At 35.1% G+C, this 288,358-nt stretch overlaps 19 protein-coding genes, 1 long non-coding RNA gene and 1 other non-coding gene across 29 annotated transcripts; 14 read left to right on the forward strand and 7 right to left on the reverse strand.

The window, feature by feature from the left end:
- Nucleotides 1-2,911: 2,911 nt before the first annotated feature.
- LOC106714589 (peroxidase-like) lies at nucleotides 2,912-4,278 on the forward strand. Its single transcript, XM_014507667.2, has 4 exons — nucleotides 2,912-2,985; nucleotides 3,359-3,526; nucleotides 3,617-3,815; nucleotides 4,169-4,278. Exons 1-4 carry the CDS (start codon nucleotides 2,917-2,919, stop codon nucleotides 4,276-4,278), a joined length of 546 nt encoding a protein of 181 aa, XP_014363153.2. The 5' UTR covers nucleotides 2,912-2,916.
- A 364-nt stretch (nucleotides 4,279-4,642) lies between these two features.
- LOC106714624 (PCNA-associated factor) lies at nucleotides 4,643-15,483 on the forward strand. Its single transcript, XM_045685304.1, has 4 exons — nucleotides 4,643-4,862; nucleotides 5,153-5,221; nucleotides 14,584-14,724; nucleotides 15,157-15,483. The coding sequence occupies exons 1-4, from the start codon at nucleotides 4,829-4,831 to the stop codon at nucleotides 15,459-15,461; spliced, it is 549 nt and encodes a 182-aa protein (XP_045541260.1). The 5' UTR covers nucleotides 4,643-4,828; the 3' UTR covers nucleotides 15,462-15,483.
- A 1,466-nt stretch (nucleotides 15,484-16,949) lies between these two features.
- Nucleotides 16,950-19,717, reverse strand: LOC106714579 (esterase FE4-like). The gene is made up of 4 exons (XM_045685237.1): nucleotides 19,667-19,717; nucleotides 18,305-18,491; nucleotides 17,254-18,184; nucleotides 16,950-17,148 (listed from the first exon to the last, which is right to left on the reverse strand). Exons 1-4 carry the CDS (start codon nucleotides 19,715-19,717, stop codon nucleotides 16,950-16,952), a joined length of 1,368 nt encoding a protein of 455 aa, XP_045541193.1.
- Nucleotides 19,718-23,652: 3,935 nt separating this feature from the next.
- On the reverse strand, nucleotides 23,653-81,899 carry LOC106710866 (catenin alpha). 5 transcript variants are annotated; one of them, XM_045685399.1, is made up of 25 exons: nucleotides 81,743-81,899; nucleotides 80,624-80,794; nucleotides 79,902-80,048; nucleotides 78,906-79,072; nucleotides 78,280-78,489; nucleotides 77,514-77,637; nucleotides 76,685-76,746; nucleotides 76,359-76,477; nucleotides 74,977-75,061; nucleotides 74,728-74,843; nucleotides 72,433-72,550; nucleotides 71,358-71,450; nucleotides 70,497-70,653; nucleotides 69,806-69,911; nucleotides 68,575-68,669; nucleotides 37,609-37,760; nucleotides 36,036-36,108; nucleotides 35,539-35,606; nucleotides 35,196-35,377; nucleotides 34,558-34,663; nucleotides 32,910-33,044; nucleotides 31,965-32,081; nucleotides 31,182-31,190; nucleotides 30,274-30,434; nucleotides 23,653-23,685 (listed from the first exon to the last, which is right to left on the reverse strand). In XM_045685399.1, the coding sequence occupies exons 2-25, from the start codon at nucleotides 80,790-80,792 to the stop codon at nucleotides 23,682-23,684; spliced, it is 2,775 nt and encodes a 924-aa protein (XP_045541355.1). In that variant the 5' UTR covers nucleotides 80,793-80,794; nucleotides 81,743-81,899; the 3' UTR covers nucleotides 23,653-23,681. The 5 variants fall into 5 exon arrangements, with proteins under 5 accessions (XP_045541355.1, XP_045541354.1, XP_045541356.1 ...); XM_045685398.1 differs by having other exon boundaries at nucleotides 30,270-30,434; XM_045685400.1 differs by lacking the exon at nucleotides 36,036-36,108 and adding an exon at nucleotides 37,068-37,137 and having other exon boundaries at nucleotides 30,270-30,434.
- On the forward strand, nucleotides 44,892-48,374 carry LOC106714610 (acetylcholinesterase). Its single transcript, XM_014507704.2, has 3 exons — nucleotides 44,892-45,086; nucleotides 45,459-46,699; nucleotides 48,122-48,374. The coding sequence occupies exons 1-3, from the start codon at nucleotides 44,910-44,912 to the stop codon at nucleotides 48,306-48,308; spliced, it is 1,605 nt and encodes a 534-aa protein (XP_014363190.2). The 5' UTR covers nucleotides 44,892-44,909; the 3' UTR covers nucleotides 48,309-48,374.
- Nucleotides 50,797-53,635, forward strand: LOC106710878 (bile salt-activated lipase). Its single transcript, XM_045685403.1, has 3 exons — nucleotides 50,797-51,002; nucleotides 51,670-52,904; nucleotides 53,124-53,635. The coding sequence occupies exons 1-3, from the start codon at nucleotides 50,826-50,828 to the stop codon at nucleotides 53,311-53,313; spliced, it is 1,602 nt and encodes a 533-aa protein (XP_045541359.1). The 5' UTR covers nucleotides 50,797-50,825; the 3' UTR covers nucleotides 53,314-53,635.
- On the forward strand, nucleotides 63,264-67,059 carry LOC106710868 (larval cuticle protein LCP-17). The gene is made up of 4 exons (XM_014503050.2): nucleotides 63,264-63,329; nucleotides 65,330-65,527; nucleotides 66,361-66,465; nucleotides 66,804-67,059. Exons 1-4 carry the CDS (start codon nucleotides 63,327-63,329, stop codon nucleotides 66,897-66,899), a joined length of 402 nt encoding a protein of 133 aa, XP_014358536.2. The 5' UTR covers nucleotides 63,264-63,326; the 3' UTR covers nucleotides 66,900-67,059.
- Nucleotides 81,900-103,527: 21,628 nt separating the features above from the next.
- Nucleotides 103,528-140,596, forward strand: LOC106710881 (M-phase inducer phosphatase 1-B). 2 transcript variants are annotated; one of them, XM_014503063.2, is made up of 6 exons: nucleotides 103,528-103,744; nucleotides 135,536-136,070; nucleotides 136,509-137,376; nucleotides 138,307-138,458; nucleotides 139,244-139,419; nucleotides 139,780-140,596. In XM_014503063.2, exons 1-6 carry the CDS (start codon nucleotides 103,695-103,697, stop codon nucleotides 140,015-140,017), a joined length of 2,019 nt encoding a protein of 672 aa, XP_014358549.2. In that variant the 5' UTR covers nucleotides 103,528-103,694; the 3' UTR covers nucleotides 140,018-140,596. The 2 variants fall into 2 exon arrangements, with proteins under 2 accessions (XP_014358549.2, XP_014358550.2); XM_014503064.2 differs by lacking the exon at nucleotides 103,528-103,744 and adding an exon at nucleotides 134,394-134,594.
- A 3,283-nt stretch (nucleotides 140,597-143,879) lies between these two features.
- LOC106710858 lies at nucleotides 143,880-147,612 on the reverse strand. The gene is made up of 7 exons (XM_045685386.1): nucleotides 147,539-147,612; nucleotides 146,914-147,146; nucleotides 146,250-146,412; nucleotides 145,390-145,622; nucleotides 145,076-145,207; nucleotides 144,611-144,765; nucleotides 143,880-144,381 (listed from the first exon to the last, which is right to left on the reverse strand). The coding sequence occupies exons 2-7, from the start codon at nucleotides 147,135-147,137 to the stop codon at nucleotides 143,909-143,911; spliced, it is 1,380 nt and encodes a 459-aa protein (XP_045541342.1). The 5' UTR covers nucleotides 147,138-147,146; nucleotides 147,539-147,612; the 3' UTR covers nucleotides 143,880-143,908.
- A 5,130-nt stretch (nucleotides 147,613-152,742) lies between these two features.
- On the forward strand, nucleotides 152,743-174,501 carry LOC106710880. Its single transcript, XM_045685256.1, has 5 exons — nucleotides 152,743-152,938; nucleotides 161,732-161,749; nucleotides 170,746-170,848; nucleotides 170,939-171,034; nucleotides 171,180-174,501. Exons 1-5 carry the CDS (start codon nucleotides 152,936-152,938, stop codon nucleotides 174,029-174,031), a joined length of 3,072 nt encoding a protein of 1,023 aa, XP_045541212.1. The 5' UTR covers nucleotides 152,743-152,935; the 3' UTR covers nucleotides 174,032-174,501.
- Nucleotides 174,502-176,004: 1,503 nt separating this feature from the next.
- On the forward strand, nucleotides 176,005-187,126 carry LOC106710859 (zinc finger protein 879). Its single transcript, XM_045685238.1, has 15 exons — nucleotides 176,005-176,172; nucleotides 176,813-176,926; nucleotides 177,945-178,151; nucleotides 178,496-178,640; nucleotides 179,415-179,554; nucleotides 180,416-180,544; nucleotides 181,978-182,066; nucleotides 182,755-182,877; nucleotides 183,489-183,596; nucleotides 183,901-184,021; nucleotides 184,578-184,660; nucleotides 185,207-185,324; nucleotides 185,796-185,900; nucleotides 186,540-186,674; nucleotides 186,925-187,126. Exons 1-15 carry the CDS (start codon nucleotides 176,047-176,049, stop codon nucleotides 187,087-187,089), a joined length of 1,908 nt encoding a protein of 635 aa, XP_045541194.1. The 5' UTR covers nucleotides 176,005-176,046; the 3' UTR covers nucleotides 187,090-187,126.
- A 299-nt stretch (nucleotides 187,127-187,425) lies between these two features.
- LOC106710860 (mitochondrial ribosome-associated GTPase 2) lies at nucleotides 187,426-191,714 on the forward strand. The gene is made up of 6 exons (XM_045685239.1): nucleotides 187,426-187,727; nucleotides 187,821-187,947; nucleotides 189,261-189,388; nucleotides 189,599-189,785; nucleotides 190,724-190,810; nucleotides 191,413-191,714. Exons 1-6 carry the CDS (start codon nucleotides 187,461-187,463, stop codon nucleotides 191,712-191,714), a joined length of 1,098 nt encoding a protein of 365 aa, XP_045541195.1. The 5' UTR covers nucleotides 187,426-187,460.
- A 1,259-nt stretch (nucleotides 191,715-192,973) lies between these two features.
- On the reverse strand, nucleotides 192,974-202,657 carry LOC106710870 (zinc finger protein 184-like). The gene is made up of 12 exons (XM_045685240.1): nucleotides 202,481-202,657; nucleotides 201,879-202,066; nucleotides 201,258-201,380; nucleotides 200,597-200,812; nucleotides 199,989-200,198; nucleotides 199,086-199,243; nucleotides 198,358-198,454; nucleotides 197,699-197,814; nucleotides 196,644-196,755; nucleotides 195,944-196,045; nucleotides 193,810-193,941; nucleotides 192,974-193,126 (listed from the first exon to the last, which is right to left on the reverse strand). The coding sequence occupies exons 2-12, from the start codon at nucleotides 201,981-201,983 to the stop codon at nucleotides 193,043-193,045; spliced, it is 1,455 nt and encodes a 484-aa protein (XP_045541196.1). The 5' UTR covers nucleotides 201,984-202,066; nucleotides 202,481-202,657; the 3' UTR covers nucleotides 192,974-193,042.
- A 350-nt stretch (nucleotides 202,658-203,007) lies between these two features.
- On the reverse strand, nucleotides 203,008-207,675 carry LOC106710862 (restin homolog). The gene is made up of 5 exons (XM_045685241.1): nucleotides 207,286-207,675; nucleotides 206,736-206,906; nucleotides 206,062-206,239; nucleotides 205,077-205,208; nucleotides 203,008-204,851 (listed from the first exon to the last, which is right to left on the reverse strand). Exons 1-5 carry the CDS (start codon nucleotides 207,505-207,507, stop codon nucleotides 203,008-203,010), a joined length of 2,547 nt encoding a protein of 848 aa, XP_045541197.1. The 5' UTR covers nucleotides 207,508-207,675.
- Nucleotides 207,676-208,021: 346 nt separating this feature from the next.
- On the forward strand, nucleotides 208,022-211,171 carry LOC106710872 (RNA pseudouridylate synthase domain-containing protein 1-like). The gene is made up of 5 exons (XM_045685242.1): nucleotides 208,022-208,150; nucleotides 208,390-208,627; nucleotides 208,724-208,891; nucleotides 209,140-209,257; nucleotides 210,976-211,171. The coding sequence occupies exons 1-5, from the start codon at nucleotides 208,058-208,060 to the stop codon at nucleotides 211,169-211,171; spliced, it is 813 nt and encodes a 270-aa protein (XP_045541198.1). The 5' UTR covers nucleotides 208,022-208,057.
- Nucleotides 211,172-211,695: 524 nt separating this feature from the next.
- LOC106710871 lies at nucleotides 211,696-216,136 on the forward strand. 2 transcript variants are annotated; one of them, XR_006756553.1, is made up of 4 exons: nucleotides 211,696-211,987; nucleotides 213,092-213,305; nucleotides 214,335-214,716; nucleotides 215,897-216,136. XR_006756553.1 is itself a non-coding variant. In XM_045685381.1 (2 exons), exons 1-2 carry the CDS (start codon nucleotides 211,806-211,808, stop codon nucleotides 213,261-213,263), a joined length of 354 nt encoding a protein of 117 aa, XP_045541337.1. In that variant the 5' UTR covers nucleotides 211,696-211,805; the 3' UTR covers nucleotides 213,264-213,306. The 2 variants fall into 2 exon arrangements, 1 of the variants encoding a protein (XP_045541337.1); XM_045685381.1 differs by lacking the exons at nucleotides 214,335-214,716; nucleotides 215,897-216,136 and having other exon boundaries at nucleotides 213,092-213,306.
- A 3,616-nt stretch (nucleotides 216,137-219,752) lies between these two features.
- LOC106710867 lies at nucleotides 219,753-225,095 on the forward strand. Its single transcript, XM_045685360.1, has 6 exons — nucleotides 219,753-220,009; nucleotides 220,602-220,736; nucleotides 221,644-221,751; nucleotides 222,403-222,446; nucleotides 223,090-223,648; nucleotides 224,653-225,095. Exons 1-6 carry the CDS (start codon nucleotides 219,851-219,853, stop codon nucleotides 224,734-224,736), a joined length of 1,089 nt encoding a protein of 362 aa, XP_045541316.1. The 5' UTR covers nucleotides 219,753-219,850; the 3' UTR covers nucleotides 224,737-225,095.
- A 7,743-nt stretch (nucleotides 225,096-232,838) lies between these two features.
- Nucleotides 232,839-237,152, forward strand: LOC106710863. Its single transcript, XR_006756548.1, has 4 exons — nucleotides 232,839-232,859; nucleotides 233,191-236,432; nucleotides 236,888-236,985; nucleotides 237,057-237,152. It is a non-coding gene; the product is annotated as an uncharacterized LOC106710863 (transcript).
- A 2,285-nt stretch (nucleotides 237,153-239,437) lies between these two features.
- On the forward strand, nucleotides 239,438-240,669 carry LOC106710876. The gene is made up of 3 exons (XR_006756570.1): nucleotides 239,438-239,470; nucleotides 239,921-239,999; nucleotides 240,517-240,669. It is a non-coding gene; the product is annotated as an uncharacterized LOC106710876 (long non-coding RNA).
- A 3,112-nt stretch (nucleotides 240,670-243,781) lies between these two features.
- LOC106710877 (early nodulin-75) lies at nucleotides 243,782-244,664 on the reverse strand. Of its 2 annotated transcripts, none has more exons than XM_045685319.1 (2): nucleotides 244,595-244,664; nucleotides 243,782-244,555 (listed from the first exon to the last, which is right to left on the reverse strand). In XM_045685319.1, the coding sequence occupies exons 1-2, from the start codon at nucleotides 244,655-244,657 to the stop codon at nucleotides 243,809-243,811; spliced, it is 810 nt and encodes a 269-aa protein (XP_045541275.1). In that variant the 5' UTR covers nucleotides 244,658-244,664; the 3' UTR covers nucleotides 243,782-243,808. The 2 variants fall into 2 exon arrangements, with proteins under 2 accessions (XP_045541275.1, XP_045541276.1); XM_045685320.1 differs by having other exon boundaries at nucleotides 243,782-244,030; nucleotides 244,097-244,664.
- A 77-nt stretch (nucleotides 244,665-244,741) lies between these two features.
- Nucleotides 244,742-254,208, reverse strand: LOC106710864 (U1 small nuclear ribonucleoprotein 70 kDa). Of its 2 annotated transcripts, none has more exons than XM_045685421.1 (9): nucleotides 253,877-254,208; nucleotides 253,095-253,277; nucleotides 252,452-252,514; nucleotides 251,720-251,801; nucleotides 247,970-248,071; nucleotides 246,820-246,984; nucleotides 246,211-246,325; nucleotides 245,707-245,867; nucleotides 244,742-244,998 (listed from the first exon to the last, which is right to left on the reverse strand). In XM_045685421.1, exons 1-9 carry the CDS (start codon nucleotides 254,018-254,020, stop codon nucleotides 244,886-244,888), a joined length of 1,128 nt encoding a protein of 375 aa, XP_045541377.1. In that variant the 5' UTR covers nucleotides 254,021-254,208; the 3' UTR covers nucleotides 244,742-244,885. The 2 variants fall into 2 exon arrangements, with proteins under 2 accessions (XP_045541377.1, XP_045541376.1); XM_045685420.1 differs by having other exon boundaries at nucleotides 246,820-247,656.
- Between the last annotated feature and the right edge of the window lie 34,150 nt (nucleotides 254,209-288,358).

Consider the following 288,358-nt stretch of genomic DNA (forward strand, 5'->3'; position numbering starts at 1 on the left):
AACCATTCATAATCAAATAAGCACAAAATACTACGTCTTATAGCAAATCCATTTATAGAGGTTAGTAAGTTTTAAATTTGAAACAGTGCCATCTATTGCTGCACTTTAAGATATATTTGATTTTTTTTTAATTTAAACTAAATAGACTGTTATAACACTTTCTTATTATATTTTATACTAATATTATAAATGCGATTGTTTAGATGCATGTATGTTTGTTTAAAGGTATCTCCGTAACGGCTCAACTGATCTCTATGACAATTGGCATAGATATAGAACACAGTCTAAAAGAACACATAGGCTACTAAATATGTTTTCTTTTAATTCCGCACGAAAGGAGTCGCGGGCGACAGCTAGTCTACTATTTTATTTTTTCTATTTCTAGATAAACACGTCACCTCCAATGTTAGACTTAACAAACGTATATGGTAACGACCAGACCAGCGTAAACCAGTCCCGGGAGAGGTCTGGTGGTCTTCTGCGTTCAGAACTCGTTAGAGGTAAAGAGTGGCCACCAGATGGTAGTGTTTTCTGCATGCTGAATCAACGTCCACAAGAAACTTATTGTTATAACGGTGGTAAGTAACATTTTAGACTCTTTCTCGTAGACTTCTTTCAAATTTTTACAAAATTTTTGGTTTGAGATCGATTATATACTGATTTATATACCAACTAGCTTTTGCCCGCGATTCTGTCCTTATGGAATTAAAAAACAAACTTAATTAGTAGCCTATGTATTATTCCAAACTATTTTCTAAATCTATGCCAAATTTCATCGAGATCCGTTGAGCCGTTCTAGAGATAAATTCTATCAAAGATCCATTCATACATCCATCTAAACATTCGTATCTATATATATAAAAGAAAGTCGTGTTAGTTACACTATTTATAACTCAAGATCGGTCGAACTGATTTAGCTGAAAATTGATGGGGAGGTAGCTTAGAACTAGGAAACGGACATAGGATAATTTTTACCCCGTTTTCTATTTTTTATTCCGTGCGGACGGAGTCGCGGGTAAAAGCTAGTTTATAATATAAGTAAGAATAAGATAGATGGAATGTTTCATATAAGTTTGACGTGTAATCGAAACACAATTTTCCAAATATCATTTTTTATTGTATGGTACTGAGGAAATTTTTCCTTAAAAAAGGCCTCCGGGAATCTTTTTTTGCCGTACTTTTGTGCTCTGGATTCGATATCTATAGGTTATTTATGTATATATCGAATATAGTATACGACGTATCATAAACCATAAAGAAACTTTTTTTATAAGTGTGTTGAAGTACAACAATTTACTTTATCTGCTTAAGTCGTTTGCTGAAGCGTGTTTTTTTACACTAAGGGTCACACAACTCTGGATGCCGCAGCATCACTGACCTATATGGACAGGCTATACGTCATGATATTTTGTGCCTATTTGATTTTCGATGGTTAGCTGTCATGTCTGTGAAATCTCTTATGATGACAGTTATAGTACTGTATACGTACATTTCACAGGTAATCCAGCTATGAACGCTCTAATCGGCATCCAAGTGGTCGGTCTTTGGTTCTTTAGGAGTCACAATCAAATTGCCAGAACTCTTGCACAATTGAACCCGTGTTGGGGGGACGATCGTCTCTTTACTACGGCCAGAGATATTAATTTGGCATTTTATCAACATATAATATACTATGAACTGATGCCTGCTATTATAGGTATGGAACCACTAACGAATTATGCGATTAAAAGAGTTATAGCTTATGATTCTAAGATGTAACTCTTTTCACGTGAATCATGTTACCCAGTCGGTCTATAGATGTTCTATTCTGTGAAGAATAATCAATTTTTACTGTGACAATTTATGTAACAAATATTTTTTGTTACCAAATATAATTAATTTCAATCCAACACTTCTTGTTGCAATCCAAAACATTAACCATAGACACACCGTTGCATAAACGTATCCGAACTCTTTGGTGGACAAAGATTAAACAGTCTGTCAAAGAGATGACGTACTGGCCACTGAGAACCTTTGCCTTTTTAATTAAGGAAAAAGATAGGTTAATTAATTTGTTACCTATCCAGCACTTTACTTAGATTTTGTTAATTGTGACAGTTAATGTTTTTCACATAATAATTTTAAAACTTTTGACTTCTTAGTTTCCTATACATAGTTATGCAAAATTGCGTTGAATTGAAATGAAATATGCAATCTCTGTACCAGGTTACGATGTTCTATTAAAGAATAAAGTTATATTTGACACGTACGGTCACGTGGATGACTACGATGACACTTTAGAACCACGCGTCAGTATTGAATATGTAATTGCCACACGATGGTTCCACAGCGTGCAAGAAGGACGACTGCAGTAAGTTAAAACTAAATTGTTATGTGTGTTTTAAATGGTCCTTCGAGTCAGATATAAACGACAAGTGGTGACTAAATGCAATCATGAGATTTTAAACAATATACATTGATTAAATTGAATTATCTGTATTTAATATAAAGAAAAAATCACACATCGTACAAATGATGTATTTATGTTGCTAATAATAAAAAACTATTTTTTTGTCTGTCTGTGTCTGCGTTTCTGTCCGTATGACCGCGTTTGTTCTGTATAATCTGCGGAATGACTCTATGAATTTTGACGAGACTTTTTGGACAATGGAGGCCCTCCATCGGGACCGGACAATGACTCAAGCTTATCCAGATTGAACTGGAATCCTTTTAGAAACCACATCGATGTATTAAGTTTTTTTATTTTTTTTTTGTCCATCACATTTAAGCTCACAAAAATTTTCTCCTATCGATTTATGCTTATTGTGTATCTATTGAAATGTGTTTAGACTATTTGACAATCAAGGCAAACTTCTAAATGAGCTTCGTATGATGGACCACACTCTCCGCACGGGGGCGCTGCGCAACAACAATACAATGGAGGGGGTGACACAAGGCAGTTTCAGGCAACCCTGCGCTGACAATGACTATCTCGTTGACCCTGAGGTAATCGATACTGTTATCGTCCACATCGTAGTTCTCAAATATACTTTTTTGTTCTATTTTGTTCAATATCAAGAAAGATAAAGGAAAATAAGAGAATAGAGACAATTCTATAAATTCTGTAACAATCGCATCTCGATATTCCAAATTCAACCTTAAAGCTCACGATTTAAAGTTCATATTCAACAAAGTTAGTGTTGACAGAAAACTGGCCTTGGCTGCCAACACGTGTCCACCTTTCAGAGCTCTGCGCCGTCTAGACCCAGGCCAATACCTGGACCTGTAGCACACTCTCCTCATCTTTCAAACTTTGGAGAGCTAACTTGAAACTTAACCTACTACATTTAAATTTCAACCTCAAATTGTACTTCCCAAGGTTGGAGAACGCATTTTAGGTCCACTCCAGCGTGCCACTGATGTCACAGCGAGTGATATAATGAAGGGTCGCGATGTAGGTCTGCCTTCTTACAACAGATATAGACAACACTGTGGTCTTCCTGTGGCTAGGAGCTTTGACGATCTTTATAGATGGATGCCTAAAGATGTAAGTGAAGTAGTAGATGTAGTCTTTGCTAACTAAAGGAGATAAAACAGTCTAGTACATAACCTCAAAATTTCATAACCTCAATTCCAGCAAGTGGACGTAATATCTCGAAGTTACGAATTCGTGGACGATGTAGATTTAATGGTAGGTATTTTAGCAGAGAGAGCAATGCCAGGCGCTATCATGGGTCCGTCTCTAGCTTGCATCATGATAGACCAATTGTTACGTTGGAGAAGATCTGATAGATTTTGGTATGAAAATTCAATACATCCAGGATCATTCACACCAGGTTAGTGTCAATTAGAAATACGGCTACTATACTATTCATCATCAGCTCACTATATGTCCCCACCGAGGGGCTCGGAGACTCGCTAAGTTAGAGATGACTATGTCATAGTCAACCACAGTCAAGTGTAGTGACTTCACACATATCATTGAATTTCTTCTCAGATATGTGCAGCATCACAATGTTTTCCTTCACAGTAAGAACGTCAGATAAATGTACATATGTAAATAGAAAAACACATTGTTACATGACGGAATTCGAACCCAGGACCTGCAGATTGCAAGTCAAATGCTTAACACCTGAGCCACCGACGCTATAATAGTACTACTATTTTACAAAGCATTATTTAACTGCAGATCAACTTTACGAAATAAGAAAGATGACGATGGCGCGAATGATTTGTGAACATGGTGATTCAGTCGACTCAGTACAGCCATATGCTTTCCTACTTTCGAATTATGGGTAAATAAAAAAAATGTATAAAACTATTTATATATATTAAATCTCAAATTACAAAATAATAACCATTTTCGCACTTTCCAGGAACGAGATAACAAATTGCTCGAATATTCCAAGTATAAATTTTGAACCGTGGCGTGATCACAGTTGCAATAACAGCAATAATAACTCTCAAAATTACACAATTACACAGATCTTGTACAACGCAACTCAACATGTATTAGGAATTAAAAACTTAAGTAATTGATGTGTGGATTTTTACCAAAATTTTCTTAATAATTGGAATTTTTAACTGATTTAATTTTGCAATAAAATATATAAGATTATTTTGAGTTTTAATTTATCGACACACATTTTTAAGTGGCTAAAAGTCTTGTATCCATAGCACGAAAATATGGAATATTTTGATTGGTCTCCAATTGGCGCCAAAATGTGACATAGGCAAATTATATTGTTAGATGTCAGAAAGTTTCAACGTGCGGTAGATTTAGGAAATTAATTGTTTTGTTAGTGTATTTTACGATCATAAAAAATAAAAGTGCATTATAAATATTGTAATGGCAAGAACAAAAGCTTCTGTAGGTGCAAAAGGTAAGTTTTATAATACGTCTAATATAAAACGTTATTTACTTTAAAACAAACTATGTTACAATTAGTCTTTTTACATTTGATTCCTTGCTTTTTTAAAGCTGAATTTTACTATCAACACATAAAACAACTCAAATTAACACAATTAAAAAGTAAAATTTGTTATTATAACAAATTTTCAATACTTTCATCGTTGATTCTTGAATTTATTGTTCTTATCATTGTCCTCTACTCGACAACAAGATAAGTATAATCCATAGTTTTGTATAAAGTCACATATTTTCTATTTTTAGTATCATCAGGGAAAAGCAGTAAAGCAAGATGTTGTGCTGCTCCTCCACCAAACAGTACTGGAGCCTCAGGTAAAGAATTCTTGATAAAATTAAGAAGTTATGCACCAATTAGTAACTTAACTTAATGGTTATATACAATGTTCTGTCTATCTTAATAATATTATAAATGAGAAAGTTTAGATGGATTGATGTTTTTTAGTCAGTAAATTTAATATATGTTAACAGATCTGGATGAAACTAGACACAGAAATTCAGAAATAGACTAATGATTTTTTATTATATCTTACTAATATTATAAATGTGAATGTTTAGATGGAAGGATGGATGGGTTTTTGTTAGAAGGTATCTCCGGAACGACTCAACAAATCTTAATTAAATTTAGCATAAATGTAGAACATAGTCTGGAAGAACACATAGCCATACTTATTACATATTTTTTTCATTCCGCGCAGACTGAGTTGCAGTCAACAGCTAGTTTTTTATATAGCCAGTCTAGTGGAATATAATGCATGTAAGCCACACTTATCAATTTACCATAGGTGGGCACAGTTAATCAAAAAGTTAACTTCGTTAATCGTTAATTCGTTAAATAAAAATTTAACTTCGTTAATCGTTAAAGCGTTTAATTTACGAAAATTTAACGCAAGTTAAAGTTAACAGTTAAAGTTAATTTTTGTTTATAAAAAACTTGAGAGGTGTCAAGGGACACTCGGATGGAACGAAGTTCCTTTCAATTAATTAGTGAAGGAACCAATGTTTATTCTATGCATAAAAAACTTAAGTCTTCACAAGAAGGACATTTTATTTCTATGAATTTTCGTTATATATTGTCACGTCGTTGCCATGGTGATATAGCAAAAAAGTGTCGTGACAACTTTTCGTAAGGATTTTTTCCGTCTAGCCCCCTTTCACAACGCGCGATAAGGAACTTCGTTCCAACAAAAATTACGAGTATAAGGCCCAAGCGGGAAATGGCCATATGAATAATCTTCGAATCGTATGGGCCAATTTTGTCGAGACTTTCAATAGAACTTAGGCTATTTTTTTTACAGCCCTTACAAAATCTCGGGGGATCGCTAATCCTATCTATAGTTTAGTTATATAATATACTAAAATAAAATTGAAACAATAGGAGCGATGTAATGCCTGTACCATACTAATGACATAGCATGCACTAGTTACACACATATATTACACTGACAATGATGGACAACTGACTTTTTCAGTCAATTTTTTTATCGACAATCCGACGTCACGGAATTAGATAGCTAACTAAATTTAGACAACACAAATTTTCAATTAAACAGTGAGACATGTGGTAATATTCAAAAGAAAACAATCAAAACTTTTATGCAGTATTTTACATTTATCTGTTACTATTTGCACCCGTATATTCATTAGCTCATGCTCAACAACTGAACATTTAATTTTCTGTATAATTTGGTAATATTTTTTTATTTTAGCTAAGGACCCACGAACAGACTTATTATTTTTTACTTATTAATATAGATTTATTAATAAAACTTCTAACATCAAAGGAAACTTATTATAACATTGATAAATAAACTATATAACCAATCCAGTGATACATCTCAACGCATCAAACTATACAACTGAGATGCCTTCGATAACTTCTAGCACCTAATGATCTATCGTCCGATCTATTGTTATATGTTAAATCAAGTTAAATTACTCTCAGTGTATAGAGCATACGTTACACGACATAACGAAAACAACGGATCGCGGGTGATGTTTTCTATCTTTCTTATTGCCTATAAAATCGTTATAGTCAATTAGTAAGAATATGTTTTGAATTATTTTCAACGACATTCGATATCGAAAGTATATGTTAAATTTAATTTAATAATTAATAATAAAATTAATTTAATACGTAAAAAATCGATGTCTTTTTGTAAAGGTCACTTGTTGCGACATTTCACATATTAATTTTAGTATAACACAATTTAACATTATTTCACTAACATAATTATTTTATCTTTTTCCTCATTCTTTCTCGTTTTGTCGTATACTTTTTTTTGTAAACAAACAAATTATCTTCGCTATTGTCTTTGCGCAGCGCACGTGCATCCCCGACCATTAGAAGGGTTGGGGCCATAAATCCATCGAGTTCGTTATCGCATTCTCTGTGCGGCTGTCCATTTCATCCTTTGTTCATATTTTTAAAATTAAAAATTATTTTTCGTTGACTATGAAGAAGCCCCAAAAAAAAACAAACGACGGTAATAAACACATAAAACCCTTTTGTTTTTGAGGATCGTTTATTGCGTGCACATTTCGTCTTTCCAATTTTTAAATTTATTTTTCATTGTTTGTTTCTTATCTACGCAATGACAAAAAAATCCTATTTGTACGCTTTTTCAAATGAACCATAAACTATTTTTATTAAATATTTTTTGTTGTCTTTAAACTCTAACATTAAAATAAACATTTTTGTCTGCAACAAAGTTTAGTTGTATTTTAGGTACGACGTTGAAGAGTAATGTACACTCGATTATTTTGATTGAAATTCAACGCAGAGTTTATCTTTTTCAATAGATTTTTCGTCTCACGTATAACACAAAGTGTGTAATTGTTGTATTAAGAGAAGAAATTTTATTACAAAGTCTTGTTTTAAAAAAGTGATGTTAAATAAATGCAAACCAGTTTTAATGTGAATAAAATGTAATATAGACTTTTCGAGATATTTGTGTAAATGTGAAATAATTAATAAACTTTGAAGGTGTCTAGCGCCTAAACTTCGCAATATTTGATAGAGGTAAGTTTGGTTAAATCGTCACTATTTTCTAACAAGGATTCTGCGGTACTCTTTTTTTTGATCACGTCTTTCCCGGCCGCTCGGTATATTGTATGACATGCGTCACACTCGCTCGTTCTCTCTCGTTCTCTGTCACCATTCGACTCGCCGACGGTCCCCGAACATAGCCGAACTTTCGAATGTAGCCTGATGCATAATTTAAATAAAATGACAACACGTCAATAAGTGTCTATTGTAACAATTAACGGACTAAATTAACGGAAGTAGAATTAAACGGAAGTTAACAAGAGCGTTAACACTTTTTGAATTTAACTTAAAAGTTAATCCGTTAAGGAAAATGTTAACTTCGTTAATTAACGATTAACGGATTAACGAGTTAATGCCCACCTTTGCAATTTACCATACCATTCTAACAGGATTATGTGAGATTGTAATATGTAGATTGCACAGGTGGGCACAGTTAATCGAAAAGTTAACTTCGTTAATCGTTAATTCGTTAATTAAAAAATTAACTTCGTTAATCGTTAAAGCGTTAAATTCTCGAAAATTTAACGCAAGTTAAAGTTAATCGTTAACAGTTAACCATACCAAAATTATACATACTAATTTCACACTTACTGTGGCGACACTTGTTTAAAATAGTAATTTGACTATACATTCTATAACACATTAGTATTAGAGACAAGTATGAATGCGTTATACTCGTAGTATATTTCATTACGAGTGCGGAAAGCCTGTCATTGCAAAGAGTTCCGACAAATGTCTACCCGAGCCGAGTCGCAGCCGAAGGTGAGGGTTGACAGTGGGAACAAGTTGTAATGACAGTTATACACGTGTACTAAACAACTATTTTTAATACAGTTGCGAAAAAATGAAGAAATTTAATAGAATAATAAAAACACCATAAACTCAACCGACTTAAATGTTTTAAAAATGGCGCCAACCGTAAAAGAATACAAACAGAGATTTTTTTTGTTTTCTTCACCCATTCTGGGTAGGCAAAGGGAACTATGCCCAAACGGCCAAGTCTTCAGTAGATTATTTTTATTGATATGAAATGAAAATGAAATTTAATGAAATTAAATAAAATGAAACCTAACCTAATTCATTTATTCAAATCATTAAATCTGATATTGTAACAAATTAGGAGCTTCTTTTTAGAAATATTTGCATGAATCATAAAAACTTCAATGATTTTTTTTTGTTATAACTTCTTGGTTGGTTTTTTCTTTATAATAGACATTATTTTGACAGTTGGGAAAGAGAAGGCACGAGTTTGGAAAAGATAAAGAAAAAGCATGAGTAAAAAAGTGTTTTAAAACAGTTGCTCAAAAAGTGGCGTATTGCAGGGACGAAGAGCGTTCGGAATGTGGGCTATTACATACTCTTGCTTTTATATACTCGTAATGAAATATACTATTTCGAACCTTCTTTTGATTTTTTCCTGTTGGTCACGTCTTTCCCGGACGCTCTGATGCATCACACTTGCACGCGAACTGCACATATATCAATTATCAACTCGTTCGTTCACCATTCGAGTCACCGACAGTCGCCCAACATAGTTGAACTTAGGAGCGTGGCGTGGCACGTAATTTAAACAAAATGACAGCACGTCTCCAAGTTTCTAATTTAACGATTAACGGACTTTTATTAACGGAAGTTGAGTTTAACGGAAGTTAACAAAAGCGTTAACACTTTTTGAAGTTAACTTAAAAGTTAATCCGTTAAGCAAAATGTTAACTTCGTTAATTAACGATTAACGGATTAACGAGTTAATGCCCAGCTCTGGTAGATTGGAACTGGTTGTGGCATTGGTTCCACCTCCAAACTCCACCATCATCATCATAGTTGAAGTTTCCTTCAACCCTGGGGAGTATGTTGCGGCCTCTGGGTTGCATACAGCCTTTTTGGACATATTTATAAAATACTTTTCTTTTATTTGACATATTTAGTTTTTTTTTTGTTTTGACGTTTTGTTTTATATCTTGTATCTTTTATCTATATATATAAAAGAAAGTTGTGTTAGTTACACCATTTATAACTCAAGAACGGCTGAATCGATTTGACTGAAAATTGGTGGGCAGGTAGCTTAAAACGAGGAAACGGAAATAGGAACTTTTTTATTTTGTGTGCATTTTTTGACGGAGTCGCGGGTAAAAGCTAATTTTTATATAACTTTATCTTGTTCCTGTCTTTTTATATTAAACTAGCTTTTACCCGCGACTCCGTCCGCGCGGAATAAAAAATAGAAAACGGGGTAATAATTATCCTATGTCCTATTCCTGGTTCTAAGCTACCTGCCCACCAATTTTCAGTCAAATCGATTCAGCCGTTCTTGAGTTATAAATAGTGTAACTAACACGACTTTCTTTTATATATATAGATTTCCTAGTGAAAAATATATCATGTCATAGTGTAAATATTAACATCATCGTGCAACAATCAGTACATCCGCACCCGGCGCTGCCTTAAAAACTGCTTGTCTTGCTAAATCTTATCTTCATAACATAATAAGATTTAATATTATCTATTAAAGGCACTATCTCAAGTGTTTGATAACAAATAACAAGTCATATAAGCAGTTATTTGACATATTTGTACAATATTTGGTAACAAACAAAAGACATGACTAGACATTTTAGGGTATATCTGTGACTTCAGCCTTTTTTATATATCATAAGGTGGCAAACAAGCAAACGGCCACCTGGATTCGCCGCAATAGCGAGGCGACCGTTGCCCATAGACATCCGCGAATGATGCGTTGCCTACCTTTAATTAACAGAGAAGGGGACGCACAGAAAGAGGATATTTCTCCTGCCTATGCGTCCCCTCTTCCGCCAAATCCATTTCCCCTTCCCATCCTTTCCTATTAAGAAAAGGATGGGAAGGGAAAGAGCACTAAAATTAGGCCTCCGGTACCACTAGTAACTAGCCTGCACTAAGTAAGACCAGGCTGAAGTACTGAAGGCCCACATCCAGTGATATTTCGTACATTTTAGGGTATAATTTTTTTTTAAACTACTTTCTACAATAAGGATGACACTGGGAGACAGGCGTATCCAGAATTTATGTTTGGAGGAGTAGTTTTGGAGATAGTTTTTTAGAGTGAAGTCTTTCATTTATTTTTTAGTACAACTATGATGATTCATATGTATATTACATAGCTATCGCCCGCGACTCCGTCCGAGCGGAATTAAATTAACAAATAGCATATGCATTCTTTCAGACTATGTTCTATCCGATGAGTTTTTTCGGAGATATCTTGTAACATCCATCCTTCCATTTAAACTTTCGCATTTATAATATTAATAAGATATCGTTAATCACTTGCAAAATTGACTAGGAGTCATATTTTAGTAGCAATTTAAAGAAAAAAATAATAATTAAAAACATATATGTATATTTGTAGGTTCATTTGTCTTTGTAACCTCTTAATGATTTCTTATTTGTCTGATAGTATAAGTCCCAGAAAGCCATGCGTGCATGATAGGATCTCTTTTTCATAGTTAATTCTTTGTCAATCTCTAAATAATTTAGTGCACCTTTAGTTATCGGCATCCATTTGATGGGAAGTAGCTCAGAAATCTCCGGAGTTGGGTCTCTGAAAAAAAACATAAGAATCGATTATAGTCCGATTGACTTATCTGACCCGAAGTGAAATTAAATACTAACTCATAATAAATAAATAATAGCGTAAGCAATCGTAAAACATGATCTGTTGTTTAGAGTGCTAATGAATTATTTATGTAAATTCACTATATTTCGGGTTAAGTTTCAAGAAGTATCATCATCATCAGCTCACTGTCAACGATTGTGTATTGATTTAAGTCGTAAAATAGTATCATGACCTCTTATCAGACATGAGAGATATCTCGAACGTGCCATATCTCGGAGATAAATATTTATACAAACAAGATTAGAATTTTATTTATAGGATAACGTAAACACGCGTAATAAATACGCGTAAACTATTTACGATGTTTCTGACATTGACCAGATTTCAAGTTCAATTTTAATCGATTATAAATTCATGCTTAGTTTGAGTCATGAGTTTTTTTTGTTTTAAAATTTGGCATGATCTCGTATTCAGCACTTTAATAAAGTGAAAATCGATGTGGCATTTTACTATTAGTTACTTTAGTTTACTTTGTCTTTACTTGTGGTTCAAATAATAATTGCACGTAGAGACCTAAATAATATTATTTTAAAGTTTACATGGAAGTTGAAACTGCGTTCTTCCGTTGTAGACATTTGGATTCAGTTTTGGTCATTTTATATTACTACAAATGCTAACTGTACTTCCAAAGTATTCACTTACCCATATTTAGCGAAATTTGACCACATAGTAGTCATCCTATCTATGGTAACTTGGTCTTCTACTGTCGGTGTATCCGTCAGTACTGCCATATTGAATAAATATCCATATTCATCAGAGTGTATTGCACCAGGATATATTATATTGTCTTTCATTTTTCCAAAGTTTCTATCACCACTGTACCGGAACACATAATGATAGACTGTACCATTGTTTTCTAAGTAACTTGATAGTCTTCTATGGATTGGATGGATAAAAGTAAAGTCAGAATCATAATCTGTTAATTCGTACTTAACATTTTCGCTCACGGGTTCATCACCTATGTAAAATTGCCGAACTAATTTCACTTGATCGTCATCTATCGTATGAAATGCTAGCGCAAGGTTATCTTCAAATATTTCTCGTTCATCGTATTTATCTGCCAGTTTGTTATAAAATTCGAATAGCTTCTCCATATTCGTGTAACCTATCAGTATTGGTGTATTCTTCGCTTTAGGTATATCGTAATTCATCGGATGTTCTGTGATAAAATTTTCAACTCCTTCGAATTCTTTTTCAACGCACGGTACGCATGTGATTGATAAATCAAATGCTGCGGTTACAACTACTTTGGGATCTAACGTTGCTAAGTATTGTACTGCTTCGTTAATGTCATCTGTTACGTATCCTAAATGCGTAGCTATTCTAATTGGTACATGCCTATCGGACTCCATAACGCCCCATGGACATAAACTTGTCCCGCTCTGACTTATCACTTTATCAAATAGCCCCTCTGTCTTTGTTAAAAGATGATAATCGACTGATACTCCTCCAGCACTCGCACCAGAAATTGTGACCTTATTAGGATCCCCACCGAACGCTTCTATGTTCTCTTTAATCCATCTTAATGCTGCAACTTGGTCCTTCAAGCCCTGATTCCCTGGTACTTCAGGTGTATCCAAACACATGAATCCGTATAAACCTACTCTATAATTAATCGTTACAAGGATAACATCTTTCTTGACTAAATATTTAGCACCGAATTGGGTTCTTCCTCCGTTTCCGTGGAGAAATATACCACCATGTATCCAAAATATTACTGGCAGTTTGTTACTAGAGGATGCTTTGTTAGGTACGTAGATGTTAAGATGTAGACAGTCTAATGAGCCTATCGCTTGATCCGTTCTCTGTAAATTCTGTACGCAGATTGCCGAATCGTCGTAAGCCTCAAATGTGCCTTCAAAATCGGGATACGGCAGAGCAGCCTATAAAAAATGACAAATTATTACATTTGATAAAAAAATCACCGATTGTACATTAATACATCGCACACACACACATACACACTTAAGCTTTTATGTTAATACATCGCGTAGAAGAAATCGTAGAGGTCAGTATTTGCATTTATTAATCTTTCAATGGCTAAAATAATAGAACTGGACAAAGTAGGTACAGATAAAATAAAGAAATGTCACCCCTAACTTAGACGTGTATAAGCTGACATATAAAAAGAGAAAAAACCAAATCATTACTCATATTCTTCTATCCTACTAACATTATAAATGCGAATATTTAGATGGATGGATGGATGGTTTGTTTGAAGGTATCTCCAGAAGGAAATTTAACATAGAGATAGAGCATAGTCTGGAACATTAAGTTTTTCTTAATTCCATGCGGACGGAGTCGCAGGCGACAGCTAATAATTAATAATAAGATACATACCCCAAATGGATTTGTATAATTGACCATAGCATATGGTATACCAAGGAACATGGCATAGTCCCCGTCTGTCGCCTGCAGCCCTCGGATCAGACCCTTCTTGCTGTCCACCAGTGGGTCCAGCCTGGGCGATGCCCACACTCCAGTGATAACTAACAAATATACTAAGACCTTCATTGTATGTCCACTAATGCAAACAAGAGCAAATTTTATTTGTGCATCCTTTTAAGGTCGTTACATATCAATCTCAAGTGTTTGTTGATCGATTTTAATAGATAAATGGCACGTGGTTTTGAACGACTGACGGTATCTCTTAATACGTGCGAATTTATCTGTATATACAAACATGTCAACTTTACTTCAATAAAGAAAAAATCATAAAACCAGACTGACTGTACCTCTATGACATTGTGGGGAAGAAGACGAATCGAATGACACCTCAATCGTCAAAATCGGTTCAGTTGTTTAAGCTAGATGCCGTGACTAACTGGGTATATAGGTTTACAGTCGAACCTGGATAAGCGTAAACCCAAAGGGACTGCGATAGACTCACTTATAGAGGTTTCTGACTTAACCAGGTTAGAATTTAATTGATGTTTTTTTCGATTTACTTATGTTAACTTTTTTTTTGTATTCTTCTAGGTGGTAGTGACCGTTCCTCTAGAAGTCATTCAGGTGGTAACCCTGTATGTCCCAGAGAGACGCCAATATGGCAGAGACCAATTACTAACTTCATCGTCACCAACAAAGCTGAAAGTGACGAGAAAGAACACGACACACCAAGTATGTTTGTTTTACTTCTATCCATTAATATATCTTTAAGGTTCAGTTTTAGTTTGAATTTATCCCAAGGTTTATTAGATTGTCGTCGTCATGTTTCCATTTTGAGGGCTAAAGCCCTGCCTAAGTCAGTGATAGACCTCACTCAACCTCCCTCCCCTCCACTGCTCTTAGCGAATAGAGTGATTTTCTTCTTAGATATATTCAGTTTGTATCACAATGTTTTCCTTTACCTTGTTGTACTTACGAAGCCAAGACTAAATGGCAATCTAAGACTAGATTTTATTATGAGCTAATAGGCTTATAAACGACTAAACTGACTCATAAAATAGCTTTTAGATTCGAATAAAATTTTCACAGGAAGTAGTAAATTAAACAACAGCACAACTAAAATAATTGAAAAAGAAAATGAAATCAACTCAAAAAATGATACAGAATCCGAGGAGGAAGAAATAGTTAAAACTAAATCGAAACGTAATAAAATCTTATCAGATGATGAAGAGGAAATTCCTAAAAATAGAGAATTAGAGGAATCACTAGTTTTAGAACCACTGACAGGTGAAAATAGTCACAAAATAGACGAATACTATCAAACGAATAACAAAGGGAAGGGTAAAGGAAAGAAGAGTAAAGAAAATAATAATACAGATGATATTAAAAGAAGTTTGAAAAGGGATTTGGAAGATATTACTTTCGGTGAAGAAACTGAACATAGTAATAAAAAGGCGAAAATTGAATAATTTAGAATAATAATTTCATATGAAAAGGTAAGTGAAATTGTAGGGTAGGTCATAAATTTCACTCAACATTACGATAGGATTTTGTGTAGGGTAGTCAAAAATTATCTGATTTTCGTGTACACTTAAAAATTGCGATTCTGGTTAAAGATTTTATAAACAACATTCATATTTTATCAACTTTTATTTATTTCCACTTGTCCTATTTTCATCATCAAATCTGGTGGAGTTGGAAAGTGGCAAGAACTTCGCAGAGAAAAACACAACCTCATCGAGTTTAGGCTCATTTTAATTGTCTTAACGATCTTTTTCTTCAATTTTTAATTCTTTTAATTAGCAGAGACAAAATAGTTTGTTTTTAAAAAGTTTTTCTACTTTTAATTATTATCAAATTCAATTAATCTATAATTATTAATACTACCCACTCGTATTAAATTCACAACTACCCTACATTTTTTACAGGCACTTTCAAGACTACCCATCATTTATGTTGAACATAACTATCAGACAAGACCATAGAAGACTTCTAGGACTACGTATTCTAGTGTAATTTATTTGATAATATAAAAAAAAATGTGCTGAATCTACAATAGAAGACAATTCGCTCAGCTGGTCTGAAGATTGAAGTAAATGCTGTGAAAAATATTTGTGATTGTGTAAAGTGTTGTGTACAGTATTGTTCTAGTGTTTAGTGTAATGTGATAAATAGTACAAAGTGAAATGTGAAAGTGGTAAGTGTTGATTTTAATAATTTGTTTTTTTGTCTAATTTTTGTATTCAAGAATTTAATAAATAAATGACAAGTCAATTCCTACTACTGATGAAATAAAATTATATAATTACTAGCTGTCGCCTTTGACTCTTCGCGCGGAATTAATAAAGTAGTCTAACACATAGACTTCCAGACTACGTTCTACATCTGTGCTAAATTTCATCAAGATCCGTTGAGATGTTCCGGAGATATCTTCACACAAACATCCATATAAAATTTCGCATCTTATATATATAAAAGAAAGTTGTGTTAGTTACACCATTTATAACTCAAGAACGGCTGAATCGATTTGACTGAAAATTGGTGGACAGGTAGCTTAGAACCAGGAAACGGACATAGGATAATTTATACCCCGTTTTATATTTTTTATTCCGCGCGGACGGAGTCGCGGGTAAAAGCTAGTTTATAATATTAATAAGAAAGTCTATACCTTATTATACCCTCCTATTAGTGGGATATAACATTTTGAAAAATCATCGCTATATGGCCTTAAAAATTGTACAATACAATTTTTTTGTATTTTTATCGCTTTTACGTCAAACAATTGAAAGACATTATCTAAGAACAACTTGAAAAGACTATTATCTTGTATAGTTAGAGGACTCAAGTAGTGCAGTGGGGGTGAAATAACACATCATGATTTGATATTTCAGTTCTATATTTATATGCCATTATCAAATTTTTACTTAAAACTTATTAAAAATGTGTCTTTTCTTTTCTTAATTAAAATCAGTACTTCTGTAACCCTTTAAATGCTGCTTGTTAATTTTATAATATAAGTCCCAAAATGCCATCTGTGTCTGTTTGGGTCGTTTCTTCAATGTTTGTTGTTTATCTATCTCTAAATAGTTCAATGCATCTTTTGAGATAGGAATCCATTTTACTGGAAGAAGTTCTGTGGTCTCAGGAGTAGGATCTCTGAAAAAATAATGAAACAAATTTTAGTTTCACAGGATTATGATGATCAGTAGAATTTATTGGATTATGTTGGGTTAAGCCCCTCAATAGAAATTAAATATTTACCCATGTTTAACGAAATTAGTCCACATAGTTGTCATTTTATCGATCATAGCCTGGTCTTCTGGCGTGGGAGTCTCGGTTAGAACAGTCATGTCAAATAAATATCCCTTTTCATCGGAATGTACTGCCCCAGGACCAGTTATGTTCTCTCTTAGTTTAACAAAGTTCCTACCACCTGCATACTTGAACACGTAGTAAAAAACTTTAGCCCCATTCTCTAAATATTTAGGCAAACTTCTATGAATCGGATGTATGAATGAAAAGTCTGAGTAGAATTCAGCTAAATTATATTTCACGTCTACACCAACATCTTCATCTCCTATGTAGAAATTCCTTACTAATTTAACATGGTCTTGATCTATGGTATTGAAAGCTAGAGCTAAATTATCCTCAAATACATTTTTGTTGTAAGTATCTTCGCGTTTATTTGCGTATTCAAATAATCTCTCTAAATTATTGTAACCAACTAAAATTGGAGTATCTTTTGCTTTAGGCATTTGTGCATTAATAGGATATTCTGTTATAAAACTCTCAACACCTTCGAATTCTTTTTCTATACAAGGTCTAAGTGTAATTGACAATTCGATAGTGACTGCTACAACTATTTCAGGGTCTAGTGTTGATAAATACTGAATTGCTTTATCACTATCGTTGATTTCTACACCTAATTGTTCAGCTATTCTTATAGGCAGATCTCTATGAGAGTCAATAAAAGCTAAAGGAACTAGACTAGTTCCACTCTGAGTTATAGCTTTATCGAATAATTTCTCCTGTTTCGATAATAAATGATAATCAACTGAAACTCCGCCAGCGCTGGACCCGAAAATCGTTATTTTATTAGCATCTCCACCGAAAGCTTCGATGTTTTCTTTAACCCATCGTATCGCACGAAGTTGGTCCTTCAAGCCTTGATTTCCTGGAACTTCTGGCGTGTCTAAACACATGAATCCATATAAACCCACTCGATAGTTAATAGTGACTAGTATAACATCTTTTTTAACTAAATATTTGGGTCCGTATTTTCGTCGTCCTCCACTTGTGTGCTGGAATTTACCGCCATGTATCCAAAGTAAGACAGGCAGCTTGTTTCTTGTGTTAGCTGAATTAGGAACGTATATGTTCAATCGTAGGCAGTCTAAAGAACCTATGACATTTTTAGTTCTCTGTTGATTTTGTACGCAAATCGACGTATCGTCGTTTGCTAGAAATGTGTCTTCGAAATCTGGGTACGAGAGAGAAGTCTGGAAAAACAAAATTAAAATTGTTCCAACCTTATTTGCCTCTTTAAATTACGTTTTAAATCTATAGAATTGTGAACGCTTTAACGAATCAAATACTGAAACAGCCTTGAAATATTACTAATACATACTAATATAAACTAAATACATACATACAATTGTAGTCAGTTTGCTAACTTTTGGCGGAAAACTAATGTTAATTTTGTATTCATAATTATTATACATAGTTGTTTGAACAACTGTTCCTAGAAATTTGATATTTATTTTATTTACTAGCTATCGCCCGCGACTCCGTCTGCGCGAAATTAAAAAAAGCGTAATAAGTAGTCTATGTATTCTTCCAGACTATGTTTTATGTTTATGCCAAATTCCATCGAGATCCCGCGTTCCGGAGATAACTTCAAATAAAGAAAGAAAGAAAAAATATTTATTGCCACTCAAAGAATACAATAAAAAAAACACACACACACACATACAAGGCACAAAGTGTGGCAAAAGGGAGCCAGCTCAGCGAAGCAGGGACAGACCAAACTGCCCTTGCACTGGTTTTCAGCTGGCACCTTTATAAAAATAATCTATATATATAAAAAAAAAGTCGTGTTAGTTACACCATTTATAACTCAAGAACGGCTGAATCGATTTGACTGAAAATTGGTGGGCAGGTAGCTTAGAACCAGGAAACGGACATAGGATAATTTTTACCCCGTTTTATATTTTTGGAACGAAGTTCCTTATCGCGCGTTGTGAAAGGGGGCTAGACGGAAAAAAATCTTACGAAAAGTTGTCACGACACTTTTTGCTATAGACGAATGAGCGCTACTTCACCATGGCAACGACGTGACAATATATAACGAAAATTCATAGAAATAAAATGTACTTCTTGTGAAGACTTAAGTTTTTTATTCATAGAATAAACATTGGTTCCTTCACTAATTAATTGAAAGGAACTTCGTTCCATCCGGGTGTCCCAACACACCTCTCAAGTTTTTTTTTTCCGCGCGGACGGAGTCGCGGGTAAAAGCTAGTTAATAATAAAAAATAAAGAAAGTGTGTCATTCTCAGTGTTGTCATTGACAATACAAAATTACATTTAGAAAAATCGACTCTCAATTAAATGTCAAAGTTATATGAAACACTCCATCTTATCTATATATTAATAATTAACATGTGTTACTCACCCCAAATGGGTTACTATAATTCACTTTACCGTATGGTATGCCCATAAACATGGCGTAGTCTCCATCTGTCGCCTGCACGCCTCTGATCAGACCTTTCTTAGTTTTTACCAATGGAACTAATCTTGATGAAGCCCAAACTCCATAAATAAATAATAAATTTATTACAAGCTTCATTATACACGTCTTATGTAGACTAATGTCCGTCGATGTATGACAAGTGTTCAAATACATCGGAAAGATGTCATTGTGTTGATATATTTTTGTTAAAGATTTTAAAATTAAACTGAAGAGTTAATTATATGAAAAGGGGGTAAATAGCAAGCCTGCAGGAACTTCAGATGTAGACAGATTTAACAGTGGTAGATCACGCAACAATATTTGGTGTACGAATGGTCCACGACCACACAGAAGACAGACGTCAAATGGAAGAATTCTACGTACAGTCTAATGAGTGTGGTGTCGGAGTACTCATTTAAATCCTCTTTCACTTCCAAGGAAAGGATGGGAATTGGATTAGACGAAGGAGAGGACGCATATTATTAACTTATAGGAAAATTTTAAATCAAACACCAAAATGATTATATAATTTTTATTTGAATTCATCAAACTAATCTATATTATTAAAATCTGTAGAAAACTGGAAAACTTCGTTCGGATACAAAACATTATTGCTACGGCGGGAAAATGTTACAAACAACATAACCTGTAACACTTGAAACGTCAAAATGTTAAAAAAAGCAAAGGTTTTTAATCCATTCTGCCACAAATGTTACTAAAAAGTTTTTAAACTTTAAAAAACCTTTTTAGACAATTCCTTAAGAATTTTTATATAAAAAAATCCTTTCGTGCCTTAAATATATATAACATTATTGTTTGTAACATTATCACCAATGATACAACCATACGAAATATATACTTCTTATATATCTAATGAAGTACATACTAATGTAAATACTACCAAGTTCAAAAAGCGCGTTAATAAATATTTAAAGAATTAAATCAACGGAGAAAGTGAATAAACTAAAAAAAAATATCTCAGTAAATGAGTGAACGCAATAATCGATCCTTTAAAGTGATCCAAAGATAATTTTAATATTTTACAAGTGACAGGATAACAAAAATGGATCCTATTAAATAATAGATCTTTAGATTGCGGATTAAATTCTTAATTTTAATGTACCTTAAATGAAGGGACCAATTATGCGGAAGAAAATCAGCTAAATTTGAAATATTTATTTTCCATATTTCAGTATCTCATAAAAAAAAACATTTAATCTGCAAAATTCTCAAATTATAGTAGAAGATAATTTCAAAGCTAAAAAAAAAAAAAGTTTAAATTTACTTAACGCGCAAAATCGTCAATGAATTTTAAATGCAACTAAAAACTATTCAAGTTACAAATATTGTTAATATTTTGCATCTAATTTAATTATGAAAATTTTCTTGTATTTTATTAAAATAAAATAACATTTTTTTCAAACAAAAAAAAAGAGCCAATTTCAAAGGACAAAATTAAAAACCGTTACAACGACTTAGTCGCAATATCCGATAAGTTACTATCGATTCAATCGGCATTTAATGACGCAATAAGGGTCATTTATTAAATTGTTTCTTTTATAATCATATATTAAGTAATAAAACAAAAAAAAATGTAAATCACAACAGATTGTAAACGTATGTGAATTAAATTAAAAAAAATACCAAACGTTTTGCCGGGTTATTGTGTCGTTATAATTTTTTTTTTATTAAAATCACGTTTAATTTAAAAAAAGATAATGAAATAAAATACAAGAAAACGTCATCAATAAATATATCCTATAATACTAATATTTAAACACTAACTTCTAGCTAAATTAACGCACATCTTCATAATGTCTTGTATGTCTATAGATGTCTATAGATAGTCCTGAGATTAAGAGTGAGGCGAAAAAAAAAACATCTAGAGTTTAGACTTGTTTTAGTAAATTACCTAATTTTTTTGTCATTTATATTACTAAAACAGGGATCCCCAAACTATTTCGTACAAGTGACCCCCTTTTCCAAAATGAACTGTTACCTCAGACCCCTACATGGTCAAATTACCTACTTTTAAGATCAACCCCCTTATTCATAAAGGTCCGCTAACTTAAAACAGCTACAGAGTGTTATTATTAATTCTGACTTAGGTCAATAGAAGACAGAGTGAGAATTAGCAATGTTTTAAGTTAGACTATTATTAATAGGGGGTCGATTTTTAGACCTCATCGATCCCCAAAATCAGTTTTCATTTATGTCGACTACTAGGAAACCGATATCGACCATATTGGGAACCCCTTTACTAAATGAATGGAAAATATTTAGACGTCTAATTTGCAAAAACATTCCATCCATACATTACTATAGTATTTTAGTCAATTTTTAAAAGTGAAATCCATTTTTGGAACGAAGTTCCTTATCGCGCGTTGTGAAAGGGGACTAGACGGAAAAAATTCTTACGAAAAGTTGTCACGACACTTTTTGCTATAGTAACCATGGCAACGACGAATGAGCGCTACTTCACCATGGCAACGACGTGACAATATATAACGAAAATTCATAGAAATAAAATGTACTTCTTGTGAAGACTTAAGTTTTTTATTCATAGAATAAACATTGGTTCCTTCACTAATTAATAGAAAGGAACTTCGTTCCATCCGGGTGTCCCAACACACCTCTCAAGTTTTTTTTTCCTTTTTCGATAGTTTTTTTTTCATACAGAAATATAAAGATGTGCTCAAAACTACACAATACTAAAAGTTGAATACAAACCTTTATATAATTATAGTGAATATAAATTTACATAATACATAATAATTTGGCTGACATATTTCCTAAAATGGAACAAGATCTAGGAAATTAAACCTTTATCTTCGTTACTATTTAAACGCGCCTGTTGAAACAAACAGTTAATTCGTGTCCACACCACCGCTACTATCAGCGCTAAAATGGCGAAAATAGCAACAAAAAACTACGTCTCATAGCCAGTCCATATTTAAAGGTCAGTTGGACAAATATATTCTCATCACCGAGTCTCTGTTTCTGGAAAGATTAAAAAAAACAATTTTTATAAAGCACTAGCTTTTACCCGCGACTTCGTCCGCGCGGAATAAAAAAAATGCACACAAGATAAAAAAGTTCCTATGTCCGTCTCCTAGTTCTAAGCTACCTCCCCATCAATTTTCAGCTAAATCAGTTCGATCCGATCTTGAGTTATAAATAGTGTAACTAACACCACTTTCTGACTATATATTGTTAGAGACAAAAATCAACACTGTGCCGGTGTATCGGCGCAGCACTAGACATGTCAAATATCAACGCTTACGTCGCCTCACTACAGCTATCTGTCACTTGGTTTTGGGAACTTTAGCGCGCAATACGCTCGAGATGATCTTGACTAATAATTCTCTAAAAATATATATAGATTTTAGAATAGATTTAAAAAAAATCTTTAGTTACTCTGCAGCCAGTTGTATATATATATATATGTATATATATACATATATTATATATGTCGTCGTCGTATATATAAATATATGGTGTTATATATATATATATATATATAAGCGAGACACCTATATAAGCCTATTTATTTAATTACATTAATATATTAATTTATTACAGAGACTCGGCGAAGTTACATAAAAAAGTTCATTACCTTCCATATTTCCCACTAAAAACCTTAAAATGCATATTCAAAATGGCGGATAAAAATGTTTAATTAAATACTTATAGGCAAAAAAAATCACAATACACATTGTATAAGTGTTTAAATATTGACACATTAGAGTTTTTTGTTATTTTTCATTTCAATACACAGATATCACTATTCTCAATGACATTAGTAAAAACCTTAAAAAATGTCATTGTATTTAATATAACTAAAGTCTAAAGTGTCAACATTTTAACATTGAATTTCAAGAAATTAAAATAAAGTATTTGAAATAATTTCATGTCAATATGTTGTTTTCATTTCTTGACAGATTTCTTCTCCTTCTCGTTATCTGGAATTAAATAAATAATATATGAAACTACTGTAAACAGTATCGTAATGTGTCGTAGTGTCACATATCGTGACGTAGTGTAGTTGCATGTAATGTTGTGTCGTAGGTGACGTAGTGTAGTTGCATGTGATGTGGTGTCGTATCGTGACGTAGTGTAGTTGCATGTGATGTGGTGTCGTATCGTGACGTAGTGTAGTTGCATGTAATGTTGTGTCGTAGGTGACGTAGTGTAGTTGCATGTGATGTGGTGTCGTATCGTGACGTAGTGTAGTTGCATGTAATGTTGTGTCGTAGGTGACGTAGTGTAGTTGCATGTGATGTGGTGTCGTATCGTGACGTAGTGTAGTTGCATGTGATGTGGTGTCGTATCGTGACGTAGTGTAGTTGCATGTGATGTGGTGTCGTATCGTGACGTAGTGTAGTTGCATGTGATGTGGTGTCGTATCGTGACGTGGTGTAGTTGCATGTGATGTGGTGTCGTATCGTGACGTAGTGTAGTTGCATGTGATGTGGTGTCGTATCGTGACGTAGTGTAGTTGCATGTGATGTGGTGTCGTATCGTGACGTAGTGTAGTTGCATGTGATGTGGTGTCGTATCGTGACGTAGTGTAGTTGCATGTAATGTTGTGTCGTAGGTGACGTAGTGTAGTTGCATGTGATGTGGTGTCGTATCGTGACGTAGTGTAGTTGCATGTAATGTTGTGTCGTATCGTGACGTAGTGTAGTTGCATGTAATGTTGTGTCGTAGGTGACGTAGTGTAGTTGCATGTGATGTGGTGTCGTATCGTGACGTAGTGTAGTTGCATGTGATGTGGTGTCGTATCGTGACGTAGTGTAGTTGCATGTGATGTGGTGTCGTATCGTGACGTAGTGTAGTTGCATGTGATGTGGTGTCGTATCGTGACGTAGTGTAGTTGCATGTGATGTGGTGTCGTATCGTGACGTAGTGTAGTTGCATGTAATGTTGTGTCGTAGGTGACGTAGTGTAGTTGCATGTGATGTGGTGTCGTATCGTGACGTAGTGTAGTTGCATGTGATGTGGTGTCGTATCGTGACGTAGTGTAGTTGCATGTGATGTGGTGTCGTATCGTGACGTAGTGTAGTTGCATGTGATGTGGTGTCGTATCGTGACGTGGTGTAGTTGCATGTGATGTGGTGTCGTATCGTGACGTAGTGTAGTTGCATGTGATGTGGTGTCGTATCGTGACGTAGTGTAGTTGCATGTGATGTGGTGTCGTATCGTGACGTAGTGTAGTTGCATGTGATGTGGTGTCGTATCGTGACGTAGTGTAGTTGCATGTAATGTTGTGTCGTATCGTGACGTAGTGTAGTTGCATGTAATGTTGTGTCGTAGGTGACGTAGTGTAGTTGCATGTGATGTGGTGTCGTATCGTGACGTAGTGTAGTTGCATGTGATGTGGTGTCGTATCGTGACGTAGTGTAGTTGCATGTGATGTGGTGTCGTATCGTGACGTAGTGTAGTTGCATGTGATGTGGTGTCGTATCGTGACGTAGTGTAGTTGCATGTGATGTGGTGTCGTATCGTGACGTAGTGTAGTTGCATGTGATGTGGTGTCGTATCGTGACGTAGTGTAGTTGCATGTAATGTTGTGTCGTAGGTGACGTAGTGTAGTTGCATGTGATGTGGTGTCGTATCGTGACGTAGTGTAGTTGCATGTAATGTTGTGTCGTAGGTGACGTAGTGTAGTTGCATGTGATGTGGTGTCGTATCGTGACGTAGTGTAGTTGCATGTGATGTGGTGTCGTATCGTGACGTAGTGTAGTTGCATGTGATGCGGTGTCGTACCGTGACGTAGTGTAGTTGCATGTGATGTGGTGTCGTATCGTGACGTAGTGTAGTTGCATGTGATGTGGTGTCGTATCGTGACGTAGTGTAGTTGCATGTGATGTGGTGTCGTATCGTGACGTGGTGTAGTTGCATGTGATGTGGTGTCGTATCGTGACGTAGTGTAGTTGCATGTGATGTGGTGTCGTATCGTGACGTAGTGTAGTTGCATGTAATGTTGTGTCGTAGGTGACGTAGTGTAGTTGCATGTGATGTGGTGTCGTATCGTGACGTAGTGTAGTTGCATGTGATGTGGTGTCGTATCGTGACGTAGTGTAGTTGCATGTGATGTGGTGACGTATCGTGACGTAGTGTAGTTGCATGTGATATGGTGTCGTATCGTGACGTAGTGTAGTTGCATGTGATGTGGTGTCGTATCGTGACGTAGTGTAGTTGCATGTGATGTGGTGTCGTATCGTGACGTAGTGTAGTTGCATATGATGTGGTGTCGTATCGTGACGTAGTGTAGTTGCATGTAATGTTGTGTCGTAGGTGACGTAGTGTAGTTGCATGTGATGTGGTGTCGTATCGTGACGTAGTGTAGTTGCATGTAATGTTGTGTCGTATCGTGACGTAGTGTAGTTGCATGTAATGTTGTGTCGTAGGTGACGTAGTGTAGTTGCATGTGATGTGGTGTCGTATCGTGACGTAGTGTAGTTGCATGTGATGTGGTGTCGTATCGTGACGTAGTGTAGTTGCATGTGATGTGGTGTCGTATCGTGACGTAGTGTAGTTGCATGTGATGTGGTGTCGTATCGTGACGTAGTGTAGTTGCATGTGATGTGGTGTCGTATCGTGACGTAGTGTAGTTGCATGTGATGTGGTGTCGTATCGTGACGTAGTATAGTTGCATGTAATGTTGTGTCGTAGGTGACGTAGTGTAGTTGCATGTGATGTGGTGTCGTATCGTGACGTAGTGTAGTTGCATGTAATGTTGTGTCGTAGGTGACGTAGTGTAGTTGCATGTGATGTGGTGTCGTATCGTGACGTAGTGTAGTTGCATGTAATGTTGTGTCGTAGGTGACGTAGTGTAGTTGCATGTGATGTGGTGTCGTATCGTGACGTAGTGTAGTTGCATGTGATGTGGTGTCGTATCGTGACGTAGTGTAGTTGCATGTGATGTGGTGTCGTATCGTGACGTAGTGTAGTTGCATGTGATGTGGTGTCGTATCGTGACGTGGTGTAGTTGCATGTGATGTGGTGTCGTATCGTGACGTAGTGTAGTTGCATGTGATGTGGTGTCGTATCGTGACGTAGTGTAGTTGCATGTGATGTGGTGTCGTATCGTGACGTAGTGTAGTTGCATGTGATGTGGTGTCGTATCGTGACGTAGTGTAGTTGCATGTAATGTTGTGTCGTAGGTGACGTAGTGTAGTTGCATGTGATGTGGTGTCGTATCGTGACGTAGTGTAGTTGCATGTAATGTTGTGTCGTATCGTGACGTAGTGTAGTTGCATGTAATGTTGTGTCGTAGGTGACGTAGTGTAGTTGCATGTGATGTGGTGTCGTATCGTGACGTAGTGTAGTTGCATGTGATGTGGTGTCGTATCGTGACGTAGTGTAGTTGCATGTGATGTGGTGTCGTATCGTGACGTAGTGTAGTTGCATGTGATGTGGTGTCGTATCGTGACGTAGTGTAGTTGCATGTGATGTGGTGTCGTATCGTGACGTAGTGTAGTTGCATGTAATGTTGTGTCGTAGGTGACGTAGTGTAGTTGCATGTGATGTGGTGTCGTATCGTGACGTAGTGTAGTTGCATGTGATGTGGTGTCGTATCGTGACGTAGTGTAGTTGCATGTGATGTGGTGTCGTATCGTGACGTAGTGTAGTTGCATGTGATGTGGTGTCGTATCGTGACGTGGTGTAGTTGCATGTGATGTGGTGTCGTATCGTGACGTAGTGTAGTTGCATGTGATGTGGTGTCGTATCGTGACGTAGTGTAGTTGCATGTGATGTGGTGTCGTATCGTGACGTAGTGTAGTTGCATGTGATGTGGTGTCGTATCGTGACGTAGTGTAGTTGCATGTAATGTTGTGTCGTATCGTGACGTAGTGTAGTTGCATGTAATGTTGTGTCGTAGGTGACGTAGTGTAGTTGCATGTGATGTGGTGTCGTATCGTGACGTAGTGTAGTTGCATGTGATGTGGTGTCGTATCGTGACGTAGTGTAGTTGCATGTGATGTGGTGTCGTATCGTGACGTAGTGTAGTTGCATGTGATGTGGTGTCGTATCGTGACGTAGTGTAGTTGCATGTGATGTGGTGTCGTATCGTGACGTAGTGTAGTTGCATGTGATGTGGTGTCGTATCGTGACGTAGTGTAGTTGCATGTAATGTTGTGTCGTAGGTGACGTAGTGTAGTTGCATGTGATGTGGTGTCGTATCGTGACGTAGTGTAGTTGCATGTAATGTTGTGTCGTAGGTGACGTAGTGTAGTTGCATGTGATGTGGTGTCGTATCGTGACGTAGTGTAGTTGCATGTGATGTGGTGTCGTATCGTGACGTAGTGTAGTTGCATGTGATGCGGTGTCGTACCGTGACGTAGTGTAGTTGCATGTGATGTGGTGTCGTATCGTGACGTAGTGTAGTTGCATGTGATGTGGTGTCGTATCGTGACGTAGTGTAGTTGCATGTGATGTGGTGTCGTATCGTGACGTGGTGTAGTTGCATGTGATGTGGTGTCGTATCGTGACGTAGTGTAGTTGCATGTGATGTGGTGTCGTATCGTGACGTAGTGTAGTTGCATGTAATGTTGTGTCGTAGGTGACGTAGTGTAGTTGCATGTGATGTGGTGTCGTATCGTGACGTAGTGTAGTTGCATGTGATGTGGTGTCGTATCGTGACGTAGTGTAGTTGCATGTGATGTGGTGTCGTATCGTGACGTAGTGTAGTTGCATGTAATGTTGTGTCGTAGGTGACGTAGTGTAGTTGCATGTGATGTGGTGTCGTATCGTGACGTAGTGTAGTTGCATGTGATGTGGTGTCGTATCGTGACGTAGTGTAGTTGCATGTGATGTGGTGACGTATCGTGACGTAGTGTAGTTGCATGTGATGTGGTGTCGTATCGTGACGTAGTGTAGTTGCATGTGATGTGGTGTCGTATCGTGACGTAGTGTAGTTGCATATGATGTGGTGTCGTATCGTGACGTAGTGTAGTTGCATGTAATGTTGTGTCGTAGGTGACGTAGTGTAGTTGCATGTGATGTGGTGTCGTATCGTGACGTAGTGTAGTTGCATGTAATGTTGTGTCGTATCGTGACGTAGTGTAGTTGCATGTAATGTTGTGTCGTAGGTGACGTAGTGTAGTTGCATGTGATGTGGTGTCGTATCGTGACGTAGTGTAGTTGCATGTGATGTGGTGTCGTATCGTGACGTAGTGTAGTTGCATGTGATGTGGTGTCGTATCGTGACGTAGTGTAGTTGCATGTGATGTGGTGTCGTATCGTGACGTAGTGTAGTTGCATGTGATGTGGTGTCGTATCGTGACGTAGTGTAGTTGCATGTGATGTGGTGTCGTATCGTGACGTAGTATAGTTGCATGTAATGTTGTGTCGTAGGTGACGTAGTGTAGTTGCATGTGATGTGGTGTCGTATCGTGACGTAGTGTAGTTGCATGTAATGTTGTGTCGTAGGTGACGTAGTGTAGTTGCATGTGATGTGGTGTCGTATCGTGACGTAGTGTAGTTGCATGTAATGTTGTGTCGTAGGTGACGTAGTGTAGTTGCATGTGATGTGGTGTCGTATCGTGACGTAGTGTAGTTGCATGTGATGTGGTGTCGTATCGTGACGTAGTGTAGTTGCATGTGATGCGGTGTCGTACCGTGACGTAGTGTAGTTGCATGTGATGTGGTGTCGTATCGTGACGTAGTGTAGTTGCATGTGATGTGGTGTCGTATCGTGACGTAGTGTAGTTGCATGTGATGTGGTGTCGTATCGTGACGTGGTGTAGTTGCATGTGATGTGGTGTCGTATCGTGACGTAGTGTAGTTGCATGTGATGTGGTGTCGTATCGTGACGTAGTGTAGTTGCATGTAATGTTGTGTCGTAGGTGACGTAGTGTAGTTGCATGTGATGTGGTGTCGTATCGTGACGTAGTGTAGTTGCATGTGATGTGGTGTCGTATCGTGACGTAGTGTAGTTGCATGTGATGTGGTGTCGTATCGTGACGTAGTGTAGTTGCATGTGATGTGGTGTCGTATCGTGACGTAGTGTAGTTGCATGTGATGTGGTGTCGTATCGTGACGTAGTGTAGTTGCATGTGATGCGGTGTCGTACCGTGACGTAGTGTAGTTGCATGTGATGTGGTGTCGTATCGTGACGTAGTGTAGTTGCATGTGATGTGGTGTCGTATCGTGACGTAGTGTAGTTGCATGTGATGTGGTGTCGTATCGTGACGTGGTGTAGTTGCATGTGATGTGGTGTCGTATCGTGACGTAGTGTAGTTGCATGTGATGTGGTGTCGTATCGTGACGTAGTGTAGTTGCATGTAATGTTGTGTCGTAGGTGACGTAGTGTAGTTGCATGTGATGTGGTGTCGTATCGTGACGTAGTGTAGTTGCATGTGATGTGGTGTCGTATCGTGACGTAGTGTAGTTGCATGTGATGTGGTGTCGTATCGTGACGTGGTGTAGTTGCATGTGATGTGGTGTCGTATCGTGACGTAGTGTAGTTGCATGTGATGTGGTGTCGTATCGTGACGTAGTGTAGTTGCATGTGGTGTCGTGTCGTGTCGTGTCTCACCTACACAGTCTCTGCGGGGCTCTGGAACTCAGCGAGCGCTCTGACAGGACTGGGCTGCTTCTTCTGACTGCCGCGGCGCACTTTGGCGCGCACTTCCTCCGGCCGCTCCGGACGGATCAGCGGCTTCTTCTCCGGCGCCTTCATGCGCCACACCACTATCGGGGACTGAGGGAAACGAGCACAGAGATTAATTACAGCGCCATCTATCTAAATTGAAAAAATTACACTTAATCGGTTACAACGCCATCTATCTTTTAGAGTTGAAATACTGACTGCCTTACCAATAAAATGTGACAGTAAACGTTGGTTTCTGAGACCAAAATCTCCGTAACATTCGTCATCCCTGTCTCTTCTTCGTCTATCTTTGACAAAACAGATAAAAATATGTTTTAAGTGAAGATTTTGGTCTCAGAAATCTACGATAATGTAAGTATCAACGTCACCTACAATAGAGCGACTTTTAACGCCACTGCTATTTCTAAGACAGCAAATCCTACGGATTTCATAAACAAGATCAATTTCTACCAAAAATAAAGATCTGTTTAAGTACAGACATGCAAAAAGAAAACTGACAAACGACAGCTGAAAGACAATTGAAAATATTTTTTACGTAAAAAATTCCAAACTAAAAAAAAGGTAAATGGAATTCAAACCAATAAATTTCATACAAAAGCTAAAATAAACGACTAAATCAAAACTAAGTTATTGCTAAATTGGTGCTAAAAAAGCAAAATTATCCGTCAATGTACAGTCGAAACTGAATGAGCGAGAATCTAAGAGTTCTCGCTTATGAAAATCGTACAAATCGGACGATTTCTCGCTTAAAGAGGTTTCTAGCTCATCCAAGTTCGAATGTTATACTAAGTACATGCTATGTGATCACTAAGTTAGTGCTAAGTTAATATAACTTACATAGTTGCCCTGCCAGCCCGTAGCGAAGCGTTAACCAATCGTATCATATCAGCTGTTGCTATCTCTACTAGCTTAATTAACTTAGCTATAGCTTAGATTATAACATACTTAGGCATAGCTTACTAATATATTTGGCATCTTTATACTTGACTAATACAGAATAAAGACCGAAAGTTATCTGACTCTGGGTATAAGTCAACCTAAATTATGACTGCTCACTAGTCAATTTTAAAGTGTCACAATATCCTTCTTGTACTGTAACCGTCTTGTCATGTTTTTTGTCATTGTCTATGACTATTAAGGTCTTACATATTTTTTGAAAGAACTAACCACGATAGAAGTGCCTCATATCAGTCTAGATCAGTTTTTACCACTATAGCAATAGCTTATCATTTTGACGTAAAAAGAGTCAACTGCATTGTGTTTGAATGTCATAATTTTAATTTTGATTACTTCAAAGTTAATTAAACTGCGATATTATGATAATTGTTAATTATGTGTTTCACTTAAATACATTATTAAATAATCTTCAATATTGATTAATCATTCAATCATCGCCAAACTCTTTACTTCAACTTAACACCACAAACTTCAACATAAAACTTTTACATCACAAACTTCAACATAAAACTTTTACATCACAAACTTCAACATAAATCTTTTACACCGCAAACTTCAACATAAAACTTTTACACCACAAACTTCAACATAAAACCTTTACATCACAAACTTCAACATAAAACTTTTACATCACAAACTTCAACATAATAACAAGATACTTACAGCGATGGTTCCCTGTCTCGTGTACTTTGTTGAGGCGACGTAAGAAGCTTTGACAGTCAACACGACTGCGTTCATCAAGTTCTTAGCCGCTTGTATCAATGATGTTGCGCTGTCCAACTGAAATAACATAAAATATACCATTCATTATGCATTCACATACAAACATATATATTAATGTCACAATTTCCACAAAATAAATCAAAATGTAATTATTGTAAGGTGTAATGTTTGTGTGACAATATACAGTCGAACCTGGTTAAGCGAGAGTCTAAGGGACTGTGATATTTTTCTTGCTTATCCTCTCGCTCGCTTTCTCTCTAACCAGCTTCTCGCTTATGGAAGTCATCCGTCGAGAGAATAACTCTCACTTGTAAAGGTTTCTTTCTAACCAGATTTTCACGCTTATGGAAGTTAAATTTCGAGTTCGGACAATGACTCTCGCTTATAGAAGTTTCTCGCTTATTCATGTTTGACTGTATTTAAATTCAACTAACAAGAAATACTAGCAACTTAATTTCTCAAGTTTTTCTCTAACCCGAGATTCTCGCTTATGGAGGTAAAACATCATGACAATAAATCTCGCTTATAGAGGTTTCTTGCTCAACTAATCGAATGTTTATTGGAACGAAGTTCCTTATCGCGCGTTGTGAAAGGGGGCTAGACGGAAAAAATTCTTACGAAAAGTTGTCACGACACTTTTTGCTATAGTAAGTATGTTAACGACGAATGAGCGCTACTTCACCATGGCAACGACGTGACAATATATAACGAAAATTCATAGAAATAAAATGTACTTCTTGTGAAGACTTAAGTTTTTTATTCATAGAATAAACATTGGTTCCTTCACTAATTAATTGAAAGGAACTTCGTTCCATCCGGGTGTCCCAACACACCTCTCAAGTTTTTTTGTGTGTATTGTATGTATGTTGTCTGTATGTCACTTACTCCACTAACGATGAGCTCCCCGGATATATTCTGTACGTCCGCCTTCACCTTGCTGGTGATCTGTATTTGATGACAGTAGAGAGCTATACGTTGTAGATAAGCCAACAGATCTTGTTTGGTTGAAGATTCCGGACACTAGAATATATATATGTCGCAATCAGAAGAAGAAATTAACTTTAATAAATCGTAAACACGAGCTGTGTACTCAGAGACTTCTTGTACAATGTAACTAAAGCATTGTTTGTTGTACATGAGCTTGTGAATCAATTATACATAGGTATTTGTCGGCAACAACACAAGTTGTAGGAATTGTCCTCTCTCAGTGAAATAGCACGACCTTACAGAAGACACGCCTCAACTACACTCTCATCTCTGTCTCACACAGGACTTGTTTTACTTCTCTTTCTCTTCACATCTCTTTTCTTATAAGGAAAAGATGGGAAAGGGAGGTGCATTTGATGGAGGAATGCATCGATTCGTTGATTGAGTGTAGACAACGCATCTGCAATTACGAATGTCTATAGGCCACGTTCGCTTCGCCATTTTGGCGAATTCATGTGATCGCTTGCTCGTTTGCCACCTTTGCCTTGCCCGAGTTGAGAAATGATATCAAGTGTATTCCTTGAATCCGATATTACCCACTACCTACATGTGATCTCAATTAATAATAATTCTGATAGCGAACCACACCGGCCGTAATGCATAAAAAAATTAACTAGAAAAGAAACTGTACCCTATGACACTCGGGGATAGAATTGAATGACACACCACTTGTGATAAACCAGTGATTGTCAAACTTATTTCTTTCACCGCCCCCTTTGAAAATCAATTATATTTCAGAGCGCCCCTAATTTTTATTCAGCCCTAAAACTTAAAAACCACAATTTCATTACTTTAATTAATTTCAATGCCCCCCATTTTTTGGGCCCCTTATCGCCACCTCCTAGGTATCAAACGCCCCCAAGGGGGCGTTATCGCCCACTTTGAGATACACTGTGATAAACGGTTCGGTAGTTTATGATACGGGAGATCATAGATTTGAGAAATAATTATTACTCCGAATCAATCACGTAAACAATCTTTTGATCCGTAACTTTGTACGCTTGGTTTAAAAATGTTTATTATTTTTATAAAAAACAAAACATACAATTCTCGAGAACTGTGCATTTTTTTAAAATAAAAAATAACCTACATCCTATTCCAAATTGTAAACTACTTCTGTACCAAATTTCATCCAGTTACCTTCAGCCGTTCTGGAGTTAACTGGTAACAAATATCCATTCATTTGCCCGTAACTTCACTAGCACGGAATTAAAATGTAGTAATAAATATAGGCTATATCACGGAGACAGTGTCCCTTCCCAACAGATTTTTTCAAATCATTTGACTAGTTTCGGAGATAATTCAATACAAACAAACAAGCAATCAAATCTTCCCTCTTTATCTATATATATAGTCAGAAAGTGGTGTTAGTTACACTATTTATAACTCAAGAACGGCTGAATCGATTTGACTGAAAATTGGTGGGCAGGTAGCTTAGAACCAGGAAACGGACATAGGATAATTTTTACCCCGTTTTCTATTTTTTATTCGGCGCGGACGGAGTCGCGGGTAAAAGCTAGTAATTAGTATAGATAAGAAGCGATACCTGTTCAGCGATCTCTCTCGTCAGTTTGTCCAATTTAGTGCCTGCTTCTGATATCTTCTTGGCCGCGTTGATGACATCCATCGTAGTCTTGAGAGGACCTCGACCTCTGGAACAGGACCACGTCAAATTGTCACAAGTATCAAATTATTAAAACTAAATTGTAGTTTTGTAGTCCAATAGAAACTACATCGAACTACAAACATCCTAAAAATAGGTGATTTTTGAAAACAATGCCATGACCTTTCAAGTCTACTCGTATGAAAAGAACTAAATCTTTCAAGTGTACTAACCTAAAAAGAACAAGGTCCTTTAAAATCTACTGTTCTGCAAATATGACACATGAAATTCTGTCTTTTACAATCCTGGTCTGAAATAATGCCATGACCTTTCAAATCTACTCATGAAAAGACCTAGATCTTTCAAATGTACTAACCTAAAAAGACTAAGGTCCTTTAAAATCTACTGTTCTGCAAATATGACACATGAAATTCTGTTTTTCCATCCATCTTTTAAAGTCTACAGACCTAAAAAGACCACAGTATTTTCAAGTCTACTGACTGGACAGTACCAAAATACCTAGGTCTTTTACGATCTATTGATTGAAAACTGAAAAGACCATAGTCTTCTGGTCTACTCACCTAGTAAAGTCCGTCATTTCAAGCATAATCATGCACATATGTTTAGCCAGCATGATGATGTCGTTGCCAGCATCATCCCACTTGGCAACCTCGTTGTCAAAGGTCATCTTCTCACGTCTGAACAGTTCCACTTGCTGCAAGATCTTGCGCTTATCTTCTTCTGTCATCTTACGCATAGCCTCCTAATGATTGAGGATAAAATGTCAGCGGTGATGAAGAAATTCAAAGCAATGGTATCCTCGTATTACGCGTGATTATTTTTAATTTCGAAAATGTCGTCAAGAACGTCAGTTTTTTAAATAGTCCGTTTTATATTAGTCAGAGTGAATATTAGGTCACTTACCCTAGCATTAGTAATTCCACTAATGTCAGGATATTCGTCCACCCCATGCTCTCCAGTATGGGCGCTCGCTGAAATAATGCACAATTAATTATGGAATACTTAAAAGAGATTTAACTATTAGAACTTTGAAGTTTTAATCTAATACAGAAATAGTTGTCTTAAAAAAAAGAATGTAATAAACCTAAACTTACCTGCATAGCATAAGATACAAAACATGCAATGAAAGTTACAAATAGAATGAAAAATACAGAAAAAATAGTAGAAAATACATATCAACCCATGCGACGTAAACTCTGACTCTTAATTCGTAACTCTTCGTCGCTTAAATCGATTAATGAGTGATGATATATTATTCAAACTTTATGAAGGCTCGGAATATCACAAGAGACGCACAAAACACTATTAGATATAAAGGTTACTGGTACTGAACCTACGAGCTATCATAAAGTTTGAATCTTAAAACAACTTGATGGTTGTATTGAGTGTGGAATACTCACATCTGCTCCTGGTCTCCATGGTCATATCTTCAACTGGTTCAAATTCGGTGTCGGTATCAAGATCATCACTTGTCTACATGCGGAAAACATTTAACATGCGATGGCTGATCTAATACTTTGGTATTGTGCACGTGGTTATTACAAAATTACTTAATAACACAATCCCATATTTTATGTCACCTTTCACACAATCCACGTATACCCATAGCTATGAATCCCCACATTCATACAATTCTTGTCACATGCATTACCTCATAACATGCCCATATTCTTTTGCTTCTTAATTTCACCACTGGTGGTTCATTCAGGCTTCTTCTAATGTACTCGTTTCGTATCTTCCGTCATTTGTACTCTTTCATACGTCCCATTTCATCATCAGCTCACTATACGTCCCCACTGAGGGGCTCGGAGCATACCCCAAGTTAGAGATGACTATGTCATAGTCGTCAGATAAATGTATATATGTAAATCGAGTATTTCCAGTATTTCATCCGTCCCTTTTACTAACATTCTGATTCAAAAATACATGTCTATTGAAAGTACTTCTATTAATAAAGAATTAAATTACTACATCATGTTACCACGTTCACACTACCGTTAAAAAAATGAATTTTCCCAAAATTAATAATGGGTCACCATCTATATGAAATAATTAAAACTGGATCACAATCATTGTTACAATGATTATTTATATTAATCATAAACTTTATTAAGATATTTATTAATTTCAATACCTCGAAGGACCAAATCTATAATACATCTGTAACGTGTTTTAAACAAATTGGAATCCAGTTTTAAGTCTAAAACATGCCAGACATGAACGGAACAAAAACACAAGTTAAACAAATAATTACAACAAAACAATGAGTTAGGATATGTCAGTCTATACTAAAGACTAACACAGAGTTATTTAACAGTAATTAACTTGAGTCCCTTAACATTTAGACTGACAATTCCTAAATAGCGTAAGTAACGACACGACATCTATATGCGTTAAACACCCCAAGGCAAAGGGACAATCTGTCCTCTCACATTTGCTCCTCGTCTCCAGTGTGTAGTGCTCATCCAACTCCACATCCTCAGGGTCTAGGTCCTCATCATCCTGAACATAGCATAGGTACCTTAGCCCTAATAGGAACCATAGCCATAGCATAGGAACCTTTCTACACATTACCTCTGAACAGACATACAGAGGTTCAGACTTTTTTGTCATTTCTAGATTTTTCTATTGCTTATTTTATTGTATTTTCTAAAAATCTTATACAGTTGAAGAATAAATTCACTTCCCATTTACAATCGAATACAACAAACATCATGAGGATAGGCCATTTTGCTGGAAATTGGTGGAAAATTTGTCAGAGCAACATAAGTATAGGCACTTATATCTCATACCCCAGAATTCCATTGCACTGCAACTTATTGGTACATATCGTCATCTCTCGTATTCGCTTTGATGAAAAGGAGACAGCAATATGTACATCAACATAAATGTCACTACAGTTTAAACCAGTCAAAGTGACAGTACGATATTCTAACTGGAAAGCAAATTTAATTCTTCTACAACCGTACTCACCCGGTTCATCAAGACCGCACGTCTGATCTCTCTGACACCATCGTATACCAAACGGGAGGCGTCTATAAAGTCGTTCTCATCCAGACCGGCGCCCGCGCCACTGCCCAGCGCAGACACAGCCGCATCTACTCGCACTGCGAACTTTGACATCACTGCAGACAAAAAAAAAACAATAATTAAAATTTTTAGCAAAAAATAACACTCTTAAATCTAAGTGCAAGTGTTCAAAATCCAGCCCTTAAACCTAGGTCGCCTACCCCAATCTACGTGGAGTAGGCGCACTAGGTTTTCGTCCACCGATCACTTGGCGTGCAAGTGTATAAAACTAATATAATAAATGCGAATGTTTAGATTGATGGATGGATGTTTGTTGAAGCTCCAGAACGGCTGCATGGATCTTGATGAAATTTGGCATAGATGTAGAACATAATCTGGAAGAACACGTAGGCTACTTATTACGTTTTTTTAAAATACCGGAGTCGCGAGCAAGAGTTAGTTCTATATAAGAAAAAAACTCAACTAACCCTATGACACTTAAGAGAAGAATACGAACGACACCTCACTCATGAAAATCGGATCAGTCATTTAGGTTACAATAGATCACAATGGAATTGACGTAACAACGATAGTCATGAGTTTGTTATGTTTAATTTGTCCTTCAAACAAGGAAGTCAACCGTCAAAATTGACTCAACCCTTAACCTAATCGTAAACCCTTAAACAACCGTTGTAATATCTTACAAAATACTAACTGTCGCCCGCGACTCCGTCCGCACGGAATAAAAAAAATGCACACAAGAAAAAAAAGTTCCTATGTCCGTCTCCTAGTTCTAAGCTACCTCCCCATCAATTTTCAGCTAAATCAGTTCGACCGATCTTGAGTTGTTAATAGTGTAACTAACACGACTTTCTTTTATATATAAGACTACTATGACTAAGACTATATATACATAGATATAAGATTACAAATGCAAGTTAAATACATGAATATTTGTGATCATATTATTTTAGAAGGACTGCTTTGATCAGAAATAGATTACAACTTAAAATAGCGTAAACGCTACTAAAAAAGTTTCTCAATTCCACGCAGACGGAATCACGGACAACAGCTAGTATAAGTCCATGACCAGGTCAAGGTGAGATATAAAAAAAAAGAATATAAATAAATAATATTGACATACAAATATGAATTATTAAAATTACATTACGAAACGGACAAGAATAAACTAAATCCGTTTTATTTGGTAACATTTCGGACCCACATTGACCTCAAAATGTCCTTGACATACTAAAGATGCACCATTATGTGAATTCGATAATATTCGATGACATCACCTTTTTAAGCTTACTAAAGAACACTTAAGAAAAAAAAAACTTGAGAGGTGTCAAGGGACACCCGGATTTCCTTTCGATTAATTAGTGAAGGAACCAATGTTTATTCTATGAATAAAAACTTAAGTCTTCACAAGAAGTACATTTTATTTCTATGAATTTTCGTTATATATTGTCACGTCGTTGCCATGGTGAAGTAGCGCTCATTCGTCGTTAACATACTTACTATAACAAAAAGTGTCGTGACAACTTTTCGTAAGAATTTTTTCCGTCTAGCCCCCTTTCACAACGCGCGATAAGGAACTTCGTTCCAAAAATTACAGTGACATACATCGGTTATAACGACCAAAACTACCAGCTACGTCGTTATAATCGATTTTTTACGGTATTCGAATAATTTGAGAAAATACGAGTCTAATAACAGTGTAACAATAATCAGTGTTAGAATATAGGCTTGCAATTATTGTTTCATTTACTTTTATTAGAAACAATGGTACAAAACTGTGACATTGACCTTTACCAGGTAAATACATACCTAATGCGTCATCTAAACTAATAACATTTATATATACTTATAAACAAAGAGCGTCGGTGGCTTAGGGGTTAAGCACTTGACTTGCAATCTGCAGGTCCTGGGCTCGAATCCCGCCATGTACCAATGTGTTTTTCGATTTACATATGTACATTTATCTGACGTTCTTACGTTGAAGGAAAACATCGTGATACTGCACATATCTGAGAAGAAATTCAATGATATGTGTGAAGTCAACCTATGACTATGGCCTAGTCACCCCTAACTTGGGGTAGACTCCGAACCTCTCACTGGAGACGTATAGTGAGCTGATGATGATGATATAACATTCTTTGTGTGAAATAAACAGGGATTGTAAAATTAATAGTAAACTATATTTATCGTACGTTCTTACAATGAAGGAAATCACGCTGATGCAAACTGCACATATGTACTTGAGAAGAAACGCTGATGGTAGTGAGGCCGTGTTCACAAAAGCCTAGTCTTACTTAAGGCAAAAAATGTACGTAATTATAGGTCGTCTCAGCAAATGAATTAAAAAAATACAGTCGAATTGATAAACTCTTTTTGAAGTCGGCTAAAAAGCAATATTTTTCTATGACATGCTAAGGAACCACTTTAAAATTCACTACGCACGCTTTCCTTCATCCGAAGAGGGTTTAGCAGCTAACCACAAGCGGTCATAAAGTTTGAATTTTATTATAACTTATAACAAGTATAGATGATCCATCACAAATTCTTTACATGTCGACCTTACAGACTTTCATTTTTTATAACATTGATATAAACACAATCATTAACTGTAAGATTGTTTACACGTAACGATACGATAACGTGACGATTTTACTGACTGATATAAAATAGGTAACGCTTTCCGTGAACATAAAGTAATTTTTTTATATCAAAAGCTGGTAAACGGCCACCTGGATTCGCCGAAATAGCGAGACGACGATGCCTATAGACATCCGCAATTGCTGATGTGTTGCCTAGCTTAAATCAACAGAGAAGGGGATGCACAGAAAGAGTATATTTACCCTTCCTATGCGATATTTCCTCCTCCGTCAAATCGACTTTTTATAAGCAAAGGGTGGGAAGGGGAAGGGGACTAAAATTAGGCCTCCGGCACCACACTCATCAGACTGTACTCAGAGTTGTTTCCACTTGACACCTGTCTTCTGTGTGGTAGTGGTATTTCGGTCGTTTACAACGACTACTAATCTTACTAATATTATAAATGCGAATGTTTAGATGGATGTTTGTTTGAAGATATCTCCAGAACGGCTCAACGGATCTTGACGAAATTGAACAGAGTACGGAAGAACATATAGGCTACTAATAAAGGTTTTTTTTTAATTCTGCACTGACGGAGTTGCGTGCAACAGCTAGTATAATGATATCTTAAGAAAATCGTCCGTTATAAATGTAATTTTAAAATCTTCCTCTCATATTTCAAAATGTCAATGTTTGTAAATCTAATTAGGCCTTACTGCATTGAGTTATGCAATACCAATGACGTAACTGCGTATTGCATTATTTGTTCTCTATGACTGTAACATGTTACGACATTTCAATATTTGTTGTACTACACAATCATCATCTCTCTGTCATTATCTCTCCAAGTTGAGCATCTTCATTTCAGTTGTCACCATCTCTTTCTAGTTCTACCGTTGGACCTTCACATTCATATATGCAACCTGCCTATCACGATGTTTTACTTCACCATAAGAACGTCGGATAAATGTACACACACTGTTACATGGCGGGATTCGAACTCAGGACCTGCAGATTACAAGCCAAGTGCTTAAACTCACCACCGACGCTCAGGGGTAACTTTTTGCTTTTTAATTTTTTCATCACTAGTACTAGTCTCATTTGAATGGATGGATGTTTGTTAAAAGGTGTCCCTAGAACGGTTGCATGGATCATAATGAAATTTGGTATAGATGTAAAACACAGTCTGGAAGAACACATAGGCCACCTATGATAATCTAATATATAAAATTCTCGTGTCACAGTTTTCGTCACCGTACTCCTCCGAAACGGCTTGACCGATTCTCATGAAATTTTGTGAGCATATTCAGTAGGTCTGAGAATCGGCCAACATCTATTTTTCATTTTTTTTTTATTGCGCGCTGACGGAGTCGCGGGCGACAGCTAGTATTAATATATAACTACGCAATAGTTTATGATAATGTAAATATAATAAGGTCATTACCACCGAGATGACAGGTGACATAAAAGGTCACATTTAGGTGGTACAAAACCGGTGTCTATAACGCTGCGCCTACGCCATTTTGTAAAGGTCAAAATGCATATGCAACTTTTAATAGGTAGACGCCAGCAACAACATCTGTTACACGAATGGACCAGCTCGCCAAGTGAAATACCACGACCACACAGAAGACAATCATCAAGTGGAAGTAATAGGCGTTTCGTCTGATGAGTATGGTGCCGGAGGCCTAATCGTAGTCCTATTTTCTTAAGAAAAGAATGGAAAGTTTAAATATTCTCTTTTTGTGCGTCCCCTCCTTCGTCGATTGGAGGTAGGCAACGCATCTGCAATTGCGAATGTCTATGGGCAGCGGTCGCTTCGCTATGTCGGCGAATTCATGTGGCTTGCTCATTTGCCACCTTGTAATATAAAAAAAAAGTACTGATTGCCGATCTAGCGATCGTGGGTTCGAATCCCGTCATCCGACTAATGGGAACTATATTTAAGCACACACTTCTAGCTTACCTGAAATATTTAAAAGGAATAAAGAAACTAATATTTTAAAAAATGAAAACGTCGGAAGTCATTGGATAAACATGTTATTTAGATTTCCCGTACGAAGTCAGCGCAGGTGGCTAGTTCACAAAGGTGAAGGACTGGGGTCTAGTATAATGCTGTCAACCTTCAAGACGCAGGTTCGTTTTTGTGTCAGTTTTTATTTTGACAGAGGGTCAAACGTCAAGGACTATTTGGATGAGGTTCACTTTCAATTGAGAGTTATTTTTTTTTGCTTTAGATTTCGTTAACAGCTAAACAAAAACCTTTATTATTTAGTACTGTTGAATTTAGTTGTAAAAATTTTATTTATTTCATAATAAATGTCGGCCACGACTCCGCGAGGAATAAAAAAAACGTGAGCCGTCATGGGACGCCTGGCAGATCTGAAACATCGTGTGTGTACAAGTAATATGCATAAAATATTAAATAAATAAATAAATAAATGACAAATGAATGAATGAAGGAAGGAATGAAGGAATGAATGAATGAATGAATGAATGAATGAATGGATGAATGAATGAATGAATGAATGAATGAATGAATGAAGGAATTAATGAATGAAGGAAGGAATGAATGAATGAATGAATGAAGGAAGGAATGAATGAATGAATGAAGGAAGGAATGAATGAATGAATGAATGAATGAATAAATAATAATAATAATAATATTAAATATTATTAAAATCATATATATATATATATATATATATATATATATATATATATATATATATATATATGTATATATATATGTATATATATATATGTATGTATACCTCAGTATAGCTTGGCGACCCGTCGCCACGACAAGCGTCGCCACGCCAACAATTCGGTTTACAAGTGATCCTATAGATGTTTCACATCAAAAATAATAAGTAGTAATTTCGTTAAGATCCTTTGAGATGTTCAGGAGATACCTTCAGACAAACATCCATCTAAACTTTCGCATTTATAATGTTACCAGTTTTCGCCCGCAACTGTCCGAACGAAATTTGAAAAAAAAAAAACATCATTTGTTAATACCAATCTTAATGTATATAAATCTCGTGTCACAATATTTGTCCTCAATGGACTCCTAAACCACTTAACCGATTATAATAAAATTCGCACACCATGTGCAGTTCCATCCAACTTGAGAGATAGGATAGTTTAAATCTCAAATTATAGTCGCAATTTTAATTTATTGCTAATTATTTGTCTGTTATTATTCGACAGTCACAATTATCTGTTAACTCCAAATGATTCTAACAGATGTCGATACCTTTCGACTGGGTTGAGTAAGTAATCAATAGATGGCGCTGCTATGGTAAATCTACGAACGTGTCATATAAGCTTATTAACTGCGCGCGGACGGAGTCGCGGGCGACAGCTAGTATACTATATTTATAAGTGCATGACAGCCTATCTGGCATTCATGCAGCGACATGCTACGTTTGTTAAATTCTATAAGTATCAAAAACACTGCGTAATCAATTGAATATTTTTCACGCTTAATCATGTTGTTTACAAAAAAAAAAAAAATTCAGTCGAATTGATAACCTCCTTCTTTTTGAAGTCGGCTAAAAAGCGCTTTCGGATGGGAAGTAATATCTACAAAGAAAACATTTATCGCAAAATCATAGATATCGTATCAACACACCAACATCACTGATGTTAGATAACAAAATTAAGATGACTTTCAATTGAAGTTATTTAAATACAAAATCAAATTAAATTTTAGACCGACAAGCTTGTCTCACCTGGTGAGAGAAATGCTGATATAAAAAAAAAACTTGAGATGTGTCAAGGGACACCCGGATGGAACGAAGTTCCTTTCAATTAATTAGTGAAGGAACCAATGTCTATTCTTTAAAAAAAACTTAAGTCTTCACAAGAAGTACATTTTATTGCTATGAATTTTCGTTATATATTGTCACGTCGTTGCCATGGTGATATAGCAAAAAGTGTCGTGACAACTTTTCGTAAGAATTTTTTCCGTCTAGCCCCCTTTCACAACGCGCGATAAGGAACTTCGTTCCAATAACGGAGACCTGACATGACAAGACAGCTACAGTCCGACAATAACATCAACATCTGTTCCAGGAATGGACCGCCTCCAACGACGCAATACCATAACGGCACAGACAGGCGGCAAGTGGAAGCAATTTCGCGTTTTGTCTGATTGGAAGCCTAATTTTAGTTACGTTTTATTTCACCCTTTTCTCATAAGGAATGGATGTAAAGGGGAAAGTATTAGACGGAGGAGAGAATGCGTAGGAAGGGAAAGAGAGAATTTGCCATTATATACATTGCCATATCCGAAATTGCAGATGCGTTACCTACAAATGTTTCATGTAATCTATGGGCAGAGGTCGCTTCTCTATTTCAGCGAATTCAGCTTAATATAAAAGCATCTTGTAAAATCTAATGTTGTTAATTAAAAAAATTATAGTCATCTCCCTGTCCTTATCCCACTTTATGTGGTGACCAGGTCTTCATCCTTCAGATCTTACATCTGTCATATAAGTCGTTCTTTCATCGTTCTTCATCATTTACAACAAAAAAAACTAACTTTTTCTATGTGATCGTCGCTTAATAATGCTGATTCTTATCAATCTCTTGAACTCACTCACTCTTTAAAAGGAGTTCCTCGAAATTATCTATGACATATCTATTATATTTTCGACAACATGAAGATCCTTGTGGTCAATTTGGTGCTTCTGGTTACAGTATCTGCATTACCTAGGATAGACCCTTTAGTGGATACTAAGATAGGACTGATTAGAGGTTTGCAGGCAACTGATGGTGATTATTCTATGTTCTTGGGAATACCTTTTGCGAAAGTTAATGCAAGTAATCCATTCGGGGTAAGTTTATTCAGTAATGTGATCTAAAATGTTTTTCTAACCGCTTGATAACTATAATGATGATTTAATAATTCATTATATCAGGTTTGAAGTCCTATATTTATCACTTGGCAATTGTATGAAAATAAAACTCTTTTCGATCAAACCCCGAAATCAGAAACGCCTAAAATTGTGAGATAAAGTGAAGTCATAATGTAAAACAAGGGTAGTTACATAGTTATGCGAAAAGGTGTTTTATCAGAAATATTAATATAATTTGAGATTTTTAACAAAATATGAATATTCTTTATGGCTACTCCTTATATTGTAACAAGATATAACCAAAATTATTATTGTTTAGAAAAATTTTCTATTTTCTATCTTTATTTTCAGCCATCACTACCATACCCCGATTTCGATGACGTTTTCGAAGCTAATGATGACACCGCCATCTGTCCACAAAGAGAAGAATTCGACAATCAAATCGTTGGTACACTGGATTGCCTACATCTCAACATTTACGTACCTAACAAAGCCACAACAAGGAACAAACTACCAGTACTGGTATGGATACATGGAGGTGGATTTTTTATCGGCTTCGCAGGTCGCTTCATTCATGGCCCAAAATATTTAGTGAAACAAGACATTATTCTAGTAACATTAAACTATAGATTGGGGCCATACGGTTTCATGTGTCTAGATACACCTGAAGTATCAGGGAATCAGGGCTTAAAAGATCAATTATTAGCATTACGTTGGATAAAAGAACATATAGATTCATTCGGAGGAGATAGTAATAAAATTACAATATTCGGTGAAAGCGCTGGAGGTGTGTCAGTCGACTATCATCTTCTTTCTAAACAGGAGAAGCTATTCAATCAAATAATATTACAAAGTGGAACAGCACAATGCCCATGGGCTATTGAGGATTCTGACAGAAGTGCACCTATAGCATTAGCAAAACGCCTCGGTCTAGACACAGATGACGTGAATGATGCTTTGAAATTCTTGGCCACTGTACAACCTGACCTAGTAATTGCAGCTTCCTTAGAGATACCAAATACATTTATGCCTTGCATAGAAAAAGACTTTGAAGGTGTTGAGAAATTTATAGCTAGTCATCCCATAAATAGTGCTATACCAAAGGCTAAAGATGTCTTAATACTAACTGGGTATAATAACCAAGAAATGCTAGTACCATATGTTATTAGGCCAATTTCTACTCTAAGTTTGAACATATTCAAAAGCAATTTAGCAATGATGTTTGATCTGAGTAACGATGAAGACTTGGAAAGTATAGTGCGACAATTCTATGTGGGGGATGAAGAAGTTAGTGAAGAGATCCGGTGGAATCTTATGGACTTTGAAGCAGATTATACCTTTGGTCATCCGGTGCATAGAAGCTTATACAAGTATTTGGAAAACGGTGGTAAAGTCTACTACTACATCTTCTCATATTCCGGTGGCAGGAACTTCGTAAAGTACAGGAATAATATAACTATAGGTGGAGCATCTCATGCTGATGAAATTGGCTACTTATTTGACGCATCTATTTTCAAGGAATCCCCTTCAGAAGAAGACCAACTTGTTATCGACAGGATAACAACGTTGTGGGCTAATTTTGTTAAATATGGGTAAGTTTTAATCGAAGTAAAGTGCTTTGTTTAGGATTTTGCAGTACAATAAGTTTAACAGTGGTAGACGCCGGCAACAATATCTTTTGCACGTATGCTACGGCTCGAACGGTGCAATACCACGACCACACAGAAGACACGCCTTAACTCACACCGAAAGACACGCGTTTCGTCCGATGAGAGTGTGTGCCGGAGGCCTAATTTTAGTATTCTTTCTCTTCCCACACTTTTCTAATAAGGATAGGGTGGGAAGGGGAAGTGGATTTGACGATTTGACGATTCAGATATGACGGCTGATAGAGATGTATAGAGGAGTAGTACATACTGTGCCAATCCTCCATAGGGATAAGGGCAGGTTGATGATGATACTCCTTATATACATTTCTTCGTTCAACTAATACCAACTTTATGAATTAAATTGGGCACGTAATTGATTGATAATTACTTAAATATGACATATCTTATCATTGAACTGTAACAAACAATATCTTGTTATTGCACCAAATCTGTTATTTCGCAATTTAATTACTTTGCAATATAGTTTAGATAGATAAGAATTTTAGATAACAAACAACAAATTATTTTTCGGGTAAAAGGGGAAATGATAGTTACGACATATACACATTGTGTTGGCTCCTGTTCTGAGTCAGTGACTAGGGCCTTTTTTTAGAGAGGGGAATGCGATTACGCATACCACGAGCCTTGGGGAAAGGCGCGTGGGTATGTGGAACTCCTCACTATTCCTGGCCCCGAGTGGGACAGGAAACAGGGTGCATACACACTAAACCCCTCTGGTTCCCTCTACCATGCGACGGGGCGAGGGAACACTAATGTATTCAGTGACTAGACCTCAGTCAACCACAAACGCCCCCCCAGACAAATCGCACGAATTTCTTTGTACACAATATGTAGGTTGTATCACCATGATTTCCTTTACCAATAAAATATTTGATAAACGGCCAAAACAGTGGTACAGACTGTAACAACATCTTTTGTACGAATAGGCCGACTCGACCTGTGACTACTGTACTACCACACATAAGACATGCAGAAGTGGAAGCAATTCCGAGTACAGTCTTATGAGTGCGCGTCCCCTTGCCCTTCCCACCCTTTTCTGATGAAGAAGGGATGGGAAGATGTGGTGGATTTGGCAGAGGACGCAAAGGAAACGGAAATATCCCCTCTTTGTGTCCTCCTCTGTCAATTAAAGGTAGGCAACGCATTTGTAAAAGCCAATGTTTATAGGCAACGGTCACTTCGCTTTTTTGGCAAATTCAAGTAGCCGTTTACTCGTATCGTGTCTTACATCTCAATCTTACAATGTCCATGGATGTCGACAAACACATCGGCGTTCTCGCTGTTCGTTTGCACCCTTCTATTATAAAAAAATCTCCTTTTGCTATAAATATGTATTCTTTACAGGGACCCAACACCGGAGACAACAGACCTTTTGCCAATTAAATGGGACCCAATTACTAAAGATGCTCTCACTTATTTGGATATTGACAAAGAGCTAACCATTAGCAGTCGACCATTCCACAAAAGGACAACATTCTTGGACTTATTTTATAAAGCTAACCAACATTTGTTAAAGGCCAATCAAGGGTAAAACTAACGAAATAACCTAGAAAAACTTTGATTATTTATTGCAGGAAAAAATATATGATAATAATTGACCACATGATTTTTTTAATAAAAAAGAATGCTTGTTTCAATTTGTTTTAATGTAGACTACACAAAGACTAGACTGAATGAGACTAAAATAAGTACTAGGTGGAGAAAAGCTTAGAGAAATATCAGATAAGAATGTTGTAAAAGTGTAACGATCAAGAAACACATATTAGATGAAGTTATTAAAACTATATTTGTGATATATATAAAGAACAACATAACTGACGTCGGGAACCCAGAGGGGTAAACAGAGACCACAACCTTCATACGGCACAGTCCTGAGACAACTCTCTCGCTTCTCGAGAGTATATATACATACATCTACTTAATAATATATAAGTTATAAAAATAATAAAGAAAAGCGTTATAATAATAGATTTCCCTATACCCTAATGTGCTTTTTAAATAAAAAATATTATTGCTTGATATCAACTTATCAGCTTTGAGAAAAATCTAACCATGATGTATAATTATTAAACGTAGCATCAAGCAAATATATTTCTTACTAGCTGTCGCCCGCGACTTCGTCTACGCGGAATTAAAAAAAGCTTAATATGTAGCCTATACGTTCTTCCAGACTTGGTTTTATATCTTTACCAAATTTTATTAAAATCCATTAAGCCTTTCTGGAGATACCTTCAAACAAACATCATTATCCATCCATCCATCTAAATTTTTTCAATTTTTTCTGTCATAAGAACCTTCTCCTGACAATAACAAACACAACAAAAAAAAAAGTGAAATCGCTCCAGTTGTTCACGTGATGGCCGTGACCAAGGAATATAGGGATTCATTTTTATTTAAATAGACTATTTTATGATTGATTAACAAAAACGGTATGAATTTATTTTGTATTAAAATAAACCGTTAAAGAAAAATTTTATCAAGAATCAATAGACAAAAGCCATTAACGGTTAGTCTCCTATTTCGTAGTATTGTAAATTTTGCTATCCCTTTCATTCTCGTTTATAATAAGAGAGACAATTTTACTTGTTACTATTATTAAAAATGCTAACGTTTGGATGTTCGTTACCACATAACTTCAGAACGTCAATACAGATTTTAATATAAGTGGATAGGCTTCTTTTTTTTTAAATAAGTTAACTATTTCTTATTGTATAAAAATGTATCGAAAATCAGCTAAAATATTATCAGCTGCCTTATTCAACTTTCATGTAGTGTTAATAACTTCTAGAAAATTCCTTTTATGCAACAAGAAAAATAATCTCAATGCAAAATTATCTCAGTAAACGTCACAGTTGATCCAAAAATAGGGATGTCAAATTTCAATAAAAACTTTGAAGTAATCCACGAAACCAAAATACGACTGACATGTCAACACTTGCCTTCTTATACCAAGCGTCCACATGTCGGTATCAGATCATAGGACTTTAATATACTTAGAATAGAAAGTCATAAAACACTTCGGCAATACCAACATTGTCAAAGCCAAATGCCAGGCCATTTTCACTTTCATGACCTCAATTACAAGACTTGACAACCCTATCTATAAATCCAAAACATCAAATCCAAGGTTACGTATAGATAACTGAACCATCTGTCGTAAGATTTTATATCTTTATCAATCAGTTACACAGTTAGGAGTTCCGTACACTAATTTGCAATTCAAGAGAGTAACTACATAAAAAACTAATAAAAAATTATCCATACTTGGGAGTGGGTTATGTTAATAATTCAATTAAATAAAATGTACGTTATACACGAGAACTAAAACAGATTAAACGAATAGATCAATTTCTACCTCTTTCTATACCAAAACGTATTAGTTTCGTAGTTATTTGTAACCCGAATGACTCAGGAGGGTCGTTTTTGCGCATATGTGGTTTGGAATGTATCCTATTGTAACCTCAACGACTAAACCGATTTTGATGATTGGGGTGTAATTCAATTCGTATACATCCCCTGAGTGTCATAATGGAAACAATCAGTCAGTTTATTTGTTTTTTATTAACAAAACAGTGTAATAAGCGATTTTATTATCAAACTAGGTGTCGCCGGCGAGTTCGACTGCTCGGAATTAAAAAAAAACTTAATATGTAACCTATATGTTCTTCTAGAATGTGTTTTATATCCAAATTTCATTAAGATTCATTAAGCCTTTCTGGAGATACCTTCATACAAACATCATTATCCATCCATCCATCTAAAATTTTTTATTTTTTCTGTCATAAGAACCTTCTCCTGACAATAACAAACACAACAACAACAAAAAAAAAAGTGAAATCGGTCCAGCTGTTCACGTAATGGCGTGACCAAGGGATTTAGGGAGTCATTTTTATATATATAGAAGATAAATACAAAAACTAACTACACTATAACAAAATACACTGACCCTTAAATTTATATCTAATCAAGTACTTGAGAAAAAAGTGATAACTTTAAAAGTATTCTTTAAAAAGCATACCATATTGTACTATACCACCGTACAGTTAACATGAAGTATATAATACTACAACTACTATGTTTTACCGGAGCGTGGGCATCGCCCCGACTTGACCCACTAGTGGACAGCAAGCGGGGTCTGATCCGAGGACTGCAGGCGACCGATGGAGACTACGCTATGTTCCTCGGTATACCATATGCTATGGTCAATTATACCAATCCATTCGGGGTAAGTATAACAATATTCACAAGAATCCATTAGTAGAGGGTTAAGTGCAAATTATTATACTATCTTACTAATATTATAAATGCGAATGTTTAGATGGATGTTAGAAGGTATCTCCGGAACATAGTCTGGAAGAACACATAGGTTACTTATTAAGTTTTTTTTAATGCCGCGTGAACGGAGTAGCGGGCGATAGCTACTCTATTAATATATCAGTGACGATAATAACGGAATAGTTATATATAAAATTCTCGTGTCACAGTTTTCGTTGCCATACTCCTCCGAAACGGCTTGACCGATTCTCATGGAATTTTGTGAGCATATTCAGTAGGTCTGAGAATCGGCCAACATCTATTTTTCATACCCCCCCCCCCCCATTTTTTAAATGCGCGCGGACGGAGTCGCGGGCGACAGCTAGTAGTTATATATATTTCAAATTGGCAGTTCATTTAAATGATTTTTTCTTATTTGCAAGTCACTAATTTCATCGATTTCAATTTATCTCGAAGCAATACTTTGACCATCTCTTTGTAAAATACTAGTACATTTTTTTCATATCTTCTATAAATCAATGCATTCTCCAATTTTACTATATCCTCTTTAAATCCACACTAGAAATATTGCTTCATAAATTACATTATTAAATTCAACATGTTATATTTATTTCCAGCCATCACTACCATATCCTGACTTCGAAGAGACATTCGAGGCCATCGATGACTCAGCAATTTGCCCACAATTGGAGGAATTCAGTAACCAAATAACTGGCTCACTGGACTGTTTGCATCTCAACTTATACGTGCCAAACACAGCGACCAGTTTGAATAGACTCCCAGTTCTAGTTTGGATATATGGTGGCGGATTCCAAATTGGTTACGCTGGTAGATACGTATACGGACCTAAATATCTGGTCAGGAATGACGTCATAGTAGTCACAATCAACTATCGTGTTGGACCTTATGGTTTCATGTGTCTAGACACACCAGATGTACCTGGAAATCAAGGCTTGAAAGATCAATTAAACGCTTTAAGATGGGTTAAAGAAAATATTGGTGCTTTCGGCGGCGATGCTAACAAAGTGACTATATTTGGAGAAAGCGCTGGAGCTGCGTCTGTAGATTTCCAATTATTATCTAAACAAGAGAAACTTTTCGATAAAGTGATAATGCAGAGCGGTACTACATTAGGCCCTTGGGCGATAGTTGAATCTAATCCGAACGCACCTACTATTTTAGCAGATAAATTGGGCTTTGAGACAGAAGATACTATTGAAGCAATAAACTTTTTAGCTTCGGTCGATCCAAAATTAGTTATAGCAGTTGCAATAGAATCAAATTTAAGTTTCATGCCTTGCGTTGAAAAAGAATTTGAAGGTGTTGAAACATTTGTCGCTGAACATCCGATAAACAGTGAAATACCAAAAGCTAAAAACATACCAATTCTTACTGGATATAATAATAAGGAAATGCTAGTAGGTGCAAATATTGGACTAGGACACTTATATTTGGATACATTTGAAGAATATTTATCAATGGCATTTAACTTTGAAGATGATGAAATGGTAACTTTAGTTAGACAATTCTACATAGGTGATGATAATAACGTTGATGATTTAAAAGAAAACCTTATTGATTTCGAATCAGATATTATGTTCAATCATCCAGTCCATAGAAGTGTTCAGAAATATCTGGAAAATTCTGGAAATGTTTATCATTACATATTCTCGTATTCTGGAGATAGAAACTATCTTAAATGGAGACTAAATATCACTGAAGACGGTGCAGGACACGCTGATGAGATAGGTTATCTATTCGATGTTTCAAGAATGGAAGAACCACCAACAGAAGAGGATCAACTTGTTATAGATAGAATTACAACAATGTGGACTAATTTCGTCAAGTATGGGTAAGTTGAGACATCTTTTAACCAGAAATTCTTTAGTTGACAGTACACGAGTAGAAAGTGATCTAATGTAAAGAGACATACAATTCGGTTACGCTACAAAATTTATATCATTTTTCAAACATTAGTACATAATATAAAGAAGCAAATTGTACTATGTAAGGATCTAAAAGAAACACTTAGAAGACACTTCACCAATTGATTTTTTTTTTATTTCCACAGAAACCCAACACCAGAAGCAACAGATTTATTGCCAGTACAATGGACACCAGTGACAAAAGAGGTTCTAACATATCTCGACATCGACAACGAACTGACGCTAAAGAAACGGCCATTCCATGACCGAATGGCGTTCTTAGATCTTTTCTTTACAATGAACAAGCATTTATTAAAGGGATACAAAGATAATTAAGATATAGTGCTTATATTACCATAGAATTCGACTGCAGTGACACTTTACCACATACTGTTGTCTCTTTCTTCTCAAAGAAAATTAAAGGGATGACAGTATTTATTAATAAAAGAGATTCTAATATAATACTAGTTATAGAGTGGACATTTCGAGCACATTTATTTTAACAGTGGTAAATGCTGTAACAATAATATTTGTTGGGTGCACGAATGGATCTCGCGCGGTGTACCACGACCACGCAGAAGACAGGCATAAAGTGGAAGCAATTCCGCTTTTCATCTGATGAGTGTGGGTGCTAGAGGCCTAATTATATTCCACGTTCCCTTCCGTTAAAGGTAGGCAACGCATCTTCAAACGCAAATGTCAATGGGCATCGGTCGCTTCGCCATTCCAGTGAATCCAGGTGGCCGCTTGCTCGTTTGCACCCATATAATATAAAATAAAACAAGTATCCAACAAGACGACGGAAACTGTACCGATGATACATCACTTTGAGTTTTGGTTTGGTTCGTAATGTCCAGTCTATTAATATTTAGAAGTCTAATATTAAAACAAGGGTCACGACAGTGGAGTTTGACGGATACTTTATAGATGTTAGTTTAAATAAAGCATATTATATTTATGTGTTTAATTTTTTATGTTAAAACTAACTTTCATTTGTAACTTCGTTCTCGTGAAACAAAGTAAGTAAGCAGCCAAAGCTCTACATCAGACTATCTCAAATTTATCTCCAATTTCATACAAATTAATCCATTTTTGAGTTAAGTTTTTATCTATACATATAAAAATTGAAGTGTCTGTATTTTTTTATATTACAAGGCAAACAAGGAAGCGGCCACATGAATTCACCGAAATGGTGAAGCGACCGCTGCCCATAGACATTCACAATTGCAGATGCGTTGCCTACCCTCAATCGACGAAAGAGGAGACGCACAAAAAGAGAAAATTTAACCTTCCTATGCATCTCCTCCATCAAATCCACCTCCCCATCCCATCTTTTCCTTATTAGAAAAGGAGTAGGAAGGGAAGGTGGACTAAAATTAGGCCTATGGTATGGTAAAAAAATCGTCATTTTTCTTATACATACTTATAAAGAACAATACATTTTTTAATTTTTGTCTATCCGTCTATCTGTTGACAAGGTCGTCTTTGTTCCGGGTAATCTGCGGAACACCTGGACCGATTCTAATTGGACTTTACTTGGTACATTTCGATAAAAAAATCTATTTAAGTGTTATTTATATTTATTTATTTAAATATATAACGCATCTGGCCTAGTACTGCAACCTTCACGGATTAACAGACATTCGAATTTTTATATTTATATTGATCCGTATCACCAAAACAGTTCTATTAATTCTTGGAATGCTCCTCACATGACCATTAGGGTTGATACCAGGGCATAAAAAAATTAAAAAAAAATCTTTCAAAAACATTTTAAAGAAGAAACTGTTTTCTTTAATATAATATTGTATTTATTAACGATGAGTACCAAGATACGGCTATTAACTTAAAGTTGGTCTAATTTAAGTTATTAGTTGATTTAACTTAAATAAACCGACCAAGTTAAACGAAATCGATTAAAAATTATTTATATATTACTTGTTCAGCTTATAAATATTTAAGGAAATATCACATTTAATTTTATACAGGTTGTTTGAAAATGACATGTGTAACCATCTGTATAAAAAAAACAATTTTATTTAGATTTTTTAGGGTTCCGTACTTCGAAAGGAATAAACGAAACTCATACAGGGTCACTTTGTTATCCATCCGTCCGTCTGTCTGTTTTCTCAGGAATGCGTGGAGGTATCAAGCAGGAATTTATTATAAACTAGCTTTTACACGCGACTATGTCCGCGCGGAATAAAAAATATAAAACGGGGTAAAAATGATCCTATGTCCGTTTCCTGGTTCTAAGCTACCTGCCCACCAATTTTCAGTCAAATCAATTAAGCCGTTCTTGAGTTATAAATAGTGTAACTAACACGACTTTCTTTTATATATATAGATAGATAGAAGATAGATACTCAGCTCTACTGTCCCGTTGAGCTATGAAATTCAAACGTCTAAGCCAACGCAATCCAAAGATACAGCCGTTTATGTCTTAAATTTTCACATATTTCGACACTCGCAAGGTAATCAAAACCTACAGGGTGAACTCAGAATCTGGATATTTAGTACGAAGCAACGTCTTATAGTACAGATAAAGAAAAACATCGTGAAAACTGAACATTTTACTTATACACCTACATGTTTGTACGGAACACTCGATACGCGAATCCGACTCACACCTGACCGATTTTTTTTTTCAATAAATATATTAAAGATCAAGGAAAAAAAGCTGCTATAATATCCTTTAAGGTTGGTAATATTTGAATAAACACTACTCAGATAATATTTATATTACCACAGTAATATTTGTTTTGACAACCCTATTCATAAGTCGACCTTTCCACTCACAATCCTATCATCTGGCAATTCACCTTTACGTATGCCTAATAACTACGCACCATATATACGATGTTCAAAATTATTTTTTATGCGCTTTATGTATGTTCTACAGGGTGTCCGGTAAAGACTTGTACAACGGATTTCTTGGTTGAAAATATGACTATTTAACTAAGCTAATCTCAAGTTGCGTACTCCGTCCGTGCTGAATTAAAAAAAAAAAAAACTTAATAATCATCCTATGTGTTCTTAAAGACTATGTTCTACATCTGTGTCAAATTTCATCAAGATACGTTGAGTCGTTTCGGAGATACTTTCAAACAAACATGCATCCATCCATCTAAACTTTCGTATTTATAATATTAGTAAGAAGTAAGATTTTAAATTTACTAATACCAGCTTTTTACCCCAATTCCATCCGCGTGGAATTACAAAAACAACAGACCATGTTCTTCATCTATGTCAAATATCAGCGAGATCCGGAAAATAAGTCAACAAACATCCATCTAAACTTTCGTATTTATAATATTAAAGTAAGATCTCTAAAACTCTACATTTTATTTATATTGAAACCATTGTTTTGGTTGCTAAATAGAGTTTTATATAGAAACTAGCTGTCGCCCGCGACTCCGTACGCGCGCAATTAAAAAAACTTAGTAGGGTATGAAAAATAGATAGTAGCCGATTCTCAGACCTTCTGGATACGCATATAAAATTTCATAACAATCAGTCAAGCCGTTTCGGAGGAGTACGGGAACAAACATTGTGACACGAGAATTTTATATATATCATCAAACTTCTAAATGATTTCATAATAAGCTTTTACTCAATGTAAGCGAAGTCATAAACGAATTCTAATGTAATATGACACTCTGAAGAAGGAGACAAAACTAATAACACCTCTTTCGTAAAAATCTGGTTAGTCGTTTAATCTGTAGGCGGTCACAAAGACATTTACATACAAACAAACCTACATATATAAAAACAAACTTACATACACGACAAACATTACCCCCTTTGTCAATCGGGTAAAATCACACGATATAAAAAGAATAGTTAACCAGTTCAATTAAATCATAAATAAGTTTAACAACAAATAACTTATGGATCATCGAGAGTTAGGCAAGAGATGCCCGCCAAGGCGACACAGCCTCCTTTCATGACATCTTGCGTCAGTATAAAATTGGGCCACGAAACATACGGAATAATCAAGTTTTAGCATTAATAATCCTACTGTTAAAAATATCTCACCTAAAATACTATGCGTAGATATATTAACGTAGAAGAATCGTAAACTTGTTCTCTGCCAACCCCTCAGTGTTACAGGCGTGAGTTATACCGTTATATTCTTAAAGCTGAATATATTAATAAGAGCGTCGGTGACTCAGGGGTTAAGCACTTGACTTGCTTCGCAATCCGCAGGTCCTGGATTCGAATCCCGCCATGTACCAATGTGTTTTTCGATTTACATATACATTTATCCGATGCAAACAGCACACATGTGTGAATTTCGGGAAGAAAATAACGGCGACGAAGCTCGCCACCGTTACGTTCCGTCTCCCGAAATGGCGAAAAGTGGATTGCGAAGGCTCATTTGGCCACACCACAATCTCTGCCTACCCTTCTGGGTTACAGGCGTGAGTGGTGTGTGTGTGCTGAATTTATCGAAAGAGACGATGTAACAAGTGCTTTTATATTAGATATATTTTTTCCCGCTTTCCGCTTCAGCGTATGCCTCCGATAGTTTAGTGGCTCTACTCCCACGCGCAGGGTGACGGTCGGACAGTAGGTTCACATTATCAACATTTTTTACTCATCCGAGACATTAACTGTTTATTGCTCAACATTTTTGTATTATAAAAATGCCTCATTAACTATAAAGTTAACCGTTCCTTTATTAACCAGTTGTCGCCTGCGACTCCGTCCGTGCGGTTTTTTAAAAAAACTTAATAAGTAGCCTATGTGTTCTTCCAGACTTTGATCTACATCTGTGCTAAATTTCAGCGAGATTCATGCAACCGTTCTGGAGATATCTTCAAACATACATGCATCCATCCATCTAAACATTCGCATTTATATAATACTAGCTGTGGCCTGTGACTCCGTCCGCGCGGATTTAGAATATACTTAATAGAGTTATGAAAAATAGATAGTAGCCGATTCTCAGACCTACTTAATATGTTCACAAAATTTCATGAGAATCGGTCAAGCCGTTTCGGAGGAGTACGGGAACGAAAACTGTGACACGAGAATTTTATATATAAGACTAGCTGTGCCCGCGACTTCGTCCGCGTGAAATTCTATTTTGGGTAGCATTTTTTTTGGGCTAATTATTTTATTTAACCAACGTGCTATGCTTTGATGTATGTAGAAGAACATAGAAAGAGGTGTGCCCGGACCGCGCCAAATGTAGTAAATGGTCGTAACGTAGTAAATGGTCCTGGGTCTCTGCCTACCCCTCTGGGTTACGGGTCGTGAATTATGTTGTTGTTGTGGTTTTTACTTAAACTTATAAAAAATGCAAAAAAATGTGAAACTTACAAAATATTCACATAAACATCTTCCCATACAAACATTCATCCCCTATTCCGTTTTGTTACATTGCAACCTTGAGGGTAAAAGTTTTACAAATTTAAAATGTCATATTTATTTATATCAAATCAGCAGCCTCAAAAATAAGTTTAAAGCTTCTAACTGTAAAAATGACGATACTTCCATACAAATTTCCACCCTCACTTTCAGCCTCTTATAACCCTTTTTTCGCGTTAAAAAGTAGGCTTTGTCCTTCCTCAGGCTCTAGACTAAATATTGGTAAGGGTAACATCAAAACATATTAAACAAAACATTCACCAAAACCTTACATATTGCCTAACAAAATTTCATCCCCTATTATTATTTAGCACTCTTGGGGGCAAAATTTTTACAAAAATTTAATTTCCTATTTATTTATATAGAATTAGTAACCTCAAAAATAAGTTTTAAGCTTCTAACTGTAAAAATGACGATACTTTCATACAAATTTCCACCCTAAATTTCAACCCCTTACAAACCCTTTTTCGCGTTGTAAAGTAGTCTTTATCCTTTCTCGGGCTCTAAACTAAATATTTGTAACGGTAACAGCAAAACATATTGAACAAAACATTCAACAAAATCTAAAATATTCCCAAACAAATGTAAAATATTCCCAAACAAAATTTCATCCCTAATTGTTATTAAGCACCCTTAAGAGTAAACTTTTTTCAAATATTGAATATTAATTTCTTATATTAAATTATCAGCCTCAAAAATAAGTTTCAAGCTTCTAACTGTAAAAAAAGACGATACTTCCATACAATATTCCACCCCCTCTTTCAACCCCTTACAACCCCCTTTTCGCGTTAAAATGTAGCCTACGTCTTTTCTCAGGCTCTAGACTAAATATTGGCAAGGATAACAGCAAAACATATTAAACAAAACATTCACCAAAACCGAGCATATTGTCAATCAAAATTTCATCCCCTATTGTTATTTAGCACCCTTGGGCGTAAATTTTTTTAAAAAAATTAATTTCATATTTATTTATATAGAATTAGCAACCTCAACAATAAGTTTCAAGCTTCCAACTGTAAAAATGACGATAATTCCATACAAACTTACACCCCCACGTTCAACCCCTTGCAAACCCTTTTTCGCGTTAAAATGTGCCCTATGTCCTTCCTCAGGCTCTAGACTAAATATTGGTAAGGGTAATAGCAAAACATATTAAAGAAAACATTCAACAAAACCTCACATATTGCCAAACAAAATTTCATCCCCTATTGTTATTTAGCACCCTTGGGGGTAAAATTTTCCAAAAATTTAATTTCATATTTATCTTTATCAAATTAGCCTTGAAAAAAAGTTTCAACCTTCTACCTGTAAACATGACGATAATTCCATACAAACTTTCACCCCCACTTTCAACCCCTTACAACCCCTTTTTTGCGTTAAAATGTAGCCTATGTCCATCCTCAGGCTCTAGACTATCTGTGTACAAAATTTCATTTAAATCGGTTCAGTAGTTTTTGCGTGAAAGCGAGACAGACAGACAGACAGACAGACAGACAGACAGACAGACAGACAGACAGACAGACAGACAGACAGACAGACAGACAGACAGAGTTACTTTCGCATTTATAATATTAGTAAGGATTAGTAAGAAGTAAGATTATATAAAACTCTTGTATACAGAAAAATAATAAAATTATGTCTCCTAAGTAAAAAGACATAACTGTTTTTTTTAGAACAAAATTACTTTTCATACATTTCGAACTCTGCTAAACAAGATTTAAAACAAGTTAAAAATCATGTAATTTTTAATGAAATAGTAATAAAATAATCGTAACTTCTATGTTATGTTACTTAAGAGTGTCTCCTTAAAAATAGTATTTTTCGTCTTACAACTACATATATACATAGGAGCCGAATAATAGCCTAAATTATTTGTTACAAAATACAAAACCTTTGTATAGATGAAAATATTATTTAAACTAGATCTCACCCGCGACTTCGTCCGAGCGGAATTAAAAAAAAAACACTTAGTAGCCTGTGTTCTTCCAGACTATTTTCTACATCTTTGCCGAATTTCAGCGAGATCCTTTATTTTTTAAGGTTGTTTGAAACAAAAAATGTTTTTTTTACCTTAAAAAGTATTAGTTCAAAAAGAGGCTATGTGCTGTGGAAACACTGACTGCAAATTGTTCCAATACTTTGTTGTAACTACGTAAAATGTACAAACATGGTGTCTTCTTCCTTTATAATATACTAGCTTTTACCCGCGACTCCGTCCGCGCGGAATAAAAAATAGAAAACGGGGTAAAAATTATCCTATGTCCGTTTCCTTTTTTATTCCGCGCGGACGGAGTCGCGGGAAAAAGCTAGTAAGATATATTATTGGAACGAAGTTCCTTATCGCGCGTTGTGAAAGGGGGCTAGACGGAAAAAATTCTTACGAAAAGTTGTCACGACACTTTTTGCTATAGTAAGTATGTTAACGACGAATGAGCGCTACATCACCATGGCAACGACGTGACAATATATAACGAAAATTCATAGAAATAAAATGTACTTCTTGTGAAGACTTAAGTTTTTCATTCATAGAATAAACATTGGTTCCTTCACTAATTAATTGAAAGGAACTTCGTTCCATCCGGGTGTCCCTTGACACCTCTCAAGTTTTTTGTATATTAGGTTATAATTATACTTATCAAGGGTTAAATTATGTCAACATTGGAAGGTCCAAAACCCGATTGACTGACTGACAGTACCGCTATGACACTAGACACTAATACAAATCGAATGAAAACTCACGTCTACTCACATACAGTACACCTGAGTCGGATAAAAATCAGACAAAGAACAATTTCGCAACAACCTGATTGGTTACAATGACATCTTCAAGCCGCGGGCTATAAGAGGTCGACAGGACAAGTATCGCATATGGAAAGTTGATTTAAGTATTGCCTAATTGATTGTAGTTATGTTTAAAAATTGTTCTTAAGTTTATACTACGAGTATGACATTTTTATAATATTACTAGCTTTTACCCGCGACTTCGTCCGCGCGGAATAAAAAAAAATGCACACAAGATAAAAAAGTTCCTATGTCCGTCTCCTAGTTCTAAGCTACCTCCCCATCAATTTTCAGCTAAATCAGTTCGACCGATCTTGAGTTATAAATAGTGTAACTAAGACGACTTTCTTTTATATATATAGATAAATGCGAATGTTTAGATGGATTTTTGTTTGAAGATATCTCCGGAACGGCACAACGGATCTTGATGAAATTTGGCTCAAACGTAGAACATAGTGTGGAAGAACACATAGGCTACTTATTAAGTTTTTTTTTTTAATCCGTGCGGACGGAGTCGCGGGCGACAGCTAGTATAGAATACAAAAAAAAATCAATTCATTCCCAGTAAAAAAATATGTAGGATTTAAAGTAAGATGGGACACATTAGGATAAATATTTATTATCTTTATATGCGTCATCTCCGCTGATTGAAGGTAACCATATCTGAAATTGCATATATCTATGGGCAATAGTCGCTTCGTCATTTCGGCGAATTCAGATGGTCGATTGCTCATTTGCCACTTTATAATAAAAAAAAATGTTTTTATTACTGTTTCGTCCAAGTTCACATTCGCGCAACATGTTGTTGACATCACAACAAGTACAGATTATAGTTTTCTACTAAACACTTATAAGACGGTACATTTTAATAAATTCAATCTGATCCTGTCTTAAAGAACACTAGGGTGTCCATAATAATTTTGGAACAATTTAACACATTTCTTACTCGAAGGCAAACGAGTAAGCGGAGATATCACTAAAATAACGCTGAATGAGATGGGCCTCATGAAAAAATCACGTTGTTTCAATTTAAATAATTATTACATACTAGTTATTGCTCGCGACTTCGTCCGCGCAGAACTAAAAAAAAAATAGTTACAAATATAGCCTTTGTCAACCGGTGATAGTGTAGCTTCCCAACGGTGAATTTTTCATATCGGTTGAGAAGTTTCGGAGCCTATTCAATGCAAACAAACAAATCTCTCCTGTTAATAATATTTCTAGTTATCGCCCGCGATTCCGTCTGCCTATATGACCTTCCAAGCTAGGTTCTACATCTATACCAAATTTCATCGACATCTATTGAATCGTTCCGGAGATACATTCAAAGAAACATCAATCCATTTAAACATTCGCATTTATAATATTAGTAAGATATCTTTATGCACTTCTCCATACTAACTTTAAAAGTGTTAAAACGTTCATTATTTCGCGCAATTTAATACCTAATTTAATACTGTATCTAGATTTGTTTGTGTAAAAAGTACTTCAAACTGACAAAATCAAAACTCCTGACCTAACCTCATTATTTCATCGGGACTAGAGTTACCGTAGACTACGTCTGCCTACTTGTCACATATTCTTGTCTCTGTTGTTCTCAAAGATAATGTAAGGGATGACTATATCGACGCTCCCACCGAATAACCCCGTAATAGGAAAAATCAAATTTTTCAGAAGAAGCAAAAAAACCGTATTTCTTTAATAACTTCATCAATAATTATTGTACAAGAATCTTTTAGATACCAAAACAAAGCTAATTTTTATAGCTACATTGTATTTATGTATTCCGGGCGTATTCTGTGTTATGAAGGAAAAATTATAATACCGGAAATAAAAAAAATCTGTTTCAATAATGACTTTTTATCTCCGTAATTAACTTTAAGAAAAATATAAAAAAAAATCACAACATATGACCTGTAGATACCGAATTCGTCGGAAAAACAAGAACCCGGTAAGAGTGCATTACAGGATTATTCGATGGGGGCGTCGATATATGGTCAACAAATGAAATCGCAGTCAACACGCAATTTATACGAGCAGCTGTAATTTAATCCTGACAAAACACAAACTTAATGTCACCCTATTCATCTCCCATACCATCACCTATGACCTCGCGGTGTCATCCTGAGCATATATAAGTTGCGGCCGCCGTTCACACCGCAGTTGTGTACCATAGGCCGTCAGTAATCAATATGGTGAGTTCAGTGATGTTAGTGTTTATCGATAACTTTTTTTTTATCGACAAGTGGTCTAGGATATAATCTATAATACCGTATTAGTTTAATACAAGGTCAATTACGGCAGTGCATTACTAAAATTGTTGGACAGCACAACATAAACTCAGTACACGTGTGTTTAGTATTACTACTGTTTACTTAAAATTACGCTTACATTGATTTTAGTTTTTTACCGGGATTAAAAAAATTATATAATACAGGAACGAGGAATAAAGAAGAATTATTATTTTTTCTAATCGTTATGTATTTCTAACTAGCTGTTACCCGCGACTCCGTCAGCGCGGAATAAAAAATAGAAAACGGGGTAAAAATTATCCTATGTCCGTTTCCTGGTTCTAAGCTACCTGCCCACCAATTTTCAGTCAAATCGATTCAGCCGTTCTTGAGTTATAAATAGTGTAACTAACACAACTTTATTTTATGTATATAGATAAGACAACTTATTTATCGATAAAAATATTTTATCGATAACTAAAATTTCACAGAACAACACTACTCATCAATGCGTATTAAATTAGTAATCAAAATTCAAAACCTAAACGAGCAACATAACATCTAATTATGGAAAAACGGATCAAATACCTTGAATTAATATTTATGTGACTTCTTCGAAAAGTTTTCAAAACGGCAATGAAAAATGGTTACAAACATGTTATCCGAATACGTTAAAAATTTCACGCTCGTATAAAAAATAAAGCGTTATTAATCCCTTATTCCAGTTCCATACACACAAAGTACGCTATATAATACGTTCGATGGACTTATATTTACGTACGAAAGTGAACTCGGTAGCATTCAAAGTGTTAACATAACATCAGTGGTATTTACGATAAGTCACGTGATAGTAAATTATCGTTCCTGTGGGGTCACAAGCTGACATTCTGCTAGTTATTCATTAAGTAGTAAAGGTAGGATTACATTAATAAGCGGAGCGGAATACTAAAACTGTACTTATATGGCTGTCGTGGCTTTGTCCACGCGGAATTGAAAAAAACAAAGCCTTTGTCACCTGTGGATAGTGTAGCTTTGCAACAGTGGAAGCATTTTTCAGATCCGTTCAGTAATGAAGGAGCTTTCTTTATTAGTATAGAAAACATAGGAAATCTTACTAATATTATAAATGCGAATGTTTAGATAGATGTTTATTTGAAGATATCTCCGGAACGGCTCAACGGATCTTAATGAAATTCAGCGCAGATGTAGAACATAGTCTGGAAGAGCACATAGGCTACATATTATGTTTTTTAATTCCGCTTGGACGCAGTTGCGGGCAACAGCTAATATTTAAAAGTTGCCCGCTATCGCTTATGATGTAACCTCAACCTATAACCAGTTATGTTTATACATCTTCAAGACGCTCTCGACTTAAACTTGCGAAACATTCTACTTACGATATAATTAAATATCGCGGTCTTACTCGTTGTAAGAATAACTAGCCATTTTATACAAATTGAAGGTAGACAGAGATAAACGAAAAGATAAAAAAAACTAACATTCTACTATTAATTATAAATTAATAATAAATAATCTTGAAAAATAAACATCTTTTTGATCGCGGTCTTTTGGACTCTCGTCAATCCAAGTACGACTGTATTAGCTAACTAGCTGTCACCTGCGACACCGTCCGCGCGGAATTAAAAAAAAAGTAATAATACGTCTGGAAGAACACGTAAAAGTCTACGTGTTCGTCCAGACTATGTTCTACGTTTGTGCCAAATTTCATCAAGATCCGTTAAGCCGTTCTGGAGATACCTTCAAACAAACATCCATCCATCTATTCAAATATTCGCATTTAAAATATTAGTAAGATTGTTAATTTCAACCAAGACAACTTGTGCCAGGATAATGTTTACTATAGTCGAAATACGAAAATTCGAACCCTGAACCACGCAATCAGATGTCCGTACCATTAACCATTATGCTATTGGCGCTTTATGACACTAATCTTCTATTCTCAGAAACTCCTCATCATCACAGCCCTGGTGGCATGCGTAGCAGCCGACGTGTCCCACATTTTGCCCAGGTCTGCGGAAGCGGACGCTAAAATCCTCAGACAGGAACAAGACGTAGGCCTCGAGGGACAGTACCAATGGGCTATCGAAACTGAGAATGGCATATCAGCTCAGGAAAGTGGTGCTTTGAAAAACCCACAGTCGGTTAGTACTTTAAAAAAAAACCACTTAATTTCAATCCAAAGTCATGGAAATTAATGTTAGATCTAGATTTAGATTTTATTTTACTATGAATGAAATCATTCTTTATTTATTTCCTAGTCAAAAGAGATAAAACTCTTAGTGGCCAGTATGCCACCTCTTTGGCAGAACGTAAACTCCTTGTCTACCTGTCTAAATAGGGTATATAATTCATGTATTAACAGCCACCCCCAAAGCATTATAACAAGGGGGCACTGATCACTATAAATGTACAACCTACAAAAAAAAATGTCGCTTTAAACAATAGATTACATTCGAATGATAAAATAATACGAACTTTAGATCAATTAAAAACAAGAAAGACAAAGAAAAGATAAAGTTAAGACTGAGTATATAGCGCCAGTTATCGCGAAATTGAGGAGCAGAAGGTTAGTATGGTTTGGACATGTTATACGGAGAGATGATGTTCATATAAACAAAAAATTAATTCGATTGAATGTGGATGGCTATAAAGGTAGAGGAAGACCAAATAAAGTATGGATGGATTGTGTGAAAGAGGATATGCGTAAGAAGGGGGTAAATTCAGATATGACTGCTGATAGAGATGTATGGAGGAGTAGTACATACTGTGCCGACCCTCCATAGGGATAAGGGCAGGTTAATGATGAAGATGATGATGAAAAAATAATTGAAAAATTAAAATTACTTTTACGGACTCGGAGAAATCTCTCAAAATCGAATATTGATCGACCTTTATTAAGGATTATCAATTAATTTTTTGTGTTAATATTTTGTCCATGGTAAGGGGGTTATATAAATGATTCAATCATTCACAGGAGAACGCAGCACAGACCGCACAAGGTCAGGCGAGATGGACTGCACCCAACGGTGAAGTTATAGAACTCCAATATACCGCTGATGAAAATGGATACCAAGCACAGGTAATAAAAAAAATCTACTGCAAAACTTGTACAGAAATATACCGTCTAGTTTTAACAAAGGAAAAGAGGGTATTTTGGTCATAGTTAAATTTTTTCACAAATGTACAATTTTATTTCTTACGGCCACTATATTTTATGCCGAGTTATTATAATCTATGACACTCTGAGGAAGGAAACAAATCTTATGACATCTCTCTCATCAAAATTGGTGCAGTCATTTAAGCTGTGGGTGGTCACAAAGAAATTTACATACAAACAAACCCTCATAGGTATTTGAAACAATTACTCTTAAGAAAAGTCGCGAGTACCATATTTTAATTCAATGAATTTATTTCCAGGGTTCTCATTTACCAACCCCACCACCGATCCCTGAAGCCATCCTCAAGGCTCTGGAGTACATCAGGGCCAACCCCCCACCACCGGAAAGGAACTAAGAACTACCCCCATCATACAGTCGAAGCAGAATAAGTGAGAACTGGATAAGCGAGAGTCATTTTCCGCGAGACCTCCAGAAGCGAGAAACTTCATTTGGAGAAAAATATGGACTCTCGCTTATCCAGAATCCAACGTAATCTATAGATATAGATATAGTCATTTTTATAAAACGGAAAATATACGTAATAAATATATTTGCAGTAACCCACAATTAAATCGATTATCTAAAATTCTTATCGATTTCATCATTTAAAAAAAAAATCGATAACATTTTTATAAAATCGATACAACGTTAAATAACGTAAAACATTATCGAATAATGATCGATTTTAAACTATCGATTTTATCCATCAATCGATTGTATTTAAAATACTCAACTTTTGTATTATTCGTTAAGACTTCTGTGATAACAGATTATATAAGTTATATAAATTGCTTTATTGTTTCAAATTTACTTTAAAATTACCAAAACACATATCCAATGGCAATATCAATTGATATTTTATATAAATAACCTCCTTTTTTTGGAAGTCGGCTAAAAAAAAAGTTGGACCTATATTGGTACCTTGTGGGAAACCTATGTAAATTTTATCTTAAATACGTATTGTTTTTTATTTAAATATAATGTATTGAAAAAATTAATAGATTGAAAGTATCAATGCTTATTGTTAAATTAAAAATAGATAAGTTTTCATAGAATTATTAGCACTTTTACAATATCAACTGTATCGAAAGGCAAACTAAAAACTGAATTGTACTCTTTCTACATTCGAAACCTGGATAAGCGAGAAATCTCTTTAAACAAGAGTCATTGTTAAGCATCTATGGATGACTTCCATAAGCGAGGAACTCTGGTAAGAGGAAAACCTCTATAAGCGAAGAAAAATAGTGCCTTAGACTCTCGCTTATCCAGATTCGATTGTATTTAGTAACAAACGTGAAAATCTCCCAAGAAGTGCCATCAATGTGGAATCATCTGACATATCCATGACATTGTTTATATTATAGGAAATTAAATATTTTTGACAGAAATTTGACATTTTCCATCATTTACTCCAAAATCTTACTTGAATATTATAAATGGGAAAATTTAGATGGATGTTTGTTTGAAGATAACTCCGGAACAACTCAACAGATCTTGATGAAATTTGGTATAGATGCAGAACATAGTCTGGAAGAACACATAGGATACTTTTTTAATTCCGCGCGAATGAAGTCGCGGGCAAAAGCTAGTAATTAAATTCTTCTCAACCGAAAGAAACAAATGCAGAAGTAATTATTTATAGTTTGACAGACATTATTGACCCATTGGTCAGTGAAATAAAGTTACAATTGCACTATAATGTCCCTACAGGAAGGAGGAGGAATGAAGAAAGAAAGAAGAAAAAAGAAATATAATGTCCGGATGAATTGTTTGACACCGCATTAGATAGAAATAAATTTTCCAAGTTAGCCGCCAACCTACAAGACTGAAGAGGCACTGGAAGAAGAAGAAGCCCCTACAGTGTCAAAAAAGTGTGTCAAAATCCTTGTCAGTCTGAACCTGTTGTATAATGAAGTCCATTTTCTATGCCTAAATTGATTTTTCTACATCTTCTTTCGGGTCAAATAATAAAATCGCTTTAATTATCTTCTTCGCTGTCTTTCTCCTTCTATATAACAAATGTCACTTACCCTGGTCTCGCAGCACGGTGACGGCTTCCAGAACTCGCTTGGTGTAGATACAGGGCTCGTAGTTGTCCATCTCTTGAGTCACCACAGAACATACCCTGGTCATAGAGAAAATTTCACAATGTCAAATAGATGGCGCTGTTTAAAATAAAAAACAATTTTAATGCCTTGACAACTAGATGGCGCTGTTTAAAACAGTTTCAGTATTTTGAAAATTAGATGGCGCTGTTTTAACATAAGACATGTTTCATAATAAGAGCATGATGGCTCAGAGGTTAAGTACTTGCAATCTGCATGCCCTGGGTTCGAATTCCGTCATGTACTAATGTGTTTTTCTATTTACATATGTACATTTATCTGATGTTCTTACTGTGAAGTAAAACATTGTGATGCTGCACATATCTGAGAAGAAATTCAATGATATGTGTGAAGTCACTACACTTGGCTGTGGTTGACTATGACATAGTCATCTCTAACTTAGGGTAGACTCTGAGACCTTTAGTGACATACAATGAGCTGATGATGATGTTTCATAAAATTTCAGATGTAATTTATCTTCACCTCAAAACAGAAATTCAGATATAGCAACAAACTTTAACACTCTTTTATTAATAAAGCTATTTTCGCCATCAGTTTTGTTTTATATGTAAAAACCAAACTTAAACAGAGAAATGACACACATGGTATGAAAAGAGACATGACAACTGGAGTCAAACTAAGATATCTGATCCGATGAGACTCACTACTTGAAACCAAAGAGGATCTTGTGACATTTTTTGACACTGACATGAGGGCGCTTGTGAGCTGACATAATTTAGTTTGACTTATGTCCAACGGATCAGATATATTCTCAGATATAGTCTATACAACAATATTACGACTGGATAAGCGAGATTAAAAAGGACCGTAATTTTTCTAGCTCATAAAGGTTTCTCCTTTATCTAAGCCTAATTTTAGTCCACGTTCCCTTCCCATCCATTCCTTTTAAAAAAGATGGGAAGGGAACGTGGGAAGTGGATTTGACAGAGGAAGGGACTCACAGAAAGAGGATATATCCTGTTCCTATGCGTCCCCTGCTCTGTCTATTAAAGGTAGACAACGCATCTGCTATTACGGATGTCTTTGGACAATGGTCGCTTCGCTGTTTAGGCGAATTTATGTGAAAGCTTGCTCGTTTGCCACTTTATGATATTAAAAAAACCAGGTTCGACTGTAGACTGTGATAATGACATACCTGGCAGCTCTCCCTCGTATAGCTCCAGCAGTTCTCTCCAGGGAGTCAGGATCTCCTTCCTGCAGCGCCACCACACACTTGTTCACATCCTCCAGTATATGATTCTCTGCACGAAATACATTGAACAAATACAAAGTGTTTCTTGTTTGAAGACATGCTTCAAGTGGAAGAGGAAGTGGATTTAATGAAGGATGTATAAGAAGGGGGAAAAGGAAAAGTGAAGGAAAGGAAAAACGAAGAAAAAAAACAGGTATAGGTAAAAAAGAACAGGAAAATAAAATTAGAAAAGCAAAAGCAAGAATAGGAAAAAAAGAAAAAAATAACAAAAGACAGAAAGAAGAACAGGCATAAAGAAAAAGCTAGAAAAGGACAAGAACGGGAATAAAGAAGAACATAGTAAAAAACTTGAGAGGTGTGTTGGGACACCCGGATGGAACGAAGTTCCTTTCTATTAATTAGTGAAGGAACCAATGTTTATTCTATGAATAAAAAACTTAAGTCTTCACAAGAAGTACATTTTATTTCTATGAATTTTCGTTGTATATTGTCACGTCGTTGCCATGGTTACTATAGCAAAAAGTGTCTTGACAACTTTTCGTAAGAATTTTTTCCGTCTAGCCCCCTTTCACAACGCGCGATAAGGAACTTCGTTACAAAAAGAAGAAAAGACGAAAAAGGTTGTAATAGTCACCGCTGACAGCGAGGAAGTCATCAATAGTGGTGACATCGTCTACTGCAAGTGTCAGCAGACGTACTGCAGCATCCCAAGCGGCGGCGAATGCAGCTCCGTTGTCCTGAGCAACGCGAGATCTGCATCTAGCACCCAACACTCGCGCTGCATTTATCACCTGCACACACGCAGACACACAGACAGACATACAATCACATGCATTGACCGAGCCGTCGACATATTTGAATACATTTATACTTTACATACAAAATAACAAATAGAATCAACAGTAATCATTGAATTTAAAATTTTGCCTAAACCAGTGATTGTCAAACTTATTTCTTTCACCGCTTATTTTGAAAATCAATTATATTTCAGAGCCCCCTAATTTTTATTCAGCCCTAAAACTTAAAAACCACAATTTCATTACTTTAATTAATTTCAATGCCCCCCATTTTTTTGAGCCTCTTATCACCCCCTTCTAAGTTTCAAACGCCTTCAAGGGGGTGTTATCGCCCACTTTGGGAAACACTGGCTTAGACAAAAGACGATGAGTAATCTTTATATTACAAGATGGCAAACGAACAAGCGGTCACATGAATTCGCCAAAACGGCGAAGTGACCACTACCCATAGACATTCACAATTACAGATACATTGCCTACCCTCAATTGACGAAGGAGACGTACAAAAAGAGAATATTTAACCTTCCTATGCATCTCCTCCTCCTATAAGAAAAGAGAAGTAAAACAAGTCCTGTGTGAGACAGAGATGAGAGTGTAGTTGAGGCGTGTCTTCTGTAAGGTCGTGCTATTTCACTGAGAGAGGACAATTCCTACAACTTATGTTGTTGTTCTTGAAGTCTAACAAAGTTATCTCTCACCTGTGGGCAGAGTGCCTCTATCTGAGCAGCAGCATGACGCACCATCTTCACACCATCTTCATTATTTGACATAGAACAGACTAAATTTGCAACCTGGAATATTTATATTTTTTAATATCATAGAAAAATGATTTCATCAGGATGAAAAAAATAGCTTAAAACATCCTCAGATACATCAGCTATCTTCCAGTCAAAGTTTTATTAAAATCTGTCTATCCGTTCTGGAGGTTAGTTGTAACAAACACAAACTTAGACAGATATTCAGATAGACATTAATTACACATTTCCTTAATCGAATTGTAAATTTCGCTAAAGTTGAAAAAAAACTTTCATTAAAGTACAGTCAGCTTCGTTCTCGGTGATGTATTATATCTTACTAATATTATAAATGTAAATGTTTAGATGTATGGATGGATGTTTGTTTGAAGATGTTTCCGGAACGACTCAACAGATCTTGATAAAATTTGTCACAGATATAAGACATAGTCTGAAAGAACACATAGTCTAATTATTAAGTTTTTTTTTTAATTCCACGCGGAAGGAGTCGTAAACAACATCTAGTCTTATATAAACTAACTTTTAACCGCGAATTCATCTGCGCATAATACAAAAAAAGATGAAAAATATTTCATATTCAAGACTAAATTTTAAATCTGTGCCTAATTTCAACAAGACATGTTGAACAATTGTAGAGTAGAAGTAAATAATATATTAATCAAACTTATCTTACAAAAACCAGACACATTTCTAGGATCAAATGTAATCTATGTATTCTTCCAGACTATGTTCTACATCTATACTAAATATCATCTAGATCCATGCGTCCATTCTGGAGATACCTTGTAACAAACATCCATACATCCGCATTTATAAACTAGCTTTTTCCCGCGACTCCGTCTGTGCAATAAATAGTCTGTGTTCTTTCAGACTATGACTGTTATCAAGATACTTTCAAACATCCATCCAATGGATGGATCCATACATCTAAAAATTCGCATTTATAATATTAGTAAGATGAAGGTGTGTAATGAGTGCTCCATATGAGGATACCAGTATCCAGCATCTGTTATCTCACCTCTACAAGTTTGTTGGCATGTTCAGTGAACACAATCGCATACTCCTCTACTTCTTTCTCATTGCCGTTACGTGCAGCCTCCATCAGCACCAGCAGAGGAACATTCGTCTCCAAGAAGCTGAATGTAGAAGATAAATTTTACCCTCTTTCCCTTCCCACCATTTTTGTTATTAGCAAATAATGGGAAGGGGAAGTACATTTGGCGAAAGAGGCTACGTGCCCTTGTCTATTAATTAAATGTTTATGGGCTATGGTCGCTTCGCTATTTTAGCGAATTTATGTGGCTATTTGCTCTTTTGCCATCTTTTGATATAAAAAAAACCTTTTGGTAGATTTTATATCTGATAATGAAATTAAATGAAAAAAAAAATGGAAATGATAATGAAATGAAAATGAAACGGAAATGAAATGAAAATGAAATGAAATGAAAATAAATGAAATGAAAATGAAATGAAATGAAAATGAAATGAAATGAAAATGAATGAATAAACTGAAGGGGGTTTTAGTGAGTCAAGTCTCACATAACTGTCTTTCCCCAGTAGGGCATCGAAACTCGGTTCAATTTTGAAAACCCGGGTTTTCGGGTCTAAGAGTATCAAAACCCGGGTAGACCGGTTTTTTCGAGCATTTCGATCTTTCCATTGTAATTTTTTAAAATACACTAATCTGCGTTTATATATCGATTTCCTACAATGAATACAAAATATAAAGGAAAATAAAATGTCAATTTCTCGCAGGTTTTGGTCTGGCGCTGGCAAATTTTCAAGAGGTATATAGGTATAGGTATATAAGAGGTATATATATACTTTTTTTTGGTTGTGCGTTTAATCAGATTAACAATTTCGTTTAGCCTTTCATCACCTGTTACGGCCGATAAAAAACAGTTTTATCTTCATTTTGAATGTTCTCAAAATATTTACCCGGATTAGTCAAGTACTGTAGTGTTGCTGCTTGAGTTAGTCTTCTTTTTGCGTATCGTTTGCTCAATGCAGTTGCCATTTTGTGACTTAGTGGTCATGGTCATTTCATCCATTTTCTTCAAAGCAAATTTTAGGGAAATCAGCTGTAAGTAAAGTTGCATCGCGTCGATATAGCGCCTCGACGACAGTTTTAATAACATCCAATATTTTATGGATCTCATCTATATTTTTCCAGTCATCATTAGTAAATGCAGTATCTGTTTTTAAAGCAATTAAAGCTTTTCTAATAGATATTTTCAATTTCAGAAACCGACCTAACATGGCAGAAATGCTACTCCAGCGCGTTTTCCCATCTAATAGCAGGGAGTACTCCTGTCCTAATCAGCTCTGGCATGTTTTTGAAGGACGTCATCGTTTTTTGTCGATTTTTTGAAGATTTTTACCACTATTCGTACTTTTGATAGCAGTTCGTTGTATCTAAAATATGGTGAACTGAAAGACCCCATAAACGTGGATTCATTATTAAATTCAACGCCATCCTCGTCATTGTCTGTAGAATTTGTGTCGTCGTTAAATTCTACAGTTCGCAGTCTTTGAGCCAATACTGATGAAGGTAAATCTTCATCCTCGTCAAGTTCGGCAAGCTGAGCGACGTTTTCCTCGAAGCCGGCATTGTGTTTGTACATTACATCCACAATTGCCAGCTGAACGGCATGAGCGATGCATAACTGATGGTATGACTTAAGGGACTTCCCTAATGCAACCACCCCCATATTCGTCCAACTTGGCCTAAATCAATTGTACGCACGAGGCTGCATTCAAGGACCTGTGAATTCGTATGAGACCTAGATTTCGAAAACTGCTATCCCTTGCAAAATTTGGTGAATGTAAAGTGAGCCCTATATAAGTTCTATTTTTATTAGATGTCCATTCATCGAATGATATCGCACAATTGATAGGAACGTAGCAACGAAGCTACGTTTTACGTAATAATTAATAATTTATCAAAGCGTATTTTTATTACATTTACTTATTATTGCATTCGAAGTGGCTTAAACTTAATAAATTACAAAAACAAAAGTATTAAAAAAAAACCCGATAAACCCGAGTTTTAATAATCAAACCCGGGTTTTTTTGTAATCCTCAGAACCGGGAAAAACCGGGTTTTTTCGGTCCGGGTATACCCGGTCTCGATGCCCTATTCCCCAGAAGTCAGGGCATTTTTGAAAATTACCCCCCCCCAAACTCCAAAAAAAAGGCAACTTTTTTACTTATCAATATAAATCATCTCATTATAGTCTGATCATAAACAGTATATTTGTTACAAATAAGCCTAAATATTTTGTTGTCTCTATTGTCGTAGCCCCGCCCTCACCTGTCAGAGACGTGGTCGACGACCGCTTTGCGCAGTTGGCGACGCAAATCGCGCGTCTTACGACACATATGCTCGATAGCGCGCTCCAAACCTTCAGATTGTTCCGCTTTACCAGCCTGCAAAGGAAAATCAACCTTATTACTAAAGATATAGTGTTCTCTGTTCTATTTCATTCAAAATTTGATATCAAATTAAATGAAATTGAACCTAAATGCAATAGAGATATAGATCAATTTAGTATTTACTCACATTGGTCATGTATTCGTGTAACAACTCCTGCAGCGCTTGTCGTACTGCATTGCACTCCGCTACTATGCGCTCGCGCCGCTCATCTCTATACATACAACATTTACACTTCATAAGTCACTATCAAACTGGAGCCTAAGTCACAATCAAGCTGGAACCTAAGTCACTATCAAACTGGAGCCTAAGTCACTATCAAACTGGAGCCTAAGTCACTATCAACTGGAGTCTATGTCACTAATCACACTTTGAATTTCATTGCAAAAAAATCTATGAGATTATTTTCCTGAGAGGCGCTACTATCGCGTTTGATTCTGTCAGAAAATATTTAAATCCTACATAAACATAAATCTTACTAATGGATGGATGGATATTTGTTTGAATGTATCTCCGGAACGTCTCAACGGATCTAGATGAAATTTGTCACAGATGTAGAACATAGGCTGGAAGAACACATCATCACCAGCTCACAATAATTCCCTACTGAGGGTCTCAGAGTCTACCCTAAGTTAGAGTTGACTATGTCATAGTCAACCACAGTCAAGTGTAGTGACTTCACACATATCATTGAATTTCTTCACAGATATGTGCAGCATCACAATGTTTTACTTCACAGTAAGAACATCAGATAAATGTACATATGTAAATAGAAAAACACATTGGTACATGACGGGATTCGAACACAGGACCTGCAGATTGCAAGTCAAGTGCTTAACACCTGAGCCACTGACGCTCTGAAAGAACACATAGGATACTTATACAGCTAGCAATAATATGAAAGAAAAAAAACTTGAGAGGTGTGTTGGGACACCCGGATGGAACGAAGTTCCTTTCAATTAATTAGTGAAGGAACCAATGTTTATTCTATGAATAAAAAACTTAAGTCTTCACAAGAAGTACATTTTATTTCTATGAATTTTCGTTATATATTGTCCTGTCGTTGCCATTGTGATATAGCAAAAAGTGTCGTGACAACTTTTCGTAAGAATTTTTTCCGTCTAGCCCCCTTTCACAACGCGCTATAAGGAACTTCGTTTCAATAATACAAGACAACATTAGTGTGAGTTATATCCACCGGGTCAGATAAGTCTGTGTATGTATACCTGGTGCAGGAGCTGTCAGCCATGAGCGCAGCGCCGCTGATGATGGACTCGAGCCGCTCCTCCAGCGAGGGTCAGATAAGTCTGTGTATGTATACCTGGTGCAGGAGCTGTCAGCCATGAGCGCAGCGCCGCTGATGATGGACTCGAGCCGCTCCTCCAGCGAGGGTCAGATAAGTCTGTGTATGTATACCTGGTGCAGGAGCTGTCAGCCATGAGCGCAGCGCCGCTGATGATGGACTCCAGCCGCTCCTCCAGCGAGGGTCAGAGAACTCTGTGTATGTATACCTGGTGCAGGAGCTGTCAGCCATGAGCGCAGCGCCGCTGATGATGGACTCGAGCCGCTCCTCCAGCGAGGGTCGCGTGCGCAGCTCAGAGTACGCCAGCGGCTCCATCACCATGCGCTCCTGACATCACAACGAGAGACGGAACATATCAAATATACGTAAAAGAGACTACTGCACTCAGTATTTATAATACACTTCGTTACATGAGAGAAAAAGAAGATATAAAATATTAATGAGAGAAAGAGACATATTAAAGTCTCATTTCTCATATTAAATGTACACTAGAACTTATATATGTGTGTTTTTTTTTCAATAATATTTACTTACATCAAAATCATCAAGAGCTTGAGCCAGTTCTCCTGGACCTTCAATAGGAGGGCGGTTGTTGCCTAAAATGTATAACAAATAACTGATAACAATAAACACTAATGTTACAATATTTCTTGTTATCTTTGAAAAAAAAAAACAAAAACACACACAATTTTTTTTTTCAGTCGTAAACATTTGTTGGAAGTTGCAATTTTATGTAAGTTAAACACCGCGTAAGTACGTGACTGTACATAGTTCATACATTTTACTAATATTATGTTTGGATGTATGTTTGTTTGAATGTATCTTCAAAACGGCTGTATGGATATCGATGAAATGGAGCTCAGATAAAGAACACATAGGCTACTAGTATTTATAAAATTCCGCGCAAACGGAGTCGCGGACAACTAGTGTATTATTTTTATCATTTCTAACCTTAAATTTCATATCTACATTTAACACTAGCGGTCGCCTGCGACTCCGTACGCAAGGAAATAAAAAAAAAAACTTAATAAATAGTTTATGTATTTTCCAGACTATGTTCTACATCTGTGACAAATTACATCAAGATACGTTGCGCTGTTCTGAAGATACCTTCAAATATTCATCCATACATCCATACATTCTCAATTATAGTATTAGTAGGAAGGAAGATGAGAAAATTTAGATGGACGTATATTTATTTAAAATTATCTCCTAAACGACTCAACAGATCTAGATGAAATTTGTCACAGATGTAGAACATAATCTGGAAAAACACATAGGCTACTTATTAAGTTGTTTTTCTAATTCCGCGCAGACGCAGGTCAGCTATAACTAGAATAATTGTTAAATTTTATATACAGACCACCAGCAGGCAGGGGTCGTCCTTGTGCTACAGCTGATATTGTATCAACAGCGGAGCAAACAGCGCGCAATACAAAGTCCCTGTTAGCTTTAGCAGCGGCCAACTCCGGGTGACGTACATATACCTGACACGTACAACAACCTTGACTGTACTTTTTTAACATATGAGCTCAAACTTTTTGCTTAAATAACCATTTTAAGTCGCGAAATAACAGAACAAAAGTTTTTCATTTATAAAAAACTTGAGAGGTGTGTTGGGACACCCGGATGGAACGAAGTTCCTTTCTATTAATTAGTGAAGGAACCAATGTTTATTCTATGAATAAAAAACTTAAGTCTACACAAGAAGTACATTTTATTTCTATGAATTTTCGTTATATATTGTCACGTCGTTGCCATGGTGAAGTAGCGCTCATTCGTCGTTAACATACTTACTATAGCAAAAAGTGTCGTGACAACTTTTCGTAAGAATTTTTTCCGTCGAGCCCCCTTTCACAACGCGCGATAAGGAAGAACTTCGTTCCAATAATCAAATTATAATGAAATATTTAGTCTAAAGTCTTAGTTGAAAATGACTCTCGCTTTTAGAGGGTTTCTCGCTTATGAAAAGTTCAACTTAATTTTAATTATTAAGCTCAGGGTTACAAATATAAAAAAAAAATGTACAATTTCTAATAGTCTAACAGTTGTGGAGTATCTACGAAGCGTCAGTTTGAATCCATATTAAGTAATCACTGATGTTACTTCTTTTTCCTGCTGTGCTATACCTTAGAAGCGGTGAGAAGCATAGTTGAATGCTTCTTCAGCACAGCTCTGGCCGCTGCCAGCTCATCCTTCATCCTCGGTTCCTTCAGCTCCTTCTGTCGCTTGGCAGCTTGTGCAGCCAGCTCGTTGGCTGAGCGGCCAAACTGACGCGCTGATTCCACCAGCTCTGATTGTGATGATGCAGACTTCAACTTATCCAAGTCTGTTTCCACCTGTGTGTAGAATTAGTGCCATATTTAAATGGTTGTAAATTTATAAAAGAAAGTGGTGTTATTTACACTATTTATAACTCAAGATAGGTCGAACTGATTTAGGGGAGGTAGCTTAGAACTAGGAGATGGACATAGGAACTTTTTTTATTCCACGCGGACGGAGTCGCGGGTAAAAGTTAGTTTCAAAATAAAAAAATATCAGACCTAGCACAGTTTTAAAAAAAAAACCACACAAAACAAATCTGATAAAATTCAAAATAATATACAATCGAACATAGATAAGCGAGAATCTAAAGGGAGTCTTACCGGACTTTCTCGCTCATCGAGGTAGTCCGTCGGCCGAACTCTCGCTTATAAAAGTTTCTCGCTCCAATTCTCACTTATCCAGGTTCGACTGTAAACTAAAATAGACTCACAGCTCTCAGTTTTGCCAACAGCAGATGCACATCTACCATGTCGGCTAATATAAGCAGGCGAGTGACCGCCGACAGCAGCGCACGCGCAGCTCGCACCATCGCACTACGTACAGCTGACGCACACGGCTCCTCAGAGAACTCACGCGCAGCCAGGGACATGGCCGCACCTAGGTATGTATAACTGATCACAGGTATGTTCCACCAGAGATCCTAGAGCCCTACTTGACACTAGATAGTCAACGAAGTTTTCTTTGTGGGTAAAACCCCACATAATCCTAATCCTCTCACAGGAGCAGGGTATCTTTGTTAATATTTCCCCTTTTTTTACAAGGTGGCAAACGAGCAAGTGGCCACATGAATTCGCCGAAATGACGAAGCGACCGCTGCCCATAGACATTCACAATTACAGATGCGTTGCCTACACTCAATCGATGAAGGAGGAGACGCACAAAAAGAGAATATTTAACCTTCCTATGCATTCCTCCATCAACTCCACTTCCCCTTCCCATCCTTTCCTTATAAGAAAAGGGTTGGAAGACAAAGAGGACTAAGATTAGGCCTCCGGCACTCCTTTTTTTTTTTTCAATTATATTTCAGAGCCCCCTAATTTTTTCAGCCCTAAAACTTAAAAACCACAATTTCATTACTTTATTTAATTTCAATGCCCCCCATTTTTGGGTCCCTTATCTCCCGCTCCTAGGTTTCAAACGCCTCCAAGGGGGCGTTATCGCCCACTTTGGGAAACACTGACTTAGATGAAAGTATGGATGGATGTTTGTTACTAGATCCATGCAGCCATTCTGAATCAATGAAATTTGGTATAGATATAAACAGTCTGGAAGAACACATAGGCTAATAATTTAGTTTATTTATTTAACTAGAACAGAGTAACGGGCGACAGCAACACAGTAACATCATACTAACAAGGAACTAAATCAAGATATAACTTTAGCAAAAATCATCGTCTACTTTTAAACTAACCCAGTACCAACTCACCAGCTTTCCTGACCTCCTCCACCGCAGCAAGCATCTCCTGCGTGATCTCCGGATTCTCATATGCTATAGTCTGACCTCTTTCAATGAAGATCTCAGTCGCTCGCTCCACAGTCGCTACTAGAGCACTCGCACGCTTGGATTTCCCCGCTGGAAATTATGCAATGATACAGAAAGGGACATTGTTAAGAACTATAAAATAAAAAACTATTTGTTATTTAACAATAATACCAACTGACTGCAAATCTTACTAATATTATAAATGCAAATGTTTAAATGTTTGTTTAAAGGTATCTCCGGAACAGTTCAACAGATCTTGATGAAATTAGTCATAGATGTAGAACATAATCTAGAAGAACACATAGACTAGTTATTAAGTTTTTTTCATGCCGCGCGGAAGGAGTCACGAGCGACAACTAGTCTATAATACATAGGCGAATAATATTGGATGAATGGCACCACACTTTCAACAGACAAAAGGACAAACAGAAAGAAGAATTTTCTCCTTCCTAAACATTCCCTTCTCTGCCAAATCCACTTCCCCTCTCCATCACTTCCTTATAAGAAAAGAATAGGAAGGGAACATGGCCTAAAATTAGGCCTAGGACATGCACACTAGGCAGACAAAACGCAGAATTACTTCCTCTTCACACCTGACATCTGAGTGGACATGTAACTCAGGTCACTTGGTCAATATTTATTGAGGGTCTACCGCTGTTACTTACGTCTTTTTTTCTTAGCAGTCTTATCCTTGCTATTAACAAGGGTAGTCACTTGCAGTACAAGAGGCTCCAATGTACGCTCCACTGATGTTGTCCGAATCTCCAAATTCTTGGGATCCCACTTCAATGTTAGCTGCCCGGTTGTACCGTAAGGGTCTGTTAAAGCTGCCATTTCTGGAAGGTAGTGTGAGTATTTAAAAATATCACCATATCTGTTTATTTTGAGTATTAAAGGGTTAAAGTCATACATATGTAACCTACACATAGAGTTCTTTATATAAGATTTATATCTAATCAAGAGTTATTTTTCAGTGTTATTTTGTTCAGTAAAAATTGACTGTCACACTAGTTTACAACTAGAACAACTACAAGTTGTATTTTATGAGCATCTCTGAATGAGCACAAAATTTCCCGGCAGGATAGACTGAAAATACTGAGCCTACAGCCTATTGATATAAGTTTTTTGAGTTATTTATGTACTTTATATGTGGAGATTTTATATATCCATTATTTAAGATGACATTAAAGAAGTTTCCATTTTATTTAAATGACAACAGTTAGGATTTTTTTTTCTTTTTAACTGATTGAGACATTTTAAAATATGATTTAACATTGGATGTTTCTTAACAGTAACAAACTAAATGTTTATTTGTAATTATTAAAATTATTATTAATTAATTAAAATAATATTAAATCGTAGAATAACTTTATTTTAGTTGAAAACGTTGTTTTCTATAAAATCCTATAATTATTAACTAATTATGACAATTTTATTTGCAACATTATTAAATCATACTTCCTTATTGATAATAATATAGTAAATTATATATAACATAAGAAAATTATAGATCCACACAAGTTGTCTTATACGATAACAAGAGAAAGTATGAATCACGAAATTCTTTCAACAATCAATTAAACATACATCTTGTACTTAATTATAAATTAAAGTAAATCCTAAACTAAAAGGTAAAACAATAAAAACTTATCACATTTCCATATCTTCTGTTATAAAGAAAAAGAATTATAATAAAGAAACAAAAAGCCCCTTCATAAAGTACTGTTTTATTACTGCATACTTGACATCGTAAGAGACTTTATGTAGGTTCTTGAGGTATTTACCTTAATAAATCAATACTCCTTTCCAAATAAGCACAAATAAACAATTCGATCACTTAAATAAATGCTTTAATCACGATTATTCACTTTATTTCATAAAAAATAACACAGAAAGCAATAAAAACACTCAAACCGTATCAATAAGGTGTGTCAAAGTGTCATGTTGTTGCCAGTTTACAAAATTGGTAACAAGGTTAAGAAAATATTGCCAACATCTTATTATTTTTTCAACACAGGTTTTCTTTCTCCATATCAAAAAAATCTCCAGTAAATTTTACAATTAATTGAATAATTTAGCCTTTTACTACTCAATTTTAGTTTCTCTATGCACATCTTACCCGATAAAATGATTACCAGTAATTTAAATCAAAAGCATTATGTAAGAAAGGAATATCCAAATACATAAATAGTGGACGATATTATTATTTTGTTATTTTGTGAAAATCGTGGGATAAATTAAAACGATAAACTGTATAATATGCGCTATTTTGGCATAAAATTACTTATATGAGTCATCTTAAGTTACCTTACGTACAACTATATAAAATGAAACCTATCAATATTCTCGAGTCGAATACTTTAACTTGAAACACAAGCACATGAGTGTAAATATTGCAAAATTGCGAAGCGTACGGTAATTACAGATTAAACACAAGCGGAAAAACGACAGTAACATGGCAACACCAAAGGCGCAACTTTCCGAGAATGCGAGTAAACAAAATGGCGGTGGCTATAGTGTATTCAAACTAATTTACCCATGGACTCTAAGTACATGTAAAATTACTAACAAACACTACATCCGTTCAGGAATGAACTATGCAAATAATTTTATCCTGTATTTGCGAAGCAAATTGATGTTTCTCACAGAAATATGTCTGGTTCTGTTGCAAAACGGGACTAGTCTTTGTTGTTTAAATTTTCAAGTAATTGATTGTAATAATAATACTTGTGACTAATTTATTTATTTATTTATATCTAATAATATGCCTAGTCAGATTGTAACCTGAAAAATTCATAATCGACCGATGACATATCTTTTTGATATAATTTCCGATTTCATTTTCACTTCACTTCGACCTGGATTGAGAGATTGTGACAACTCATCAAGTATTTTTAAGATGAATAATTAAAAATTAAAAGATTATTAATAATTAAGACTTTAATTTTAACAACTTAAATCTTCTGGTTTTTCAGTATTTCTAATATGTCGCTAGATGGCACTGTCACAAAACGTGTGCGGTCCATATCAATCTAATCGGAAACACAGGCCAACAAAATCGAAGAAAAAATAAAACAAAAAACCTATAAAATATGTCGTAAAATTGCGATAAAGTACGTTTTTAATATTCATCATTACGTTTATGTGATTTGACCGTTGTTGCTATTCATCAGATGCTTCTCTGCAAGCGAAACAAAAACCAAACTAGAATTTTAAAGTAACAAATTTAAAGTAAAGTGAAAACAGTGATTTAAAGATGCTAAGATTCCCAATATACAGGGGAAATCTGTTTACCAACACTGAGAGATAAATATTTTTAAATGGCAACACGACTGGTCAGAATAATAAAAAACTTGAGAAGTGTGTTGGGACACCCGGATGGAACGAAGTTCCTTTCGATTAATTAGTGAAGGAACCAATGTTTATTCTATGCATAAAAAACTTAAGTCTTCACAAGAAGTACATTTTATTTCTATGAATTTTCGTTATATATTGTCACGTCGTTGCCATGGTGATATAGCAAAAAGTGTCGTGACAACTTTTCGTAAGAATTTTTTCCGTCTAGCCCCCTTTCACAACGCGCGATAAGGAACTTCGTTCCAAAAAAAAAAAGATTTAAATAAAGTAGTGCGTTTTATCAGCTCCAAATCTTTATTTGATAAAATTTAATTAACTAAATTATTAATACGTACTTTAAAAAACAAATAGTGTATATTTAGTTCTTTTAGGTTATATTTTTACTCGAAAACTAGAAAGGGACAGAAAGCTATAATTTATATTACGTCATTGAACGTGATTTTCGACCTTTATAATATTCGTATACCTCAGTGAACACCAAAGTAGGGAAGATATTACCAAGTCTCTCGATAAAATGTCGAACGTTTTTGAATAACTTCATTGAAATCTTATTGGAACGAAGTTCCTTATCGCGCGTTGTGAAAGGGGGCTAGACGGAAAAAATTCTTACGAAAAGTTGTCACGACACTTTTTGCTATAGTAAGTATGTTAACGACGAATGAGCGCTACTTCACCATGGCAACCACGTGACAATATATAACGAAAATTCATAGAAATAAAATGTACTTCTTGTGAAGACTTAAGTTTTTTATTCATAGAATAAACATTGGTTCCTTCACTATTTAATTGAAAGGAACTTCGTTCCATCCGGGTGTCCATTGACACCTCTCAAGTTTTATTGTATTTATAAAATCCCATATCATTCTGTTGTAGATTCATGGATAGAATTAAACCGTGGTATTTTAGACCTATTTGATTTTGGTTGATAGGGGTGGTGAGATCAGGATATGTCCCAAAGAATTCATCATCATCATCATCATCAACCTGCCCTTATCCCTATGGAGGGTCGGCACAGTATGTACTACTCCTCCATACATCTCTATCAGCCGTCATATCTGAATTCGTTGGCCAATAAACAATGATGGTAGATATGTGACACAAGATAAGTATGTCAATAAAATAACTGACCTTGAAGATTTTGTCGTTGAAAAACATAGTAAGATTAGATCTGAATAAATTATTTATCTTTTTACCAATGTAATTGCTACATATAGAGATATGGCAGGTATATAAAAAAATGTAAGATTGAATTTGGATGACTTCGCATAACCTTATACGTACAACCTTACTAATATTATAAACTAGTTTTTACCCGCGACTCCGTCCGCGCGGAAAAAAAAAATAGAAAACGGGGTAAAAATTATCCTATGTCCTTTTCCTGGTTCTAAACTACCTGCCCACCAATTTTCAGTCAAATCCATTCAGCCGTTCTTGAGTTATAAATAGTGTAACTAACACGACTTTCTTTTATATATATACTAGTTTTTACCCGCGACTCCGTCCTGGAATCCGCGCGGAATAAAAAATAGAAAACGGGGTAAAAATTATCCTATGTCCGTTTCCTGGTTCTAAGATACCTGCCCACCAATTTTCAGTCAAATCGATTCAGCCGTTCTTGAGTTATAAATAGCGTAACTAACACGACTTTCTTTTATATATTAGGTCCTTACATATGAAATTGGCGTTTTGTATGGGAGGAACAAAAAGTCGAATATTTTTTAATATAATATATTTAATTAATCAAAGTATGAACCATTATTTTCTATGCACTTTTGCCATCTCATAGGTAGTTCATTGATCCCCTTACTAAAAAAACCAGTCGGACGGGAATCAATAAAATCTTTGAAGGCGATATGGACTGCCCCATCGGAGTTGAAATTTTTCCCTTGCAAGAAGTTATCCAAATTTCGAAAAAAATGGTAATCTGTTGGAGCAAGGTCCGGGGAGTACGGAGGATGTCTTAGACTTTTCAATTGAAGCTCTTCTAATTTAGTAGCCGTCTGTTGCGCAGTGTGTGGTCTAGCGTTGTCGTGAAGCAGCAGTGGCGTGGAGCGATTGACCAGCCTAGGTTGTTTAGCCGCTAGCTTTTCCATCATGGTTTGCAATTGCTGACAATAGACATCAGCCGTAATAGTCTGGCCAGATTTGAGAAAACTGTAATGAACAATACCGGCACTAGTCCACCAAACGCTTACAAGTAACTTTTTTGGGGTTAATTTTCGCTTGGGGCAGGATTTGGCTGGCTGGCCAGGATCCAACCATTGCGCTGAGCGCTTCCGATTATCGTAAAGAACCCATTTTTCATCACAGGTAATGATTCGGTTTAAAATACCTTCATTATTGTGCCGGTTTAGTAATGTAACGCAACGGTCGACGCGCGTTTGCCGGTTTGCTTCAGTCAATTCGTGAGGTACCCACCTTTCAAGCTTTTTAATCTTCCCAATTTGCTTCAAGTGAATTAAAACAGTTTTATCACTAACATCGCAGCCTGCAGCTAACTCGGACGTGGTTTGCGATGGATCCGCTTCCACAATAGCCTTCAACTCTTCATTATCAACTTGAGTCTCAGGCCGTCCACGGGGCTTGTTCTGCAGATCGAAATTTCCAGAACGAAAACGTTGGAACCAAAAACGAACTGTGTTTTCTTTTGCAACACGACCGCCATACACATTATTCACCCTTCGAGTCGTTTCCGCAGCACTAGTGCCACGGCGGAACTCGTACTCGCAAATAATGCGATATTTTAAGTTTTCCATTTTGTAAAATGAGTGACGCAAACAGAAAAAAAAACAGAAGAAAAAAAACAAATGAATGACGGTCATCGAACCACAAATACATGAGTCTATAGCTGTACAAATTTGAATTTGGAATTCCTTACCAAAGAGGAGATATTCGTGATTAAAGTGGCCAGTACGAAAAACGCCAATTTCATATGTAAGGACCTAATATATAAGATAGATAAAGATTTTTGGAATGGATGGATGTTTGTTAGAAGGTATCTGCAGAACGGCTGAACGGATCTCGATGAAATTTGGCATAGATGTAGAGTAGAACTCTGGAAGAACACACAGGCTAATTTGGTTTAATTCCACGCGGACGGAGCCACGGGTGACAGCCTGTATGTAACTACTAGGAAGAAAATGTTTTATTGAAATAATTCTATCCTCAATAATAACGACCTGAACATAACTAATAATAGCCTCAAAATGACACAATAGAGAGTAAAGCGTAACATTTACAAGAGCCTCTTTTTAGGCTAATTTGTTAGTTGAAAGTCAGAACTACCGTTTTTAAATGCTTTATCTTTTTTTAACGCCGCTATGGATAAAAATACAAGATGTAAAGGATTAAGAGATTAAAAATAAAAGATACTTAGTAATTAAGGAGATAATAATTTTTGTGTAATGATGTGAAAAACTAATTTTGTTATACTTTTTATTTAAGAGGCTAAAAAAATCGATTACGAACCAAAGGCGCGTTTAAGTGATCACCGACGTCCATAGACTTTAGACATAGACAACACCCGGGTAACTTTTTTTTAAGCTATGAAAATAGAGGCACAGATCACTGAAATGATAAATTTTCTTACGATTAAATCTTTTAATAGACAACGAGTGATGTTTCTCGAATTAACAGCTTTTAACAGCAGAATGCATTCTTATATTTAAATGTGAAATATCCAATTAGATTGAATTAAATTGTTATCCACATTCAAAAGAGATATTCATTAGAGTTACGATTGGACGTAGATACATAAGAAAATTTAGTCCACCAACTTTGAAAAGTAAGAGTTTCTCGATTCGTCTTTGTAAATACCTCATATAGTAATAATAGATAACAGTACTGTTAAAAAAAGCTTGTAGCTATATCATTTATTTCATAATATAGGATTCTACAATACAATGACATCAGGTAGTTGTGAGCCCAAATATTGGTAGTAAGAAATTCTCACAGTTTGAAAGTCCAGATGTGGTCGATATTGTTAAATTGCTGTTATTAAATATTTAGTACATTTCTAAAATTATTTAGATACAAAAACAAGCTATTCTTATGTTGATCATAAAAATCTACTAGTCTTCTAGTTATTTAAAAAAAAATGGGACCCATCTGCAAGCACTTCCTTTCGATTAAAATAATTTTTATCAAAATCGGACCACCAGGGGCGGAGTTTCGCGGTAACACACATAGAAAAAAATACAGTCGAATTAATAACCTCCTTCTTTTTGAAGTGGGCTTAAAATTCACAAGAATGAAAGATACCTTTATATATTTTCAAGACAATAAAATTACAAAACAATGAAAATCTTCTTTTCAATGAAACCATAAGTATAACAAATGTTGAGTCAAAAAACAGCAAAATAACCTAAATTTTATTAAGATTATAAATCCGATGGATGGATATTTGTTTGCAGATATCTCCGGAACGGCTCAACAGATCTTGATAAAATTTGTCACAGATGTAGAACATAGTTTGGAAGTTTTCTATTTTTTTTTATTCCGCGCGGACGGAGTCGCGGGTAAAAGCTAGTTTATAATATTAGTAAGAAGTGAATAATACAATGGATTGACTATGAAAAATAGTCACGCATACCCTGAATAAAAATAACAACTAACAAAAGCAGGTTGTCCAATTGACATAATGTAAAGGTTAAAATATATTGATCTTTGGGGTATTAGGTTGCTTTCCCAACCCACGGGGTGGGCGTATTACCTGGTTTTTTCATCATAAAATGTTCATTTTGCAATTTTTACATGTGTAAGCATCGATTATGGGTATCCCCTATGGGTTGGCTTTGAAGTTAATAGAAAAAATTACTAATAACTTACAGTCTTAGCGTTGATAAATTCCTTAATTCTGTTTAACAATAACGAGAAACAACAGACAATCTGAATGATTACCTTTTTTAAGAGAGGAAGGAAATCTTCAAAAGATACACTGCTTTAAGAAGGGAAAACAAGGAAATGTGACACTAGACTCAATAAGACCCTCTCATGGCCATTCAGTGCGACTGGAACAATATACATTATTCGAGATAGGCAAAAAATAATAATAAGTAGATTTGAAATGTGTTAAATATATTTTAACCAGCTTTTACCCGCGACTCCGTCCGCGCGGAATAAAAAATAGAAAACGGGGTAAAAATTATCCTATGTCCGTTTCCTGGTTCTAAGCTACCTGCCCACCAATTTTCAGTCAAATCGATTCAGCCGTTCTTGAGTTATAAATAGTGTAACTAACACGACTTTCTTTTATATATATAGATTTGTAAATGTGTAATTAAGGCAATAAAACTTTTATAAATTCCTAAAACACTACATAGATAATATAAAATACAGAGAAAATTTCTTTGTGCGGTGCATCTTCGCTTGTTTGGAAAACCTTTATCATATAAAAAACTTCAAGAAAAATTTAGTATAACTACACTTAAAAATAGAAGGCAACAAATAGATGCTACTATATTGTACAACATATGTAATGCTAAGTATAACTGCCCTGCCTTGTTGGCAGAAATTCGTTTCAGAACCCCCGCTAGACGAACGCGATCGACGGCGTTACTGGACACAGTTTCGTGCTCCACTAACGCCGGCGAGCGAGCTCCTCTACAAAGAATATGTAAATCATATAATATAAAATTTGGTTCTACAAACCTTTTCGGCAACAGCTTATATAAATTTAAAAAAGAAATAAATGCTATTGTGGGCTAAGATAAATGTATATATGTGTAACGTAGGTATACTTACAATTCAATTTATTACTATCTGTAATGGGCTTATGACACTTAGTAGTAAGGTTAAGTAATTAAGTATATACTATTAAATTAAGTAGTTAAATTACCCTTGCATCTTATACACTTGTAAATATATAATTTACTGTTTTCATCGTAACGTGGCTTTGTTACCGGGCAGAATATGTTTGATTGGACTGTTTACATATTATTATTACTTGTCACTTTACACTTACTATGTAATCTTACTTTTTTGTAGCTTCTTTTATAATTATGTATGTCTCAGTGAGAATATTTTAGGATATAAGTTTTTATGTACTTATATATTAGATAGTACGCATGTAACTATAACATAAACTTGTGTCTGTTAATTCTCCGAATAAATAAATAAATAAATAAATAAATAAATGGATAATTTGCAAAATGTCTACAATGTGATAAAAAGACGACCGATTCACTAATAAGTACCGTATAATAAAATTAAGCATATTATAAAATCAGTCTTGGCAACGGACCGGTTTCGGAACGAACTGCGCCAAAATGGCGGACACGCTTCCCGCCAAAATCAGCTGTTCGCAACGTGAGAGAATGCATCTTATTTGAAAATTTCGCTTGTTAAATGCAAATAAAAAAATACTTCTCCTTTTCTATTGTTAACTATACAAGTTTTAAGTGACAATGGCAATTATCAGTAAGTATTTGTTGTAATTTCTATGACCGGTTGACGTTCGGAGGCCCGATTTGGCGGGAATCAGCTGTGACAAGCAAACACGTTCGACTGGTGGCCGTACCATGAAACTCACCTTATCTTAAATGTCTTCGTTACTAAGGAATAAAAATAAACAATGAGTATTAGAAATCCTTGCCTTAGATCATTTATTCGATTTTTTTGTTGATACAAATCTACTGCAAAACGATTATTTGACTTGTAATACAATTTTAAATAATAAAACTGATTTAGTTTGGCGTAATCTTTATTAACTGAAATTATAGCGAATTGAATGTTTTTATTACACGTTTATTATACGATTCACTTTATATTAGACTTATTTTTTATCTGATTTGAGCAAAAGATTCATGATAAAAATGATTTCTTTAGTGTTATGGAAAAACGATAAATGAGCGATGCGTTGCGAAGTTAGTACATTGGTAGAGGGGCGCCTCAGCCGGGCAAATCAGCTGACCAGAGAGATGTTTTTTGTGAATGTTTTTTTATTCGCTCATTATTATGGAGGAACAGGTTTGCTTTAATGCACCGCATTCCTTTATTTTGGTACGTTTTCTGGGAACAAGGAGTGTAGGAGGCGAACGTTTTTTTCAAATGCGACCTTTAGTCGTGCAGGTAGGTTTGAACGAACAATTGTTCGATGCAAAGGATCTGGACCCATGGCCATGGCGCCTGTAAATGTGATTGTCTGGTCGCGCCTCGAGGCCTTCATCGATTATAAACTTCGATCACACGAAGCCATCCCGACTTTTATCATTCCTTAATAGTTTTTGAGAAAAGTCCAGTACATAACATAATCATTAGACTAGTTGGTAGCCAGTATTATATTGTTTTCTCTATTTTGTCAAAAATAATGACAGGGATGACTATATGTTTTATAGAATTTGGTCTTAAAAACTTACGGTAAGTACTTCCTCTTAGTAACTATTTACCTAAAGTATTGAAAAACATTTATAAATTCTCGCCAAAGGAGTGAAAAATCACAAGTAGTTATTTATAATGTAAGAAGTTGTTGTACATAGTTAGAAAGCCATATAAATTACAGTTTAAAACGCATTCCCATATAAAGAAAAGAAGCAAAGTAATGCGGAATGTCCTTCCAAGGACATAACTACATGTGACGTATAGACTAGACTTTTGTTTTTTTGTAGAGGGCAGTGTCGTTGGCTGGCTGAACAAGTGAGTTACCTTTGCCTAAGTATTTGAGCAGAAACGAAACTGTCATTCTTAACGAAATTACATTCAAAAATAAAAACTTCGTAGTTTAGAATTTCTTGGAAGATATATAATTTTATTTTCATTTAAAATTAATAATAATGGAGGCAGTTAATTATATACAAATTTTTACATTTCTAATAGAGACTGGTAATACGGAACATCTATTAGTAGGTCATACACCTTTTAAAGTTATTTGTTGCTACCCAATATTTCAACATACATAATTTTAGGAATTTATTTAATTCAATCGATTTGATTTTTTTTATTTTGTGATCTTACATAGAACCTTTTTAGCAAAACTCTATACGACAACATTTTTCTTCATTCAATTATTTATTATTTATTATTATTTATTTATTTATTTACAACACAATAAAAACCTAAAATAGAACTATGTCCCTAATGAATAACAAAATGCTGTTGATTTTTAACTATCGTTACAAATTGAATAAGAAGGAAGGTAATAATGTCTTATAGATGATACTAGAAAAATCACCTAATTTAAAAAGGCTCTTTTTACAAAGAAAATAGCAGTAACTAAATTAAAAAGTTTCTCTGATGTTCTGGACGATTTCTTTTTGAAATTTTTGCAATGATCTTGTCAAACTGGTAGCGAGCGACTGGCATAACGACGAAAGAACAAAATGTTGGCGACGCGTGCCTGTGTACAAAACTCTGTGACATTGTATTGCGTAAGTTGCTTAAAGACTAAATCGCCGGGAATCGGAGATTCATGTAACCTTGTGTACAAAGGATCCTAACTTGTACTCTTCAGTTTTTACTGAACAGACCGACTGTTAACTTAAGACCGTGCACTTGCAAATGAAAGTTTTTAAGTAGCTTAACCGTGGGTTTCTGAGACCAAACATAAGGTTGTGTTTGTGTTATCAAAGATGACGATATGTTTTATAAAGATATTTTGGTCTCAGAAACCCACCGTTAGTCCTTTTAAAATATATTTAACTTATATTTATTCTGTGTCTTAAAATTCAAATTAAGAACAAAAACTTAAAAAGAAAAGAATTCTTTTTTGCATATAATTTAAAATTCTACGCGAATGTTGACAGCTATAAAAATTGTATCTTGACGTGCTCCACACCTTAATTAAGAAAAAAAATAACTTACGCGTACAAGGATATGTTTTTTTTTTATAATTATACAATCGATTATGGTTTAAGGGATTTCAAAAAACCTTCACGAAGCATTGAATTGTAATAAAAGAGAGAAAAAAAAGTCAAAAATTGGATTAAATGTTAGGATTCAATTTAAGTACTGTAATCAATTTAAACAATAACTATCAAAACCAATAATTGCGGTTTACAAAACGTAAAACGAGTTATTTTTTTATTGAACTCGCATTACATAATCTATATCCACGTCACCTGTCAGATAAGAATTTAATACAATTAAAATTGAACTTAAACACACATACAATAAGATGAATATTGCCTTGACATTGCAATCGTGCAATAATGAAGTTTTCCCTCGCTTTTTCACGGGGTCATTGTCGGTCAAGAAACAGGTATTCTAACACAAATTAATTGATTTTATATCTTATTTCATAGTAATAAAGTTGAAATTTAAATCGCAACAAAAAATTCTCACGATACACATTATAATGCCACGAAAAGGACTATAGAGTTTGTTATTGCAAAAACGATTTTATACCTGTGCAATAAGAATAAAAATTGCATGTGTCGGTGTTAAATCATTTCGCGCGCTTTTTCAATGAACGATAAACACGTGGTTTATGGTGAACGTCTTATAAGTTAGTCATTAATTTGTCCGTACTCATTATAGTTTATTAGTTTTAATTTAAATAATTAGAGAGATTCATTCAAGATGCGTGGATTAACATTTGTATACATTTTATAAATTTCTTGATAAACATTATACGACACAGCAGCCGTAATAGCCGTGTGTGAGGCAATACATAAGCGATGAGGTTCGCCAGGACCGCGACAAATGGAAGTGAATGGTCCCTGTCTACCCCTCTTAGTTACGGGCTTGAGTTATATTATGCTATTATATATGTTATTTATACCGTTTAAGTACAGTCTGTTAATTCAGGATAAAATTGTTTCTTGTGTTAAAATTATTAAAAAATAGTTTCAGTAATGCAAATAAAAAATAGATTGTATTTTACGCAAATTTAATGTTTTTCTTATTGCAGAAGAGGTAATTTATATATCAGATTCAATTTCTCTTTATTATTATCAACGTGTTCATAACTAATGATTAACAATTTTCAACTAAGATGTAATAAGACCAAGTCAGAAATAAGAGTCATCAAAACCGCAATGGAACATAATGGCCTAGTCAACCTTATCTTGGGTAAGCTCAGAGCACCTCAGTTGGGATATATTTGAGCTAACAATGATTTAATTATAAATAAGGTTAGATTGGTATAAGTCATAAAGCAATTTATATTTTTAATTTTGGATATACCGGAAATAAAACTTTTTGTAACTGACTTTATGGTTAACCAGCCATTTTTATTTCACTCAAAGCTCAGCGGTTGTTACACTTGTACATCGAATCCGGAAAAGCAGGCGACCACTTTTTGCTTGCGTAAGGCGTGATGAGTGGACCGTATAACCTTTTTAGTTTGTAAAATAACGATCCTGGCTGTAAACACGATTCCCGCAAAGAAAGAATCGTTGAACGACCGTACGTACACTGATTTAATTAAGATTAATAAAAAGTTAAATATTGGTTATGGTACGAATCCTTGACATACAGACTTCAAAGTAATTTAGCAAGCATTACCATCACAGACATCTGGCACATAAAGAAAAATAAAGCTGAATAAAGAACAAAAACAAAAAAAAGTTTTGATCCCACTCTTTTCTGAAACAAACGTATTTGTACTTGACGTCGTTATTCTTTTTCTTTACACAGAGGATCTAAATATTCTTCTTTTGTTAAAAAATTGTACTGTCATTGAAAACAGTTACTCTCTTGTAGATTTTATCTAAAATTTTAATAAAGATCATAACCTCAACAATATTTAGAGATAAAATACTTCCATTTAAAATGGTTAATTGTATTCAGTCACGTTTATTTGATATTTGATATTTAAAGACTATAAAATAAAGTATTACTATGTTTATGACAACTTTGCTGGCCTGGTGGTCAAAAATGAAAATAAAATTGCAGTATTGTTTTATGTGTTAATTTCAATGCTCATATTGAAGCAAGAAGTTTCTATACGTGTCAATAATCTTCACGTATTTCTGTAGTATTTGCTTCTTTCTAAATATCTTAATAGACGATGTCCAAATCAGTCGAAATCCAAACAAATGTCGCTCGCAGGCGCTAACAGAAACCTCCGTTGCTCGTTCGCATTCGTTGTTGTGTTTCGTTTACTAAAACTGTACCATTTCACTCATGCCGACGACTGGACAGTACAAAATTACATTTACCACTATAAAACTCACAGAATAACCTTATTTCATACTAAAACAAGACTGTTAAGGTTATAATTTAAGTTTGACAACTCAAACGAGTTGTCAAAAATGCAAATTCTAGTTTTCTAGATAGATAAATCAAAGTGATTCAAAAAGAGGTCTTATTGCGTTGAAGATAAGGTTTTAATGACGTTTGTCTTTGGTGCGAGCATTATTGTGGTTGGTTGCGCGGCGGGAGTCGTCTGGAGCTGCATAACATTCCAGATTTAAAAGTTAACGCCCGCACAACGGTATCGCAACGGACGCGTCGAATTCGCGCGCTTTTACTCTTACAGCCACCACAGAGGCATTGATTGATAATTTTTTTTCTTAATAAACAGAAATAAAATTATAAAAGCGAGTTAAATAACTAATTTATTAAAAGGCGTATTTTTATGAATTTAAGAATAATAGGTTAATAAACATTCAAAATAAAGACATTTAGTATAATTCAGCACAAAATTAGGTTCAGTTCGCTAGAAAGAAATAAACTAGTCTGTTTCACTTACAGTTAAATGTTTAAATGTAAAAAAAAACATCAATTCAAACACCAATTGTTAAACGCTATCCAACCGCTCACGCTCGTAAATATAAGAAAAAAAACCAACAAAAGGATTGACCATAGTCAAGTGTAGGAAATCTTGGAAGCATCGAAAGCAAAATTTCAAAGCCGTTAGTCGTAAAATCCTCGGTACGAAGCCGTTTCCTGCCAACGGCTGGCTGAAGATATAAATAGCCTTTGTCTCCTATATCGACACATTGTTACAGATTATATAGGTAAGTGTGATGTCACTTGACGTGGCGGGAAAACTGACATGTAAAATAAAAAGATTTAATTTATTTTTTTCTTTACTTAATTATTTCTGTTATAAATTGTAATATGTAATCTAATCCAACATAAATATAGTTTTCTTACACTGTTAAATGTTTATAAACAAAACAAAACGATGGCTACATCTGTATCCGTTGTTGTTACGAACAGAAATAACTCAATAGGATAATGTTTACGTCAACGAAATCTTTACAAAAGAATTTAGTTAGATATAATCAGTAAAGTTCCTCTACCATTGACCTTTAGGGGTAGAACAAAATCGAAAATTTGTTCATACGTTAAAAATGTCCATTTAATATAATAAAATTAAAGCTGTCATAAAGTTGCATTGTTCTGATTTTATTATTCTTTTTGTGTTAATTTTTTTTTAATTAATTAACCTAGGCTCATTCTTGTGAGAAGTTTTTTTTAACAAACGGATTCCGTGTCGTAATCTTCTTTAAATGCTTATTTACAGCTAAACTCGTCTGAATTATTTCGTAATTTCAGTATGTTCAACTAATTTTAAGAAAGAATATTTTTCATTGACAATAACCACACCAGTTATCCCATACAAACTGAAGTTTAGTGTATCGCAAAGAATATGTTTACATTTCCTAGAAAGGTTCGAAATTTATATTTACCTTTGCCGCGCGGGCGCCATTATTAAAAAAAAAATCTTATCTGTCAAGTGCAGACAAACATGGCCGTTTCCCGTATTCCGGCGGAATCGATTATCAAACGTCAAAGATATCAACTCGAGTGCCGATTTAATGTAAACAATAAACATAAATGAATTATGGCCAACAATTTTACGTAACAACGTGTCAAGATTTCACACGATATTGTAGTCTTCGTATTTTTAATTTGCAGTTAAACAAGCTTTAGTTTTACACAAAAAAAAACAAACTAATATCTTTTTAAAAGTTTACAATAAAATAAGCAGATTAACTCATCTATCCTTTAAAAAGCAAAATTACTGAAAACTGTGAAAGAAAAAAGAAACAATCCCGACAACCATGTATATTGTATAACAAAGCTACTAAGTAAAAACACCTTAATTTTTATTGCCCTTTCCTTTGAACATAAAGAACCCAATTGAGGAGCTAAGTTTCCCGCCGAAACCGCGTCAGTTTGACAGCGGCCGGCAACGCGGAGTGACCGTTATGTTATCGGTGACGTCACGGATATCGGACGAACGCGATAAGAAAGTTGTAAAAAACACCTCGCGCTTCCACGTGCCGAGAGTGCTATGACCATTTATAAACTAGTCTTTTTCTATGAGGAATCAACCAATCGCCTAACTTCTGTAAAGGAAAAAGCACTCGCTCTATTCAGATATAAAGAACTACGATTTTTCTTATCAATGTGCAACTTCTCACGAAATATTAACAGTGGTAGACGCCAGCAAAAACAACAACTGTTGCACGAATTGTTCGGCTCTCCCGGTGAAATACCACGACCATACAGAAGACAGATGTGAAGTGGAAGTAATTCCGCGATTTTGTCTCATGAGTGTGGTGCCGGAAGCCTTATTTTAGTCCTCTTTCCCTTCCCACCCTTTTCTTATAAGGAAAGGATGGGAAGGGGGAGGTGGATTTAATGGAGGAGGAGATGCATAGGAAGGTTAAATATTCTATTTTTGTGCGTCTCCTCCTTCGTCGATTGAGAGTAGGCAACGCATCTGCAATTGCGAATGTCTATGTGCAGCAGTCGCTTCTCAATTGCGGCCAATTCATGTGGCCGCTTGCTTGTTTGCCACCTTGTAATATTAAAAAAAAAAATGTGTTTTAACAGTAGGGAATCTCGTTTGTTTACTAAACTCAAATGCCTGATAAGAAATGTTTCGTCTCAAGTATAACATGTTACCAAATAAGGCAAAACATACGAGTTTAAAAACAAATCGTTGGAAGTCAACACAATGTCTATGACATCGCATGGGAACCGGAAATAGCGTACATACTGCATGCCCATACAATACTGTACTGGTAATAGGGTGTACCAACATACATCTAAATTCAGGACAAATTGTAAAGATTTTGTATGAACATAACGTGAAGTCTGACAAATAGTATTTGAAATTGAATTTCTTATTTAGTACTGTTATAAAAATTAATTTATGTTATTTTTATAGTTGATAATAAGATTACTGTTAGCAGCGAGAATAATTAACCCTCAAAGTATAAATAATAATTCAAACGATTATTTTTTTAAAACTAAATCATGGTCACCCTATCAACACTTTACACGGCCACGCGCACCATAACGTGTCGTATCAATTAATATAATTGTTAAACTTGTCATAGTGTTAAGATTAATTGCTTTCTATAATTATACATTAATATTACTTAATATTTATAAAATAAATTGTTTTATTTCTTCCTTCAAATTACTGATTGATGTAGGATAAGAAGCAGAAAGAACCTTTATCTTTTAAGCAGTTTTGTTCTTCAAATTAAGCGCCTAATAATCGCGGTGTGTTACCCGAAGAATTTCAAATACACCTTTCATTTTCTTTGACAAAATAGAGACAGCAATACAAGTCAATACAGAACTTGGTACAGTCGAAACACATTTTAAAATAGTTGTATTAATTCGCGATCGAAAATGAATTACATTTGAATGTAAAAAAAGAGCAGAAAAACATATTTTAATTTCAAATTAGCTGTCGCGTTAACACTAGTAAGCGCACTACTAGTAGTTTAAGGTAAACCTACACACAAAACCTACCATTAAAAGTTCCATCAAAATTGGTCCAGCCGTTCCAAACACCAAGAACAAACGCGGATTTGTGAAGAGACAGATTTTTTAAATTGACTAAATTTTATTTATATGTGTTGATTAAGATTAAGATGTAAATTTAAAAAAACTTGAGAGGTGTCAAGGGACACCCGGACGGAACGAAGTTCCTTTCAATTAATTAGTGAAGGAACCAATGTTTATTCTATAAATAAAAAACTTAAGTCTTCACAAGAAGTACATTTTATTTCTATGAATTTTCGTTATATATTGTCACGTCGTTGCCATGGTGAAGTAGCGCTCATTCGTCGTTAACATACTTACTATAGCAAAAAGTGTCGTGACAACTTTTCGTAAGAATTTTTTCCGTCTAGGCCCCTTTCACAACGCGCGATAAGGAACTTCGTTCCAATAATCATAAGAATTTACGTTTATTTCTTTATAAGCAACAAATTGAAAAATATGTAATTTAAATCACTTGCATTTTTATACATTGTGTCATAACGGGCGCGGCCATGATACTTACGTAGCTGAACAATGTCACCGCAGACTGGTGGGCGGGAAATCGCATGTTTGCAATCTTACTACAAATAACATAACCTAATATGGAAAGTACAACTTAAATCTTAGTCCAAAACGTAATATAAAAAAACATAAGTTACTAACAGTTTACCGCGACGTCGTCTGCGCGGAATTAAAATAAATCTAGTAATAAACCTCACTCAATAGCCTTTGTCATCAAGGGATAGTGTAGCTTCCCAACAGTGAAAGAATGTTTTCAAACGGTTCAGTAATTTCGCAGCCTATTCAATGCAATTAAATCTTTCCTCTTCATGGTTTAGATTTAGAGTATAGACTATACTAGTTCCCCTTCCAATAGATACATCCCCTTCCCCAAGTATTTTTCCCCGTCTCTTTGTTTTCTTAAGAAAAGGGTGGTAAGGGAAAGATATTTAGAAGATGGCCTCCGGTACATCACTTCCACTTGACGCTTGTCTTCTGTGTGTTCGTGTTGCACCAGATGTGACATGCTGCGAAGTCTAACAGAAGTTTACAAAAATATCTTATTCGCAAAAAGACAGGTTCATTGTGTACATACTCGTATACAGAACGTCGATCGTATGTTACTTGATTAAAATTCCGTCCGCGTAACCATTCCTATTCCCGAGAAATATCGACGTAATCAAATTAATTCGAAACTATAAACGAAACAGCTGATTATGAACGCACCGAAAAGGACATTTCGCTTCAAATTATTCAAGGAACGTTCCTATCAATTGTGGTATTGTGAATAGACTGAGGAACTTAGGCGGGAACGTTTCTGATTGGACGACGGATGACGTCTTAGTCCAGTGTTGCTATGTCAGTGTTTTGAATTCCTAACAATTTGATGACACATTGGATAATATCGGATATAATGATTATACAGCTGTTTAAAGTTTGCTATAAAGTTGAATAATACACGTATGAAGTCATAACTACTTACGTTCGACTCTTTGCTGCCTTTTTAACTAAATTATTTAGATTTTTAAGATTTTGAAGACTGAATTGAGATTTACTTTTATTTTACTCATATCCTGTAATTCCATTTATATAAGACTAGCTTTTGCACACAACATAGTCTGTGCGGAATTTAAAAAAAATCCTGTATTAAACGTAGCCTAGGTTACACTGGGTCCTGTGCAAAGAGACCCGGTGCGTTCCTTTGGAGATCCCGGGACTCTTACCAGTTGCACTTGAGGATGGCTACCGAGGGGGTTAAGTGAGATTTTTCCTTTTCCCCAGAAGGCAGGATATCTTTTGAAGATTTCCCCACTGAAAATAATACACTGGGTAAGATAGACTTATGTCAAAAGAATTTTTGAAATCGGTCCAGTAGTTTTTAAGTTTACTCGTTACGTACAAAAATACAAATCTTTCCTCTTTATAATATTAGTATAAGAATAGGATGTGCGTCGGAAGGAAGCAGTAAGTACATAACAAAATAGTATACTGTAATCAAATAAACAGCAATAAAATCAAAGTTTTATTACAATCTTCCTTATTTAGACCTCCCATGTTGAAAATATCACTTTACAAACGCGAATCACGGAAGTGTTGTTTAAATCGAAAATTTTAAGCCTATAACATTATGTATGTACTTTATGACTTATTCCTTTAAGCTTTTAATAATTCAGAATTTCATAAAACTAAAGTAGATAAGATATATATCTTAGAGACGGTAAATTTAATTTAATATGTTATGTACATATACACATATGAAACTAAAGGGGAATACATATCATTTTAGCAGAATCATTGAAACTCCAATAAAAATTTATTGATAAGTATGAAATATAAGTGGAGGTAGATGCTTTGTCAGATTGGCTGAAGAAAAAGTGTGACGCATAATTAAACTTGAAAGAAGAGTGTATTATTAAAGTAAACTATAATGGGGTAGATTATGATTCTTTGGTGTTTGTTTCAGTCAAGAGATCAGAGTTAAATATTCAAAGTTATTCCAGTGTATAGAAACCTTAATATGATTAGTATTGTACCATCTAAGAGTAGAGATGCGCGTTACTTAACCGTTATGCTATAAAATAAAAGCTTGTAATGAACCGGCGTCGGGGAAACCAGTTTAATAAAATTAAACGCATTTTGATATTTTCAAATACATTAATATATTGAAGACGTCTGATAGAATTTCAAGTTGTAGATGCAAGGTTATATTGAGATAAACTTTATCTCTTGTTATTTTCATAAAATGACGGTGCATTACGCAACTTCAACGGATAAAAAGTATTTCTAATTTTATCACCACGTAGGTAGCGGTATTTACAGGACACAAACAATTTTAAAACGTTTCTTGGAAAATAGTTTTATTATAATAACAAAAGAACTCTTTATTCCGTACATAACAATTTGATTGTTGGTATTCAACAACAGTAAAGTTTTCGTACAACTTCCTGCCTCGCACAAAGGCCTCTTTAAATGATCTGTCTCCAGTAACTATTTAGAAACTAGAATTAATTTTTAAAATTGTCAAGAAGAGTTTGCTTCTCAATAGACTGGATGCAACAGTTGCGTTATTGAGAAAACATTAACTAGTTAAAAGTTAGAAAAAAGAATTGCCTAGGCAATTCTTTTTTCATTTAATAGATTATATTCATACTAGCTTTTACCCGCGACTCCGTCCGCGCGGAATAAAAAATAGAAAACGGGGTAAAAATTATCCTATGTCCGTTTCCTAGTTCTAAGCTACCTCCCCATCAATTTTCAGCTAAATCAGTTCGACCGATCTTGAGTTATAAATAGTGTAACTAACACGACTTTCTTTTATATATATAGATAATAAAAGAATGATGTGATTTCTTAATGTCTAATTATCAATTATTATGCAAGTCAACAAATATAATGAGTTATTGGCAAATATAAACAATATGACGTTAATTGTAAATCTTTTCATGCAAAGACACTGTTAAGCGTCTTCTACGAATCAATTGTATTGCTTTTTACAAAAAATGTTGCCAGTGATTTATTATTGGTATTTGGTAGTTTGAGAAAGCTTAGAGAACGAAAATGATGGGTAATTAGTATTATTGGTTTAAACATAAAAATAAAATTCAATTAATTTTAATCCGAACACACAGATTTTAAAGGTTTATAAGTGACTGGGATCGTATTTATCTGCAAACGTCAACCATAAATCTTAGTAAATGTATTTCACAATCTTAACATTATTATAAGTAAAGTCCCTTCCCGACGTACTAACGCGATAAGCCAAACTATTAATAGGATATAACAGCGGTTTTCATCAATTGATAAAATATATGCTGTTAATATATTATCTCCAGAAAAGTTTTTGTTACAAGGTTATGCGACAATGGTGAGCATTGTGTCTAGAAAAACATTGCCACTTTGAATGATTGATAAATAATTATAAGTATTGATTTTTTGATGTAAAAAGACACATTATACACATTTCAAGGTTATAAAGACGTTGTCAAACCTCAATAAGAAATTTTAAATAACACGATGCGATACACAAGGGATTTCTCGACAAATAATTCTAAAAAGTGCGGAAGTTGCCGAGACAAAGTGCACTTGTCCGTTGCCGAAAACCTCCACAGAGGTCATAATTGACGCTAAACCCCGAACGGTCTTGTGTCGGCTCCAGAAAGGCATTCCATAACACGACCATATGATTTGACAGGAATTCTCGGGAACAGCCTTTTGCCATGACAAATTTAACAATGCAGCTGTTGAAAAAACACCAACAAAAACCTAGACTTTATCTCTAAGGCATTTGAAGTGGACTGTTATCAATTGAATGGAATTAAATTTTGCCTCGTCATATGGTTGGAGGCTTTGGTTGTGTTTGGGTTATGTTACAGGAATATCACACTTTTGTCTTATGCGTTAAAGACGTAAATTGTTTGTTCAGTATCAAATAACCATATGATTTAACATTGAATCGGATATGTCTACGTGTGCGTAGATACCGGCTTCTTTGATTTCGTTACGGAAAAATAAACTCTATCGTAAACTCATAAGTTTGATTTTTCTTAATTTTCTTGAACAGTATGTGTTGAAACAGGATTCGTTTCCCATATGATTTTTGTATGACATTCCTTTTTAATAGCATTAATTCAATAAAATATTTTATTAACTATTGGTTAAGGTTCAATTTGCTTCGATTGTTTGTGTCGACAAGCGATCTAGTTAGACGGCAGGGTCAGGATTGTTGGCCTGCGCCGGCGCATATTCTGTTGCCAGGATTTCATAAAGAAAACTACTAAATATTTAAAAGTTTGACCTTTAACGTGTAATTTTTTCCCATAATGTAATTTTTTGTTATCTGTATTTTCATACAAACTATCACTAATTTTTTTTTTATTAATTTTTATTCTTATTTCCTAGGACTTGAATTATAAAATACTACAACTATTCAAGTATAAATAAATCTTCTCAAAAAGTCGTAAGTTATTATGTATCTATTATTAAAAAATCTTCGTCTAAAAGTACTTTTCGTTTTAATACTTTTGTCCAAAATAACTTTTAAAATATAGATTAACATAACCGTGGACGAGTAACGAATATTAAAATGTTTTTTTAGTTAAATTAAAACAAATGTATGATTTTTTTAAATGAATACCAATTCTATATAAAGTAACAAAAATATATACGTTAAAACCAATTTAAGGGTATTTATGATCACTTAATATATAAAGTATCAAATTTTACCACGTTGCATGCTTTCAAGTAAAAACAAAAAACATTTTATTTGATAATGAACGCGACTTCGTCCGAGAGGAATTTGTTCTTGAGATATGTTTAAAGTAAACATCAATCCATTCAAGAACTCGAATTTATAGTGTTAAGTTAAACTGGGGAAAACTAAAGGAATGTAATTTTCCTATAAACAAGAAAAATTAAATAATCATTATATTAAAACAAAAAGATTGAATGTTATAAAAAAAATAACATAAACTACCAAATTAGTAATAAGTTTTAAAACTGGCACACACAACTCAGGGGTGGCACGACCACGGGACGTCAACGGACCCTTGGGGAAGCCGGGGAACAGTCGCACAGTCAGTCGCATTCGGGCCGCGGTGGAGGAATCATCGCGGTTCTACGCCAACGACTATTATAACAAGACTGATTATTTATTATGGACTTGTGACTATTATCGTGAATTAAATTGTGTATGAACTTGTGTTAAAAATGTGGGGGGAAAGCAGTAAGAATTGTGAGATGAACTGCCAGTGTTCAGGGTAAGTTTTAAAAAAAATGACCTATAAAATGTATTTTAGGTTATAAAAACCAATACGTGATATTAAAGTTTTTAAAAACATCACGTTTTTTTATTTATATGTATAAATAGCTTAATGTTATAATTAAAATGTGAATTTAATGTCTATTAGTAGATAATAACTTATAATAAATAACTGTAAGATATATAGCATAGTAAGCATTTATTATTATTGTACTTCGATATAAATGAAAAAGAAACTGCTGCCGGAAAATAACACTAATTGATTTCTTAATTACAACTGCTACATCTTCTGTTGAAGCTTTGAAATAACATGTTTGCGATAATTAATCCTCATTTTTCTTTTAGAATTTGTTTTTTTTTTTTAAATGAGGTTGGTTTTTATTATACATTTTTATTTCGTTAATTTGACCTCTAACCTATAAAACGGCCATGTTTTTATTTTTGCAAATTCTTTCTTTTATTTATACATGATAGTCCTTACCTAGATGTCCTTAGAATATAAATATACTTAATACCTTTAATTAGACATGATTTATTGTTATGTGTTTTTTTATACTTTAGGTAAAAATGTTGTGCATGGCCATCTTAAAAGCTTAACGTTAAGACTTATAACGGCTTTTAAGATAAGAATTTTCGTTATGAGCTTACGAAATTCTGATAAAGATGTTTGGAGATGTAATACCGCCATGGCCGTTACGGGTGACTTCGAAATTCAAATTGCGGACATTTTTTTTAATTGTAACTCTTTAGTCTGTGACGCTGACATATTTGTTGTTTTTTTGAAGTCGCTATTCATTTATAATGTGTTGTTTTTTTCTTTTTTAATTTGCAAAGATTTTAGGCAGAAACGGCAACATGAATACGAAAGATGTTCGCAGACATTGTCATAGATTAAATAACCATCAAATATAGAAACTCCTTGTCTTTGAATTTCGAATAATTACTGGGGATCGAATGTGCAAATTACCGATGCAAGAATGTCCACGTTTCGTTGTTAAACTTCGTGGTTATCAAAATTTTGGACTCACGTTTTTGTCCATTGTTTCTAAACATGAAACGCAACGGTTTCTTTGTATCTAAGCAATGTTAATTTATTAACCACACTTTGTAGGTGTAATGAAAGTTTACACCTTTATAAATACGAGGTGGGCAGTGTTAAACCTTGTGTATCTTATGTTTTTTTTTTTATCACACGCACGAAAAGTCTTTGAAAATGATTTTTTTAAGGTTTCTATTTTTTTTAAACCTTTATTGGCATTTTGTTAAATTTACATAGCTATTTTTAGGACATGTGCTAATGCGATTACGACTTATAAATGGTGTAGACGGCGCTCATAATATAGGACCATTATTAGTATTTTCATTTTACCTTAAAATAGTAATTTATATTTGAAGAGTTGCAGAAAAATAGATATAATATGTAGGTACATTTAAACATAGGTAACTTGTAGGGAAATACACGTTACAATTCTGGCCAAAAGAATTAAAAAAAAAACTTATTTGATATTCGTACTCGTTATTTCCACTTAGCTTTTGACCTTGAATAGTCTAGGACGATGAACCTTTTTTTACAATATGCTTTTTTAGTCTGTACGAAGTGCCGTATCCACATATCACTGGATATGTTTAGAATTATAACTCTATGTTTGTTTCTTGTTAAAGTTAACTTTAGGATATTAATTTTGTTGTCAGAACTTTATTTCTAAAGTAAATTTTCTTGAGAGGTTCTATTCTTTAAACGATGAAACTATCTCCTCAATTCATATATTATTTTTAATTATATTTAAATAATTATTGTCATTGCTCTCTTACGAAAATTAAAAAAAAAACAAATTATGTTTTAAAACCTGGCCGTATCTAACGGTTGCTATAGCCTTAGTGACGTACAATTTAAAAAGATAGCTAGCGCGCGAAAGTTTCCATTTCATTGGCGAAAGTGAAAATGACAGATGTCATAAGATTCACAGATTATACCGTCGAGTAGTTTTCTTAAGTTTTTGCTGTGTTATATACCGACTAACTTTTCTGACCCGGTGGACATATGTGACATAAATAAAAACTGATTAGTCTCTGTTAAAGTAAAAAAAATGTCACAAGATCCTTGTCGTACTGTTGCTGTCTTGTTATGTTTTTTCTTTTATGTTATTTTCTATAACTAAGTACGTATTACATATTTTCTTACAGAACTAACTGCGATAGCAGCGCCTTTCACCGGGCCAGACATGTTTCTCGTACTATAATAATATTTTTCTATCACTGACCAGTTATTTTCGTCATGAACTCGGCCAAATTATCTTTAATTCACTGGTGTAATTGATAAATATGTATCCCAGATATGTCAACGCCCAAAACAAAACAATTGTAACTAAATTTTCAATCATATTGCATTTGAATAGAGTTCAAAATTGTTTGTTTCGTGTTCATTTGTGTCGGTCCATGCATTTTTAAACTGGTTCAACTTTTGTTTCATTATCCAAACAATGCAGAGTTATTATAGTCCAGTCAAATTAGACCAAAATAATAACAGTGAAGTTATAAAAATTCGCATGAAAAACCTTAAAACCTTTTATGCAAAAAAAACTCAAAATTTTAACAAAAAAAAGTTTTTCGCGTTGTCCAGTATAATGATAAGTTAGGATAATATTTTTTTATATCATGTAATAAATATTTCACTTTTTATAAAAGGGAACTGAAGGAGTGGTAGGTAAAGATCGCAGATTTCCATTTGGCACAGTCCTGGCACACCTCGTCTACATTTTCTCTTTGTTTCTTTAAAGTGAATGAGCATATTTTTACACAAAACAAAACACTGTGTGGATAACCGCGAAAATTCTAAGGATAGAGTCGTAATCGTTTTAAAAGCGATCTGTAATATTATAAAATAGTATTGCCCTCTAATTTCACAACATTACATCGTAATGTGACCACAGACAATAGACGCAAGTGATACGGGCTCATTGTGCACCCCCTACCATAGACCGCAGACATTATAAGTCTATGATTTTTTTGTTTTTTTTATGTATAAAATTTTTCTTTAGACAAAAGTTCTTTGTTAGAAATACTTATATAAGATCCAAACTAACTTCTTAATAATATTATAAACTAGCAGTCTCCTGCGTCTATGTTCACGCGGGTTTAAAAAAACTTAATAAGTAGCCTATATGTTCTACATCTATGACAAATTTTATCAAGATCTGTTGAGTTCCGAAAATACATTCTAACAGACATCCATCCATCCAATACAGCCGTTCTGGAGACATGTTATAACAATGATCCGTCCAAATATCCATTTTGTCAAACATTTGTTAGCCATAGGAAAATATAACTAATACTAGCTGTCGCCCGCGAATCCGTCCGCGCGCAGTTAAAAAAAAAATGAAAAATAGATGTTGGCCGATTCTCAGACCTACTGAATATGCTCACAAAATTTCATGAGAATCGGTCAAGCCGTTTCGGAGGAGTATGGCAACGAAAACTGTGACACGAGAATTTTATATAATACTAGCTTTTACCCGCGACTCCGTCCGCGCGGAATAAAAAAAAAATAGAACACGGGGTAAAAATTATCCTATGTCCGTTTCCTGGTTCTAAGCTACCTGCCCAACAATTTTCAGTCAAATCAATTCAGCCGTTCTTGAGTTATAAATAGTGTAACTAACACGACTTTCTTTTATATATATAAAGATGTGAATGTTTATATGGATGTTAAAGTATCTTAAGAACAGCCCAATGTCTCTAGATTAAATTTTTCACATATGTAGAACATAGTCTGGAAGAACACATTAAGTTTAAGGATACTTATTAAGTTTTTTTTTTAATTTCCGCGCGGACAAAGTCGCGGGTGACAGTTTACTTTAAATTTTTTTAACCAACAATGACATAGATTTGACACGAATATTGCAACCATTTTGTTAATATACTATATCTAGACCCTTATCACGAAGTATACCATGTTCCCCTATTCTACCCTATCAATGTGAATGATAACATATGCGGTATTAAAGTACGTTAGGTTTACGTTAACGGAACTTCACGGTGTATGCTTGTACGTTACAAGACAGACGCGTACGCGGTGTTGCCAGTTGTTAAAGTTTTTATAAAAAAAAAAATTGTCTATGTTTTAATTCATTGCAATTTTTCTCTGTTCTTTATAAATATTGAACTTATTAAGCAGTAAAAATGTTTACTTTATTTATTTGGATTTATATTTCGATGTGGGTTTGAATTTCAATTTACATCGTGATTTAAAAAACTGAAGCGATTCTGGCAACTGAAAAATCATTCAATTTTGTATTATTCCCTTGAGTGTACAATCAGTTGAGATTTGGGTTTTTTTTTAATATTTTTTTTGTAGTCTACCTACAGTTCATATTCGTCCGTCTTTCTTTTGGACCACAAACATCTAGTGTGCCTATACCGTGACCTTTACGATTTAACGCGGTCGTTTGTAAATGGTCAATGGATCTGACCTTAGGTTTATTGGTCTTAGGATTTATGCGAATAATTCTAATCTTTATTACAAGGAGATTACGTTTTAATTTACAATGCACAATTTTCTCGAAAGTCGTAAGAAAAGTCAATATGTCACAACAATCTTAGTTCTCCAATACTAGTTTTCATCTTCCTTAACTGTAATTACTCATTGAACGTTAGGACAGAACAGTTGTGTCGTGCCCACGCTAAGCGCTGTCGGCGCTGAGTCAACGCACACAGAGTAATTTCAGACAGAGACATTAATAATATCATCATGGATACACTAAAAAATGTTTTCGGAGCAAATGAAGAGCAAAGGAGAACTAAGTCCAAAATAAGAAGTCCCGATGGCTCCTCCGTAGATGAGGATTCACCCATGACAGATTACGTGACATTACGTAAAAATCCAAGAACTGATATTCAAGACCTACGGAACGATTTTCAAACTTTCCAATCAAGGATCATGGCTAAGTTGGAGTCATGGTTCACCAAGCAAGAAGAAAAGTTTGAAGAAATTAAGGCATCTATTAAATTTATGAACGAATATTTTGAAGATTTAAAGTGTAAAACTGAGGATGTCGCCAGAAGACTTAATGAATTAGAAATAAAGCAAAGCACTGAATCTAAAAAGTTAAGTTGTCTAGATGAGCTGGAAGTCAAGATCGATATGATGGAGCAACAGGCTCGAATGACTAATATGGAAATCAGCAACCTGCCTGAAAGAAGAGGAGAAAACTTATTGATGATCTTGGAAAATATCGCTTCTATGGTCAATATACCCGTGAGTAAACAAGACATTGTCTCAATTCATCGTGTGCCGCATGCTACAACGGATAACACTCGACCAAAGAATGTAATTGTGAAATTTGGCAACCGCATGTTACGAGATAATATGTTATCAGCGATTCGTTTAAAGAAGGACATCGATTCAGTGAAGCTTGGTATATCAGGCCCTAAACATAATATATACGCCAATGAACATCTGACTTTAAAAAACAAAAGTTTATTTAGAGAAACGCGTGAAGCAGCTAGAAAATGTGGCTACAGATTTGTATGGGTCAAGCATGGAACGATACTTGTCAGAGAAAAAGAAACATCACCTGTGTTTGCTGTTCGATCAAAAGGCAACTTATCTAAAATTAAAGCCAATTGTTAAAGGTAATTGTATTTGTTTAGTATTTTTTTAAGTATATAGATTTTTACTTAGTTCCAAAATAATAGACAAGTTTGTTACATTAATGCGTAAACATTGTAAAGGTCTTGTGGTGGAGTGCTACAACCTAAACACGGATATCAATGTTCCCTCTATAGTTAACTATACTATGTCGGTGCGGATTATGTCTCGTGTTAGAAGCATGGATTATCGATTTACCCACTTAATATTCGTAATTTTTAAGTATTGATTTATGCTTTACTTTTATTAAAAATATTGAATGTTTAATTCCAACGGAATGTACATTATATTTACCTAAAATAAGTAATAGATTTTATCTTCTAAATATCTCTTTATAACGTTAGTATTCTGTGATTGCTACGACTTTAATAAGTGTATATACACAGAGGTGTTGGTGTTGATAAATTACATTTACGGTTATATTGTTTATACTAATAAATATTAGAATGGCTGATAAAATATCCATATACTATCAAAACTGTCGAGGACTACGAACGAAGCTTAACACTATTTACATGAATGTGTTAGCGCATTCATATGACGTTTTGATACTTTCTGAGACCTGGCTATCAGCCGCCTTAAGCGATAGCGAAGTTTTTGATTCACGCTACACAGTATTTCGTTGCGATCGCAACTACGCTGCGACGGGCAGGCGCGTCGGTGGCGGCGTGTTGGTGGCCTTGCGCCGCGGCCTGCACGTTGAGCGCTGCTCGCTTGCACTTACCTTAGATGATAATGAATCACACAATTCACCGCCGCCTATTATTGATTACGTGTTATTAAATATTAAAGTGGGGACAATATTTCATGTGATTTGTGGAGTTTATATTCCACCAAATCAAGATTTAGCTACTTATACAATATTTTTAAACTTACTACAGTATTATTTTAATAATATACAGAATATAGACAAAATATATATCGCCGGGGACTTTAATCTACCCTATATTGAATGGAGCGATCCCTCATCTCAAACATACTCGCTGCCATGTGACTGCCACAATGTATTAACTAACACTTTGAGTATTTTTGTTCGTGATACGCATACTAGACAATATAATTATATCAAAAACAACATGGGACGTATTCTGGACTTATTTATTTCTAGTGATGATACATGTTGTTGCGAACCAGTACTAAATCCATTGGTACCCATTGATATTCTTCATCCTCCCTTTCACGTACTTATATCATGGGACCGCCACCGTAAAACTATGCAATCAGAGTTAACATTAAAATATTATTATTTGGATGCAGACAACGCAATAATTAATGAAACTATTAACAGTTATGATTGGTTGGCAGTTGGCAGAGTTACCCTGTAAATTTAGCGTGCAATGTATTTTATCTAAAATTAAATGAAATCATAAAAGCCCATGTACCTATGCATTATCGTTGTTTTCGTTCGAAGTCCTCATACAGTTTATTATTGCTAAAATACGATCTGGCCACGCTTGACAGGAGACGTAATCTTTTGGATGTTATGTTATTGCAAATATCGTGCATCAAAAATTCAACTGCATGGAGCTTACTAGACACATACAATTACATGTGCCTGCTCGATCATGCCATATTCGTGGCACTCGTAAAAGTGTTCTGTTCGCACTAAAACGATGTAAGACGCACGCAGGTAAGCGTGCCTCCTTGTGGTCTGTGAACTGATCATAGCCTTCATAAACTTCATTAATTTTAATTGTTTTAAACTGTTTGATTGTATTTAAACATTATGTCTCAACTTAATTGTAGTCTTTTACTACTGTTTCTTTCCTTTCTTTTTAGTTACTGTAGTTGTGAACAACGATGTTGGGTACATAATTACATTGTATGTGTTATATTTATATTATAGACATATATCTATTATGTAGTCGTTAGTTGTTCCAAATAAATTAAAAAAAAAAAAAAAAAAAAAAAAAAAAAAGAAAAGGCGGTATAAATTATCTATTGGAACGAAGTTCCTTATCGCGCGTTGTGAAAGGGGGCTAGACGGAAAAAATTCTTACGAAAAGTTGTCGCGACACTTTTTGCTATAGTAAGTATGTTAACGACGAATGAGCGCTACTTCACCATGGCAACGACGTGACAATATATAACGAAAATTCATAGAAATAAAATGTACTTTTTGTGAAGACTTAAGTTTTTTATTCATAGAATAAACATTGGTTCCTTCACTAATTAATTGAAAGGAAATTCGTTCCATCCGGGTGTCCCTTGACACCTCTCAAGTTTTTTTTTTTTTTCAAATGAAATTAGATTTTTTTCTACCCGTAATTATCACATTAAAAATTACTAAGTTTAGGACGTCCTTTATAGTGAGAAATGTTAAGTTTTTAAAACTATTATAAAGTCCAGTTTATATTAGTCATTTCGTATTTTAGTTACACGAATCTAAACGTCCCCTATTTCCTGATGCGATCGATATCCACCCTCTAAGTTCAACAAACTTAACAGATGCGCTGCATATTGCTGCTCACCCCAGCTCAATTATACGCGGGGTGAAGTCGTACGTGATCAATTCGGGGAAATTTTATATTTATTACTGGCAACATTGGGTAGATTTAAAGGAAAATTTCATCAATTTATGTGATTTTGGAAAAATTTAACGATACTGGCAACACTAACTTAAAGAGTCCAAGTACCGTCATTGTTTTTTTTGCAAAAAAAAAAAAAATTGTACCAAAAGTAACTAATGTTGCTTTTATGAAAATTGACTTGTATTAAAGCAAATAATTATATTAACTACAGTATTACCATCACATGATTTCTTTTCATATTTCTTACCATAGTAACAATTATATTTCTCAATGGCAACATTGCGTGCATTTAACGACTATTGTTACGTTTCGACAAAATTTCGTTCAAAAATTGAGATTGGGTATTTCGAGGAATACAATAAAAGATGTTGTAATTATTTCTTTTTAACAATATTATTGTTGAATGTAATACCTCCGAGGTTTACTTCGCATAAGTAAAAATCCGGTCAGACATATTTTGTAAATTTAAATAGCTACAAAATCGAGAATGTTTAATGTAAAGATTTATTCGATAAAATGTCATTTGACACTATCGGAATCGGAATTTAAAAAAAAAAGTAATAAATAAGATCACTTAATAAGTGGGAAGCGAATTTACTTACTCCGCTGGCCCAGCGATCCAAAGTGGGTCTTGGCCACCGACACAAGAGATCTCCAGAGTAGCCTGTTCTGTGTCTTCTCCTGTCAGTCCATCGCTTTTAGCTCCAGCAGGTCTAGCTCTACGGCGTCTCGCCAGCGGTATCTAGGTCGGCCGATAGGCGGCCAATCGGGGTTCAGAGATACGCTGCTTTGACAAACCAATTGGGACGTAAAAAACCAAATTGTTACGAAACCGACAAAAGAGAAGAGAAGCGAATTTAAGTCTTTCAATTTAAATGTTGCTATTAATTTATTTTTAATTAAAGTCTTAAGTTTTTTTTTAATTATCAAATAGTCTAAAACAAATAGGACCTGTATATAATTCCACCAAACATTTCACTTATTTCACATAAATAAATCGATTCGACTTTTTTTTTATATATAAGATGGATTAATTTTTAATCAACACGACTTTTGACCATTGCAAAAAACCCCGTATCAAGAGACTTAATTTTCAATGACAATAAATTTTATGTTATCTGTGAAAACAATAAAATTTTCGCTATCCCTATTGGGGAGAAGCACATTGTGATATTAACACCTGCCTTATTTTGATTGCTAATTTATTGCAAAGGATTTTCAACCAAACTCCTACAGTTATACAGTTCAATATATTATGTCTATGTTTTTTTGCGGTTTTCTATCGATCCACTTTACCCTTGTTGAAAGTGAGAGCGTGGGTTACCATAATGAAAATATATTCATCCTACCAAATATCGAACTTATCACAGATTATGCAATACTAATTTTCGGCAAGTAACAAATCCGCGCGAAATAAAAAAAAACTTGAGAGGTGTCAAGGGACACCCGGATGGAACGAAGTTTCTTTCAATTAATTAGTGAAGGAACCAATGTTTATTCTATGAATAAAAAACTTAAGTCTTCACAAGAAGTACATTTTATTTCTATGAATTTTCGTTATATATTGTCACGTCGTTGCCATGGTGAAGTAGCGCTCATTCGTCGTTAACATACTTACTATAGCAAAAAGTGTCGTGACAACTTTTCGTAAGAATTTTTTCCGTCTAGCCCCCTTTCACAACGCGCGATAAGGAACTTCGTTCCAAAAAAATTTGTTCTTCTAGAACTAATAAAAGTTGTAAAGTTTTCAGTATTATTCTGGTTGGACGATAGAAAACGTACAGAAGAGAAAATTTATTTCCTACCCATGTTGATGAAATTAAAAGCTCATATAAAATGCAACAAGGATGCCAATCCTGGTGAGAGAGGCGCTGCTGTCGCATTAGTTCTGTCAGAATACATGTAGGACATGAACGGGCATAGAAAATTTCACGACTGCAAAACAAGATATTTGGAAATTTACAAGTTATAATTTAAAATGTGTTTTATCTGCGGTGAAAATATTCTTTGGTTTGGACTGAAATTAAACCAACGTTTTGTATTCAAACCTTCACAGTATCATCTGGTCTCTTAAGATGTTATCCGTAACATCTAACCAAACCCGTTTTTTTTATGACCCTCAGGCCTAGTAATGGTTTGGAACAACCTTACTCTACGTTAGAGGTAATTTTAAAGAGTACACAATATTTGAAGCGAGAACTTAGTACTTAATGATAAATACAACCATTAAATTGTTTAAAATTTCATGAGACATAATAATAACATTAAGAACGGCTTTATTCACGTATTATCGTCCGGTGACGGCACCGACTAGTTTCGGACCCGTCCGCACTCACCGCGACGTTCTCAAAATAAAACACTCGCCCTGAAGATGGACCACGAACAGAAACTAGTCGGTGCCGTCAACGGACGATATGTAAGTTAAGACGTTCTTAATTAATTTACAAACATAACTATGTGTAAATCACCTCTGAATCGGTTCAATAAATCAGCTAAAAATTAAACCGTTGAGCTACGATTCAACAAGTAAATTCGCAGTTCATCCCGAATATATGAGTCAATGAGACGCGAGCCTGCCTAGTGACTAGCAGTTCAAAGCTCGAAAAGCAAGTCATAAATAATACAGGTATGAGTTGAGCTGAGCTGTGAGCCGGTCCATTGATCTGTTTCATATAAGTGACACAGCATGTCAAAAATTTCAGTCAAGTTACCCATGTCTATACGAATATATGATCATAATTGAAACAGCTTAAATTCTTTGTATAATATTTAAAAAAAAAACTTTATTTGATTTGTTAAAAAATCGTATTTAATACTACTCGTATGAAAGTTTCAAATTTACATTTAAAAAATATTAATTTTCATAGTACTATTTTCTTTCTTTATAAATTTTGATGTCTTTATTCGATTTATTCGGATTATTTTTTTATAATTGTAAGAACGATGGTGATTATTTCTTTTTTTAATGATTTCGACCCACAAGAAATGCGTAAGAAGTTGTGAGCAACGGCTAGTTTTCAACGCGTAACGTAAATACGTTTGTAATTTTATAAAAGGTGATAGTCGATGCGTAACGATAGCAAATAAAGCGTTACAAATTGTACTACGTTGTGTAGTACGGTGTGCATCAAAACGTGACGGATTAGCTGACTTAGATATTAGAAATTGAAAGTTATTTTGATAGTAAAAATCCTGAACAATCTGTGAACGCTCTAATTAGATTTGATAGGATTTTTTAACCGTTTTCATTACTTTAATACCGTACCATCAATTCTGATACTGGAAAACCATAGAGGCTAAGGTAAATATCAATAGTAAGTTTAGTAAATGCTTATTTACTTAACTAGTGACTTGGAATAGTTCGTTAAAACGTTCCTTTTTCAATATTCTCACTGAACTAAACATGTTTGAGAAATTATAAAAGATAAAATAATTAAAAGACACAAAGCCTAACTCGATGAGATTAGATCGTTTCATTTCGAAGTTCCTATGGTCATCTTCTAGATCAGATCATCACCATGTCATCATAATATTATACATATTGTCACGCGATTTACACATGTATACAAAATTTCAGCTCAATCTATAGCCGGGAAGTGGATCAAATTTAATTTGCAATACTTGATGACAAAATTGGAAAGCTTGTAATTAATAACCATTTAACGCACTCTGATTTGGTTGTTAAAGCAGTCGTTTAGTGTTAAAATAAGCAATAATGTTCAAGTTCATTGTCAAATATTGCATCACAACTCGCAACAAATCAACAAACCTATCGACAAACGTCAATCCACAAAACAAACATGGCGGCCCGGCGTGGGCGCGCTTTCTATTTACAAAATTCGAATTACGAAAATCTTCAAGTCCCGTTCCAAATTCAAATCCCCAACGGTCTTCGAGCTTTCTTCGTAGACCAGTCTCGTAGCATTCCAATTTCGAAATGCATAATGTACCGGTGTACCGGTTTTCTTTTTTCTTCTTAGTTGCATCCAGCCAGTTGCATCGCCATAGACAATAAATTACTCTTTAATTTTAAATGCAAATGTCTTGCTAAATCAAAAGGAACAAGATTTATATAAAAATGTTAATAAATAATTAAGATAATCCATTCCTATTGTTTAGTATTTGAAAATAACGTGCATTGACCTTTATGTTTCACTAATTCCGTAATATGAAAACAAATTGCTATTCTAAGTTTGTTAAATGAAAACATCCTCTAATGTTTACAAACTTATTTCGAACCGTCGACAATATTTCACAGACCAAAGTTAGTGCAGTATTAAAGTTATTTTAAACAACATTATGTTTTGTTGCAACATTATGTTGCAATCGATTTTAATTACCCGACCACTTTTTTTTAACATTATTCTCTTATGTCCTGTTAACATTTTGATACAAAATTGATTCAAGAATATAGTAGTCTTGTTATAGTAGATTACATTTTGAATCGCATCCTTACTTTATTTCGAATACTTTTTATTTTGTATCGATTTCCAACTTTAACCGCAACATAACAAGTCGAAACCGCAGTGTGCCCCGTATCTTAGCTATATTATATCTTTGCTGCATAAAAAAAACACTCTCATTCATCGTTGTCTATCTCGCTCTAACATATAGCGGCGTCCCGCTCGCGCACGTATTATGTCATCAAGCGGCCATTGTCAAGAACGCTCGTACTGATGTTTTTCGCGCGTAAATATTTCAAGATGGCCGTCCGTATACATCTCGTTTGACGTACGACTACATTTTAATTTATTTTGTCAACTTATGTTTGTTTATCAACTGTTTTGCTTTAGTATATTCATGTGGTTAGGTGGTATAGAAATTATGACAAACATTGGACCATTAAATACTCACGCTAGTAACTCAAATGGGTAGGTTGAAACGAGTACATATTTCAGTTTGTGCTATACGTAATTAAATTTTTCATGATTATTGTAATTTTTTAGAACTTCAAGTTTTATTTCAAGTTAATGATTTTTATAATCTATGCAAATTATCGTTTAAATAAGTTGAAAAAATTTAAAAGTTTCCGGTTTTTACGTTTTACTGATATTGTTTTTATAACATTTGAAAAAAATAATAAATACCGGTTACATTTTTCTAAATAAAATTTTTATCGATATTTTTAGAGAATTTTATTTAATATTAGCTTTTACTCGCGACTCCGTCCGCGCGGAATAAAAAATAGAAAACGGGGTAAATGTAAATATCCTATGTCCTTTTCCTAGTTCTAAGCTACCTCCCCATCAATTTTCAGCTAAATCAGTTCCACCGATCTTGAGTTATAAATGGTGTAACTAACACGACTTTCTTTTATATATATAGATTTGTAATGTGATTTTACTTATCTTTTAATTTTATTATTCTACTTTTATTTATGGGAGTGACTTCAGATATGACGGCTGGTAGAAGAGAAGAGTTAGTACTGTGAAGACATTGTAGTGAAAAGGGCATGCTGATGTCATCAACCATGAACCATGGAATTCCTTTCTGCACTTCATTTAACAACAGAATAAAATAATTAAATCCCCTTCTCACTTAATAACGAACATCTTACAGCAAACTGTCACATCAAGACCTAAAATTTCAGCTCGTATGTTTATTGCTGTGGTAGTTTTTCAGACATTTCGACAGGATGGGTTGGAAATAAACATCCTGAACTGTGTAATCGATTTTGGATCTTCTCTTCCCTACGGGTATCTGACATGTCGGTATGTCTGTCCGTTAATACAGGCCTATGACTGGTAAGACCGAAGTGTAGGGTGACCATATTTGATATATCTTATGGGACATATGCGATAAATGAAGAGTATTAGTATCATTTAACGGTTCGTCTCTATTTAACAATGGTGGACATTTTTTTTTTAATTTCCGCGTGGAATTAAATAAAAAAAAAATTAGCTATGCGCTATTCCATTCTGTAATCTATCTCTGTGGTAAATGTCTCCCAAATCCGTTCAGCCGTTCTGGAGTTAAAAATTATATCTATATATATAAAAGAAAGTCGTGTTAGTTACACTATTTATAACTCAAGAACGGCTGAATCGATTTGACTGAAAATTGGTGGGCAGGTAGCTTAGAACCAGGAAACGGACATAGGATAATTTTTACCCCGTTTTCTTTTTTTTTTTTTTATTCCGCGCGGACGGAGTCGCGGGAAAAAGCTAGTCTATATATAAAAAAGAAAGTCGTGTTAGTTACACTATTTATAACCCAAGATCGGCTGAATCGATTTGACTGAAAATTGGTGGGCAGATAGCTTAGAACCAGGAAAAGGACATAGGATAATTTTTACACCGTTTTCTATTTTTTATTACGCGCGGACGGAGTCGCGGGTAAAAGCTTGTTAGTAATATTAATTAAATACGGGAAAGATAATGAATAAATTGTTGTCATAGACAATATGGTATCATTATTGTGTGGGAGTGAAACTCACAAGACGTTGCGTTAGAAAAAGATGGCGGCGGCCGTTAAGCGAGTTCCATAGAGCAGGTTGTTTTTTTTTTCTTTTCTTTAAAGGCACTGATTTGTTTTCTAGTGTGCCGGTACTTCTTTCTACTCTTATTCGGGTTCTAAACTAAAGGGTAATTTAAATGAAAATGATTACGTGTTAGATAAAAGCGGTTCCGGATGTTTTGTCTAATTTGATATCTATGTATGAACACAAGAATAGTGACGTAATTTTTGAGTAGTTTGACTACTAGAAGTTTTATGATTCTACGATCGATACCATCACTCTATTTCGACTATTTGAAATAGTGACATTCCATTGGCTGTCAATTTCTGTGCAGCCAATAAACGCGGAGTTACCGGCACTGTTTACTGTGCAACTACCTTTATAAATTGCCGTAATATGTCAAACTTACTAATATTATAAATGCGAAAGTTTAGATGGATGGATGTTTGTTTGAATGTATCACAAGAACGGCTCAACGAATCTTGATGAAATTTGGCACAGATATAGAATATAGTCTGGTAGAACACTCGTTTGTGAATAAATTACTACCACGCCGGGGCTGATTAAAAACGGGGCAGCGTATACATTTTTTTCAAGCTTGCTTTGTGTCGACATGTGATGTAATTGTTGTCGAGACCTTTGTTTACTTGACGCTTATTAAACTTGTTTTATCACAGGATGTTCTTCATAATCCACCCGCCTTGCGTAAGTACACTCGTCGACAAAATTATATGTAACATATTTAATAAAAAAACTATTGCCCGTAACCCAGAAGTGTAGGCAGAGATTACGAACGTCCTAACACACAGCTTATTCATAGGTTCACACATATTCGTAGGTTTCGGATTTCTTCTCTTGTTTGTATAAGGAAAAAAGTGTGGACATCAAAGAAAATACTTTTACTACTAGTATTCCTATAATTGATTCATATTCTTTGAAGTTCACAGAATTACAGTAAATCGAAAATATTGTTTTTTTTATATGTCACGTAAAATGTACTTTCTGTACGAGACTGTACACTGCACGTGTCTCAGTTATCTAGCTGTGAGGCCGGGACGCGGCTCGGACCCCGAATTCCTTCACTTAACCCCACCCACGTTACCCGACAACTTGTTTCGTCACTTTGTGAACAGAAAGACTCCGCACTGGATTTACGCCAATATTACTTCTTTACTAATATAAATGCGAAATTTTTTTTGTATGGATGTTACTACATAACTCCAGAAAAACTGAAAAATAGATTACAGTCTGGAATAGCGCATATATGTTCACTTTTTTAATTCCACTCGGACGAAGTCGCAGGCTACAGATAGTACATTATAGTCTTACTAATATGGATGCACGTTTAAAGGTGTCTCTAGAACGGTTCAACGGATCTTCACGAAATTCGTCACATATGTAGAACATAGTTTGAAAGAACACATAGGCTACTTATGTTTTCTTTAATTCCGCGCGGAGTCACGGGCGACAGCTAGTACAAAAATAAAACTACACCCAACTATAGACAATCATAAATATCGTAAAGTTCAGTATAAATATAGTTTTTACATTGCCATTTGCCAGATGTAACGAGATTAGATCGGGTTAATTTAGGTCTGCCTGTCTTAACGAACGTAATTAGTCAACGGTCATACTGCGAATATGAGACCATAGATATACTCGTAGTAGACAAAATAAAGATTAAAAAATGTATTGTTATAGAATACTATTTATGAATTTTGAATATTGACGGAAAATATGAATTTACCGAATAAAAACCAATAAATATTTTGATATAGAATTTATTATTTTCATTGACTTGGTATTAAATCTTATTTCTTATTCAATTTATGTTTTAGACCACAAAAGATTTCTCAAGCATATCGGAACATCTCTAATATTCACAAATAATTGATATTGTAGATTTAATATGGTAATACAGCTGTGTACCAGATGTCCGTTTGTCCGTCTAACAATCAATACATATGCCATGGGAATTTATCTGACCTATAAGAAAATAATAATAATTAATTGCACCCTTATACGGAAGCATGAGAAGATGCGAAAAAATAACAATACAAAATCAGATGATCCAGATTCGCACGGGAAATGTCACGCCTTTTGTTATCTGTGGGGTCATAACCTCGGGCCCTGTTAGTATATTGCACAAGGAAGAACGAGGGTAGGTACGAAACATGCTTGTCTCATGTAAAATTTAAGAAAAAAAAACACCCTATAAATATCCGAAAAAAAAATTAAGAAACAAGATGGTAACATATTCTTTGACAGAAAACGATTTTCACTTGTCAAAAATATATTTTTTTTTCATTTCTATTTTAATTGGCTGTACGTCATTAAAACTTTTGCCTAAAATATAAAAATGGCTGTTTTAAATACAGTTCGCGCCATATAATTAAACGTAATTAAACGCGCATTAAAACGTAAGAAACAATACAATTAGATATATATTAGAACTTATGCACTTTCATTATCTTTATTATGAACAATACTTCATTGACCTTTTTTGATAAATGTAACCTTTTTACCGCAAAACTGTTGGGCGGCCATGTTTGTTTTGATAAGCCAAACAAAGCCGTTTGTTAGAAAAATATTGCAACGGAAATTCAAACACTGATAATTATAATAACTAAATCATTTGTTTTTTTCCTTATACAAGTTTCTTAATGATTGTGTTACGTAACCAAAAAAAAAATTAAACACTTGCTATACATTTTAACTGTTTTTAAGACACAATTTGAAAGACGTCAATATGTTTTTATACAAATGTTTCGTCAATGAAAACTTATGAAATATAAGCAATAAAATATTAAGGAATATTAATTACTAAACTTCCTGTTTCAAATTTCACAGTCTATTAAATTAATTGAGCAATTTATAAAAAAATAAACGTGTAAAAAATATGTAAATTTTTATGAGAAAAAATAAACCAGTCGTGATATTTTTTCTATCTATGACAAAACAAGAGAGCCCTTTCCCACGAGACAACTAAAGACTCGTAGCATTTATAATTTGCAAATTAAAATTCAACAAAACATCCTCAAGTATTAAACTGTGCGATAATTTACCACCTAGAAAATAAGCCTAAATATTTAAAATACTCAACTTAAAAACTAACTCTGAAGACGTAAAAAAAAATCAAAATAAATTTTTTGTCGCTATTGCGCTACTTCCGTACGCAAACCAGACATAGTACATACCAAAGTTTCAACACAATATTAACAACAATTGTTCTAACCGTTTGCTCTATCGTAGTTTCGTAGTTAAAAAGGATGCGTCCCCAATTCTTTAGTTCCTTTTACTCAACTTTACTATTATGTAACAGGAATTTGTATTTATGTATCATTTTTAATTTACTACAAATTGTTATAAAACTCTTTACAGATGTCTATGGGCTTGCGATATCGTCTGGCAGTTTGCTACTTTACCATCTACTATTATAAAAAAAATATTGCCGACAAAAAAGATGTATCAGATTCTTGCTAAATGGAACGTTTGAAGAATCAAAAAAAAATTCAGTCGAATTGATAACCTCCTTCTTTTTGAAGTCGGCTGCAAAAATAGGTATACTGCTTTACCAGACGTACGATTTTTTCTCACACATAAACAACACATGTTCGTTCACACTATGAAATAAAGCCCCAATTATGTTTACAAGTTAATAACCTAACCTTATAGTATTCGCCATTTTTTTCGTCTTAAAACAATGAACAAATGTATATTCCAGCCAATTGGCGCGAAAACAATACTGCTCCCTTTTTAAACGTGTTCTAATTTTATGTTCTATATCGTGCGACACTTCCCGCGATAATAAATAAGGTGACCATAAATCTATACGATGTAGATTATAAATATTTTTTTGAATAACGTTGAATTCTAGGAAATTAACTGCAGAGATTACTTTGTATCCGATATTAAAATCAAAAGTAATTAAATGGATGTAAAAATACATAATACTATCTTTATTTATTATTATAATGTTTATAAATAAAAAGCACTTTAAATTTTTGTTATTTATGGTGGTCATTTTTTATTTTTTATCAATACTTAGGTATTTTATTCCATTTTACAGCATTGAAGTTACGATGAACACTAAAAGTTATAAAAAGTTTGGTTAACCGAGTGCAGTGTGACGTCAACATAACGGCTTTTCGCATGCTTGCAGCGTCTGTGCCAACATTATATTTACAACAAACGATATTGAACTTTATTGTCATGAAAATAAAGACAGACTTATTTAGTAAGCACTCGTTAATTTGATTTAAAAGACGCAAGTGTACTGTTTTAAGGAATTTGAAAATTTTATCTTTTAACGTATTTAGTGAAAGGGAGCTAAATATTTATATAACATGGCTTTTGCCTACGAATTCGTCTGCGCGGTATTAAAATAAAACTTAGTAGCCTACGTGTTCTTTCAGGCAATGTTCTATATCTAAGCCAATTACATCGAGATTCAGCCATTCTTGAGAAACCTTATTACAAAAATTTATCCATTCGTCCATCTAAACATTCGTATTTATAATACTAGTACGATTATCTACCTCAATGTTACAATATCACGCCATTTTATCTCACAATTTTCACAAAACAACTAAAAATAAATTAATTGCACAATGGCCGCCATGATGGTTTTCAACGTTCCTGTTTAGTGAATATGGACGTTGGATTGAAAAGATACTATCTAACTAGGACAATATTATCTATAACTAATGCTCAATGTTTTTTTATTTATCTTTTTAAATTTAGGTCGATGTCAAAGGTGCTTGCGTTTAGAAATTAGTTTTTATAGATGGCGAAGTATTTAAACCATAGACAGTTATATATTTTTGTTAAATAGTTTTTTTTAAATTAATATTTGGGTTTTAAAATTATATCTTATCTCTCTCTAGTTAATATTCTCTCTTAGTTTTAAATCAGTATTTTAAAATAAATCGCATTTTTTGAGAGGAATATATGATGCCATATGCGATGGTTTTTGGTAAATGCAAGGAAATTTATATATATACAACGCAATGCTTTAATTTCTACCTAATAAATGTTTTAAACTTCATTTTTACAGATAACTTTCTTCGTAACACACTAGTAAATCATTCAAAGTGGTTGTGGGTAAAAACTAAACATTTTGGGTTACATTTGAAACTTGCATTTGCCGCGTTTTTTGCGTGACCTGTCAAAAACGCCGCCATCTTACAAATTAACCGCGCCGGCGGGAAGTGAGGGTTTTATTTTTTTTAATTCGTTCATTCAAAGTACGTAACGAGGGTCGAGTTCGTAGTTTTATTTTTAGATTTTCCATGTGATACTTAGTCGATGGAGAAAAGACAGACTTAGTTTTTTGCTAAAAAAATGTCAAACCAAATTTCATTGCACAAAAGGAGAAGATGCTAGAGCTGTAATAATTATCATAAGAAAAAGACATTTCACTCAAGTTTTAACATTACATTTTAAAGTAAAAACGAAAATAGTATTATAACAAACTTTCCTTATAACATAGGGTAGAGCGGGGCTAGTTGAGCATAGGGGCAAGTTGGGCAATCGAAATATCTCGCAAACTATTCACTGTACGCATAAGCTTTGTATGGCGAAAAGAAAGAGTTTTGGGAGGGATAATCACCACGCGTTCGCTAATGGGGGCTGGACGAACGAGTGAAGCACCAGAGCGTTTTGTTTATTTTGTGACCAAAAAGTAAATACGTCGTTTATCGCAACTTTTCGTCTGTATTAGTCAATTGTTGGATGTTTTCAATAAGATAAGTGTTAATCTTCTATAGAGTTATTGTACTTTTCATATGTAAAGAGGTTCTGGGTACAATTCTTATGATTTATTTATAAAGACGCATTGATTTTAAAATTCCGGGTTGGGGTTAGTTGAGCTATAGTTGCTCAACTTACCATACGACGAAACAACCCGGGGAAAACCCTCACTATTTATGATATACCATAAATAGTGGCTGATTCGTTGCCGTCTGTTCAAACAAGTATGAATATTGTTAATGGTTTCCAAAAGACAGGCGTTTTCCCGTATAATGCAAACATTTTTGTTGAGGATGAGTTTTCTCCATCATTTGTAGTCGATCGTTCTGAACCAGAAACTATCGAGTCGGAAAAAGATCATCCAGAGCAAGCTGTGGTGTCCAGTACTGATCCTAATCCCACTCCCTGTGCCTCAACCAGTCAAGCTGAACCCGAAGCTTGTCCAAGCAACAAATAAAAAAACGAGACGACCTTGTACCAGTATTTTCCCCGGAAATTGTACGACCATACTCAAAGGCTGGCTCTAGAGAAGCAGATAAGACTAACAGAAGAAAGGAAAGCTGCAATACTAACATACTTATTAAGTTGCTAAAATCTTATTATTATTTTTTTAAGATGTCTAAGTCTGATTTTAAACAAAAACATTGAATTTAATCCTGAAGTTAGTCTTAAGATTCGTTGATGTTTTGTTTATTCTATTTTCAGTTAATTATTCAAAGAAAATTATTGTAAGTTTTTGTTGTTCTGTCACTAAAAGAATATTAATAAAGAGCTGATTGTCAAACACATATTTTACTTCATCTCTAGTAAACATTGAACTCATAGTTTGGTTAGACATTCTTAGTGCTCAACTTGCCCCATACCCTTGCTCAACTTACCTCACCTATGGGGTACATTGAGCATACTTGACTTTCCGCATTTAAACAGCTGTAGCTCTTAAATTCGATTTGCTACAAAAAATTACTATGGACACTTTTGTTAAGGGATAAATTACTAATCCATCAAGCCGCATAACAACTCATTGAGACTTATCATTGAGGAGCTACATCCGCTCAAGTGAAAAATTGCTCAACTAACCCCGCCCTACCCTACTATTGTAGCTAGTCGCTCGCGACTCCTTCCGTGCCAAATTAAAAAAAAAAAATAGTAGCCTATGTGTTCTTCCAGACTATGTTCTTCATATATGCCAAATTGCATCAAGATTCGATGACCCGTTCCGGAGATAACTTCAAACAAACATCCATCTAAACATTCGCATTTATAAGATCGACTTATGCCCGGTTTCTGAAGTCCATTCATTAACCGTTCCATTCGATAGTATTATGTTTTCGATAACTTAATAAAATGATATCATCTCAACCGTCTATTTAGTTAACTAGTTCAAACTAAACACAGAATTACTGTTACAAGACATCCTTGCCCCACATCCAATGTCCCACTTTAACGGTCATGAATCATTTTACGGTCAAAGATCAAATTGTAATTTAGATAGTGTTGAAACAGTACGAGTAATTGATAAGTAACTGTACATAGTGAAAATAATATTTATTTAAAAAATGATAAGATTTCTCAGATTTCAGATCTAACTGCTGCACTTAAAAATGTTAAAAGGCCACTCAGTGATCTCTCAGTGTAGATTTACTATGAACTCTATAGAAATGGAATGTTTAATAGACATTACATAAATGATCGTTACAATTACTGTAATTAGCAGACTTCAACAAGAAGGAGGTTATTAATTCGACTGTATTTTTTTTTATGTTTGTTACCGCGTAACTCCGCCCCTGCACTCCGATTTAAAAAAAAAATTAACCGAAAGGTAGTGTTTGCAGATGGGTCCCAATTTTTTATTAATTTTTAAAATAACTAGAAGATATGAGTTTATACGCTAAAAGATGTCATTAACTGCTTGATTAACCTACAGCAGTAAGTGCAATTCAGTTGTCAAATTAAAAAAAAATACGAAATCAATGATTTTTTAATTTACCTGTGGTATATAAATCTTATTAGAATTAATCGATCTTTCATCTTAAAGTTAACATCACTGTAATGTTTATTAAACCTATTTAGAAGATAAAAAAAAACAAGCAAATCGCACATCTATCAAATTAACAACTTAATAAAGCGCATAATTGAATAATATGGCAACGTTATTTTCAAAACATAAACACAATGGCCGCCCGCCGCGCTCGACGACCGCCGTAAGTGTAACGTGATCGCCGGAAGTACTCTATGGCTTCATTAGTATCCGGTCAGTTGAGTGTCCGTTACCAAATTATAAGAAAAAGATAGTAATTTTACAATTATGTAAGAGTAATTTAAATCTTTTTATTTATATTAAACTAGCTTTTACCGGCGACTCCGTCCGCGCGGAATAAAAAATAGAAAACGGGGTAAAAATTATCCTATGTCCGTTTCCTGGTTCTAAGCTAAGCGTTCTTGAGTTATAAATAGTGTAACTAACACGACTTTCTTTTATATATATAGATATAGAAGACTTATAACAATTTGTAACCTATTAAATAAAATACAGAGATGGAGGACGATGCGCAAAAGATTACACACGCCCGAAAATATTATCCTTCGTTTTAAATATGTGAAAGGTAATCCATTAAAAATCTTTAGTAGAAATAACAATGAGACTCCTTATCATTATAAATAGCAAAGTGTAGTTTAACATCTCTTATTACCACTTATACATATCTTTGACACGGACATTTTTTATTAATTAAATCGATCCTACCACAGGTTTATATGCGTGTAATAAGTTCGTCCCATTTTAACACGGTTTTAGTAGCTTAAAACGAAATTTCTTCATGAAAAAATCAACAATACCTTTGATATTTTGTTTAAATGTCTAAGATTACGACTATAAATTAATAGTGAGACATATTTAATTCTTTAAAAAAAAACTTGAGAGGTGTCAAGGGACACCCGGATGGAACGAAGTTCCTTTCGATTAATTAGTGAAGGAACCAATGTTTATTCTATGAATAAAAAACTTAAGTCTTCACAAGAAGTACATTTTATTTCTATGAATTTTCGTTATATATTGTCACGTCGTTGCCATGGTGAAGTAGCGCTCATTCGTCGTTAACATACTTACTATAGCAAAAAAAGTCGTGACAACTTTTCGTAAGAATTTTTTCCGTCTAGCCCCCTTTCACAACGCGCGATAAGGAACTTCGTTACAAAATTCTATCGGCAAAAAACTCATAATAATACTATCTTCAAGGACATGAAGTACATGACATTTTTCCAAGGTTTTTAGTCACGATTTACACGGAAATATGCAAATACGGGTGCGTTCAACTTTACACGTCTAGTCGATAGATTAAAATGTCGCAGCTTTTGAGCACGTAAACACCATTTATGTCAGAATTACGTTCAGAAACTTGTAAAATTAATTTATAATCGGAAACGTGGTTATATTAGTAATTTAACTGGGTTATAATCCGACAAATATATCTATCCCGGTATAAAAATATTGAAACCCTACTTAGGCATAGAAAATGACTCAAAAAAGGAATGACAAGACACCTACAGACCGACAAAGAAATCTGACCCGGTGGGCAAAAGTCAAACTAAATTATATATAGCTCAATAGCGCCTCCCTGTCCCATTTTCTATGTAGGTATTACATATTTTCTGGGTGAACTAACCGCGATAGTAGCGCCTCTCTCACCAGTACAAACTACTTGTTTAACTATAATTTCATTTGACTTATGCCAATCGCGTGAGATAACTTTATCAGTCTATATCACAATATATTTACTTTAAAAAATAAACCAGCTCTCCTGCACCGTCTATAAACAAAAACCAATGTGAACTTGATCATACATATGTTCCATAAACGTGTTTACCCCCCCAGAGGTAACCTCCCGCGTCGTAACATGTGTTGAAATCAGTCACATATAAAATTCGCCGAGGTATTAGTTTACAGGCATATGGGAAACGATGTTTTGTGGTTATATTTTAGTTAATTCTAAATTTGTAGTCGAAGAACCATAGATGGCAGGAAAGGGGAGTTATAGGAAGGGGAAATTTTGTATTATGTATCCTCCTCTGTCCATTAAATATAGGCATCTCAAACCATTTATCTTATTGTCGATGGGTCAGGTGGCTGTTAACTCGTATGCCATTGTCTATTTAAAAAAAAAAACTTGAGAGGTGTGTTGGGACACCCGGATGGAACGAAGTTCCCTTTCTATTAATTAGTGAAGGAACCAATGTTTATTCTATGAATAAAAAACTTAAGTCTTCACAAGAAGTACATTTTATTTCTATGAATTTTCGTTATATATTGTCACGTCGTTGCCATGGTGAAGTAGCGCTCATTCGTCGTTAACATACTTACTATAGCAAAAAGTGTCGTGACAACTTTTCGTAAGAATTTTTTCCGTCTAGCTCCCTTTCACAACGCGCGATAAGGAACTTCGTTCATCAACACTATATATATGATACACGTCCGACTTAAAATAGAATCGTTTGCGTGACCTTCGCGACACGACGCACCATGCTTGAATCCTGTCTTTGGCCACGCTCTTTCCGGTCGTAATACCACGTCACTGATCACCCATCCAAGGAATGTCGTTAAGAAAATTTCCTACTGTGACGTTTGTTTCCTACACATTTCGCTCATAATGCAATAATTATATTAGCTTACTAAAAAATATACCTATTTTTATATCATTCGAAAATCAAATTCAATTGACTGAAATCATACAATAATATGTTTAGTTAAACATATGTGAAAAAACATTATAAAAAAACAAAAAAAAAACTTAATAAAACAAATTATCTTCATCGACATCTTACTTATATTAAAATGCGAATATTTGAATAGAAGATATCTCAACAACGGTTCAACAAATCTTGTTGAAATTTGGCATAGATGTAGAACATAGTCTAAAAGAACACACAGGCTAATTAAGTTTTCTTTTCAATTACACGCGGATACATTCGTGAGGCAATAGTTAGTAATAAATAAATTATTAAAACTAGACATTAAATATAAAGCCGGTATTTTTCAGTGTTTTCAATCTCAATGAACTAATATAAAATCATCTTGTCCTTCTCATTCCCTCTGAAAAAAAGAGACAACAATATGAGTCAATACAAACATCACGGCAGTCGAATTTCACGCTTAGTGACGCCATCTATCGATCGGTAACGGTTCTCGCCGGGTGCAAAGCACGCGGGAAAATTGACAGTTGCATTTGCGTTCGGAAATATGAATTACATTTGTAATCGTAAAACGTTTTTTCAATTTTTTTTTTATTAATGTGTCATAATTTGCGTTTCTTGAGCCTTTACTACACAAAAACAAATGTAAGGAAAACGTATGTGTACTAAAATTGTACTTGTATTCTGTCTTTTAAAGCATTAATAAAAAAGCTGTTCAGATGCTAATGCACTTTCACGAGACACGAAGACGTCAAAACAATCCTACTGGCAATACCGTACCGTTGAAATGAACGAAAGTGAATCGGATGCGTTCTTTGTAGGCGCACGTGCCTTCCGGTACTTTATTGTCACTTTTTGTTATACAATCATTGAGAAAAAAACATCTTATTGTCACAGGCAGCACGTGGATTTGAGCCATTACATTAAATTAAAAAAAATAAGCCGTTATGATTAAAAAATAAATTACCAGCCAGTACGCAAGTTCAGACAGATAGAGAAAGAAGGGAATGGGTTAGGATCCACTTATGGATATCAATATCTGCTATTTCTTATTTCTAAGGAGAATCATATATTATTCTAAGACAGCTGGTACTATCATAGTATTTTTGGAAGGGAATATAACAAACATCTTGTTGAAAGAAAATTAATGAGCTACATTCTAATTTCATTACTTCATTCGATATCGAATGTAACAAATCATATTTTTTCTTTACCAAAGTCTTGGCAAACATCTGCCAACTTCCCCCTTACTTCCTACAAAGGTCAACGTACGTAAAAAAAAAAATGAATTAAATAATGGCATAACGCCGACGCCTTTGCCTCAAGACGCAAAGGTGCGATATGTAGCAATTACACGCAGCTGGCAACACAGCTGGCATTCGAGATTTGAAATTGCACTTGTTACGTCTTAAGCGCAGATGCGCGACGCCCGCGCACGCGACTACGCGTATCTATTGTTACCTTTGACCCAATTTAACGGTAGTCCGTTACCGTTACGACTATTCCTCATCTTTTTTTTTATTAGAGGCTTCTTTTACACGTAAAGTTTGGTCGAAGTTTGGTCAATATATGCATTACAAAAAAAAAATCTTTAGCTTAAAGTATCTGCAATCCAGGTTCATTCAATCTCGAAGACCATGCAACTGATTGACAAGTAAGGGTTCAAACCCCCTCCTGTTTCACAACTTTACAGCAATGGTCTTTTAATATGCTTGGAATTGTTCTAAACTTGTTTGTAAGGAAAAAATACCAGTCAGATCTTTTTGTACTGATTTGTCAACTTGTCAGCTTCAACTTTTATATGTGTTTATTTTTTACATTTATATTTCTTACATATGGTTTAGGTTAAGATTTTTTTTTATTGAATACTAGAGATCGCTGGCGACTTCGTCAGCGCAGGATTAAAAATGAAGTACCCAATAATATGCCCGCGTGCAATTATCTTTACGTCCAAGTCCCGTCAAAATCTGTCCAACCGGAGATTACCCGAAACAACGGCCTTGCTAGACATAAAGACAGACAGACAAGAATTTCCAAAATTATTTACATGGATTACCAGATATTTTAATAATATTAAATACCAAAACAATTTTTAAACTCTATGAAATTAAAAAAAAAATTACGTAAACTTATTTGTATAGTGACTATTAACATTACACTTGGCACCTTCCTATTGTAGTGTATTCACACCCACACGCAGCCGCTCTCCCCCGACTGGCACGCGCCAAAATCGGGGGAGCACTCGACAATAGACAATTTATATTTTTTATATTTTCGGTTATACGATCGATAACGCACCCAACGACCTTTGATAAGGACAGTTTGTTTGTATGATTTCTTTTGTATTGAAATATAATAATTTTTAGAATAAGATGTATGTGATTTATTTTCTAGATTTTAATTAAATGCAATATTATAGGAATTGCTAATAAAATAATTTTATAACTAACGTTTACCAGCGACTCCGTCAGCGCGGAATTCAAAAAAAACATTAGTAATCATTGTGTTCTACCAGACTATGTTGTACAACTATGCGAAATGTCAGCGAGATCTTCTATCAAATATTCACCTACCTATACATTCAAACATTCACATTTATAATATTAGTTATTCTGTAAAATACAAATTACTTTAATGTAGCAGTTAATCTCAAACATTTGAAATTAAGAAAACAATTGAATTAAAAAGTTTTATTATCTTTAGCTTCACTTTTTATTTAATCACGAAACGGTCAATGACAAATATAACGATAGGGTACCAACCCCCGTACTTTACCGTTCTTAACGGTTTTTGTATCGATTTATTTTATCGGTTTTTGGGGCGTCACTATGTCAAAACACAGGTTGCCAATGGTTATGATTGATTTTAAAAAACTACTTTTTATTTTCTATTTTTTGTATTTCATATGGTACAACACATATTCATGTGCATTTTAAATATTGTAGTATATTACATATGAATTGATTATTATGTGTTATTAGTTCGTTATTAATTTTTCCTTTTTGCAGTCTCAGTCATTGAGATTCACTCATATAGAATTATGAATGAACTAGCTGTCGCCCGTGACTCCGTCTGCGCGGAATATATAGCCTATGTGTTCTTCCAGACTATGTTCTACAACTGTGCCAAATTTCATCAAGACCCATTGAGCCGTTACGGAGATACCTTCAAACAAACATCGTTGTACGTATTTTTAGTAATTATACCATTAGTAGGTTTAATATACTATCTACATATGTTAAGGATCACCTTCATTAACTAATTAACAATTCTGAGTGGGTTAGTGTTGGTAAACTTTTTTTTATATAGATAAAACAAAAATTAATAAAATTAATTATCTCGATTTATGTTAAGACATTTAATCTTTCCGGTAACCGCAAAAAAATACCAAAAACCGTTAAACCATAATACACAAATACGGTATAGGTATTTCCTGAAATAAATCGTCGTTCGGAAACGCGGTAAATTTGAGCCGATATCCTTCCTGCAACCTTGACTTGTTTCTAAATATAGACATGACAGATGTCGCTGCGCTAACGTATTTGAGGTTAGCTAGGGATGCGAAATATTTTTTGTTTCCGGTTTTGTGAATGACAAATCATATTAAATCTTACTTTTTTACCAGACTTTTTATAAATCGCTTACCAACGAGTGATCGGCCAACTGAATTCGCAGTCCGTTGCTTACCTTTGATTGACTGAGGAGATGATCCACAGAAAGATAACATAATCCTATGTTCCAAGATTCCGAATTCAAATTCCCTTGTTGAATAACTTCTGATTAAATAAAGACTTAATGATTAAAATTGTCAATTATTTATTACAGGTATCTCTTACAAAGAACTTTCCCAAAAGAAACCGTTTAAACTTGCTTCTTGCACCGACAACAATAGAATCAAATCAAAGCGATGCAACACTTGATTTCAACCGAAATATAAGAAAAGGGGGCAACGTACCAACTAATTTGAATATTTTCCCCTGCAACCCCTTAAAAAATCTCACAAAAGAACTTCGACCTTAATACTTAGTACGTATCGTTTATATTACAATAACCGGTAACGATTGACAGTTGAAAAAACGTTTTAAATATGATCAAATATAAATTGCAGTACTTGTCTTCATATTGCTTTCACGAATATGACATTGACAAACAAATTTAAAGATAATTAGACTAAACAGAATTGATAAGAAAAATGTACGTCCTATCCATTTATGCCATTAAACAGCTTGACTAAGTTTAAAGATAACAGAGAGCTGTCAATTCTTCGGAATCTTTGGACAATCTTTAATTAAAATCGTATTTCTACTTAAATTAAAATAATACTTTTATGCCACAGACATTGCAACGTTTTCTTTAACGTATATGCACAAAGTCCCCTTGTCTGTCTGTACGTTGTACCGTTAACTCGGCAAAAAAAAAAACCAAAGCGTGATAAGGTTGAGTGCAAGGGCTCCATTGTTAAAACACAAGGGTGGGCTATGAATGACCGAGACGGGAATTGACTCGGTGCAAGCAAAAAGGTTCTTACTTATAACCTCCTTAGTTAATTCCGTCAAAAATAAAGAATAAAATTCTAGCTGTAATAACATGACAAGTTGTCGCCTTTGAATACTACATTTTATAAAATAAGTGACTAACAGTTTATTTGATTTAACTGTAGATTTCTGCCAGTAATATGCATATCGTCTATATATATATAAAAGAAAGTCGTGTTAGTTACACTATTTATAACTCAAGATCGGTCGAACGGATTTAGCTGAAAATTGATAAGGAGGTAGCTTAGAACCAGGAAACGGACATAGGATAATTTTTAACCCGTTTTCTATTTTTTATTCCGCGCGGACGGAGTCGCGGGTAAAAGCTAGTACTTTATAAATAGACAGATAATCAGAATTCCTGAAATCAAAGCATGATTGAAGATACAATGAGACATACTACAATTTTTTCTGCACTATTTATCGCTACACGTACGAAATTAGCCTTAGTTTACAATATGAACAGTAAGTTTACTATTACGGTAAAGTGTATTTTTAAGGAAAATCATCTATTAATTGATGCATAACAACGCTATCTAGCCAGTTACTATTAATTAGAATTGTGGTATTATTTTACCATTATAATTAACGTAAATTGGAACGCGTATGTATTTTAAAAACAAACATAATGTCCGTTAAATCTGAACCGTTAAAATCGATATTTTATTCATACATTCCATCGCCCCATCCCTTAAAAAATGTTTAATTTACTGAATATTGATCAGATTTACTTAAACTGATGTTTATCTTTTGTTAGAAATGCGCATCATGTCTACAAAGAATACAATGTTACATATTTACGTTACTGGGAAATATGATTTTATATTATAATAAATACTTTGTTATTTTCTGCCTTGAGTAGTAGAATGTTTTTTTAATAATTTAAATAAAGTGAAAAATTTAATTTAAGTTAGTGTAAAGAAAATTTTAAACAAAAACTAAAACCTCTTTTGTTATTTTATGTTGTCTTACGCATTTCTGAACGCAAATCGCACCTGATAAAGACAGCTGTCAAATCAAACTCGAAAGCGCGCGAACTTATTTCAGCTGATTCATATTATTCTACTAACTACCTGTTATTTAACATTTTAATTCAAAAAAAAGATACCTTAAAAGTGCATTAACATGGGAATTTGTAGTTTGTGGACTAGAGGATCGTAATTTCTCATAACCTCTAACGGAATTCTTTGTGTATATTGAACTCGGAATAATGTGATGGTATATTGGGAAAGGGCTTCAAGGTAACCAGTTATATTTATTACAAATATCGGCTCCCTAATGTTGTGAAGAAGAAAAAAAAGTCTATTATTAACTTACCCTCTGTAAAAGTGAAGATATACCTATTGTTATCGTAAACTACGATTTGTAATGACGTTATCAATATGTTACGAAAACAATATTATTAAGATAATTTTATTCTAATATTTTTAATTTCATAATTTTACTTTGTGAAAACAATTTTAGGTTTACATTGATTATATAATCTGACTTGTAAAATCCCACCTTTATTCACCAGATACTTAGAGGCAAGATATTTCTTAATTTATTTCTGAACATTTAACCATTGGTTTCTGAGACCATAATATCTGTATAAAACATACCGTCATCTCTGTCATTATCTTTGACAAAACAGAGATAATATATTTTAAACAGAGATTCTGGTTTAAGAAACCCACGGTAAGTTCAGCAGACTAGTTAACAATAATAGGAGGTGAGGAGGTTTCTGTCTCTGGAGGCCTAACTGACGGTAGCTTGGGTCCTAGGCTCCGCTGCTGACATATTTAGATTTTTTATATTTTTTTTAATATTTATTGTTTTAGATTATATTAAGAAAAATGTATAAAATCAGAAAATAAATGAATATGTGGAATAATAATAATAATTGTCTGCCGGTTTCTCTCCCTTTCTCCCTGACCCTTGGCCGTCTGGTCCCCCCATGTATGTATAGTGTGTAATTTAGGTTTTATATATCGTAAATACGTAGTATATTTATTAGTTTATATTTTACTATTACTTATTTACTTTATCATAAAAACTAAAATACAAAACATAAAATATTTTTAAACCTTTAAAAACATGTGCTATTTGTCTCAAATATTTTTAAAATTATAAATTGCACTAATTTTTAGTATATAAATGTTATTATTAGGTTATTATTTTAAACTATGTCTCATTGTTACAGGCTGATAACAGAAAACTTCAAAATCAACTCGGGGAACAGCGGCAAGAAGCGCAAACAGAGTGAATCTTTATCAGCAAACTTCAAACTGAAAATGAACCCGCACTCATTAGACTTCAATACAAAACAATCACCGCACAGTTCACCTATAGCTACACCTAAGCGAAGAGTGCTCGGTGAATTACAAAATTCACCTTTATACAGACCGATGAACTCACCTATTATAGAAAGGATAACATCACCAACGATCGAAAGACTTAAAAGTTCACCTTTAGAACGAAAGTCACCTTTAATCGATCGTACATTATCACCTTTAACAAGTCGTACGGACAGAGTTAAAAGAAGTTCAGCTAAGATTACTAGAATGTTCGAAGAGCGGACTAAATTTAAAATGTCCAACAAAGAGAACCAGAGTCCTTTAATGAGTGAGACGTTCATGAAGTTAGATATGGAGGAAGAAACTAGAGATTGTTCTTTCGGAGAGACTTTCCAATCTTTGACGTGTACTGAGAAAGTTAATAATTGGTCTACAGTTAAGGTATGTTGAAGATTATGTACTTGCTTTGTTTGTAAGAGTGGGTTTTCATTGCAGTGACTTTAATATTAATACATATTTTAGTCTGATATGTAACTGAAGTTGAGTTCTACTCTACTTTTAAGTAATACTAACTTTTTCTCGCGACTTTGCGCAGATATTTTTTTTTCAAATAGAAGTCGAGAGTATCTCATGTTACTTAAAATAATGTTCTACATCTATACCAAAATTTAAGCGAGATTCATTCAGCTGATCTGGATATATCTAGTAACAAACATCCATCCATCTATACATTCATATTTATCTTACTTTTTACTAATATAAATCTGAATGTTTAGATGGATGTTTTTTTTTTTTGGCATAGATGTAGAACACAGAGTCGTGGACTGTTACTAGTAACATTAGAGTAAAATTACTAAAAACTTTAATTTCAAATTTCAGTTCGACTTCACAGATGCATTACCACAAAAATCTTATGAAAACAAACTGAACGACATATATGTACCAGAAAAAGATATAGAACCTGATTTGGATACAGGTTTCGAAACATTACACGATTTAGAAGAAGAATTTGAGGCAGATAACTTCGATCAATGCTCCAAATATGAGATAATATCAACAGACAGTCCGGATATTATATCAAAAGGAAGATCATCAACGAGAAAAATCAGTTCAAAAGATTTTGTATTCGGTGCACCATTAGCTGATAATGAAGCGTCAACATCATTCAACAAACCAAATGTAAACGCAACCAGAATGCTTAATTTCGAAGACGAACCATTCGAATTTACATCACCGGCTACAAAAAGATCAACTATATCGGTGAAGAAATCATTAAAATTCAATGAAACACCAACAAAAAGTGATAACACTTGTTCATCATCACCGTGTACTAAAGTTAGATTCCCATCTGAATCTACAGCATCAATGGAAAGTGGTTTCGTATCAGAATTCGAGGAACCATTCCTTGAACTAGATGATATATCAAATTCACCTAAAATGCCTAATTTTAATGAACTATTATCAGGAACTATAAAAGAAAACATTATAATAAATACAGAATATCAAAAGAAACCAATAATTAATCGGAGTATGAGTTTAAATTCTAAAGCTAGGGTTTCACTGTTCTCTATATCTGAATCACCGGTAAATAAATCACAGAAACGTACCGAAGTTAATGAATTAGAAAATGGCTGCAATAAAAGAAGGAAATCAAACTGCGGAAGTCCACAAATAGAAAGACAAAGACCAGTACTGCAACGGGCTTATTCTGAAAATAATGCATCCATTATGTCTGCGCTTGCAAGATGTAAGTATATAATAATATAATATATACATATATATATATATATATATATGTACATACATACATATATATATATATATATGTATGTATGTATATATATAAAATTATATATAAAATTTAATTTTATATATGTATGTATATATATAAAAATGAATCCCTATATTCCTTGGTCACACCATCACGTAAACAGTTAGACCGATTTCTCTTTTTTTTTTTCTTATGACAGAAAAAAATTTAGATGGATGGATGGATAATGTTTCTTTGAAGGTATCTCCAGAAATTCTTAATGGATCTTAATGAAATTTAGTATAGATATAAAACATAAACTGGAAGTACATATAGGTTACATATTAAGTTTTTTATTTTAATTCCGCACAGACGAAATCGCGGGCGACAGCTAGTTAGATTATATTATTTCAGATTGTAATGAATCGGTCCTAAATTTTCAAAAGTCCAAAATATCTTGTCTTTTATCAACAGAGGAAAGGATATACAGAAAAGGGGACATTTCCTCATCCCAGGCAACCCCTCTTCTGTCAAATATAGTTTACCTTATTAAGAACCTTTTTGTCTTTTCCTTACTTCTAGTCTATGTTCTATATCTGTGACAAATTTCATTAAGATCTTTGGAATCATTCCGGAGATATCTTTTATCAAACATCCATCCATCCATCCATCCAAACATTCGTATTTATAATATTAGTAAGATAAGATTATTAGTAAACTGTTGTATTTTATTTTTTAAATCTTGCATGGTTTCAATATAAACTGTCATAAGTCATATTTTTACGATTTTCCAACGAACTATTTAATAGATTCTAATTTCTAAATTTTAAAATTAAAAGTAACCTTAAAAAGAAGAATTGTTAGATTTTGATCCATACATCTATACATTGACATTTATAATATTAGTAAAATATCCATAATTAACAGCGGTACTGGAGCCAGATCTGATCGGAGACTTCTCTCTACCATTCGCTTTGCCGCTGACAAATGGCGACCACGCGGACCTCAAGTCAATATCCTGTGACACACTCGCAGCACTACTCCGGGGAGAATTTCACACATCTATTAGTCAATACCAGGTCATAAACACAATTCAATCTATATTTCTTAGATTTTGTCAGCGCAGGATAAAAAAATAGCCTAAAACATCCTCAGATACATCAGCTACTTTCCAGTTAAAGTTTTATTAAAATCTATTCGTTCTGAAGATTACTTGTAACAAACTTACAGACACAAAGACATTTGATTTTTTTATTTATTTTTTTATTCTGTGCTGATGATTTCGCTGGCTATTTCTAAGATATTGTATTTTTTTTCGTTGTCATTTTTTTTTAATTGACAAATTAGGTAATATTTTTTTCGTGTGTATGTATGTTTGTTTGTATGAAGAGGTCAATTATAAGACAGGACTTGTTACATAACATGGAAATTAGTTAGTTTTTTTTATACTTGTAAGAATTAAATAAATTCTATTAGACTTAGAGTCTAAATGATTGAACTAAATTTGATGTGAGAGGTGTCATAAAATTTGTATTCTTCCTCAGAGTGTCATATGACATATGACATCAATATAAAACATATTCAGTGAATGTGAGATATGAAATTCTAAATATATAGTTAAAAGAACGAGTTCAAATCTTACTTGACATAACTTTTTCTATTTTTTCGTGTATATTTAATAATAAAAAAATGCTACATATAAAATTACAGTTTTATTTAATTTAAATATATAAAAAATAAGTAAAAAAATAGTTTCAAAACGTAATAGATGACGAATCATCAATTAGTGCTTCAGTAAGGTTTTTTTTAAACTTTAACAACTACTTCATTGAATTCTTTTGACAGTTTTTTTTTCTCTTTCCAGGTAATAGATTGTCGTTATCCATACGAATTTGACGGCGGTCACATTCTGGGTGCTGTCAATTTGTACACTCCTGAACAAATATTGACATTAGTGAATGAACCACTGCCAAAGTCAGGAGATAAAAGGAGTATTTTAATATTCCACTGCGAATTCTCATTGGAAAGAGGGCCTAAGTTGTAAGTATATGTTATTTTTATATATAACTAGCTTTTACCCGCGACTCCGTCTGCGCGGAATAAAAAAACACATGAAAAAAAAGTTCCTATATCCGTCTCCTAGTTCTAAGCTACCTCCCCATCAATTTTCAGCTTAATCAGTTCGACCTATCTTGAGTTATAAATAGTGTAACTAACACCACTTTCTGACTATATATTTAGATAGATTAAAAAAAAAATACAGGAATAAATCTCAAAATTATGGTTTACCATAGTTTACATAGGAGCCATCAAAGAAAAGACCCAATTTATGTATGTCTGAGAAATCTCTGAAACGGAATATATCCAATATTTCTACTAATCTTATTTCTTGTCTTTCAGATCTCGCTTCCTACGTTCAAATGACAGAGCAAAGAATCAAGAGAACTATCCGTCACTTCACTACCCCGAGATATATCTCTTACATGAGGGATACCGCGCCTTCTACAAGCGCTACCCCGCGCTCTGCTCAGCAGGGTACACCGCCATGTTGGATCCAAACCATCGTCACCAGCTGCGTCAGCATCGTGCCCTCAGTCTACCTGCAGCCGCTGTACACAGACGGCACAGGCACAACTGATGTCTACTTTAAAGTGATAACTAGTGATAAAAGACCAATAAAGTGGAAAATAGTGTATCAAATTTCTAAATGTGTATGCAATTTAGTGTAATGTTGGACCAATATTGTGCAAAATAGTGTATTAGACCAATTATGTGTTAACATCGATGAAATTTAGTGTATAACGAAATAATCTATGCAAAGGTTTCAAAGTAAGTGTTTTATTATCTAAAAATTTGATTAGAAACATGATTTGTTTATGGTCTACTCGAAAGACCGTTTAAAAAAATAACTATAAACCACTGTATAGTCCATCTTAAGCGTAGAAAAGGTTAGTCTACTGAAAAGAACACGGTCTACTCAAAAGACCGTTTGAAAAAAATAACTATAAACCACTGTATAGTCCATCTTAAGCGTAGAAAAGGTTAGTCTACTGAAAAGGACACGGTCTACTCAAAAGACCGTGGTCTACTCAGTAGACCATGAAGACGGCGACAGTTATTCTGTTGAGAATTCAGTATAATACATAAATTATGACTATTTTGTCTTAATTGACAAGAATTTCGTATTGACAAAGTACTGATATTTTTTTTTTATAAAACGGCGTAGTTTATAATTTGTAAATAGAAAAAAAAATATGCCATATTAATAATAAATTAAGTAAGTTATTAGTACAAAATAAATATTAGTTTTTAAAAGCAATATCCCACCTTTATTATTAAATCTCGTTTGCCATTTAAATATTTAGATAAGTATTTAGTTTTTTACAATATTTCGTTAAGTTTAGGAGATATTTAAAAAAAAAATTATCACTAAATTTCAATTACTAATAAAACTAGCGCAAAATCTCTTTACAGAGAAGTTACTCTTTACAGAAAAAAAAAGATAATGTACTTTGATTAACTAAAAATTGTTACAATAAAATTATTATACTATTTTTTCGATTAAAAACATTAGAATATAAATTAAAAGATTATCGGTTACAACGACTGAATATTTCCAATGCCTTTGATGTCGTTATAATCGATTTCAATTGTATTTATTATCTATGTAACTCATTTAACATCTGTCATTTTTATATGAGCTTTAATACAATATTTTGTTCTAAGTGCCGTTTTTAAACCCAAGATAAATGTAAGTTTAACAATTAATTTAAAAATATATAATATAAAGAAATTATAATTTTAGTTAAAATTAGTATTTAAATATAAAAAAATTATTATAATTAAAAAACCGGTTAACTACGACATTGGTACATCACTAGTATTTTGACAGATTAACAAATGATAAAGCTGCATTTAGTTAGATATTTATTAGTTGAAAATTATTGTATTTTTTTAGTTTTATATGCATTTTTTCACGAATATTAGATTTCTAGTTGAATAACTAATTAAGAGAAAATTCTAGATAATTTCAGATTCTTTTAATTTCCATAGTAAATTTTATTGGTAATTTTCACATTTTGAAATATGTTCATAAAGAAAATATTTTTAATATTTGCTTTGCATTTTTTTTTACTTTATTTTCTTTTGGCTCTATGAGTACTGTATTTACATCAAACCAAAAAAAAAGTTAGTCGAAAGCGCGCCAAAAGCACTTGTCAAGTGTCAACAGCGCCCGCCATATTTTGATTCATTTTAATGTATTTATCATTTTCCTTTTTGGTATGTAAATAAAAAAGATTGTGCATTTTCTAAAAAAAAAATTTTGAGCCAAAATCTTCGCGTTTGTTTTGGCGTTGTAAAAATAAAAAACTTTTATATTATTTTTATTTGCAATATTAACATTACGCTTCAAATATAGTTTATAATAAGTTGGAGATGAAAAGAATTTTTATTATTATTATTTTTTTTATTTAACAATGTGAAAAATAAATTATGGTTAAGGTTTTAAGAGAAAAAAGTTCACAAAATATTCTATTGACTAAGTTAATTTATGAATAATGGAAATAACATGTCAATCATTTGGAAACATGTACGTGAATTACATAAGCGTTTACACTGCCAATAAACATGTATAAAAACATCCATCCATCCATCTCTTTGTCATACAATAGTTTTATAACCTATAGATACCTAATCCGGAGCACAAGGTTGAAATTAAAAAAAACTTCCGGAGTCTTCTTGTAATAAATTCCCTCATTGTATGAAACTACATTTCAATAATACATTTCGAATAGAAAGAAATAAATGTAAGTTGTTATATTTCTCTTCCTCTATCCCTTACCCTACCTTTCCCACGTCTTTCCTCTGTCTATTCGCGTACATGCCTCCCCTAAATGATGTCATCTTTCTCCGTAACATCTTCGGAGAAAAATACGCTTACTAGATTGTAAATTTTCTGTAAATAACTTTAATATTAAATATAATTACATTATAGTATTAATTTTTTCTTGATATTTTATCTATTTTGTTTCGATTTAATGCCAAAATTAAATGAACGGGAGAATGTAATGCAATACATGGTGGCCATTTTGAAATTTGAACTAAATAAACTTAACTAATGTAAAGTTTTGTTAGAAAATAGTATTTTTCTGGATATCATTTGGAATTTATAAGTTTTTCTATAAATTACATGTTTATTTTCAATGGTATGTATTGGAACAAGGTATGATGTCAAGTAAATTAAAATACAGTCAAAATCTGTTATAACGACATCGAAGGGACTACTCATATTGAGTCGTAAAAACCGATAGTTGTAACAACCGGTGACAGGTATTAATAGGAAAGATATGTATATAACATTCAGCCAGGACCTTTGATTTTGGTCAATTTAACCGGTATGTTGTTCTAAACGATGTCGCTATAAACGGTTTTGACTGTATTTGTTTTTTTTTTCGTCTATAATGACTGTGTGTATAATCTTTTTTATAAAATTCTATATTATTAGTAAATAATGTTGGCAAAACTCATACTTGGAAGATTATAAAATGCAATTTTTTTTCTTCATTCCTTTTGTTTTTTTTTTTTTTGTAATAATAATAATTGTGCGACTTCTAACATTTGGGGAAAATAAAATAATATATACGCGTATTTTGAATGGTAATTTTATTATATTTTAATTTTAGGTTTATATTACATGTGAATTTTAGATTTTAAATTGAAATAAATTATAAAAGTATACATTGGTTTTTTTTTATTCTACACAACAGATACAGTCGAACCAGGATAAGCGTGGGTTCAAGAGTGCCGAAACGTTTTCATCGCTTATCGAGGTTTCTCTCTTATCCGGATTTCTCGATCATCCAATTTCGTCTCCTTTAATAGGATTAAAAAACACAAAACAAAGATGTTTGTATCAATGATCTCTGTTCCACTGGTTATAAACCATGGCATTATGTGCCTATTTGATTTTCGCCATTTTGACGCTAATTGTAGCGATTAGTATGGATTAGTGGCGATGTTGGAAACTCGATCTAATAATACAGAGAATTACCTGTAAGCTTTTAGTGACTGTCATTCCTAAGCAGCGACGTGTCAAGCGGAATTTATATAGGGCAGTGATATTTCACAATAAGGAATACATACAGATTTGGTAAATTAAATCACAAAATATCTACAAGAAATCTATCTATATATATATTCAGAAAGTCGTGTTAGTTACACTATTTATAACTCAAGAACGGCTGAATCGAATTGACTGAAAATTGGTGGGCAGGTAGCTTAGAACCAGGAAACAGACATAGGATAATTTTTACCCCGTTTTCTATTTTTTATTCCGCGCGGACGGAGTCGCGGGTAAAAGCTAGTAATTTATAAAACTAACATTGTTACGTTGGTGTTATGAAACTCTTTAAATTTTGGTAATTTTTTTCTACTATTTTAGAATAAAGAAATATCAATATTAACGATATGAGGTTAAGTATATTTCAAAAATACAGAGCAAAATGGCGGGAATATTTATAAATATAATTTACGATGCTGGCTTTGCCTGATCTTTGTCGTCTTTTCCGTTTTGTTCTAATTTCTTATCCAAACTATCTTCTAATGAACTTTTTGATAACTGCCGTAGAATTTTCTCGAAGATTTTTGGCGCGCTTTTCGTATTCGGCAACGATATATCCGTTTGAGTTGTTACCGTCTCCCATCTCTTTTCCTCCTTCACTTCTACAGGTAAGACTGTCTCTTTCAGATCAAGTGTCAATGTTTTCTTTTTAATTTCTTTTTCCTCGGCCTCTTTTATTTCTTGAATCTTTTCGGTAACATCGTCCTTGTCTTTGGTTCTTCTGTCTATGGCTTTGGATACGACGCTGCCTAGAATTTGTGCGCATTTTATTATGTTTTGAGTTTCTTTTGCTGTTAAATGTAATCCTTCTTGTTTTATGAGATCGTGAATGTTTATGGTTTTATCTGGTGAACGCTTTACAGAGCCATCTGTTGAGAATTCTGTGAAACAAAATAAACAAAAAATACGATAAAACTTTTGTCAAGTTTAAATTTAGACCCAAGTTGATTAGGTTCTGTTATTTACTGATTATAAGAAGAAAAGATAGAAGCCTCATCCAATAACCTAGTTTGGAAAATATTCTTTTCATCACATATCAAAAGAGGGCGTTGTACTTAACATAATTATTGATACTACAACTCTTGAATTGATTTTTAAAAATTCTCTTACCAAAGTCCAATAAATCAAGATCATCGCTGCGATACGGCGTGGGACAGTGGTCGTAGAGAGCGCTCGTGGGCCCGTTGTACCGCGCCCAGAATTGGGCCCACTCGCCCTCAGCGGGACCCACGGGACCTGACTCCTGCCATGTGCTCACGCAGCAGCTGGTAATAAAACATATGCGTAGCATAAAGGAATTGGACAAGTTGCCAGCGTTAATGCTTCCGTCCAATGACGTAGGAGCAGGGCCGGCGTTAGGGAAGGGCGCGGTTGGGCGTCGCCCAGGGCGCTGGACAACAAGGAGCGCCACAAGTTTCAGAATTAAAGTCACACAACTCATCAGGTAGATAATGACGTGAGAAATTAAGTTTCACTTATTTATAACTAAGAAATATTTATAATATTTTGTAACTGTCGAGTTATAGCGTAATTTTCAGTTTGTCAATGGTTAAGTTTGGAATAAAGTCAAGATACCTGGATTCATTAAGATCCTGTGATCGCGGCGAAATGAGGGTATCTGGGGCTACCCCCATTGACCCAACAGAAGAGGGCGCGGAGTACTCCGGTGACACAGAGGAGCAATCCAACTCAGTACTGACACCTTGTCTGAAAACAATACGACAATGTACAGACAAATTAAAAAAATAACAATGGGTTTGTTATTTTTTTTAATTTACCTCACTGTACTTCTATACTCAGGGCTAGGATGTATGTATCACACATTAAAATCGTTTTAGTTTATTTGTCTTTAGGAGGTCTATATCAATGGTAGCCAACTTTAAACTAACCTGTACTGACTTGAAGAAGAAGTTTTATAACTATCTCTGCTACAAGAGAGGGTACTCTGTCTACTGCATCTGCTATCTAGGCTCATCTGACCTCGCCTGACTGTAACGTCACGGGGACCTCTGGCTATCTGACACTGTAATGACCCACTGCGTGGTTTCTGAGGCTTGGGAGTAGATGTCGCTGTTATACGTCTGATACCGTACTTTGAATTCATGTCTTCGAAATCTGAAACCTGTGTTACGGTGTAACGACGAAATCACTATTAGTTTTTTTTAGTTATATACACACATCAACATGGTTCTAGGGATATTTCAATTAAACCTAAATAACTAAAATTCTATTTTTGTAAAGACATGACGTAACCCCACACATTAAAATAAACCTTGGTTAATAGCCTATCTAATCTGATAATAAACTTTTAGATAAATTTAAATGAAAAAAAAACTTAGAATAAGAGGAAAAACTCAGACAAAATTTCGATCTTAACTTTATTTTTGAAACATCAAAGCCTAAACAAAACAACTAATTTTTTTATAAAAATTTTTGAAAACTTAAAATTAATAATCCGTGGATCCACCTAAGACTCTCCTGACACATTTGCAGCGGTTCTGCATACTCAAAACAAGGGTGTCAATATCCTGTTGTGGAATACTGTCCCAAGTCCTGCTTAGATGCTAGAAAGCTGGTTTTCATGCACAATATCTTCAGGTAAATTCCTAAGAGCTCTTCTCTGAAGGATATCCCAGGCATGCTCAAATAGCTCATAGTGATTAAAATGGCAGTCCCCCGACCAGTCGAATTAGTGGAAAAGACGTTTGATGAAGAATCTTTTACTGGTCTCAACGTAGTCTACTCTTACCTGAGACAACTCTAACGACATGTCATCTTCTATAGAAGTGTCCTTACTTCTAGTAGAATGCGCCATGCTGTGCCGCTTAGGGGAATCGAAGGTTTTCTTCTTATGTAGGGAGTCCAGGGAAGGTCGCCTGTGGGAGCCGGGGAGGGAACTTGCGCGATCCGCTCTGGAACAAGAGACTTTCTTGTAGTGGTGTTGTATGACAATGGAGGGATCACTCATCTTTATAAATGGACAGGTTGTCGCTTAGAAATAACAGCTTTTGCTTCGTCAAATGAACATGATCAAGAGAGATAACTGAAATAAAGGATAATTGGATAGAGTGCGAAAATTATAGGAACATAATGATGAATATAGTTGCATAGTACCATTCTAACTGTATTGTGGTTGGCTATTTCGTATTACTATATAAAACACAATAAACACAGTGAAGTTTACTTACGAAGGAAAACATTGCGATGTAAAATGCACATATGCGAGAAGAATTAACATAATACGTGTGCTTGTGAGCTCTTAGGGCAGTGATGGCATGACAGAGATCTAGTTTCTGACTTAAGACAGGCGTGGAAAAGAAGTAAAGTTTTTTTTAGTAAAAAAAACTTTGATTATAAATTATGGTTATGACCAATGAGCGACCACTAGTTAAAATAAATATTTCATTGTATACCTTTTAAAAATCTGCCGCCCTGTCACTACGAGATCGAAGTTCTGACTCTTAGGTTGTCTTTTAGGAGTGGAATTGCTGGATGTAGGCGCAGTAGTCACTCTCTTACTGTCCTTCTCTTCTCTGCTACCGCGACGGGAAAGAGACGCTGAGTTCCTTCTAGAAGTTGGTCTACTCTTCCCACCTTCTGCGTCCTTATCTTCTGTGTAACGGTCGCCTTTTTGCATGGCGCGGTACTAGAACGAGAGTATAAAATAATTTATTAATTAAAAAACTAAAACCTGACTGACTATAACTATGACAATCTGGGGAACAATACGAATCGATTGACACCACCTAGTTGTATAGATTACAGAGGATTTTTTTTCAAATTACAGGAATAACTCTACTAGCCCCAACAGCAAGATTTCTAAAGTGCCTTTTTACTATTTCTTTAGCAGGGTTATATGAGACTGTAATACGCAGCTCTGTGTCGCTTCTTATTGTGCAGCGCCCTGGGCGGTCGCCTAACAGCACTCTACCCTAACGCCGGCCCTGGTCATTATAGAATTGACATATAGAAACTTACAGACGCGCGAAAAACTTATTTTTTCTAAACCAGTCGGATAAAAAAGAAAATCTTACTTACGTATAATTTATGTCAATACATCGTCGTTATATAGACACATATAGTTAGCCTGTGTGTTCACAGCTGGACAGGTTTTGATGAACTGAACGATATAAAGGGCTGTACTAAGTTACACTTCAATAGATAATAAAGTTAATATAGTAACAAGAGGAGCGAATAGCGGAAAATAAAATAATTTAAAGCCCGCTATGAATCTTTAATTTTGACTGTACAAAATTGAAGGTGTGTAACGGCATAACCTAACTTTTTAAACAAACGACATCTACGGACCCTTGAACCAATCTTCATTGCACATATTCCTTAAGCTAAATTACAATAGTGAGTTCGTTATTTTTTCAACTAATTACAAAAACCTGTGGTCATGAAGTCACGAATTTTTAGGTTAGAATATATATGTAATAAATAAATAAAAAAACCTCATAGTTTTTGTTGGTTAGTTTGTGGTTATAATAGTAATTATAGATTAGGTCCTAGTATATAAGAACCTGAAAGTAATATTACATTGATCCTTGAAATCGATTCAAAAATTATGAAGAAATATTTACAAAAATGATAAAAATACGATGCGATAAAAATTGTCCCCATCTCTTTCATTAGCTATAATTTTCTCTTCGTAACTAATAAATTCCTAATTATATAAATAAGTACTTACCACTAAACTACGACTTAGTGTCCTTCAAGAAGCGAGCGTATCACCATCTCAAAGGCCGGCAACGTATCTGCGATTCCTCTGGTATTGCAGATGTCCATGGGCGTCGATGAACACCTTGATGTTCCCGCTGCTCGTTTGCACCCTCCTCTTATAAAAAAGTACTTACCAATTCAAAACATGCTAGGTAAAAATTAAAAAAAGATATTTTAATTGAATCTAATACCCGCTCCTTGCTTATAGTATATCCACAGCCTTAATTAGAGGTAAGGGGTGATCAGTGGCCCGAGCAGGCTCACATACCCCCGACACGACTGACCGATTTCACTAAGCATGTCGATATCGTAACATAAATGTCCATATATACGCTTTATATAATGGATTATTAAAGTTATAAACAAATAACCTAATCGACCTCTATTAAACTCTATGGTTCTTTGAGACGGTGTTATCCCTTGTGTTAACACTTCAGGACAACAGATAACATTGGAACGGATTTCGTTATAGCCAAAAACATCAAAACCTATCGTGCAATAAGTTCCATAATTAAGAAATAGGTAATATATATTAAATGTATTTTTTTCTTTCTTACTTTTTTTCTAATTAAATAGTAAAGTAATTTATTATTGTATTGTATGTTAAAAAATTATATGTAACGACGCCTGGAAAAGGCAAAATGTTCAAATAAATAAATAAATAAATTTAACATTAGAAATGACACAAGTCGATGTTATGAAAAGTGGTAAGCAATTTTTATCGATAATTATGCTTGATTAAATAATTGCTATTTTTATTTGAAAGGCGTTTATTGTATTTTATAATTTATCAATATTTACGCATGCAAGATATGTTATTATAAGATATTATTGTTATAAATATATTTCCATAGAATATTTTAATACACACAAACTTTTTGCTTTTGCATGAATGTGTCAAATTAACATACAAAGATACCCACTACTGAGTAAATATTACATAAAAATATTGAATAGGAAACGCACTTTCCTTGTCAGTTTGTGTGTCACGCGTGTTTAAGTTGTTAGGTAATCAAGTAAGAGATCTCTCTGAGTGACCTCATCTTTAAATGAGGACAATTGATTAAAAACTAGCTCTCACATCTTAAGATACGTCGCCGTTGTAACAAAATTATTATTGAAACTTACTATTTTAACAATATGTAGTAACTAAGCTTTTCCGTGAATAAAGAAAATACATGTTTATTTTAATTTCTAATTTGTGGTTCAGTTGCTTAATTTAAATCCGTTATCTAGTTTAATTCTGTTTATCTGTGTTCTTGTTAATCACGCCATCTATTACTGAAAAATGGAATGAAATTCTTTATGAAAATCCTTAAACGTTTTTTAATTAAAGATTTGGTTTTTTGTATTGAATAGGCTACGGAACTACTCAACCGATATGAAAAATTATTTCTCTATTTTTTTTTCTCTTTAATTGATATCTTTTGTAAGTGTAAATTGTTTTGTTTTTTGTTCATAAACTGAATTTGATTTTATTTTTTTTATTGTGAAGCTACATTATCTCCGGGTGAAATAGGTTATATTTTTTACTAGATTTTAATTCCGCACGAACGAATTCCCGGGCATCTGCTAGTGTATAATAATTTTGATTAAATACGAAAAATATTTGATGTCAAATAATGTCTTACGACAAACATCTGCACAAATGTAATAGAATCAAAATTCTGTTATCAAAATGTATATGTTATTGTTAAAAAATCTGTAAAAAAATATCGGAATTCTTTCACGTATTTGCAACGTAGCGTAAGATTTGATTACATAAATACATTAAAAGGCGTTAAAAGCTTTTGTTTGTTAAACAGTCCGCCATTTTGTTTTAGCAAACACGTAACGAAACGAGGCCTGTCCGGTCTGGAGAAAGCCAACCCTCTTAGAAATGATGCGTGAAGAAGTAGGCATGCATTGTAACTAATGGATGGTTCAACTTTGTATAGATTTGCATTAATAAGAAACATTCCTTGACGTATAATGCGTTAGTCCTTTACTTTTAATTACACGACTGGCAAGAGAATAATGTTTTTCAAGCGTATTTAATGTCAATTGGTTTTTATGTATGTGAGTTTGTAGGTATGTAAATTACTTTGATACAAAACAGAACTGATTTTGACGAGTGAGGTGTCATACTATTTGTCTTCTTCCCCTGATAAGAGTGTCATAAATAAGATATATTAAATCGGCGCAAAACACATACATACATATGATGTAAGAAATAAAATTCTAAATTAGTGAAAAATTAGATAATAGATGGCGCTATTTCATTCACCAGAGCCTCAGTCGATTTTTTGATTTAATCAAGGTAAGTAAACACAGAGACGTCATATTTCATAGTATCATTAACTGAGGTATACAGTCGTACAATAAAGGGAATGAAATGTTGTGATACAAGTATTTCGACAGTGTAAACCCACATTAAATGCGTGTACCTGTCATGTCGTCACCCACCGGTCAAATGTACGGACTTTCGCCGCAAGGCCGTGTAGGGCCGAGATGAACTTTCACTCGGAGGCTGAGAACTAGGTTTGCAATGATACTTTGAGTTATGCGGACAGTCCTTTTTGTAACTGATAGATGAATTATGGCTCAAGAAGGGCGGTATTAAAAGCACCTAAAGACTTAAATGCGGAGAAGTGGCTTTTGTTGCAATATATATAATACTCGTGTAAGAGTATAGTCAGAAGGTATTATTGCTTATTTTTATTTAACCAATAGCTTCTCATATAAATAACTTGATAAATAAAACTATTTTCATTCTATTTTAAAATACAATTGTAACATATTTTTTATTCATTGTATGAATCCTCTTATGTCTATTTAAAACATAAAACTATCAAAAAAAGTATTTCTAAAATAAATCATTTGTTTGTCTAGACATTTGAAAAAATTCCTTTAACTGTAACTTAAAAATAAAAGTAGATTTGTGAAAAAAAAAACAAATGTCAAAATGACAGTCCCGCTAAATTTCGAAAGATGGCGTTCCTTTACCGCGTAAGTTGCGTAACGTTAAATACTGAGGCATTCCTAAATAATGATAGCATTTCGTTTCGTAACCTCACAAGTCCGGGATGCCATTGACACCAACTAAATGCTGGGAAATAACACCGGAAATTATTATTGTTATCCATTAATTGTCTTTTTATTGATTTAAATAAATTACTTTCTATGTTTATTTTGAATGATTTGTGAAAAAGTAAGAATTTAAAAGGAATAATTTATTACATTTATTTTACATTTTTATTTATATCGTAAATAAAACGTAACATATAATTTTGTGTATGGTAGACAATTTTAAATAAAAGCATTTCATATGACCCACTTTTTATCATCAATATGATAAATAAATCAATAAATACATAAATATGCAATAAAATAAAACTTGATTTATTTAAAAATCTTCCATATAGCTTTCACAATATAATAAAATGTTTATTTTTACGTTCTAAGGTTATCGATTAACGTCTAAATAATTAGCGATAACCGCCATATTTGTAAAATTACGTTTCCCGCCAGCATGACGTAACTTTTAAAAAATTTGTAGAAAGTAAACATACAAATGTTATTTTCCTTTGTTATTCCGTAATTGTTAATATATTGCGATTTGTGAATCATGCGGATATCCTTGTCATAAATTACTTATATGTTAAAATATTGACACACTTTTATAAACCTTTAAAATTTCGAATTTGTAGTAATCACCTTAATAAAAAAAAAAATTTTTGCTCATTTTATATTGATTACGAATTACGATTCAAGTTCAGGAGATTTACTAAATAGCCAAACTTGGCTATCTAATTGGCTATATTATCTAAATGTACTAATTTTATGCATTTTATTACATTTTAATACAAATGTAAAAGTTTTTTAATTAATTAATTTACGAACTCTTGTTTATTTTAATTTAACTAAAACTATCGCTAAGAGTGTAATACATTTTTCATAAAATTTTATAGAAAAATATTATATTATTTTCACATACCTAACTTTCTTTTTACTGATACTGGCATAAACAATACACGTGCCTTTGCCTCGGTGTAACAATATCACACGCTCCGCGCCAAAATATTGTTTTGCATCAAAACTGTCACTTTCAGATTTTCCGCGGTTATGCAAATCTTAAGAATTTCGATGGCCGCACCCACACACATCTCAGACAAATAAAGGAGAAAACGAACTTTTAATGTCCTGCTAATATATTTAAAACAAATTTGTGACATATTACAAAGTGATAAGGTTTATTTTAAAATTATATTCGATTGAGATGCTGTGAACTTATCAATGAAACTGAAGTTCAATTATTACCACAAAGCAAAATAAACCATAAATGTATATTCAATTGATTACATTTTGACACAGGAAAGAGGTGGAAATATAAAAAATTCAAACATTACAAATCGAAAATAACCTTTACCTGTATGGAATAAGGTTTAATTTCGTTTACATGGTATATTAAGTAAACTTGTATGAGATACACTCTATCCTACTTTCTTCAGAAGAGGTTTCAAGACGACAGTCGTGGCTGTACGGTCGCGAGCTTTGCTCGCTGATTAAAAAAAACTGCTTCAATTAAGAGTTTGACAGTTTGAAGTAATCTGACAATTAAAACGGGCGGGAATAATTTGAAAGTTTGTTAGTGAATCGTGTTTTTTTTTTAACTTTTTTTTGTGTTGGTGCATTTGTTCGTGTCTGGGATAATATTTTAAACTTTTCGGGAAAATGGTGAGTTGTTATTTTTTTTTAATTAGTACCTTTTATAATTTAAAAATATCAAAGATATTCTCCGTCGTTCAGCCATTTCAATAAATTATTAAAATATTTTATTTAAAATTCAATTAAATTTAAAATTACTCGTTAATTTATTTTGTATGTTGCATATTATTTATCTTCAACTTTTTTGTAGTTTAAATAAATAAATAACTTTTATTTTTTCGTGAGAATTAAACTTTTTAAAACCTACAAAAGAATTTTTTCACAAATTAAAAATTCTTAGATTTTCAAATTGTTTCTTTTATACAAGTAATATAAATTACGACATAAATGAATAACAATTTTATAATCCATTTCAAATATGAAAATACCTAGATATAAACTTACTAACCAAGTAAAAGAAATGAGTTGTAAGCACAAACCGGCCCTCAACTTAGTATCCGGTACTTCCGGCAAAGCTCTCTCCGAAGCCAGCGCCCTCTGCTAGCTTTATTGAGTACATTGACACACAGTTCTAGGAATCTATGGTAAATGCTAGAAAAATATACTTTGTTTGATATAAATATAAAATAATATTGTCCCTACGATTTACCTATATGTTTAGGTTATAGTGTGTTAGCGTCTGCTAGCGCAGAGGATAAACAACACACTACATGTCCGGGTTCGGACAAAGTCTGGATATTAACTACGTCCCCATCAATTTTCAGCTAAATCAGTTCGACCGATCTTGAGTTATAAATAGTGTAACTAACACGACTTTCTGACTATATATGTATACATTTATTTGATGTTCTTACGGTGAAGGAAAACATTGTTGTTTGTTGATTAGGGCAGTGTTGGTGGCCTGTTGCTTGAAGCCTAACCTAACTAAGGCAAGTTCGATCCTGATAATGGTCACGTATGGCTGATGACTGGCACACGTGTAGTAGTGTTTTATTAATGAAATTGCACAAAGTTACTTCCCGGCCAGACCAGATTTATTGCGATCGACCGGAGATCCCGAACTGTTCCCGGAGAGCAGGCATGGCGAAACAAATGCATCCGACACAATATTTCGAGCACGTGACTGAACACATAATTCATTGTCCACTAGGAAAAAAGTTTGAAGTTACTAAATGAGGAGCCAATGCTGGTGATAACCTACAGAATGTTCCCAATAATAGTCAAAATTATTTTACGGCACGCCTATGACCTTATTAAACATATCTTAAACGGGGTGAAAGACCACCGAGAGGGTTGTGTGGGTACTCACATAACCCTATTTCCACCCAGGAGCATCTTTGTAAATTTCCCCACCGCATAGAAAAGTTTTAATGATAACATTATGTGCATACCAGCTACCGCCCGCGACTCCGTCCGTGAGTATTAAAAAAACTAGTCTAACTAAATAGTCTTCGTGTTCTTCCAGACTATGTTCGTCATCTGTGATAAATTTCATTAAGATCAGTTGACCCGTTCTGGAGATACCTTCTAACAAACATCCAATCCATCCATACATCTAAACATCTTACTAATATTATAAATGCGAATGTTAAAATGGATGTTTGTTTGAAGGTATATCCGGAACGGCTCATCAGATCTTAATGAAATTTGGTATAGATGTAGAACATAGTCTGGAAGAACACATAAGCTATTACTAAGTTTCTTTTAATCCGCGCGGACGGATTCGCAGACGACAGCTAGTTTATAATATTAGTAAGACTATGTCCGGTTTCCAACCTTGCTCCGGTCACCAGCTGTTGAAAGATAATTTAAATTCTGTATCTAAATGTTTCATTTATGTTAATAATGTAGAAAGTATTCAGCTTTCGGTTCACAGTAATTAGTCATTTATTTACACACTAGCTGACGTTACTTCGTAACAAATTTCAAGATTCTGAGTTCACAAGAAGCACCCTGTAGGTTTTGATTCCCTTTTGAGTGTGGAATTATTGCGCTAGCTTAGAAGCTTGATGTTTTCACAGCTCCAATAGACAGTATAATAATTCCAGCTTAATACCTCCACGCGTTCCTGAGGAAAAGGGTCTTGATAGACAGACAGACGGACAGACAAAAAATTGATCCTAAAATGGTTTCGTTTTTTCCTTGCGATGTACGGAATCTTAAAAACCTGTTATATTCTGAATTATCTAACATAAAATATTAATTTTATTACGTTTCATGACAGTAATGATAATCATCCAAGCAAAACCAACACATACGTATTTCAACAGCGGAAGCATCATCAAATTATCTTCACAGTTAAAATATTACAATGCTACAATTCACTTGTTAGAGAGCATTGTGTGCGGAGAATTGATGGTCACCGGTTTATTATAACCACAACGTCTTCACTTATGTGGTTTTCTCACGGTACAGTGGAGTTTTGCTGACTGTGTTCCATCTGAAGCGTACATCGTTTGAACTTACGAACGTAGAAATCTTATGTTATTAATATTATAAATGCGAAAGTTTAGATGGATAATAAATAGCAATAAATAACAACAGTTCTTCTTCTTTCTAACGTGATTTCGAAATTTACACAGAAATGAATATTTATCGAATTATTTTAAAAGATATATAACACAGGGAATAAATCCATACATGGTATATCGCAAAAACGTGACTTACGACACTCTATCAAAAATCTCATGAAAAAAATGAAAGAAATAAAATGAAAAGTTTGGACTAATTTCTTATCTTACTAATATTATAAATACGAATGTTTAGATGTTTGTTTGAAGGTATTTTCGGAACGGTTCAACGGATCTTGATGAAATTTGTGACAGATGTAGAACGTCTCGAAGAACACATAGACTACTTTTAAGTTTTGTTTTAAATGGCGTGGAGTTGCGGTCGACAACTAGTTTTATGTAATTTTAATTTTAGAATCTTTTGACATTATTTTCATTTCGCAACGTGGCGTCGCGTTGGTAGCTAAATTCAATATTATGGTCAAGCTGGTATCGAAGTATATTTTGTATTAGATAATTTAGTACGAAGAGTGAAAGGTTTATAAAAAAGTAAATAAAAAAATAAGCTAGCATTCAATCGCATTTCATTTTACGAACGACCTCTTAACAAGTGCGCTGACCCGAGCACCGAATGTGGTTGCATAACCTTAAAACTTAAAACCATCCGCGCCCCTCGATCATATTTCAAAACTGGTTTTTGTTCACTTTCACTGAGAGAAATCCATAGAAATGACGAGTTCGCCACTGGCTGAATGTACACACCTTTTTACAAATAACATAAAAATATGTCTGTTGTCAAAGAATAAAAATTGACATGTCATTTTGGCGGAAACATAATCTGCAATTATCATGATGATCACTGGCTGTGTGTGCGTAACAGTTCCCTTTTTTATAAAAAAAATGTAACTGAAATTAGATGTTTGTCAAAGAATTCAATTGACAAGTAATTTTGGCGGGAAAATAATAATTTCTAACTTTATATTTATTATTGGCTTTTCATTGTTACAAAATTCATACAAAGCCGTATTGTCATCCTTTTTTCTTTATTTAAAAAGAGATAATATAATAAACTGTTTCATTATAAAAACGGGCAATGTAAGTATCTCATAATATAGTCGAGGACCTTCATTTTCTTCCAATTTCGGTGAAATGACATTACGAGTATAGACACAAAATGCAATCATTATCACAGCAACGTGTATACTTGCTGAATAACTGCAATCAGATAATAGCAACCGATCAAGCCGAGGTTCAGCCCTCTCGGGCCCCTTGAATAGGAATGCTAAACGCGTAATGAGTGACAGCCCAAGCCGAGGTCCCCTCTCGGGGGCCCTTGAGCCCAGTCACTCCATGGAGCGTCCACCGAAGTGACCTAAGAGCTCGGTGACCTCCCAATCCGGTAATAATAACGAAGTAACAGCCCGAGCCGAGGCTCCTGAGGGAGACCTCGAGCCCAGTTACTCTTAAAGGAGGTTTAGGGTAAGCGCCATCTGCGCCCGGCCACCTCAAGCCCGGTGAAACTGTAAATGCCTCTTCAAGGCAAACAGTGACTACTCAGTCACAAAAAAAAGTGCTGAATTACTCTTATGACGACAGTTTGCTATGCATTCGATATTAAGTAGGAAACGAATTTGATTATTTTGTGTGTAACATTATTTTGATGAATTTAATTCACTGTATCCCATTAGATTGGTTACGGTAAATGAATGCTGTAAACGTCTTTAGATTTGGTAATAATCCGTGTAATTTGACAAAATTATGCGTTGCAATTTGATATTAGGTATGTAATGATATTAGTTTTTTTTTAGTTCATAAACCATATTGTTACATAGAAATTTTAAAAAATGTGTTATTTAAATAAATTATTTTGGTTACTTCATTTTGACATTGGCTGAATATACAAACCTTTTACCTCACAGATAAAAAATATAATGTTCGTCAAAGAATAAAAAGTAAGAAAAGTGTTATTTTAACAGCATATTGTTTTATTTACTTTTTTTAAATCAAACAAAACTGGTCAAATATGATCGACGATGTAAAAAAATATAAAAATAAAACAGTTTTTACTCATAAAATACGTTAACACTTTCAAACAGATTTACCATTTCACCATGTTATATTTTACAATCGTCCATGAAATAGTCCGAGACGAAAGCATTGATGCGGTTTCATCTGCGTCGGTTTGATGGATGTTATAATTATTTTAACGATCTCTTGTTCTAATTAAGACACGACCGGTCCGAGCGAAAGTTATCTACGAACTAATGACGTCACAACATACGTGACAAATCACATGCTAGTATATTGAACGCTCGACAATTAGGTCCTGTGGGCCTAGCACGAATATTTATGCCAGTCGCCATAGTATCTTTATCGACAAAAATTTATATTAAAACTAGCTGTCGCCCGCGACTCCGTCCGCGCCCAGTTAAGAAAAAAAAAAACAAAATGAAAAATAGATGTTGGCCGATTGTCAGACTTACTGAATATGCTCACAAAATTTCATGAGAATCGGTCAAGCCGTTTCGGAGGAGTACGGGAACGAAAACTGTGACACGAGAATTTTATATATGTATTAGATTTGTGCAGCAACTAATTTTGACATAATTTTCGTTGGCGATACGAAGGCTTATCGAAAATCAGTTATATTCGTGCTATGCTCACTATTCCAACCCCACCTTTAAGGATATTCGCTGGACAGGTCGCTGCTGTAAATGACTTTTGATTCGTTTCGACTTAAAAACGCCACTAACTGTAGGTTAATTCTATTATTAGTTCGAGTTTCTAACACTGCCATCAACCTTTATCGTCAGCGCCAAAATGGAGATAATCAAATAGGTACAAAACACCACGTCCTGTTGCCTGTCCAATGGGATATATGTCGAAGTAAGTTTTTTAATGCCTGTCTCTCTGGGATAAGCTTTTCAGTCTATTATAGCTACGAATAATTTATATTAGATATTATAATATAATATTCTGATATACTTGACATTTTATAAATCTATTAGCACAGGTGGGCACAGTTAATCGAAAAGTTAACTTCGTTAATCGTTTATTCGTTAATTAAAAAATTAACTTCGTTAATCGTTAAAACGTTAAATTCTCAAAAATTTAACGCAAGTTAAAGTTAATCGTTAACAGTTAACCATACCAAAATTATACATACTAATTTCACAGTTATTGTGGCGACACTTGTTTAAAATAGTAATTTGACTATACATTCTATAACACATTAGTATTAGAGACGAGTATGAATGCATTATAGTATATTTCATTACGAATGCGGAAAGCCTGTCATTGCAAAGAGTTCCGACAAATGTCTACCTGAGCCGAGGCGCAGCCGAAGGTGAGGGTTGACAGTCGGAACAAGTTGTAATGACAGTTCCGCATGTGTACTAAACAACTATTTTTAATACAGTTGCGAAAAAATAAAGCAATTTAATATAATAATAAAAACACAATAAACTCAACTAACTAAAATGTTTGAAAAATGACGCCAACCGTAAAAGAATACAAACAGGGATTTTTTTTTGTTTTCTTCACCCATTCTGGGTAGGCAAAGGGAACTATGCCCAAACAGCCAAGTCTTCAGTAGATTATTTTTATTGATATGAAAAGAAAATAAAATTGAATGAGATGAAAGCTAACCTAATTCATTGAATCAAATCATTAAATCTGATATTGTAACAAATTAGGAGCTTCTTTTTAGAAATTATTTGCTTATTTGCACGAATCATAAAAACTTCAATGATTCATTTTTTTAAAACTTCGTGGTTGGTTTTTTTTAATAGACATTATTTTGACAGTTGGGAAAGAGAACGCACGAGTTTGGAAAAGCTAAAGAAAAAGCACGAGTAAAAAGTGTTTTGTTACAGTTGCTCAAAAAGTGGCATATTGCAGGGACGAAGAGCGTTCAGAATGTGGGCTATTACATACTCGTGCTTTTATATACTCGTAATGAAATATACTATTTCGAACCTTCTTTTGATTTTGTCCTGTTGGTCACGTCTTTCCCGGATGCTCTGATGCATCACACTTGCACGCGAACTTCACATATATCAATTATCAACTCGTTCTTTCACCATTCGAGTCCCCGACAGTCGCCCAACATAGTTGAACTTACGAGCGTGGCGTGGCGCGTAATTTTAACAAAATGACAGCACGTCTCCAAGTTTCTAATTTAACGATTAACGGACTTTTATTAACGGAAGTCGAGTTTAACGGAAGTTAACAAAAGCGTTAACACTTTTTGAAGTTAACTTAAAAGTTAATCCGTTAAGCAAAATGTTAACTTCGTTAATTAACGATTAACGGATTAACGAGTTAATGCCCAGCTCTGTCTATTAGACATTTAACAGCTACCCTAAGGCTCTGTTGACAATTCTCTGACCGGACAAGTGACTTTCTACAAGATGTTGGCACAAGTGGAAACTCGTCGCCGTCAAAGAATAAACGACTCGCAGATACTGTTCGAATGAGGTTAGGCAGAATATCTTGTTGTATATTGTATACGCAATATTCTCCTTTATATTTTGAGTATAATATTTATTTAATATTCTCTTTTGCTCGATTTCTGAAGGTTACAGGTATTACAAAAAGTTTTTTTATAATACGAGTATAAGGTGGCAAGGAAACAACCGTCGACCTGAATTCGCCAAAATGGGTTAGCGACCGTTACCCTTAGATATTCGTAATGGCAGATGCATTGCCTACCTTTAATTGACGGAGGAAGAGACATTACTCCATTAAATCCCCTTCTCCTTCCCATTTTTTCCGTATAAGAAAAGAAAAGGAAGGAAAACAGGACTTAAATTAGACTCACATTCATCAGACTGTACGCAGTATTAAGTTGTTATTAAGTATTTATTTTTAATTATAATTCCGTATCGAAAAAAAAAAACAATTTTGATCGTCAAAGTAAAGAAAAATATCAAATATACAATAAATATTGCTGATGTATGTTTTTTTGAAATGCTTTTAACTTATCATAGCTATTAATAAAATAAAATTAGAAAACACCATAAATAGCCGATATTACATAATGCCGCGTCTACGGTTGTCGATTCTTTGCCGGGTCATCTGACTTTCACCTTACCTTACGAGATGAGCTTTCACGTGATATAGACAAATGTCGATTGATTGAAAAAAAAAATCATTATTTAAAAAAAACACATAAAATTCGTAATACTAAATTCGGTACGCGCTAGCTTTTTAATGCCTATTCGCTCTTCTCTTGAATGTCGCAATCCTTTGCAGTACGCACAAGGAACGATGATTCAAAAGCTTTTCGTTCAAACGCGCGGTACGTCTACTAAATAAGGATGGATTCCAGCTGTATGAACGTCCGATGGCAGAATGGTGATGGTAGCACAAATATTGAAAATAGCCATCGTCAACATCGTCAATCATGTCAAAATTAGTGTGAAACTTTTGGTGAACTTTACGCGTATCGAGTATACAATCTGCACAAATAATATAAATGTTGTACACACTGTAGAGATGTCAGATAGAATGACATTCTTTACGAGAAAGTGATCTTGAATAAAATAGATAACTTGTCGTTGCTTGTCTTAGTTATGACTTGCCACTTTGCTTATTCTAAACTACTGGTGTCATTCATTGGTCGAAAGTTGCCCGTATTTTATAATCTTTTAAATTTTATTTCTGAAAAAAAAAACTTGTGAGGTGTCAAGGAACACCCGGATGGAACGAAGTTCCTTTCAATTAATTAGTGAAGGAACCAATGTTTATTCTATGAATAAAAAACTTAAGTCTTCACAAGAAGTACATTTTATTTCTATGAATTTTCGTTATATATTGTCACGTCGTTGCCATGGTGAAGTAGCGCTCATTCGTCGTTAACATACTTACTTTTTCACTTTTTAAGATTTTTTTCCTTCTAGCCCCCTTTCACAACGCGCGATAAGGAACTTCGTTCCAAAACTAACCTATAGAATATCTGCTTGCATCAGCTACCTTCCCGTCAAAGACCCGTTAAAATTGATCCAGCTGTTCCGGACATTACCCGGAACAAACGAGGCCTTGAAGAGACATACAGACAAAAATGATAATCCAATTTTAGTAATATTAGAAGATAACTCGATCCCGCGACTTCGTTTATAAAAATTTAAACAAGGAAAATGTATATTACTAATATTATAAATGCGGATGTTTAGATGGATGGACTCAACGGATCTTGATGCAATTTGGTTCAGATATAATAATGTAGAACATAATCTGGAAGAACACATAGGCCCCTCATTTTCTTTTTAGCTCCGCGCGGTGTCGCGGGCAACAGCTAATTTGGTAATAAATTTTTGAGGTGTATCTAATGTATTTTTATTTGTTTCAGTTTCCCCCTTGGAGAGCGGTAAGTAATAAATCAACAAACAAGAGGCCTTAATTCTTTTACTTACTCCGGTGGCGCAGCAACCCAAAGTGGGTCTTGGCCTCCGACACAAGAGATCGCCAGAGTCCCGTCCTGTGCCTTCTCCTGCCAGTCCATCTCTTGTAGCTCCAGCAGGTCTAGCTCTACGGCGTCTCGCCAGCGGTATCTGGGCAGGCCGATAGTTCGGCGGCCAGTCGGGGTCCCCAGATACGCTGCTTTGACATTCCGGTCTTCCTCCATCCTCGTAAGGTGGCCAAAGCCATCGGAGAAATAAATCATAAATCTTATCTTACTTATATTATAAACTAGCTTTTACCCGCGACTTCGTCCGCGCCTAATAAAAAAAAAATGCACACAAGATGAAAAAGTTCCTATGTCCGTCTCCTAGTTCTAAGCTACCTCATTATCAATTTTCAGCTAAATCAATTAGACCGATCTTGAGTTATAAATAGTGTAACTAACACGACTTTCTTTTATATATATAGATAGATAAGATGCGAATGTTTAGATGGATGAATTTTATGTTTAATTCCACACGGGCGGAGTCGCGGTCAACAGCTAGGTATATTATAATTTGGTAACATTAGTATGAAAGAACTCGAAGCGAAAGCGAATACATATTCCGTTATATAGCTTGTTATTAACTTGTTCTTTAATTGGAAATACTTGCTCACATGTTTACGGAACGAAATTTTAACAATTACCATAGAGTTATAACGTTTAGAGGTGACAAACCTATTTAAATCGTCAGTTCACAAAAAAAAATGTTATTTTTAACGAAGTGGTTTTTGCCTGCGACTTTCTAAGCGAAATTAAAAAAAAATCTAGCAATAAACCAAGCCTAATGGAAAAGGAATTTTTCAAATCGGTCTAGTAGTTAATGAGTTTATTTGTGAGATAAAAAATATAAAAATTCAAATTTCTTTGTACAATTTTCAGCTTAACGATACTTAAAACACTATCTTACTAATATTAGGTCCTTACATATGAAATTGGCGTTTTTCGTACTGGCCACTTTAATCACGAATTTCTCCTCTTTGGTAAGGAATTCTAAATTCAAATTTGTACAGCTATAGACTCATGTATTTGTGGTTCGATGACCGTCATTCATTTGTTTTTTTTTCTTCTGTTTTTTTCTGTTTGCGTCACTGATTTTACAAAATGGAAAACTTAAAATATCGCATTATTTACGAGTACGAGTTCCGCCGTGGCACTAGTGCTGCGGAAACGACTCGAAGGGTGAATGATGTGTATGGCGGTCGTGTTGCAAAAGAAAACACAGTTCGTTTTAGGTTCCAACGTTTTCGTTCTGGAAATTTCGATCTGCAGAACAAGCCCCGTGGACGGCCTGAGACTCAAGTTGATAATGAAGAGTTGAAGGCTATTGTGGAAGCGGATCCATCGCAAACCACGTCCGAGTTAGCTGCAGGCTGCGATGTTAGTGATAAAACTGTTTTAATTCACTTGAAGCAAATTGGGAAGATTAAAAAGCTTGAAAGGTGGGTACCTCACGAATTGACTGAAGCAAACCGGCAAACGCGCGTCGACTGTTGCGTTACATTACTAAACCGGCACAATAATGAAGGTATTTTAAACCGAATCATTACCTGTGATGAAAAATGGGTTCTTTACGATAATCGGAAGCGCTCAGCGCAATGGTTCGATCCTGGCCAGCCAGCCAAATCCTGCCCCAAGCGAAAATTAACCCCAAAAAAGTTACTTGTAAGCGTTTGGTGGACTAGTGCCGGTATTGTTCATTACAGTTTTCTCAAATCTGGCCAGACTATTACGGCTGATGTCTATTGTCAGCAATTGCAAACCATGATGGAAAAGCTAGCGGCTAAACAACCTAGGCTGGTCAATCGCTCCACGCCACTGCTGCTTCACGACAACGCTAGACCACACACTGCGCAACAGACGGCTACTAAATTAGAAGAGCTTCAATTGGAAAGTCTAAGACATCCTCCGTACTCCCCGGAGCTTGCTCCAACAGATTACCATTTTTTTCGAAATTTGGATAACTTCTTGCAAGGGAAAAAATTCAACTCCGATGGGGCAGTCCAAATCGCCTTCAAAGATTTTATTGATTCCCGTCCGACTGGTTTTTTTAGTAAAGGGATCAATGAACTACCTATGAGATGGCAAAAGTGCATAGAAAATAATGGTTCATACTTTGATTAATTAAATATATTATATTAAAAAATATTCGACTTTTTGTTCCTCCCATACAAAACGCCAATTTCATATGTAAGGACCTAATATTATAAATGCGATTGTTTAGATGGATGTATATTTGTTTGAAGGTATCTCCGGAATGGCTGCATGGATCTTGATGAGATTTGTCACAGATATAGAACATTGGAAGAAAACACTGGCTTGTTATTACGTTTTTTTTTAATTCCGCTCGGATAGAGTCGCGAGCAACAGCTAGTCATTAATAATGGCAACCGATAAACATTAAGAATGTGCCGAAATCAGTGTGAAAGTGTTTCGTTCACATCTCGCGTACTAAGATACTGAAGCTGAATCACTTTCACTGCGCGTAAAGAAGTCGTGCAGATATAATAACGTATAGACACCGCATAAAAATAATTTAATCCTTACTAATATTATAAATGCGAAAGTAACTCTGTCTGTCTGTCTGTCTGTCTGTCTGTCTGTCTGTCTCGCTTTCACGCCAAAACTACTGAACCGATTTAAATGAAATTTGGTACACAGATAGTCTAGAGCCTGAGGATGGACATAGGCTATATTTTAACGCGAAAAAGGGGTTGTAAGGGGTTGAAAGTGGGGGTGAAAGTTTATATGGAAGTGTCGTCTACTATTGTTTACTGAACCGATTTAAATGAAATTTGGTACACAGATATTCTAGAGCCTCAGAAAGAACATAGGCTACTTTTTAACGCGAAAACAGGGTTGTAAGGGGTTGAAAGTGGGGGTGGTAATTTGTATGGAAGTATTGTCATTTTAACAGTTAGAAGCTTGAAATTTCTTTCTCAGGCTGCTAATTTGATAGAAATAAATATGAAATTAAATTTTTGTAAAAATGTTACCCTCAAGGGTGCTAAATAACTATAGGGGATGAAATTTTGTTTGGGAATATTTTAGACTTTGGTGAATGTTTTGTTTAGTATGTTTTGCTGTTACCCTTACCAATATTTAGTCTAGGGCCTCAGAAAGAACATAGTCTATTTTTAAACGCGAAAAAAGGGTTGTAAGGGGTTGAAAGTAGGGGTGGTGATTTGTATGGAAGTATCGTCATTTTTACAGTTAGAAGCACGAAAATTCTGTCTAAGGCTGCTAATTTGATATAAATATATATGAAATTCAATTTCTGTAAAAATTTTACCCTGAAGGGTGCTAAATAACAATAGGGGATGAAAATTTGTTTGGGAATATGTGAGGTTTAGGTGAATGTTTTATTTAATATGTTTTGCTGTTACCCTTACTGATATTTAGTCTAGAGCCCGAGACAGAACAAAGACTACTTTTTAACGCGAAAAGAGGGTTGTATGTGGGGGTGGTAATTTGTATGGAAGTATCGTCATTTTTACAGTAAGAAGCTTGAAACTTCTTTCTAATGCTGCTAATTTGATGTAAATAAGTAAGAATTTCGATTTTTGTAAAAATTTTACCCGTAAGGGTGCTAAATAACAATAGGGGATGAAAATTTGTTTCGCAATATGTGAGGTTTTAATGAATGTTTTGTTTAATATATTTTACTATTATACTTACTGATATTTAGCTTAGAGCCTAAGAAAGGACAAAGATTAATTTTTATCGTGAAAGAGGGTTTGTAAGGGGGTAAAAGTAGGGGTGGAAATTTGTATGGACGTATCGTCATTTTTACAGTTAGAAGCTTATAACTTTTTTTTGGCTGCTAATTTGATATTAATAAATAGGTCATTTAAAGTTTGTAAAAGTTTTACCCTTAATGTTGCAATATACTAAGGGAATAGGGGATGAAAATTTGCATAAGAGTAAATGAATATTTTGTAAGTTCCGTTTGTTTTGTTGTAATTTTTTATAAGTTTAAATAAAATACCTCAACAACAACAACTAAATTCACGCCCGTAACCCAGAGGGATAGGTAGAGACCAAACACCTACATTTGGTGCGGTCGTGGCACACCTATCTCTATGTCTACATCCATACATCAACGCATAGCACGTCGGTCAAGTAAAATAATAATCCTTAAAAAAATGCTTAACGAAAACAGTATTTCACGCGGACGAAGTCGCGGGCACAGCTAGTATTTCTATATAATCCTAATTTATAATATTAAATCGAGGTCCATCTCTGTTCATTTTAAGATACATTTCTATCTTTAAAAATATTATACGTTCTTTCAATTTGTCAGGTAAATTTTAACAACTTTATTGTTAATTATAAGTTATACGTGTAAATAAAAATACCAAACCTAACAGTGGTAGACGCCAGTAATAACATCTGTGTCACGAATGGACCGACTCGCCAAGTGAAATACCTCACAGAAGAAAAACGTCTAGTGGAAGTCATTCCGCGTGCAGTCTGATAAGTGTCCTTGCCGGAGATTAAATACTAGTCCTCTTCCCCTTCCTTCCCTTTTCTAGGACGTGGAGTAGGCAGTAGAGGAGACTTATAGGAAGAAAAAACGTGAGAGGTGTCAAGGGACACCCGGATGGAACGAAGTTCCTTTCGATTAATTAGTGAAGGAACCAATGTTTATTCTATGAATAAAAAACTTAAGTCTTCACAAGAAGTACATTTTATTTCTATGAATTTTCGTTATATATTGTCACGTCGTTGCCATGGTGAAGTAGCGCTTATTCGTCGTTAACATACTTACTATAGCAAAAAGTGTCGTGACAACTTTTCGTAAGAATTTTTTCCGTCTAGCCCCCTTTCACAACGCGCGATAAGTAACTTCATTCCAAAAATATCCTCTTTCTGTGCGTCCCCTTCTCCGTTGATTAAAGGTAGGCAACGGTTGTCTGCGAGCAGCGGTCGCTTTTTTTCGTTCGTTACTGAACTAAAAAGATAAAAAAACATCTCAAGTAAAAATAGTAATAAACAATTCACATTTTTCACATAATGATGTACCATATTGTAAAATAGAACGAAAGTGAAAGATGTCATTCATTCATAAAACACATTCTCACATAAAACAATATCAAAGATCATTCACCTAGACAAGGTGATTTCACTGATGATAGATAAATACACACATAATAAAAAATACGTAATTTTTTTGGAACGAAGTTCCTTATCGCGCGTTGTGAAAAGGGGCTAGACGGAAAAAATTCTTACGAAAAGTTGTCACGACACTTTTTGCTATAGTAAGTATGTTAACGACGAATAAGCGCTACTTCACCATGGCAACGACGTGACAATATATAACGAAAATTCATAGAAATAAAATGTACTTCTTGTGAAGACTTAAGTTTTTTATGCATAGAATAAACATTGGTTCCTTCACTAATTAATTGAAAGGAACTTCGTTCCATCCGGGTGTCCCAACACACCTCTCAAGTTTCTTTCTATAAAGGTGTAAGTAATGTGACCTCTATTAATAGACATCTGTACAGAGTAGTGTTTCAAATGTGTTACCTACTTTTATTCTACATAGGAAAGTAAAAACTTTTAAAAATATCTCCTTTTACCTATCCCCTTCCCTATCACTCCCAACGCCCCCTTTTCTTTCTTTACAAAAAAGATGGAATTATTTTCGCGGGGAATTAAAAAAAAGCCACATGTTCTTCCAAATAGATTGCTACATATATGGAAAACATCTAGATCCGTTCTAAAGATAGATTTAAAACATACATTTTAACTTTCGCATTTATATTATTAAGAAGTGTAAAAAATTATAGGAATCAAAATTCAACATGTAACCTTCTAACGGCGGGCATAAAATATTTTTGACACAAGTGGTTACCTTTTTTTTTTAATTACATACGTCGTTACAATGTTGCGTCAGTCAACTCTTTTTCATTTTAAACACAAAGATGTTATAAAATAAAACGAAAGAAAACCATAGATATTTCATAACTATTGAATTCGATTCACATATGTTTATAGTCTGAATCGATTCATTCCATTGATCGATGTTTTTAAACAGCTCACAATGAAGCTGAAAATAATATATGTCAAATTTGGATTATAAAATCAGTCCACCTACAAGTCATTTGTATACTTCCGATGTATCACTTCTCAGTCTTAGGTGATAGGTTTTTTCACATGTAATTAGATTAGTGATGTGCTTCCGCGATTATTAACAAAGTAAACAATGAATGTGGAAAAAAGTTAAAGAGGCTACGACCTGTCCGCACTAGTAATGTACTGTGCTTCTCGATAAGTTATCGATATTTGGTTTAATAGTTTGCTCACATTATATGAACTGAATTAAATAAAAATTAATACATCCTATCCGCTGCTGGTAAAACTAAATATATATTAAGAATATATTTTAGTTTCACAAATCAAAGCAAAGTGGTAATGCGCACGTCGCAAATGTCTGCATCAAAGCGCAAGGCATCTATCGTCAACTGGCAAGAGCTGCCAGAGTTTCCTGGGGGCTGAACCCAGAGGTCATCAGGGCCATATACGTGGCAGTAGTGGAGCCCACCATCCTTTACGCGGCTAGCGCGTGGGCACCAGCGGCGAAAAGGAAGGGGACCTTGACGTTGTTGAACCGGGTGCAACGGGGGTTCGCGCTGAAGATTGTGAGGGCGTACAGGACTGCGTCTCTAAACTCGGTACTAGCACTTGCTGGGTTGCTTCCTCTGGACCTTCGGGTCCAAGAAGCGGCCCTCCTTTACGAGACAAAGAAGGGTCACTCCCAGCAAGTGCTAGGGGACCTTGACTTGGAATTACCAGTCCCGTACGCCCAGACGCAGCATCCGGTGCACCTGGAGGGGCTGCAGTTCGACTGCATGGCGGACGGTGACGAAGTGGCCCAGCGAGCTGCCGTCGATGTAAATATTTACACCGACGGTAGCAAAATTGAAGGTAAGGTCGGCGCGGCGTTATCCATTTGGGATGGCGCCGCGGAGACTCTTTGCCGGAAATTAAAGCTGGGAAACTTCTGCACCGTATACCAGGCGGAACTGTTGGCCCTGTACGAGGCAACCCTGTTCGTGGTGAAGAGCAACCGACGCTCGTTTGGTCTTCATTCCGACTCCAGGTCCGCCCTCGAAACGGTAGCAAAAGGCGATTCCCTCCATCCCCTTGCAGTGAAAGCGAGAGAGAATGTACGAAAGAGCAGAGAGCAAGGGAAGGATGTCAGATTGTATTGGGTGAAAGCGCATGCCGGGGTGGAGGGAAACGAAAGGGCGGACGCACTTGCAAAGCAAGCTGCGGTCGGAATGAAGACCAAACCCAACTACGACAAGTGTCCAGTTTCATACGTCAAGCGACAACTCCGCTTGGAATCGCTTGAGGTATGGAACGGGCGCTACAGGGACGGGGAAACTGCCTCGACAACCAAGGTCTTCTTCCCGGACGTCGTACGCGCGTTCTCCGTGCTAAGAAAAATAGACCCGGATCAAATACTTACGCAGATTTTTACTGGGCACGGGGGGTTCTCCTCGTACTTGTGCAGGTTCCGCTGCAAGGAGAGCCCCTCGTGCATCTGCGATCCGGGTAAGGAGGAGTCCGTGTTGCATCTGCTCACTGAGTGCCCGGTATCTGGTGCGATGAGGGCCGGCGCTGAAATAGAGATGAAAAGTAAAATTAATTTAGAAACAATAAGAGAATTGGTAGAAAATAGGAAAACAAGAGAAAAATTCTTAGAATACTGCAAAGCGTCGGCCCTCTTAGCTATAAATAGAAATAAGACGTAGTTTAATATTTATCACATTCGTAGTAGTAAGTATTTATTGTTTTAAATAGCCTTTTTGCTCTAGACTTAGTATTTTATTGTTTTAAAGTGTAAATAGATATCTATTTTAACGTATTATTATTTTATTGTAAATTTTTTAATTTGTATATAGATATCTTAATTGTATTATTTTATTTTAGTGGTTTTATTTTATATTATTAGTAATTTAAGTTTTTAAAATGTAAATAGATATTATCATTATTATTGGAACTTTTTAAATTTTACAGTAGTCAAGTAGCATTAAGGAAACGAATGTGATATTAGTTTAAGTTTTATGTAATTGGTCTTAAATTATAAATAAAGAAATAAAGAATATCCCGCACCCCAGGTCCCTGACTTCGACCATGTTAGGGGAACGAGAGGGCGGCACAGAGCCGCCCAAAAAAAAAAAAAAAAAAAAAAAAAAAAAAAAAAAAAAAAAAAAAAAAGTGGTAAATGTTGGTTGATTTAATGATAGCTTCATATATAAGCTAATAAGCAATAAACTTTTAAGAATATTATATAGTATCCATAAGTATTAAATAATAAGATTGAAGAAACGTTATAATATTGTATTAATATTTAGAAAATTATAAAGAACAAATTAAAAAAATGGCATATACAGTAATGAAAATTCAATACGTATTACTAATCAGTATTAGCAACATATCGATATAACTGCACACTAACATCACTAAACAATAAACTAGTTTGTCAGCTTTCATTATAGTTAGAACAGGCGTGAGTATGTCGCTTGTTGCAATTAGCCGAGCTTCACACAAGAGATCCACACAAAGAGCTATAACTAGCTTTTATAGTTTTTACACGACACCACAGGAACTACGGATGTATTTGACACTTTGTAGAATAATGCTCACTTCTTGAACACTACTATTTGTTTTGCCTGAAATCAATATTCCATCCTTGAAATCTTGAAATGCAACGGAGTACAAAAATTGATTCGATTCCCCTCAGAACTAGATCAAGTTGTTTGATTGCTTCTGTTTTTGAACTTTAGATCAGTTAACTACAAATAAATAAATAAATCTCTAGAGCCATCATTTTTCTCTTATTCTTTACGCTAAGGAATTTCTATTTCTGAAATAATGTATGGCTATAATTTTATTATTTTTTACAGTTCCTTCCACTGTTGCTAAGCGTTGCGCTAGCAGAGGACTCCCCGCCCGGTCTCGTCAACAAAGACAGCGAACAGGATTTGGTCGCTGAAGCATCGCAATCAGGTCAGGAATATTTGTACCTATGGAACGAATAAGGTTAAGATACAGGTTAGGAGAACCGACTTGACAGATAGAATATCTTATTGATTCCAGGTGCACAAGCCCAGAAGCGTGACGCTACCCTTTCCAACTCTTATGGCGAGCCGCTGCCGGCCAACGCGTACGGACCACCGCTGGATTTAAACATTAGTAAGTATTACTATGATGTTACTGACATGGAATTACTATGCAAGCTGTCGAGCTATAAATACAGCTAGTTAATCAAAAGCTAATACCGAAATCAATTTTCAATCTACATTTTTTTCATTCATGCATTAATCTTACATGTACTCAGTTCCAGATCTTCAACTACCGACACCAATCTACGGAGTACCAGATAACAAAGGTTTTCCCGACACGCCACCAGGAGCCTACGGACCACCCTCACCTGTAGTCTTCCCCAACCAGCATTACGAAGGTCCACCGCCTCCTGTCTCCAAACCAAAACCTATATACGGCCCGCCGAAACCGAAACCAGTGTACGGGCCACCAAAACCTGTCTACGGTCCTCCAAAACCAGTCTACGGACCACCAAAGAAAACCTATGGTCCTCCTAAATTTACAGTCCCGAAGCCGAATTATGGCGCACCATTCAAACCGCCGAAGATTACATTCCCGAAACCCGTATACGGTGTACCGAAACCAGTTTATGGTGTTCCAAAACCAGTGTATGGACCGCCTAAGATCAATTACGGTGCTCCATTAAACGTACCTAATTTCCAATTATCAGATTTCTCAAATCAAATATTCCAACAAAATGTTGGTGTTGGTAATTTCGATTTGGGATTCAATTTACCAGCTCCAATATATGGAACGCCTTTACCTAGTCTTCCATTGGATTTGAAACCTAACTTCCCAATACCTTCAGATACTTATGGTCCCCCGGGTCATATATTAGGACCAGTGGGACCTAATGACCAAGTGGTGGTCCATAATATCGACAATGGTGGTCATTACGGTCCTCCACAGCCGGATCCGAATCCGAGACCCCCACATCCAGGTATTCCAGCACCACCTACGCCTCCTCACGTCTTGTACGACGGATGGAAACCGATACCTGGAGTATCCAAGCCATTGGTAGAACATGTTGACTTACATACATCTAATATTCATACATCCAATATTAACTCAGCATCCCATGTCCACATAGAAGATCAGTATGGACCACCACCGCCAGTGCCACAAGTACAAGAAGTCCACATAAACTTAGACGGTAACATACAAAATGTAAACCAAGGATATTCTAACGCACAAATAACAACGGGTTACTCGAACGTACACCAAGATGCATTAGCGAATATCGATCTAAACGCAATCGTTGGAGGCGATTCGAATCACATCGATCAATCAAAGACCGTCTTTGAGGCCCATTATACTGAAAGCAATCCTCATGGTAACCTAGTAATCCAATCAACAGGACTCGACAAGCCAATAGATACCTACAGCGCTCCGCCGTTAGACTCATTATCCAATGGACCGTACCCACCTTCCATAAGACAACAAGGTGCAAAGCTCATATCACCTTCAAGTATCTACGGAGTACCAAAACCTCATGCCAACCTACCAATACCTTATGGTACATTCTCCGGAGGGGGACACTCGATACACACTGGAGGTAATACACCAAAACATCCTATCAAATTCAGAGAATCAGTTCCCGAAGGTCTGATACAGCAAATTGGACATACAGTACACCACAAAGATTCCCATGGGGTAGATCATTTGAAACAAGGGCCTGGATATTTACCTCCACCCATCCGAGAAATTAAAGACATAAACACACAAACTGGTAACCATGGTTACAGCGGAGTCTCCGTGTCTATTGAACCATCGAATCTATACAGTTTACCACATTCAGGCAATCCAATAAACTTCCAAAATCTACAACAACCGAACAATTTGTACGGATCACCGATAGATTCATATTCTGCGCCTTTACTAACTGTAGGCGACCATACAGCTTCGGGTTCAAGTAACAATGCAGTCACAGCTTCTATAGATGGAACTATCCTAGCAAATCTTTCGAGCTTAGAAGCTGCAGCGATATTAAAACATTGTCCATACCATGAAGCTATTTTAAAGGCTGCGAAGGCAGGTGAGAAAATCCCAGCTGAATTGGCATCGAAATACGTCGCTAGCTTAAGTTCTTTAGGTTCCACTTTCGCTAAAAATTACCAAAATATTATAACATCACAAAACAATTTCAATATACCAGCACCGGGCAGTGAATCTGTTTCGTATAATACCAAAGATCTATCCACTGCATCACATACCTTGGTACAAACCATCTTACCAACAAATACAATTAAGAACGAAAAAACTGAAAAAAACAGCATCCAAAAAGGTAAATCCTTAAAAGACGAGACTGGAAAACATACGTACAAAGAAGAAAACTTAAACTCAGTATCGGAACAAATATATCATACTTCGCAGAAAATTAAAAATCTTAGCGATGAAACTAAACGATTACAACAAAAGCTGGCTTCGAGTAATCAAAACTTGAATCAATTCGGACAATTCGGATCAGAAATACCTATAAAAGGAAACTTAGCAACTTATTCCTTACAAATACAATCATCAGAAGACGGTAAAGGGAAAGGAAGTCCTTCCATACCTCACGAACAATTACTTTCAGAAGGTCTACTTCAAAGTATATTGCAAGCGATAGAAGAACCTACACAACCTCAGAAGTCCACACAAACTATAAAAGCACAACAAACAAACAACTTCGATTTCGGCAATTTAGATATCGGCGGTTTGGTTTTACCAGCCGGTTATGAACCTATAGACAGAACCAAAGACAAACCACAGCAAAGAGATCAAGAAACCCAAGGTACAAATAATATAAAACAAATATTGCACAGAGAAAGCACAAATCACAAACATGAAGATCATACTGACTGTGATTTGAAACCTGACAACTCAGTAACACATACAATTGTGGTTCCCGCACCTGGCGTAGAAACTGTTCAGCCAGTGAAAGACGTTGAAGACAATGATGTTGCCATATACTTCGGCAGTTCAGTCACTGAATCAAACAAACCAGTAACCGAAATATCGGTAGTAACAAGCGTAAGTGAAAACAAGTACAGTAAAACAGACAGTGAAAAAGGTTGGTTCGGTGAAAAGGTTAAAAAACGATTATAAATTATAGAATTTAGGGTAGATTCTAGTCTGATAGACCAGTGAGCAACAATAAAGTTGTAAAAAAACATTAAAATAGTACAAATAGATCAAGTTCAAACATAAAATTATACAATTAGAAACCTACTCCGTCCTACCCAGAACTACAACCTAGAAATTTAATTAAAATATTAATTCTCATAAAGATATCGTTTTCTAATTTGTTCACTTACATCAGTTTACATTAAGTACCATATACTTTGGACTTCAGCTATCAAAACGGGTATTTTATAGAACTACGAAGTTTAGGAGATGATTTTTGACTCCATTAGAAATACAATTTTATATTACGCTCACTGGAGCCATTTTATAGGCTTAAATTAATAAAAAAAAATCCATTGTGAATTTTCATACAATGCTCTCGAAGTAAAATGAACGCCATATTTTATTGTTTTGACAGATTTATTGTTAAAATAAAACTGTCAAGACTTTGCCGCGAAAATTATAAATGTCATGTAAAACAATGTTTTATTAATTTATTTTTGTATTTAAATTATTTATTATTAATAATCTTAGCTTTAAAATCTATACAGTATTTGGGTGTAAGGTAACTCTTGTTTCGAGACGAAAAAAAATCGTCGTCTTATTTCATACCAGATTGTTGTCAATAAGTGATGTGCTATTTATTTATAAGATGTCGATTTGGATGAATGTTTCTTTGTACAATTTATCACTACTTACTTCATGTATGTGAATGAATAAAAACTATTATTAAAAATGTTTGTTTCATTGACTTCAAGCTAATTTTTATTATTTTAATATACGTTTTACTAGATAGAAGGAAGAAGGTAAATATTAAAAGTAATAATTAAAGAGAACTGGCATATCAAATGTATGAAATATGCACTATCATCTTATAAGGGTTCCGTACCTCGAAAGAAACAACGGAACCCCTAAACGATCACTTTATTGTCCGTCCGTCTGTCTGTGGGTATGTTCCGATATACACTGCGAGCACTGCACAGTGCTATCACTGTAGAAAAATTCGTTCCGTTATGAACTGCCAGTACACTGCCGCAGTACCCTAGGGAAATATATGACGTCATATATCGCCGCCATATTCTACTGTGAGCACTGGCGTTTTCGAGGTAAGATACTCGCAGTACTTTGATCACGTGATCAGTCAAAACCACCCGAGTGCCTCACATCTTATAAACAAAACTACAGTTTAATCAGAAATGTTAAAGTTCTGTAATTAGTTTGGATTAATAAATAAAACAATGGAAGAATTGCAAAAATTAACCTTATTAGACTGTGTTGATAATGAAAAACATATTCTTTTTATGAAAAAGTACTTATTTTTATTACATTATAAATTCAATTTATAATTAATATTAATTAAAATATTTTTAATTTGACAGTACTCCAAAACAGTTTTTTTAATGTACTAGTAAACTTGAATGCACTCATTTGAATGTCGCGTCAAAAAATGCGGCTGACAGTATACGAGATTGCGTTCCGTTTTAACTCGTAACCAGTACAACTGGCTATAAAGGAACGGCTTCACAGTATACTGAATTGACATCACACTCTACAGTGGTCGCAGTGCATATCGGAACACACCCTGTAAGTGTCCGTCATAACATAACACTAATTGAATGTTTTATTTAAAAACGCTTGTTGATTCAGTAACTTTCTTGATACTAAAATCCAGGCGAAAAATTGAAAATTGTGTTTCAGTGATTTTTTTTTTTAGCTATATTTTTATATTTAAAAAAGCATAAATATAGCTTAGATTTAAGTAAAGAAAGATTGTGATTTCATTAAAAGGGACTATACATTGAGAAATAGTTATATAAAAACGCGCTGAAATGAAAACAATAATTGCGTACTTTGAAACGTGGTTGGGAATTTGACATTTCGCAATTGTTAAATAAAATGCAAACTAAACAAATGTCAGTTAAAGTATATTAAGTAAAAGTAAAAGCTTGAAAAACTCTGTAAATTACGATCAAAACGTTTAATTGAATTAAACAGCAATGAATTCTAATATAAATACAATGTATGGAAGTGCGATATGCAAAGCCTGTTTAAGTAAAGATAGAAAATTAACCGCAATAACAGATGCAGACAATTTGAAAATATATTGTAACCTCCTTGAAGAAGTGAGTGTTTTGTATATTATTATAAGTTAAATACAGTGATGAAATTATATAAATATAATAGATAAGTTGATTTGATAAACTCTTAACATTTGGATTATATCCGAGGAATACACTATCGTATTTTAATTGAAAGGAAAATGTTTTCCAACTTGTTGTTTTGAACAATTTGTTATTAAAAAATTGTCTTTCCTCTTTCATTCGTTTCTGCTTTAATCTTTATAGAGTTAGCACAATAAGTTTACATCTTAAACATAAATTAATTGACTATTGAAGTCTTCGAAGTAAGGTATCTTTAGAAACCTTATTTTCTTATAAGTTTTATTGAATAAACCTTGTTGATCTTATTGTTGAAAAAACCAGCTGTACACTGAACACACAGTTAACTGAACAATGCAATTGTTTAGTTAAAACAGAATGCATTTTAAGAGCATTTTTATTAAATAAGTTTGTCATCCTATTAATATTATAAATGCGAATGTTTAAATGGATGGATGGATGTTTGTTTGAAGATACTTTTGGAACGGATCCTTATGAAATTTGGCACATATGTAGAACATAGTCTGGAAGATCACATAGGCTATTTATTATGTTTTTTTTTGACTCTGCACGGATGGAGATTTATTGACTATGTTTGTTTCAGAAGCAAATAAGTGAGCCTCTGTTATTGTGTTGGGAATGTACAGCTAATGTACGTAGATTGGCAACATTTAGACGGCAAGTTAAAAAAGCAAATAATACCCTACTTGATCATTTGGTAAGTTATTGCTGGTTATTAAGTGTTTCTTTTACTCTATGTACATTCCAATATTCAACCTAATTCCATCCAGCTGTTCTGGATTTACATATTAACTGTAAAGGGTCCCAAACATTAACAGCCCGCAGACCGATATTAGGCTGTCAGTTAATTGCAATAGACCACACACTCACAGTTTTCTTATATGTCCTCAGTTCAAAACCTCATTGCGATTACGACAGACTAATATGCCTGCGGACTGTTAATGTGTGGGACCCTTTAGAGAGAAACATGCTGGTGTATCGGCGCAACACTAGACCTACAAATATATCAATGCTTATGTCTCATCACTACAGCTATCTGACACTTGGTTTTGGTAACTTTATTAATTTGGCTTCAAATTATTTTATACTAATAATGTCTAAAATAACATACATACATACTTCCAAACTTTCGTATTTTTAATATTCATAAGGTTAATAATAAAAAATATATTTTCACTTAGAAATAGTATGCTCTACTTGTATGTGTTCCCTTTATGAGATAAACTACAGCGCCCTCTTTCTTTACCATGCCTTTTGGGGTTTAACAGCGTAATGTAAGCTTATCTAGCGCACTAAGCAGTTGCCCAACCTAAATTGTTTAAAGTAAACAAAAATCTTTAAATTATATTAATTTACATTATTAACTAGCTGTCGCCCCCAACTCCGTCTATGGGGAATTAAAAAAAAATTAGTAGCCTTAAGTGCCAAAGTTCATCGAGATCCATGCTGTCATTTTGGAGATACCTTCAAACAAATATCCAACCATCTAAACATTCGCATTTATAATATTAGTAAGATAACTCCGAAAAGGTTATCAAATCATCTATATTTTTTTTTATTACCAAAATTATGCCACTTATCTTAGGTTTCTGAGACCTTAATCCCCGTTTAAACATTTTATTATCTCTATTTTGTCAAAAATAATGACAGATGATGTATACAGGGATTGTAGTCTAAGAAACCAACAGTTAATTATTAACAATAATATATTCTAGATGCATGAATCTATAAATTTGACACCGCTCACCAAACTATCAATATCACAACTAGATCCATTAAATGTTAACATAGAGAATCCATTAATGGATACCGAAGATATACAACCCATGACATTTGTTAAACTTGAAAGTCCAGAAAATGTTGAAGATTTTTTATTGAATGCAACACCGCTAGAGTCTGAAGACTGTGATTTGGATCTTAAGGTATGTTTCTATAGGACCCGTTAACCAGATGTAGGCAGAGATTATGGATTTCTATTTGGCTATTAAAAACTAGATTTTAAATGTAGGGGTTGACTCGTATTAAAAATTTCGTTTTATCGATGTTAATCTATCTATATATATAGTCAGAAAGTGGTGTTAGTTACACTATTTATAACTCAAGATAGGTCGAACTGATTTCGCTGAAAATTGATGGGGAGGTAGCTTAGAACTAATAGACGGACATAGGAACTTTTTTTTATCTTGTGTGCATTTTTTTTATTCCGCGCGGACGAAGTCGCGGGTAAAAGCTAGTAACCTAATAATTGTTTGATTTAATTTTTTAGACAGATACAACTGATTTATTTATAACAAAAGATAACTTTAATTCAACTGATGAAGAGCCGTTGCAAAAGGAAACAACACAGAGGAAAAAAGTTAGGAAGAATTCCAAAAAAACTAAATCTACTACAAAAAAGAAACACACTAAAGGTAACTAGTTTTATATCCAAACTTTACAGATAACGAACTCAAAACTATTTTTCAAAAAAAAAAATTTTTTTTTGAAATATGTTTTTCAAAACTCAGTTAAACTAAATCTTCCCTGGATAAGCGAGAGTCATTGTCTGGTATCAAAGTACGACCTTCATGAGCGAGAAATTCTGGTTAGAGAGAAACCTTTGTAAGCGAGAAAAATATCACGGTCTTTTCGTCTCTCGCTTATCCAGGTTCGACTGTAAAGTCATAATATAAGAAAACTTTTTAGTTCACTAAATTAATTCCATCATCAGTCTACCCTAAGTTAGAGATGACTATGTCATAGTCAACAACAGACAAGTGTAGTGACTTCACACATATCATTGAATTTCTTCTCAGATATGTGCAGCATCACAATGTTTTCCTTCACTATAAGAACATCAGATAAATTTACATATTTAAATCGAAAAACACATTACTACATAACGAGATTCGAACCCAAGACCTGCAGATTGCAAGTCAAGTGATTAACCCCTGAGTCACCGACGCTTTTTGTCGATTTACTCTACTTTAACTTTTTAACTATATTTCTTTAACTTTCAATTATGCTGTGAACAATAGTTAGACACGGAATGAATAACTTCATCTAATTATAACCGCCAATTTTAGACTTAAGTTGTAAGTTAATGAACAATATAATTGACGTGAGATATAAAAATCCACGTAAGACATCAAATTTTAAAACGTTTTTCTATACCGATGTAAATCAGAACGTCTCTGGTTCAACAGATAAAAAAAATATAGAAAAAAAAGAAATAACACAACGCGGTCAAGTGATGCGATACACGATGCATTCAGTTAACACACTGAAACGTTTAAATATGGCTGATAATGAATATATTCAGTTGGTCGTTTTAACTTGGGAAGAGGTTAGTATATGACCTCTAAAGATACATTGGACAGGTTGCTTGTTAATTACGTTTTTGTTCCGATTTAAAACGCAATTTGAAGATCCCTAGAATTCATTTTGACACTCTTAAAAAAACAGCCTTCTATCAAATATATCTATATATATAAAAGAAAGTTGTGTTAGTTACACCATTTATAACTCAAGAACGGCTGAATCGATTTGACTGAAAATTGGTGGGCAGGTAGCTTAGAACCAGGAATAGGACATAGGATAATTTTTACCCCGTTTTCTTTTCTTTTTTTTTATTCCGCGCGGACGGAGTCGCGGGTAAAAGCTAGTGTTATCTAATTTTCACACCTATTTTTTTTAATAATATAAGATGGCAAACTAACAAGCGGCCACATGAATTCATCGAAATGGCGAAGTGACCGCTGCCCATAGACATTCTCAATTGCAGATGCGTTGCCTATCTTCAATCAACGAAGGAGGAGACGCACAAAAAGAGAATATTTAACCTTCCTATGCATCTCCTCTTCCATCAAATCCACCTCCCCTTCCCACCCTTTTCTTATAAGGAAAAGATGACTAAAATTAGGCCTCTAAAAATTATCTTTTTGTGCGCGTCTCCTCCTTCGTCGATTGACGGTAGACAATGCATCTGTAATTGAGGATGTCAATGGGCAGCAGTGGCTTCGCCATTTCGGCGAATTAATGTGGCCGATTGCTCGTTTGCCATCTTGTAATGTAAAAAAAAGACCACCGAAACGCACACTCGTTATACGAAACGCGGAATCGCTTCCACTTCACGCCTTTCATTTAAGTTAAGTGACAGTTTTCAACTGGGATGCTGCAAATAAGATTGAAGTGCAATCTCCTTTAGGTACAAGAAGAGCGTAAGAAAGCGTTAGAAAGTGATTCCTTCAAGAAGATGCTGTATCGATGTTACGATTGTGTACTCGGCTTTAATCATAGGTTCAAATTGGACAATCATATGAAGAAACATCAACCAGTAAGTTAACAAGCTGACATTTTAACTGCATACTAGTGGTTTAACGCGTCTTCGTCTCCGCGGAAAAAATAATAGTCTTAAATTACTCCCAACATATATCAGTTATCTTCCAGTAAAACTCCATTAATAATCTATCCAACCGTTTAATACGAGTAGATTAACCGAAATAAATGCGGACTTACAGACAGACATTTTGAAAATTATTTTTTCATTATAAACAACGTAAATATTGAAAAAAAAATTCAATATTCGCGTACAGACACTTCCATAAGCGAGAGACATTGTTCGACCCTTTTAGACTACCTCCTTAAGCGAGAGACATTGTTCGACCCTTTTAGACTACCTCCTTAAGCGAGAGACATTGTTCGACCCCTCTAGACTACCTCCTTAAGCGAGAGACATTGTTCGACCCCTCTAGACTACCTCCTTAAGCGAGAGACATTGTTCGACCCCTCTAGACTACCTCCTTAAGCGAGAGACATTGTTCGACCCCTCTAGACTACCTCCTTAAGCGAGAGACATTGTTCGACCCCTCTAGACTACCTCCTTAAGCGAGAGACATTGTTCGACCCCTCTAGACTACCTCCTTAAGCGAGAGACATTGTTCGACCCCTCTAGACTACCTCCTTAAGCGAGAGACATTGTTCGACCCCTCTAGACTACCTCCTTAAGCGAGAGACATTGTTCGACCCCCCTAGACTACCTCCTTAAGCGAGAGACATTGTTCGACCCCTCTAGACTACCTCCTTAAGCGAGAGACATTGTTCGACCCCTCTAGACTACCTCCTTAAGCGAGAGACATTGTTCGACCCCTCTAGACTACCTCCTTAAGCGAGAAACACGAATTATAATAATAATAAGAATAATAATAACTGCTTTATTGTAACATTCATATACACAATTATGTGGAAGCCTTGGTTCCTGAACTAGGGCAAAGCCCTGTGTTTCAGGAGCCAATCCCTTCCCCCATTATCATCATCATTAAATTAATTTTACATTTAGTGATAAAAGAAAAGAAACAATCATTTATGATTTTCAAAACAAAACAAAAATTAAAAAAATTAACAAAATTAAGAATTACAGAAAAACCTTTATAAGCCAGAGTTATACAGTCAATGAGCGAGAAACTCGGGTTAGAATTTTAAACTTCTATAAGCGAGAAATAATATCGCGGTCCCTCGGACTCTCGCATATCCAGGTCCCAATTTGTATAGATATTACTATCTCTGTTTTTGTCAAATATATAGTCGAAGATAGTCATTTATTGCAGGATATAGTGGTTCTAACAATATTAGTTTACTAGTCATACGCAACTCTGTCTGCGCGGAATAAAAAAATAGTTTATGTGTTCCTCCAGACAATGTTCAATTGTTGTTACCTTCAAACAAATAACATCCATCCATCCATTATTAGTAATAAAGATAATTTCGTAGGAATACGGTCCTGAAGTTTGCGACATTTGTAAGATCAGATGTAAGCAAGCTTCCGCATTGTCTGCTCATAAGAAGAGACATCAAGTCAAGTAAGTTTTATATCCCTACTTATTTTGGTAGATTTTTTATGGTTTTTTTTGTGTTTGTACATGTTTTTTATCCGACTGACAAAGTAATATTGTCTACAGGTTAAATGATTGAACTAAATTTAATGTGAGATGTGTCATTACATTTGTCTTCTTCCTCAGAGTGACATATGACATCAATATAACACACATTCAGTGGATGTAAGAGATTAAATTATAAAAAAATAGTAAAAAAACCAATTCAAATCTTACTGGACACAATTTTTTTCTAGATTTTTTTTATATTAAAAGGTGACAAACGAGCAAACGGTCACTTGAATTCGCCGAAATAGCGAGGCGACTGTTGCCCATAAACCTACGCAAATGCAGATGCATTGACTACCTTTAATTAACGGGGGAAGAGACGCACAGAAAGAGGACATTTCCCCTTCCTACGCGTCCCCTCTTCCTTCAAATTCACTTCCCCTTCACTTCCTTTCCTAATAAGAAAAGATTGTAAAGGGGAAGAGGACTAAAATTACATAAAACATTACAGTTTATTTAGTTTAAATTAAAAAAAAGTTTATTTTAATACGTAGACAATATATGGCGTTTTTTTTACAAGTATCAGTGGAAATCTACAGTAATATTGACAAGGGTGAAGTACAGTGAGAGTGTTTGTAGGTGTGCGTGTTTGTATGTATGTATGTAGATGGCGATGTAGCGCGTGCGGCGGCGCGTGGTCGCGGGCGAGTGTGGCCGCAGACCACGTGTCTCGCGCACATCACGCCGCCAATCCCACACACCAATGTTCCCTCTGCACACAACACTTCCCGTGAGTACACACAACTGAACATTCATCATTTTCTCTCTTTAAGTGTACGTTTATTTAGGAAAATCTATAAAAAGGTTCTTATTTACTCTGAATATGGAAGTTAAGGGTTTAATTTTTTACAGTAGAAGGTTGTATAATGAAATTACCACTGCCCATAAACATCTGCAGCATGTAAAATATGAGGCACAGAAAAAAGATATTTTCCATTTATATTCATATTCGTCAAATCCACTTCCACTTCCCATCATTTCTTTATAAAAAACGAATGGGAAGGGAAAGAGGACTAGAATAAGGTCTCCAGCACGCATACTCATAAGACTGTACGCGGGAATTACTTCCATTTGATAACTGTCAGATCAGTAAGACCTGTTGCACGTCTACCACTGTTGAAAATGTGTGAAATTATAACATACTAGCTGTCGCCTGCAACACCGTCCGCGTCTAAAAAAACCTTAATTAGTAGCTTATGTGATCTTTCAGGCTAAGTTCTACATCTATGCCAAATTTCATCAAGATCCGTTGAGTAATTCTGGAGATACCTTCAGATAAACATCCATCTAAACATTTGCATTTATAATTAGTGTAATTGTAACATTTTCTATTCGATGTAGGACATTAAACAAACTTCGTCTACATATGAAACAGCATTCGGAACGTGTGAAATGCGACCAGTGCGACAAAACCTTTGTGGATCGTAGCGCAATGAGGAACCATCTCTTGTGAGTACAGATCTACTTACAGTGGTCGCCTGAAGTATAGTCATACAAATTTATCTGACCCGGTGATAATCGTTGTTGTATAAACTCTATTTGTATATAGGAATCCATACATACGACAAGGATCTTTGACATTAATAGGACTTATATCCATCGAGTCAAAGAAATTATATTGAGATGTCTCACACTTTGAAAGAACAGAACTATATTTGTCGAAAGTATCACCACAGTATATATTTCTCTATAGGTACATTTGGTTGTTATTTTTTATTTTGATTGGTTCAATTAGATATTCTTGGTATTGTAGTATCCATATAGGTGACAAGGAATTCTCGTGTCCGCATTGTGACAAGAAGTTCCTGTTCAAGCGAGCTATGGAGGTGCACCGCGCTACTCATGACCCTGATGCTAGGATATACTGTCATAGTGTACGTATACATGAAGTATTTCTGGTGAAATACTTTTAGCTTTTAGATAGCTATCATCATCATCATCAGCTCATTGTACGTCCTCACTGAGGGTCTCAGAGTCTACCCTAAGTTAGAGATGATTATGTCATAGTCAACCTCAGTCAAGTGTAGTGACTTCACACATATCATTGAATTTCTTCTCAGATATGTGCAGCATCACAATGTTTTCCTTCACAGTAAGAACATCAGATAAATGTACATATGTAAATAGAAAAACACATTGATACATGACGGGATTCGAACCCAGGAGCTGCAGATTGCAAGTCAAGTGCTTAACCTCTGAGCCACCGACGCTCTTACCGACACGATATCACATCATTTTTATCTCAGAATTTTCACAGAATAACTAAATTGTGATGTTTACTTTTTTGCATCTAAATTTGAATTTATTTATGGTTTTAAAACTGATGTTAGATTAATTTTGTCTATTGTGGTGTCAATCTTTTCCTGAGTGTCATTTGTACAGTCAAGACAAAATAATGTTTTTTTTATGGTCGTTGATGTAATTTTTCAGTGTGATTTAAGCTTCAAGAATGAGATGTCATATAAACAGCATATGCTGTACAGTCTCAAACATGTCGATCCTGCTAGACTTAAGTGAGTATCTACTTCTTTTTAATTCTTTTACAGAACAATACAGAAGATCATTAACTTTTAAATACAGACTGTAATCTTACTCTGTGCCAAATATCATCGAGAGCCGTTCTGCTGTTGTCTATAATTGTAATACTAGCTGTCACACGCGACTATCTCCGCGTGGAATTAAAAAAAGACCTCAATAAGTATCCTATGTGTTCTTCCAGACTATGTTCTACATCTGTAACAAATTTCATCAAGATCTGGTAAGACGTGCCGGAGATATCTTCAAAAAAACATACATCTAAACATTCGCATCTATCTATATATATAAAAGAAAGTCGTGTTAGTTACACTATTTATAACTCAAGATCGGTCGAACTGATTAAGCTGAAAATTGATGGGGAGGTAGCTTAGAACTAGGAGACGGACATAGGAACTTTTTTATCTTGTGTGCATTTTTTTATTCCGCGCGGACGGAGTCGCGGGTAAAAGCTAGTTTATAATATTAGTAAGATTAAGTTTGTGCCATAGGATAGGTTTCCAAGATGTCATCTATGTGTGTAGGTATGCGTGCGAGTTGTGTGACAAGAGGTTCGTGAAAGCAAAGAGACTGGAGGAGCATCACATTGCTGTGCATCTCAAAGCAACGCCAGTCAAATGTACCGCGCCTGGGTGTAACTTTGTCAGTATATAAAAAATAATATATATATATGTATATACCTCAGTATAGCGTGGCGACCCGTCGCCACGGCAAGCGTCGCCACGCCAACGATTCGGTTTACAAGTGATCCTATAGATGTTTCACATCAAAAGATTTTTTATTTGATAGAAAAATGCCAATTTAGAAAGCCACCTGAATTTGAAGGTTAAAGTTGTATGGCTTTTGTATGGACAGAGGAGGAGATTTACATCTGTATCCCAGAAGGATAAACTGATTTTAGAGAATTCCTTTAGCTCTTAACACACTTTTCTCTTCCCGAGCATTATCATATTTGAGTAGTCAAACTTCTAACTCTCATATCGAATATGCAATGAAAACAGTTACATCTCTTAAAAGAACTCAATATATGTAACAGTTTACGTCATATAGATCTATATATATATATATATATATATATATATATATAATTGTTTGTATGTTTCTGTATGTCAGGCGTGCTCGTCTCGTCCCGTACTGCGCACACACACGCGCATGTTGCACCGCAATGTGCGCGCGCGCCGCGACCATGTCTGCCATCTCTGCGGCAAGACTTACACGGTCAGACATACACACACACATCACACTATCATTTAGAATATATATTACCAGTGGTCAGTAATTGTTGCATTCACCCTAATCTCTTTGACTAGATGACTTTGGCTATATTTTAAAATATTAAACTTGTTTCCCACTTACTTCTTAAATACATCAAACTGTCATTTTTTATCTGTTTTGGAATTCATTTGTTAGTGACAGATAATATTTCAAATATTCAATTTGTTTATTTAATAAGATGCGTAATTTCAGTCATTGCAAATAAAAAAGTAATTTTTCTGTAATTGGACCACCGCGAACGAACGCGACTGTACTTAGTCCACTAGCGCCGCCCTTGTCACTTAGTGAAGAAGAGTGATTTAGTTAATTACATTTATTAAGTACTGGTGGTCGCCGAGACTTTGTCAAGCAATTAAAATTTAAGTATAGTCTAACAAAGAATATAAAAATCCTAACATGGGGGCGTTTCAGTCGGCGTTAACGTTTGTTGCATATTTTTTCGAAATATGGTGAGGAATTTCATATTTCTGGTCAAACTATAGCCTATTCAAGTGATACACCAGACAGTCAGCTACACAAATCATACTCCAATTTTATTATTATGTATATATATATGTAATAATTTGTTTGTATGTATGTCAGAGTAAGGCAGCGCTACAAGGTCACTTACGCGCTCACAGCGGGGAGCGGCCGCTGCGCTGTGCGCGCTGTCCCGCCGCATTCGGCTACCCCGCCGCATTGTACAACCACACACGCCTCGTACACCTCGGACATGCGGTCAGTCATACATACACATACATACATACACATCTCAACAACAAAACTATAAGACGAATTGAACCTCAAATAGCTTATGTCTTATTCAAGGGATGTTAAGCTCTGGGGGGCCGAAACTGTTCTTGGTACCCGAGTATCTAATATGACTAAGACGGAATTAGAATAGATCGCAAAATAAATAGATTTTATCTGACTTTTAAAGTACCAAAGTACTTTTTAAAATAATATTCCAGTTAAGTTCTTATTACAGAGTGGAAAAAGTAAGACAAATGAGGTGTCACAAACGGTAACAACAGCTACAGATGCGACACTAGCGCCACTCACCGCGGAACCTCCTGACTCGAAGTCGATGTGGCATTCTCTCACACCAACTGTTGAAATACTCCAACAACCAATTGAAACGTTACCGAGTTAATTTGTAATATTTGTTTATAATTTAAATTATAATAAAGTTTGAAGACTGCAACGTTATTTTATTTTTTCGTACTCAGAGGCAGCAACTTTACTAAAGTCGCTCATATCTAAAGCACAATCATTTCAATGGCGAGTTCCATTATCCCATAATTTAGCGATAATTTATTGAAAAACAATAATTTTTTTATTGTTTATAAATAGTTCCTAGATTTTTCCACAATAAAAAATTCTGAAATAAGCTTCAGAATATTTCTATACTTTTTACTAATTTTTTTAAATAAAAAAAAAACAAAAGTATAATTGTCAACAAATGACATTGACATTTCACAAAAATAGTAAACAATGAAAATATAACCTCATCGTAACAACAAAATGAGACTTATTAATTTATTGAAAACTTTAAGAATAAGTTATACACAAACAATACGAACTTATTCGGACTACACTCCAAAACCGTTACGTAGCTTGAAGCCAAAGTCTAATCGACAATACGTGCAATATTACGTGGATTCCTGCAGAGTGCGGGCTGTCGGAGGGAATGGAGGCGATGGTTGTATTTCTTTTCTAAGCGCTTGGTGTAAAGATCACGCGGGACCTGACGGCGGGGACGGCGGTCATGGCGGACATGTTATATTTCAGGTAAAAGAGAAACTAAACTAACTTTTTAAATTTATAGTTTACCATTTAAGTCAATAGTTATTAAATGGATACTAATAGAGTGCATATTTGCAGGCATCTCACACTGTAAAGAGCTTAAACCACTGCAGGTCTGTGATCCAGGCTAAACATGGTGGGCGCGGAGACAATAAGGATTGCACTGGGAAGAATGCACAACATGTTGTCATACCAGTGCCCTTGGGTGAGTCTTGTAGCTCTAAACTTACCTCTAGAGAGACTGGTACAATCAATAACATTTTTGATGTGTAACATCTATAGGATCACTTGTAAACCGAATCGTTGCCGTGGCGACGGGTCGCCAAGCTATACTAATCTATACATATATATATTTTATGTGTAGTAGAGTGTACGGTGTGGCGACGGGTCGCCACGCTATACTGAGGTATACATTATTATTATTATTATTATCATTATTTTATCATTGTCATTTATTTAATTATAATATTTAATATTTTATGCATATTACTTGACACACACGATGTTTCACATCTACCAGGCGTCCCATGACGGCTCACAAGTTTTTTGTTATGTACAAGATCAAACCTAGCCATGTGTAAATCAGCTCTGAACCGGTTCATAAGTTTAGCTCACATAAATTTGAACCGTTGAGGTGTGATTCAACTACTAAACTAGCAGCTCACAGCTCATTGTGACTACAACTATGTAAGTCAATGAGACATGAGCTGCCTGGTGTCTCACAATTCACAGCTTTAACACTTTCGGTGCCAGAAACTTCTTGACGCAAGTTCTCATTCATACAAGAAAATTGTAGTGGCATGGAATGTGTTAAATCCAAATCCTAGCTCTATGTAGGTACAAATTGAGCTAAACTGCGAGCCGGTTTGTTTACTGATCTGCTTCACACATGTGAGCCATGAACTGTACAGCTTGGTCACAAATTTCATAAAATCTTTCAATTCATATTTCTTTTTCTAAAATAAATGTAAGGAGGATAATATTTTTCTTGCATAGACAGTACCGTCAATTCTAGATAACTGAGAGTCCAAGGGACACAGATACTTCTCTCGCATATGGAGGTTGTCTGACCAACACTGACAGTCCTTTATACAGAGCATGCATGGAGGAAGAAGAAACGGCATTGCACATTATACAACACTGCCCGGCAGTGTCCGACTACAGGGACAGATACCTCGGTCCGCCGAGGTCGCCGCCAGAGATCACCAGCAACATAAGGGACTGCTGGGTTTCTTTGGCGAGCTGGACTGGCTGGAGTAACCTACAGCCTGCCTTCACGCAAAATACGCGCTTGTCGTGGAGTTGCGGATAACTAAGCCCCTACTACTACTACTACTACTATGGAGGTTGTCCATCTGAACCAAACAATGACTCTCACATATAGAGGTTTCTTACTTATCCAGGTTTGACTGTATGACAGTTATGTCAAGTGAGATGTCATACAATTTGTATTCTTACAGTATGGTTAAGAAATAGTGTTCAATTTGTTCTATTTTAGTATCAGCGTTCTCTTTCCAGGTACAATAGTGAAGGATCCTCAGGGGCGTGTGTTAGGTGACCTGGATGTGGAGGGCACCATGTTTGTAGCAGCTCGTGGAGGCGCCGGAGGCAGAGGGAACAAGTTCTTTCTTACCTCTACACAACAGGTACAATTTAATCATTTTTTTTTGTCTGTCCAGATTTGTTCTGGGTAATCTCCGGAACGGCTGGACTTATTTTGAAGATACTTTGACTGTAAGGTAGCTGATGCACATGAGAATGTTATAAGCTCGTTAATTTTTAAATCTACACTGCCAAAGTTATGGATAAAAGCTCTTAATAAAAAAAAAACTGATCTATTTTAAATTTATACGTAGGCGCCGGATATAGCGGAGCTAGGCGCTATAGGCGAGACTTGTGTGTACACGTTGGAAGTGCGTTCGATGGCGCATGTTGGCCTCGTGGGCTTCCCCAACGCTGGCAAGAGCACTTTACTGCGAGCTGTGACCAGAGCTCGGCCCACTGTAGCATCTTACCCTTTTACAACTAAACAACCGCATATTGGTGAGGTTTATTATTTTTTTCTTCCTTAACAAGATTCAGGTCTTCAATGGAAAGTCAAGTAGTCATCTTTAATTATTGGAACGAAGTTCCTTATCGCGCGTTGTGAAAGGGGGCTAGACGGAAAAAATTCTTACGAAAAGTTGTCACGACACATTTAACGTCTACTTCACCATGGCAACGACGTGACAATATATAACAAAAATTCATAGAAATAAAATGTACTTCTTGTGAAGACTTAAGTTTTTTATTCATAGAATAAACATTGGTTCCTTCACTAATTAATTGAAAGGAACTTCGTTCCATCCGGGTGTCCCTTGACACCTCACAAGTTTTTTTTTTATAATATTGGAAATAAGCAAGCGGCCACCAAATAAAATGATTGTTGATGCTTAAATTACTTTTAAATGACAGAATACTGGATGGATAAATGTATTAACTGCTCCGTTCCCGTCATTTCATTTAAAAAAAACGATAGGAGTAAAATTTGCCTAATTCTAACATATTCAGGGTTATATTTCTGATTTTTATTCTACAAGAGTGAAACTTCATTTCTTTTAAGGAAAGGATGGGAATGGCAAGTGAATTTGACAGAGGAAGGATATATAGAAAGGGAAATAATCTCTTCCTATGCATCCTCCATCCATTCCGGCGGTTTGATTATTTTCACCTTATTTTTTTTAATTAAAAGGTGGCAAAGGAGCAAGCGGCCACATGAATTCGCCGAATTGGCGAAGTGACCGTTACCCATAGACATTAATAATTACAGATGCATTGCCTACACTCAATCAACGAAGGAGGAGACGCACATAAAAAGAATATTTAACCTTCCTATGCATCTCCTCCATCAAAAAAAAAAACCTTAGTTGTCTTATAATAGAATCTATGTTTAAACAGTTGTATTTCTCCATACATAATTGTGTATGATTGTATGTATTCAGGTATGGTTTTATATGATGACTATGAGCAGATAGCTATAGCAGACCTGCCCGGTCTCATTCCCGGCTCACACAAAAATTATGGATTAGGTAAGTTGATTTGTTTTGAAGACTTGTTATTTTCTTTCGTTTTGCAAAATTTTATAACAATCTTACTTCTTATTATTATAAACTAGCTTTTACCCGCGACTCCGTCCGCACGGAATAAAAAAAATGCACACAATATAAAAAAGTTCCTATGTCCATCTCCTAGTTCTAAGCTACCTCACCATCAATTTTCAGTCAAATCGATTCAGCCGTTCTTGAGTTATAAATAGTGTAACTAACACGACTTTCTTTTATACATATAGATGAGAATGTTTAGATGTATGTTTGTTTGAAGTTATCTCCGGAACAACTTAACAGATCTTGATGAAATTAGACACAGTTGTAGTACATTGTCTGGAAGAACACTTAGGCTATTTATTACGTTTTGATATAATCCTGCGCGTACGGAATTGCGGGCGACAGCTAGTAATACTTAATTCGTTCTGTATAGCGTTTTTACCTGTTGAGAGAAAGTTTGTTATTATGTATGTGGGTTTGTATGTATGTACATTTCTTTGTTTTCTTCCCCTTAATGTCATACCAGTTGAGATTTTTTTTTTTGGGTTTTTAATTAATTTTTCAATTTTTTTTAAATTTATACTTAGGTATCCAGTTCCTCCAACACTTGGAGAGATGTCGCGGCCTTATTTACTTATTAGATGGAGCATCGGATGCTCTTCAGCAACTCTTGACCTTGCAGCATGAGGTCCAACAGTACAGCGCCGAGCTGGCCACCAGACCGAGTCTTCTGGTCCTCAACAAGACAGACTTGGAGATCGGGCAGAGAGCATACGAAGACTTGAAGAACAATAGACCGGAGACAGTTTTGGGTATTTCAGCGAAGACCGGTCATAATGTTAGTGAATTATTGAAAGCAATCCGACATTTGTATGATAATAATTTGTAGGTTATGTTTAAATTATTAAATATTTCAAATATATTTGTGTTTTATTGAATTCGATTATAAAAGAAAATAATGATTTACGTTTAAATTAGATAAACAATTATTCGTAATAACCAACAATATATAGAACCGAAGTCGCATTTAGGTTTTATTATAAAGTACTTAACTCGCTTCAAGAATGTTTTGTCCTTTCGCTATTACAAGGTCATTGTTGTGCCTCCGATATTTTTACAAGAGATCGTACATTAAATATGTCAGGTTTGAATTGATGGGAATCTGAAATAAAAATCACAAAACATCACGAGTAGAGGCTATAATATATTACGACTATAATTCCAGAATCAATAGACGATTTCTTTTTTTTTTCGTTCTAAAATATTTGTGTTAAATGTTTCTGTTTGTGAGTAACCATTATTGGCTATGTTTATATTAATTACTGTTTTACCTAATTTGTAAAAAAAGGCTGTTGGTCTTCCTAGAAATAAATAATTTAAAATACAAATAAAATTTCATTACTTTGTAGTAAAAACACTTTAGGTTGTTCTGTTGGTAAAAAAAAATCACATAATGTTGGACCCCCAATGCCCGTAATAAGTTTTTAGTATTCTTTTTTTTTATATTGAATAAGCTAGCTCTTGACCACGATCCCACCTGATGAAGTGGTCTTAAGATGGTACGCGCTTGCTATGTAAATGTCTATTCACTCTACTCTTGAAGGTGTCAACGTCGTATTCGGAGGGAAAAATTGACGCCGGCAACTTATTCCACACCTTTGCAGTACGCATAAGTAACGATGCTTCAAATCCTTTTCGTTCAAACGCGATTCTTTCCAAATAAGTTTAAAAACCATTGATTTGTAAAATAAACTCTGTCAGAATTAATAAAAGGTTTATTAAATAAAAATAAAAACCACAGTACAAAAAAAAATATATTTTTATTTACATTATTAAATAATACAATCAGTAATTGACTTTTCACAATTAAATTTATCAGTCTATTATTTTAATACTTTTTTTTTCTTTATCTGGAATTATAAAAACTTTATAATATTCCAAGCTATAAAGACACAAAGGTAAGAGGTTTTCGTGCATAGAAAATTACATAAAAAAAACATCACAGCTGCAAAATGAGAAGGGATTTTGTAACACTTTTCATTGACAGGGGGGCGCTAGTGTGCTGTTATAACAGATACAAAACAGTCAGATAACTTTTATCGGTCTATAATTTTTTTTTATTAGTCTTCAGACATTTTCGGCAAACAATAGGGTTTTTTTTTGTTTTTAAATGGTGTCAATCGAAAATCTTAAGTGTTATCAGTAGGTGTGTCATGTTTATGTTGGCATTGTCTGTGGTAAGATGTGTGGTGTTATATCATTCTTTTTTCCTTTCTTGGTTTTCTTCGGTTGTACTTTCATCTGTAAAAATATTATAACTATATAAACTCAATAATGTATTTATTTTAAAAAATGTAAGTAAAAAAATTTATCCTAAAGATAAATGAATGATAACAAGAGAAAATGAACGAGTGAACGATCATAAGAACGAATGATTGTAAGGTGGAGTTACCAAATTAGTGGCTAATTTAATGATCAAGTCAGTAGCCAAGTGAATGGTCAAGTCAGTAGCCAAGTGAATGGTCAAGTCAGTGGCCAAGTGAATGATCAAGTCAGTGGCCAAGTGAATGAACAAGTCAGTAGCCAAGTGAATGATCAAGTCAGTTGGCAAGTAAATAATTGAAAGAGGCAATGATCAATTGAATGAGAGAGTATACTATCTAGAGAGCGAAATATCAAGGAATTAATGAACCGAGTAGGTGATTAAACAAGCAAGTGAACGAATGAGTGATCAAGAGAGTATTTTTAATACAGATTGCCCTACACTTCGTTCGTGCAGAGTTAAAAATAAATAAAGTTAAAATATAACTTATCACACGATGTTAGTATAGTTTGCAAACAGTAAAAAAAATCAAATCAATTCAGTAATTAGTAATTTTACTTATAAATGCGAATGTTTAGCTGTATGTATGTATATTGAAGTTATCTGCAGAAGTTAAACGAGTCCTAGATGTAGAAGAGTACCTGCAAGAAGTAGATTTTACCTTGTAATGTACTTCTCGTACGTGTCGGTACAGAGATGAGTACCAGCCGAATGCTGCGCCGCATCTCTCGCAGCGGTACGGAGTCTCGCTCGTGTGCATCGCAACTATGTGATACTTCAGTTTAGCCGCGTTCTGCAACACGAGTCTTAACTCACTTAGAGAACTTCATCTAAGTACTATTGAAACACTGAGTAAATGATCGAGTGAGTGAATGAGTTGAGTTAATGACTGAATAATCAAATGAGTTATCGATTTAACGAGTGAATAAGTCAATAGAATAAATTAGCACAGGTGGGCACAGTTAATCGAAAAGTTAACTTCGTTAATCGTTAAAGCGTTAATTAAAAAATTAACTTCGTTAATCGTTAAAGCGTTCAATTCTCGAAAATTTAACGCAAGTTAAAGTTAATCGTTAACAGTTAACCATGCAAAAAATTATACATACTAATTTCACACTTATTGTGGCGACACTTGTTTAAAATAGTAATTTGACTATATATTCTATAACACATTAGTATTAGAGACAAGTATGAATGCATTATAGTATATTTCATTACGAGTGCGGAAAGCCTGTCACTGCAAAGAGTTAGGACAAATGTCTACCCGAGCCGAGGCGCAGCTGAAGGTGAGGGTTGACAGTTGGAACAAGTTCTAATGACAGTTCCGCACGTGCACTGAACAACTATTTTTAATACAGTTGCGAAAAAATGAAGCAATTTAATAGAATAATAAAAACACAATAAACTCAACTTACTAAAATGTTTGAAAAATGGCGCCAACCGTAAAAGAATACAAACAGAGATTTTTTTTGGTTTTCTTCACCCATTCTGGGTAGGCAAGGGGAACTATGCCCAAACGGCCGAGTCTTCAGTACATTATTTTTATTGATATGAAATGAAAATGAAATTTAATGAGATGAAATAAAATGAAACCTAACCTAATTCATTCAATAAAATCATTAAATCTGATATTGTAACAAATTAGGAGCTTCTTTTTAGCAATATTTGCATGAATCATAAAAACTTCAATGATTTTTTTTTGTATAAACTTCGTGGTTGGTTTTTTTTCTTTTTAATAGAAATTATTTTGTCAGTTGGGAAAGAGAACGCACGAGTTTGGAAAAGCTAAAGAAAAAGCACGAGTAAAAAGTGTTTTAATACAGTTGCTCAAAAAGGGATTGGAGGGTATTGCAGGGACGAAGAGCATTCGGAATGTGAGCTATTACATACTCTTGCTTTTATATACTCGTAATGAAATATACTATTTCGAACCTTCTTTTGATTTTGTCCTGTTGTTCACGTCTTTCCCGGACGCTCTGATGCATCACACTTGCACGCAAACTTCACATATATCAATTATCAACGCGTTCGTTTACCATTTGAGTCGCCGACAGTCGCCCGTCATAGCTGAACTTACGAGCGTGGCGTGGCGCGTAATTAAAACAAAATGACAGCACGTCTTCAAGTCTCTAATTTAACGATTAACGGACTTTTATTAACGGAAGTTGAGTTTAACGGAAGTTAACAAAAGCGTTAACACTTTTTGAAGTTAACTTAAAAGTTAATCCGTTAAGCAAAATGTTAACTTCGTTAATTAACGATTAACGGATTAACGAGTTAATGCCCAGCTCTGTAAATTAGTAATCGATTTAGTAAGTAAATGAATGAACAAATGGAGTGAACGATTTCATATGTGAATGAAGTCCATAAAATTAATGAGTGATCAATTTAGTAAGTGAATAAGCCGATCAAGTGATTGAAAGAGTCAATGATAGAGTGAACGAACGATCTTATAATCCTGTGTTTCGCAAAGTGGGCGATAACGCCCCTTTGGGGGTGTTTGAAACCTAGGAGGGGGCGATAAGGGGCCCAAAAAATGGGGGGCATTGAAATTAAAGTAATGAAATTGTGGTTTTTAAGTTTTAGGGCTGAATAAAAATTAGGATAATTGATTTTCAAAGGGGGCGGTGAAAGAAATACGTTTGACAATCACTGTTATAATCGAATGAGTCGCGTAAGTGAGCGAACGATCGAGGTGATCGATTCAATGTGAACGAGTCGAAAGAATGAATAGTGTAAGTGCATAAGTGATTAGTTAAGTATCGAGTTAGTGAGTGAATGATTGATGTAGTGACCTGGTAAGACTTGCCGCACACGTGGCAGAGGTTGTGTCGCGCGTCTTTGTCGCGGTGCACATTCTGCAGGTGCACGTACAGCGACGTGTGACACTTGTATGCCTGACACATACACACAAACACATACAACAAACTATATCTATAATCTTACCATATTAAGTTTGTCTTATATATATTTTATGTTTTTTTATGTATGATATATATGACTTTAAATAGCGTAAAAACACACTTCTTTGTAACTTCAGGATCTTAGAAATTATGGTATATTTTTTTAATAATGATTTTTGTATTAAAAAGCACTATACTTATGACACGCTTTAGGCTTTATATTGTCATACCATTAAACTTAGGTTGTGAGTAAATTTTAAAAAATGTTATGCGAGAAAGGGACAAAAATTGCAAGCCAATAGCAGCAAGGTACCGGTAGGTATCAACCAATGGCGAACGCGTTCGTTGTCTTTGGAGCATTTGAATTTACATACCACGAAATGTAATTCTAGATATTATGTTTACGCATACATAGATAGGCTAATATAAATCTTTCAAAAACGTATCAAATAGACGAAAAAATGACTTAACTCATATTTAAAAGAAGGTTCACTAATACACAGGATGTTCAAACATGCAAGATATCTACAAAATACAATGTCAAATGTTTTTAAAATACGGTAAGTGTCGATGTGTCGTAGTGTGGTATCACCTTGTTGCAGAGATGACACCGGAACTTGATGTTGTGCAGATGTTCCCAATCGATGTGGTCCCTCAGTCGTGTTTTGCTCACAAATTTCTTGCCGCACTCGTCACATGTGAAACTATCAAAATGAACTTAGTCGTATGAAGTTCATCCCAAGAGAAATATCACAAATGTACAGTCAGGGAATCTCGCGGTATTCCACTTTGAAAGCTACAATTTTAACTTTTCGTAAGCATTGAGACTACGCGGAAATAATAACCAATAGAACTAGGCTTTTTAATGTACGAAAAGAGGTCGGTCAGTATTATATGAATTGTTTTTTAAAGTGAAACTTTTATTACATCGTCTCAAATTTTTTGGTCCGTGTGTCGCATGTCGCGTGACGGTCGGCCGCGGAGTAGGGATAAAGTGAAAGGCGCTCGTCAGAGCAACCGAGGCCAATATAGCGGCGTCTATAGTTCCATCAGCTGACCGTGTAGTGTATAGACTATTACTCAGTTAAATATCTATAATGTGAAAAAAAGTTTCACTTTTACCGTGGTTTCATAAAACCACACAATCTTTTTTTTATTATTCCATGATTTGCGCAACTCACTGCTACCTAATTGGTTTATTTGTAACTTGTCCGAAACAAGGTTTTCTATAAGGAAACATCTATTTACGCCACAAGAAATTCACAATTTTTTCATCCCTTCCCTCGTCTTTGTCACAGCTGGTCATTTGTGAGAACCCCCTCCCCCTACATTTAGTATTTTCATTTCAATTCAATAATATTTTTAGTAGGTATGTAGTTAAAATTAAGTGTTGTGATATCCATTTAGATGTAAAATATTATATTTCGAAAAATTTCACTAGATTTGGGACTCCCCCCCCTCTTATTACACTACGTCGACCCCTCCCCCTCCCTTTAACATGCAACATAATTTAAAGACAACCCCTAAGTGGAACACCGCTGATATCCGCGACTGTACAAACAGAGAAGAGATCGACAGATCAACATCCATCTCTCTCCCCCGAGCGTATAGCTCCGTTATTCCGTCATGTTGCTATCTCTCTCTAACCTGAAGTCAGTCTCGGGCACGTGTCTGCGGGAGACTCTGAGATGTTGCCTGTAAGTGGCCACGGAGGCGAACAGTTTGTCGCACGGCGAGCAATGAAGTTCGCCAGAGTCGCGAGCCTGCAATATCACACAGTACTTACAGCGCCATCAGCTGCATGCGGCGGACAAACTTGATACTAACTATAACTAGAACGCATCATAAAAACAATAACAAAAATGTGAATCGTTTAATGTTATGTGTCGAGTACATTAACTTACAGTCAAACCTAGATAACCGAAAAACTAAGATAGGAGAAAAACCTCTAGAAGCGAGAAAAACATCGCGGTACCTTGGACTCTCGCTTATCCAGGTTCGACTGTAACACATACAAAGAATTTTGTGGTAGACTTCTATTAACCATGCCACACAATTTTACGCTTCTTTCATACAATTTCACATGATAAAGAAGAAAGCTATAAAAGCGAGAGTCAATTTTCTGTCCCATAGACCTACTTAAGCGAGAATCTCTGGTTAAAGAGATACCTTTATAAGCGAGACTCAATATCCTGTTCCCATACCCTCCATAGGCGAGAAAAGAGTTTCTTTAACCAGAGTATTAGACAGAAACCTCTATAAGCGAGAAAAATGACTCTCGCTTATCTGGAAAGTGTAGCACTAACCTTATGACTCCTCATATGTCTGCCTAGGTTGGACTTCCACTGGTACACTTTGCCGCAGCGCGGACACGGATACCTGTTCTGACCTTTGTGTAACACACTGCGAAAATTTAACAATATGTAGGGTAGGCAGAGAATACACTATTTGGGATAACTTAAACGTTCTTATTAAAGTTTTTTTTTTATTAATACAGTGAAATCTATTTAACTAAAACTTTGTAAGTCGAAAAGAAATCCCTTTCTCAAGATTAAAATATTCCCCACTATGTATTTAAAATAAGTGTTTAATATTACATAAATATGAAAACAGAACGTATAGAAAATTTCATTTTTTTTTTTTATAAGAGAAGGGGGCAAACGAGTAGCGGGAACACCAAGGTGTTCATCGACGCCCATGGACATCTGTAATACCAGAGGAATCGCAGATACGATACGCACCAATAATTCGATGACTCCTACAAATAAGGGTCAATGTGCAAACTAACTTTACAGGAGAGGCTCTTAAAGTTTCAACCATAAAGGAAAATAGACCACATATATCCCTTACTTCAGGAAAAATACACATTTACACATGTAAATGTGTATTTATGTTTAGTGCATGTTAAGTAAACTAAAAGGTAGCTTTTAATATAAAAAAGTAAAAATCAACAATTTGTTACTTTAGCCCTTATACGTAACACCCATCTAATTATTAATTTTTAAGCACAAATTAAAAAAAATAGTATAATTACTTGAGATGATATCTATATGTCTTCTTGGAGCTGAACATTTTACCACATTCCACACACTGCGGTCGCTCCGGGAGACGCTCACGAGACCGCGGAGCTCTGCGCGGAGCCCTAACCTCGCCCCCCACCTCCCCCACCTCACCCACCTCCCCCACCTCGCCCTACAAACACGCAGACAGTCACACACACAATCACATACAGACTTGAATAACTTAACTTTAAAAATCAAAAAAACCCAACTTGCAAAAAGCTTCTATCTCTCGTCTTCGTATTAAAACGCACTTTTTTTTATTTAATTTACCTAACACTTACTTATTTTAGTATATATACTCGAAAACATAGGAAAAAAAAGATTTGGCGATAAAAAAAATTATATCAAGTAAGATTTGAATTCGTTCTTTTAACTATATACTAGCTTTTACCCGCGACTTCGTCCGCGCGGAATAAAAAATAGAAAACGGGTTAAAAATTATCCTATGTCCGTTTCCTGGTTCTAAGCTACCTGCCCACCAATTTTCAGTCAAATCGATTCAGCCGTTCTTGAGTTATAAATAGTGTAACTAACACGACATTCTTTTATATATATAAGATTTAGAATTAAATCTCTCACATTCACTGAATGTATTTTATATTGATGGCATATGTCATATGACACTCTGAGGAAGAAGACAAATGTAATGACACCTCTCACATCAAATTTAGTTCACTCATTTAACCTGTAGACGGTCACACAGAAATTTACATACAAACAAACCTACATACATAAAAACTTACATACACAAGTCAGTTGGGTAAAGAATTGCAAATTAGTACCAATCACAGTTAAACGAGTTTATAATTTATCTAGTCACATTTCAAACTAACAAACACATTTGAGTCGAAAAAAAAATATAAAAAAAAACTCACCGGAATGTCTTTCACATCTAATTCTTCTAAATTAACCTCTCTCTGTATTTCTTTATCACAGACATTAACAATCTCATCTTCTAGAAGATTCTCTTCTCTCTGCGTATCTTCTGTATTCAAATCGGGCCAATTCTCTGAATCACTGATCTCATCAACTTTGATCTTATCCTTTTTTTTCTTGATTTTCTTTTTTAATCTAGTTTTATTCTTCTGTAAAAGAAATCGCTAATAATTTAGCTAAACAAAAAACTTATTAAAAAAAATAACAATCAAGAATGTGCTTAAACCAAAACAATTGCTTGACTTAAAAAAAAAAAAAAAACCATTTTTGTAGTATTTTTTTTATTTTATTCTATAGGCAATCAGTTAACACTCCATTTTCACAAATATTTTCTATCCAATTGTACTTTTCTATTAACTTTTCACATTTCAGAATCTCTGACAGACAAATTTATATTTTAAATTTACTATACTGTAAAAATCTATCTAAAATATACAGTAAAACCTCTATAACCGAGAAACTCTGGTTAGAGAGAAACCTCTAGAAGTGAGAAAAATATCACAGTCCCTTGGACTCTCGCTTATCATGGTTCAACTGTAATTATTACCTTTTTATTAGATTCCTTAGCGTGTGTAACATTGAGATCTCTGACAAATGTCTCTGGTTCACAATGCATCTCGTCTGTGGCCTCGCTCTTAAGCTTGTCTATGGGTATGTCATCGTCCGATTCCTCTTTAACTATTGTCTCTGGATAATTTATATTTACAACTTGCTCTATCTTAAGCTTTGGTTCCTTGGCTAAAAATAATTTTGATGAACCATTCTGTGGAACGAAATTAATCAAATTGAAGTGTTTATATGTCATATATAAAAAAAAAACATATTTCGTTCACACTATGTGTAACGAAAAATCACTTTAGAAACTTTTTGTCTGTCTGTCCGTATCTGTATGTCCAAGATTGGTCCGAGTAATTTCCAAAACGGCTGGACCGAATTTAACGGGACTTTTTTTTTATAACCGAAGGGGTCAAACAAACTGCAGTAACACCAAGGATGGCAGACTTTTGATGGAAGATAGCTATTGCATGTAGACGTTACACTATTTTTTGGATCCAACCCAGACAAAGTTGCCGGCAACGGCTTATATATTAAAATTCATACATATTGTATGACTTACCCCAAGCTTAATAATTAACTTAAAAGACTGGCAACACATCTGCAATCTCCAAGTATTGCAGACGTCCATAAAATGTCTCCCTCTAGCTCACCTGTACTTGTACATGTAACAGCTGCGTGTACGAGCGCTGTACTTGTGACTTGAAAATCTGGAAGCGATGCAGCGCAGCTCTGCACTCCCAGCACACGCGCACACATAGTGATGTATCATACACCTGGAAATTATTTATTCAGTTACTTATTACACCTGGAAATTACATTCCTTGGTGTGAATTTCCACAACAAGCCGAAATAACTGTAATTTTTGGAACGAAATTCCTTATCGCGCGTTGTGAAAGGGGGCTAGACGGAAAAAATTCTTACGAAAAGTTGTCACGACACTTTTTGCTATAGTAAGTATGTTAACGACGAATGAGCGCTACTTCACCATGGCAACGACGTGACAATATATAACGAAAATTCATAGAAATAAAATGTACTTCTTGTGAAGACTTAAGTTTTTTATTCATAGAATAAACATTGGTTCCTTCACTAATTAATTGAAAGGAACTTTGTTCCATCCGGGTGTCCCAACACACCTCTCAAGTTTTTGTTCTATATCCGTAGTTTTGGCTGTGTAAAATATTCCAGGTTTCTAACTTCAACATAAATTCAATTACAATCTTCCAAATTACTCATACAAAATACGGAGATACACAAAATTATGAACTCACCTGAATTTCATTTAATATTTGATGAAAAATATTATAGAAACCCGTCTCTCCAATAAAGAACAGATTCCTTCCTACACATAGACATGTTGAACAGAGATCCTCCATATTTATTATGTTCTGAATGATTTTTTTTTAATTTAGTTATTTTAATTTTTATTATAAATGTAGCTTGTACTGATTAGGAACTTCTGAAATTAATAAAAAATTAACACATGTAAAATCCAATTTATTAAATTGAAGTACAATTACGTTTGTTTGTGTATTTTTTATGTTTGGCGCAAATATAATAAATCTTATGAATTACATTTTGTTTAATTAAAGAATATTTCATGTATTTCGTACGTTCAAAATAACATGAAATCATGTATATTGTGAGGGACGACAACATTATTTAGTAGAATAACATATGGATTAGATTAAATTTTAAAATCTACGATACTTATTTATTGATTTAAATTTAATAGCAAGCTTCTGGTCGTTTTATAAATAAAATAAAAAGTAGCCGCGATTCGCCATGAAAATCCGGTTAAAGGATATTTTATTGTGTTTTTCGTTACTGTAAGGAAACCACATGTCTTTTTTGGTAAAGTAAAATATTATACCCTTTACTGTATTCACACGAACAGTACTCATCTTAGTTTTCGTATCACTTTCACTCACTTTGATAAAATAATAACATAGCTTTAGTACTAAATAACTAGAACAAAAGCCTGGAGTTATCTAACAAATTAGATTTTCACATATTTTACTTAGAATATTTTTTGTTTTTCTAATGTTTATAATTTTATACGAAATTAAAACGAAGCGTCCTTTTTCAACTCGTTGACAGTTTTGTTTGACAATTCATAGTGTTGTAAGTTAAAAAGATATTTTTAATTTAATGGGAGTATTATTGCCAACTAAGGATACGCCGAAAACAAAATATTTTTTGTATACTCTTTGGATTCTGATTTGTCTATTATTTTATTGTCATGGAGTCTTTAAAATAATAATATCTTGTATTTATTTTATTTATATTCTACAGTTATGGCGTACGTATTAATCAATTCTTCTACAAAATAGGAAAATAAAGTATGAAACATAAGATTCGAATAAAATTTATTGAAACTAATTATTCACAAGAACTTATTTACGTTTGAATTTCTTCCATTTTGTTCTTTTCTTCCTTGCTCTTCTTTTGCTTTTTCTTTTTCTTTTTATTGGGATCTTTCTGTCGCGTCATGTCGTTGTATTTGAGCAACTTTTTATACATTTTAAGCAATTGCTTCGCATCTTTCTTCATTTCCTTAGTCACTTTGCTTTCATTTGGCAGATCTTCATTTTCTTTGACCGGATCTACGTATTTTGTGGAAGCTTCTAGAGTATTATATTGTTCGATAGAACCTTCTTCTAAATTCTTTGCCGTTTCCATCTCTTCTGGAACTTCTTCGACTACTTTCACAATCTCCTTTTTAGAGTCTTCTAATTTTCTTTTAAGTTCTTTATTCTTCTTTCGCATGGCGTTTAGTATGTTTGCTGTTGTTAATACGTTTTTAACTTTCTTGCTATCCAAGTATCGATCTTTCCAAGATATTCCTTCTGCTTCTGCGACTTCCTTAGCAGCTTGTATTCTTTCATGTTCCCTTATTTCTTCGTCAGTTACAACATTTTCTCTCTCTATTTCGTCTATTTTAGCTGAGAGTGCTTCTATTTCTTCAGCCGTTGGTTCCTTGGATAATACTGAAGTACCATCTTCTCCATTACAAGAAGACTCATCAGAAAGTTCTAGAATTTCATAAACATCATCATCCACATAACTTTCTGGTAGAATGATTGTCTCTGGAATTGCATTTACTGAATTAACTGTATTATTTGTTTCGGATTCTCTAAAGAAATTTTCATCGGCGCCATTACGAAAATCCTGATTTTTCGTTTTCTTATCTTTCTTCGACTTCTTTTCTTTCTTTTTGTTCTTTTTCTTTTTATGGTCCTTTTTATTTTTTACCTCTTCATCGGATATGCAAACCACTTCGGGTCTTACGTCGGATGCTTCGACTTCAGAACTTTCACGATCAGATATTTCCCCGTCAGATTTTTCTGTATTTATCTTAGCATTTTCTATATTTTCTCCAGCTTCTTTTATAGTATTTTCAATTATTTCAAGTTTATCGTCATCGTCTTGTTTATTTTTCTCATCTAAAGACTTTACGACTTCAGTTATTGTATAATTACTTGTATTTTCTGTACATATAGTATGAGCAGGAATGTTATCATTCTGGTTTTGTATTATACTCTCGTCTTCACCAATTTTTTCTTCATTCGGTTTCATTTCTTCAGTAATTGATTTAATCCCACTTTGAGAATCTTGACCTTTATTTGTTGATGATTTTCCTTCATCATATTTATCAATTTGTTCATCATTTTTCAATACTATTTCAGGTGTTTTATTTTTCGAGATTTCTTCTGTGTTTTGTGTTCTTTCCTCTATGGACTTTTCTTTTTCTTCTCCGCTGCTATCTGAGCTGGTTTCGGAATCTTCTGTGCTAGAACTTGATACACTATCATAATTCTTTCTGTCCAAGTTTTCTAATAAATCCATTTTTTCGGTATCTGACAATTGTAATGTTATTTCATCATGATCGCTCCCTTCTTTGGTTTTGTTTTTTCCTTTCCTTTTTGATTTTTTCTTTTGTCTATCTTTTGTTACTTTTTGGGCTACATTTTGAGGTGTATTTTGTATTTTTTCTATATTCTTATTAGTGTTATCAATTGTCTTTGATTCTTGTTGTTTTTCTTTGACAGTTGTTTGATTATTCATTTGATTTGTATTAACTTTATTTGCAACTGTTGTACTGCGATTTAATTTTATTTTTCTCGTGTGTTTCGTTTGTGGTACTGTTATTATTAAATCGTTTATCTTTTTCGTGATTGTGTGTGTTTCTTTATTCGATACCTTACTAATCGTAGTAAGGTTTTTAGATGGTTGTGTTATTTCTGGAAAAAAAACATATTAATTCTTTAAAATAGAATTTTGTCTTTATATTAATAGGGTAGACAGACTTAACAAATATCACCAAGATAAGATCAAGCTTTTTAAGATTATTAAAGAAGTTTTTAGTAAATTGTTTTTTTTTCAAAGATCTGTCTTTTTGTTTTTTATGATCATTACAAATTATTATCAAGGCCAGAGACAAAAAGGAATATTTTAACAATGTTAACCTTTCTGCAACTCTTCTATTTTTGGCTTCTCTTCATCGCTGCTGATCTCCACAACCTCGGTGGGTTCCTCCTTGATCTCCACTTCATCATCAGACACTAGATGCTTCTCTGGTGCTTTGTTCTCTGTCACATCTGTTGAAGATGAATGATGTATGAATGTAGAAGAAGCGAGATGTGTTTCGGAGCCAGGCCAAATGGAAGTCCGTGGTCTTTGACTACCCCTCTGGGTTACAGGCGTGAATTTTGTTCAGATTCATGAGCTCAGTAATTTCACTTATTCAATGGAAACAATTAGAATATTACTTTATAGTATACTAGCTTTTACCCGCGACTCCGTCCGCGCGGAATAAAAAAACAGAAAACGGGGTAAAAATTATCCTATATCCTTTTCCTGGTTCTAAGCTACCTGCCCAGCAATTTTCGGTCAAATCGATTCAGCCGTTCTCAAGTTATAAATAGTGTAACTAACACAACTTTCTTTTATATATATAGATACTAGCTGTCGCCCGCGACTCCGTCCGCGCGCAGTTAAAAAATGGGGGGGGGGGGTATGAAAAATAGATGTTGGCCGATTCTCAGACCTACTGAATATGCTCACAAAATTTCATGAGAATCGGTCAAGCCGTTTCGGAGGAGTATGGGAACGAAAACTGTGACACGAGAATTTTATATATTAGATGGAGAGCGTCGGTGACTTAGGGGTTAAGCACTTGATTTGCAATCTGCATGTCCTGGGTTCAAATTACGCCAGGTACTTGTGTTTTTCAATTTACATATGTACATTTATCCGACGTTCTTACTGTGAAAGAAAACATTGTGATGCTGCACATATCTGAGGAGAAATTTAATGATATGTGTGAAGTCAACTCGCACTTGGCTGTGGTTGACTATGACATAGTCACTTGAGGTAGGCTCCGAGCCCCTCAATGGGGACATATAGTGAGCTGATGAAGTATAAAGGTTGTCAGATTGAAGTGAGACATACCGATTGTCTGCTCCTGCTGTAGTTGTGCTCGTATTGCTCTCGCTCGAGCTTGCAGCTCCAACAATTCCAGTACGGTGAGTCCAGCACGAGATGCCTTGCTCTTCTCCGCATTATCAGATGCCTCTGATGACGATTTACGTTTGTTTTTCGTCTTGGATTTGTGACGGCAGTGCTTGTGCTGTAAATACACAAGGATAAGGATTCATAGATTTTTTTAGTACAAAATGCAAAGGAACAATCACCTGATATTGTTAAAATAGTGAGTAATAAGCATCTAGAATATTCTTTATATCTAGATTTTATAGGTAGCTGTTATTCTGCTTTTTTAGTAAATTCAGGCGATCGCTTGCTCTCATACTATAACTTACTAATATTATAAATACGAATGTTTAGATCGATGGATGGATGGATATTAGAAGGTATCTCCGGAACGGCTCAACGGATCTTGATGAAATTTGTCACAGATTTAGAACATAGTCTGGAAGAACACATACACAACATGACGGGTGGGGAGCCGCGTCACCATCATTTTCTCCTGGGAATTCACATATATGTGCAAGTTGCACCACAATGTATTCCTTCATTGTACGAACCTCGGATACATGTAGATATGTAAATCGAAAAACACATTGGTACATTTTTGTTAAATTTTGGCAAATAATAATAAAAATTACTTTTTTCTTCTTTCCACTCCCCTGACTCAATATTTCTTCATCTGAAGATATGCTATCAAGTGATATTGTCTCAAATCTTTCCAGAGATGAAGCGCTGGATGTTTCTGTATCACTCGGTGGATCAGCTCCGTCTAATATGGCACAGAGACGCTTCGAACTGATGCCAAGAAGCTAAAACAGAAACAAAATTGTATACAAGTAGCAAGTGTAAAGACAAATGGCATAGAAGTAATCAACTTCCTAATAAATCTAAAGAGTAAAGTGATCACTACCTTTACCCATCTTCAAGTAGTAAAAACACACAACAGAGGATACAAAAAAAAGATATTTTCCCTTCCCATACATCGCTTTTCTCGGCGAATTCACTTAACCTTCCCATTAAAAAGGGTGGTAATGCGAAGAGGACTACAATTGACCTCTGGAACCCACATTAAGACTGGTAATTCCAACTAGTATTGGACCGGTTGGACAGGCAATGCAACAATATGCTGCTGCGGACTTTACCACTTTTTAAAATATAACGAAACGTACTCTATATTGACATCCTTACCTCCTCCGTGCATAACTCTTGTAGATCATTTAATGATATATGCTGAACACAATTCGGCGCCATGGCTTTCAATTCTTTAGCTTTAAGCACCGAAAATACTTGATGCATTAATTCCACTCTATCGTGAATGTAATACGTTAAATCACGATCTTGTATATCGGGAATAGATGCGGAAGTCTCAGGACGCTCCTCTTTTATTCTGTGTTTTCTTGAACGTCTCATTTTCTTGAATTTATCTTAATTTTTGTACTCCAATATATCTATTGTAACTTTTCATGCGACTATTAAGTTAATAATTTTAAAATTCACAACGTTATATGCAAAGACATTTGGATATTGATTGTTCAAATTTGGTAGTATAATATGTCATTGCCAACTGTCAAATTGTAGTTTTGTTTTGATTAAAAGGTTTGTGTTCAGAAACTTGAACAATTGTCCTTGTCACAACTTCTACTGTACATTTCCTCTTAGTACAAAGCAATTTTATGAAACAAGACAATATTAATAAACTCAAACAACATCTTTTTTTGGAAAACTTGCAATAATAAATAGGAAATAAGTTTTCTTTCACTAAATTCGATTTATTCTTACAGTAACGTTGTTTTTAAGCTAGTTTGTGGTTTGTGAACATACGTTCAATTATAAAAGGTAAATAGTACTTTTCTCGTACGAAGTTAATCAAAATTTTATACTATTTGCGAAAAAATCATTACGTACTTGACTCAAAAACCAAGAACTTTAATGCTTACACGGTTTATGTAACTCCGTCATTATGGCCGTGGTAAATTTGTATAAAAATGAAAATTTCCTAATTGTAAACAAGCCGTATGACATGTACATAAATTCTGATGATGAAAATGAAAAGGTATTGCAATTATTTATCAGTTATAGATATATCTTTCATCTACTTTTACTTTATGCAAATATTAATTTAAGATGTAAGGTTATGTTTACCATCAACATTTTACATTGACATTGAAATTTGGTGTTGCCACCACTAATTGATAATATTTGCCCTTTTTATTTTAAGTACTTGATTTGAAAAATCGAGATCTTTTATTTATTTGTAAATCTTTATAATAATCTAGACTTTTCCAATTTTAGAATACAGTCGTTTGTCACATAGCAGAACGAGATTCTCATCGCTCGAATTCGGCACATCCACTGCATTTTGTTCAGCGACTGGACTACTCCACTAGCGGCGTTCTCTGCTTGGCTTTGAATAAAAATGCAGCTGCCACCGCTGGTAGACTTTTCGAGAAGAGACTAACACACAAGTACTACCTAGCGATTGTTAGAGGACATTTAAGTTTCGAAATTTGTGATATAAAGTATCCAGTTGGTAAGCTTATTTATTTAATCTCGTAATGCCTTATAAATATGCTATTTCATAAGATTATGTAGTACGATACTGTTCTATCAGGTTCCCTTTGAACAGGTTCTGATCGGACATCACCAGATAATGGTCACAAGATGCTTGCATTAACTGAAACAACAACAGCTTCATGCGGTCCTCCAAGATCGGCTGAGACTCGCTTACTTGTACTTGAGTCAGGACATTACGAAGACAATCCTGTTACTGTAGTGCTCTTGAAGCCTTTAACTGGTTAGTTATACATATATGTTCATGCTTTTCATTTTGTGTGACACACATAATGTTATTTTAGAAAGAGCAGAAGGAAAAATATTTATTGCCTTAAAAAAAACTTATGTACAATTATTTCTACATTACATATGCTATCATTCTCGTAATTTGATTTACTTAAATTTTGCAGGTCGTCACCATTTAAGAGTGCCCTGTTGAGCTATAGGTCACACAATCTTCTCGTAATTTGATTTACTTAAGTTTTGCAGGTCGTCGTCACCAGTTAAGGGTGCACTGTTCAGCTATAGGTCACACAATCTTAGGCGACTATACGTACAGTGATAGACAAGATGTATCTCCACATAGGATGTTCTTACACGCTACTAGGTAATTGAAATCAATACATTTAAATTTACACTACCTTTAAGATAAATCTTAATTGTAAACATATAGACTAAATAAATTATCTTAAGCTATATTGTACACTATGTGAACTATATTATCAATATTCTATATAGTCACAGGTGGGCACAGTTAATCGAAAAGTTAACTTCGTTAATCGTTAATTCGTTAATTAAAAAATTAACTTCGTTAATCGTTAAAACGTTAAATTCTCGAAAATTTAACGCAAGTTAAAGTTAATCGTTAACAGTTAACCATACCAAAATTTTACATACTAATTCCACACTTTTGTGGCGACACTTGTTTAAAATAATAATTTGGCTATATATTCTATAATACATTAGTATTAGAGATACGTTTGAATGCATTATAGTATATTTCATTACGAGTTCGGAAAGCCTGTCATTGCAAAGAGTTCCGACAAATGTCTACCCGAGCCGACGCGCAGCCGAAGGTGAGGGTTGTTGTTGTTGAAACAAGTTCTAATGACAGTTCCGCACATGCACTGAACAACTATTTTTAATACAGTTGCGAAAAAATAAAGCAATTTACTAGAATTATAAAAACACAATAAACTCAACTAACTAAAATGTTTGAAAAATGGCGCCAACCGTAAAAGAATACAGAGATTTTTTTGTTTTCTTCACCCATTCTGGGTAGGCAAAGGGAACTATGCCCAAACAGCCAAGTTTTCAGTAGATGATTTTTATTGATATGAAATGAAAATTAAATTTAATGAGATGAACTAAATGAAACCTAACGTTATTCATTGAATAAAATCATTAAATCTGATATTGTAACAAATTAGGAGCTTGTTTTTAGCAATATTTGCATGAATCATAAAAACTTCAATGATTTTTTTTTTAGAAAAAACTTCGTGATTGATTTTTTCTTTTTAATGGACATTATTTTGACAGTTGGGAAAGAGAACGCACGAGTTTGGAAAAGCTAAAGAAAAAGCACGGGTAAAAAAATGTTTTAATACAGTTGCTCAAAAATGGATTGGAGTGTATTGCAGGGACGAAGAGCGTTCGGAATCTGGGCTATCACATACTCTTGCCTTTATATACTCGTAATGAAATATACTATTTCGAACCTTCTTTTGATTTTTTCCTGTTTTTCACGTCTTTCCCGGACGCTCTGATGCATCACACTTGCACGAAAACTTCACATATATCAATTATCAACTCGTTCGTTCACCATTCGAGTCGCTGACAGTCGCTCATTATAATTGAACTTACGAGCGTGACGTGGCGCGTAATTTAAACAAAATGACAGCACGTCTCCAAGTTTCTTATTTAACGATTAACGGACTTTTATTAACGGAAGTTGAGTTTAACGGAAGTTAACAAAAGCGTTAACACTTTTTGAAGTTAACTTAAAAGTTAATCCGTTAAGCAAAATGTTAACTTCGTTAATTAACGATTAACGGATTAACGAGTTAATGCCCAGCTCTGTATATAGTTTACCCTAATTAAAGCTTATGAAATTTCGAGATCCCACAGTCAAAATGTTTACATACACTGGTATATCGTATATGATCTCGGATAACTTAGTAGTTATGTTTCGATAGGATAACTCAGTAGTTATCTTAACGTTAGTAGTAACTTAGTAGATAGACTAACCTTTTATATTTTAATAAATAGATAAAATAATCTGCACATGTTTGAATGTTAAAATGGAATTGTATTTATCCTTTCCAGGCTAGTTTTACCTCTTCCGAAAGAACCATTAGATATCCAAACAGAGGAACCTTTTTTTTCTGATAATCGATTTACTTCAAAATGGACACCGCTAGCTAAAAAGTACAATTATTGCGAAAAACAAGATTTCATTAAGGTATGCGATGTAATAGATAAAGCATTCGAAAGAAGTGATAAATATAAATTGTTTAGTTAAGAATTTGGTTTTTTATTAAGTGCGTTTCAATGTGAAACATTATTTTGTTGCGTATGTGCATATAAAACACGGTGGTAAACGAACAAGCGGCTACCTGAATTCGCCGCTGCCCATAGACATTTGAAAGTACAGACGCATTGCCTTACCTTTAATCTACGGAGGAGATGCACAGATAGGGCGTATTTCACCTTATATGTTCCTTCCATCAAATCACTGTCTCTCCCCATCTTTTCCTCATGTTAAGAAAAGGGTGGGAAGGGAAAGAAGACCAAAGTTACGTCTCCGGAACACTCGTCATACGTCGTCGGTGTTCAGCTTGATACATCGGCCTTGCGAAGTGAAATGAGTTATTTTTGTATTTTTACCTATATATCAAACACATGTTTAATTGAATTTCGTTATCTCGTCGTATTCTCCTGATTTTGGAGCATAAGAGTATTTAACTGGTAACTTTAACCTAAATTGTCTATGGACATTTCCATTGCATATCTGTTTCGCTCTATAAATAATCTATTGTCAATGGATTGAATTGTCAAAAATTGTTATTTGTTTTGCTGTTAAAATTATTTATAAGTTCTTTGAACTATTTAATTGATAAGTTAATATGTATGATTGATTATTATAATAAGGAACGATGGATTCCGATACGGATTCATTGGAGAGAGCAATACAAAATGATACGTCGGCTCAGGCCATGGATAACATAAAGAGTGAACCCGAAGAAGATCCGTTGGAAGGCAGTAGTTATAATTTGGAAGTTTCGTTTAAGGCGGAAACTACCAATGAGGAGGATGACGATGAAGAATATAATACAATGTTAGTACACACATTTTTCACGAATAAATCAATCCTTGATGACTTTCCCACCTGGTGATGTGATGGAAAGATGGTATGCGCTAGTTCAAATCTTTTCAAGTTCAGAATTTTTACTGTAACCAGTTTTTGTTGTAACCCAGAGGGGTAGGCAGAGATTATAGACCTCCATTTGGTACGGCCAAATATTTAGTCATTTCGGGAGACAACATGATGGGTGGAATTCGAAGTGCGAACGTCGGATAAATGTCCATATGTAAATCGAAAATTGAAATACACATTGGTACATGGCGGGATTCGAACCCAGGACCTACAGATTGCAAATCAAGTGCTTAACCCCTGAGCCACCGACACTTCTGAGCCATGGACAATTAAAAATAATATAAAATGACAACAGCTTTTGTCGGTCTCTAACATCATTAGCTCATTTTACATCTCAAGTCATCGGAATTAATTTAAAAAAAAAATCAAATTATCGGAAAATATTCCTATAGTGCAGGCTATACAACTTCTAAATATTATCTTTAAGGAGATATATTTACTTAGTTGTAATTGAGTAGAAGTTCACATAGACTGCATACAAATGAAAGGTGATGATAATTGTGGTGTTTATTTAAGTTATATACTCTTAGTCTGGTGTATCTACGTAACCTTACACCCTAATGTTACTAATATTATAAATGAGAATGTTTAGATGGATGGATGGAAGATGGGTTGCATGGATGGATGTTTGTTTAAAGGTATCTGGAATTTCTCAACAAATCTTGATAAAATTTAGCAAAGATGTAGTACATAGTCTGGAAGAACATGTAGTATTCGTCCATTATATTTGGCTCGCCTACGTACCACCACATGCTACCGGTCCAACCGACTGAGCCCGACCGGCTCCCTACCTCGGTAGGTAATACCTTTAGTACAGGTGTACCGGCTTGCACTTGTGACGTATACGCTCGAGACAAATGACACTCTGTTTACATACACTACAGAACACATAAGCTACTTAATTTTTTTTTAATTCCATGCAGACGGAGTCGCTGGTGACAGCTAGTAAATAAATAAATCAAGAAGCTTGTGCCTAAGTTATCTATTTGCTTTTATAAATTCCAGGGCACTACTAGAACTAGCACAATGTGTACAAACCAATCATGATCCCATTGAGTTTGACTCAACCGAGGCTGCCGTCAACCCAAAGACCGGTCTCATGATGTGTTTACACTGCTTTGAGGATGTTGACAGCAATTTGTTAGCTGACCATATGATTAATGCGCACAGTTATTGAAGATTGCAACTTAAATGTCGCATTTGTGATACTACATTCCAGGTACTTGATAGTGTCTAGTCTAATTTGTTCAACCTGTGATTAATAAGGTCCTTCGTACACAAGGTAACGTAAATCTTCAAACCTAATATTACAATGGCTCCTACGAATAAGGGTCAATGTGTAAGTTTCAACCATATAGGAAAGATGCCGTATAGGCTGTTCTACTTCAACAAAAAATGCACATTTACACATGTAAATGTGTATTTGTGTTTAGTGCATGTTAACTAAACGTACCTTTTAATATAAAAAAACTAGCTTTTACCCGCGACTCCGTCCGCGCGGAATAAAAAATATCCTATGTCCTTTTCCTGGTTCTAAGCTACCTGCCCACCAATTTTCAGTCAAATCGATTCAGCCGTTCTTGAGTTATAAATAGTGTAACTAACACGACTTTCTTTTATATATATAGATTTTTTATATGTATAAATTACCAATTTGTTACTTTGGCCTTTATACATAGGACCCATTGATTGTATAGTTGCTTTGCTAGAATCGTTTTGTCACAACATTGGTTGTGAGCGATTGCCTTTGCCAACTAAAGACAGAAATGTCAACGTCGTTGACGACATTAATTCCGTACGTCGCTTAGTAATTAAACTCGCCGTTTCGAAGATTAATGTTGCTTTGTGTATGATGGGCCTTAGTGTTGGGGATCCGCATTGCATATGCATTACCTACCTTTAACAGGCAGAGGAGAGACGCAGAGAAATAGAAATTTTTCCTCTGGTTATATGAAAGATTTACTATTGGAACGAAGTTCCTTATCGCGCGTTGTGAAAGGGGGCTAGACGGAAAAAATTCTTACGAAAAGTTGTCACGACACTTTTTGCTATATCACCATGGCAACGACGTGACAATATATAACGAAAATTCATAGAAATAAAATGTACTTCTTGTGAAGACTTAAGTTTTTTATTCATAGAATAAACATTGGTTCCTTCACTAATTAATTGAAAGGAACTTCGTTCCATCCGGGTGTCCCAACACACCTCTCAAGTTTTTTATTTTTAATAATTTCATTAATTCCAGGAAAGAAAAGTTCTTATAATCCATCGTCAAGAATGTCAACCGCCAGCTAAAAAAGCTAAAAGGCGTACATTCCAACAAATAATGAGAGAAGTGGAAAGTAGTTTGGATACAAATATATATGATATGGTCACATGTCCCATATGTGTGTTAGAAATGGCCAAATATACATTAAAAGATCATTTAATTAATGCCCATAGTAATCCAGATATGGTATTGACTTGTGCGAAGTGCAATAAGAATTTCAAATCACGTTTAACATTAAGGGAACATGTTAGATTGGTACATGAATCTATTGAAGATTCCGTGGAATGTGAATTATGTGGACAGAAGTTTAGATCATATAAATATTTATCAAATCATAAGAGGAATGTTCATCCTAAAGGTTAGTGCTATTCATCATCACTGTAGGTACCCATTGAGTGTCTCAGAGTCAACCCTAAGTTAGAGATGACTATGTCATAGTCAACCACAGTCAAGTGTAGTGACTTCACACATATCATTGAATTTCTTCTCAGATATGTGCAGCATCACAATGTTTTCCTTCACAGTAAGAACATCGGATAAATGTACATATGTAAATGAAAAACACATTGGTACATGACGGGATTCGAACCCAGGACATGCAGATTGCAAATCAATTGCGTAACCCCTGAGCCATCGATGCTCTAATACTATTAACCTAATTTAATAAATATAGTGTAGGTAAATTAACCTTCTATACATATTCAGCATCTGTCAGCTGAATACCTAAATTCACACTGTGTCTAATGTTAAATTAATCTTACTAATATTATAAACTAGCTGTCGCCCGCGACTACGACCACGCTGATATAAAAAAACAACTTAATAAATAGTCTATGTATTCTTCCGGACTATGTTCTAAATCTGTGACAAATTTCATCAAGTTGTATTCAAATCTATATATATAAAAGAAAGTCGTGTTAGTTACACTATTTATAACTCAAGAACGGCTGAATCGATTTGACTGAAAATTGGTGGGCAGATAGCTTAGAACCAGGAAACGGACATAGGATAATTTTTACCCCGTTTTCTATTTTTTATTCCGCGCGGACGGAGACGCGGGTAAAAGCTAGTTTTATAATATTGTTATCTATACATAATAGTAAAGTTGGAGTGTATCTATGTAAAGTCGAAAAAATAAAATCATGGTGTATTTCTGTTTGCTTATTAAAAAAAAAAAATTTTCTAAATCTGGGAACGGCTGGAACAATTTTGATGGCACTTTGACGGGGAGGTAGTTGATATATACGAGCATATTCTATGTTTTTTTTTCTCCTTCGCCTGACCGGGCCGTGGCATCTACGTTAGTTTATCCACGACCCGGCTAGGGGAGCCCTTGGTAGGGGCTCGACACGTGTAGGGAGGGGCTGTTTTTAACACCCCCTCCCACCACCCTATGATGCCCTCCCTCGGAACACAGGAGAGAGGGCATCCGCCACATTCGGCGCAGCAGGCCCCCCGGCCTGCCGCGCGTGGCCACCTCAAGAGCATATTCTATGTTACTTTTTATAATTCTGCGCTAAGATTGTATTTATTTGCAGGTGGTCAAGTACATATTTGTGCGAAATGTGGTAAACAATTCAAGAGTCGTCTTTGTTTACATCAACATACGAAGTACGTACATCCACCAGAGAGTGCTTCAGTCAACTGCCCGCAATGTCGCAAGAGATTCAAATCTCGTATTAACTTACATCAGCATATACGGATATCACATAGCAGACATAATGGCAACACTGAATAAATTATACTGTTGTCAGTGTTGCCTCATTTCTTCTTCAAATTTTGAAACCTTATTTTGTTTTATTTCTTACCTCCGTCTGGTTTTTAGAGACCAAGGGAATAACCTAGAGTACTTTCGTAATAACTCTTCTAAAGGAAGGCGATACAAGTTTTAGTATAACTACTATATGGAAACATTGACTGAACATTGAAGGAAATAGATTTAAATTCAGAATAATAGATTTAAATTCAGTTTAACAGAAGTAGATTAACAGAAATATCTATGGAAATTACCACCTTTGTGGTAAGACTTGTTAAATTGTCTAAGGCTTATATATATATATATATATATATATACTAGCTGTCGCCCGCGACTCCGTCCGCGAGGAATAAAAAAATGCATACAAGATAAAAATTAAGTTCATATGTCTGTTTCCTAGTTCTAACCTACCTCCCCATCAATTTTCAGTTAAATACGTTCGACTGATCTTGAGTTATAAATAGTGTAACTAACACGACTTTCTTTTGTATATATAGATAAAAGAGTAAACTGGCTCAACTATTAATACAGTCAAAACGTTTAAGTCTAGACTTGAAAATTTGCATAGAGATTCTTGTTACTTTGAAGGCGTCCACTAAGAAAAAAAATTACGGAATTCGTCCCTTTAGGGTCCAAAGTTTGTATGGAGCAACGTTATTCCTTAGACTGAATTTCATGAAAATTGAGTATGTAAAACTGCGTAACGACTATGTTCGCGAACCTCTTGCCCTCCGCGCTATTGCAACAGCTCCGCATAGTGGATACGTTTGCGAACTTGGAACGCGTACGGTGCGCGCTCCAACGGGTAGCGGTAAATTGGGCGAACACAAAGCTGAGCTCAGTCTGTTCGTGGACGCGCGCATGCATGTTCCTATGGAGATTGCGCTTTTAATGTTAGACTCTTACAAAAGCAAACTAATTTTTTTGTGTAATGATATTACAGTGACAGATGATATATGACATTGCCATATAGAAAGTGTTGAATGTATCCGAACGACACCTGGAAACCAAAAAATTTTCCAGAAAGTTTGAGAACACCTTACCTGCTATCAGCCAAGGAACAAGTGGTGGTGATGATGGTGAGACAGCGCCACATACAACTGCAACATGCGGGACCTAATCAGTTGATTGCTGACATTCGACGTAGATTCTGGATAGTCGGTATAAGACGCCTCGCAAGGTCTGTAATTAATTCCTGTATGATATGCACGAGATACAGAGCGAAGCCTACGCAAGCTCCTACTGCGCCGCTGCCTCCAGAGCGTATCACATGCACCATGCCATTCCAAACAACCGGAGTAGACCTGACCGGTCCCCTATACCTCCGCGAAGGTGAGAAAAGCTGGGTGGTCATATATACATGCGCCGTATATCGAGCTGTACACCTGGAGTTGACGAGATCTCTATCGACCGAAGCCTTCATCATGACATTAAGAAGATTTATAGCGAGACGAGGGCGCGTCGATATGCTTATGTCAGACCAAGGTACAAATTTCCATGGTACTAAGAATCTGTTTTCAGAATTAAATTGGAATGAGCTCCAGAAAGACGCAAACATTAGGCGAATAAAGTGGAAGATGAACGCGCCATCTGCTGCCTGGTGGGGAGGGTACTGGGAGCGTCTAATTGGTTTATTAAAAAATTTATTACGTCGTATATTAGGTCAAGCATCGGTGACTTATGAAGAACTTCAGACTATACTGTGTGACTGCGAAGCGACGATGAACGGACGACCGCTTACTTTCATAAACGATGACACATGTGCCTATTTAGAACCTCTGACTCCAGCTTGTTTCATACAACCTTTACAAGGGAACGACGTTACAGATTTTGACGAAATCGACGCAACTAACTTAAACAGACGACTGAAATATATTCACTCCCTGAGAGACCAATTTCGTAATCGGTTCAAGTCAGAATACTTGACTACATTAGTCCAAAAAGGCATAGAGAAAACAGATCATCTCCAAATAAATGACGTAGTGTTGATTGAGACAGACGAAAAGAGAATAAAATGGCCTTTAGGTATCGTCCAAGAACTATATGTGGGAAAAGATGGTGTTAGTAGGACAGCGAGAGTCAAAACATCTACAGGTGCGAAAATCCGTCCGGTACAGAGGTTATACAAGCTCGAGATCACAGGTAACATTTTTCCAGCACATCTTCCCAGTCCTCGTGACACTGATTTGGATGACTCACCTGCTACACTTTCACTTCCTTTAGGTGATCTTCATGACAGACCTCAGAAATCCACTAGATGTGGACGTAAGGTTAAATTGCCTAGTAAGTTTGATTTATATGTTTAGTTTGGGGGTCACGTTTTTATGTTTACCTTTCTAATTTTTAACCCTTTAGGTATATGAATATAATTTGATTACTTTGCATTTGTCTCTAGGGTGATGAATAAAACTCAATTTTCATTTGTTGACAGATCTTGTATTTTGATATGATAAACTTCATTTTATTGTATAACACATAGTTCAATGATTGTATAATTTGTTAAGATCCTCCATTAATATAAATTTGTATGTAAATTTTCTTGTGTGTTGGGAGGATGTTGAATGTATCCGAACGACAGCTGTCAAACAAAAAATAAAAAAAAATAAAAACTACATCCGATTTTAATGGCGACCCGAATTGGTGCATTTTATTTAATTCTTCATTTATCTGCAACCCTGCAATCCTACAAGGGAAACACCTATTGTATTCCACAACAGAAAGAATAAAATATTTAATATGCGAAATTTCTCGAATGGAGACACGTACCCGTCTCCATCCGAGAAGTTTCTGGAGCGCGGAGCGCAAGAGGTTTGCGAACGTAATAATGGATACCCCACCCCACCTTTAAATTAGGGATGTTAAAAAAATAATCGATTTTGAAAAATCGATTATTTTAAGGTTTTTTACGATTTTTATAAAACGATTATTTTTTTTCCAAAAATCGATCATAAAATTTATTCGATTTTTTAAAAAGCGCTATCGATGAGATATTTCTCGCCCTGCGACATATAATACGACTAGCTGTCGCCCGCGACTCCGTCCGCGCGCAGTTAAAAAAAAATGGGGGGGTTATGAAAAATAGATGTTGGCCGATTCTCAGACCTACTGAATATGCTCACAAAATTTCATGAGAATCGGTCAAGCCGTTTCGGAGGAGTACGGGAACGAAAACTGTGACACGAGGTTTTTATATATTAGAAGTATCATTAGTAGGTATAACTCTCCCAATTCATTATAAATAAATAATAAAAAAAAATAATTGAAACAGATAAAAATATAATTTGTCTGTTCCAATTTTTTTAAAATATTTATGACAAGCTGAGGGAATAATTTGGAAAAAACTCAAAAGAACATTTACTTGCTTGTACATCCAGTTAACTCGAGTTACGTAACTCGAGTTCAACCCAAGTTACGTAGATTTTAACTCGAGTTTTGTTTTTACCGAGTTGGCACATCACTACTATGTTGTTTTGGTTGAATGCTCTTTGACATAGATTATAAAGTCGTAAACAAACATAGATAAAACAGAGACGTAAATTAATTACTCTATGTGAAACAAGCAGAATCACATTCTGAGAATGTTTATTTACTTAAAAAAAATAAAAGTCTGAGAAGTATCGGAATTGATTGATTTTTTGTGATTGAGCGATTACATTGTAAAATAAATAAATAAAGTGAATTTTGAAATTCGTAATCACAGTAATGTAAATAATAATTAACTTATCAAAGGATTTTAATGAAAATGGCCCTGTTAGATTTAATGCAAATTTACAAAAACGTATTTTCGAAAAAGGTTGCACATTGTGCGTTGTGTTATAAAAGTGAAGCTGAGACGCAGTTAGTGCATTCAAGGGTTTACAAAAAGATCGTTGAAGCTTTAAAATATTCAGAACTTGTGAGTGTAACTATAACTTTGATTTGATAGTTAAATTTAGTATTTCTAGCACATGTTTTTTCATCATCTCCATGTCACTATCCTATTTAATGTGGGGTCGGCAACAGTTTTTCGAACTCCAGTTCGATCTATCATTTTTCATTTTAACAGGCTTTCAATTCATGTAACTATAAACGAATCCCATCTATATCTTCCTATATAGTCGTATTACTTCCGACTGGACGCATGTAACCGGTTCAAAAGTTCAATCAAAAATCACATAGACTTGAATTATGGAGCTATGGCTCAACAAGTAAATTGGCAGCTCATGGCTCACTGCGATGTACTATAAATATGTGAACCAACAAGACACAAAACTGACTCACAGCTCAAAATACAAATCTATATGCTGGTACAAATTGAGATGAAATACATGTGAACTGTGAGCTGATTTGCTGTCTTATTTTAATTATTATTTTATTATCTGTGCCAAATTTCATCAAGATCCATTGAGCCATTCTGGATATATCTTCAAACAAATATTCATTCATCTAAACATTCACATTTAAAAGATAACAAGGGGTGCTTTTAATAGCAACATTCATATTTTCAGTTCACACAGAACAAGCAACTGTGCTACATGTGCGAGAGACGTATGACATCATTTATGCGTTTAATGGACAACCTCCAGCTGGCAGTGGAGGTGCAAAGAGTGTTTATCAGCGCTGATATGTGCGATGAATATAAGGTAGGTTAATACAAAATTACTTGTTGTACAAAGCAATTGTGTCAAAATAACATATATTGCACCCTTTTCGTAACAAGAGGTTTTTGCTTCATATATATATCTTAATATATATAAATCTCGTGTCACAGTGTTTGTCCTCAATGGACTCCTAAACCACATAACCGATTATAATAAAATTCGCACACCATGTGCAGTTCGATCCAACTTGAGAGATAGGATAGTTTAAATCTCAAATTATAGTCGCAATTTTAATTTATTGCTAATTATTTGTCTGTTATTATTTGACAGTCACAATTATCTGTTAACTCCAAATGATTCTAACAGATGTCGATACCTTTCGACTGGGTTGAGTAAGTAATCAATAGATGGCGCTGCTATGGTAAATCTACCAACGTGTCATATAAGCTTATTAACTGCGCGCGGACGGAGTCGCGGGCGACAGCTAGTATATATATATATATATATATATATATATATATATATATATATATATATTCATATTATAAGGTTGCAAACGAGCAAGCGGCCATCTGAATTCGACAAAATGGAGAAGCGACTGTTGCCCATAGACATTGCAGATGCGATTACCTACCTTACCTTTCTTCAACGTAGGAAGAGACAAACAGAAAGATTATTTCCTATGCATTCTCTTCTCATTCTTTCCTTATAGAAAAAAAGGCTATAGGGAAAGAGGTTGTAAATCAGACAAGAATATTAATATATGCTAATGCTCGCGACTTCGCCCACTCGGAATTAAATAAAGTAAAGGTAGCCTATGTGTTCTTTCAGGTTATGTTTTACATGTATACCTAAGTTCCGGAGATACCTTTAAACAAACATCCATACATCCATTCATCTAAATTTTCGCATTTATAATATTAGTAAGATTTTCTTTCATTTTTTACAGAGAAATATAATGCAGGACAATCTTAATGCCTATCAAAACGACTTTATAAAATTTAGAAACAGAATGCAATTGTACAAAACAAATACATTGGTTGTGGATTCTCTCGAGGTGAGTAAACCGTCTTTATATATTCTACTAGCTGTTAAGACTTTGACAAAGCAGAATTTAAAAAAAAGTGGTCTTAGTTACTCTTGCATACATCAGCTACTTTCCACAAAAAATCCTATCAAAATTGGTGAAGCCGTTTAGCAGATTACAAATGCTGACTTGCGAACAGACTGGCCTAGAGGCAGTACAATATGCTTCTTTATCACTTTCGAATATGTGCAAACTAGTTTTATATTTTTGTTCAATATGTTGAGGATTTTTTAACATCTAGTCAGGTTTATAACTTCAAACTTACGTGGTTTTTACTAGTTTACGGGTGCCCGTGAGCTCAAACAGCTTATAGTGGTAAGAACCCCATTTCTTACGAACATTATATCTAGTCAGGTTATTAAATTGTTTGAAAATGTTCTATTAAGTCTTAAGTCAACTTATACTATACTTGGTGTGATTCCGTCTGCGCGGAATTATAAAAAACTTAATAATTATCCTATGTATTCTTTCAGACTATGTTCTACATCTGTGACAAATTTCATCTAGATCCATTGAACTGGAGATACATTAAATTTGATATAACTAAAATTCTACACATGTTTAAATTTTATGAACTGTATATTGTTAAATTAAGTAAAAATAATAATATTATTGTTGTAGACTCCATGTCCACGGTATCCTTCAAATACAAAACAACAATATCCGTAAGCAATATTTTATTATGAACATATCAATTTAACATTATTTATGATGTAGATTTTTGTTTTTAATTAGCTGTCAAAATTTAAATAAAGAAAGATTTTAATCCAAAGATTAATTATCTGTGGTCATAGATCAGACAATGATAAGTATATTTTGGTTCAGTACGACAATATAGGTATAATTGCCAATAATGCTCTTTCATTTGTCCATATACATACATTTCCTTAATTTTAAAAATGTATTTTATCTATATATATAAAAGAAAGTCGTGTTAGTTACACTATTTATAACTCAAGATCGGTTGATGTGATTTAGCTGAAAATTGATGGGGAGGTAGCTTAGAACTAGGAGACAGACATAGGAACTTTTTTATCTTGAGTGCATTTTTTTTATTCCGCGCGGACGGAGTCGCGGGTAAAAGCTAGTTCTTTTATATATACAGATTTCATTTAATTAGATTTCTTAATAATTTAATTGCTTGTCCTGTAAAGTAATAAAATTGCATTTATCATATTCTGATCTATGGCCACAGATATTAATGACGCTATTTTTTGTCACCAATTTTAATTCTTTTATATATTAGATAGAATAAAAAAATCACGAAACCATATGACATTTCAATATATTTTTTTAATTATTTTACAGTAAAACATCTAATATGGAGACGGTATTTATAAATGATGTAGAACCATTAAAAGAAATAGGTACAAAAGTACACACAACATTACTTAATACATTAGAATTTCCTGTTGCGTTATCAAATTCCAACATGGTATTAACACTCGGTCCTGACAATAATCTTTACATTGCTCCTTGTATAACTGTTGATGGCACAAACAATACGGATTCAGACAACAAAAATACAACAATAGAATCTAATAATGTGATAAAAACACAAAACGAAGAAATAACTTGGAAAGATAAATCAAGGAATATATTAAATTTTCCAAAAAGACCTGATCTTTTACCGAAAAAGAGATCACTAGAAGAAGATGTGACTGTGAAAAAAAATAAAACACATAATCTACCTTTGATAGTGGATTGTAAAACGGATAAATTTGCATTCATTGAAGATGAATCCAAAAATATGGAACAAGTTGAAGATACAATGGAATCTCAGCCGGAAGTTGTGAAACATCCGATCAGAACAGACTCTGCAGTCGATTGGGAAGACAAAATACCTATGGAAGTTATATCTTTTGCGGTGAGTTCATTTAGAAAAATTTTGAAGCTATATTCAAAATCTACTAGTCTTCTAGTTATTTAAAAAAAAAAAAAATGGGACCCATCTGCAAGCACTTCCTTTCGATTAAAATATTTTTTATCAAAATCGGACCACCAGGGGCGGAGATTCGCGGTAATGTGTGTTACCAAAAAAAAACAGTTGAATTGATAACCTCCTTCTTTTTGAAGTCGGCTAAAAAATAGCCTTAAAAAACAGTAGTTTTCAGTTGCATGATTCTGGGATTCCCCGAAATTAGTTAGCGGTGTATAAAAAAAATTAAAAAGATACGTAAAGATTCCAGAAAAAAAAATCTGTTACATTATTAATATTACGTATTTCTAATAATAAGTGAAATAAGTAAGTGATCATCTGAATTTGACGAAATAGTCAAGTGACCGTTGCCTCAATTGCTTTAATCTACAGAGAATCACATAAATAGGATATTTTCACTTCATATACTTCCCTCCTCCACCAAATCCATTCCCCTTCCCATCATTTCTTTGTAAAAAAAGTGTGGAAAGAGAATGTGTACTAAAATAAGTCCTCCAGAAATCACACTCATCAGATTGTACTCGAAATGACTACCACTTGAAGTACAAATTGGCCTCGCTCAGTGCAACACCATGACCATGACACAGAAGACAGACCTGAAGTGGAAGCAATTCTGTGTACAGTCTGATGAGTGTGGTGCTGGAGCCCTAATTTTAGTCCTCTTTCTCTTCCCACCCCTTTTCTTATAAGGATGGGAAGGTGTGGTGGATTTGATGGAGGAGGAGATGCATAGGAAGGTTAAATATACTCTTTCTGTGCATCCCCTCCTCCGTTGATTAAAGGTAGGCAACGCATCTGCATTTGCGGATGTCTATGGGCAACGGTCGCCGCGCCATTTCGGCGAATCCAGGTGACCGTGTGCTCATTAGCCACCTTTTGATATAAAAAAAAAAAAACAAATATATTGTTAATATACATTTTATTTTTTTTAGGACGAGAAATCAACTTCAATGGCAGAAATAAAATTAATAAGTCAGCCTAAGACTAAAGAACCAGAATATATAGATCTGTCTTGAAAAATAAATAGTGAAGTGAAGTGAAAATTGTGCAAGTTATTTAAGAATTGACAATTTAAAAGTGTTACAATCACAATGTCTAATGGATTGACAATAAAGGAAATTAAAATTTTGCGACATGGCAATACTGAAAACTAACTGTCAAATTATTTGACAACGGCTTTTTTTGTTACTTTTTTTCCTATATTGAGTTAAGAAAAGCATTAAATAAATTATTAAATCTTGTCTGATCGTTTGTCTGCCGACTTTTTCTTGACAATTGAGCCCTACGTACACCAGGCTACGTAAATCTTGTGAAATCCGGCGATTTTAGTCGCTAAGCGACTTACGCAATACATTATAGAGGTTCGTTCTTTAGTCGCTATTAGTGATGCAACGGATGTCTGTTTCCGTTTCCGCAAGTGCGGAAGTTCCGCGTGCTTTTCAACATCCGTTTCTGCTTCTGTTTCCGCAACTTTTATAACGGAGATAAAACGGAACTTTACGACGGCTGAGATAGTCTAAGATCCCGCTGCAGGATTAGTGTGCTCATCGACTTTTTGTTTAAAACCAAATTTTTATGTCTATTTATAGTTAAGAGAATATATATTTACTAGGGTGCCTATCAAAATTTGGCCGCCATTATTTTTTTAAAAATTATTTTTAATTGATTTTTGGTAAAAAATTTCGTTTATTTATTTTTTAAATAAAATAACGTCTACATAACGGTAATTAATATCAAGATTCTAAAAAATCACGGTTGCCGTTGCGCACCTGGCCGCACCTCTTTGCAGCCAGGTGTAAACAGGTATGATTTCGATAAATTTATACGTTTATAACCTATTTTTATTAATTATATGTCAAATTAAAGCTAATTTTTTTCTATTAATTATCATATAAAGTTGCTTAATTAAATCTGGCCGCAAATAAGGGTTACTGGCTGTTAAAGATAATAAATATTTAAGGTAGAGTGAAAGAGAGTTAGCGCGTAACATCATTTGTCAGACGAGGACAGCGATTGCCGGCTGTGCGACGCTTTTAAGCCATTGCGCATGCGTCGAACGTTAGTGTTCTCAACCACCGGGGAGTAATAGAGACGACTTATAATAAATACTCCAAAAAAAATGTAATTTTTTTCAAAATGACAAATTTAAAAATTGCAACAAAAATTTAATATTGATTTGATATATCGACGGTCTAGTTAGGAACTGAAAGCTCCGATGATTCAGATTTTTAAATAAGAGTTACGGAAATATAAGAATTATAAGATAAATTTTTTAATTTGCTTAAATGTTTAATTAATATGTAACAGACAATTAAATACTTGAATAAAATCTAATAAAATTTTTGTTGCAATTTTTAAATTTGTCATTTTGAAAAAAATTACATATTTTTTGGAGTATTTATTATAAGTCGTCTCTATTACTCCCCGGTGGTTGAGAACACTAACGTTCGACGCATGCGCAATGGCTTAAAAGCGTCGCACAGCCGGCAATCGCTGTCCTCGTCTGACAAATGATGTTACGCGCTAACTCTCTTTCACTCTACCTTAAATATTTATTATCTTTAACAGCCAGTAACCCTTATTTGCGGCCAGATTTAATTGAGCAACTTTATATGATAATTAATAGAAAAAAATTAGCTTTAATTTGACATATAATTAATAAAAATAGGTTATAAACGTATAAATTTATCGAAATCATACCTGTTTACACCTGGCTGCAAAGAGGTGCGGCCAGGTGCGCAACGGCAACCGTGATTTTTTAGAATCTTGATATTAATTACCGTTATGTAGACGTTATTTTATTTAAAAAATAAATAAACGAAATTTTTTACCAAAAATCAATTAAAAATAATTTTTAAAAAAATAATGGCGGCCAAATTTTGATAGGCACCCTAGTAAATATATATTCTCTTAACTATAAATAGACATAAAAATTTGGTTTTAAACAAAAAGTCGATGAGCACACCAATCCTGCAGCGGGATCTTAGACTAAGAGATCCAAATGCGCGGCGCGAGACGGGCAGTCCGTGCGCGGCCTTTCGGCACTTGTCGCATTTGTTTGTTTACGTACTATTTTGTGAATTTAAGCGCGTAATATTTTCTGCTGCTGTTTGAAACAATCAGTTTCTCTTGCAGGAGTGAAATGTCTAGTTGTTGTCCATATAAAATTTGACAACTGGCAAAATGTGACTATTTCATACTTACGAGTTATTAAATGTACTTTTAAATAAGTGATAACCATGTAATATATCATCATCATTATATAGTTAGAAATATATTTGTCGTTTGTCAACACGAGTGGTTTGGCCAACTTTAATTTGTAAATAGTGTAATTTTGTTTCCTCAAAATAAATTTAAAAAACGCGTATTTTAACTTATTGCAGCGCAGTAAAAATACATACATTGAAGGATAAAGGACACCGATATCCAATGCCTTAATAAATTAAAAACGAATACAAACTGTTTTTACCGAAAAAAATATTTTTGTAAATATGTTTTTTATTATTATTTACACTTCTGTTTCCGCATCCGTTTCCGTTTCTGCTAAAATTTATTTTTGACATCTGTTTCCGTTTCTGGTTCCGGTAAGACACTTCCGTTGCATCATTAGTCGCTATAGGCAGTTGCTCGCCACCTGTTTTTAAGTCGTAATTTTTAAGGTGGCGGAACAAATCTATTCAGTTGACATGTTTTTCTTTTTTCCATTTTATATGCCCATGTATGTTTCACATGTTTTGTTTCTAACCGTGTTTGAGCATCTTATCGGGCCAGACAACTTTGTTAGACTATACAATCTATGTTCATATTATTGTTATATAAAGTTTACTATTTTAGTAATGTATATAGTTTTTACTAATAAATATATTTCAAGATATATCTTATTATTTGTTGTTAATTTTTACCTTAAATATAGTAAATTAGGTTGTGTTGGTTTTATTAGTTACTAGCTCTTACCCGCGACTCCGTCCTCGAGGAATAAAAAAAAATGCACACAAGATAAAAAAGTTCCTATGTCCGTCTCCTAGTTCTAAGCTACCTCCCCATCAATTTTCAGCTAAATCAGTTCGACCGATCTTGAGTTATAAATAGTGTAACTAACACCACTTTCTGACTATATACATAGAAGATGATTACATAAATGTTTGAAATAAATGATGTTTTTTTTATTTCACTAATGATGAGAAGGCTGGATAGATGTTAGAAGGTATCTTTTTAGGAAATTTTACACAAATTTAGAACATAGTCTGGTAGAACAAACACATAGGCTACTAACGGAGTCGCTGGCAAGAGCTAGGTTATATTTGGAGAATGGTTGTATCTGATTTTCGTATATAAACTTGGTATAAAAGTTAAAAAAAAGTAGTAAATTAATGCATTTCTTAAAAACTACGGAAAAAATTAAATAAGCTCTAAAAAGCCTTTAGCAATTAATTCGGAAAACATGAATGACCCAAATAAAAAAATGAAGCTTATTTGATCTTTGTTAATTTCCCAATCATGTCAAGGTCTTTTAGACTTTGTCAGAAACAAAAACGTCAAAGTGCTGTCAAAACATTGTTTCGTGTATCGATGGGTTTGAAAATTTTGAATTAATAAGAGAATGAGTGTAATTTTAGTGTAATAGTTTATTTTATTGTACCACAATGTCGTTCCCGAAAATAGAAGGATATGTTGTGACTGAGAAATTGGGATCCGGGAGTTATTCAACAGTTTATAAAGCTATAACAAAGGTATGTTATCTATGTAAATAATATTTTGTGTACATTTGGCTTTACGTAAAACATCTCGCTTTCCACTTTTATTATAGTGTTAAATCAAATTTAATTCTTAACGATGATTAAAAATTAATTTTAATATAAATAAAAGTTAATAAACTGCCATGAGATGTACAGTTCATCGTAACAACAGATTTTTTGTTATAAACGACAGCTATTCGAAGATATTGACTTAATAAATATTTCTTCTCACTTACAACTTAAATCCAGGTGGGCGCAAGATCAACGGTAGCTATCAAATGTATAGACAAATCCCGTGTGAAGCACTCCGGGGCTGCAGTAGACAATCTAATCACGGAGATACGTCTGTTGAAGACGCTCACACATCCACACATTGTTAACATGAAACAATTTACATGGGATGATAGGTATGTTAATAATGACACACTGCATGAAAAATATCACAGTAATGAATTCTAAGATTACGGTCTTCCATTTAGCGCAGTTCTGGCACACCTATCTTGCTTATTTATTCATATAAGAGTAAAAATTTGATTGTTTGTTTGCATTCAATAAGTTCCGAAACTACTGAACCATCTGAGAAATTCTTTCACAGCTGAAGCTACACTATCTCTGGGTGATATAGGTAGACTATAATTTTTTTATTGTTTAATTTCACATGGACAAAGTCGCAGTCAACTGCTATTAGTTGCAAACATAGCTGACGTCAAGTCACAATTTCTTTAGCGCGGAAATAAAAAAGAATAGCTATTTTTACTCCTCACTTAAGCTATCTGCCAGACTATATTCTACATCTGTGTCAAATTTCATCAAGATCCGTTGAGCCGTTTCGGAGATACATTCAAACAAACATTCATCTAAACTTTCGCATTTATAATATTAGTAAGAAGTAACATTTTTTGTTTCAGAAATATCTATATTATAATGGAATATTGCTGTGGTGGTGATCTATCAAAATATATACAACGGTATGGAAGAGTTCCTGAGAAGCAGGTAATTTTAACAACACTGGCTCAACTTTTGGCCACATACTGAGTGAATGACAGATAGTCCTTACAATCCAATGTATATATGGATAGGCTATAAGCTGGTTTTTTTGTGCCTATTTGATTGTGACCATTTTAGAGCTGATGTTACCATGTGGTGAGATTTCGAATTAATTATAGAGATGGATATTTATTATTTTCCAGGTTTTATACTTTCTGCAGCAACTTGCCTCAGCTCTGAAGTTCCTAAGAGAAAAAGGTAACATAAATTTCAATATTGTTTGTTTATGAAAATTGTGTGAAAAAGTATTTATACAATCGAATATTATTATTTTTGTCACACATGTTGTGTTACTATTGTTATTTTTTAGTTTAAAACTAGCTGTAGCCCGCGAATTCGTCTGTGCGGAATAAAAAAAATATATGTAGCCTATATGTACTTTCAGACTATGTTTTATATTCTATACCAAATTTCATTAAGATCCATTAAGCCTTTCTGTAGATATTTTCAAATAACATCATTATCCATCCATTCATCCATCCACCTGAATTTTTTAAATTTTTTCTGTCATAAAAACCTTCTCCTGACAATAACAAACACAATAACAAAAAAAAGTGAAAACGGTCCAACTGTTCACGTGAAGGCGTGACCAAGGGATTTTATATATTATATATTCAAATTTATATATATAGATATCAACTCGTGAGTTGTCTCTGGTTTTTTTAATCTGTTTTTTTTAAATCACATTTAATGTTGTTAATTATTAATTTTAGGTGTTGTTCACATGGACTTGAAACCACACAACTTGTTGTTACATAAAAGCTCTGATGGCAAGTACATTCTAAAAGTGGCAGATTTTGGGTGAGCAAAAAATATTGTATTTAATACTTGAGTTGGCACATCTTTCAGAAGAGTATATTCGTTTTCGACGTGCCAACTACAGCGGAGTGAAATTTGTTTGTCTTAGATTGAATTGTACTAAAAATTTATTACATATATAAATTACTAGCTTTCGCCTACGACTCCGTCTGTGTTCTTCCAGATTATATTCTATATCTGTGCCAAATTACATCAAGATATACTGAGTCGTTCCGTAGATATCTTCGATATATTAGTAAGATATTTCTCTTGTCCTCTTGTATCCTACAAATAAAAAAACTTGAGAGGTGTGTTGGGACACCCGGATGGAACGAAGTTCCTTTCAATTAATTAGTGAAGGAATTGTAATATTTTTTTTTTTTTAAGTCGCGACACCACACTGTTCAATGCGAAATAGAAATGAAAATATATGGCTTGCTTTCTATAAGAGAGAGAGAGACAGAGACAGACAGAGAAACATGCGACGCCGCACAGCTTACAATAGCTTACTATAGTAAAAAGTGTCGTGACAACTTTTCGTAAGAATTTTTCCGTCTAGCCCCCTTTCACAACGCGCGATAAGGAACTTCGTTCCAAAAAGCACCTTAAACACAGTATAAATGGTACAGATTCGCTCAGCACATGACTGAGGAGCAGTTACGTTGTCTGCGCGGCTCACCTCTCTACATGGCGCCGGAGATGCTGCGCGGCAGATACGACGCCAGAGTTGATCTGTGGAGTGTGGGTGAGATCTGAGATCACTAAGGAGCGAATCTATTTCAGAGGGGGTTTGAAGCTATTTTTGAGAGGGTTAGAAGCTATTTTAGAGGGGGTTTGAAGCTATTTTATAGGGGGTTTGAAGCTATTTCAGAGGGGTTTTGAAGCTATTTTAGAGGGGGTTTGAAGCTATTTCAAAGGGGGTTTGAAGCTATTTCAAAGGGGATTTGAAGCTATTTTAAATGGGGCTTGAAGCTATTTTATAGGGGGTTTGAAGCTATTTCACAGGGGATTTGAAGCTATTTCAGAGGGGCTCAATATATAACACCTCCATCTCCATTATCTTAATAAAAACATATCTAGTAAACATAATTAACTGTTCGATTAACATAAATGTATATATACAGGTGTGATAATGTACGAATGTCTGTTCGGACGAGCGCCTTACTCCTCAGCTACGTTCAAGGAGTTAGTTGACAAAATACAAAGACAAGCACCTATAGAGGTAATCTTAATAATACAATAATTGCAACAATTGTTCACTTTACAGAATGTCACATATGTAAACTCTCAAACTGACTAACATCAGCTCCTGAGACAGTTAGGTAATCAAGTAATTGTGGTCTCCAAATTCCTGGATGCAGCTTCCCCCTCGGTCGTCTATCAGCCCCGGCTGTCAGGATCTGCTGAGTCGTCTGCTGCAGCACGACCCCGACAAGAGGATCAGCTACGAGGAGTTCTTCGCTCATGAGTACCTGGATCTTGAACATATGCCTTCTAAGGAGAATTATGAAAAAGTCAGTGTTAGGAAAACATCAAAACACTTTCTAACATAAATAACATTATTAGCCTACCCTTATTTTACAACTAGCTGTCGCCCGCGACTACGTCCACGCATAATTAAATAAAGCGTAATAAGTAGCCTATTTGACCTTCCAGACTATGTTCTACATCTGTGCCAAAGATCCATAGAGCCGTTCCGGAGATACCTCCAAACAAACATCCATCTAAACATTCGCATTTATAATATTAGTAAGATATCACTTCACTTTATCTCACAATTTTCACCAAAACTCATGTCAAAAACTTTGGAATTCCTTCTAGATCAGAATATTAAATAGAATGTTCTAGATCAGTGGTATATTTGCAGGCGGTAGGTCTAATAAAGCGGGCCATAGAGCTAGACTCTGCGGGTGAGCTGGCGGGCGCGCTCTCCGCCTACAGCGACAGTCTGCTCTATCTGGTGCCCGCCGTCGCCGCAGAGAGTGACGCGCTCCGCCGCAGCGCGCTCACCGCAAAACTCACCAGGTCAGACACACGCTACGTCGCACCTGACAGATTGTGACAGGTGACAGGTGACAGGTCAGCTGGCGGGCGCGCTCTCCGCCTACAGCGACAGTCTGCTCTATCTGGTGCCCGCCGTCGCCGCAGAGAGTGACGCGCTCCGCCGCAGCGCGCTCACCGCAAAACTCACCAGGTCAGACACACGCTACGTCGCACCTGACAGATTGTGACAGGTGACAGGTCAGCTGGCGGGCGCGCTCTCCGCCTACAGCGACAGTCTGCTCTATCTGGTGCCCGCCGTCGCCGCAGAGAGTGACGCGCTCCGCCGCAGCGCGCTCACCGCAAAACTCACCAGGTCAGACACACGCTACGTCGCACCTGACAGATTGTGACAGGTGACAGGTGACAGGTCAGCTGGCGGGCGCGCTCTCCGCCTACAGCGACAGTCTGCTCTATCTGGTGCCCGCCGTCGCCGCAGAGAGTGACGCGCTCCGCCGCAGCGCGCTCACCGCAAAACTCACCAGGTCAGACACACGCTACGTCGCACCTGACAGATTGTGACAGGTGACAGGTCAGCTGGCGGGCGCGCTCTCCGCCTACAGCGACAGTCTGCTCTATCTGGTGCCCGCCGTCGCCGCAGAGAGTGACGCGCTCCGCCGCAGCGCGCTCACCGCAAAACTCACCAGGTCAGACACACGCTACGTCGCACCTGACAGATTGTGACAGGTGACAGGTCAGCTGGCGGGCGCGCTCTCCGCCTACAGCGACAGTCTGCTCTATCTGGTGCCCGCCGTCGCCGCAGAGAGTGACGCGCTCCGCCGCAGCGCGCTCACCGCAAAACTCACCAGGTCAGACACACGCTACGTCGCACCTGACAGATTGTGACAGGTGACAGGTGACAGGTCAGCTGGCGGGCGCGCTCTCCGCCTACAGCGACAGTCTGCTCTATCTGGTGCCCGCCGTCGCCGCAGAGAGTGACGCGCTCCGCCGCAGCGCGCTCACCGCAAAACTCACCAGGTCAGACACACGCTACGTCGCACCTGACAGATTGTGACAGGTGACAGGTGACAGGTCAGCTGGCGGGCGCGCTCTCCGCCTACAGCGACAGTCTGCTCTATCTGGTGCCCGCCGTCGCCGCAGAGAGTGACGCGCTCCGCCGCAGCGCGCTCACCGCAAAACTCACCAGGTCAGACACACGCTACGTCGCACCTGACAGATTGTGACAGGTGACAGGTGACAGGTCAGCTGGCGGGCGCGCTCTCCGCCTACAGCGACAGTCTGCTCTATCTGGTGCCCGCCGTCGCCGCAGAGAGTGACGCGCTCCGCCGCAGCGCGCTCACCGCAAAACTCACCAGGTCAGACACACGCTACGTCGCACCTGACAGATTGTGACAGGTGACAGGTCAGCTGGCGGGCGCGCTCTCCGCCTACAGCGACAGTCTGCTCTATCTGGTGCCCGCCGTCGCCGCAGAGAGTGACGCGCTCCGCCGCAGCGCGCTCACCGCAAAACTCACCAGGTCAGACACACGCTACGTCGCACCTGACAGATTGTGACAGGTGACAGGTCAGCTGGCGGGCGCGCTCTCCGCCTACAGCGACAGTCTGCTCTATCTGGTGCCCGCCGTCGCCGCAGAGAGTGACGCGCTCCGCCGCAGCGCGCTCACCGCAAAACTCACCAGGTCAGACACACGCTACGTCGCACCTGACAGATTGTGACAGGTGACAGGTCAGCTGGCGGGCGCGCTCTCCGCCTACAGCGACAGTCTGCTCTATCTGGTGCCCGCCGTCGCCGCAGAGAGTGACGCGCTCCGCCGCAGCGCGCTCACCGCAAAACTCACCAGGTCAGACACACGCTACGTCGCACCTGACAGATTGTGACAGGTGACAGGTCAGCTGGCGGGCGCGCTCTCCGCCTACAGCGACAGTCTGCTCTATCTGGTGCCCGCCGTCGCCGCAGAGAGTGACGCGCTCCGCCGCAGCGCGCTCACCGCAAAACTCACCAGGTCAGACACACGCTACGTCGCACCTGACAGATTGTGACAGGTGACAGGTCAGCTGGCGGGCGCGCTCTCCGCCTACAGCGACAGTCTGCTCTATCTGGTGCCCGCCGTCGCCGCAGAGAGTGACGCGCTCCGCCGCAGCGCGCTCACCGCAAAACTCACCAGGTCAGACACACGCTACGTCGCACCTGACAGATTGTGACAGGTGACAGGTCAGCTGGCGGGCGCGCTCTCCGCCTACAGCGACAGTCTGCTCTATCTGGTGCCCGCCGTCGCCGCAGAGAGTGACGCGCTCCGCCGCAGCGCGCTCACCGCAAAACTCACCAGGTCAGACACACGCTACGTCGCACCTGACAGATTGTGACAGGTGACAGGTCAGCTGGCGGGCGCGCTCTCCGCCTACAGCGACAGTCTGCTCTATCTGGTGCCCGCCGTCGCCGCAGAGAGTGACGCGCTCCGCCGCAGCGCGCTCACCGCAAAACTCACCAGGTCAGACACACGCTACGTCGCACCTGACAGATTGTGACAGGTGACAGGTGACAGGTCAGCTGGCGGGCGCGCTCTCCGCCTACAGCGACAGTCTGCTCTATCTGGTGCCCGCCGTCGCCGCAGAGAGTGACGCGCTCCGCCGCAGCGCGCTCACCGCAAAACTCACCAGGTCAGACACACGCTACGTCGCACCTGACAGATTGTGACAGGTGACAGGTGACAGGTCAGCTGGCGGGCGCGCTCTCCGCCTACAGCGACAGTCTGCTCTATCTGGTGCCCGCCGTCGCCGCAGAGAGTGACGCGCTCCGCCGCAGCGCGCTCACCGCAAAACTCACCAGGTCAGACACACGCTACGTCGCACCTGACAGATTGTGACAGGTGACAGGTGACAGGTCAGCTGGCGGGCGCGCTCTCCGCCTACAGCGACAGTCTGCTCTATCTGGTGCCCGCCGTCGCCGCAGAGAGTGACGCGCTCCGCCGCAGCGCGCTCACCGCAAAACTCACCAGGTCAGACACACGCTACGTCGCACCTGACAGATTGTGACAGGTGACAGGTCAGCTGGCGGGCGCGCTCTCCGCCTACAGCGACAGTCTGCTCTATCTGGTGCCCGCCGTCGCCGCAGAGAGTGACGCGCTCCGCCGCAGCGCGCTCACCGCAAAACTCACCAGGTCAGACACACGCTACGTCGCACCTGACAGATTGTGACAGGTGACAGGTCAGCTGGCGGGCGCGCTCTCCGCCTACAGCGACAGTCTGCTCTATCTGGTGCCCGCCGTCGCCGCAGAGAGTGACGCGCTCCGCCGCAGCGCGCTCACCGCAAAACTCACCAGGTCAGACACACGCTACGTCGCACCTGACAGATTGTGACAGGTGACAGGTCAGCTGGCGGGCGCGCTCTCCGCCTACAGCGACAGTCTGCTCTATCTGGTGCCCGCCGTCGCCGCAGAGAGTGACGCGCTCCGCCGCAGCGCGCTCACCGCAAAACTCACCAGGTCAGACACACGCTACGTCGCACCTGACAGATTGTGACAGGTGACAGGTCAGCTGGCGGGCGCGCTCTCCGCCTACAGCGACAGTCTGCTCTATCTGGTGCCCGCCGTCGCCGCAGAGAGTGACGCGCTCCGCCGCAGCGCGCTCACCGCAAAACTCACCAGGTCAGACACACGCTACGTCGCACCTGACAGATTGTGACAGGTGACAGGTCAGCTGGCGGGCGCGCTCTCCGCCTACAGCGACAGTCTGCTCTATCTGGTGCCCGCCGTCGCCGCAGAGAGTGACGCGCTCCGCCGCAGCGCGCTCACCGCAAAACTCACCAGGTCAGACACACGCTACGTCGCACCTGACAGATTGTGACAGGTGACAGGTCAGCTGGCGGGCGCGCTCTCCGCCTACAGCGACAGTCTGCTCTATCTGGTGCCCGCCGTCGCCGCAGAGAGTGACGCGCTCCGCCGCAGCGCGCTCACCGCAAAACTCACCAGGTCAGACACACGCTACGTCGCACCTGACAGATTGTGACAGGTGACAGGTCAGCTGGCGGGCGCGCTCTCCGCCTACAGCGACAGTCTGCTCTATCTGGTGCCCGCCGTCGCCGCAGAGAGTGACGCGCTCCGCCGCAGCGCGCTCACCGCAAAACTCACCAGGTCAGACACACGCTACGTCGCACCCGACAGATTGTGACAGGTGACAGACTGTGACAAGTGACAGTCGGTGACAAGTAACAGGTGACGGGTTGTGACAAGTGGTTGTAAGTGAAGACAGTGACAGGTTGCAGTTGGAGACAGTGACAGGTAACAGGTGGTAGTTGGCGTCAGTGACAGATGACGGGTAGTAGGTGGTAACAGCCAGTGACAAGTTGTAGGTGGCGACAGCAGGTGACAGGTTATAGGTAGTGACTGGATACAGGTGACAAGTGGTGCCGGATTTGGTTTTATTTTATTTATTTTACCGCAAATTCTTTATGTCCTATCCTATTCACTGTTTTGACTTTTTTATGACGTATCCCTCCAGCTATAAAATTCTAATTTTCTCACAGAAAACACTAAATTGTTACACAACAGCAAAATGCTGATTTTTAGTAGGATTTTATTAATTCCAGATACATGGAGAGAGCTGAAGAAATCAAAAGATATTTAAAAGGAGAAAGCAATCGTCAAGTTCAATGTAAACCGGAACAGCAGAGATATGTAAGACCTGGTAAGATCGGTCAGTGACAAGTTAACTATTCTGAGTGCAACAGTTGGTTACCATGGTAACGGCATTTGCAGGTCAAGTAGAGGTCGCGCCAAATGTACAAGATACTACCAGTTGTGTTCAAGAAACAATAAAAGAACAAGAACTAGAAACAGAGGAACAGAACAAAAATGAGGTATTTTTTATTTCAAATATTAATTTTTCTTACGTTAATATTTGTATGACAAAATTTGATACCAAAAAGTGGTTTTTATTTTTTAAGTTTATTATGTCCAATAATTATTTCAGATTTCTGTTTGTTTATTAGGTTTTTTTTTTTGTTTTATTGTACGTTAAAAAGATTTGTGAAGTTAAAAATTACGTGAGATTTTACAATTTACATTCGAAATATAATGAAATATTTATTTAATTATAAATTAATTAAAAAAAGAAAAAAATAATAAAAAAATCTTTTTATACTAGAAATTATTAGCACTACAAGTTTATTAGTTAAATTACATTTTTTTTTAATTCTTGTGATTGCAACTTTATTGTCAATGTTCTTGATCCTTGTAACAGGTGTGCCCCGAGAGGGCGAAGCGCCCCGGAGCCCTAGCGCGGTTGCTCCGGCGCTCGCAAGTACCTCAGTTACTGAGAGGAGATGCTAGCGTAGTAAGTCATACAGAGTGGATATATTTAACGTTTTGTAGGTTTTCTTCACAATAAAAGATAAAATAATAATAATTACATTAACAGACAGACGAACAAATTGATAAACCACAGAAGAATGAAGATGGCAACGACGGCTGCAAGATTAGTTAAAAAATAAAAAAAAATTACTAAAAGTGCCTTTTTGTATTAATAAAATTATAAGTTTTACCTTTTTATTTATATTTAAGCTGACCAGAGATTAATCTTTTATTCACCTTACATAATAGAGTAAGAGTTACAAGTGGCAGAAATTCAACTATAATTTGATATTAGAGAAGTTTTTTTTTATTAATAATAGCTTTGCGCTTCTCCGCATTAAATTCAATTATCTTTCGTGCAATTACTTTAAAATTATTTAAAAATATTCCAAGTTATAACTCAGCGTAGCGTTGCCAGACGTGCGGATAAAGCCGGACACGCAATCAAAAAGCCTACCTATGTCTTTTTGTTAGGCTTTTTACATTTCCCAAACGAGAGTGTACCTATTAATACTGAGACAAAATTCTAAATAATATAGGATGTCCGACCTTTCTACCCAAATGTCCGGACAAACTGACTGGTCTGTCCGGCTAGTAGGTTTGGCGACATGGCAACCCTAACTGCGCGTATTATTAAGATTAACCTTTGTTGACCTTTAAACGACTGCGCTACTAAATCAAGGTGGAAATCGTTTGACCTTGTACGTTTTATTCGTATAAACATTGCAAGAAAATTACAAATTTTAACTATTTTGAATTTGCAATTTACTTTTTTTATGTTTTGATATGTTAGAATTTATATTTTTGTTTGAAAAGTTTATTCTTGCCTTTGTCGTTTTAATTTGTATATTGGAGATTTATTTTTTTCTTAAGTGATTTATTAATTTAATGCGAAAATTTGATGCCATCTTGGATTTGTAATATAGTTAATTACAATTTTAATAATAAATAAGTTTTGTTACATTTTATGTTTGATTTGGAAGATTCGTTTATTTTTTATTTTTTCTTAATTGATTGTTGACATAATAAAATATTTAATTTTTTAATTCGAATTATCTATTATTTTATAAGTAATTTTAAAAATTGGTGTTTTTTGTTCGTTTAAACTAATAAATAATAGTACATTCCAAGTGACCTTTCCAAAGTAAAGTTTGCTTTTATACGAAAATGTCGGAAAGTATTTTCTTTTAGCAAAGCAGAGGAACAATGCAAGCGTATTTTAAGACCTAGAATTTTTACGAATTTACGACAAAGAAATAATGATTTTGTTTAAGAGTGAGATAGTAATTTCCCGCTCTTTTTGCTGTCACATAAAAAATGTAAGAATTTCTATAAAATTTGTTGTTGGGATTTTATTTGCATAATAAACATTTTTATAACGCATTTTATAAAGTTGTTTTATTTATGCCTTTTTTATTTTTAAAGTGAATAAAAAATATAAGACCTCAAGCAAAAGTACTAAACTATGTCTTTTATGAGAAAAATATTCGGTACGAAGAAAGTACAGACTTAAAAGCACCTGTTTTAGTTAATAGTTACTTTTTGCTAATTCACTATCGTCTGCGTCATAATGGCGAAGATCAAACAGGCACAAAATACAACATCTATAGCCTGTTTAGTGTAATATAGATGTCAGTCGGGATTTCTATGTTTCTAGAATATTATCATCTGTTTGTATTTATTTTGATAATTATGTCATTTTATGACAAATTATGATTATTTCGATGTAAATAAAATCTCTAGTATTGTATATTTTATTTTACGATAAAATCTTACAAGAAAAATTATTACAATATGTTACGACAAGTTTAAATATATTTGTAAGTAATTTTTTAATTATATTTTTAATTAAACTCTTAAGATAAAAGTGTGAAGTAGAAGTTTTCTTTTCCTTCCTTTTTATCGTAAACGTAATTTTTATCTAGTTCTATCTTTTAGTTTCTTTTATGGTCGAAGCCAAAAAGCAGTCCCCGGAGTATAAAATAGATAGGTTAAATGAGAAACAAGTACATATAGCTTTTACTCCCGACTATATAAAAAAAACTTAGTAAGTAGCCTATGTGTTCAAGGGCGACGCCAGCCGATTTACGTTAGATCTGGGGGGGGGGTAGGAAAAATATGTCAATTTATTCCAAATGTAATGCTTATATTAGCTAGGAAATAGAAACAATCTGACAAGTACTTATTGTGTTATCTATGTGAATATATAGGAATTGTAAGGATCTTAGTATTTCGAAGTAATTTTGATGACAATTTCCATATCTTTGCAGAAACATTTTGCTCATAAGAAATTCATGTTAGATAAAAATGGAACAATCCAGAACACCTGTACAAGAACAAGGTATAAAGGTACATACTTTATCTATTTTTATTAATATAATTTATCGTATATTTTTAAAATGCCACTTTCGTCTTGATATATCAAAGTTGTAATTTTGGTTGGTATCAACCGAAACTAATATTCAATCTCAGAGATCGATTCGAATATTGTTTTTTTACTTTGTATTAAAAACATTACTAAAATTATTCGATAATTTCTAAATAATAATTCATTTTCGATTGCTATTTCCATTTTTAGATCGGTTTCATTTGGACCAAATGAAATAAGAATATAAAAAAAAACGCAAATTTTCGTAATGTTGAAGTCTTAGATTTTTAATTTATCGAATCTCAGAATATTTTTTATGATTTTAACACAATTTAAAAAAAATAACAATTATTTTATTATACTAATCGTTTATGAATGGTTTTTTAGTGTCAATATTGTGTATAAGGGTTTTTAACTGTGTGTATCTTAGTCGGAATAAAAAAAACATTATAGTCTATGCTATAGAACTAAGATAGGATGTTGCTTGTCTATGTCCAGGGCATGGAGAGTCGCGTGACGTATGTGCTGAGGCACTGTGCTAGTGATGACGTCAGACGTAAGGCTCTCCTCTTCCAGCGCGCGCTCCTTGTCGCCGTATATTTGATAGTGATCTTGTTAATCGCCATATTTGTTGTTGAATTGTTGGATTACATTGATTAAGAAGATTGAGGCATTTTATTTCTTATTTATTGAACGATTAAAGTTCTGCATTAAGTTCTGATTAAAGCATCTAAAATACTGTGCAATAAATCTACATTCTATTATCTGTAATTAGTTTTGGCGCGCTTTGTTTATTGAATGGAATCCGATTTGTATGCCAACCACCGCTAGATGGCGCTGCTTGAAGTTTTGTCTCTTCAGTCTTTTTTTGGTTGTCGGTTGTGTTTAGGCGGTGTTTGTGATTGCAGGGGAATTTTAACAGTGAGCGGGGGGAGATGACGTTATCGCGCGGCTTACACGAGGGAATGCCGAGGGAGAGGTGCATGTGTTCAGGATTTGATTGTATACAGGTAACAATAGAACACGTGGAATGTTCTGGATCATTGTTACAGACCGAAAATATATTAATATAGAAAAAGCAATCATAAAACAAGATAAATAAACAAACGACTTTCTTTTAAAACGTAATTTGTGAAATTACATAAATATTTTACTTAACTGAAGTCGATAATTAATCTCGGTATAATTTTTACTTATTTCATTCAGTTCTAATTTAACCGATCTAAATATCAGATCAATAGTTATCACAACACATAATCCACAACCATGATATGTCACTCATAGATTCGGATACACGGATTTGTTTGGTGCACGAATGGATTGGATCGACCAGTGAAATACCACGACCACACAGAAGACAGGCGTCAAGTGGAAGCAATTCCGCGTTTCGTCTGATGAGTGTGGTGCCGGAGATCTATTTTTAGTCCTCTTTCCCTTCCCACCCTTTTCTTATCAGAAAAGTATGGAAAGGGGAAGTGGATTTGGCGGAAGAGGGGATGCATAGTAAGGGCAAATATTCTCTTTCTGTGCGTCTCCTTCTCAGTTGATTAAAGGTAGGCAAAATCTATATTTGCGGAAGTCTATGCGCAACGGGCAATTTAGATGGCCGTTTGTTTTGCCACCTTTTGATTTAAAAATAAACGTTTTTTCCCCGCGAAAAAATGGCCTAGTCACCCCTAACTGAGGGTAAAGTATATTGAGGGTTGTATGTCGTAGGAGGTGCATGCAGTACAGGGGGTGGCTTATCATCCCCCGTTTAGGATCCGTGGTCCTCTGCACGGCGCTGATAACTGCCTCGGCAGATACTACTGGTGCATTATAATGACTATTTCTTGTATTTTTTGTGTCCTAGTTTTTGTTATGTTTATTGTGGTTATTATTAAATATACTGATTGATTAAAAATATTTTGTTTGAATTTGTTCAATGTAATTTAAAATTGCAAATAACTTCCAGGCAGATTAGAAACTGTTTGCTGCTGTAATGTGAAAAATAATCTGGCAATACTCATTCCCGTTCAACTTCTCTCTGTATAAATGCTTTGTAATAATTTGTTAAAATCAAACGTTTCTTTGATTCTAATAATTGAATTATTTTCGATTAAAAGCCTTTATTAAACAGTGGCACCTCCATTACGGTATTTTACATTACGAGTTGACTTTATAGCTGTTGGAATTTTCACAAGGGTAATATTTAGATAACTATTACACCTTCGGGTTACATTTCAGGACGAATAACTGTGGGGGTCTGAGACCTAATTTTAGTCCTATTTCCCTTACCACTCTTTTTTAATTAGGAAAGGATGGAAAGGGGAAATATCTATCTGTGCGTCTCCATCTCCGCTGATTAATGGTAGGCAACGCATATGCATTTGCGGATGTCTATGGGCAACGGTCGCCTCGCTATTTCGGCGAATCCAGGTGACCATTTGCCACCTGTTGATATAAAAAACCAAAGGCAAATGGACTAACCTCGTATCAACTTTGGCAGATGTCAGTTGAAAAATACCAAATAGAGCTTTCAGTTTTTCTCTCGATTAGTTTCCTACCTTTTTTTCTTATAAAGGTATCATAAAAAAACAACCAAATATTTTAAAAATTCATATATTTGTTGAAGTCTTAAATAAACAGGTCCACGTAAAGTACAAGTTCCGACAAACAGTTTACAAAATTTCCTTGATATAGTTCAGATTTGATCATTTTTACAATAAAATTTCATTCTATGATTTCAGTCAGTTTACAATCTCACTAGACATATTACAAACTGCAAGCAAATATATAAAAAAAAGTCAATTTGACGTCTTTTTACGTATGCGCGTCAATTCTAGACAGTTTATAAATTGACGATGTCAAATTACAAATTGATATTTATCAAACAAATTCCTCCGTTTAAAAGTAAAATTGCAAATATTACGAGTCAGTTTACAATTTACCTCGTGAGATTACAAAACTGACATAGTTACAATTGGACCTGTTATATAAAGACGTAATATTCTATTTGTCATATAATTTATATATCAACCATTTAACTTCACTGAACACCAGTTTTGTTGTGAGCGGGAGAGAGATACATGTAACCTCTATGTGCGAAAGAGACAGAAGATGTCATGTTTCACTTTTAAAGACAGTGAGATTGTTTCTTTAATAAAAATTTAATGAAAAACAAGTTTTAGATGATTTTGATGAAAATCCAGACAATTGATGCCAAGAAATACAAGCTAGCTATTGTTTAGTTCTTTTTAAATGTATATTTTACTTTAAATTTGGTGTTTTAATTTGAAATTGTAATTTTACAATTTGAAATCGAAATTTTACAATTTGAAATCGAAATTTTACAATTTGAAATTGTAATTTTACAATTTGAAATTATAATTTTACAATTTGAAATCGAAAATTTTCAACTTGAAATTTAACTTTTACAAATGAAAGTAAATTTTACATTTCAAATTTAAATCACATCCAAATCTAGACTGAAAATATAAATAAAATATTTTTATCTTTATTTAAAACATTTTGAATGACTCAAAATTCTCATTAATATTTCTCTTATTAATAAATAAATTGACTACTTTAAGTTTAAAAGACGATGTAAAATTTAGAAAACTGTACCAAATACTGTTTTTCTGTACTAGAATTTAAAAAAAAAAACCTTTAATATTACAATTGAATTACGTAATTATAATTCTATTTCTTTATTTGAATAAAATTTACGTTTTTTCTTCAATATTTTGATAATAAAACATCAAATAATTTTTACATCTTTTAATATTTTATTTTTAAATGTATTTATTCGTTATTCTAAATCAAAACATCTATGCATTTGAAGTATCCAGGATTTTGTTGGATTGTGAGAGTCATCTTGTGGACTCTCGTCAAATCTGTGTTGGACCAGCGCTGGACTGTGGTCTAATCTAGTTATTTGATGGACCATTGGAGGACTATGATCAAATCTGTGGTGAACTATTGGTGGACTGTGATAATACCTAGGTATTTGATGGACCAATTGTGGATTGTGGTCAAATCTGTGATGGACCATTTGTGGATTATGGTCAAATCTGTGACGGACCATTCGTGGATTATGGTCAAATCTGGGGTGGACCATTCGTGGATTGTGGTCAAATCTGGGGTGGACCATTCGTGGATTGTGGTCAAATCTGGGGTGGACCATTCGTGGATTATGATCAAATCTGGGGTGGACCATTTGTGGATTATGGTCAAATCTGGGATGGACCATTCGTAGATTATGATCAAATCTGGGGTGGACCATTTGTGGATTATGGTCAAATCTGGGATGGACCATTCGTAGATTATGATCAAATCTGGGGTGGACCATTCGTGGATTGTGGTCAAATCTGTGACGGATCATATGTGGATTGTGGTCAAATCTGGGGCGGACCATTTGTGGATTGTGGTCAAACCTAGGTATTTGATGGATCATTGGAGGATTGTGGTCAAATCTGCGGTGAACCATAGGTGGACTGTGATAAAACCTAGGTACTTGATGGACCACTGAAGGACTGTGATCAAGTCTATGGTGGACTATCGGAGGACTGTGGTCTAACCTACGTGTTGGATGGACCATCGGTGGACTGTGATCAATTCTATCTACTTGTTGTTGTAGATTGTGGTAAGATTTGGACATTTTGTTTTCATTCAACGGACTATATCTAAATTTAGATATTTCTTGAACGGTATTCGAACTGTGATAATTTCTTGACACATTATCTGGAGAATATCTATCTTTATGGTAATATCTTCTCGTACAGACATATTCATTACTTGTTTGGTAAGCTTTTGGTAGTCTATGGTCAGTATGTGACAAGTATTGTGTTCTGTGTCACATGTGCGATGTTTTGTGTTGAGAATTATGTCAGTAGTCGTAGTGATCACCGTTGGCATCTTCAGGATTGTATTTATCCTCTTCTTCTGCAGGTTCCTGCTTGATGTGTACATCAGGTGGTGGTAAACGGAACTGAGGGTAGTCTGTTATATGGAGGGTTATTTAAATACATTAGTTAATTAAAAATTAATTAATTTAATTACAAAACGTTCAAATTGTTCAGGTTTTTACTAAACAAAGAGTGTTATAAATAATTTTGTATGTATTAAACTAGTTTTTACCCGCGACTCCGTCCGCGCGTAATAAAAAATAGAAAACGGGGTAAAAACTATCCTATGTCCGTTTCCTGGTTCTAAGCTACCTGCCCACCAATTTTCAGTCAAATCGATTTAGCCGTTCTTGAGTTATAAATAGTGTAACTAACACCACTTTCTGACTATATATATAGATAGATAGATAAGATGAATGGACCGATTTTGAAGAGTGAGGGTGTCATTTAAGTTGGTATTCCCCAGTGTGTCATAAATCATTCAATCATGAGTTATTGTCTATAATACTATCTTCAGGAGTGTTTGTGGTTCAGGGATTAAGTACTTAACTTGCAATTTGCATGTCCTGGGTTCAAATCCCGTCATATACCAATGTGTTTTTCTATTTACATATGTACATTAATCCGAAGTTCTTACTGTGAAGTAAAACATTGTGATGCTGCACATATCTGAGAAGATATTCAATGATATGTGTGAAGTCACTACACTTGGCTGTGGTTGACTATGACATAGTCATCTCTAACTTAGGGTAGACTCCGAGCTCCTCAATGAGGACATATAATGAGGTGATGATGATCATACCATCAGCAGGCTCCTCCTTGACTTTAACATCCTCAGCTTTAACTTTATGATCTCTGCGACGCGCGCGTTTTCTTTCCCTCGACCTCGATCTCTCAGATCTCTCAGAACGTTCCCGACGTTCGCGACGTCTCTCAGATCTAGATCGAGAACGACGACGACGTCTGCAACAAGACGGACAGAGATACACTGAGTGCTGTGACGTCACTGTCACTATTTATTACACTGTAGAGCGAGATAGACATACAATGTGTTGTGACGTCACGTTGGCATCAAGATGGACAGAGATAGAATGATAGTGTTGTGACGTCACTATGAAATATACAGAAACATTCGTTTATTGAATAGTTTAGAATATTTTCCCTTCATTTTGTTGAAATTTTATTTAACTATTAAATGCATGTAGATTATTAATTTAATTTTATACTTTTATCGACAAACATTTAAAAAAGAAATCTTGTATAAAAATATAAATGAAAGATATGTTTGTGTATAGTGTATACATACTTTTCGGGCTCCTCTTCCCTGGGACGTTCCCGTTCCCTGTCGCGTTCGCGCTCGCGCCTGCGCGGCCGAGATCCCGAGCGTCGCCGCGACCTCGACCGGCTACGTCGGCGTACACCTGACATACATACATACATACAACTTTCACAATATGTATGACAAAAGACCACAGTACGTTTAACTAGGAAGACATTTTCAAATTTACTAAATCTTGTAACTAAACTCAAAGTTTATACTAAAATATTGTACAAAGTTATTTATAAAGATCTCTAATGTCTTATAAAATACAAAAATTATTCTCAATCAAAAGACAAATCATCAATTAATTAAGAAACGGTTTAACTCAAGTGTGATCGTCCTGTGACGGCACAGACTAGTTTAGGACTCGAGTCCCACTCGCCCTGAAGATGGACCCCCGATGGGCCCGAAACTAGTCGGTGCCGTCACAGGACTATCACACGTGAGTTAAAACGTTTTTTAATTAATTAATTATTATGTCTCACGAAAGTTTAGACAAATCATCTGCAAAACGTTAAATTGTTGTAAATATCAATGTGTAATGTACTCAGACACGTGGTCTGTATGTATGTGTATGTGTGTGTATGTACTCACGTTCTCTGTCCCTCTCCCTGTCGGGTCTCTCTCCCCTGTGCGCGCGCTCCTCCCCGTCCCTCTGCTCGAGGCGGTATCTCTCGCGCTCTCGCTCGTTGTCCTCGCGGCCGGAGTGCTTGATGTTGACGTCAGCGCCGCCGCGTCTCGTCCCGCCCAGACCCCCGCCTGCGCACGCGCAACACTCATACAACACTCCCAGACCCCCGCCTGCGCACGCGCAACACTCATACAACACTCCCAGACCCCCGCCTGCGCACGCGCAACACTCATACAACACTCCCAGACCCCCGCCTGCGCACGCGCAACACTCATACAACACTCCCAGACCCCCGCCTGCGCACGCGCAACACTCATACAACACTCCCAGACCCCCGCCTGCGCACGCGCAACACTCATACAACACTCCCAGACCCCCGCCTGCGCACGCGCAACACTCACACAACACTCCCAGACCCCCGCCTGCGCACGCGCAACACTCATACAACACTCCCAGACCCCCGCCTGCGCACGCGCAACACTCACACAACACTCCCAGACCCCCGCCTGCGCACGCGCAACACTCATACAACACTCCCAGACCCCCGCCTGCGCACGCGCAACACTCATACAACACTCCCAGACCCCCGCCTGCGCACGCGCAACACTCATACAACACTCCCAGACCCCCGCCTGCGCACGCGCAACACTCATACAACACTCCCAGACCCCCGCCTGCGCACGCGCAACACTCATACAACACTCCCAGACCCCCGCCTGCGCACGCGCAACACTCATACAACACTCCCAGACCCCCGCCTGCGCACGCGCAACACTCATACAACACTCCCAGACCCCCGCCTGCGCACGCGCAACACTCATACAACTCTCACACAACACTATTGTAATCACCACTTTGATATCGCTTTCAGTGCCGGCAATAGCAGCAGATATATTTTTTTTAATTACTACCTAACAATTCATTATGAAATACAAAAAAAATAATTAGATTCCTGATGGATGGATGTTTGTTACTAGATCTCTAAAACAGCTGTATGTATCTCGATGAAATTTAGTATAGATGTAGAACACAGTCTGGAAGTAAACATAAGCTACTAATCAAGTTTAAGAAGTTACGGACCAAAAGCTAGTATAAAAATTTAACAAAACTCACCCAGACGTCTCGGCAGCCATCCTTTGACAGTGCGCGCGCGCTCTACGTCGACCAGAACTCGTTTGCCGTCGATCTTCTTACCGTCCGCGTGCTTGTAGGCGGCTGCAACGCGCGCAATACGCGGTCATTACGTGCACTAGCCGCGTGCGGGGCCACGGCATCGCAAACACCCTAACCGACCTCACGGAAACAGTCACATCTCACGTCAGATGTAAATGTTTCCGTCAGAATAGTCATATGTAGTGTGTTGTGTAAACTAATATGAATTGTAAAATTAATAGTGTTGATAATTAGTTGTAAAATATGATCAATATGTAACTTTACGATTGTTTACACTATATAACAACAATATTGCTATCTTTTTCATTCTATATGGAATATAGATAACAGTAATGTTCTTATACACGAATACGACAGTAGATTTTTACTAAAAAAATCAACAGTCCTATTTCTTCAACTATAAATATACATATTTTTTTCAATTAAAAAAAATCGAAACTGTAAACATTACGAATAAAATATAATTTATTCATGTCAAACATCTTACATAATTTACAAGTCATATTAAAATTTACATTTTACATTTTAATATGATTTGTAAAATTACATGTTTAATATGAAAATTAGAAATTATAGTTTAAGTTGTTTCAACAGTGTTTAGTGTAAAATATATGACTTCATAAACATATATATTGTTTAACTAGCAAACATATTATATGCCGTCAACCCCGCACGATACATTTACTATATATATCTACATGGATTCATAAACTTTACATGTAAATAACATTGTAAATTCTAATATGTATTGTAAACAATAATCCATGTAAATAAAAAAAAATGTGTAATCAAATTTATTTACATTAATATAAATATAGTTGATTACACATTTTTAAATAACTAAATTTTACAACATATAAATATATATTTATGTAATAATTTTCATTGAAGATATAAACCAACAATCATAATACCTGGGAAGACGATATTCAAGTGATATCTCACTTGTAATATATATATATAATTTTATATACCTACATGCATACCTACCGACCGAGCCGACAGACGCCATTTTTATTTAAATTTTCAAATATATACTGAAATATTTATACCTACCGTTTTGGCTACTTACTTTATTACCCAAAAACAAATCCAAAGTTACCGGCACTTTTTTTTTTACCTTAATTTACACGATTACTTACATTTGATGATTTTTTTTTTAAATTAAATATTATCCCAGCATTACTCGTCGTATACACATTTACCTGGTGCGCTTACTTACTTTATCCTTAGCGCAAATTAAAAAAAAAACCGTTTTAAACTATACAAAGTGTTCGAAACTACGTTAAAATCTGTTTTTTTTTTTAAATCAAATAAATCCGTTATTTTTTTAAACGTTGTATGTTGGCAGTCTTACCACATACAAACCTATTAAAGCGAGTTGCCGGTTAGCTCGTGAGTAGGGGGTCTTTACGGCCTGCGGTCTGTGGTGTGAAAAATAGAAAAACCACTCGTTAATTCATACAGAATGCGCGGGAAGTTAACTCGGACATGGCGGATTTTCATTACCTCTTTTCATTTTGTAATTACGAAATCAAAAAGTTGAAAAATATAAAACCTTATGTGATCAAAACAGAATTCAATAGTAATCTGTTTCAATTTATAATGAAATTTTAAACAAAATTAACAATTTATATATTTTTTTTATCAGAAATATATATAGCGTGACCGGAAAAATAAAACACCTCAACATGTTGCGAAAATCCTAAGAAACTAATTTCTTGTAATGACAACAAAAATTACATTATAAAGAAAAGCCAAAAGGACTAGTAACCAGGCCAGAAAATATTTATTAAAAAAATATATATATAAAAAAATTTGTTGTCATGATATTGACATTGTTGGTTGTCATCGAGTTTCAAATTGTTTTATCGTTTAAAGCAATTTTTGACTTCAAGTTAAATTTATGTTGAAAAATATTTACAGATAAAAAATGCATACAGCCAACTAACATTAGATATGTAAAAAAAAATTAAATGACATCACATCTATAGATGTTGCAATATTAAATAAGATTATGTTGGCTACAAGACAGGGATGATATATTTCTGGTCAGGCTATACATATATATATAAATATCTTAGGATTTTTTATAATTAAATTAATAAATTCATAGTATTGATCACAATCTATTTAACGTTAATATTTAGATGAATATTGTACATATTGTTAATATATTCCTTTCAGAAACATAACTACTATGTTCTAGAACCTTTCAATCGCACCATAACAATTAGCCAATTCTAATGAATAACTGTAAAAATATGACAAACATTCTTATATTTAGTAATCATTACTAATATTATAAATGCGAATGTATGTATGGATGTTTGTTAGAAGTTATCTCCGGATCAACTCAACAGATCTTTATGAAATTTGACACAGATGTAGAACATAGACTAAAAGAACACATAGACTATTTATGAAGTTATTTCTTTAATTAATATTGAAATAAATAGGAAAGAATCAAAGTCCTTTTTTTAAATTTGAATGGCTACAAAGTTAATACGACTAAAAATCCATCCAGGATTATGTGAAAAAGGACATATCAATGTCTTATGCAAATTGACAACTTTACAAGAGAGACAATCAAAGTTACAACCATATAGGAAAATAGGCTGAAAAGTGCATGTTAACTAAACTAAGAGGTAGCTTTTAAGACAAAAAGTAATCACCAATTTGTTACTTTGGTCTAAATACAAATGACCTATAGATATTTAAGACGGGATTGAATTCAGAAATTCAGCTGATGAGATGTATGAAATAGTACATAATGTGGTGACAATACGTTGAAAAAAAAGTGGGATTCTGTTTGACATTTTTTAGATTTAAAATGACAGTTATTTCAAATCAATTCCGTATAATATTTATGGAATCGTGAAATGGCTACAAAGTTATGGTTAAATTTTAATGAAAGTTGTAATTTTTAATACAAATTCAATTCTTTTTATATATATTTTACATTCAATATTATATTAGAAAAGAATTGAAATTGTGTTATTAATATTGGAGAGAAGTGATCGCTAAGTTTATATTAAAAAAAAAAAAAATTAATCTAAGATGTAAAGTTCTTCCATATTAAGTAGAGAATTAATACTATCTGGTACACAAATCTTACTAATATTTTAAATGCGAATATTTAGATGGATGTTTGTTTGAAGATATCTCCGGAACATCTAAACAGATCTTGATGAAATTTGTTACAGATATTGAGCATAGTTTAGAAAAAGCCACATTGGCTACTTATTAAGTTTGTTTATAATTCCGCGCAAAGCCGCAAGCGATAGCTAGTAGTATGTAAAAAAGAAATGCATTAAGAATAATTATTAACAGAAATTTTCTGCTTTTTACTAAATAAAAATGATGTAATTTTACACATAAAATAAACTATTTTGCTATATCATTATGACTAAGAAGTCATATGACAACTGTTTATATGAAGTAAGTTATATGAATTAAACTGCATTCCATGTAAAAATAGAAAAAATAACTAAATGAGTTAAAAAAAAATCTAGAATAACCCTGATTGTATAAAAATTCAATAACATAACAATTCAAAACTTTTACATCCCAGATGCATACAATATGTAATGTAATCTAGAGTGTAAAATACAAATTTTACACTTCAGATGAAACAGCGACCGCGTCTCTCCATGTGTATGTGTGGTGTATGTAAATGTATGAACTCACAGTGCATGTCTCTCTCGTGCTCGTACTCTATGAAGGCGTAGCCACGAGGCTTGCCGTTCTCTTTGCTGTATACCATACAAATCTGGAATGGTACATACAACATTTTTTTTTCTAACAAATCAACTATGCAGTGGTTCAGGGAATAATATGCATGATATATTTTTCGAATTTCACATTTTTTTATATTACAAGATGGCAATCGAACAATCGGCCACATGAATTCGCCGAAATGGCGAAGCGACCGCTGCCCATAGACATTCGCAATTACAGATGCGTTGTCTACTCTCAATCGACGAAGGAGACGCACATAAAGAGAATATGTAACCTTCCTATGCATCTCCTCCTCCTATAATAAAAGAGAAGTAAAACAAGTCCTGTGTGAGACAGAGATGAGAGTGTAGTTGAGGCGTGTCTTCTGTAAGGTCGTGCTATTTCACTGAGAGAGGACAATTCCTACAACTTATGTTGTTGTTGATAACAAATACCAATGTTTATCCGACATTTTTAAATTATTAAGAAAAGCATTGTGATGTATCCTTTACATATCTGTGAAGAAATACAAAGATATATGTCTGGTGACCCGTATTGGAGCATCAAGGTTGACTATTTCGGATAAGCTAAGAGCTCTTTGGTGAGGTTGAATTTGAGCTGATGACAATTCGACCACAACTTTCAATAGGAAAAAAAAAGTAAGCAAAAATTGTAATTCTTTTACTTAAATGTTATCCTTACCCTTTTAATTGGTCCATATCCTTCAAATTCTCTTCTTAGCTTAGACTCGGAAGTGTCATAATTCTAGAAAAAAAAAAACACAAATTACATATTTTCTATCATCTAAATCTATACTAATATTATAGCGTCGATGAACACCTTGGTGTTCCCGCTGCTCATTTGCCCCCTTCTCTTATAAAAAAAAAAAAAATAGAGGAAAAGTTAAAAAATTGTGGACCTATTTCAAAAATTCTTTTGCTTTTAGAAAGTTACATTATCACTGAGTAACATCTTACTACCCCCCCTTCTTAGTCACCCCTAACTTGGGGTAGGCTCCGAGTCCCTCGGTGGGGACGTATAGTGAGCTGATGATGATGAACATCTTACTAATATTGTAAATGAGAACATTTGGATGGATGGATATTTGTTTGAATGTATCTCCGGAACTGCACAACAAATCTTGATGAAATTTGACACGGATGTAGAGCATTATCTAGAACATATACTAATTAAGTTTTTTCTATTCTATGCAGATGGAGTTGCACGCGACAGCTAGTAGACATTTGTAGTAGATCTTTTTTTTAACTTGCATGGACACTCGCAGGCAAAACCTAGTAAATATAAAAATAATTGATTTTAGTAAATGACACATAAGACAACTTACAATTCTGGCCACAAACAATGTCTTGAAAGGGTCTGTTGTAGATGCGGGATTGGCCGCGGGGTCCCACATCGCAATCTCCTGCTCCAGCCGGTATGCTGTCTGCTCCGCTCTTTCACGTCGACGTCTCTCCATGCGCTCCTCGCGTGTCTCCACGCGAGTTGGCGGCGGAGTCTCTGATGGATGCTGCGGGTAAACATATTTCATTTAACAGATTTATTAAAACCTAGTTACTCATAACTATTTCATCTGCGGGGCTTAAATGCAAACTGAGTATTTTCTTTGTTGTATAAATTCAATACGAAAATGAAAATGTAATCTACAAACCAGGCATTTTCATGTTAAAATGTAGCCTATTCCAAACTGTAATCTATCTTGGTGTCCAAATTTCATCAGATCTTTGCAGAACAATCAGCTAATACGTGTGTGTATGACGTTAATAAATAACTTGAAAAAAAAAAACACTGTATATTCCTACATTGGAATCAAATGCATCTTAGCAGATATGCTAAGCTAAGGAATAGTAAGTTTTTCTAGTTACTTTACAGCCAGTGCAAAATATTATTTAATGTAGATGGTCCTCTCATTTGCTATAATTATGATGTTGAATTGAAATACACCAAATAATAAAAGATGGTGTGAAATTATTGACATCTTCGACTTCTAAATAAATACTACGTCATTTTTTTATGATAGCAAAAACATCGGTATTTGTTATCTATGTTTTATCAAAAAGAAAGCAATTGATATAATTATTAAGATAAAGAAAACCCAAAATTACTAACCTCAAACTTTTCAAGGAATCCTCCGACTCCATCGTAACCTTTTTGCTTTTTCTCATGGGGAAGTTTCGCCGCCGGTGGCAGATATGGTATAGGATCCCTCGCGGCGAATAATGCAAGCAAATTTGGTGGTAAAAACTGCGTCATTATGCAAAATTTACCATGCCGTTTTATAACTACTTAAACTATATGAAACACTAAGTTTCATAATCACTATTTTATATCTAATAATAATATTTAAGCACTCTTCACTAATTATCGCTTAATGTTCGTAAAATATACACAATCTTTTTGTATTGTATACGTAACAAATCACTTATTTGAAGCGTTGTTATCCGCCATTTTACAAGAAGTAAAGTAAATTCTCAGATTAAGAATTGAATTTTGAATAGAAATAATAAAGAGAGATTGTTGTGGCAACTCTGATATTTTTGGAACATCGATTCATTGAAGAATCGATTTTGCAATGCAAATTATAAAAAAAATGAAATAGTTAACGCTTTTCCAAAAGCAGAAATAATTGTGTTTTTTGTAATTTTAATTTACTGTAATAATAAGAACGGCACATTTCTTAAAGTTTTATAATTTGTTGAAGCGACATCTATTGTCCAACAACTTATAATCATTTTTTCCAACTTCACTGGAAAGGTGCTTACAAATAACGATTTTTTTTCTTTATTTTTCTTTATTTCATCATTATCTTTATACATCAAGTTATACGAGGATATTTTAAATAAATAACATAAATAACGCTGTATGCTATAGCTATAGACCATACAACGCGCAACACAAACGAAATATTCGTTTCTAAAAATTACGTTTTGACTTAGGTAGATATTAATAGTTTTGTTAAACACTGAAAGAAGCGTTTCTCTTTTACTTATTTCTACTCAACTTGAATATACGACTTTTATGTTGAATCTTTTGAAACATTTTTGGTCGCAGTTTCTATTGAACTTTTTATTTCTTCTATTTTACTCCATTACAAATCCATTCCTTTTTAATGGGACATTCCAGTGAGGTGACGTGCCAGAGGCAAATCATGCATTTTAAAGTGACAAGGTAATTATTTGCATATAATAGGTGTGTTGGTTGTATTTGATTTTGTTTGAATTTCTACAGTCTACTCTTTCTTTCTAAAAAAAATGTTTGGAAATCTAAGACATTATTTGGTATTACCAAATTTATCAATTTTTATTTTTAACTTGTTTTTCTTTGTGTACTTTTCGCGGCAACAGAACATAAGTCGCGCCATTTTGAAATGTGACGTGTCTATTGCTCCCGCGAGGTTTGTGCCGTTTCCGCGCCATATTACCGACACCTAACTGTTAATGATGTGACACTTGTATACGAACATTATAGCTATCTCTGTTTTTATTAAATAGAATGACAGAGATAGAAATACTGTCATAATACACGTGTACAACTCTCCCGATGTGGCCACAACAAGAGCTATGTTATAAATTATTTATGCGTACTTAAACATTTTTGTTTATTCTATTTTGACGCTTTCGTGTTTTAATATTCATTAGTTTCGCTGGTACAGGTGAAGGTTAACATTTGTAGGTTATCTTAATTATATTATAAATGCGATAGTTTGAAAGGAAAGAATGGCTTCATGAATATAGATTACATTTGGTATAGATAAACATTGTCTGGAAGAATAAATAGCTTACTTATTAAGATTTTTTTTTACTCTGTGCAGAAATTTATGTTATAAACGTCAGGTCACCGAAATAAAATACGTATAAAAATCATATTCTTACATTTGTTTATTCAAATGCAATTTCATTTTGATTTAAATTACGTTTTACCCAAAATGTTTATGTCATTACGTAGCTCTAAAACAGCCGTGACGACGCCCATTTATTTTTACTTTAAATAATAATCTGTACTTTTGAAAATACAAAAAAATCCTTTTACAATATAGCACAATTTTCCCGCGTAAATGGCTTGACAGTAACATCGGCACGGCAGTACGTTTCCTGCTAACAGCCGCGCGACACGCGCCTATCATAATCTGTCAAGTCAGAATACGGGGAAAGTTTTTACTTTTTGTCTATAGACCAAAGAGAATTAAATAAAGTCAAAGTGTTTTTTAATCAATAAATAATTTTGTCCTGACGACTTATAAATGTTTTTCTTAAGCAGTTAAGGTGTTTATTATAAAAAATTATTATCATAGTAAATTTTAATAAATACACTTATTAATTACGTATTAATTAATGCTTGAACACTGTGAAAAAGAACTGATTAATAATTAGTTTCAGAAATAAGGAATAGTTGTATAAAATGATATATTGGTCAATTTAAATTTACTCTCACTAACCTGGTCTTGAAGTTCAGCACAACAGGATTGTGCATGTGATCAACAATATAAGACTTACAAGGTTTATAATATTTTCGTCTAAACATGAGTCATTTGAAGCTAAACTAATGAAGTTACATTAACAACGTACGGCGTGATGTCTGGCAAGAACAGTGAAGATAATCACAAGACTCAAACCAACCAGGTAAGTGAAGTTGGCTACAGATGTTTGAGTTGTAGCTGAAAGTTTAAATCCTGCTTAGGTTTGATGAGTTATACTCCGACAAAGTTATATATGATCCGATGGATATAATTGATACTAAAATACAACCGCTCATTAGCATCCTGTTAATGTCAAAATATTACATCCTTGTCGTACTGTATCTGTGATATCTTATGTGACATTTTCTATTCCTGTGTAGGTTTTGTATAATTTAAAAGTAATAAATAAGTAGCCTATGCGTTGTTCCAGAATATACTTATTCTATATTTATAACAAATTTCATGGAGATCCGTAGATTCATACTGGAGTTACCTTCTAAAAAACATCCATCCAAACATTCGCATTTTTATAAAGTTAACAAGTATTTTAGTTAAAAATCGTTGCTTGGTAATTACTGCTATTAATTCTTTCCGAATTTAACGGTGCTGATAATCTTACTGGCAATTAATTCCAATTATTAGTTCTAGTTCTCATCATCGCTAACAACAGCCACTGTCCGTGCCATAATGGCGTAAATCAAATAGGCACAAAACACCACGACTTATAGCCTATCCATATACAGAAATCTGTAATAGACACGTACCGCATACCGGCCATTTTGTCGCAGCAAGGAGGTTTGTAACAATTTAAATATTACAGCTGCATTGCCGCGTCAGGCGACAGGACGCTCCCCAGAGACACATTGGCCGCGCAATGTATAAGCCGCAAATTATGTAGTCCGCTTAATAAAATTATAACTTTTAACAGGAAAGTATATAGTCCATTTCTTTCCATACCTAGTCAAATAATCTTACTAATTTTATAAATGCGAATGTATGGATGGATGGATCTTTGTTAGAAGGTATGTCCATAACGGCTGCATGGACCTTCAGCTGCTAATTAAGTTTGATTCCACGCGGACGGTGTCGCGGGCGGCAATTAGTAACATATTCTTGTCTCTAGATGGAAAACATAAAAGGAAAAAGTATTTTCTAACGCGTTTTTATAAACTTTGTTGTATTAAAAAAATGGAATGTTAAAAAACATATGCCTGTGTCTGTGCGTTTGTGCGCTTTAATTTTAAAAGCTTTTTGACCGATTTGAGTGCGGTTTTCTCTGATAATTGTTGTTTCACTTTTTTGAATGTTTTTTTGAATTACAGGAAAATTCTTTCAGTTTTTTTAAATAGGTACTATCAATATCAATACATAGTATAAAACAAAGTCGCTTTCGCTGTATGTCCGTATGTATGCTTAGATCTTTAAAACTACGCAACGGATTTTGACGCGGTTTTTTTTAATAGATAGAGTGATTCTTAAGGAAGGTTTGTATGTATAATAAATGCATAATATAGTAGAGAAACACTGATAAATTTAAAGGTTTCTAATGTGAACGCTGTGAACGTTGTGTATAAGGACATTCTGTAGTAGGTATATTTTGCATTGCACCCGTGCGAAGCCGGGGCGGGTCGCTAGTATACAATAAATCAAATAATTGAATAAAATTATTTTTATATGCTATGAAAAAAAAGCAACTATTATATACGTAACTAATATGCAAAAGCAACAAAAACAGCGTACTTGTAAATCTCAAAAAAAATAAATAAATGGAACGCTCATACTTTAGCATAATTTTTAAAACGAGATAAATGTACACTGCGTAAAATGTTCTTATATCATTTGTTGTATGATCATATTTTAAAAAAATAAACAAGAGAGATGACTACTACCATATCTCTCACATTCTCTTTGAATATAACAGAGAGAACATAGAATACAACATGTGTAGCGACGGTCGAAACCTATTGATGAAAATTATTTTACACAAGTTAATTACGTAAAAAAAATCTTAGAAGATAGTGTCGTAGATGAGTCAAAAGTAATGTCGTAATCATGTCCTAGAAGACGTCGTAGATAATGTTGTAGGCAAAGTCGTAGACCACAGCGTAGACCGTGTCGTAGACAAATCGTTGGCCATGTCGTAGACAAGACGTAGAAGATGTAAGAATGTGCATAGTTATCGAGTTAGAAGAAGTAAAAGTTGTGTGTTAGTTCTTCAAATCTATTTGATATATCCGTCTCTATCCAAATTGTATGAGCATGACAGAGACAGAATGGGTGTAATACATCACTATTGAACTGCAGATTATGTCAGTATCAGGAACGAAACAAATCAAATAAATGAGAAAGTTAAAACGGACGGAAAAAATGGATTCATAAATTTTGTTAATGTACTAAAAAAAAAAATTGATGCACGTTTTAAACGAGCAAGCGGTCATTTAAATTCGCCAAAAGAGCAAAGACGCACAGAAAAAAGATATTTCCCCTGCCTTTGCGTCCTTTACCTCCGTCAAATCCAGAGAAGGGAAGAGGATTAAAATTTGTTCTTTGGCAATCACATTCATCAGACTGTACGCGGAATTGCTTCCACTGGACGCCTGTTTTCTGTGTGGTCGTGGTATTGCACTTGGCGAGTGTGCAACAGATGTAATTGTTGCTGGCGTCTACCACTGTTAATTTGTTGTAAAATTCACCTGAAAATCATTGTTCCAAACAGTCTATTAAAGAAATTATGTGGCAATTATCATGAGTCTGGGAAGCGGCCAAGAGGTCGCCACAGAGCCACGCCTTTGAGATGTTCTCGCCAGATGGCAGTGACAGGTTAGGTTAGGTTAAGTGGTCGTTATTATTTAATGTTGATTTACTACGTCTCGTTGGTAGAAAATTACGTTTTAATTCGTTTCGTTACTTGTATTTTAACATGATGTTTCAAATTAATATTTAATCTTTATAGACTACAAGCTGTTGCCCGCGACTCCGTCTGCTCGGAATTAAAAAAAACGTAATAAGTAGCCTCTGTGTTCCATGTTCTACATGTATGCCAAATTTTATCAAGATCCGTTTAGCCGTACATCCAAACATTTGTATTTATAATATTAGTAAGGTAGTAAGACTACTATTTGAAGTTTAAAATTTCGTAAATTACAATAAATTTATGGAAACCGACTTTTAATGACTTTAATGAATATTATTTCTATTATTTTTTATAATATTACCGACATTTAAATAGTTTTTTGTTTCAACAAGTTTACTTTTACAAAAAAATGGCGGTAGTAATTGACGTTATGTATGTTGTATAAATCGTTACAGATGTATTGGACAGGCTCCAATATTGTTCGTACACCTTCAACTGTACAGTTATTTATGTACGTACAGTATTTATTGAGGCTTTGTTTAGGCATTCATAGTTTGCCTATGAAGAAATAGTCGGAGTTTGTTCTTTGTTTCTGGTTTTATTAAAACTGTTCAATTTCAAAACGATAGGTTATTTTTAACTAACTTCCAAAATAAGGTTATCAATAAATCTGTTTGTTTTTTTTTTCTAAAATATTTTACTGTGAAACTCGACAAATATTAAAGGATGTGTATCTGATTAATCAAAAGTCAATTTCAAATTAAACAGATTTGTATGAAGATATCTGGTCCTGGTGTGAGTCAATCTAAATTATTCTACCTCACTAGCGCCCCCCAGTCAATATCTACTATATAGGTTGAAAGTATCAAATAAACAGATACCTAGTTATGGTAGTATAAAAATAAATTCGTCACATTATTACAAATATTTTTAAATGATAAAGTTAATTTTTTTTAATCTCTTCGAATCTCAACATCCGTATTTTTTGGCACAGAATGGGAAGAAAGTTGTCTTGCGGCGGCGAGGTCTTGCGGAGAAGCTGATGGACTACATGAGGAGAAGGTTTCAGCAGACATCAGGTGAGTTGAAGTGATTGGAAAAATGTTTATTTCTAGATTTGTTAGGAAATCACAATGAGCGCCATCTATCGTTGAGTGGTTTAAACTTTAATTAATTTTTTGTTAATTTTAAAACATTTTTTTATTTATTTACTTGTATTAAATAGAGTAACTTAAAAATCAGATAACGTAGTTGTGAATTATATTTTAAAATTTCTTTGAAAAAATCCATTTTTGACGCATTTTTTATTTTACGAAAGTTCGTTAAGCGCCATCTATTAGAATTTAAAACAATAAAACTACGTTGAATTTTTGTTAAAAACATTTTCATTTAGCTTCTAACCGATAGATGGCGTTAAAATATATTTTAAGGAATAAAATTCTTACCACTATTAGGAGTTTTTGCATAAAATCGAAAAATACATAATTACCTGGCGATTGAAATTATGTCAAGAAATACTTCTGTATTGAACAAATGTGCTGCTTTTTATTATTTTAACTAACAATAAATGAAGGAAAAATACCATATAAAAGTATATATATTTTACGATCGAATTCGCCGCAAGAGAGAAGTATCGGTCGGAAGTCCGCTCACCCATCCGTTTCATTCGCTACTCGCATCCGGACGTCCGATTAATCTATTTTCACGATCAAATAAAACCGCTTATTCCATTGTAGAAAGATAACTTACCAAACATTTATTACTTTGAACCTTTTAATTTGGATCAAATATGTATTTTACTGTTTAAAGGATATGTTTTATTTTCGTGTAAACCTTTGGAATAAGAATTGAAAGAAAAAAATCAAGCTTTTATTAATAACTAGCTGTCGCCCGCGACTCCGTCCGCGCGGAATAAAAAAAAATGCACACAAGATAAAAAAGTGCCTATGTCCGTTTCCTGTTTTTAAGCTACCTCCCCATCAATTTTCAGTTAAATCGATCCAGCCGTTCTTTAGTTATTAACCCTTAATTCGACGAAATTTTTTGTAACAAAAAAACTGTTTTTTTATAGTAAAGTCATATTTTTGGATATGAAATAAGTACAGGAAAAATGCTAAAAAAAATTAGTGCTGGACAGTTTATGATAAACCACATGTCCGTCACAGCGGACATAGTCAAGTATGTAACGAAACAACATGTCCGTTGGGGCGGACTCTACCAAATGACTAACAGAAATGATAAATACAACAAATACACACCAAAAACAAAAATTAATTAATAATTGTAATCAAATATGACTATGAATATAAAAAATATTTTGTATGAAATTTCAAATGGCAATTACGAGGGTTCTTCCCTGTAAAAAATAGTCTTACGTCACATTTCATGCAAAAGACAGTAGTCTTTTTACTACTTTTAGGGCTCAAAGTCTCTTTCATGTTCAAATTCGTCAATGTCTAATAAATTAAGCCATTCCAAAGAAGAAGTTATTGAAGGTGCAGAAGATGAAAAATATGGATCTGGTGAAGGTGATTTGGTGATTTATTACTAGCTTCAGATGGGGCACGATGTTTTGGTACTAAAGCTAATATCTTGTTAATGCGTCCATGCAAATGCTTCTGTAAAAACGCAAAACAACAAAATAAGCATTTATAGAAGAATACATTCAACCACATGTGATATTGTGCAAAAAACAATAAATGTAACAAAAAGGCGTTAATCGTAGCGTATTTGGCAATGTTCGTCACACCGGACAGCTAGTTTCACGTAGTAATCGACAGTGTCCGGTGTGACGGACAAGAGATTTAGAGCGAGATAAAATAGTGAAAATGAGTGTAGAAGCTCGTGATTATCTTATTTTCTAGATATATATAATATCAGCAATATAAATTAATACAGACATGGTCTAAAAGTTAGTAAAAATCAATAAAAATAGAACAAAACACCCTGAGCAAAACAGATTACTTCGGCGTCGACGCCACTTTCGACAAAAACTGACATTTTGAGTGTTTTATTATTCAAATTATATTTTTTACTAAATCTGTTATATGTTACCTATGTACTAAAATCAAAATCTTATGTATTTTTCTCTAAACTAGTTCAGTAGATTTTTTTTAATTAGTTGTTCGTCACACTGGACACCATCGAATTAAGGGTTAATAGTGTAACTCACACGACTTCCTTTAATATATATAGATAGATAGATAGATAGATTTGTTAATGAAAAGTATTGAAAATGAATGAAAGGTTGTATTAAATATGTTTTTCTTAAAAAAACTTTATTTCAGGTTTACACTCGTATAACTTATAATCATCTCCCTGGCTTTATCTCACTCACGTGGGGTCGGCACACAAGGTTTTATAAACCTTAAAGCTTTAGCTTAATTTTTTACAGCCGGCCTGCCTGCCGCTTACCTTACTTTGTAGGAATAATTTAAAAATTAAATGTAATATAACAGCTAGATAATTCAAAATTACTTTTAAAAATACACCAAAAAGAAAATTAAGTAATAAAGCATTTTAAATAGAACACAACTTGGCTTATATATATGTTAGTACTTAAAATTATATATTTTTAATAGTCGGAGAACATTAATCACAATATTAAACAATTTATGTATTAATAATTTATGTTTAATCCATACATGACATAGTGACATAGTGATTTCGAAGTGTCATGTCATGCCCGCAACACACCTTCTACTTTACATGTTATGTTGCAAGCATTACATTGACCTACTTTCCTTTCGACGGCAATATCCGGCGCATCCAGATTTATTTGGAGGCTGCACTCCCCGCGCACCCCCCCCACACCCCCCGCCACCCCCCGCCACCCACAGCAAACATTTGATTACAGCGTTTAATAACAGAAATACATTTCTATTTCGTACCATGTGTTTGTTTATCGTAAATTTTTTAAGAGACAGAACCTGAAGAGTACTCGTGTTAACTTCTGTCAAATAAAAACGAACAATAAGTTTTAAACTTGTTTGCTTGTTTGTTTGTTTTGTGTGAATTTTTAGAGTTTATAAAGAAGTAAGTGACAGCGGCGATTCATTATCCCTCTTCTATAAACAAACTTGTCGTGGGCTATTTTTTCGTCATAAAAAAGAAACGATTTCAAGGGTTAAGAAGTTACTCGACATTGACAACCCTAGTTCAAGCCTGTGCCCCGAATTCGGCGAGACAATATACAGCCTTCAGTAGACGTATTGTCAAACTCTTGTTGTTGTTCACTGAAACATTTCCCGGCTTCATACCTCTTCGGCTTTCAAAGATTTTTTTGAAAGAAAACTTCATCTTTTGTTTGTCTTACCAATGTTTTATGCATTAAAAGTTCTAGACAGTTTTTTTTTTGTTCAAATGCAGTAGAGGCCGTGTAATATCATATATGGTGATAACGATCAAAACTGCTTTAAAAAGAATACGAAATACCGTAATTTCGTGAAATAAAAACCTGCCAAGTGTGAGTCGGACTCGCGCACTGAATGTTCTGTAAGACGTCACTTCTTACCAAATTTGAAGATTCTGAGTTCACGGGAAGTAAGTTCCGTATAGGTTTTGATTCCCTTGCGAGATATTTGATGATATTTGACGATATATAACGGTATTTGACGATATCTGTGGCATAAACGGCTGTATCTTTAAATCTTATCTTACCGTAAAACTTTAACTAGGTTAAATAAGTTATTTCGTCTCTGTATATATAAAAAAACATTAATTATGTGTTTTAAATAAATTTAATTTCAATAGAAAAGGAAAACATCGTATATAAAAATGGAGAAATACAGTTGAGTCGGGAGTACTGTACTTAAGTGTACCAGCGCTAAATAATGAAGTATAAATTAAATAAAATACCTTATATAAAGCAGCGTTTACATTGCATAACTGTCCATCAATACTATCAATAACATTTGAGTGTCCATATGTATCAAATAGACATTTTTATTTTGTACATAGTATTTCTCATATCATAAGATGGCAAATGAGCAAGCGGCAATCTGAATTCCCCAAAATAGCGACACGAATGCTGCCTTTAGACATCCGCAATTGCAGATGCGTTGCCTACCTTTAATAGACAGAGGAGCTGACGCACAGAAAAAGGATCTCTTCTGCGTCCCCTCCTCTGTCAAATCCACCTCCCCTTAACATTACTTCTTACAAGAAAAGGATGGTAATTCGTCGATGAAATTAAATATAATTTCAGTCGATTATAAACTACAGTGTAAGCCTACCTTAACAGTTCAGTTGGTTTACGATTTAAAGAGCGCGCTACGAGTCGAGTGGCGCTTGAATCAAACCACAACTGCCTACCTGCTACCCACCTGCTATAGTGCAATGCAAACTTTATGTTGGCTAGCAATTTTTCAAGAAACGCTGCACACAATTTTAATATGTTCAATACCATTCTAGTTAGTTTTTTTTTCTTTACGAAAAAATCTTTGCGACATAGAACGTGTTACTGTATTGACTGCAGTGAAATTAGTATTAATAAATATTGTTTCCTCTATTGTTGTCAAAGGGAATGAGAGATATGACAATATTACTAATCTATATATATAAAAGAAAGTTGTGTTAGTTACACCATTTATAACTCAAGAACGGCTGAATCAATTTGACTGAAAATTGGTGAGCAGGTAGCTTAGAACCAGGAATAGGACATAGGATAATTTTTACCCCGTTTTCTTCTTTTTTTTTTTTTTTTTTATTCCGCGCGGACGGAGTCGCGGGTAAAAGCTAGTCTATATATATAAAAGAAAGTCGTGTTAGTTACACTATTTATAACTCAAGAACGGCTGAATCGATTTGACTGAAAATTGGTGGGCAGATAGCTTAGAACCAGGAAACGGACATAGGATAATTTTTACCCCGTTTTCTATTTTTTTTTCGCGCGGACGGAGTCGCGGGTAAAAGCTAGTATTATAAATGCGAATGTTTGGATGTATGAATGGATGGATGTTTGTTAGAAGGTATCTGCAGAAAGGGTCAACGAATCCTGATGAAATTTAGCATAGATGTAAAACATAGGTTAGAAGAATACATAGGCTACTAATTAAGTTTTAGTTAATTCCGAGCGGATGGAGTCGCGAGCGACAGCTGAGTTGCAATACAAGTGTAACGGCTGTGGAGTTGTACTCTAAAGAGTCGAAAGAACGTCAAGCTATGCAGTGGTTGGGTAACCCTTTGTTCCTCCACCCGCAGTGGCCCCACTGAAGTCAACCTCGCAGCTAATTACGAGCCTACATTAAGTTTGAATCTTGTTATACCGTCTGCTTATTTACTTAATCGTTGCTTTCAATACAAATTTAGTTTCATAAAAAGCACTTTTAACCTCGTTCTCTTAATTAAGCTTCGTTTGTGCATTTCGTAATTTTGTGTTCTAATATATATTAATGTTTCTTGAATAAAAATGAATTTATTTCAGTAATAGCTATTAGAAAACCTTAATTGGTAGCCTATGTGTTCTTTCAGACTACTTCTACATTTGTGCTAAATTTCATCAAGATCCATTGATCTGTTCCGGAGTTACCTTCTTACAAACATCCATCTATCCAAACATTCGTATTTATAATATTAGTAAGATTTTATACTTTTGTTGATTCACATAAAAAATTATTTTTTTATTGATAAAAAATAATAATAAAATTTTAAAAATGTCCACCTGTGTAACGCGGGGATGGGATAGTACTTGATAACTTAGTAAATAGTGACTTGTTTAACTTAAAGCGAGCTTATGTTATTAAATGGCTGTGCACATTACTTAAGTAATCACTTTGAGGTTCATCATTTAACTACACGAAGATAATCCTCCCCTTGCGATGGATTATTTCTACCCTCATTATATTTTTAACATAACACGTATTTAGTCATTAATAATATGAACTACTACATGTTGCTCGTGACTTCGTCTGCATGAGATAAAAAACATAGACAAGTTACTAACGTATACTAACATTATCTATTCGCAGCGCGCCGATGACCTTGGGCTGCAAAGATATGTGAAAAGAATAATAATAAAGTGATAATCTAATCGAGCATTGGCTGTCGTACTGAATAGATTAATTCTCGTTCTCTGAATCGTAACAAATCTTACATTCCTTATTAAAATTGTTACGTGTTAGGGTTCGAAGGATTTGGAGAGAAAAACCTGCTGACTCTTTTAAAGACTTTATTTAGTAGCACTAGGTCCAAACACTAAGCACTAACGATGTCCTAAGTCGTAGCCAAGTCGTAGGTTTTACTTGTATCGCTGGCTTCGAAGTCGCCTCGAAGGTAGCTCAAACTGAACTGACTCGCACGCCTCCCTGCGGCTATTTATATAGGACCAGACATTCCCAGACCATTCCAGAAAGATCCTTTCTGGAACATTCCCGACTCGCGCGTTGAGTAAGGGTTTCGTGATGACTTTGTGTGTTCGTAACAATATTATAAAGCGAATGTTTGGATTAATATTTGTTGCTAAGTATCTCGAGAACGCAGTAACGGATCTCCATCATATTTTGGTATAGATGTAGAACACATTCTGGAAGAACAGATTGTCTATCTATGTTCCCGGTAATGTATAGGGTTTAATTACATTTACAATTTTATTGGTAATAATATATAAATTACTGGTCATAAAAGTTATAAAATCTATCTTATTGTTGGCGCCGTTTCTGGTACGCCCTAAGAGATGGCGTTGTAGCGAGACATCATTTGATTTAATCACGATGTTTAGAGACATGTCTCGCTACACATATACCTCCCGCGGGTCGTCAACGATCTTGGTGATTGGTAGTTGTCTTGCGTTCTGTTGTTATTATTTGTGTCGGTTGCGTTTCGTAGTTTTACGTTCGTTTCGTTGCGTTGGTCATGTTGTATGAATTTAACAAAATCTCAACATAAACTAAGAAATTGTTTACACATAATAATTTGAGCTTCCTGTATAAGCCATGATTTTAATCTATTTTTAAATGATGCGAGGCTGGTATCCGCTGTAATGTGGTCCGGCAGGCAGTTGTAGACAGCAGGCCCCATGACGTGTGGTGACTTCTCCGTCTTGGCCAGTCGATGCGCCACTGGAGCCAGCTTATCCGCACCGCGAGTCCCCGTGGGATACTTTTAACTAACATATTTTTTTTAAATTTGACACGAATAAGAACAGATGCACTATGTGTACAGTATCACCATTCATGTTTTCTTTTAATTCCGTGCGGACGAAGTTGCGGACGAAAGCTTGTTATAAATAACAAACAGTCGAGTGGTCACAAAACTTTGTCCGCTACGAAATCCGACTCAATTAACTTGTCGTTGAAGGAGACACTGATTTATTGCCCTTGCTCTACGACTCTACGAAATAATGTAGCTTCGCCGTAGCGAATTCGTAGCACGTTACTGGTCATATTATTGTTATTTAATGTTATTTACTTTCGAATACTTCGAATCTTAATATATATAAATCTCGTGTCACAATGTTTGTCCTCAATTGACTCCTAAACCACTTAACAGATTGTAATAAAATTCGCACAACATGTGCAGTTCGATCCAACTTGAGAGATAGGATAGTTTAAATCTCAAATTATAGTCGCAATTTTAATTTATTGCTAATTATTTGTCTGTTATTATTTGACAGTCACAATTATCTGTTAACTCCAAATGATTCTAACAGATGTCGATACCTTTCGACTGGGTTGAGTAAGTAATCAATAGATGGCGCTGCTATGGTAAATCTACGAACGTGTCATATAAGCTTATTAATTGCGCGCGGACGGAGTCGCGGGCGACAGCTAGTAATGATATATATCTTTTAACAATAGAATATCAGTTACAATGACTGAACTTTGTCGGTAACTAGTATGTTATTGTAACCGGTTATGTATTATATTAATATTCGTGAAGTATAGTGTCTTTTCCGTTCCAACTTTCACAAGTTTATATTACCCTTTCATTTCCTGTTTATTTTACTATGTTCAAAAAAAACTTTTCTGCATTAATCCACTTTTCAGCTGAATTCCGTGAGGCTTGCAGCTCTCGAAACAAATTTCAGTGGAGGTTTCGAACTTAGTTATCGAGTTCTGATGCTGAAGAGGTTTTGCTTTAAGTTCCAGGTAAAGTTGAGTTGGAGAACTCAACTGAAACTGTGGGTGTGCTATGAGATCGCAAAATACCGGTAAAATATAGTGATGTATCTATTCTAATATTATAAAGAGAAAAGATTTGATTGTTTGTTTGTATTGAATAAACTCCGAAACTACTGAACCGATTTGAAATATTCTTTCACTGTTGCTAAGCTACATTATCCCCGGGTGATATAGGCTATATATATATATATATATATATATATATATATATATATATCTGGATTTTTTTTAATTCAGCGCGGACGAAGTCACGTTCAACTGCTAGTTTTCAATGAAATCATGATTGAATTTAAATCAATGGGTGAGCAATGGTACAAAAAAAACTTGAGAGGTGTCAAGGGACACCCGGATGGAACGAAGTTCCTTTCAATTAATTAGTGAAGGAACCAATGTTTATTCTATGCATAAAAAACTTAGGTCTTCACAAGAAGTATATTTTATTTCTATGAATTTTCGTTATATATTGTCACGTCGTTGCCATGGTGATATAGCAAAAAGTGTCGTGACAACTTTTCGTAAGAATTTTTTCCGTCTAGCCCCCTTTCACAACGCGCGATAAGGAACTTCGTTCCAAAAATCAATGACTACTTTCTTCTGAGATGTTTATATCAAGTTTTGTAAATAACTTTCGTTTATTTAACATATTACCTTTCTAATACATAACGCTTATTTACCTGTGTGTTCTTATATTAAAAATGTCTAATTATTCATAACACCCTTCATCCGTACAGTTAGAGAATATAATTCCCTTCCCACTTTAGATCGAATGTACATAATTCAGCAAACTGTCACCATGTCTGTGGTTTTCTAATGACTCGTACTGACACATATTGTCATCACGCACATTATTTTTGATGAAACGGAGACAACATTATAGTAATTGCACATAAAAACTACATTTGATTCCCTTGCGAGTGTCGAAAAGAAAAGAAATGCGAAAACGGCTTTATGTTTTGATTTTGTTGGCTTAGAAGTTTGATACTAGTTTGATATCTCCAGACATTTGGACAGACGGACGGAGAACAAACTGATCCTATAAGGATTCCGTTTTTTTCCTTTCGAATTACGGAACACTAAAAACCACGACTGTACGCTTGTGTTTTGACTCATCCCCATCGAGTTAATTAATTGGAACGAAGTTCCTTATCGCGCGTTGTGAAAGGGGGCTAGACGGAAAACATTCTTACGAAAAGTTGTCACGACACTTTTTGCTATATCACCATAGCAACGACGTGACAATATATAACGAAAATTCATAGAAATAAAATGTACTTCTTGTGAATACGTAAGTTTTTTATGCATAGAAAAAACATTGGTTCCTTCACTAATTAATTGAAAGGAACTTGGTTCCATCCGGGTGACCCTTGACACCTCTCAAGTTTTTTTTTGTTGGTTTATATGTATGTTGTTATTGTTATATTAATTGACCTAATTGCATTATGAGCTTCAAATAATATTTTACAGTAATGGGTAGGAAATAAACGTCCTCGACACATGGCTACATGTATCTAATCCCGTGCCACCTCACATCGCAGACTTAGTTAATCAGTTAACTAAATTACATAGCGCGGCTTACATCAACTTGATGAGGTTATGTTAAGGTATTAGCACACAAACAGATGTGATTTAACTTTTTATTACTAGCTATAATACGGTATATTTTCACAATTAACACAATAAAATTGAAGAGTCTGAATGTGATGTCGAAAAAGAACATATTTCCAAAAAAAAAATTCTATAATAAAATTTATATTTGCGTTGTTTATTTTGTCTGTCTGTCCCCGAGTCCGCGTTTGTTTCGGGTTATCTCCAATTTTGACGGGACTTTTACCAGAAGATAGCTGATGTATGTATGAAGGAATATTATAGGCTTCATTATTTAATTCTACGCGGACCAAGTCGCGAGCATCCGCTAGTATTAAATATAGCCTAGGATACTTAAGAGTAATATACCATTGTAAAGGTGAAAGAAAGTTTGAAATAGGTCCCGTTGTTTTTTAAATTATTTGTTACAAAAATAATTCGGGTACCAGTACGGTACAAAATTGATCAAGAAAGCGACAGGAAGTTACTGAAGAAGATATTTAGTTCGAAAATATCATAAACCAGCTGTCGCCCGCGATTCTGTCTGCGCGACATAAAAAAAAACTTTATAAGTAGCCTATGTGTTCTTCCAGACTATGTACTACAACCGTGCCAAATTGCATCAAGATCCGTTGAGCCGTTCTGGAGATGTCTTCAAACATCCATCTAAGCATTCGCATTTATAATATTGGTAAGATGTCCGTCTACAGGGAGTATATATAGTTTTTAGTTTTAAGTTAAAATATATAATTAAATGATAGCTTAGCTTTTTGTGTACACAGATGCTTAGGTTTCGGTCCAAACTGTTGTTTGCTGTGATGAAAATACTTTGAATTATAATGAGTGTAAAGTTTAGTTGAAATTATTAAGTAGCAGACGCTACAGAAGCTCGGGTAAAGTATTTAGTTATATTATCATGAGACAAAGAGTTTTGCCAGACAGGCAGACGAACGGACAACTTTGATCTTATAAGAGTTCCGTTTTTTCTTTTCGAGGTACGGAACCCTAAAAACAAACTTAGCAACAATACTTTATCATTTATTACAATAGAAAATACTTAATATTACTATTTAAATAAAACAATAATGTTTCTATCTCTCTTCATCTTAGTAAGAATGAAAGAGGCAAAGTTAATAAATAACAGATGAGGGAACAACTACAGTTGATAGCGCTGAGAGGTCAAGTGCGCGCGGCCTTTACTTGACGTCATTAATAATGCAACTGAAACTACATTTGTTATTCCTGAGGCACTCTTCTATTGTAAACAATGACAAATAACTCTTACGATGAAAGATGACGAACATCATATCCACGGTAACAATTGCCTGAGTTAACTTAATAGATAGCATGTTAAAGTGGCATAAGAGAGAGACATTTTCTATCTAACTGTTGTCTATTACTATTTCAACGTTGAATAAAAAAATGTCTATGTCACTCCTGTATACATCAGCTACCATCCAGTGAAAGTTCTATTAAAATCGGTCCAGCCATTTCGGAGATTACCCGGAACGACCGAGGACTTGAGGACGAAAAAAAAAATTGTGAAGTGAATATAAAAATTTCATTTTGACACTCAGATAATTCGTTTTTATTAACTAATGAAATGCCTAAAGAAGTATATTACTCAAAGGCAAAGTCGTGTGTCTATATACGAGTAAGTACACTACGAACTCCATCTCACCATTTCAACTTCAGGTGCGTCCTTCGACAAACTTCAGAGAGTCGCAATCGCAAATTGTTTTGTTTCCAACTTCAGTATTGTGAAACTAGGCTGCAAAGTTATACAAATGAACAGGGACCATTGTGTAATTTCTACTGTAGAAGGATTTAAACTTTGTCATCTCTCTTAATACTATTGGAATAGATAGAGACAGATATATTTTTATGTTGCATTTCAACATCATAGCCAAACGCCTGTACAAAAATATTGTTAATTCGAGGTAATTATTTTTTTTAATATTTTATAACAACACCAGCTTTCACCTGCGAATAATGTGCGTGGAGAATTAAAAAAACTCTCCAAGTACAGTCTCAAAAAGTATGTTTTTCCAGAATATATTAGATAATACTGTGCCTTTCATCCAGACCCGTTTATTCGGATTTATCTACTAACAAACATCCATTCATCTTAAGTTTCGCCTTTCTAATATTAAAAACTAGCTGTTGCCCGCGACTCCGTCCTCGTGGGATTAAAAAATCTTAAATAGTAGGCTATGTGTTCTTCCAGACTATGTTCTATATCTATGCCGAATTTTATCAAGTTTTGTTGAGCTGTTCTGGAGACACAACAAACATCCAACAATCTAAACATTTTTTTTTATAATATTAGGACAATAAAGCATTGTTATGGCGAAATAGTTTCTCAAATTTGTCCAGTAGTTTTTGAGTTTAATAGTAAAATATACTCTAATACATAGCTCATCACATCAGTGAGTCAAGAGTATGTCAAATAAAAATAATCAATGTTAAATACTAATTACATTAATTAAGGAAAATAAATGATAAAACATTGAAATGCAGATTAAAATAATTTAGTTGTGTATGCAGAGTGTCACAGCTGGTTGACTGAGGAAACACTTTACTTTGCCACTGCTCTGCGACTCTCGGAAACGTTTTCGAGTTTCATTCAAACGTACACCGCTAATGACGTCACTTCAAAATGGCGCGCTCCAATATGGCCGCGATTTCAAGATGGCCGCCGTTTAATTTCCGGCTTCTTTGATATCAAGTGGCTTTTTCAATTTAAGTAATTGTAACTTAAAATAAAATAAACAACTTATTTGTTTAGTTAATTATTTACTTTGTTTTTAATTAGATTGATATACTATATACACTATATACGTTTAACTTTAATACAGTGAAGAAAGGATAAAAAAATATCCCATTTCTTCCTTGTAGAAATGAATGACAAAAGTACGAGAACTAATTTGGTCTTGAATAAACGATTTGCTTTTCGTGTTATTAGTAACTAACTGTCGCCTGTGACTCCGTACGCGCGGAATTAAAAAAATAACTTAAAAGTAGCCTATGTGTTCTTCCAGACTATGCTCTACCTCTATGCCAAATTTCATCAAGATCAAACATCCATCTAAACATTTGCATTTATAATATTAGTAAGATCTCGTAGCGGTAAAATGTATACAAATCAATACATCATTAAATATAAATGAAGGTTCTAGTATCTCGTTTCCTCTAATTGAGGTCGCTGACATCTTTACAGCGTAGACGAGAGTTAACGCAACACCGCGCAACATAATTATGTCGCGAATAATTATGTCGTGTGATACATTTCTTTATATCTATACATAATTTTAAAATTGGGATGTTTGTATGTAATTTCGAAAAAAAAATGTCTCCGCATAGCTGATAACGAAAAACCATTTTTTTATTTTGTTTGTATGTCAGTCTGTTATATATATCTGTCCGCAAGGCGTTTCTGGTAATCCTCGAAACAGCTGGACTAATGTCGACGGGATGAAATCTGGACTCTTAGTCTGGGACTGTCAGTTTTTATATAAGTGAGGTAAGGTGGTAAATATAAAATTTGAAGTTGAGATGCTTTTGTAGTGAGATTGTGGTTGGCTACAAAGGTACAGAGACCGAAGAAAGTTTGAATGGATTACGTGAAAGAGGATGTGCTTAAGAACGTAGTGAATTCAAATATGACGGCTGAAAGAGATGAAAAATACATATACTTGCTGTGATACTTAGTTATTTTAGGTTTTTTTGTGCACGGACAAATAGGAATCATTACGTTATGTATTTAATGATAAAGTTCAGTAAATAAAGTATATAAAAGAACAGAAATTACGCCCCTAACCCTGAACACAGAAACTCTATCTAGTTCACTTTAAATTCAACATTCTAAAACAATTATTTTTGTAATGTATTATTGTAAATGTGGGTAGGTTATATTAACCTACCCTTCTGGTTTCGTAAAATAAATCAGTCCCCAGCAAACCGCCGTTTGATTTACATCACATATTACAACTGGCGACGAGGATTTTTCTTTTGTTTGTATTTCGGGTTTATAGTGTTAAATATGCCTTTCGGAAAGTTGCACGAATACGATATTAACGATCGTAACAACTGGAGTGCGTACGTTCGACTCGTTAAGCAATTCATTTTACTTAACGACATCAGAGAAGATCTACACGTCGCAACACTACTCACGCATGTCGGAGCGGCCACGTACGAGCTGATGTGTGACCTGTGTGCGCCCATGCATCCGGAGACCAAGTCTTTCCAAGCTCTGGTCGAACTTGTCGGAAATCATCTCGAACCAAAAAGATCGGAGATAGCCGAAAGGCACCTGTTTAGACAAAGGCGACAGACCGAGAATGAACCGATAAGCGTGTTTCTGCAAAATTTAAAGCACTTAGCGAAGCATTGCAATTTTGGAGCTACGCTTGAAGAAAATATTAGAGACCAATTCGTCTCTGGACTTCGAAATGAAGTGATGCGGTCTCGTCTGTTCGCGGAATCCACATTGGATTACAAAAAGGCGGTGGAGTTGGCGCTTGCGCTGGAAGCAGCTGAGAGGCATGCGGAAGCGGCCGGCGGCGACGGCCAGGCGTCGGCGCCGGGAGCTTCGGGACTCGAGCAGGCAGGCGGCCTGCATCGCGTGGCCACGGGGGCCACACCGTCGCGGCGCCCCGCTTGCTGGCGCTGCGGCAAGGACGACCACACGGCAGATAAGTGTAGCTATAAGTCGTATAAATGTCATAAGTGTTACAATATAGGTCACTTGGCCAAAATGTGTAAAAAAAATGTTTATAGGGCTGACGGCGGAAGATCGAAACTTCATAATTTTATTGATAGTTGTGACTCGGCGAGCGATGCGAGTGATTGTTTACATCATATTATATCCGTTAGTAATAATGTTACGGATGGACCTTACCATTGTACATTGCGTGTAGAAAATATAAACATGGTTTTCGAAATAGATACGGGCAGCAGAATCTCGGCGGTGTCAAAAGATTTTTATGACAAATATTTTTATAATTTACCTATTAAAAAACATAATATTAAATTGCAGTCGTACACGGGCGAGGCGATCGTTCCGCTCGGTTACGTCACAGTGCGAGTAACGAGTGGGAGCGGGACGACTGAGTTACCTTTGTTTGTTATCGCGCGCGGCGGTCCGCCGCTGTTAGGCCGTGTGTGGCTACGAAAACTTAATTTAGATGCCATTAATATAAATAAAATAGGTCTGCCGGCCGATTCGCTACTTATAAATTTACGAAATGAATTTCCTGACGTATTCGGTAACGGGGTAGGCACATTCAAAACAAAAATTAAATTACATTTGAAAGATACAACGCCGATATTTTGCAAGGCCCGTCCACTGCCGTTAGCATTGCGCTCACCCGTCGAGCGCGAGTTAGAACGCTTACAAGCGGAGGGAATTATTTATAAAGTGGATAGGTCCGACTACGGAACGCCCATTGTACCTATAATCAAGCGCGATGGAACAATTAGGATTTGTGGAGATTATAAAGTTACAGTAAATCCTTTATTAAAAGATTTTCACTATCCTTTACCGCGCACAGAAGAGTTGTTTGCAGCGTTAAGTGGTGGCGAACAGTTTACTAAATTGGATTTAAAGAATGCGTATTTGCAAGTAGTGTTAGATGAAGCTTCGCAACCACTAACGGCTATAACAACACATATGGGTGTTTTTGTGTATCGAAGGGCCCCGTTTGGTTTAAAATGTTTGCCGGAGATGTTCCAAAAATTAATTGAGGAAACTCTAAGCGGATTAGATTGTGTTGTAGCATTTATTGACGATATATGTATCACCGGGCGCAACAGAGAGCATCATTTACAAAATGTTAAAGAGGTATTGTCACGGTTAGAGGAAGCGGGTTTACGTATTAAATTTGAAAAATGTGAGTTTTTTATGGATGAAATTTCATATTTAGGATATAGAATTGATAAAAATGGAGTACATACAGATAAAAATAAAGTGTCCGCCATTGTAAATTTACCTGTGCCGAAAAATGTATCACAACTTCGAGCAGCTTTAGGCTTAATTAATTATTATTCGCGCTTCATTCCGAACATGAGCACATTGTTAAATCCATTGTATAAGTTATTGGCGAAAGGTAGCAAATGGTGTTGGAATAGGGATTGCGAGCGGGCATTTGAAGCGGTTAAAGAGAAGCTGGTTAGCGGGCCCGCGCTCGCGCACTACTCGCCTACGTTACCGCTGGTACTCGCCGTAGACAGCAGCGCATACGGTCTGGGCGCCGTGCTGGCGCATCGCATGCCCGACGGCAGCGAGCGAATCGTTAGCTGCGCTTCGCGCACACTCACTGATGCGGAGCGGCGCTACAGCCAGATCGACAAAGAAGCACTGGCGATAGTTTACGGGGTAAGCAGACACCATCAATATTTGTTTGGACGTAAATTTACTCTTCGGAGCGATCACAAGGCACTCACATACATCTTCGGACCGAAACACGGCATACCACAAACGGCGGCTAGTCGACTGCAGAGGTATGCTGTTCGTCTGGCGGCATACGACTTCGACATCGTCTTTGTATCGACAGATAAAAATGGCAATGCCGATGGCTTGTCCCGTCTACCTCAGCCAGCGTCCAGTAAGTCGAGGGAGGAGGACGACGCCGCGACTTACTTACATTTCGTAGAAGACAGTTTCCCTCTTAGCCACAGGGACGTGGCAAAGGATACGGCGAAAGATGTCATATTAAGAAAGATATATGGATATATCGTGAGCGGTTGGCCACACCAGACCGAAATCGAAGGCGAGAAGCCATATTTTCATCGTAAAGAGGAGTTACACGTCGATCATGGATGCATTGTGTGGGGGTACCGGGTGGTCATACCGGGTTCTTTGCGCAAACAAATAGTGGAGGAGGTCCACGCAGGCCACGTGGGCATGGTGAGAATGAAGCAAATTGCTCGCGGCTACGTGTGGTGGCCGCGACTCGACGCGGAGCTGGAGGAACGCGCACGCACGTGCGCCGTGTGCCGCGATCAGAGGGACGCGCCGCCACGCGCCACGCCCGTGCCCTATGCATGGCCCTCGGAACCGTGGACCCGTTTACACGCGGACTTCCTACAACATGGTGGTCGACATTACTTACTCGTCATCGACGCTCATTCTAAGTGGATCGAGATATTCCATATGAGTGGCGGGACATCTGCGTCTTCGGTGGAAAATAAATTCAGAGAATTATTCGCTAGATTTGGTCTTCCTAGACAAATGGTTACGGATGGAGGGCCACCTTTCACTTCTCGTGAATTTGAGGAGTTTTTGAAGAAAAATTGTGTAGACCATATCGTGACGGCACCGTACCATCCGTCAAGCAATGGGGCGGCAGAAAATGCAGTGAAGACCGTGAAAAAGGTCATCAAGAAAGCTCAATTAGAGGGCGAAAATATCGATCGCGCGTTAAGCAAATTTTTAATGCAGTATCGCAACAGTACACACTGCAGCACGCAACGCGAACCTGCTGTGGCCATGATCGGACGGAGGCTGCGCACACGTCTGGATCTGCTGCGGCCTGCTGCCGCCACCGGCGAGGCCGTGGCGCGCGCGCAAAGCAAGCAGCGGCAGCACGCGGGGGGAAGCGCGCGCGCCCTCGCTGTCGGCGACGCCGTACTCGTTAGGAATTACGGGAGAGGAGATAAATGGATGGAGGGCATAGTGACAGAACGCACGGGCAAGGTTACCTATGCGGTTAATACAGGTGATAAGATAAATACCCGCCATATTGATCAAATAATTCCTAAGAAAAATTCGCGTCACTCTTGGCATGTTCCTATTCAAAATGAAACGAATGAAGATAGTGAGCGTTCGCACGTACAGGTGGACGACATTGCTGAAACGGGAGTACCAGGGGCGCGCGAAATCGATAATCCGAATATCGCCGCGAGAACACATGAAATTCCGTGTACATCTTCGTTCGAAACTAATCTCTCGCCGGAGCTTTCAATTCCCACTCCAACACTAGAGCAAAAGCGTTATAATTTAAGGCCACGAAAAATAAAATAATAAGACTTTAAATAAAATGCACACAGTACTGTGTACAAGTATTCCCATTACCTTTATTACATTAATGTTATTTCTCTTGTCTGAACTGTATTGTTTATTTTTTTTTTATTTACTTTTCCTACTACATTATAATTCATAAATATAAAATAAACATTTATATGTGTTAACTGTTAGCATTAAGATTTTTTTTACTATAACAAAATTGGTGTGTAGATGTTAACGTCAACGATTAAATGTAAGTTTTTTTTTTGCAATTATTCCAAATTCTACATAATTTGTTTCACTAATTAAAACGGACAACATTTTAAGAACGGTGTGTATGATAATAACTTTGTTACTTTTACACTGTTGTGGCAACCAATTTACGTTTATATTAATTAAGTTTTTCTTTTGTTGACCAGTTACTTAAGTTTGTTCTATTGTTATTGCTTTGCATTATATTTTATCTGGAGAGGGATGTTGTAATGTATTATTGTAAATGTGGGTAGGTTATATTAACCTACCCTTCTGGTTTCGTAAAATAAATCAGTCCCCAGCAAACCGCCGTTTGATTTACATCACATATTACAATTTTCTGGAATAACATTTTTTCATTTTATTCTGTACAAACTTTGTTATTTTCGGAAACAAATATCATGTTAGTTTTTGCTGTTATACGCATTAAATTTAGCAAAAATATAATTCACACTCGTATATTCAAGCCACGTTAAAAAAATGAAAATACGTGACCGGAAGTAATGACAAATTCAAATAGAAATAAAGTTGTGTACACACTATGTGTTTCGAAGCGCACTTTACAACGAGCAGTTTAAGATAAAAACGAGTACTTATACCGAATACTTGTATAAATCAAAGTGAGTACAATATTAAGTAAATTAACCAATCTTTCGTAAATTACAAAGTATTCAATTATTTACAAAATATTAAATTTATCTCACAAAAATTTAAAATCTGCTATCGCTTATATAGTAATTTTTATGCTTTCAATGGACCTAATTTGATACATTGTAAATATAGTTACACTAGTTATCGCCCGCGACTTTTCCGCGCGGAATTTAAAAAAAAAACTGTTTCAGTAGTCTATGTATTCTTCCAGACTATGCTATACATCTATGCCAAATTTCATCAAGATACGTTGACCTGTTCCTGAGATACCTTCAAACAAACATCCATCCATCCATCTAAACATTCGAATTTATAATATTTGTAAGATATACTTGCATGTGCTAACGGTTGCTGTTTATGTGTACCGAAGTCTCCGGTTCTATGAAATGTCGTGAAATTAGAACGCGCGTTTATCAAAGCGCGCGCTACAAAACGTCTAGTGTGTACTTATTGTAAAGATGCGTGCATACCGAGCACAGGCCGCATTGCGCAACGCTCGTTACTCGCATCCGAATGGAAATTGAAGTGGAAAAAACATGCATGTTACCGTGAAATTAATTAATGACAGGCAATTCTGATAGTGACCAATGTAACATTGGATACATTAAGTGTATTATATAAGGCCTAGAATATATTCTCAACTACTTAGTTTCCAAGCAAATTTGACTTCACACTACAAAATTATTATTATTATTGAGTAGGTTATTTTTAACCAAACGTATTTAAAAGATCTTCATAAACACTCGGACGTATTTTAAAAGTAAAATATATAATTTAAAAAATATATTAGTTATTGTTTACAATGCCCATTTCATAATTTCGAAGGTATCGTGTCAAATGACGTAGCACTAGCTACATGCACTACGGTACTACGCCCGGGGCTACGAGTGCTACGAGAGCATGTTTGAATCAAAACGTGCGGCTAAACTGTAACATGTGCTGAGTTTGATATTTGAAAGGTTTCTTGGAATGTTTATTTTAGTATTGCCATTGAAAAATATATATTTTTTAATTTGTTAAGCATGAAAGTATTAAACCAGTTTAATAGTTAATTTGGTGGAAATTGTGCTGGAATTAATATGGCGGACGTTTATACGGTTAATAACAGTATAAACGCTTATTATACTGCATCTTCATTAAATTAACTCCAATGTAAACCGGTTTTAATGACATAAAAGGGAACAGCAATATTCAGTAGTAATGGACAGATTTTACAACGAATGTTGTATTGTTTTTGAAGCCAGAGATTTTAGTCGCAACGATGCAGTAAGCATTTTCTATTCTCGTTTCAGATCTGATTAAAATAAACCTTTTAGTTAAAGACAAACTAAACAAAAGAATATTGTCATAACTTTACAATGACGTCATGATTTTGTCTTCTTTCAATTAAGTAAATAGACACTTCAACATTTAGGTTACCATAAAAATATGACAGTGCATGTAATATTATACAATTCTCGGCAGAGGGCGCGAGCGTCGCAGCGCAATTTAACTTTGCTAATATAATAACTTTTAGAGTAAATTGTGCGACTCATTTCCTTTTAAATATGACTTCGTTCTACTGCTTATTATATACTAGCTGTCGCCCGCGACTCCGTTCACGCGGAATTAAAAAACATAATAAGTAGGCTATGTGTTCTTCCAGATTATGTTCTACATCTGTGATAAATTTCATCAAGATCCGTTCAGCCGTTCTGGAGATATGTACGTTCTAACAGACATATAAACTTTGGCATTTATAATATTAGTAAGATTTTTTAAAGATGTACAGATACATAAAACAAACTTAAGTACACATTACTTTATTCCGAAAAATACGAAAATGACAACTCACACTTTAAAATCATAAGCGGTTTAAGTTTCAGAAGGTCACAATAGAGTAGATATATATATATTTACATACAAATCGACATACATAAAGATTTATATCAGGCGGTCTGGTCAACCAACTAGGCGACCAACCGAGCGACTACTGCGGAGGCCAACTGGTCAGCTATTTATGGAGGATGGAAGATTACATTTTTTATTACATCTTTAAGGACGAATTAAATTGTTTAAACTTTTGTGACACATAATAATTAATTCATTAAGAAAACGGCTTTAACTCACGTGTATGACACCCACGAAGATGGGTCCGAAACTAGTCGGTGCCGTCACCTTTAAGCACTAAAGTGATACATCTCGTTTAAAGGATTGACAGTTAAAAAATTAAATCTTTTGTGAGATCCTTAAGGATGAAATAGTTTTGTATGATTCTTAAGAACGAAAACCGACTTAAAAGGCAATCAATTATTTTTGTACAGGTGTTTCCTCACCAATTGTATTTTACTGAACGTTTCAATTAAATAAGCTATTACAGTAAATATGACTCAATAAAAAGGCAATTCCAAAGTTTTCAATGAAGTGGAAACGACGGCGCAAGTTTATATAACTCGGGCCTAACCTCCCCCCGACACCCGCTCCCCCCTCACCCTCCGGGACCCGACAGGTTCCGCGGGGTATTTCCGGACGCAGATGTTCATTAAAACTTTTCTATAATGCCAATACACAAATATATTATTTAATATTTTTATTTGAAATTCTATACTCGTATAAAAACTTGAGAGGTGTCAAGGGACACCCGGATGTAACGAAGTTCCTTTCAATTAATTAGTGAAGGAACCAATGTTTATTCTATGCATAAAAAACTTAAGTCTTCACAAGAAGTACATTTTATTTCTATGAATTTTCGTTATATATTGTCACGTCGTTGCCATGGTGATATAGCTAAAAGTGTCGTGACATCTTTTCGTAATAATTTTTTCCGTCTAGCCCCCTTTCACAACGCGCGATAAGGAACTTCGTTCCAATAACATGACATGGATATCTGGGACGGTAAGACGCCCTGCTGTAGAGGTAGTTAGTGTAGTCAGAAAGAAGACTTATATAATATATGTCATAGAGAATAACATGAAAGAAAAAACATGTCAAGATAACTACAGTTTTACAAGGATCTTGTGACACTTTGACATTGACAAAGGGTAATTTACTTTGACTTATACCGGGTCAGATAACTTTGTCGGTCTATACATCGGTTCTCAAATACATTGCGTAATAAACACACTAGAACACACTTTAGTTGTAACAATATCTTTATTTCCAAACTGTACTAAAATTAGTATGGTTTTTAATAGAACTGGATAAGAATTTTTATATGAATTCGATTTTAATAAAAAATATACATAAATAGTCCTTGAAACTACAATCAATTGTTACAATGTAAATCTGCCCTGAGTGCACATTGTCTATCGGGAGAAATGTTTAACTGACAGCTTCAATTTTGGAAATGTCAGTGTTTAAATATAATGTTTTTTAAATATTGCGGTGATTATTTTGTTGCGTTTACTTAACTGTGCGTTTCTAAACTTATACAAGGAATAAATATCCAAATTCTCTTAAAAACAAGTGATATCGTTTTCATTTAAGTTAAAACAAACGAACGAACAACAACGAACTTATTCGTTACGCAGTCGCTTTGTGTTCGGCTCGGTTATAACAACTTTTGCCATGAGTTAAACTCTGCCGCAGATGTTTCTCTTGATGTGTACATTACGATAAGACTGTGGGTTTCCATTGTAGTTATACTTGTATTAATACATATTGCTATTTTGTTTTGACAAAGAGAATTAATGGAAGAGAAATGAAAAGAACAAAAATACTTACAGCTATAAAGTGAATAAAATTAAAGTATATGTATCTAATATAAAAAAGGCTGTAAAGTCGGTTTCCGGACGGATTATTTAAGGTTTTTTTTTATAGGAGAAGGGGGCAAACGAGCAACGGATTGAGAATTAGATATTAGAGGTGATAACAAAAGAAGGAAACATCTATAAAAATTACATACTTTTACGAGTATGAACTGAATTGGATTAGAAGAGAGATAGGATAGAACTTGAATCTTGAAATTTGACACAAAGAAACACAGATAAAAGAAAAATTGTGAAAACCGTAAACTTATGTTCCCACAGATTTGTACGGAACCCTCGGTCCGCTAGTCCGATTCGCACTTGGCCAATTTTTTTTTAATTCCATAATGCAGAAGTCGCGAACAACCGAAAGTTTTATTTACTAAAATAATTCTCACAGGAATGACAACGCTAGTGTGTAGCCAAGTGTAATTACTTTACATGTCAACGCATTAATTCAGTCAAACGTAGCAAGTTCAGCCGTTGTTTGCCGCACCGCGTAGCAACGCATAGCGCATTGCGACGTGTAGCTCTGCTACGTGCTACGCCATACGCTACGTAGAAACATGTTAATGTATTACGATTTTTAAAAGGTAACAATAATAACTAGTAACTACTTATTCAAAACATAATTATGTTTTTTAAAATGACTAGATAAATTCCTTCCTCTGTATGTAAGCTTTACTAAACTTTCACTTAAAATTTTCTGATTTATGTCACTAAAGGACTTGCACAAAACAATGTCAGATATTCGTACACAGCGCTCATCGCAGTCATTTTATTCATTTATCCGCGAGCACTGGTTGCTCACTACCTGTTTGTCAATATGGACGTGATAAAAGTCGCTGCGATTTTCAAGATGGCGGAGCAAATCTACAGTCGACATGTATTCGCCATATGGGAACTGACCGAATAGACGACTCGTGTGGAACGTTGTAGAGATCGCTCGCAACGCGATTCCTACGACATAGCCAAATAATATTCATCATCATCTCTCATTATACGTACCCACTGAGGGGCTCGGAGCCTACCCCAAGTTAGGGGTGACTAGGTCATAGTCAACCACAGCTAATTGCGAGTTGACTTCACACATATCCTTGAATTTCTTCACAGATATGTGCAGTTTTCATCACGATGTCTTCCTTCACATTAAGAATTTCAAATAAATGTACTTATGTAAATCGAAAAACACATTGATACATGGCGGGATTCAAACCCAGGACCTGCAGATTGCAAGTAAAGTCCTTAACCCCTGAGCCACCGACGCTCTAACGCCAAACAATGTTTACGTTGTCTTGTATAGGAACCCAACTAATAAGATATTAAATGATAAATTTGATGTAAAGTTTTAAAAGCTCGCACAAAGCTTGTCAATTAAACATCTGAATATATAAACCGTTAAGCTGACGCAAATAATTTTGTCCCTAATTGAAGTGTCGCTTTTGATATATTGCAAATTACAAGCTAAATGTTTAGCGATTCTCGTGTTTCGAAGTTGGCAGAATTGTTATTAAATATTTATTGTGATTATTTAATAAGCATTTGCCTGCGACTTTGTCTGCGATGAATTAAAAAAAACGTGAGCCGTCATGGGACGCCTGGCAGATGTGAAACATCGTGTGTGTACAAGTAATATGCATAAAATATTTAAAAAATAAATAAATAAATAAATGACAAATGATTGAATGAATGAATGAAGGAATGAATGATGAATGAATGAATGAAGGCATGAATGAAGGAAGGAATGTATATATATATATATATATATATATATATATATATATATATGTATATATATATATATATGTGTATACCTTAGTATAGCTTGGCGACCCGTCGCCACGGCAAGCTTCGCCACGCCAACGATTCGGTTTACAAGCGATCCTATAGATGTTTCACATCAATAAATAATATTAAATATTATTAAAATAATATATATATATATATATATGTATACCTCAGTATAGCTTGGCGACCCGTCGCCACGGCAAGCGTCGCCACGCCAAGAATTCGGTTTACAAGTGATCCTATAGATGTTTCACATCAAAAATCTAGTAATACATATAGCCTATGACACCCAAAGATAGTGTAGCCAACAGTAAAGGTTTGTTCTAATAGGTTCAGTAGTTTCGGAGACTATTCAATGCAATAAAAGTAAGCAAATCATTTTTATAATATTAATGTACATTGAGTGTTGTAAATATAGTTTAATTTTAAGACGTTTTGCCGTAAGTTTCCTCTTCCAAAATATCTACTAAGTACATTGTTATCTCAGGTTTTTTAAGGAAGATAAAAGCTATGGAAATATGCTTTTGTGTCACAGATTTATTTACAGATTTCTATATTTATCAAAGTTTAGCAAAGTATCTCGGTACATTTAATTCCTAAATTATTACTTGTACCATAATAGAACTTCAGTTCAGTTTAAATGTAATGTAATGCAATTGTTTTTGTATCTCCAATAACGGTAAATTAGAGGTATATTAAACATAGCTGTCGCCCGCGACTCCGTTCGCGCGGAATTAAAAAATAACTTAAAGGGTAGTTTATGTATTCTTCCAGATTTTATTCTATATCTGTGCTAAATTTGATCCGTTGAGCCGTTCCGGAGATACATTTAAACAAACATCCATCCATCCATACATCTCAACATTATATTGTAATATTATAGTAAATTAATTAATATTTAATAAATTAATATTTAAATTGTCTACTTTTGGAAACATGTATTTAACACAGTTCCATTTATTTAGATTAGAACATCGTTTAGTTGAGCGGAGTTCAGTTTGACGTAACGTTTAAAGCTCTAATATATCTTTGTAGGGCTGTCGATATACTTAAAGTAAAACATAGATTTTAACAATAGATTTCTTAAGACTGAGTAAGTTTTTTAGCAGTTTATGCAATATACTAAATCCATGTTGTACAAGTAATATGAATAAGTCAAGTTTTACTACAACATGCTTAAGAGAAAAATTATTAGTCACTGTTTCTGAAATATCCGGCATTAAATCTCTTACTAATATTGTAAATGTGCATATTTAGATGGATATTTGTTAGAAGGTATCTCTGGTATAGATGTAAACATAGTCTAGAAGAACACGTAAGCTATTATTTTTTTTTAATAAAGCGCGGATTGAGTCGCGAGCGTAAGCTAGTAAATAAGTGCCAACCCTAAGTCCGCGTAATGTTGGCAGACACCTCGCAAACGACGTCATCTCAAAGTCATCAATCAATCCTTTTGCTACGTCTTAATGCCTGCGAGGTGTGATTTGTTAAGTCCAACCTCACTAATATCTTTGTATGGATATGATATTCAGTAATATTTCAGATTTATAGCGAAATGTTTTGACTTTGTAGAGAAAAAAAGATATTTTATTCTGTTTAAATGAAAAAAAAACCTTGTGAGCCGTCATGGGACGCCTGGCAGATGTGAAACATCGTGTGTGTACAAGTAATGTGCATAAAATATTAAATATTATAATTAAATAAATAATAGTAATAATGGCAATGGCAATGGCAATGGCAATGGCAATGGCAATGGCAATGGCAATGGCAATGGCAATGGCAATGGCAATGGCAATGGCAATGGAAATGGAAATGGAAATGGCAATGGCAATGATAATGATAGTAATTATAACAATAATAATATTAAGAAAAATGTTTAAATTAGAAAATTAATAAATATGTGGAATAATTATAATAATAGTAATATTAAATATTATTAAACTAAACACATAAAATATAATAATGTACTATACATATACTATAATACTGAGGTAATAGCTTGGCGACCCGTCGCCACGGCAAGCGTCGCCAACCCAACGATTTGGTTTACAAGTGATCCTATAGATGTTTCACATCAAAAAAAAACATAACACCTCAGGTATTACAGATGTCCACGAGCATCAGATCAAGTAGTTTAAAATTATCTGCTACTCTTTTTTTCTTTCTCTTAACAGTCAGTTTCAGCTTGGCCAAGAATAAAAAAAACCATAAAAATATGATACAGTAAAAAAAAGCTCTTTGTATATTATTCAAGTGTTCTACTATTATTATAAATCGTGTTTTATATAATTTAATTAAATAAATGAAAATAAAATAGGAATTCATGCAACAAGACATGTATCGGGTTTAAACTGATTTACGAAGCGCAAGTAACGTCTACTACAAATTACCGTAGCTGTCTACGAAATGCTTCGGCGTAGCGCTACGACGTAGCTATTACTCGGAATGTTTGCTGCTACGCTAAGTTAGAACATGTTAATAATGTTCACTTAAGTAATGTTCAAGTGAATGGCTTTAACTTTATAAAGATACATTGAAGAATTAGTCAGTATATTGTAATATATGTACAAAATAAGCAACAGTTATTTAAAAAAGGAATAAATTAATAGTGGTAGGTGGTAACTAAAAAAAACTTGAGAGGTGTGTTGGGACACCCGGATGGAACGAAGTTCCTTTCTATTAATTAGTGAAGGAACCAATGTTTATTCTAAGAATAAAAAACTTAAATCTTCACAAGAAGTACATTTTATTTCTATGAATTTTCGTTATATATTGTCAAGTCGTTGCCATGGTAAAGTAGACGTTAAAAGTGTCGTGACAACTTTTCGTAAGAAATTTTTCCGTCTAGCCCCCTTTCACAACGCGCGATAAGGAACTTCGTTCCAATAACGGTAATGTAACCATCACAACAACGTTTGGGCCGGCTCGCTCGATGCAATACCAACACCACATAGAAGACATGGCGTGAAGTGGAAGTAATTCCGCGTGCAGTCTGATGACCCTAATTTGAATCCCTTTTTCACTGTTTTCTTGTAAAGAAAGGATAAGTTGATTTAACGGAGGAGGAGACGCATAAAAAGTGGATTTATTACCTTTCTAAGTGTCCCTACTCCGTCGATTAAAAATAGTAAATGCATCTGCAGTTGTGGGTGTTTAAGTATAACGGTCGCTTGACTATTTCGACGAATTCTAGTGGTTGCTTGTTCGTTTGCCAACTTACTAATTTTTTTGATGTGAAACATCTATAGGATCACTTGTAAACCGAATCGTTGGCGTGGCGACGCTTGCCGTGGCGACGGGTCGCCAAGCTATACTGAGGTATAACATATATACCGAGAACCCGGCCTCTGAATCCACCACAATACGACGCTTTCCGCCCTGTCGCCGGGGACTTTCCACAGGATGAAGGAACCTTAAAGGTTCAGCATGTAATCCCGATAATTGAACTGATCGGAACCTCGAACCTTTTAAACCGTTGCTTTGCATATATATTAAGCTACTAGAAAAACTTCAATATCGTGTTTTAGAACTTAAATCAAATTGATGTGAAACATCTATAGGCTCACTTGTAAACCGAACTGTTATGCACATTACTTGTACACACACGATGTTTCACATCTGCCAGGCGTCCCATGACGGCTCACATTTTTTTTTTTTTTTTTTAAATTCTATGTTTCATCACGTCTCTGCTGTGGCTACTTCGCTTTCAGTTTGACTTGTAAAGTAAAAAAAAAACATGTTTTAATGAGAAAAAACTTTTGTTTCTTTTTTCGTCTTACCAGTCGACACTTCTCGCTCTAAAAAGCATTTTAAACGAATAACAATCACAACTATAAACTAATTTCAACCCTATTACTTTAGATGTAGAGTTTAATTTTCATAAGAGATATTAACTAACGCTCTAAGCAGTACCTGCTTAGAGATGGAACACGATTACAAACAAAAATGTCATAAGAAATAATATTTGTTACACAAATTTGTATCTTATCACAAACACAAAGAGATTGTTTTTAATCGAATATGTCTTAATTATGTTCCTGACATTAAAAGTGAAAAATATATGTTTTTATTATTTAATATTTAATAAAATACACACTTTAATGCAAAAGAAATAAAGTCTATTTTCTATTGCATTGGGAATCAAATAAAACTAACAA

Source organism: Papilio machaon, chromosome 29, assembly GCF_912999745.1.
Source record: "Papilio machaon chromosome 29, ilPapMach1.1, whole genome shotgun sequence".
Lineage (NCBI taxonomy): Eukaryota > Metazoa > Arthropoda > Insecta > Lepidoptera > Papilionidae > Papilio > Papilio machaon.

Bases quoted from the DNA above. Each gene is read 5' to 3' on its own strand.
- LOC106710867 (XM_045685360.1), top strand. From the start codon at position 219,851: ATGAAAATGGCCCTGTTAGATTTAATGCAAATTTACAAAAACGTATTT. The intron at 222,447-223,089 runs GTAAGCAATATT...ATTATTTTACAG, and splicing joins AATACAAAACAACAATATCC to TAAAACATCTAATATGGAGA. The intron at 223,649-224,652 runs GTGAGTTCATTT...TATTTTTTTTAG, and splicing joins TGGAAGTTATATCTTTTGCG to GACGAGAAATCAACTTCAAT.
- LOC106710866 (XM_045685399.1), bottom strand. From the start codon at position 80,792: ATGGCAGCTTTAACAGACCCTTACGGTACAACCGGGCAGCTAACATTG. The intron at 76,747-77,513 runs GTCTGTATATAA...TATACATTTTAG, and splicing joins ACGACCCCTGCCTGCTGGTG to GCAACAACCGCCCTCCTATT. The intron at 33,045-34,557 runs GTATCGCTTCTT...TATATATTCTAG, and splicing joins CGAGAGAGATCGCTGAACAG to TGTCCGGAATCTTCAACCAA.
- LOC106714589 (XM_014507667.2), top strand. From the start codon at position 2,917: ATGGAGGGGGTGACACAAGGCAGTTTCAGGCAACCCTGCGCTGACAAT. The intron at 3,527-3,616 runs GTAAGTGAAGTA...CCTCAATTCCAG, and splicing joins ATAGATGGATGCCTAAAGAT to CAAGTGGACGTAATATCTCG. The intron at 3,816-4,168 runs GTTAGTGTCAAT...ATTTAACTGCAG, and splicing joins TCCAGGATCATTCACACCAG to ATCAACTTTACGAAATAAGA.
- LOC106714579 (XM_045685237.1), bottom strand. From the start codon at position 19,717: ATGTTTATGGGCATACCATACGGTAAAGTGAATTATAGTAACCCATTT. The intron at 18,492-19,666 runs GTGAGTAACACA...TTGTTTTTCCAG, and splicing joins ATTATAGTAACCCATTTGGG to ACTTCTCTCTCGTACCCAGA. The intron at 18,185-18,304 runs GTAAATTCCAGC...TCATGTGTTTAG, and splicing joins CTTACTTTGGATACATGGCG to ACACGCCAGAAGTTCCAGGA.
- LOC106714624 (XM_045685304.1), top strand. From the start codon at position 4,829: ATGGCAAGAACAAAAGCTTCTGTAGGTGCAAAAG. The intron at 4,863-5,152 runs GTAAGTTTTATA...TTCTATTTTTAG, and splicing joins AGCTTCTGTAGGTGCAAAAG to TATCATCAGGGAAAAGCAGT. The intron at 14,725-15,156 runs GTATGTTTGTTT...AAAATGATACAG, and splicing joins GAAAGAACACGACACACCAA to AATCCGAGGAGGAAGAAATA.
- LOC106710864 (XM_045685420.1), bottom strand. From the start codon at position 254,020: ATGACGCAGTTTTTACCACCAAATTTGCTTGCATTATTCGCCGCGAGG. The intron at 248,072-251,719 runs GTGAGTTCATAC...CGCGCGTTGCAG, and splicing joins GCACGAGAGAGACATGCACT to CCGCCTACAAGCACGCGGAC. The intron at 245,868-246,210 runs GTATGTATACAC...GTCTTGTTGCAG, and splicing joins AGGGAAGAGGAGCCCGAAAA to ACGTCGTCGTCGTTCTCGAT.
- LOC106710877 (XM_045685319.1), bottom strand. From the start codon at position 244,657: ATGTCCAAATCTTACCACAATCTACAACAACAAGTAGATAGAATTGAT. The intron at 244,556-244,594 runs GTCCATCCAACA...AGTCCTCCGATA, and splicing joins TTGATCACAGTCCACCGATG to GTCCACCATAGACTTGATCA.
- LOC106710858 (XM_045685386.1), bottom strand. From the start codon at position 147,137: ATGCAAAAAGGCGACCGTTACACAGAAGATAAGGACGCAGAAGGTGGG. The intron at 145,208-145,389 runs GTTAGTTTAAAG...TATTGTTTTCAG, and splicing joins TCTTCTTCAAGTCAGTACAG to ACAAGGTGTCAGTACTGAGT. The intron at 144,766-145,075 runs GTATCTTGACTT...TTTTATTACCAG, and splicing joins CAGGATCTTAATGAATCCAG to CTGCTGCGTGAGCACATGGC.
- LOC106710862 (XM_045685241.1), bottom strand. From the start codon at position 207,507: ATGAGACGTTCAAGAAAACACAGAATAAAAGAGGAGCGTCCTGAGACT. The intron at 206,907-207,285 runs GTAAGGATGTCA...TTTCTGTTTTAG, and splicing joins AAGAGTTATGCACGGAGGAG to CTTCTTGGCATCAGTTCGAA. The intron at 206,240-206,735 runs GTAATTTTTATT...GTGTATTTACAG, and splicing joins GGAGTGGAAAGAAGAAAAAA to CACAAGCACTGCCGTCACAA.
- LOC106710878 (XM_045685403.1), top strand. From the start codon at position 50,826: ATGAAGTATATAATACTACAACTACTATGTTTTACCGGAGCGTGGGCA. The intron at 51,003-51,669 runs GTAAGTATAACA...ATTTATTTCCAG, and splicing joins ATTATACCAATCCATTCGGG to CCATCACTACCATATCCTGA. The intron at 52,905-53,123 runs GTAAGTTGAGAC...TTATTTCCACAG, and splicing joins ACTAATTTCGTCAAGTATGG to AAACCCAACACCAGAAGCAA.
- LOC106710871 (XM_045685381.1), top strand. From the start codon at position 211,806: ATGGATTCCGATACGGATTCATTGGAGAGAGCAATACAAAATGATACG. The intron at 211,988-213,091 runs GTTAGTACACAC...TATAAATTCCAG, and splicing joins GATGAAGAATATAATACAAT to GGCACTACTAGAACTAGCAC.
- LOC106710860 (XM_045685239.1), top strand. From the start codon at position 187,461: ATGAGACTTATTAATTTATTGAAAACTTTAAGAATAAGTTATACACAA. The intron at 189,389-189,598 runs GTACAATTTAAT...ATTTATACGTAG, and splicing joins TTCTTACCTCTACACAACAG to GCGCCGGATATAGCGGAGCT. The intron at 190,811-191,412 runs GTAAGTTGATTT...ATTTATACTTAG, and splicing joins ACACAAAAATTATGGATTAG to GTATCCAGTTCCTCCAACAC.
- LOC106714610 (XM_014507704.2), top strand. From the start codon at position 44,910: ATGAAGATCCTTGTGGTCAATTTGGTGCTTCTGGTTACAGTATCTGCA. The intron at 45,087-45,458 runs GTAAGTTTATTC...CTTTATTTTCAG, and splicing joins ATGCAAGTAATCCATTCGGG to CCATCACTACCATACCCCGA. The intron at 46,700-48,121 runs GTAAGTTTTAAT...TATTCTTTACAG, and splicing joins GCTAATTTTGTTAAATATGG to GGACCCAACACCGGAGACAA.
- LOC106710868 (XM_014503050.2), top strand. The intron at 65,528-66,360 runs GTTAGTACTTTA...AATCATTCACAG, and splicing joins CTTTGAAAAACCCACAGTCG to GAGAACGCAGCACAGACCGC. The intron at 66,466-66,803 runs GTAATAAAAAAA...ATTTATTTCCAG, and splicing joins AAAATGGATACCAAGCACAG to GGTTCTCATTTACCAACCCC.
- LOC106710880 (XM_045685256.1), top strand. The intron at 170,849-170,938 runs GTCAGGAATATT...TATTGATTCCAG, and splicing joins CGCTGAAGCATCGCAATCAG to GTGCACAAGCCCAGAAGCGT. The intron at 171,035-171,179 runs GTAAGTATTACT...ACATGTACTCAG, and splicing joins ACCGCTGGATTTAAACATTA to TTCCAGATCTTCAACTACCG.
- LOC106710881 (XM_014503063.2), top strand. From the start codon at position 103,695: ATGTGGGGGGAAAGCAGTAAGAATTGTGAGATGAACTGCCAGTGTTCA. The intron at 136,071-136,508 runs GTATGTTGAAGA...TTCAAATTTCAG, and splicing joins ATAATTGGTCTACAGTTAAG to TTCGACTTCACAGATGCATT. The intron at 139,420-139,779 runs GTAAGTATATGT...CTTGTCTTTCAG, and splicing joins TTGGAAAGAGGGCCTAAGTT to ATCTCGCTTCCTACGTTCAA.
- LOC106710859 (XM_045685238.1), top strand. From the start codon at position 176,047: ATGAATTCTAATATAAATACAATGTATGGAAGTGCGATATGCAAAGCC. The intron at 184,022-184,577 runs GTACGTATACAT...GTAATTTTTCAG, and splicing joins CTAGGATATACTGTCATAGT to TGTGATTTAAGCTTCAAGAA. The intron at 184,661-185,206 runs GTGAGTATCTAC...CTATGTGTGTAG, and splicing joins GTCGATCCTGCTAGACTTAA to GTATGCGTGCGAGTTGTGTG.
- LOC106710872 (XM_045685242.1), top strand. From the start codon at position 208,058: ATGGCCGTGGTAAATTTGTATAAAAATGAAAATTTCCTAATTGTAAAC. The intron at 208,151-208,389 runs GTATTGCAATTA...TTCCAATTTTAG, and splicing joins CTGATGATGAAAATGAAAAG to AATACAGTCGTTTGTCACAT. The intron at 208,628-208,723 runs GTAAGCTTATTT...CCCTTTGAACAG, and splicing joins TGATATAAAGTATCCAGTTG to GTTCTGATCGGACATCACCA.
- LOC106710870 (XM_045685240.1), bottom strand. From the start codon at position 201,983: ATGGAGGATCTCTGTTCAACATGTCTATGTGTAGGAAGGAATCTGTTC. The intron at 197,815-198,357 runs GTTAGTGCTACA...GTGATATTGCAG, and splicing joins GACATATGAGGAGTCATAAG to GCTCGCGACTCTGGCGAACT. The intron at 196,046-196,643 runs GTGATACCACAC...TGTATGTGTCAG, and splicing joins GGTGTCATCTCTGCAACAAG to GCATACAAGTGTCACACGTC.